Source organism: Trachypithecus francoisi, unplaced genomic scaffold (genome assembly GCF_009764315.1).
Source record: "Trachypithecus francoisi isolate TF-2019V2 unplaced genomic scaffold, Tfra_2.0 Lachesis_group11, whole genome shotgun sequence".
NCBI lineage: Eukaryota > Metazoa > Chordata > Mammalia > Primates > Cercopithecidae > Trachypithecus > Trachypithecus francoisi.
In genome coordinates, this window is record NW_022681456.1 from 58552775 (window position 1) to 58841132 (window position 288358).

At 35.2% G+C, this 288358-nt stretch overlaps 1 protein-coding gene across 7 annotated transcripts; it reads left to right on the plus strand.

Annotated features, from left to right (window-relative positions):
* Positions 1-34910: 34910 nt before the first annotated feature.
* Positions 34911-205387, plus strand: KCNC2 (potassium voltage-gated channel subfamily C member 2). Of its 7 annotated transcripts, none has more exons than XM_033221241.1 (5): positions 34911-35538; positions 36744-37449; positions 193914-194841; positions 196922-197086; positions 202209-205387. In XM_033221241.1, the coding sequence occupies exons 2-5, from the start codon at positions 36763-36765 to the stop codon at positions 202343-202345; spliced, it is 1917 nt and encodes a 638-aa protein (XP_033077132.1). In that variant the 5' UTR covers positions 34911-35538; positions 36744-36762; the 3' UTR covers positions 202346-205387. The 7 variants fall into 7 exon arrangements, with proteins under 7 accessions (XP_033077132.1, XP_033077134.1, XP_033077133.1 ...); XM_033221243.1 differs by having other exon boundaries at positions 201633-205374; XM_033221242.1 differs by having other exon boundaries at positions 204259-205374.
* The last annotated feature ends 82971 nt before the right edge of the window (positions 205388-288358 follow it).

A 288358-nucleotide genomic window follows, 5' to 3' on the forward strand; every position in this document is an offset into this window, starting at 1 on the left:
GATGGCAAACAGATCAATGGTTTCCAAAGGTTTTTGGGGAAGGGAAAGGTTAAATAAAAATGAGAGATTCTTTTAGAACAAGGAAATTATTATGTGTCATGCTGCAATGGTAAATACATAACACTATGTATCTGTCAAACCCAAAATCTAAGATAAAGGTTAAAGATTATTGCATACAAAAACATTTAGGAGTATAAAGGATCCCAGAATGGAATGCAGAATGTGACCCCCCTCCAAAATCTATCTGTATTACCAATGTATGAGGCAATCTCACTGAAGAGCATGTGAGAAAAACCTGTTGACCTCAGTAACTTTGGAAGAGTGGAGTCTATAGGACGAAAGACAGCATGGACTTTACATAAACATTATGCTGTGATGTAGGGATAATATTGCTTCCCAAGTGTATTAATGAACAATTCTGAAAAAATCGTACATGTATACTGGAATTGAACAAGGAACTTAAGTAATTTGAATGGTGAATAGTGGGAACCAGGTTTCTTTCAGATGGATTTTGAGGTAATCAAGGAAAAGGGGCTAGAATGATCCATATGAATTAGAGTTGGAGACCTCAGTATGAACTCATATTTGGCTTAATATAGATACAGATGGTTACATACAGGAATGATTATACTGTGTGTATATATATGGGTTAGTGTATATACATCTATGTCCTCATTCTGTCAGTCGAGGGAGCCTAAAAACAATGACACTAAAGTCACAATGAGCATACCCAGATCTTGGTTTTGAATACCATTCTTGAATAAAAGAAGCCAGGCCTCCATGAGAGGGAATGACTGATTCCAGCACAAGGCAGGAAATATTCAAGATGAGCCTGGAGCATCACGTAGTAGCAGAAAGTAAAGAAGTACTTAAAAAAATCCAAAAAACGAACAAACAAAAAACCCATAATGATGCATGCAGCTCATAATTACCAAAGCTGGAGCAATGTGAGCAACAAAATAAAAAGACGGTATTGGATTATAACCCAAACTAAGAAATAAATACCATGAGTAAATAGGGACATAAATAAATATTTGAATAAATAAATAAATGGAGATCATAGACAAATCTTCCAAGCAGAATAATTTCAAGTAATTTATGTAGGTACTCTGCCTTTAAGAAATTGGAGAATAATTCCCCACTTTTTGAGTGTGAGCTGTGCATAGTGATTTCCAAAGAACATAGTATAAGGCAGTGGGGAATAAGTTTACACTGATAAAACTCTGACAAACTCCACCTCAGCTGTGTGACCAAAGTTAACAGAGACAAGACATGCTGATTGTATGTACCATTGTTATCATGGAATGGAAATAGCAAATTATCTCTGTGTTCTTCTTTCTCAAATTATATAACTCAAACCCAATCATGAAGAAAAAATTAGAAAAATTTCAGTTGAGAGACATTTTACAAAATACCTAACCAATACTCCTCAAAACCATCAGTCATTAAAAATAAGGAAAGCCTGAAGAAAGTAGTAGTCAAGAGGAACCTAAGTGGACATGACAACTAAATAATATTAATATATGGTTTCCTGGGTGAGATCCCAGAACAGAAGAAGGATATTAGGAAAAAACCAAGGAATACAAATAAAATATGGACTTCAATGAAAAATAATAATCAATATCAGTTCATTAATTGTGACAAATGCACCATAATAATGCATGATGTTACTAATAGTGGAAACTGGGTATGGGTATATGAAAACTATTTATGCTACTTTCCCCATCTTTCTGTATATTTAAAACTATTCTAAACTAAAAAATAGCTTATTTAGAACACATTTGTGGAAGTAAATTTTTCCCCCACAGTAAAATGTTTTATTTGATCTGTAAATCTATCTTACATGTCATTTATAGCCTAAAATAGGAAGTCTACCAAGACGGACTCTTATTAATTTAGTTGGTAACTGAATATGCCTAAGGGAAAAAGATCAATGGGAGAGAGAATGTCCTTATGACATTACAGTGAGAAATCCTGCAGAAAACCACAAAATTCTTGGAAAGTTTCCCTATGGAGAGAGTACAGAGAACCACCTGAACCCAAACAACTGAGAATGAGGCCTTGACTTTTACCTTTTTTGCCGAGTATAAAAGTCATACTTGCCTGGAGCATCTTGTAGTACCAGAAAGTCAGGAAGTGCTTAAAACTACTCATATGAATACTTTCTTATTTATCTTGTTGTTCAAATTGTACCAGCTTTGGCCAAAGAAAATAAATCACTGCTTTATCATGTGAAGTAACAGTTAGCATGCACTGTCTCCAGACTATTTGATCTCTATCTCTTGGATATAGTCATTTAATCCAAGGTTGCTATTCAACTTAACTGAACCCATAACCAATTTATATTTCTCTAGCTTTTCTTAAATTTTTATATTTCTCTAGCTTATCTATAAAAGAGATGGCCTACACTCAAAAACTGCCCTAAAAGAGTTTATGACCAAAATTTCCCTGACCTGGAGTCAGAGAAATTTTGGTTTAAGAGAGTGTCAATCAAGAGAGTGAGAACATTACAGGAAGACGGAAGAGTATGTACAGAGGCCCTGTGTGGAAAAGTCCGCTGGAGGATGTCACATCAGAGAAAATTGAGTAATCTGTTCAACAAAATTTACTGCGTTTCTATTACAGATTGAGAACTCCTAATCAGAAAATTCTAAATTTTAAATGCTCCAAAATCTGAAACTTTTTGAATGTCAACATGATGCCACAAATAGAAAACACCACACCTGACCTCATGTGATGGATCACAATCAAAATGCAGTCAAAAATTTGTTTCATGCACAAAATTATTATTAAAAATATTTCATTAAGTTACCTTAAATCTAGTGGACAAGGTGCATATGAAACATAAATGAATTCTTGTGTTTAGACTTGGGTCCGATCACATGATATCTCATTATATATATGCAAATATTCCAAAATCTGAAAATTTTCTGTCTCCAAATATCTTGGATAAGGGACACCCAGCCTATATACCAGGTTTTTCGATGCAAGAGAGATCTCTGTGGTTGGATCATCGAAAGCAATGGAGAGAAGGAGAAATGCATTAGAATATGTAACTTGCCATTAGTAAACTTACTATTTCCTAATAAAAACAGCTTCATTTTGTGAAGTTCATAAACTATACCATTATAATCAGTTCTGAAAGTGTTATTCAGATAAGAATGGTCTTCGGTATTTTTCACTTTGTTCTCTGCTCTTTTGAATATTAGAAAGACATTAGATTCTCTCTAGGCTTTCACCAGCTCATCTCTACTCAATAGGATTTCTGAAAGATGAATGCCCATCACATATTCTTTAGCAAATTCATTTGCAAGTTATTTTAACACTCCAGGGGTAATTCACCTGATCTAAGAAAATTGGCCTCATTTTGAGATGTTACTGTGTCTCTTTAAATATCTTATGATCTGGCTTTCAACTCCTATCTGGTCAGTCTATTCTACGCTGTAATCATTCATCTTGTAGGATAATGCAAAATAGTTCAGTTTCATTTTTTTCTCATAATCCGTTAATATTCCCTCAAGCTGCTCCTTCTTTGGTAGTTTTTTCTTTTTGCTCCAAAAATGAGCAAAATTTATTTCAGATGTCTTTAATACTTTTGTAAGTTTGAATGCATTATGAACCAGACTTCTCGAAAACATTCTTAGGTGTCATTAATTTATAATTGTCACTGGCTTGTCTTTTTAAGTCAAGGGTATTACTTGATTTAAAAGCATCCTTTGTGGCTATATTAGCCTTTTTTCCCCCCCTATGTCCTGTATCATCAAAATTCCTTCCATAATGATGTAAGCAGAATTATATTTTGTGGAACATTCTGAAACACTTACAATCTTCCTTCTTAGTTTCTAACGTCCTGAGTCCATTTTCACTTTGTTTTTAAATTAATAAAAATCATTTTCTTCAAAGACTTAATGACTGTATAAATGTATTCAGGATTTTCTTTTGTTGTGATTTCAAATTCTAAAGAAGTATTATTTCCTGTCCCCATGGTTCTTATCACTTTTACTTTTCCAATCAATTTTTCCCTTTTGTTTGTTATTAAGTTCAGAGTAGCAATTTCCCCAGTTGCTTCCACTACTCTCTAAGAGGTAAAATTGTCAGTAGAAACAATCTAGTTATGAAGTGTTTTGATAGTATAGGGCACTCCTACCAGTTTAGTGGGCTGACAGTATTTTTTTTTTTTTTTTTGTAAGAATATAGGAAGAAATATTATGGCAGCTAACTCAGCTATAATACAGCACCATAACTCATATGATCTTCTATTTCAAAAAGTTATGGAACAAAGCTGAGTTGTTCTTACTATAGATTACAAGGTTCTACATGATCCAGACTCTGTGCTCCTCTCCAACTTCAAGTTATACTACTCCCTTGCTCACACATCATAGTTTAGCCATGATCTGCTAATATAGCAAGCTTTTTTTCTTCCTCAGGGTATTTGTTTATCTAGTTACCTATGCCTGGACACCATTTTCCCACCACTCTGCACAAGGTATTCTTTTTAATGTTTAAGTTTTATATTGCAATTTACTTTTCTATAACAATTCACGGTTTATTCTCTTCATACCATTTATGATAATCTGAAGTTATATAGTTTCTTATCGATTTGTTTTCTATATTACACCAGTGACTAAGTGCTAAGAGGTAAGAAACTTGTGTGTCTTTTCATTACTGTATGCTCATGATTTGAAGCAGTACTTCATGCATAGTAAGCCCTCAATAAATAATTGTTAAGTAGATAATAGAAAATATCCTAAAATAAGTTCTTTGCAAAAATGAGTTAAATAAAATTGTTCAGCCACTGCTTCTGTTTGTCTTATGTAATTACTAAATTAAAACAAACCATACTTATTTTGAGTAACCTTTAGCAAATGGTAATAGAGAAAAGCTTCTAGAAATAGCAGCCAAAAAAATGCAGATCATCTAGAATGTCTAGAAAAACAGACAAAATATAAACACAAAATTGCTTGAAAGCACATAGAGTCAAAGGTAGTGAGGAATTATGAAGTCAGATTCAGGGATAGATAAAAACTCAGAGAAGTGAGCCTGACACTCGGGGTAGTATTTCAACAAGAGATACCTGTCAATTCTAGAAAAAAAGGGTTAGAGGGAAATAACTGAGCAGAACCTAGATAGACTTGTAGGACTATGGGAAAATATTGGTATGTAGAATTTATCAAGAAGGGATAGCACTAGTAAATTTCCCACCTTTGGATTGGAATTTGAAAGCCTACACCATTAGAAATAAGATTGAACAATAAGTAGAAAAACCCTTCAAAAAACCTTAGCCCAGATCAAGTCATCCTTATTTCTGTAAAAGGATCTAAGTGATCTATGATTACTAGCTCTCCTAGCTGCATAGATTTTAAAATATTTTACAATATATAGTTATTAAATAGATCAATAAAGAATACCCTTAAATGTCAAATTTTAATTTGCAAGATTAACTAAGTTAGTCAAGCACTTATTTGTCCTGGATAATTGCTAAATTAGAACAGCCAATTGCTAATCTTTTTGAGTAACCCTTAATAAAGGATTATACAGCAGTAAAAGAAATGCTTGCAGAAGGTACATCCTTTCTAGAAGGAGTTAATGTCATTACATTTTCATAACATTTAATTTATAATGTCAATAAAAAATGAAGTAATTCATGGAGGCAGTCCACATGATTAAAAACCAAGAGAAGAGAATATAGAAGTAACTGGTAAGAAATAGAGATAATGAAATAAATAGACACAGGCTTTAAAATAACCATGGTGTGCCTGTTTAATGAATTAAAAGAAAAAAAAATTAAAAAATGTTACAGAAAAACTGAAACTATAAATAATAACAAATGAAAGAGTGATATCAGGAAAACAGTGAAATAGGAGGTGCCTCACTCATATCCCACCACAGCAACAATATTTATCCATGGACAAAATTGCCTTTGTGGGAGCTTTGACATCCAGGTAGGAGGTTGTGAAATCCTGATGGAGCCCAAGACTGAGTAGTGCCATTTTGAAAAGACAGATATGTACCCATCTGTCAGGCTTACTGACCATGGTTCTGGCTTTAAACCTAAAAACAGCTATGTACCCCTGTGAATTCAGCTACAACTTCATTTGGCCTTTATTCTAACACCAGAATCATCTGCTAAGAAACACAGGAAAAGCCAAAAGCACCTGGGACTTGGGTAGCAGGTTTGCCAAGCTCAGTTCAGGCTATGGACCCTGAAGTGGTGCATGATCCAACTCCAGCCCCTTCAAGCATGGTCCAGGAGCAGTCTTGCCTGTGGCATCATTTGGGAGACATGACTGTCTGTGACTTCAGAGGTAGAACTGCTGACACTGGTCTGACCATGGGTTATGAAGCAACTTTGTGTCTTGCCTCTGATCCCTCCCAGCTGCTATCTGGGAGCAGTCCTGTTCACCCAGGGACCCAGCAGAGACATCTGGTAACAGTTCCACTATCTAGAGATCCAATGGCAGACCATGAAATAGACTCTTGTCCCAACATCAGCCCTATTGACTAAGGTCCTGGAGGAAATTTTATCCACCCAGGTATTAGACAGGATTCATGTATGTCTACCTGAACTACTAGTAACAGGCCTGGTGATCATGGATTACACTGTGGATCCAGCAGCAGCCATATGACCTGGCTCCAACACCACTCAACTGTGATTCTGGAGGCAATCTCCTAAGTCCGAGGGACCTAACAATAGAAGATCTTTACCTGCTAAAACCAGTCTGTAAAAACTGAAGAGCTGTTTGTTTTTTCCTTCAAATACACAGACATCCATGCAAAGCTATGCAGATCATGAAGAATCAGGCAATATAACACCACAAAAGGAAATCAATACAGCCCCAGTAACTATCCCCCAAAGAAATGGAGATCTATGAATTACCTGCCAAAGAATTCAAAACAATCATCTTAAAGATGCTCAATGAGATGCAAGAGAACACAGAAAATTAAACACAATTAGGAAAAAAAAAAAAGAAAGAACAAAATAAGAAGTTTAATAAAGAAATAGAAACCATAAAAAGCTAGACTACTAGAGACAAAAAATACAACAATAGAATTGAAAACATTCAATTAAGAACTTCAACAGCACACTCAATCATGCAGAAGGAAGATTCAGTTAACTAAAAGGTCACTTGAAGTTAACCAGTTATAGAAAAAAAAAGAAAAATAAATGAAAAGGAGTGAAGAAAGCATACAGGACATATGAAAAGTCTATAACAAGCAAACATATATATTAAGTCCCTGAAGGAGGAGAGAGAGAAAATGCCAGAAAGCTTATTTAAAGAATAATGACCTTTGGGAGGCCGAGACGGGTGGATCACAAGGTCAGGAGATCGAGACCATCCTGGCTAATATGGTGAAACCCCGTCTCTACTAAAAATACAAAAAACTAGCCGGGCGACGAGGTGGGCGCCTGTAGTCCCAGCTACTCGGGAGGCTGAGACAGGATAATGGCGTGAACCCGGGAGGCGGAGCTTGCAGTGAGCTGAGAGCCGGCCACTGCACTCCAGTCCGGGCGGCAGAGCAAGAGTCCGTCTCAAAAAAAAAAAAAAAAAAAAAAAAAAAAAAAAAAAAAAAAAAAAAAAGAAATAATGACTGAGAACCTTCTACGTTTTAAAAGGAATATGGACATCTGGATTTATGAATCTGAAACATACCTAAGGAAGATAAATCCAAAAAAGAGTACTTTGTGGTAAATTATAATAAAATTGTCAAGCGTCAAATACCAAAATACTTTTGAAAGCAGCAAGAGAAAAGTGACTTATCACATACAATGGTACCTGAAAAAGTTATGAGTAGATATTTTTCAGCATAAATCTTGCAGACCAAGAGGAAGTAGGATAATATACTCAAAGTGTTGAAAGAAAAAAAACCCCTGAGAGCCAGTAATATTATACCTGGCAAAACAATCCTGCAGAAATGGAGATATAAAGACATTCCCAGACAAACAAAAGCCAAAGGAGTTCATCACCACTAAACATGCCTTATAAAAAATGCTAGAGGGTGCTGTACAAGTTAAAACAAAAGAATATTAAGTAACAACACGAAAACCTGTTGTTTAACAACATGTAAAAGCGTAAAGCTTATAAATAAAGCTAAATATATATTCAAGTTCAGAATACTGTAATAGAGTAATGGTGATGCAGAAATCACATTTAACTCTAGTATAAGAGTAAAAATACAAAAGGATTAAAAATAACTATAGCTACATTAATTTATTAATAGATATGCAATATAAAAAGGTATAAAGTGTGACACAAATAGCATGAAATGTGTGTGAGGAGAGAAACGAAAGTATGAAGTTTTGTATGTGATTGAACGTATGTTGTTATCAGCTAAAATAGACTGCTATTACAGCTAATATTTTATATCGTACTCCTGGTAATCACAAAGAAAAACCCTCTGGTACTCAGAGCAGAGAAATGAATCAAAGCATACCACTGAAAACATAAGGAAGTCATAAAGTAAGAGCACACAAGAGAAATATTGGAACAAAGAAACCACAAAGTGGTCAGAAAACAAAATGTCAGCAGTAAGTTCTTTAATTAATGACTTCAAATGTAAATAGGTAAATTATCCAATCAAAAGGCACAGGATAGCTGAATATATTTTTAAAAAGTTGAACAATGTGCTTCCTACAAGATATTCAATTTAGCTTTCAGGACATTTATAGGCTGAAAGTTAAAAGACAGAAAAAACACTTTCTGAAAGAGGTAACTAAAAAAGAGCAAGGTGGCTATATTTATATTAGAAAAAATAGGAATTCAATCAAAATCTGCCACAAAAAACAAAAATGTTATTATATAATGCTAAAGTGGTGATTCAGGAAGAGCATATATATATATATATATATACACCCAACATTGTAGCACCTAAATATGTAAAGTAAATATTAACAGGCTTAAAGGGAAAAATAGGCAGCAATGTAAAAATAGTGGAGTACTTCAACACCCCACTTTCAACATCCAAACAGAAAATCAATAAAGAAACAGTGGACTTGCATAGCAATATTGATCAAAATGTGCTGGCAGATATATACAGAACATTCCATCCAAAAGTAGCAGAATACAGGTTCTTCTCAGGCCCACACAGAATATTGTCAAGGATAGATCCTATGTTATGCTATAAAAAAGTCTTAAATTTAAGAAGACTGAAATCATGTTAAATATCTCTTCTGATCACACGGGTGTGAAACTAAAATTAATAATGGGAGAAAAACTGGACAATCCACAAACGTGGAAATTAAACAACACACTCTTGAACAACAAATAGATAAAAGAAAAAACCAAATGGGAAATTTAAAAAAATTTTGATATAAAGGAATGCAAAAGCATAACATACCAGAACTTATGAGATGCAGCAAAAGCAATTCTAAGAGGGAAGTTTATAGCAATAAATGCCTACACTAAGAAAAAAGAAAGACTTCAAACAACCCAAATTTACACCTCAAGGAACTTTAAAAGGAAGAACAAATCGAGCCCAAAGTTAGTAGAATTAAGGAAATAATAATGATTAGAACCAAAAGAGATGAAATAGAGACTAGAAAGACAATTGAAAAGATGAACAAAACTAAGGATCAGATTTTTGAAAAGAAATAAAATGGATAAAACTTTATCTAGACACACCATATTAAGAGCATGAAAAATAAAAAAACAGTTTATTAAAATGAATGCAGAAAAAGAATTTGACAAAATTCAACCTTCTTTCACGATAAAAAATTCCAACTAATTAGGCATAGGAGGTATGTACCTCACTCAACTTCATGAATGTCATATATGATAAGCCCACAGCTAACATCACACTCAATGGCGAAAAGTTTTTTCCAAGATCAGGAACAAGACAAGGGTGACCAATTTGTAGATGAATTAATCTTATGTAGAAAACACTAAAGTTGAGCCAAAAAGCTATTAGAACTTATGAATGAATTTATTAAGGTTATAGGATACACAAATACACAATCAGCATGCAAAAATCAGTTGCAATCTGAAAAACAAATCCGCCACCTGATTTTTGACAAAGGCACCAAGTACACACAATGGGGAAACAACAGTGTTTTAGAAAAGGCTTTTCAACCCAGAGAAGAATGAATAATAAATAAAAAAGACTCACCTAGGCCCAACAAGGTAAAACTGCTAAAATACATCAATAGAACAATTTTAAGCAGCAGGAAAATAGAACTAGAATGACACCAAGTTTCTCAGTAGAAATTAGAAGTGTGATGATATTTTCAAAGTAATGAAAGGGTATGTGTCAACTAGAATTCTACGTTCAGTAAAATAATCTTCTAAAATGATAATTAAACAAAAACATTTGGCCGGTCGCGGTGGCTTACGCCTGTAATCCCAGCACTTTGGGAGCCCGAGGTGGGCGGATCACGAGGTCAGCAGATCGAGACCATCCTGGCTAACATGGTAAAATCCTGTCTCTACGAAAAATACAAAAAAATAAAAAATAGAAAATAACCAAGCATGGTGGTGGGCACCTGTAGTCCCAGCTACTCAGGAGGCTGAGGCAGGAGAACGGCGTGAACTCAGGGAGGCGGAGCTTGCTGTGAGCCCAGATTGCGCCACTGCACTCCACTGCACTGGGTGACAGAGGGAGGCTCTGTCTCAAAAAAAAAAAAAAAAAAAAAAGGAAAGAAAGAAAAAAGTACAGAAAAATCAAAATTATGAAATTTGTCTTCAGCAGCTTGTTCTGAAGAAAATAGTAAAGACCATTCCTTAAGAAGAAGGAAAAGGTCCTAAAAGGGCAGCTTTAAGTTTCAGGAATGAATTAAAAGTAATGGACAGGAGAAATATGTAGACAAATATAAATGAGTGGTGAATGGATGGAATAATAATAATCTTTTGTAGAGTTTATATATTTATTATACATATATGCTATATATCTACATATGTAATACTTGACAACATTATTTACATTTGGATGAAGAGATTTAAAATACTCCAAAATGCTTGCATGTTCTAAGAAGAGGTTAAATGTGTTAAATTTTTGCAAGCATAGTAAATAAAAAAGTAAATGAAATGTATTAAAATTCGCTGTTACAAACTTAAAAAATTTTTTTTCTTAAGAAAAAGATGAAAGGTATTTTTAATTCCTAACAATTAAAATACTCTTAACAAATAAAATTGGTGTATGTAGTTTTTGAACCATGAATTACTTTTGACACTTCAAAGTTATACATGTTACTGGAAAAGCAAATATATGTATAGCAATTAATTTTCTTTATTACCTTCTTTTTTCCCTCCCTCCCTTCCCCCTCCTCTTCCCTTCTCCCTTCCTTCCTTCCCTCCCTCCCTCCCTCCCTCCCTCCCTTCCTTCCTTTCTTCCTTCCTTCCTTCCTTTCCTTCTTTCCTTCCTTCCTTTCCTTCTTTCTTTTGAGAAGAGATTTATATAAAATTATTTTGTAACACTCTTATAGTTCTGATAAAGCTAGTTTGTTTATTGATGTTTTCTAAATGATACCTTGCCAAATGTGTGTGAATCAAGGAACAGCTATTCAAGAATAGATTGAATAACTTGTGTATTTGTTGAAGTTATTCTTTTCAATTAAATTTATTAAACATGAAGGGCTTTATTTTAGCATGTCAATTTATCTAAAGGCTTCAATTTTTCCTCTCTGAAGAACAATACTTGTGGGATGACAAAGTACTTTTTTTTTTTCTGATAGTTTCCTCCTTTAGGGAACCAATAATGACAAGTGATTTCAACACCTATGAAGGAGATCAAACACATTTTATATTTGAATATGGCATACTTCTCAGCATTCTCTTGTGTATGTGATTTCATTTCATTTATTTTAAAAGAAATTCTGAAAAGTAGGCAAAGTTAGTCTTCTTAAAATTATTTTTAAAAGTTGAACATACTAAGGACCACCAAAGCTAAATGACATGTCCAGTGAATAAAGACTTTTTTTTTTTGCCACGATTAAACGCTAGTAAGACCAGGACTAGAATTCAATTGTTCAAACCTCTCGTTCAATAAAGCCATCTAATTTTTTAGGCAACTGTTGTACACAGCTGGAAGAAACAGACTTACTAGGGTATTGTATCATCTTTCTACTCACCAAGAAGTGAGAAAGATGGGATTAAAACAAGTATAAATTGGTCAATAACACGTTTTAATCACTAGGCTAATTTTTCTCTAATACTTTAAAAATTGTTTTTCTTTTCCACCTGCTGTTTGTTTCTTTTTACCACTAGCTTCTTTTGGATTAATCGAGTATTTCTGTTTTATTTTTCCCATTTTCTTTCTATTAAATTTTAGTTAAAAATCGCATTACTGTACTATTATTTATTGTTTACCTTGGACATTACAATATTATATGCATGTTTAACTTGTTTAAGCAGTATAATATAATTAGCACTTTTTGCCACATGTCAGACAACCAAAAGACATTAGAATATATAAAATTCTATCTATCCCCAGGCTGTGTGGTATTTTTATTATGTTTTAAATTCTGAATACATTTTAGGCAGTACCTATTATTATCATTATAAAATCAACATCCATTTGGCTTTAGAACTTACTGATCATTCCCATTGCTCTTCATTAATTTTCCTTTGTTCCTTGCTTTCATCTGTGATTTATTTATGACTGAACAAACTTCCTTTATTATTATTTATTAGGTGAATCTGTTGTTGAAAAATTTTCTCAAGCATGTGTGTGAAAATATTTGGTTTCTTCTTCATTTTTGAAGAATATTTCTGTTGTGTATAGAATTCTAGGTTGATAGTTATTTTCTTTCAATACGTGGAAGGCAGTATTTTATTCTTCTAGCATCCCCTGTTGGTTTATAATTCAGCTGTTTGTCTTACTATGACTCATTCGAAGGGAATGTGTCTTTTTGGCTAAGTTTAGATATTTTCTTTGCCTCTGCTCTTTAGAAGTTTTACTCTGTTATGCCTATTATTTTACTAAACTGGCTTCGAATATAGGAGTATTTCTTGAACCTGTGACTTAGTGACTTTTTAGTTTTGGAATACTGTCAACCATTAGTCAATTATTATTTATGTCCAAGTATTTGTCTCCTTTTCCTCAGGGTTTTTACACTCATATTAGACCTTTTACAGTGTCCTAAGTATCTCCTGCATTGTTTTCTTCATATTTCATTCCTTTTCCTTATATGTGTTTCTGTCCTGATATTTCTACTTATCGACTGATCTTCTGCTTCATTAATCATTTCATCATTTGTGTCTAATGTCCTGTTAAACTCATGTAATAGTTTCTTAATTTCAGCAACTTTTTTTTACTTCTAGAATATCCCATGTTGTAATAACTAATAAAATAATCAAGTAGGACAAAGATTATCAATGAATGCTAAAACAAATGAAATGCTGGAAAAATCATGTTCATGTGATTTTTTAAAGAGCTGTATCATAGATTACTTACTAATTACAATGGTCAAATGTACCTATACATGAAAAGATTTGACAGTCACTTGATTACCAAGTGACCGACTTAAAAGTGTCAGTAATAATATATCTGGATATCATAAGTCCTCAAATGTGATGCAATAAAAAAGTACATTATCATCTATGTAGAATTCTTTCCAAAAATGTTTAATTGAATCTAAAAATGAAGGAACAATCAGGCAAATTCAGAATGTGGGACACCCTGCAAGACAAAGGGCCTCACTTCTTCAAAAGCATCATAAGAAACAAATGGTAAAAAGTTCCAAATGAGAAGATATTAAGGAGACATAATGAACACATGCAAATGTGTGAGCATTGATTAGTTCCTGGATTGGGGAAAATAACAGCTCTAAAAGACATGTTGGGGAAAATTTCAAAATTCAATATAAAATATTTATTAAATATTATTGAGCTATTGTCAATTTTCTTAGGTGTTATGGATATTTGGAAGAATGTCTTAATTCATAGGAAATATGTACTGAAATATTCAGAGGTGAAGTGTCAAGTTATTTATAACTTATTTTCAATTGACTAGGCAAAATATAAACACGTTTGTGTGTATATATATATATAAACATGTACATACAAGTGTAATTATGCATATTTAAATATACATTTATATTAAGCTCATCAATAATAAAATAAATACAATATGATAAAACAATAACATTACCTTCTTCTATCTATATAGAGTATAAATTATGCTTCTCACACATTTCTTACACATCTTACACTAAGTTAGAAATGTGAAATATATTCTAGATAACTTAAAATACTGAAAAATAAATATTTGAAATATAAAGGGATAATGCCACATATCTTAAAATCCAGGACATTTCTCAGCTATTCCATATATTAGAAATGAAATCCCAATTGTATTACATGTTTATATAGGACTGTTACCTTTTTCTTGAAGTAAAATGTCCAATCTTGTGGAGTCTCGTATCTCTTTCAGAGCAGCGTAGCATGTGTGTAGTGGATATGTTATGATATCATTCAGCAAATTGTATTTCCAGTTGCCCTTTACGGCCAGAGTTCCTTCATTCAGTTTTCACTGAAAATATTTTTGTTCCAATAAAGTAATTTAAACTCCATTGGAAGAGATTCAAGTTTTTCATTTTGCTAGTCTGAGAATAGGGTTTCCAGGTACACTTTCTTAATGGGTTTTGCAAGTTACCTGCCTCACCTATGCTTTTTTAGTTAAGTAATGGCACAAAGATATTTCTGTATTGCTTTTTTCACTGTGTAATCGATTCTAGTATGATTCCCACAAGTTAGATTCTATGGAAACATCTACCATACTAAAAAAAAAAAAAAAAAAAAAAGCATGTGAAATTAACTTGCTGCTTCTAACCCTTGGTGAAAGTGGTGAAATTGATGTTTAATGATATTCCCTTGCAATTTACAGTGCACATTTTTAAGACTGAGACAAGCTACAATTAAATTTGTAGTCTCTTCTATTGCCCAGAGGAAGAGTTCATCCAAGCCAATCTAAGAATTGCTATCCAATAATATTCTTAGCATCTGCTATGACAAAACAACACATTTCACCTTCTTGTAACCATTTAGCTCAGAACTTTCTAAGTCTAACATAAATTCCTAAACTGGCATTTCATTTGGTGTTCTAATGCTCAGTGAGAAATAGAGTTTACACGATATTTTTGAATGAATAAAAAGCATACGTATTTGTTTTATGGTGGACATCTTCTTCATCTGCTATATACTACTGCTGTTGCTCTGGGTATTGGAGTAAAACATAATGAGAAGGCTGGGTGCAGTGGCTTGCGCCTGTAATCCCAGCACTTAGGGAGGCCAAGGCAAGTGGATCACCTGAGGTCAGGAGTTTGAGACCAGCCTGGCCAACATGGTGAAACCCCGTTTTTACTAAAAATATAAAAATTAGCCAGGGGTGGTGGTGCATGCCTGTAGTCCCAGTTACTCAAGAGGCTGAGGCAGGAAAATCGCTTGAACCCGGGAGGCAGAAGTTGCAGTTAGCAGAGATCGCACCACTGCAGTCCAGCCTGGGCGGCAGAGTGAAATTCTGTCTCAAAAACAAACAAACAAACAAACAAAAAACAAAATGATAATGAGAAGACAATTTATGTGTGATTGATATGTCTGGTGGGAAGAGGGTTGAGGAGCTTTTGGGTTAGTGACTCTACCTTCTAGTCCCAACTGTTTTTAGCCTGGATCCTAATTTATTTATTTCTTCACTTTGTAACTACACATTCTTCCAACCTCTAGGTAATGGAGAAGAAGAAAAGAGGCAAATGATTAAATTGTGAATACCTTTGCATTATCATAAGACCACAAAGATTCAAGGAGGAAAAGAATATATCAGGAAAACAACAAAGTCATAAATATTTGTAGTTTCTTGCCATCTGCAAAATAGGTTCTCTTTTTCCTATTGACCTCTTACTAAACACATTTTATTACCAGAAGTGACATTTCTCTCAGTCTGCAGGTGGCTGATTCAGAAGGTGGCTCTGTCAGGACAGCCACTACGTGGCATTAAGTCTCAGTTGAGACTTACATGATGTAAAGGGCAATCCAGGAAAAGATCCATGAGAAAAGAAATCCAGGCAGAGGAAACAGCTAATGAAATGGTCCCAAAGCAAGAACCTTAAGGAATATAAAGTAAACTACTAGTACTAAAAGTTAAGCTTATGTTTGAAATATCATAGGAATCCTTACAGTTTCCACTGTGCTTTACCAGATCTATTGCTTTTGAAGTCCTGGGATTCCATGTAAAGCATCCGATTGCCCAGGCTGCCATACTGGAGAAACAATGTGGAGACATTCCACAGGAAAACCTTAAGATCATGTATCAGACAGATTCTCAGTTAGGCCCAGCTGATCCAGCCCACAGCCATTTTGTCATCCTATCTATATTAGTCCCTTCTAGTGCTGCTATAAAGATGGGTAATTTATAAAGGAAAAAGGGGCTGGGCGCGGTGGCTCAAGCCTGTAATCCCAGCACTTTGGGAGGCCGAGACGGGTGGATCACGAGGTCAGGAGATCGAGACCATCCTGGCTAACATGGTGAAACCCCGTCTCTACTAAAAAATACAAAAAACTAGCCGGGCGAGGTGGCGGGTGCCTGTAGTCCCAGCTACTCGGGAGGCTGAGGCAGGAGAATGGCATAAACCCGGGAGGCAGAGCTTGCAGTGAGCTGAGATCCGGCCACTGCACTCCAGCCTGGGCGATAGAGCGAGACTCCGTCTCAAAAAAAAAAAAAAAAAAAAGGAAAAAGGTTTAATTGACTCAAAGTTCTGCATGGCTGGGGAGGCCTCAGGAAATCTACTATCATGGCAGAAGGGGAAGCAGACATGTCCTTCTGCACATGGCAGCAGGAGAGAGGTGCCAAGCAGAGGGGGGGGAAGCCGCTTAGAAAACCATCAGATTTCATGAGAACTCACTCACTATCACAAGAACAGCATGGGGGAACTGCCCTCATGATCTAATCATCTCCCACGAGATCCCTCCCCCAACATGTGGGGATTACAATTCAGATTACAATTAAAGATGAGATTTGGGGTGAGGACACAGCCAAACCATGTCACCATCTGAGGTTACAGATATCATGGGTCATCTTCACCATACTCTGCTTAAGTTCCTGACTATATAACCATTAGAGACTATAACAATATGGTTTTTGTTTCAAACTTCAAAACTTTATAGTAACTTGTTATGCAGTTATAATCAGAAGAGAAGTTTTGGATATATGAAAGTGTGATGTTGCTGTAATAAAAACTGAAAGCATTTGCCATTGACTTTGGGACTTCATGCTAGACCAAAGCTGAAAGGACATCAAGGAGCCTCTTAGTTGAATTTGGAAAGATCTTAGGCTTGAAGAAGAGTGAGAAAAATGTTATTAGGTATCAAAAAAAAAAAAAAGGAACCCTTGTTATGCAGTGGCAAAAAGTTTGACAATACTGCTGCCTACAGTAATGAGGAAAATAGAAAGAGAACCTAATAAACTCATGGATCTGCCAGCGGAGATTTTCAGGCAGAATGTGGAATGTGACAACTGGTTTCTCTTTGCTGCTTGTGATAAAATATAAGAAGAGATGCACCAAAGAAGAAATTGCTAGATTTTTGAGCAGAATTTAGAGAAATTATATGAGCCAGAAACTGCTGAATTTAAAAATAAAACTATTTCTTTTTTCAATCTTTCCTAGTAAGAATATCAAAAAGGGCTGTAAGATTATTTGCTAAAATCCCAGAAAGGTAGAAGTTAGTGTTTTACAGACATTTTCATTAGACAAAAGCCATCTAAAAAAATTAAAGAAGGATCCTTCTCTTGGTGCTGGGCTACCCTGGGGTCCTGCCCCTCAGGCTACTCCCCTATGCCTGGTCCTGGAGAGGAGGTTGCCTGGTAATGGATATCTGCCTGTCATTCCTGATTCAACACTGTCCTCAGGTGTATCATTCCTGCCCTCTCCTCAGTTGCAGTTGAAGGCCTTAGCTACACACCTTGGGATCACAGTTGCATCATTGTATATTAAATAATTGGATTCAATTAAACAAAAGAATTAAAGGATGCACCTGAAGACCTCAAGTTAAAACAATATAACTCCTAAGGTTTATTAAGTTTTTTTCTTTTTTTTAATCACAGCATCCTCATGAATGGACACTAGGTTTAGACAGAGTTTAAAAAAACATTTATGAATATGTCTTTTGTTTAATGGAGTGGATTACAATTTGGTACACAAAGATTTAAGGGAATTATTCAGCTCAGATTAAAAGGAGCAGGCAAAGTACAAAATGAGGAGGTTTTTGGACTCCAATCCACTTCAGGTAAAAAGGAGGCTGAGATTTCTTATATTTAGGAAGTGTTTTTTCTCTTTTTAAAAGATAGTGATGGCTAATATTAGAGCAGACTATTAACTGAAAAATAGTGTCATCAAATTAATAAAAAAATTAGGACATTTTTCTCATAAACTTAAATATTTATTATTTCTTTTGTTGATCCATAAATCTCTAAATATTTGTTAAAAACATTTTAACTTTGTAAGTTTATTATATATCATGGACTTTATAATTATCTAAAAAAAATACTTACTTTGGAATACTGAAGAGAATGAAGCAGAGCTGAAAGCAGAAACATTACCTCATGAATGAATTGAAGGAAGAATCAATATCGTGAAAACAGCCATACTGCCCAAGGTAAATTTATAGATTAAATGCCATCCCCATCAAGCTACCAATGACTCTCTTCACAGAATTAGAAAAACCTACTTTAAAGTTCATATGGAACCAAAAAAGAGCCCACATTGCCAAGACAATCCTAAGCCAAAAGAACAAAGCTGGAGGCATCACGCTACCTGACTTCAAACTATACTACAGAGGCGGAGCAAGATGGCCGAATAGAAACAGCTCCAGTCTCCAACTCCCAGTGCGAGCGACACAGAAGACCAGTGATTTCTGCATTTTCAACTGAGGTACTGGGGTCACCTCACTAGGGAGTGCCGGACAATCGGTGCTGGTCAGCTGCTGCAGCCTGACCAGCGAGAGCTGAAGCAGGGCGAGGCATCGCCTCACCTGGGAAGCGCAAGGGGGAAGGGAATCCCTTTTCCTAGCCAGGGGAACTGAGACACACAACACCTGGAAAATCGGGTAACTCCCACCCCAATACTGCACTTTAAGCAAACGGGCACACCAGGAGATTATATCCCACACCTGGCCAGGAGTGTCCCACGCCCACGGAGCCTCCCTCATTGCTAACACAGCAGTCTGCGATCTAAGTGCAAGGCAGCAGCCAGGCTGGGGGAGGGGCGCCCGCCATTGCTGAGGCTTAAGTAGGTAAACAAAGCCGCTGGGAAGCTCCAACTGGGTGGAGCTCACAGCAGCTCAAGGAAACCTGCCTGTCTCAGTAGACTCCACCTCTGGGGACAGGGCACAGCTAAAAAAAAAAACAACAACAAAAAGGCAGCAGAACCTCTGCAGACGCAAACGACTCTGTCTGACAGCTTTGAAGAGAGCAGTGGATCTCCCAACATGGAGGTTGAGATCTGCGAATGGACAGACTGCCTGCTCAAGTGGGTCCCTGACCCCTGAGTAGCCTAACTGGGAGACATCCCCCACTAGGGGCAGTCTGACACCCCACACCTCACAGGGTGGAGTATACCCCTGAGAGGAAGCTTCCAAAGTAAGAACCAGACAGGTACACTTGCTGTTCAGCAATATTCTACCTTCTGCAACCTCTGCTGCTGATACCCAAGCAAACAGGGTCTGGAGTGGACCTCAAGCAATCTCCAACAGACCTACAGCTGAGGGTCCTAACTGTTAGAAGGAAAACTATCAAACAGGAAGAACATCTATACCAAAACCCCATCAGTACGTCACCATCACCAAAGACCAGAGGCAGATAAAATCACAAAGATGGGGAAAAAGCAGAGCAGAAAAGCTGAAAATTCAAAAAATAAGAGTGCATCTCCCCCTGCAAAGGAGCGCAGCCCATCGCCAGCAATGGATCAAAGCTGGTCAGAGAATGACTTTGGCGAGATGAGAGAAGAAGGCTTCAGTCCATCAAACTTCTCAGAGCTAAAGGAGGAATTACGTACCCAGCGCAAAGAAACTAAAAATCTTGAAAAAAGAGTGGAAGAATTGACAGCTAGAATAATTAATGCAGAGAAGGTCATAAATGAAATGACAGAGATGAAAACCATGACATGAGAAATACGTGACAAATGCACAAGCTTCCGTAACCGACTCGATCAACTGGAAGAAAGAGTATCAGCGATTGAGGATCAAATGAATGAAATGAAGCGAGAAGAGAAACCAAAAGAAAAAGAAGAAAAAGAAATGAACAAAGCCTGCAAGAAGTATGGGATTATGTAAAAAGACAAATCTACATCTGATTAGGTGCCTGAAAGTGAGGGGAAAATGGAACCAACTTGGAAAACACTCTTCAGGATATCATCCAGGAGAACTTCCCCAACCTAGTAGGGCAGGCCAACATTCAAATTCAGGAAATACAGAGAACGCCACAAAGATACTCCTCCAGAAGAGCAACTCCAAGACACATAATTGCCAGATTCACCAAAGTTGAAATGAAGGAAAAAATCTTAAGGGCAGCCAGAGAGAAAGGTCGGGTTACCCACAAAGGGAAGCCCATCAGACTAACAGCAGATCTCTCGGCAGAAACTCTACAAGCCAAAGAGAGTGAGGGCCAATATTCAACGTTCTTAAAGAAAAGAATTTTCAACCCAGAATTTCATATCCAGCCAAACTAAGTTTCATCAGTGAAGGAGAAATAAAATCCTTTACAGATAAGCAAATGCTTAGAGATTTTGTCACTACCAGGCCTGCCTTACAAGAGACCCTGAAGGAAGCCCTAAACATGGAAAGGAACAACCGGTACCAGCCATTGCAAAAACATGCCAAAATGTAAAGACCATCGAGGCTAGGAAGAAACTGCATCAACTAACGAGCAAAGTAACCAACTAATATAATGACAGGATCAAGTTCACACATAACAATATTAACCTTAAATGTAAATGGACTAAATGCTCCAATTAAAAGACACAGACTGGCAAGCTGGATAAGAGTTAAGACCCATCAGTCTGCTGTATTCAGGAGACCCATCTCACATGCAGAGACATACATAGCTCAAAATAAGGGATGGAGGAAGATCTACCAAGCAAATGGAGAACAAAAAAAGCAGGGGTTGCAATCCTAGTCTCTGATAAAACAGACTTTAAACCATCAAAGATCAAAAGAGACAAAGAAGGCCATTACATAATGGTAAAGGATCAATTCAACAGGAAGAGCTAACTATCCTAAATATATATGCACCCAATACAGGAACACCCAGATTCACCAAGCAAGTACTTAGAGACTTACAAAGAGACTTAGACTCCCATACAATAATAATGGGAGATTTCAACACTCCACTGTCAACATTAGACAGATCAACGAGACAGAAAGTTAACAAGGATATCCAGGAATTGAACTCATCTCTGCACCAAGCGGACCTAATAGACATCTAGAGAACTCTCCACCCCAAATCAACAGAATATACATTCTTCTCAGCACCACATCGCACTTATTCCAAAATTGACCACATAATTGGAAGTAAAGCACTCCTCAGCAAATGTAAAAGAACAGAAATTATAACAAACTTCTCTCAGACCACAGTGCAATCAAACTAGAACTCAGGACTAAGAAACTCAATCAAAACCACTCAACTACATGGAAATTGAACAACCTGCTCCTGAATGACTACTGGGTACATTACGAAATGAAGGCAGAAATAAAGAAGTTCTTTGAAACCAATGAGAACAAAGATACAACATACCAGAATCTCTGGGACACATTTAAAGCAGTGTGTAGAGGGAAATTTATAGCACTAAATGCCCACAAGAGAAGGCAGGAGAGATCTAAAATTGACACTCTAACATCACATTAAAGAACAAGAGAGGCAAGAGCAAACACATTCATAAGCTAGCAGAAGGCAAGAAATAACTAAGATCAGAGCAGAACTGAAGGAGATAGAGACACAAAAAACCCTCCAAAAAATCAATGAATCCAGGAGTTGGTTTTTTGAAAAGATCAACAAAATTGACAGACCGCTAGCAAGACTAATAAGAGAAAAAGAGAGAAGAATCAAATAGATGCAATAAAAATGATAAAGGGGATATCACCACCAACCCCACAGAAATACAAACTACCATTAGAGAATACTATAAACACCTCTACGCAAATCAACTAGAAAATCTAGAAGAAATGGATAATTTCCTAGACACTTACACTCTTCCAAGACTAAACCAGGAAGAAGTTGAATCCCTGAATAGACTAGTAGCAGGCTCTGAAATTGAGGAAATAATTAATAGCCTTCCAACCAAAAAAAGTCCAGGTCCAGATGGATTCACAGCTGAATTCTACCAGAGGTACAAGGAGGAGCTGGTACCATTCCTTCTGAAACTATTCCAATCAATAGAAAAAGAGGGAATCCTCCCTAACTCATTTTATGAGGCCAACATCATCCTGATACCAAAGCCTGGCAGAGACACAACAAAAAAAGAGAATTTTAGACCAATATCCCTGATGAACATCGATGCAAAAATCCTCAATAAAATACTGGCAAACCGGATTCAGCAGCACATCAAAAAGCTTATCCACCATGATCAAGTGGGCTTCATCCCTGGGATGCAAGGCTGGTTCAACATTCGCAAATCAACAAATGTAATCCAGCATATAAACAGAACCAAAGACAAGAACCACATGATTATCTCAATAGATGCAGAAAAGGCTTTTGACAAAATTCAACAGCCCTTCATGCTAAAAACACTCAATAAATTCGGTATTGATGTAACGTACCTCAAAATAATAAGAGCTATTTATGACAAACCCACAGCCAATATCATAGTGAATGGGCAAAAACTGGAAAAATTCCCTTTGAAACTGGCACAAGACAGGGATGCCCTCTCTCACCACTCTATTCAACATAGTGTTGGAAGTTCTGGCTAGGGCAATCAGGCAAGAGAAAGAAATCAAGGGTATTCAGTTAGGAAAAGAAGAAATCAAATTGTCCCTGTTTGCAGATGACATGATTGTGTATTTAGAAAACCCCATTGTCTCAGCCCAAAATCTCCTTAGCTGATAAGCAACTTCAGCAAAGTCTCAGGATACAAATTAATGTACAAAAATCACAAGCATTCTTATACTCCAGTAACACAACAAACAAGAGCCAATCATGAATGAACTTCCATTCACAATTGCCTCAAAGAGAATAAAATACCTAGGAATCCAACTTACAAGGGATGTGAAGGATCTCTTCAAGGAGAACTACAAACCACTGCTCAGTGAAATCAAAGAGGACACAAACAAATGGAAGAACATACCATGCTCATGGATAGGAAGAATCAATATCGTGAAAATGGCCATACTGCCCAAGGTTATTTATAGATTCAATGCCATCCCATCAAGCTGCCAATGAGTTTCTTCACAGAATTGGAAAAAATTGCTTTAAAGTTCATATGGAACCAAAAAAGAGCCCGTATTGCCAAGACAATCCTAAGTCAAAAGGACAAAGCTGGAGGCATCACGCTACCTGACTTCAAACTATACTACAAGGCTATAGTAACCAAACAGCATGGTACTGGTACCAAAACAGAGATAGACCAATGGAACAGAACAGAGTCCTCAGAAATAATACCACACATCTACAGCCATCTGATCTTTGACAAACCTGAGAGAAACAAGAAATGGGGAAAGGATTCCCTATTTAATAAATGGTGCTGGGAAAATTGGCTAGCCATAAGTAGAAAGCTGAAACTGGATCCTTTCCTTACTCCTTATACGAAGATTAATTCAAGATGGATTAGAGACTTAAATGTTAGACCTAACACCATAAAAACCGTAGAAGAAAACCTAGGTAGTACCATTCAGGACATAGGCGTGGGCAAGGACTTCATGTCTAAAACACCAAAAGCAATGGCAGCAAAAGCCAAAATTGACAAATGGGATCTAATTAACCTAAAGAGCTTCTGCACAGCAAAAGAAACTACCATCAGAGTGAACAAGCAACCTACATAATGGGAGAAAATTTTTCCAATCTACTCATCTGACAAAGGGCTAATATCCAGAATCTACAAAGAACTCAAACAAATATACAAGAAAAAAAACAATCAACCCCATCAAAAAGTGGGGAAAGGATATGAACAGACATTTCTCAAAAGAAGACATTCATACAGCCAACAGACACATGAAAAAATGCTCATCATCACTTGCCATCAGAGAAATGCAAATCAAAACCACAATGAGATACCATCTCACACCAGTTAGAATGGTAATCATTAAAAAGTCAGGAAGCAACAGGTGTTGGAGAGGATGTGGAGAAATAGGAACACTTTTACACTGTTGATGGGATTGTAAACTAGTTCAACCATTATGGAAAACAGTATGGCGATTCCTCAAGGATCTAGAACTAGATGTACCATATGACCCAGCCATCCCATTACTGGGTATATACCCAAAGGATTATAAATCATGCTGCTATAAAGACACATGCACACATATATTTATTGCGGCACTATTCACAATAGCAAAGACTTGGAATCAACCCAAATGTCCATCTGTGACAGACTGGATTAAGAAAATGTGGCACATATACACCATGGAATACTATGCAGCCATCAAAAAGGATGAGTTTGCGTCCTTTGTAGGGACATGGATGCACCTGGAAACCATCATTCTTAGCAAACTATCATAAGAAGAGAAAACCAAACACTGCATGTTCTCACTCATAGGTGGGAGCTGAACAATGAGATCACTTGGACTCGGGAAGGGGAACATCACACACCGGGGCCTATCATGGGGAGGGGGGAGAGGGGAGATATTGCATTGGGAGTTATACCTGATATTAGTGACGAATTGATGGATGCTGACAAGTTGATGGGTGCAGCACACCAACATGGCACAAGTATACATATGTAACAAACCTGCACGTTATGCACATGTACCCTAGAATTTAAAGTATAATAATAAAAAAAAAAAGAAAAGGAACTGAAAAAAAAAAAACTATACTACAAGGCTAAAGTAACCAAAACAGCATGGTACTGGTACCAAAACAGATACATAGACCTATGGAACAGAACAGAGGCCTCAGAAATAACACCACACATCTACAACCATCTGATCATTGACAATCCTGATAAAAACAAGAAATGGGGAAAGGATTCCCTGTTTAATAAATGGTGCTGGCAAAACTGGCTAGCCATATGTAGAAAAGTGAAACTGGATCCCTTCCTTACATCTTTTACAAAAATTAATTCAAGATGGATTAAAGACTTAAATGTTAGACCTAAAACCATAAAAACCCTAGAAGAAAACCTGGGCAATACCATCCAGGACACAGGCATGGGGAAAGACTTCATAACTAAAACACCAAAAGCAATGGCAACAGAAGCCAAAATAGACAAATGGGATCTACTTTTTGCAATCTACCCATCTGACAAAGGGCTAATATTTAGAATCTGTGAAGAACTTAAACAACTTTACAAAAAGAAAAGCAAAACCAAACAAACAAAAAACAACCCCATCAGCAAAGGATATGAACAGACACTTTTCAAAAGAAGACGTTGATGCAGCCAATAGACACATGAAAAAATGCTCATCATCACTGGCCATCAGAGAAATGCAAATCAAAACCACAATGAGATACCATCTCACACCAGTTAGAATGGTAATCATTAAAAAGCCAGGAAACAACAGATGCTGGAGAGGATGTGGAGAAATAGGAACGCTTTTACACTGTTGATGGGAGTGTAAACTAGTTTAACCATTGTGGAAGACAGTGTGGTGATTCCTCAAGGATTTAGGACTAGAAATACCATTTGACCCAGCCATCCCATTACTGGGTATATACCCAAAGGATTATAAATCATGCTACTATAAAGACACATGCACATGTATGGTTACTGCAGCACTATTCACAATAGCAAAGACTTGGAAGCAACCCAAATGTCCCCCAGTGATAGAGTGGATTAGGAAAATGTGGCACGTATACACCATGGAATACCATGCAGCCATAAAAAAGGATTAGTTCAAGTCCTTTGCAGGGACATGGATGCAGTTGGAAACCATCATTCTCAGCGAAATATCACAAGGACAGAAAATGAAACACCACATGTTGTCACTTGTAGGTGGGAATTGAATAATGAGATCACTTGGACATAGGGCCGGGAACATCACACCCTGAGGCCTGTCATGGGGTGGGGGGCAGGAGGAGGGATAGCATTAGGAGAAATACCTAATGTAAATGATGAGTGAATGGGTGCAGCAAAGCAACATGGCACATGTATACCTGTGTAACAAACCTGCACATTGTGCACATGTACCCTAAAACTTAAAGTATAATAAAAAAAAGAAACATCAGAAGTGTAGTAGAATAAGAACCCAATATCTAAAATTCTTAGTTATAGGGACTCAAACTCATGCAGAGCAATTTCCTCTACATTGCCTACAACAGTCAACAAAACAACACAAATATTCAAGAAGACAAACTTTGTAGGCCAAACATCTGGATTCCAGCCTTATTTTCTCCAATTACTAGACAATTCAAGTAATCTTTCTATATCTACATTTCAGGAACCTTTTTATACCTACATGTTCTTATCTATATAATGGGAATAATCATTGTTCATATACTATAGCATTATGAGAGTTAAATGGAAGAATAGATGTAAATCATTTAGCACAGAACCTGGAAGATGGCAGGTATACAGTAATGATAACTATGATCTTTACTTGCAAAATAATCAGCATTGCAGTTATTTCATCATCATCATTATCATATTCCTTATCAAAATCACTGATTATTGCAAACCAGGCACTAAACTGGACATTGGATATATAATTGTGACTAAGACACACTTGATTCTGGCACTTACAATCTAGCATGTGAGACAAACAGTTACATAAGTAATTGCAATTCTGGCTTCTAGTTGTCTTGATAGGGGAAGTAAAGGGTGCTAGAGCATATGCACAATATCCAGTGATAGAGTACAACATATTTTAGAACATCAAGGAAGCCTTGCAGGTAAAACTATTTAAACTGAGATTTGAAGGATGAGTAGAAGGCAAAATCACTTCCTCAAGCCTTTTTATAAGGGTCCTAATTCCATCCATGAATGCTCCACACTTACGACTTAATCACTTCGTTAATGTACCACCTCTTAACTCTATCATACTGGTGATTACCTTATATGAAATTTGAGGACACATTCAGACCATAGCATCAACTAAAAACGCTCTTTAATTTATTTAACTCAATGTCCAAATGTAATTATGGCAATAAAAAGATTTAGATCATTTAGAGAATACTGGACTTTTTAAAGTTATATATCTAAATATAGTATTGAAATTGATTTTTTTTCCAGCAGAAATTTGAAGTGTGTTTTATATCTCTTGGAAACAATTCACTGTGTATTTTGGTGCATGGCTTAACATTTTCTTTGAGGGGTTGTTTTGTCATGCAAATCTGTATTGGGGTTTTATACTCTTTCATGTCTGTTCCTCAAGTTGCATGATATTTTATGCTATCTCATTGTTTGATTTATTTACAAAGTAAATACAAATAAAATTGAAAAGCAAGTTTCCATGGCATGGCTAAAGGAAAAGAATTTCAATGTTTGCCTCAGTCTGGTTCCTCTTTAGAACTGCTTCTTTGCCCTGATGTTATTTTTACCTCCCTCAATTCTGTTTGAAAACTGCATGTAGTAGCTTTTCAGAAGCCTGCTTTTCCACTTGTCTAGATATCTTTCTAAATAATGAAACTAAACTGGTGTGCTTAGACCTGCTTCCATGTTATTGCAAGTCTCTTTCAGCATCCTCATTCCTTGAGCTTTTACTTTTATTTCCCGAGGAAATCAACCTGATTATTCTCAAGATTTTTTCAGAAAAGTATTTGTGACCTATGTTTTCCATTCTTCTCCTTTTGTATTAAACAAATTCAAACTCTTTTTTTCTTAAAAAATTCATTTTACTTGCCTATTTTGATTACTGGTTTTATCATATGTTATTTATTAAACAGAGGAAAGAGAGCTCTGAGATATTTTGGTGGTGGGTTTTCAATTCCCTAAACAATTGGGATACATTAAATTTGGTATTTATTTTTTGTCATGTCTCTTATCTTCTATTTTCTATGCAAATCATGGTTCTGCATATAATCAAATCACAGCTCTGCTATTTACTCTTTGACCAGGATACAGGCATTAGAATTAAACACCTGTGGGTTTGAATACTACCAGCTGTCTCTTATTAGCTATGTGAAGTTGGGCAAGTTATTCTACAATTTCAGTGTCAGCCTCCTCTTTGGAAAACACCAGTAAAAATGATAGGTTGATGATTAAATGAGTTAAATCCGAAGCTCTTGGCATTTTATTTTGCACTTAAGTACTTAAGTTTTAACTGCTGCAATTATAATAATACTGTTCTCTTCATTTAATCTGACAATCCTTTGCCAAATATAAAAAAAATCGTATTTCAGTATTTTCTTGGTAGACCTATCATAATAAATAATGAAATAATACATGTAAGTATAGTGCCTGGAATTACAGTTTTTCCTTAATAAGTATTAGTTATCTTTTTGCCCCACTCCTCCCTAACATTTTCTGCAGATGGTATGTTCAGGTAATGTCTTATCATAGTTTATAAATATTTGCTTTAATGCAACTTCCTATAGACAATGTTTCTTAAAATGTATGATGCTTTTTAAAAACACAGACTCATAATTTTTTGCACCAAACCAACTGAATCAGAATCTCAGTGTGAAGATTTTTGCATTTTAAAAACCTTCTCAGGAGGTGTGATGTATTTTCAAGCATAGAGCTTTCCCATGGCTGAGAGGTCAGAAGAAAATATCTATTGAGCAGATCTACAGAGTTTACAATGTGATAGAGTAAGCCATACACTTACTCTCTAAATAATGAAATTATTATTGGTAGAAGGAGGTAAAGTACTAAAAGTATAAGTTATAAAATTATTCAAATATTCAAGTGTTTAGTTATCATCCACGATCTGTAGAGGAACAAGAACAATAAGAAAGCAGAGTACATTTTACTGATATCTGCCAATAATTTAAAGCTTAGTATTATGACAATCCCCCTGGGAAAATCTGCTCATATTGCCCCCTTTGTAAATTACAATGACCTCAGATAGTGTGATGTGAATAATGAGCTGCTCTATTTTCTAAAGTCTGTCTGTCTGTCTCTCTCTCTCTGCACCCATCCACCTACTATGTATGTATGTATGTATGTATGTATGTATGTATGTATCTATCTATCATATCTATCATCTTTTATCTATTTAAACGAATGACTGATGAAGAAGGCTATGACCAATAATTGTTTTTCAAAACAAGGCTATTTTTTACTCTTATTTTTAATGCTTACCAATCAACGTCATCTTATATTTATGGAAATTTGTTTTTCGCTTTCTTTAAAATGTCTTTTTTCAGCACTCTTACATATCAATTCTACGAGTATACAGCAAGCTTAAATTGACTAAACACCTATGTTATTATACTAGATATTTATGCAGGGCCTCTGCAAATATGTATTTCTTACAAACCCAATGGTCAAGTTGTAAAATTAGTAATCCATGAATTCATCATATGTAGGTCTATTTTATTATAATCATCACAAAAATAGTTGATCCTTGAACAACATGGGTTTGAACTGTGCAGGCCCATTCATACGTGGATTTTCTGTCACCTTTGCCATCCCTGAGACAGTGAGACCAACTTTTTCTCTTGCCCCTTCTCCCCAGCCCACTTAATATTAAGATGGTTAAGATGAATACGTTTATGATGATTCACTTAAATTTAATAAACAGTAAATATATTTTTTATTCCCTATGATTTTATTGATAACATTTTTTCTCTAACTTACTTTATTGCAAGAATATAATACATAATGCAGATAACATTCAAAATATGTGTTAATTGACTGCCTTATTGGTAAACCTTCTGGTCAACAGTAGGCTAGGAAAATTTTTAGAGGGTCAAAAGTCATACATAGATTTTCCACCATTTGGGGATCAGTGCCCCTAATCTCTGTATTATTCAAGCGTCTACTGTAATTAGTTTGGGTAGGAAAAGAGTGTATTGTGTAAATGTCATGGTGTTAATGTGTCCCCTCAAATTCATGTGTTGGAAACTTGATCCCCAGTGTGGCAGTGTTGGGAGGTGAGACTTGGGATGTTCTTAGGTTATGAGTGCACCACCTTCATAAATAGAATAGTGCTGTTCTAAAAAATTTCAGGAGTGGGTTCTCTCTCTCTTCTGCAATGTGAAGACAAAGAATTTGTCCCTCTCTTGCCCTTCTGCCTTCCACCACCTGAGGATGCAATAAGAAGACCCATACCAGGTGTTGGCACTTTGATCTTGGTCTTCCTAGCTTCCAGAGCTGTGAGGGAATGCATTTCTGTTTTTAAAAATTACACAGTCTCAATTATTTTGCTATAGTAGCACAAATTGACTAAGACAAGGTACTAGCTCATTTACAGATGGTTAGTACATAATTATATACACATAAATATATACAAAAATATATATTATATATTATAATACATTATATATCAAATATAAAATATATGTGTGTGTATACATACATAGACATATATATATATATTTTTGAGACAGAGTCTCTACCTGTCACCCAGCCTGGAGTGCAATGGCATGATCTCGGCTCACTGCAACCTCCACCTATTGGGTTAAAACAATTCTCTTGCCTCAGCCTCCCAAGTAACTGGGATTACAGGTGCCTGCCACCACGCCCAGCTATTTTTTTTTTATTTTTAGTAGAGACAGGGTTTCACCATGTTGGCCAGCCTGGTCTCAGACTCCTGACCTCATGATCAGCCTGCCTAGGCCTCCCAAAGTGCTGAGATTACAGGCGTGAGCCACCATGCCCGGCCCATATATTTTTAAGTAAAAATAATTTGAGAAGAATGGAGATTTATTACAAGGATTAGAACATTGCACTTTCACTACATTTATAGGGAATATCAAGTATTTGAGCTAGTTTTGACCTCTACGCAAGGCAACATGGTATGACAGAAGTTAGGATGGTCATCAGAGGGTATGGAACATGGTCCTGTTTCTGCCAATTATTAACTACTTGAGTTGAGGCTGAGACTTTTTTCTCATTTGACAATAAAAACTACCAATTAGTAGATGCCTAAAATGTGCCAGAAATATTTCTAAGGCCTTACAGGCCTTTTTTCATTGAATATTCATTGCTAGTATAGTGTCATCAAAAACTAAGGCTGAAGGAGTTGTGCAACTTTCTCCAGATGAGACATCTAGTGAATGACACCCAGACGATAAATTCTATTTTATTTGCCTCCAAGGCCTATGTAATTAACCACTGTAAAGAATGCTTAACAATAATGTATGAAATGAGAAAAATATATATCAGATATTGTTTTTCTTTTTGAATTCACGATACATAATATAAATGTTAGTTATTGTAAAGGGGGCAGGTATGTAGGTTCATATTATTATTTTTTGAACAAAGGAAATTTAGAGGATTAATCAGTAATAACAAGCCATTCCAAAACTTAATAGCTTACCTATAGTCTTTTATTTAGCTCATGATTCTGTAAGTCAGTGCATTTGGGCTGGACAGTTCTAGACAGATGAATAAGAGGGAGTAAGACAGTTTTCTACTTTTGGAAACCAGTTGGCTATTGTATGGGGGCAGAAATGAAAAGTTTAGCTGTTTTGAGAGACAGTGTATTTATTTTACGGATAATCTGGGTAATTCCCTATTATGTCCTCTGAGTTGGCTCCTAATACTATTACTTATTGTACTGAAGGTGTGTGTGTGTGTGTGTGTGTGTGTGTGTGCATGACTGGCATATATATCTCTCACCACAATGTCAACTAGTTAAGACTTATTTTCATAGTATTAGGGTAGAGTTCCAAGAGAGAGAGAGGAAGGGGGAGAGAGAGAGAGAGAGAGAGAGAGAGAGAGAGAGAGACAGAGAGAGAGAGAGAGCAAGAGCAAAGAAGCATACCAGACCATTTGAAGCCCGGATTTGGAACTGGCACATCATCACTTCCATTCCATTCTATTGGCCAAAGTAAGTTACAAAGACAGCACAGATTCAAGAGCTGGAGAAACAGACTTGAAGGGAGAAGTTGCAAAGTCACATTATAAAGGTCCGAATCTGTAGGGAGCAATGAAAAATTGTGATCATTCTTTAATGTACTGCAGAAGAATTTTGTGTATGAATATATTACTTTTTGAGAGTGAAGAATATTTTTCAAATCCTCACATTAGACTTTAGAAGAATTAAGTTGTTCAAATGCTAAACTTTTCAAGTATGTCATTCTGACAGTCACAGTGTGGCTTCATGAGATCAATTCACATTTCTGATGGTGACGTAGTGCTTAGTTTCTGTAGCCTTCTGTGATGCTGACTCAAGAATTATAAAGGAAGCAGCATTTCAGTTGCTTCCCTGCAAGGGGTAATGTCCGTACAGTTTTCTAAATCGTTGCTCCACACAGACCACAAAGGAAACCACAAATGTTTTCCTCCCTCAGTTTTCCATTGCCATTTTTCAAAGCTTTGCTTTCCTTTCACTTTTATCTGAGTTTTACAGCAGGATCAGTAAAGTTCGTTGGCTGGAGGGGTTTTCTGTTCTCTCCTGTCTTATATAATGGGGCCTGGATATTTGTTTTAGGTTCTTCTCTTGTTCTATTGACCAGCAAAAAATAAAAGAGACTGTATTTTATTCCTTGCTTTGTGTATCAATTCTCCATTGACATGCACATCTCATCCTTTTATCTTCCCACATTCTTATTTTCAAACTTATCTGACATGTTCTCTAATTTCACATATAATCCTTTTTGAATCACAAGGAAAGTCTGAGTTCTTCGGAAAGATGATCCTCCTATCAAAGTGATTATTTCTAGATAGCTTATATAACCTTGCATCCAAATGAACTCATTAGATCTTTGTTGCTCCATTTTCCTCCCCATGAGTACTTTGCATTATCTTTTCCTTTCTTTTTGTTTTCTCTGTAGTTGTCTCATAATGCAACTAATATTATGAGACTAAAGGTTTTCATTACTGATTCCTGTCATCTGTATCAGTTATCTTTTTACAGTCTTGCAATTTAATATGAATATTTTCTCCATTTAAATTCAAAGGGGGTAATTTATGTGAAGCATTTTCAACATAGTATGATCTCAGTAAATATCTATTATTATAAATGCTTCTGTTGCTATTACAGTTGTTCATTTATTCTAAAGCAAACCACATTCCCCCTTTTCCCTACTGAATTTACATTAGCCAATATAAGACATCATCTAGACAATGGAAGAATGACTGTTAGAAGGTGAGTATACTTTCTCTTTGTAATTTTTGTGGCAATTGAAATTTATTATCATTATCATTTTTAGATACACCTCAGTGATTGATAATTGTAAAAAATTAAAATAATTTTCTTCACATTAAAGCCTTATACATTTTTGTGTGTGTTAGTAACTCACATGCTGGGTTCACATTGTCTTTACACATTTACTGTCAAATTGTCAGTAATTTAAAAAATAAATGTATATATTACATTTTTTTGCATTTATTTTCTAGATATCAATGACCTTCCAAAGACCTTTTAGTTCTCTACTTTTAATGTGTCATAACAGATAGATGTTATTTGGTGAATTCACATTTTACTACCCGTCTTCCCACCCTCTATATTGTTAAAATTTTCTTATTAATAACTCATAAATCTTGCTCTTTCTAAGCCATAGTATCACATCAATACTTGTTTATCAAAGAGATCTTCTTCCACAGAGGACCTGGTGTTTTCCCTACTGGGTGGGTGGACTTCAATTCTAACAAATTATGCCTATAGAATATTGTCTGCCTTCCTTCTCTCTCCCTCTCTTTCTTTCTTTCTTTCTTTCTTTCTTTCTTTCTTTCTTTCTTCCTTCCTTCCTTCCTTCCTTCCTTCCTTCCTTCCTTCCTTCCTTCCTTCTTCCTTTCTTCCTTTCTTTCTTTCTTTCTTTCTTTCTTTCTTTCTTTCTTTCTCTTTCTTGGAATATGCACACACATACACACGTACACACACACACGCGCGCACGCACATGATCTGTTTGGTGATGAGGCCTGTTATAGGTTAAACAGTGTCCCTTCCCCTCATAAAAGTTGTATTGGAGTCCTAATCTTCAGTACCTCAGAATGTAACCTTACATGGATATAGAATCTTTATAGAGATAGTGAAGTTGAAATGGGATCATTTAGGGTGGGCCCCAATCTAATATAACTGATATCCTTATAAAAAGAGGATGTTTGGACACAGAGACAGGTATGCATGGAGAGAAAATAGTCAGAAGAGGCACAAGCAGAAGATGCCTATTTACAAGCCAAGGAGAGAGGGCTGGAACATATTCTTCCTCCAAAACCCTTAGAAGAAGCCAACCCTAACAACACTTTAATTTTGTGTTTGAAACTGGCAGAATCATGAGACAATACATTTCTGTTGTTTAAGCCACCCAGTTTGTCATACTTTCTTATGGCAGCCCTAGCAAACGAATACAAGGGGAAATGAAAACTTGAGAAAGGGTGAAATTGGCTTATTAGAGAATTACTTGGATACTTGGGTATCTGTGGCTTTTCTCTTCAGCTTCAGACAAAAAAACAAAATGAAACAAAACAAAACAAACAAACAAACTGGAGCTTGTACTTTGTAAAGCACTATCTTCCTGGGATAAACTTCTAAAACTTGTTTTGCTTTAGGTAACAGTGGTGTGGTGGCTAGATACTGACATTTGATTTGAAAAAGCAAGCCAGAGGCATGCATAAGACATAAGAAACAATATTTACTGTCATCTGTAAGTAGACCTCTCTCTCCGGTCAGCTGTCATTGAGAAAAAAAAATGCAATTGGTTTTAGATTCTCTCACTTGTTGGGAGGGGTGGGGCATGGCGAGGGGTGGGAGAGAGAGAGAGGGTGTGGAGAGTAGGGTGTAAATAAGGCAGGCAGAAGCTCCAGAGAGGGTGGAGACAGAGCTTCACAGAAGAAAAATATGTGAACCTGGTTGGTACAACATAGCTTCTCCAGACCCACCCACCCTTTCCCCAGCTCTGTGCTTTGGCTGGCGGCGGGAGGTTGACGGCGAGTGGTGCTGAAGGGACAGCTCCAGCAGCGGCTGATTTGGGGGAGAAACAAAATCTGCAAATGGAATCGGAGCAGGGCGACTTCATCTTCAAGTGGTGAGCTCTCCTGACCTCCGGCCAGTCTCCGCTCCATTCACGGCCAGCCGATCTGCCCGCTCCTGGTGGGGTCGGGCAGTGCCGGCTGGACCCGCCCAGAGCTCCATGGTTTGCCCAACCCTGCGCGATGGTGACTCTGGGCGCGGAGGTTGGCGACTGGCAAATCCGCAGATCACAGAATGAAGGTGGGGAGCGCGACCGGCGGCCGGCGGGGGCTTTGTCCCCCACCCCAGCGCCCAGAGAAGCGGCTCAACCACCTGAATCCGGAAAACGCCAACAAGTAGTTTCTCGTCGGAGAACGGCGGCTCAGCTGGGCGCCAAGACTCAGTCCCGCTGCCCACAGAACCTCGTCCACTCGGAAACCAAAGCAGAATCACTTTTCTCGGTCTCCTTAAGGTATCTGGAAATGGGGGTGGGGGTGGTGAAAGGGGCGATTTCCTGGAAAGGGCTTGTTGACCCTGCAGGCAGGCATCCCCCCTGCTCCGCATTTCCGCAATAGATATGTAGAGATGAAGCCCTGGGGAGAGGTGGCTGGGAGGCTGGAAACAGGAACACTGTCAGCGAGACTTCCACCTCAGGGACCCAGGGGGTGTGCCTCCAAGCAGCTTTTCCCCGAGCCTCGCCCCTCCTAGAAAGCAAATCCCCCACCCTCCACCCTCTAAGGGATTTGTTTTTCTTGGGAAGGGGGATGGGTGGGATGCACTGATCACTTCTATCCTTAAAGATGGATCCTAGTTAGTTGTTTCCTTTCCCAAGTAATAATAATATCAACAACAACAATAATAATAGTGTGAAAAGGAAATTGAATGATGAAATAAGTCAGAGGTCTCCTAGGTGAAAAGCAACAGCAGAGATTTTTTTTTTCTCTGACTTTTGCGTGGTCTTTTTGCATGGTCTGTGAGCAAATGTAGAGGTGAACCTAGAACAGGTTGCGCAGAAGGCACTGCCTGAGCGCTAGGGAGTAGCGAGGGCTCCGGGGTTGACCTAGGGTGGGTGTGGAATCGGGGCTCTTCACAGGGTGGGGAGAGGGTGTGCTCTCACCCAACACTGTCAAGTTGCCTGAGGAAAACCCCCTGCCTAAGGAAATTGCATCCAGGCTAGGGGAAGGGGAGAAAGAGGAGGGTTTTGGAGAGTGGGAGTGAGAGGCCAACCAGGGGAGGAGGAGAGAATGGGGAAAAGGAGGGGGAGAAAGTAGGCTTAGAGGGAGGGAGAGGGTGTTTGGGGAGGCAGAGAGGGGGTTAGGGGCTGGGAGCAGGTTGGACTTGAGAGGGAACAGAAAAGAGGAAGAGTGGAAGGTGAAAAGATGAAGGAGAAGAGATCAGAGCCAAAAAAAGGAAAGCGGGAGGCAAGGGAAACAGTGTCATGAAAGGTCAAGAAAGACTTGGACTGCTGTCTCCGTAGTTCTCTGGAAACCTGGGAAAGGTGTGATGCAAGAGGCGGGGACAACGCTGGACGCTGATCCCCTCCGGGGGAGGGTCCTTTACCCCATGGCTGTCTGCCAACCCTGCATCCCGGGACTCGCTCTGGGTTGGTGATGGGGGTCTTGGTGTGTCTTTGACGGCCAAGATCTTTAACTCGGCGCTGTGTTTGCCTTCCCCCAGTCATGTCTGAGTCACAGAGATGGGCAAGATCGAGAACAACGAGAGGGTGATCCTCAATGTCGGGGGTACCCGGCACGAAACCTACCGCAGCACCCTCAAGACCCTGCCTGGAACACGCCTGGCCCTTCTTGCCTCCTCCGAGCCCCCGGGCGACTGCTTGACCACGGCGGGCGATAAGCTGCAGCCGTCGCCACCTCCACTGTCGCCGCCGCCGAGAGCGCCCCCGCTGTCCCCCGGGCCAGGCGGCTGCTTCGAGGGCGGCGCGGGCAACTGCAGTTCCCGCGGCGGCAGGGCCAGCGACCACCCCGGGGGCGGCCGCGAGTTCTTCTTCGACCGGCACCCGGGCGTCTTCGCCTATGTGCTCAACTACTACCGCACCGGGAAGCTGCACTGCCCCGCAGACGTGTGCGGGCCGCTCTTCGAGGAGGAGCTGGCCTTCTGGGGCATCGACGAGACCGACGTGGAGCCCTGCTGCTGGATGACCTACCGGCAGCACCGCGACGCCGAGGAGGCGTTGGACATCTTCGAGACCCCCGACCTCATTGGCGGCGACCCCGGCGACGACGAGGACCTGGCGGCCAAGAGGCTAGGCATCGAGGACGCAGCGGGGCTCGGGGGCCCAGACGGCAAATCTGGCCGCTGGAGGAGGCTGCAGCCCCGCATGTGGGCCCTCTTCGAAGACCCTTACTCGTCCAGAGCCGCCAGGGTAAGGCCAGAATCGACCCCTTCCCTGCTGCTTCAACTTCTCCCAACTCCCTCCCCAACTTTCTGTTCTTTTCCACCCCAGGGCCTCAGGGATGGAGGTAGAAGAGACCCGGGGCTTCCTAGCGATGCGGTTAGAGGCTCATCCTTTGCAGGGTAAACTCAGGGACCCTGGCCACCATCCCCACCCAGTCCCATGTTTCTCCTCCTCTTCTCCCAACTCAAACGGATTTACTTTAGCAGATGGGACCTACAGGGCAAATGTCGACTTCTCTGTGCACGTCTTCTGGACCTTGTCCTGAAACGGGTATGAGGATTCATCTCGAATTTCTCCCTCACTCCTTTGTTCTAACTTTTCCTGTAGCTCAGATCTCTCTTCTGGCCTCCTGGTCATCCCTATTTGACATTTTCAGTTTGGCCCCTTCACATCTGACTCACCCAGAGCAGTGCTCCAATTAGGGATTGATTCTGAGGACAGAGGAAGGGGAAATGGAATGTATCTATGTGACTGGGGAGATGGAGGGAGGAAAGATTTGCCAGGAGGTTTATTTTGTAAAGAGAATCTCCAGAACATTGTTTGGGCCTGTCACTTTCCAGGGGAGATGAATACTAGGATTGTTCCCGTGAGTTGACCAGAGAGCCCACTTACACACGGAATTTTGAGCCTAGTCCCTTTCTCTTTGGGCTGTATCTCTGATCCTTACAGGTTGAACATACATTAACCCATTAATCACTTTGGTGATCCTAGTTCTCTAAATCTGAATAATTAACATAGGAACAAACTTTATTTTAATTTTAATATTGTGATTCCAGCCTCAGTGTTCTTTTTTGGGTTCTAGTATAAATGACAGCTCAACTTTAATCCTTGACATTCCCAATTAATTCCTCAAAATCTCATGAAGAGATTATAAAGGTAACCAATAATGGTTTCTCTGGTTGAAAGGAAATAAAGACATATAAATAACCACAAATTACACAGTATGTGAACGGTTTTTAATTATACGTGAGAACAAAGTACTGTATTTAGTTAAATCTTTGCAACTGCATGTGTCTGGTTTGCTTCCGACACCCAGAAATGACACCCCATGGGCAGAATGGGAATTCTCGCAACTTTACTTTGGCTCTATCTTCATTATTTTCTTCCTCTGTATGTCAGAAGTGTCTGCATCTGAGATGTTATGCAGCTATCTACTAATTTGTCAGAAGATGTGCTTCTGATAACACTTTGGAAGTCTGTGGATGTGTTTTGTTTTCAGTGTGAAATAGAATATGAAAGAGACAACTTAAAGCATTGCTACTCTTTTAGATTTGGTATTTAAATGCATACATAAATTCTAGCATGCCTGTATAAACATATTTGAACATAGAATTAATAGCTTCAACTTGGAAATCTTTTTTTTTTTTTCAGGCCATGCCATAAATTCAACAACAGAGTTGGCATTCAGGAAAATAAATAAATAAATAAAAAAACTAAACCAGCCAAACAAAACCACAAGTGCATATTTATTTAAATTAAACCACAGGCTCATGACCATTACATCTGTGCATCTGTGTTTCTTGGATTCCAGCTGAGTGTTATAGAGCTCTTTCCATTTGGTGGCTGAAAAGATAATCTGAATTTGTTTTCAGGCCCATCGTGTGATTCCTTTTTCCAGATAATGTGCTACAAAAGGACAGAATGTTTTATTATTTTTCCTTATGGTAACATAATACATTTTATTGTAGGCCAGATTGCATAGCAAAAACTTTAAGAAGGTGTTCAACTTTTATCATTGCCATGAAATTTGATTCTATAGATTATTGGTCAAAAGGATAAAGCATTGACTTGAAAATTGTGTGTTTAAAAAACATTTATTATGATATTTCGTTATAATAATATTGAGGCTTTGATCTGCATCTGTTTTAGGTGAGAAAAGAATACACCAAAATTGAGACTGAAACAAGGTCAAAGGGCAAGTAGAAACAGAATCAGCTAAGAATCATAGACCTGAAAAATTTATTTGAGGTCACTTTTAGTTAAGACCCTTCATATTGTAGATGAAGAAAATGAAGACTGCCAATGCTAAGTGATGGCCAAGGTTATACATCAAGTTAATAGCAAAGCCAAAATTATCCCAGAGGTCTCATGACTCTCTTCTCAGGCCCGTTCTAACAAAACTACTGATTATAACTGGACTGGATTGTGAAATCTCTGCAGATCACATTGCTCTTGAGATTTAATGCGGCATGAGACATCCACTAGAATCCTAACTTTCAAAGGTCATCTATGAGTTTTAAAATATGCGTATTCCAGGACTTTCGCTCCTAGAATCTTTACCCTTTACCACCCAACAGTAGAATAAAAATATGGGACTTGAATTAACTTCTTAAAAAGAATCCTGTTTGAACTTTCCATTTTTATTGACCAGTCAGTGTTTAATGTTTGGCTTTCTTTTGTGGGTCTTGTCTTCAGGGAAATCTCTTTTCAAATTACTAGGGGTTGGCTAAAAAAAAAGTAATCGTAAGTCACTATTCTACTTAAAAGTGACTTAATATTTTTTCCTGAGCACTTTTAGTTAAGATGATAACCTGACAATGTTATCTGACTGGTCTGAAAAATAGAGTTACATGTGGAGGCCACAAGCTGAAATTATATTTTGCATGGACACAATTTGAGGACACATAAAACAATTATCAAGTGGTTTGCTTCAGTTGTCTTATTATCATAAGTCTCATTCTTAATAGAAGTATTTGAAGTTTTATAAACACTCTTACTTTTTAACATTAGCTCATCTTTTATTGAAATATTTGACATGAAAATTTTAACTCTCTGAATTCCCTTTTCAACTCATTATACTTGTTTCACAATTTTCTTTTTTCTCCAATATTGAAAAGATTAGATCAGTTACATAATAGATGTGCTTTGTTTGTAACTTTTATGATTTAAATGACAGACAAAAACAACGGTGATAGGAACTGAATAATTAATTGGATTTTGCTACCCTGCATTTTTGCCTTCTCTTTTGGTTGGCATGTCCCTCTCCTCTATGATTTTTCATTTATTAGGTAAATACATATTTGAGGGGTCTAAATTGTTCTATTTCAATTGGTAAATAAGTTTATATCTTATGCATTTAAGTTTTTATTCTTAAGAATAGTATTCAAAAATAGAAGTTTATAAAAATTCAAATGTAAGTTGTCATGGAAACCTGTTGTGGAGAAAATGAGATCAGGAAAATAATGAGAGGTTATTTTGTTGATACTAGTGAGTGATATTTACAAATAGTAAAAAGCAAGGATGCATACATATACTTGTAAAAATGTGATGCACTGTATATTTTCAATTTAATATGTAAGTGTTAGAGAAAGGTAAAGCTTCTATGTGCTTTCCTTTGAAGAATGTATCATATATAAGAGGATGGGCACCAGGCAGAAATTCCTTGATAGAGTTTCTAGATTTTTAGAAGTTTTTAAAAATGACATAAGGACAAAATACTAAAATAAAAGACAATTTTGAAGAATCTGTTTGGAATATTAAACAGCTGAGAGCAGGTTTAAGTTTCTCTTTCTCTTCTTTCACTTACTTTTTAATAGGGTAGGGGAGATGATTGAATTCAGCTCTGTTTTAGAGTGTTGGCTCTTCCTTGGTGATTTATGCATACCTTTGATTACCTGATTATCTTCTGTTTTTTACTTTTAAAGCACATTTTAGGAAAGAAAAAACAAAATAATAACTGCCATGGAACCCCACTTAAGATGTTGGCTTTTTGGTGTGTTTCTAGCTCTTTCACGTACATTCCCCTGACCTTTATTTCATTTACCATTGTTGAAATACAATATGGGTTGTATATCATACACAATCCTTCTGAATCATACATGGGTTATGATAGTGAATCTATACTTTTTTAAATCTTGAAAATAATTCACATTATTAGCATTATAGATTATTTCTACAGCATTGCTAAAACATACTCCTTAGAAGCCATTAACATGGAAATTTTAATTTCTAGCATTAGACTCAAATTTGCAAATATTTCATTTACTTTGTATGGGCCACTTTTTCCTCTTCCCCAAGCCACAAAACAAAACAAGAAAGAAATGATCTAAATAAATATTTGCTAGTATTAAATGTAGCACTTGATTTTTAAAAATTATAATAAGGTGTAGGAACAATTTGAATGATATATTAAGATTAAAGGAAGAAAATGTATTAAGTCTTGTTTGGTAAGAGTGGCTCTAATTAAATGATGGCTAAATATAGCTTATTCATAAAATATTGTCAATTATTAAAATTTTAGAAAATTCATTTATTCAATGAATATTGATTATGTACTCACTGTAGACTGGAAACTATGAAAAATACTAGGAATGCATGAAGAAGATATAGTCCTTTGCCTTCAGTGAGCTCACCTCTCTATTTATAATAAAAAATTATAGGGCATTATCTATTAAATAAAAATAACAAGATTATGGCAAATAAAATTCTAGAGGTGTTAAAAATGAATTTTCCTCAAAAAAAAAAAAATCTCACATAGGAATATTGCTTGACACATGCAGTAACATATTCCTTTTAGAAATGATGATGTTAAGGTATTATTGGTCTTTATTTTATTACAAAATATTAGGATCTTTAATTCTTCATTTTTCTGTTTTCACAATGACTTACAGGCTCTCACCTTACAATATAATGAAGACTGTACTTATATCAAACAACAATTGAACTATTTGGGTGTGTGGCCAAGTTTATTTTATTATTTCCATTTAATTACAAGTCATGACCAACCACATGACAATGCATACCCAAACTTCATATTCTTCAAAAGAGTCTGCTATAATAGTACAGTATGTTTGCACTTTCCACCTAAGCATTTAAGTGTCTTTTCACCTTTTCAGGGCCACTAGTTAAAAGGTTTATAAATAAATTTAATTTTATGCTTGTATTCTGAGCATTGGATAGAATCAGAGTACCTGATTTAATTGAACACTAAAATAATCAAGTAAATTTAATTGCCAATTAAATATATATACTAGTAATATACACACGAGGTGACCTGATTTATGGCTGGACAGTAGGTGTGCAAAAAGTGAATGTACTTGGATAAATTAGGTATGACCTTTTCTGTAATATTTTGCTAAGAGCTCATTTGTAGAACTGAGTTGACAAAATTAAATAAAAGACAAGGAAAGTTTTTATCTTTGTCAGTAAGCTTATTTTCAAAATAACTGAAAAGGAAGGTATAGATCAACCTTTTTGTAGATTGCCCATTTGAAAATGTTTATCATTACCATCAATTTTTACTACAACAAACAAAGTAAATGTGATTTTCAAGTCTTGTATTCTTTGAACTTCTGAGTCATATATTCTTTTTATTGTGGGAACCTTTAGAAATGTGTCTAAATAAAATAGTAAAGAGCATTAAAGATAAACACAGATCTGTAGAAGATAATATATAGTGGCAAAATAGTCCAAAAAATTATCATCAATATATTCCATAAACTTAATTCAATTCTGGTTGAAATATGAAGGGCTTTTCTTTATAGTCATAAGAGCAGTCAAGATATTCTTTTAAGACAGAAAAGCACTGCTTTTTTGCCTTCTGTGTAGGTTGAGGGATGGTAATAATCTTAACACTGTGTAGTCAATATTTTCATGGAAAGTGAATAGAATGTGAGTGTTGGGAGGAGAACAGAGCAGGACTGGATATTACCTGGAAAAAGAATTGAAAAACAAATGAGACCTATCAGACCGATGCTCCAGCACTAATGTGTGACCTTGGAGAATTTACTTCATCTTCCTGAATCTTGATTTTCTTTGCTTTATTCTGAAAAATAAAACACAAACATTGAGATGACACATTGGACTAGAGAGTGTCTAAAGTTCTTTTCAGCTCTAAAATGTTGAGGTTTGTAGGATAGTTATTGCTAAAGATTCTGGGGGAAAGAGGAAGGGACAACATGTTCATGCCCATTCTGATTGCACTCCAAGGACCATCACACTAATAAGGTAAACCAGAATCTTTTTTTGTTTTGTTTTGTTTCAATTTTCATTTGTAACTTTCTGCCCCCTTTTTTCCCCCTACAGCTGTTGGGTAGCTACTGCTGTGGTTACCATAGAAACAGGTTAGCTCCCAGCTTCCTGTTTCCATTGAAAACAGCTTTCTCTCAACCACATATTGATCTCAGGAAATCATTTTGCTGTAGCTCTGTCATGAGACCCATAAAGATGATAAGCTCTGTCATTTCTTAGGTCTAAGATTCAGTGCAGGTGTATATCCATCCACCTGCAAGGGTAACTGATTAGATAATCTCAGTCTTATTTTCACTTGAAAAGTATCTTGTCAACAACACCATGTTTTCCCCCTTTTCGTATTTTATATAAAAGGGACAGTCTTATTCTCTTGAGGACTTACACTATGCCTAACACATTTAAGTGTTTACAAAATAGTGTCAAATTATTCAATTCTAATCTCTTTCATAACCCATTCTATCAGAATAGACATAGAAAATAGTGTGCTGTCTAGCACACTTCATAAGTCAAAATTATATTTTGTTCATAATGTTCATATGTTCATTAAGATATATTTTAATGTGCTGACTAGTGAAGAGTATTTAAAATGAATGTGCATGTATAGTGTATAGTGCTCCATATTTCTCTTTTGAGAAAATATTTTTTCTATTTTAGGGTATATGTATCTACATAAAAAGAATATATATTCACTGTTATAATACAGATACATACTCAGGGAATATATTTGTAAAATTTGCATGTGAGTAAGATATGGGATCGACTTGTGGGAACATAATTTAAAGTTTTGATTGAGAAGTGCGTGTGTGCATGTTATTATGTGTGTCCAAAATATATTTTATATTAGTGAAATTGGTGAAGAAATATGTGATAGACTTCCGGTGTTTATGCTGATTAGAACTGGAAGAAAATTGGCAATCATCTGGCACAATTGCCTCGATTCACAGAGGAGACAACTGACATGTTTCAGCCATGACAAGTTAGTGACAATGGCAGGGCTAGTATTTAGATCTTGTGATTTCTGATTAAGTGTTCATTCTATTCAATTTTGATTGCTTAGTTTATACTGTGTTTAACACTAAATACACAAATTTTAGCTGTTGGGAAGCAGCAAGACTGTTAGGAAGGATAGGCTCTGACCCCTTCCATGTCTTACTGTTCAACAATATCAGAAATTTGTCATTATTTTAAGGATTTGCCTTATTTTCAAGATTCCCTTCCAGTTGCAGTCTTCCATTGCTGCCTTCTCCACTAGTTTTACATGTTATTGTCTTACTTCCTTTAAAGCCTTAAAACTAACCTGCTTATGCACTTAACCCCCTTTTTCCCCTTCAGCTCGTAACACCTGTGAGAAGACCTGCGGGAGCCTACCTCCCAAGCTGAGCCAGAAGATATAGATAATTAAGAAATAAGATACCTATTTTTCCTTTGACCCTTTTGTGTATATGTCTTTTATAATATATTTTTCTACTCTTGTTTGATTTATTTATTTTTAATGCAACACTGGTTCAACCTATTGGCAATAGAACATCATCTTCTCAAATGTAAATAACCAGGTCATGGTGGGTTTTCCCGGGGATAACTGGTAAATTGAAGAGAAAAGCATTTAGAGCTATTGGAGATCTGTAAACAAAGTTAAATGTTGTAAGGTCAGTAAATACAATACAGAAAAAACAATTTCCCTGAACATTCTTTAATGAACAGTAAGCCAAATATGGTGTGATGGGAATGTAAAGCAATGTTATAATTTGGGAGTGTCCCAGAAAATACATTTTATAGAAATTAAAACAGAAGAACTTGGGGCAAAATGTTATGGATAATGTTGGGCAAAAATACTCCATAATTACTGCAATTACTTGACTGAAAGTCAAGTAATTTCCTGAAAGGTGATAATAATACCAACATCTTGCTAAACTGACACTTCCTCAATGCTGTATGTGTCCAGAAAATCTCATGCAGACACTTAAGTAGTGTCTTCTTCATTCTTTGTTTGAAGCCCCCGGTTGGTGTGCTATCAAATCTTAGAGCTTTGCCATTCTTCAACAATATCTGACTGTGCTATAGACATCTTTAAAAATTGGAGCAAAGGCAAAGATAGTCTTTCTCGACAGTTTTTTCTATAACTTAGTCTTAGCAGTGAAAGGTGTTTTCCTTTGAGCTGTCTACGATGAAAGACCAAGATAGAAAAAATAATCAACTTTTGGGTGCATAAATTCTCTTATTTTATACCAATATTTTATCCAGGATTTTAAAATTGTTTAGTAAATAATAAAATGCAAAGACATCTTTTATAAAATGTAGTGATTTAAATAACATTGTCCATATATTCAAATAATATTAATTAACTCTGTAAGATTACATGTTTATAAATTATGTTTAAGCAAAAACTATTTGGATCAATGTAAATTCATTTTTTTGAGTTTTTTATCATTTTGGGCTCCTTGAAAGGGCCAGACATTATTCAGAATTTATGTAAAATTTGTGTCTATGCTTGCACATTATAGAATAGAAATTCAGATATGGGGTTCTTGATTTCGGTGCTTTTAAGTTTATTGACTTAGGATTAAATGCTATCTGCTAAAAGTGAATATTGTATAATAATTGTACCGGAAATTATGGCATAATAATCATTGCAGTAACAAGCTTCCTTACTGATGTTGATGTATTAATTTTTAGATAAAAGTAGCAAAACTGGTATTTAGGAAAGCATAACAATACAGTTATTACAGTTTGACTTATCATTTAAGTTGTTCTACTTCTCTCTTTTAGGCTTCTTTTGGGAGCAATGAGAGGAATATTATGAGTTACTAGAATGCTCTAATGCAACCAAGTAGACTGAGTAGGAAATGGGCAGAATAGAACATTAACTGGCCTTTGTCTGTACAAACAGAATCTAACCCAGCAGTTATCTTTAATTTTTTAAATATATTATAACTTTATAATTAGGCCTGAATGAACCTATCACTATCATCTAAAATAATTAGTGGATGCATCAAAGTTGAGCAACTTTCATATTTGTATCATTTGCATGCTGTATACTTATGCTTAATTCCCAGGCACATACTGTTGACTGTAGTTTAATACTTAGAGTGCGACGTTAGAAATATAGAATTTAAGCAAACTAACAGGATCAAACACATTTTAATGTATTATTAGGCTTTAATGACATTCAAAAATGATTAGACTTGATGCAAAAACAGGGTTGTCTTTAATTAATTGCCTCATTTTTTTTCTATAAATTTACTATTCAATTCTTAATTGTAGTATGTACATGCTATCAGTTGCTAGATTTTTTAAAATTTAGTGAATGTTTTAAAAAATTTGATTCTTTTTCAATTTTTTCATCATTGATTCAATTTATCTCTGATTTATCTATCATAGGTGATTTCTTAGTAACACTTGTTTTTTAGATGTAAGTGCAGTTGCCAGAGTACTCGACGTTGTACTTCGGTGCTGGGTTTCTTTATCAATATAGTCTTTTGTGTTTCCTCTACATTGGCCCGCACTGATTGGATGATAAAGCAGCATGTTGTTGTCAGAGTTTGTACATTCTCCTTTAACTAAACAAACTGGGAGAGAAAAAAAGCGTCAAAGTTTCTAATGCTTTTGAATCTCTTAGTTGACAACTATTGAATTTCAACTGTTGGCCAGAACTAGGTTATGTTCTAAGAATGCAAAATGCAAAATTCAAAATGGATTAAAATTTAGCACTTGCCTTCACGACACTTGTATTCAGTAGGAAAAGAAGAACTATAAATTCACAGTTGTAGTGCACTAAGTGATATAGTAGAGACATTCATATAGTGTAGACACGCAGGTTAAGGAGGAAACAAGTCTCCTATATGAAGGAGATGACAGTTTGGTTAACTCCCATAAGATAAGTAGGCATTTTCCAAAAATCAAGGGGAAGGTCAATGGAATAGTGAGCAAACATGAAGGCTTAACGGGGAATATCATGTCATGTAACACTGAATAATAAAAAAATCTGAAGGCATGAAACGTGGCAAAGACAGAAGAACAGGCTTGAGAGAACAGGGAGAGTGGAAATTGGGAAGGAGGGGACCGCTGGGCTTATATATAAGATATCCTGCTTAGATGTAAGCCTCTCAGTCCAGGACAGCAATAGACACTGTTTTATCAGTTTACTTAAAATTTGCAGTTCACAAATTTGGATGTGCCTATGAATCACCTAAGATGATGACTAAAATTGTACAAATCAGGTCTTGCCCCAGAGATCCTAATTCAGTGGGATTTGGGTATGACTCAGATCAGGTGAATGTGTTTTGAGCACAGCTGGCTACTTGCTCACTATGTGCCAGTACTCTGCTACGACTGCAGAGAAAACAAATACAATTGAACAATGAATTAAGAGAAAAATCAAGCTTAGACCAGTATTAGAACTGGTTACCTGTAGTCCAGTAGGATGTTAACAGGTGTTGTCTCTCAAAAGAGTTTCCTGGATGGAAGAATTTGGAAAAAAGTTAAAAATAAAGTTATATAGTTGTTTTTTTAATTGCATGTCTTCTTAGAGTGAAGGGGTTAAGAAACTAACTGGCTGACTTCTGATAGTTGATTTTGAGATGGAAGCGAATTAGTGTATTAGTGTTAAGGACTTGACTGAATATGCTAAATGTGAATTCTGACTCAACAACTTGCTTGCTGTCTTTTCTTCAGGGAATTCTCTAAGCCTCCTTTTTTCTCATCTGGACCAGGAAGAAAATAATAGTGTCTGACTCAGTAGAGTGCTACGAGGAAAGACAGAGCACATTTATGTTAAGAATCCAGACCTGGTTCTAGAAATGTCGTTCGTATTATTGTTACTCTTAACATTATCATTGCTATTATCCTTTTTCTTTTTTTTTTTTTTTTTGAGACGGAGTCTCGCTCTGTCGCCCAGGCTGGAGTGCAGTGGTCGGATGTAGGCTCACCGCAAGCTCCGCCTCCCGGGTTCCCGCCATTCTCCTGCCTCAGCCTCGTGAGTAGCTGGGACTACAGGCGCCCGCCACCTCGCCCGGCTAGTTTTTTTTTTTTGGTATTTTTTTTTTTTTAGTAGAGACGGGGTTTCACCGTGTTAGCCACGATGGTCTCAATTTCCTGACCTCGTGATCCGCCCGTCTCGGCCTCCCAAAGTGCTGGGATTACAAACTTGAGCCACTGGGCCCGGGACGTTATTATTCTTTGAGGCAAGCATTGCTCATTTCTGGAGGTGAGGAGTTTATAGTAGCCTACTTTAAGAAGGCTTTCTGGTGTTTAGAATGTTCATGAAGAAATAAGTTGTCTTTCCCTGAGATTTTTCATGTGGATTCTAAATGACTATCTGTCCGGGCAGTTGTAGAAGTAATTATTTCATGTATGATTAAATGGTAATTAATTAAAATAATATTTAATATACATATTATAAATCAGGCATATTCCAAGCGGCAAGGTGAAGGTATATTCCAAGCCCTTAACACACTTGTAGTCTATTGTAAGAAAACAACCAAAGGATGATGATAGTGCAATGTCATAATATCTGCAGTAGAAGTGAGCACAGGGTGATTTGGAGGTTAACACAGCTTTGCTAGCATTGGAAAAATTTTCCAATCCATTGGTACCACAGGATGAAGAGGAGATAGATTTTTCAGACAGTGGGAAGAGCTTAAATAGTTTCAACAGGAAAGGAAGGCATGGACTGTTTGTCCTGTTTGAGGTACTGTGAGTAATTAAATACCACTGGAGCTTTGAGCAAGGGGTGGGGAGGTACACAGGAGACAGACCCTGAGGTTGGCTGGGAATGCTTGATAAGTTCTCTTGAGAAGTTCTGGTCTTTCTCTGCTGGTAGTGGAGAGATTGTGAAGGATTTTAAGAGCACCAGCAAACAGATTTGTAATTGGGAATATCTTTCTGAAACCTTTGTAGCTGAAGAGGGGATTGCGTTGGAGCGGGTGAGTGTTAAGTTTTTCAGGAGGGCCACAGTTTAGTGTGTTACTGAAGTAACACAGGTGGTAGGAGACAACATTGAACCTTGAAATAAGACAGTAGCAAGAGGAATGAAGTAAAATGGTAAAATGGACACAGTTGAAGAGGAGTTTTGACTAATTAGGTAGGAGTGAATGAGGCAACAAGAAAAGTCAAGAATGTTCCCTTGGTTTCTGTTTGTGTTATGGGACAAGAGAAACTTTATGACTTCTTCCTCATTCAAGATTCAATGGTTACGTTTTGGGTATCTGGCTCATGAATAGTTAGTTATTCTTTTACAAGATTTAACACGATAATATTTGGTATTATATTTTGTGATTTTTTCGTTTATATTTCTGTATAAATTACTTAATTATAGAAGGCTACTTCACAGGTTTTATGGTTGTGAAATTAGATGCTGAGTATGCCAGTTAAGATTTTTGGTTATTGTAATTCACCATCATAACAAGTTAGTGAGATAAGCAATCCTCTGTACAAGAAATACAGGCTTTACATTGCTACTACTTTATTTAAAACCCCAAAAAATAATATTAGCTTTTGCATGGTTTCTATGAAACAGAACTGCCTGTCCCATGTAGAAGTTCATGTGGATTCCAAAACTAGAAATTTGAATTGAACTAGGATTAAAGGAAAATGATGATGTGGTTTTGAAGTTCAAAATACTCCTTGGAAAATTGCTTTACATAAAACTCACTGTCAAAAAGTAGAGGAAAGAGCAAAGGTAGTGAGGAAGAAAAATAAAAATGAAAACAGGTATTAAACTGGGAAGGTGCTGACTTCAGAGACAAGGCAGTCATTCCTTCCAAGGCACAAACATACCACACCATTTTCTTGTTTTAAAAGAACTTTATCCATTTTCCTTGAGTACATATTAAGATTCCATAGAATGGCTCTTCAGAACCTTGTTACCACCTATGCTTCTAGTCATTTTCCTTACAACTCCACTGCCAAAAGTGTAGTTATGTTCAAATCACAATTTGTTTTTTTGTTTGTTTGTTTGTTTTTTTGCCATTCCTGGATATAAGACATGTATTCTCTGGTTATCAAATATTTTTTAACACCTCCTCCCAAGCAGTTAATTTCTTTCTCTGAGTTTCCACATAATTTTATAGACATTGGATTATAGCACTTAACTAGTTAACTGTATTAATTTCCTAGGGCTTCCATAACGAATCACCACAACCAAATGACTTCAAAGGGGTGACTTAAAACAACAGACACCTATCTTCTTACAGTTTTGGAGGCTAGTTTGGCAGACTTGGTTTCTTCTACTGGTTCTAAAAGATAATCTGGTTCATGACTCACTGTCTGCTTCTGGTGGTTGCAATTCTTGGAGTTTCTTTGTGTTTCTTGGCTGTAGATGCATCTCCATCTTCACATGATGATCCCATTCCCCTGGCCTCACCTTGCCCTCAGTGTATGAGTCTCTGTTTTCTCTTCTTATCAGGACAATAGTCAATTGGATTGTGTCCTGATTATGTCCTGATCTAGCCCAGTATAGCTCCATTTTGATTTAACTAATTGTTAAGTTAGCTAAAATTTAATTCTGAGGTTTGGGATAGACATGAATTTTGAGGGACACTATTGAACCCAGTACCCTAATTTTTCCATTTTGACAATACATTTGCAATATTCAGGGAATCTTTCTTATTTTCTGGTTACTCTTTTTTTTCATATCTGTGTATTGTAACTTAATGACTGTAATGTCTTTGTGAATCTTTCTGAAGATACTAGTTAGAAAATTCTTTAAATTCTATTTTATTTCTGGCATTAACTCTAGTCCCTCTATGAAATTTCTTTTTCATTTGTTTGTCTTGGTTGTTGCATTTTATACTATTGATTCTCTTCAGATAACTTTTCCTCTGAAAGAGAGTTGGGTGAATATAGTGTGTTGTGGGTAGGTTGGCAGGATGGTGCAGAACAGAGGATTCCCTTCCGGGTGGGTGGATAGGAGCAGGTGAGCAAATTGGGGTACTGTGGAGGTCTAAAAAAGGAAGTTTTATTTGGAGATAGAACTTTGGAGCATTTCAATCAATATGGGGTTATCTTTCCTTTTTCTTTTTCTCCATGCACTTTGAGGAAATATGAAGGTACCTTAGAGTTTGCTCCACTTTTCTTTATCACACCAACATACCTAATTTAGAACTGTCTTCTCTTCTGTTGATTCCCTACTCTATTTATAGAGCTGTTCTTGCTAGCTATATTCTAAGGGCAAATTCTATAGCCAGACACTGAAAGAAATTCCAGACCTTCTAAGCAGTTGTCCCATAGCCAGTTCCCTCTCCTAGTACATGTTGCCTCTGAATTTGAGGCTCCTCCAGATTTCCTTGGGAAGAAAAGGACCAATCCCAAAAAATACTCTCTCCTGTACCTATATTGAATTACATTACTCCACTTCCAATCTGTATATTTATTTTCATCCTGCTTGCTTTATATCTCAGTATTCTAGTCCAATAATAACTTTTCATCCCTGTGATTATTTTTCACCATTTTAAATAACATTTGGGTAAGAAGATAAATTTGCTATCTTCAGCTAGAGTTTGACTATATGTGTATAGGCCTCTTGTTCATAATAGTTTTAAACTTGTATATAGGAACACTATTTTGTTGTTGTTGTTGTTTTTACCCAGAGTTATTAACAGTGTCTGGTTATTTTCTTGCTAGGTTTTAAAAAAATTGTAGATATTTATAGGGTACAATGTGATACTTTGATATATATTTACAATGTAAAATAATTAAATGTGGCTAATGAATAAATTTCTCACCTCAATTTTTGTGGTGAAAATGCTTAAAATATACTCTTTTAGCAATTTTGAAATATATAATGCATTATTATTTATTATGGCCACCATTTTGTGCAATAGATTACTAAAGCTTAGGTTTTTATCACCATCTGAATAATTCTGTGATTTTCCTTGCCTACAATGATGTATTTCTCTATGATTCTTCCCCACAAAGGCAATGCTTCTTCTTTTATTTGAGCTCACCTTCCTTTCCCACTTTTTAATGTATTCTGGTCCCCAAATACATACACAATCCTACTGAGAAAATTAGAAGCCTAGCATAATGTGGGATTTTCTCATTGCCATAAGAAGCTTTTTAGACTTACAGTAAAAGAAAAATTCTTGAAAAGGATCACTCGGACAATGGTGACACTTAATTTGTTATATACCCACTGAGAATACATTTGTAAGAACCATGCACTTTGATGGCTTAACAAATGTCTCTGAGTCTCCATAGAAAGTACACCATTAAGTTGGAATAATATTTACATATTAGTGTACTTTAAATTTTTACACAGAAACATCGCTGGTGGGACCAAATGCTAAGTCCCCATTATGTAGAGAAGCTTCTGACTAACAATAATAGATGGCACTGATTGTCCTGCTAATTACAGGGAAATGAGGCCTTCACAGAAGGATGCCCTGTCCTAGGAAAAGATGCTGAAGAATGGATGTTGCGGCAGCAAGGAAATTAGACAAGGAGCGCAGGAAAAAAAGAATTCCTATTTATCACACGGTTGTTATTTTGTTTCATTTAATAAATTAGAAATATCCAAAGGTGAATTTTTCCACATTCTATCTAGAATATACTTCATCAAACAAATGCTGTGAAGACTATTACATGTAAAATCAAATTATGCCCAGATAGTCCATCTGAGCTGTGGCAAATACCAGGACTGAGAAAGGTGTTTAAAGAAGCATAGGTACATTATAGCGGTCATGCAAATAGACAGAATGAAAAAAAGTCTTCATTTATAATATTATAGAGATTAGGTAAATCTATATTGTTTTAGGAAAAACCATTGTGAGATAGTAGACTAAATAAATTTATAAAATAGATTATAATATTCAAAACAGACTATTAGAATGAATTTGTGGTTTCAAGATGAGGTGTCTTTATAGTTAAATAATTTTTAAAACAAAAAGTTTTCTTAAATCATAAATTTAAATATTCTTACAATGGAAAATTGAGAAAATATTGAATAACCTGAGGAAGAAAATGGTCTTTTTTCCCCATAGACTATTAAAAATTTAGTTTAGTTATTTCATTTTCTTTTCTTTTTTTTTTTTTTTTGAGACGGAGTCTTGCTCTAGCCCGGGCTGGAGTGCAGTGGCCGGATCTCAGCTCACGGCAAGCTCCGCCTCCCGGGTTCACGCCATTCTCCTGCCTCAGCCTCCGGAGTAGCTGGGACTACAGGCGCTCGCCACCTCGCCCGGCTAGTTTTTTGTATTTTTTAGTAGAGACGGGGTTTCACCGTGTTAGCCAGGAGGGTCTCGATCTCCTGACCTGGTGATCCGCCCGTCTCGGCCTCCCAAAGTGCTGGGATTACAGGCTTGAGCCACCGCGCCCGGCCTAGTTATTTCATTTTCTCTAAGATAATTATATCCATGAGGGCATATAGGCTTTTTTTTTTTTTAAATTTAACCTTCACAGGCAATAACATAGTACCTTTTCATTTGTTTAAATCTGGTTTTAGATTTCAAAAAGTAATTTCATAGTTTACTTTATATAGGTCCTACATGTTCATTTTAAATGTTATTCCTCAATATTTTATGCCTGGTGGTTATTGTGAATAGTATCTTGCAGTCCATTACACTTTAGCCATTGATGGCATATAAGTAAGCTACTACTTTTAGGACATTAATCATAGGTATAGTTATCTTGCTGAATTCTTATTGATTGAAATAGTATTTAAACTTATTGTTTTAGTTTACTTGTGGATATGCCATATATAAATGATAATTCAGTTTATAATTTATAATAGTTATTACTAGTCTATATCTTGTATCTTTTAATTTATACTATATACATATAATTTGTAATTACTTTTGTGGTCATTATTTTCAGTCATATTTGTACCTGTTTAATTACTCCTACTACTTTTCTGAAATTATTTTCTCTGGAGTCAATTTGGAAACATCTCTTTGTGATATGCTATATATTTTCCAGTTTCTTTATGGAACTAAGAAATAGTTTGAATATGATATATTTTTGTGTGTCTTCATATATCCAAGGATATCTTTCTGTTGCATTCACATATGAAAGTTAGCTTAGTACACAAGTTTTGGATGTACAATTTTGTTTATTAAAACCTGCTATCTAATATTTAGAAATAATAAAGTATAGGCAAACAAAGAGGATAGAAACATTTCTATGCTGTGAGCACAGACAAGATCCCAAAACAAAATCTTGGATCTGGAAAGGCCCCAAGGAGAGCATAACCTTTAATTGAGAGCATCACCTCCTGAACTCTCAAAACACTAAAATGTAAAGGAATAGAATTTAGCCAAAGGAGATAAGGGGTGTTTAAGAAATAATAATTAGTGGGATAGAGGTCTTAGAGATGACAGCAAAGAAAATTAAATGAACTGAAAGAAGATAGGCATGAGCAGAGGTAAAGGGCTACGGGGAGCTATTGAAAGAGGGCCTAGAGAGGTAGTTATGGGACAATCAAAGGATATGACCCTACAACATATAGTTGTATGACCATGGATGATTTAAGTTTCTTTTTCAGTTTTGTAATAAAACCTCCTCATAAATGGGTATTATGAGGATTAAATGAGATAACATATTTAATGTGCATAGCAGACTGCCTGACATAAAGTGAGCATTCTATAAATCGTAGCTATTACTATATCAAGCTTAATGGTAGGCTAATGTTCAAAATCTTTAGTCTAATACCTGGTGGTATTTATCAAGTGATTTTTGCATTGGCGAGAGGTGGGGACAGAAGAGCCTCTTTTTCATTGGCTCATAGGTAGAAAATCCACAAGGTTATAGGAGACAGTTTTGAAGATAATTGTATTTTTTGCCAATAGGTTGCAGAGCGCAGCTGACAACCCTCTATTGCTGCTTTGACTGTAATTGCATTAGATATGAACCCTGTGTAGAATGAAGATAGACAACATTCCTGATACCGTTGCCTACTTTTCTCTGAATGGGGTGTAGGGAATGAAAGATCAAGTGGTACAGAGGAGACAAGTAGTGAATGACGGAAGCCCGGCACAGGTTTAATGAATTCTGATGCTTAGCACAGGTTTAATTACTGATGCCTAGCACAGGTTTAGTGAATTACTGATGCCTAGCACAGGTGTAATGAATTACTGATGCCTAGCACAGGTTGGTACACAGTAGGTACTCACAGAAGTGTCTTCCTAACAGACTGGCGGATCGACTGCCTTTTAGGTGGAAAAGTACACTTTTCAGCAAGCCAGACACCAAAGCCTTCTACTGCTTCAACTTACAGATGCATCTCCAAGGCAAGCAACCGTAAGCTCCTTTCTTCCCTCAGTTCTGTGACTCCTTGGAATGGTTGTCAGATGATAAGGAATAATGCACAGGAATACCCCAGGTCCTCTGTTACACTGCTGGTTTTAGAGAATGTAACCTGGTCGTAACTTTCTTCACCTTCTGAACTATCAAAACACTAATGACTGAGAAATAATATTGTTGCAGAAGTAGGGTTCATCCCTCTTAGAAAGTAGCTCCCAGTCTTCAGAACATTATGGGTGGACTGATTCTTGGCTAATGTAATTTCCCTAGTTAGAGACAATGCCTGCACCAACTAACTTTCAAGCTGAAGGGAGTTTTAAAATTTCCCTAATCCTGTCAATATTCACTATTTTCATTTCTAGAGCTTGAGCACAAGTTACTATGATCATCGACTCTTAACTATTCTCCTCAACAGTTATTTTGACTGATACAAACCCTTCTGGATTTTGCCATGTTGTTTATTGTTGTCCTAAATTTCCTGGGCTATTATAGTGTGTCACATTGTTATCTATCTATCTATCTATCTATCTATCGATCGAGATGGAGCCTCACTCTGTCGCCAGGCTGGAGGGAGTGCAGTAGTGTAATCTCGGGTCACTGCATCCTCCGACTCCAGATTCAAGTGATTCTACTTCAGCCTCCCGAGTAGCTGGGATTACAGGCATGTGCCGCCACACCCAGCTAATTTTTTGTGTTTTTAGTAGAGACAGGGTTTCACATGTTGACCAGGCTAGTCTTGATCTCCTGACCTCATGATCCACCTGCCTCGGCCTCCCAAAGTGCTGGGATTACAGGCGTGAGCAACCGCGCCTGGCCACTTTGTTATTTTTTTACAGATACATTGCCAGATAAAGTATGATACCAGATTAACTATCAATTTCAGATATATAGTAAATAAATATTTTTAATATAAGAATCTATACTAAATTTTGGTTCACATTTATGCTAAAAATTGTTTCTTACCTGAAATTCCCAATGTTCAATAAGGAAATTCTATTTTTATTTGCTAAATCCAAGAACTCTATATTGTGTTTTAAAGTGAATTCAGAAAGACACTTTTGGTGGTTTTACATTGCAGTCTTTCTCACTGTTTTAGCATGAGTCCTGTACACAAAATTTTCCAACTAGACATATTTATGGTGCTGTAGAGAGTCTACTGTAACTCTAATTCTAATTTTTGAAATAGTCAGTGCTCAAATAAAGATAGATAACTCCTCTGGCCATCCAGTAGCACACTGACAGAACAAAGCAGACATGGCTGGGTCCTTGCCAGAGGTGATTTCTGTGGTCCTAGGGCTAAGAAACGGTGAAATTTCATAGCATTTTCATTAAAACATTATTGGACCAACATACTTCAAATGACCTTCTATTTCTATGTTTACTGTTGCTTATACAACTTCTACTGTTTGCATATTGATAGTCTGTTCCTAGTATATGTTCATGAAACAAGGTTTGACTATGACAAAAAGAGGGCTTTTAATTATTACTAAGTAATTATGTACAAAGGCAAAACTCTGATGAAAACTCAGTAACTACTTATGTGCTGTATAGAAATCCATCTTTTTGTTACAGGTGTATTTTTAAATACATTGTATATGCATTCTTAACTTCTGGCAATTTGAGTTCTCATAATTTTCATTTGTAGTCATCAGGTTATTACATTTATGGTGTGACTTGTGATATTTTCAGACAGGCAATAGTAAATGGGCAATTAAACTTAAATTACAGTCTGCTCCGTAATATACTCCAAGTAAGGTTGCTTCTGGCCACTACATTTAACTGGGTCCTACAATCACTCTCTTTGGACTTCACTATATCTGTTCTGCAAATAATTTTCCTCCCTAGCAGTGCCAGCCTGCACTATTGTAAGCTCCCCATAATTCAGTAAGTGAGGAACAAACAGTTGAAGGAAGATATCTGAGAATGTTGGGACAAAGAAAAAGGTTGGAACAAAAGAGCATATCCTATAACTGTAATTCAATGAGACTGATTTTCCAGTGTTTGGTAAATTGTCTTTTGAAGTCAGTTCCAATAGAGGACTTCCAAACATGTTTTAAATAATGGCAATGCCATCTTAAGGGTGTAGTCTCTTAAAGCAGAAATGTGTTCTTCAGTACACAAGTCCTTTGAGATATTGCTCATAAAATACAAATTCCATTTGGGCACTGAGTCACACACACTACCTCCACTTGTAAATTTACAATGCACATTGTGTTTTCAAGCCTCTTACAAATTTCATTTAAAACAAAAAGGGAAAGTGCTTATCTTACAAATTTGCCAATTTCTGAAAACATCCAGTTTCATGGAATGTCTTTTGTAAAGTACTGTTCTTAGGGCGTTTTCTTTTAAGGAAGAGGTCATTTCATTGTTTATCTGAATTTTGATATGTGTATTTTTAATGTCATTACTTTAGAGTAATACATCGCAGTAACTGTGTTAAGATGGCTAATAAAGGGAAAATTATACTTGGATTTACTTTTTCATGTAAAACTGAAGGACTGAGATGTAAGATATCAATTTGGTGAATAAGGATTTAGCTCAACACTGTATGTTTTTGAGTTTGGACATTATTCAAGACATTTGAAGGTTTTGATTAAATGACATCCTAATGTACTAAGAGGTATCAACAACTAAAAAGTAAAGTGTCATGAAAATAAGAATGTCTTCATGAAAGTTAATGGCAGTTTTTCTTTCAGTCAAGGGGAAGTCTGCTGAAATGCTGTTGTCTTTGTAATTGGCAAAATTGTTTCTCAATATAATCTTACTTTCAGGAAATAATTAAAAGAAAGTTTATTAAATATGAGGAAACTAATTGTTGCATGAAAGTATCCCTTGAATAATTGTTTCATAGTAGTGAACACTTTATAATAATAACATTAGTTTACAACAGAAGGAGATGGGATGTATGTAAACTATAACAATCCACATGATAGAATATTCTATTTTGAAAAATATTTATGAAAAGAATATTAGTAACATGGAAAAATGCATATTTTAAAATATTATCATAGAAATAAACAGAAATTTGTTCCTGTTAGAGGGCAATACTGGGAATGGCTTGAGTGTGTGAATGCTCCATGAGTCGATTATTTTGATTGGAGTGGTGTGCAGAGGCACAAGATGCGTGGAAGGGAGAGCCCTCTGTATTTCTTCAAAACGCACCAGATGGTTCAAGAGCTCTAAGAAGGCTTCTCAGAGAAGCCAGAAGAAAATTTCCCAAGGTGTATGATTTGTAGACTCTTTTGTATTATGTAACTTCGCTGGAATTATACCTCTATTCTCTTTATTTAATTACAATAAAATATTTATTTATTTATTTATTTTTGAGACAGAATTTCACTCTTGTCATCCAGGCTGGAGTGCAATGGCGCAATCTCGGCTCACTGCAACCTCCACCTCCTGGTTCAAGCGATTCTCCTGTCTCAGCCTCCCAAGTGGCTGGTATTACAGGTGACTGCCACCACGACCGGCTAATTTTTGTATTTTTAGTAGAGATGGGGTTTCATCATGTTGACCAGGCTAGTCTCGAACTCCTGACCTCAGGTGATCCACCTGCCTTGGCCTCCCAAAATGCTAGGATTACAGGCATGAACCACCACACCCAGCCTACAATAATATTTATAACTAAATGAACACATACAAGAAATTATGATAACATATTGTTTTCCAAAATACATAGAAATTGAATAACTGAAACTAATCAATCACATAACCTTAGGAGCATGTGTTATCACTGTTATAGCCCAAAGATGTTCATAATTCCATACTCTATTACCTGATTAAATATAGTATCTGTTACCATTTCTATTAAGGATTGCAAGTTAAGTTCTTTTTAAACTCTTGCTTGTACTTTCTTCTATGAGAAAATACAACATATCTTAAATCTTTTCAGATATAAAATCTATTAGCATTCTAAATTTCATTCTGCGTTTTCTTCCAGCTTTACGCTTCTGCTGCCTTCAGATAGAGCCTGCATTCATGTGTCCACAAATGAATACATACATACTTAAAATCTCTTGTGAAGATATCAACTGTCACAATCATGCTTATCCCTGGTTCTGAATAGTGAGGAGTAGGCATGTAACCACCATAATTATTTAATCTTTGTTCTATCTCTGTGGATTCACAGATCATTTCACCAGCAGGCACTTAAGTACATAAGTGGCTCTTCAGTCAATGCATCATACAGAACTGGATGAATATTTTGCATATAATCTTTCCCAGGTGCTATGAGATAATTAAAAGAGATCACTGTGCTTGGTGATCCCTACCTTTCCTTAATTCATAAAAGAAACAAATGTGTGGCAGCATTTCTTATCAAGCAACGTAAGGTAGTAAAAAGAAAAAGTACCTGGGGGAAATTAGATCTGAGTTCACATACCAGCTCTATCAATTAAGTTAATGATTTCCAGGAAGTTCTCCCTTTCCTTGCTGAAAAGGGAGATGTAGTAAGGTTTAAGTGAAAAAAATATATAAATCAACTTCACATAGAAGGCATAGAAGAACATAATCCAGTGGTTGATGTTATTATTAGTGATGAAATTCAGTGCATTAGCTTAAGTTTACTTATCTAGCCAACCCACATCTATGGAGACTCTGAACTAGATGATTAACCTGGCAAAAATATGCATATGCTCTTGAATAGTACAAAAATATTCAGAGCCTATAAAAGCACATATCATTGTCAAAATTAATTTATTCTTTGAATTTCTACAAAATGGAAGACTCTGTGTTAGTTAATGATGCCACACAGAGACTATAAGACTTTATAAACTTGAATCTAGAAAAGCTGAGCTAAGCATTACTCTCAAATATAAGTGTTATAATAGGCAGTATACAGGAGACATGGAAAGTGAATCTAATCAAGCGAAGGAGATCAGGAAGTGAGGTTTATAGAGATTCTTGAAGATAGAGTAGGGAATAGGATGGGGAAGTGGGTGGGGGTGGGAATGTGTGTGAGCTGCGAGATGAAGGGTATTAAGTGGGCCAGTGGTATGGTACTCCTTGGCAAGTATATAAAGTTGATTAATGCTGGAACTCCAAGAATCTGAGAGGTGGAAAGGAAAGAGGAGTGGCAAGTTTGCAAAGGCAGATGGAGATTGTGGAGGACCTGGTGAGCCACATTGAGGAATTTGGGCTTATCCTAAGAGCAATATTCTAAGACATGAATATTATTCAATTTTATTTTCATATTCTAGGGTAAAACAGATTTTTGTTGTTAAAGATGTGGGACCATTTCAGAGGAAACTGGCTTCATATTTTTATGTCCTTTTTATTGCAAGAAGACAGAGGTATGATTCAGTTGGACTTGAAAAGAGTCATAATGATTATGTTAAAATTTTTAACATATGTGGATCATATTCCAATGATGCATAAAATCTTACAAAAATGTTGAATGTAAAGTTTGCTTTTGTTTCCAGGATATTGTCATTCTTAGGTCTTTCTGGGTACTGTTTATTTGACTCCTGAATATGACTGATAATTTTGGTTCATTAGGCACAGTGTTTTTTGTTTTGTTGTTGTTGTTGTGCTTGTACATTGAAAAGCAAGTTTAATGTTTTTATTATGGTGGTGATCTTCTATAATAGACTACAATTTGTTTTAGAAATGATCCTGGTTGTAGACACACCTATTCGCTTGCACAAAGGATTGGTCAAATTTCAGGTTTGAGCTTTCTGCATGGGTGGTCTCTTTGTGGAGAATATTTGAGCTTGAGGGACAACAAAATTTTCACACTGTGTTACTTTGCTACAATGCCAGGAAATTCTAGTAGTGGAGTGGCTACTTTCAATTAATGCACTATGATTTCCAAATCCCTCTGTTAGCATACAAGTAAGTTTCCTGAAAAGGATAACCTTTTGAGCTCTTCTCAGCCATAAACGCTACTATGAATAAGTGATCAGATTGCTAACCACTCCATCAGTTTGGGGACAGAATGGCCAGATGATCATGTGTTCATCTGTCTTCCCTGTTCTGCTGTTAGGCTCACTGTGCTTCATTAATTTCTTGTCTCCAGCACCATCGCAGTACACTGCATGGCATAAAACTGCCCGCAATCTCTTGTCCTCAATTCCAAAATTGAAAAAGCTCTAGGAACAGCAGAATTTTGGTAACTAATTTGCAGCAAAACTTGTCCTGAAGTGAGGTGAGACTATTTATAGTTTCCTTTATTTATCCCACTTAGTGTGAATGTTTTGATTGCTACAGAAATATTAATGTGCTTGATTATGGGGTGCGGCCCCAAACCCTGCTGTACTTGTTACATAACATGTGCACATGTTCAGGATACCATATTGCCTTTCTAAAAATCTAAAAAATTCAGAATTCTGAAATATATCTGGCCCTGAAGGTTCTGAATAAGAGACTGAAAACCTTAGAGAGTACCATGTAGTCAGTGCTTTCTAAGTGACAGGCGGTGTATGCACTTTATACACATTACCTTGTTGAAGCAGTCACGAAGAGGCAGCTGTCGTGGAGTGGACAGGGTAGGGCTTTGAAAGCCAGACTACCTGGGTTGAGATTCCAGCTCTATCACTTAACCACCTATGTGCCTCTGGTCATGAACCTTTCCCTCTCTTTCCCTTAGTTCTCTCATCTAAAAATGGAAGATATTAATAGTAGTAATGTTTCCCTAGTAGACTGGTAGTAATGATTAAATGATTCAAGAGATGTGAAGCACTTATACCTATGCTTTCACAGGCTTATTATGGTTAATTATTGTGGTAAAACTGTGACATTGGCACAGTGATCCTCATTTTATAAATGAAGAAATTAAGATCTGTTGAGGTTAATTTAAGTACACATGTTCACACAGCTGGAAAATCATTGAGGAGAATTTGAGTTCACATTCGTGAGGTTGCCAAATCAGCAACTTTGGACATTATACTCTTAGTTTTCTATAGAAGGTAGAGCTTTAATGAACTAGTTTGAATAAAAAGGTTGAGAAAGTGGGAGGCTGTTGGAGGAAGGTCAGGCAATAGACACTGTCCATTAGGGAACCCTCAGCAGCCATGAAGGGGAAGGTGTGGTATACTTAGTAGTAGGAGGAAGAAATCAAAGGCAAAGCTAAAAGTGACAAGTATAACTTTTGCTACTCTGCAATATTGCTTAGAATTGATTCTGTCTTCATGGCTGTAGATATGCAGATATGTATTATACAGATAGAAAGAAGTTTTAAAAAATGATTTAAGCATTGAAAAAAGCCAAAAGATAATATTAGAAGTTGGAAAGCAGTTTATTTTGTGACAAGAGTTAATTATTAAAATAAGAATGGAAAATTACTGTTTCTTTTCCCTTTAATTTCAACAAAGTTCTCAACCTTGTTCCTGGAATCCAACTCAGTTGCATTTTAAATAAATTGACCTTTTAGTTTTTTTCTTCCATTTCCATGAGAATCCTAGAAATTAGTTTGTCAAGCTTCTTCCTTTTCTCTGCTTAGAGATTGAAGATTGTCCATTAAGACTCTCTTTTAGGTATTTATTTTGAACACTTTGATCAACATGTTAGAAGGACAAAAAGTTTGAGAACAATTGTACTTTCTACCATGTGTGAGTTTTCAAGAAAGTTGCGAAGAAATTGATTTTTTTTTGAAAGGTATAAGTTATCTAAAATGCTAATTGCACTGTATGGAAGTGCATTGAAAGTTACCAAAATTACACCAAGAATTATTTTAACTTACTTAGTTTTATAGTGGGTTCTTTTAAATATCAAAGAAGGATAACTTTAAATATGTATCATTATTTCACACTGTAGGAAAAGATTCTTTCTAAAAGCTATTAAGTAAATTTTTTGAAAATCTACTTGTCTTGAATCTGACAGTAAAAATTATAGAGCAAACCCACTTATAAATATAGTATGCTATATTGCTAAATGGAATACTTGCAAATTTAATTCAAGAATTTATTAAAATATTGATCTACCAAAATCAAGTGGGATTTAACCTAGCTATTAGACATAATTTAATATTAGAAAATCTATTATTGAAACAAATAAAATCAATATACATCATAAGAAATACACAGTGTACACACCATGAAATTAAAAGAAAAAATAATTAAAACTTGATTGCAACTAAAAGTGTTTCACAATAAATTGTGCATATCAAATTCATTTGTTTTCCTTATATCAGAAATAATTGGTGATAAAAAGACACACTTTTTACACAAATCTAATAGGAAGCTTCATATCTTTAGAAACTAATGGCACCCATTCAGCAAACATTTTTGAGGTCTTAGTATGTGATAAGAATTTGATTTCTACAGAATTAACAAAACCAGATGTAGTCTTCTTATAAAATTTATAGTATTAAAAACAGAAAAGGTGCGATACTAACTATATGACATAATTATTGTTTAAAAATAGGATAGATATGTGCCAAATTATTAACATACAAAACTTTGAGCATTTAACACTTTGAAACGTCTATATTTAAAATTACTATGTTGACAATATATTCTTTTGATAATAAAGAACAACATAGGAAAAAAATAATAAATTTTGGTACTGTTAACTTATGGCTTTATGTAATTTTCCATTTTTCGTGGTTAGCACAGAGTCTACAAATAGATGATACTCAGTAAATGCTTTTTTAAATGTTTAAGATACAGTGCAATTTGTAGCTTTAGAATTGTATAGAATGCTAAGTTGAAGAGACTGTGTGTCAGTGAAATAGTAGCAGAAATATCATTAGAAAAATCAATAGTTAATATATTTTTCCATGAAAGTAGTAATAAAAACTATCTTTTATAAAGCACAGATAGGTGCCTTCATTCTATAACTTTGTTTTCATGAAAATATGGAGTCTAACATGCATAAATTAGCCAAAATACATCAGTAGATTTAGGAAATAAAAAAAATGTTGACTTTATTTTTCTCATATAATTGAAATTGATATCCAATCACATGGGATTTTTCAAAAGACTTTGTTCATTTCTTTTTTGTTGCCTGATTTAAGGCATACTTCTTTAAGTATCTATCAGACTCACTCCTTATAAATTTTTGCCAAAATGAAAAAAAAAAAAAAGAAAATTGAGATTGATGAAGATGATAGTCTCTTTCCAAGGTGCAATTGATTTTTAGTTAAAAAAAATTTGCCCTCTGAGTGTTTATAGACAAATAAAATACTGTATCATTTCCTACAGAAAGCCTAATTTTTACTGGTGTTCTGATTCAAACTGTTTAATTACATAGTTGTATATGTATCAAATATTGTTGGAACATGTGGGTGAAACTTTTTAGAATCATGAGATTTAACTTTTATTTCATTATCTTTTTTCGTTTAGTATATTTCTATTTTTCCTATGAACCTTGAAATGAGATTTCCTTCTACTTTTTTTTTTGTTTATTTTCTATAAGGAAAAAACATTCAGGCTCAAAGATAGAATAGCCATCTACTGAGTAGTTATTACCTGATTTATTAGCTCATGGGCCCAAAACTTCCCCCACCTCTCTGAACAAGGAGGGCTTAAATACTAGCATCATTACAAAATGGCAATCTTAACCCTGAACTACTTGCTTCACACTGGCAAGTATGGATATTTCTGTATCAAAGGCAGAAGTATTTTTGTGCTAATCTATGTTTTGAATGTTTTCATGTGCATTATCTCAGTTCTCTTCACTGCATTCCTGGGAATTTTTAAAAATTGGGGATGTACTTTTGTTACTGTTTTGATTGAATCCCCATTTGAGGGTTACAAGGATCTGAATAGTTGTAGTTTACACAGTTGATAAGCTACAAATCCAGTTTCCACCTTTAGGGTTTTGACTCCAAATCTAGGGTACATTTCACTCTACAATGAAATCTTCGCAAAAAATGTTAATAGTAAATAAAACACAATATTAAGAAACAAACTTTCCACACTGCCTTCAGCATCAACAGTGAGAGACTCTGATAAATGAATTCGAGGTCAATTGTAATAAGAGCTTCAAAAATCACATTGCCATCTGTGTGAATCAATTTTCCAGCTTTCCAGTCTAATTCTTACCCACCACCTTATTTATATTATAAAAGGTCTATTTTCTAATGAGAACTAGTAAAGCTATGCATCAGTGCTAATTTCATCACTGGTTGTGATGAAAGTAGAAGATTCTCTTGACTATTTCATTAGTATTTCATGCCTGGACATGCCTTCAGTATTTTCCTGGGGGTAAATTATGACGTGGAGGTTGAGAGGATTAACCAATATTCTCATTGGACATTCCAAATTCAAAAAGAGATAGGCATCAATGGTAGGCCTGGCCACTCAAATTCTTGGACAAGGTATTTAATGTCTCTAAATATCATCTTTTGGGTGTTAATAAGTAAAGTAAGGAAGATTGTTATTATTTTCCAATTTTCTTCTTTTTAAGAGAATCTCCAGCTTTGTTGAAGTATCTGCCATCCTTTTTACACAGATGTATGTCTTAAATAATGCTCATCCCAACCCACATACAATGGTAGGCCTGATTGGTCCAAGAAAAATCCCATTCGTCTTGTAGGTAAATTATTCAATTTAAACAATAAAATTTTAGGGCAAGATGCCATGAAAATGTTTGAAGAAGGCATTCTTCTGAAGTTCTCAGGAAGAGAACTTAATTTTCTTTCTGTGTATGACATTATATCTGGATGTAATAACTGAGTCTATTGTCTGACTAAGGATGAAATAAACACAGTGTTAGAGCAGGACAATTGAATGAACTGGCCACTTGCTGACCAAGCTGAGCCAATAAGTTAATCAGTCTAACAACTCCTTTATCCTCTGATTTTCATAAAATTTGAAAAAAAAATCATATTTTAACCTACTTTGAATCAGTAGTTCTTGTTTATTATAGCTGAAAGCATCTTACCTGACACAATTCCAAATATTCCTTCCAATTCAGAAATTCCTAGAAAAATGTACCTTTTACTTAAGTAATTTAAAACTATTGGATTTCTACAGTAAGTTATATAGAATTATAGTCATATTTCCTGAACCCTGTGTTTGTTCATAAAATAGCATTACCTCTTCCTGGTGTTTCTTCATTGTGCTTTTTGCTGAGAAGTAGAGGGAATGGATCAAATTTTATTAAATTCATTAATGTAAATCTTCCCATTAAGTTTAACTTTATTTCACTAATTCTCTAGTATTTTGTTATCGCAGCCTTAGCAAGCTAATACTCCCTAAAACAATTACTTTTATTTCTTCCCGTTTTCCAATATACAGAGTTGAAATACAGTGTATATATAAAACTTGCAGCATCACTTCACTTACCAGTTTCGTGTTGATACAGTCCTCTTCTTTACACATTTTAACAAGACACAATAGTCCATTCATATATTTCTGTTTTTTTACTACTATAAATTAAATTATTGAGAACAATATTGAAATGTTGATGATAAGAATATATTTAAAAATACACATGTGCTCTCTTTTTGAGTTTTTTTTTTGTTGGGCAAATTCCCAGAACCTGGATTACTGTTTCGAAGGTCACAGATATTTTAATCGCCTTTAATAATAATGCTATATTCAACACCAAAGAGATTACATAAATTACAATATCATTTGAAATTAATTATTCTATATGTTCTTAAGCGTAGGTGGCAGACATGTATTATTAACTGAAGTAGGGAAAAATGCGGTTCAATCATGGAAGACTGGGGTAGAGAATTTTCAGGTGGAGAGAAGAACCACCGCAAAATTTCCATGCTGGGAGAGTGTCTAGTTCATTTGAGTAACTGTGAGGCCATTTGACTGGTACAGGGTGAGCAGAGGGGAAGAGTAGTGAATTAAATCAGAAAATGTGTAGGGCACTAGATCTTACAGGGCTTGTAGTCCACTGCGAGAACTTCAACTTTTACTCTTATTTAGGCAGAAGCCACGGAAAAGTTTTGAGCAGAGGAATGGCATGATCTGGCTTCTGTTTTAAGATAGTAGCCCACACCAGGGAGGAGGTTGTGGAGGTGAGTTAAGCCCAAACTGCCTCTCTCGTTCCCATTTCAGCTCAGGAGAGAAGAAGGACTGGAGTGGATGACAGTGCTTAGGGCAACATGTAGAGTAATGAGAATAGTATACCAAGGATGGAACCATAGGAAATGGCTAAATGTACAAGTACCTGCCATTCCAGGTACACAGTGTTTCAGTTAAGTTACACTTGGTGATCTTTGAACATTCTTCTGTACTTTTTGGTCTTTGGTCCATTGTCTTAGCATTTGCTTGCCTTTTATATCTGTCAAATCCTGCTAATGATTTAAAATCTATCTCAGATACCACTGCAAACAAAAATATAGTACATCCAGTTAAATTTAAATATCAGATAGATAATGAATAATTTTTTAGGATAAATATAATCTATCTCAAATACCACTGCAAGCAAAAATATAATACATCCAGTTAAATTTGAATTTCAGATAATAATTCTTTAGGATAAGTATGTTCCAAATATTGAATGTTATGCTATCATTTTCACTGTTTACCTGAAATTCAGGTTTAACTAGACATCCCATAATTATCTGGCAACCCTGTTCTTAAACTGTTATTGAATACTTGACTTTGATGTTATTTCAGTTAGGATAGGTTGTGTTATGCTGCAGTGAAATTAAACTCCAAAGTGTTAGTGACCTAAGATAAGGAAGTTTTATTTCCTGCTTATACTACATGTGTTTTGTGGGACAGCAAAGAAGGCCTATTAATTATAGCTCTTCAGAGACTACTGTTTCAAACTTAACTCCTTACTGTGCCAGAGGGGAAAAAAGAGAGCTCTGCAAAGTCTCACTTTAGCAATTAAATGCTATAGCCTGAAAGTGACAGACATGACTGCTGCTTGCAATTAATTGACCAGAAATAGTCCCTTGGACCCATCAACTAAAACCAAATGTACAATTCTGTCATGTCTTGGGCAAGATGGGGATTGGAGCTATGTAGAGAATAGTACCAATGATGCAATCTTTAATGTAATTCCCGACAGATATAATCTCCACTTTCTTGAGCTCCCATAGGAATTTATTTGCAATTCCCTAATGATATTTATCTCATTTTAACTTACACATTTAACTATTTTCTACTTATTTAATCCATTTGGGATAATAAGCTTGAAAGGCATGTCCTAGAATTTGTTTTGGATAAAGCAGACCCGCAATCACAGTTTGGGTTGGAGGCTAATGCCTCTTTCACCTCATTCAAATCCTGGACCAGTGTGACTGAGTGATTTTGTCTTAGGGGTGCTTTTGGAAGTTTACTGTTGTGGTCTGCATTGATCCTTTAGGCATACCGGCTGTCTTCTGCTTCTCTCTTGCCTAGCTGTCCCCTCCTGCTTTTTCTCTGGAAGTTCTATAGAGCAAGCAGGAAGCAGGTTCCTTGGCATCTGGACACTACAGTTTCTCTGTTCTCTGCACCTCTTTATTACTGCTATCGCCAGCTTGGAAGAATTCTTGTGGTATTAATTTCTTTTTCTTAGCCTTTTTGTTTTCTGCTATCCTTTCAATCATGTCAGATAAATAGATGTTTGCTCAGATAAGCACATGCATTAAAACCATGGTTAATTACATAGAACATATAATGAAATATGTTGGCAACTCTGATGGGAAACTTCTTTTGAGTCTATTTTGTATGAATAACATAATTTTGGGGGATTTCTACCAGGAATAGACTTCATTTCTTCTTACAACTCAGAAGACACATTTTAATAAGTACCTGTAGTTGGGGAATGGAAGGACTTTTGAACTCCAAGTAAAGGCTGGATTAAATGACTACTTTGATATCTGAAAAGGAGTGGATCAGAGACAATATGTGCTCTATGTCAAATAAAATTCATGTGTAAATATGGAATATTTTTGACGATATAATACGACTGCAACATTTCCATCTCTCTCATAGTTGAAGAGAGGCAAGGTAAAACAGGCATTTGCTACTATTTTATATTCATAGGGGAATCTATGGGTCATAGAGAACACCAAGAGTGATTAAGATGCCCATTCAATTACCATATCTAAGAACATTTGAAAATCAGATTTGCATATCAGCATTCATCTTATGACATTTTAGCCACAAATTTAGTACATTCAATAATTCTGATTAAGTTTAATTAATGATCCAGAATGTTCAAGTTTGTTATTAAAAAAAACAAACTTGAATATTTTACAATCATGGTAAAAAATACACCGTGATTGTAAATTAAGGAGCCAGTTTGAAGAAAAAAGTTAGGATTGTGAAGAAGAAGAGCATTTAACTTCAATTAAATCAAAATTCATATGAAAGAAGTTACTCTCTTTAAAATGACTTTTTGTTGCTAAGGGGAAAGTATTATACTAAATATAAAAAAAAATCAGAAGATGAAGAAATGACATGCCCTGAAATAGATTGTGTTGGATAAAAATCTTTTTAAACTGATTTTTACCTTGATGGTCAGTGAAAAGAAAGTACAAATGAAGTTTCATTGGTTAAGAAAACTATACAGTGTTTTAAGATCAAATCAAGGAGCAGATTTTTATGCATACTTGAATTCCAAAGGTTTGGAAGTAATTTGCTGTTCAAATAACATGAAGAGTACTGCAATAATGACTTTGTGATTTTTTTTTTGCATTCTGATTCAAATCTATTTTTGCATTTTATGAAGCTCCTTTATTATTATAAACTTTCTGCTGAAAATTAATTTTAAATTTTACTCTCTAAATCCTAATTTAGAATGTTTATATTTCCAAAAGGATATGTAATTATATAGAGTTTTAATAAAGACGGCAATCATTGGCATGGGGTTCTCTGTTGAGGAAAGCTGAGTTTGTGACAATATGAAAAATAGGGAATGCTTTAGTGAAGAATATAATATTCTTTATACCCACTTTTGTTTTTTCCTTTTGTTTGTGAGAAATGGGGAACTATAGAAAAGTGGAAAGTCTAGTTTATAGGCCCAAATCTGGAAGAAGAAATGATTCATATGTAGTTCTCTCTGTTTTCCATGTAAATTATTGTAAGATAATTTCAATTGTATAATTAGATTAGCTCTCAGAACCATTCGACTCTGATGATTCTTCTATATCTCTATATCTGACATAGAAATGCAGAACCAAAGAATTGTAGAACTAGAATTGACTTGGATTTAACTAATCTAATACAATCTTGAAGAAAAATGCTTATTTCTAGTTTGACTTCTGAAATTTTTGCTATTGATATAGTGAAAGGGAGAAGATAAATGGTGATTATGGAGTAGAACTAGTAAATAATTTCATAGGCAAATATAAAAATTGTATCTATGCCAATATTCAAAGGGATGGTAGTTATTACCATGAGGGTATATAATAGTAATTATGGAGTATTTGAATTTGATCATAAAATGGATTTCTGTTTGATCTGGGATCTCTGAAAAGATTTTACAATTGCCAGATTTGCTTTTCTCAGAATTCTATCTGGCTCTCTGGTTGTAATAATTTTGCCTTGTTAAAGTTGGTTCCCATCAGGAAGTTAGACAGCCCTGAATTGGTGCTTTGGGGGTTTAGAAGGAAACAACCAGCACATGGGGAATGAGGCCAAGTTGTGATCTTGTAGAACTGTAGCCTTGCGATTGTAGCCTATCAGAGGAAGCTTGAACTTGGTTGAGGCATATTAACTTAAGTGATAAGAAAGGATGTAAAAGACTAGCTCTTTCTAAGCTCCCAGTTACCAATAACTAGCATAGAATATTTTGATTAATTTTAAATTGAAAAGGTTTCCCCGTTGATGATCCTTGATGAACTGACTTATCAGTAGTTGTGAGAGATGCATGGGCTGATTTAGAAATAGACTAAAGCTCTTTCTTAGCAGCTATAAGTACAGGGCAAAGGTGGATGTACTCTTTTTTTTCCCTTCAACTTTTAAGTTGAGGGTTACATGTGCAGGATGTGCAAATTTCTTAACAAAGGTAAATGTGTGCCATGGTGGTGGTTTGCTGCACAGATCATCCATTACCTAGGTTTTAAGCCCAGCATCCATTAGTTAGTCTTCCTGATGCTCTCCCTTCTCCAACACCCGCCTCCAGCATGCCCCAGTGTGTGTTGTTCCCCGCCATATTCCCATGTGTTCTCATCATTCAGCTCCCACTTATAAGTGAGAACATGCTGTCTTTGGTTTTCTGTTCCTGTATTGGTTTGCTGAGCATAATGGCTTCCAACTCCATTCATGTCAGGATGCCAAAGAATACAAATTTGAGTACCACAAGTTATGTATGAGCTCTGTAGATGGAAGCCTGAAACAGGCTTATTCTCCTTATTTGAGAAATTTGACATCCTTTCTTTGGGGGGTGAGGGTGGGTATGATGATGACTATTTATTTATTTTAATTTTTCTTCAGCTTTTAAGTTCAGGGGTACATGTGCAGTATATTCAGGTTTGCAGATAACATTCTTAATAGAAGAGAACAAATGATAAAGATAATTTAAAAAACTCTTTTTTAGTGTTTTATTATTTTTGTTGATACACAGCAGCTGTGACTATTTATGGGCTACATGTGATATTTTGATACTTGCACACAAAGTGTAATGACCAAATCAGGGTAATTGAGATATCCAACACTGAAGTATTTGTTATTTCTTTGTATTGGGAACATTCTAAATCTCTTGTAGCTATTTTTAAATATGCAATAAATTCTTGTTAACTATAGTCATCCTACTGCGCTATCAAACACTAGAACTTATTCCACCTAACTCAATTTTTGTACCAAACTTTCTTCATCCCTCCCTCCCCACTAGCCTCTGATAACCACCTTTCTACTCACTACCTTCAAGATAGTAATTTTTTTAGCTTTCACATATGATATTTGTCATGCTTTGCCTGACTTATTTCACTTAACAGAATGTCCTTCAGTTTCATGCATGTAGTTGCAAATGACATACATTTATTCTTATCCTGTAAATATGACTGAGAAAAGCATGATTTGCAATCACAAAGACTTGTGGTAGACAGATTTCTAAGACAGCCTCAAGATTTCCCAATCCTAGTGTACACAGGCTATATAATTTCTTCCCAGTCCTGGTGTACAAAGCTGATATAATCTCTTCCCCTTCAGCATGGTTGAGGGCCTGTCAATGGGGAGGGATATCATTTCTGTATTTAGGTTACATTACCTGGCAAAGGTGAAGGGATTTTGCTGATGCAACTAAGACCCCTAATCAGTTGAGTTTAACTTAATAAAATAGGAAATTATCCAGGGTATACCTGTCCTAATTGGGTGGTCCCTTTAAAAAGGGTCTAGAGGTCAGATACAGAAAATGTCAGAGACATTCAAATTTAGTAAGATCCTCCTGCTGGCTTTGAAGGAGTAAGCTGCCATATTGTGAGAGGCCCAGGTGGTTAAGACCCAAGAGTGGCCTCTAGGAACTGAGAGTGACATCCAGCTGATGGCTAGCAAGAATACAGGAACTTCAAGGAACAAAATTCTGACAACAATCTGAATAAGTTGGGAGGAGTACACCCACCCCCAAATGAGTATGCAACCCAGCCAGCCTCTTGATACAGCCTTGGGAGATTCTGAGCTACGCCATGCCGGAACTTTTAACCTACAGAAACTTTGAGATAACTACGGGGTGTTGCCCTGAAACATGAACAAGTTCAAATATGGAAGCTGTTGACACAAGTTAACATCTCTTGGCTGAGAACTCTTCCTGGAAAGAAAAAACGTTCAACATCAACGGCACATTAAAGAAAGAAATTACATCACTGTGACATGCTAGCCTTATTGGTTCACATAAGGTTAAGTAATGCGAACATTGGAGAAGAAAAACTAATATATGGACTCTAAATAAAGAAGTTTTATTTTGTTTGTTCTAAGAAGTCAAACATATTCAGTTGAGTGAATACATTCCGGTTTTTCATCTGTAAATTGAGTGATCTGAATTAGATAACCTATCTGTATTCCTCTGTATCTAGAATTCCATGATTTTTGATTCTGAGGAGTCCTGAATCCCAAAGTTTTGAATGATAGGTTGAAACCAGGGACAGCTGTCTTCCTCTTGGTACATTTCAAAAAGCACCTGAAGAGCTAGATTTTTGTCTGGGTCACTCCGCTATCTCTGTGGCCTTGAGCAAATCACTTACTCCCTCTAAGCCTCCATTTTGCTACCTTACAGGATTACTGAAATCACATGTGAGAATGTATGAGGACGAGCTGTGTAAAATCATAAAATGCTAATTATTTTTAAGCCATTATCATCTACCATTTTGTTATATTCTGAGGTTGGAATTCTAGTGACTTCACCTTGAGAAGAGAAAAAGGTAGTTATAATTTTAAAACATTGAAATTGTCTGGAACTTGTTTTTCTTTTACTTAGTCATAGATTAAAACAATATGTGAAAAGATTGAAATGAGCAATTTCCCCTATTTTCACATTTTATTTCTAATGTTATGTTGCCTTTCTTTTGCAAGCCTAGGGAGCAAGTGATCCCAAGCAATCAGGTCCTTGGTTTAAAAATCTTCTGATTTCAACAACAGTCAATGACATTCTCATAACTTTGATACCCTTGAAAGGATAGACGATTTCAAGACACTGTAGCAGAGAAAAAGATGTAGATGCTCGTTTGCAAAGCATTCGCTTTATCTTTTATTAATAACTCTTATTCTCTGAGTCTGTTTTCCCCCTATATTTGTCTAATTTCTCTAAGAAAAAAGAGAAGGAAAGAAAAGAAATATAACAACAATCATAGTAATTATAAGAATTACATTTTTGAAATAGATTTTTAAAATTTACTTTGTTTTAAAATAGGATACATAGAACATTATACATTACCAAAAGTGAAAAAGTAAATTATGTTCCTTTTTACTTTCATAGGAGCTAAAGAGAATTTTCCTGAGAGACTTAGTAGTCTTTTTATACAATCATCTCCCTATATCTCTTTTGATTTCATAAATTTTAAAAGAATAAATTATCATTTTGCACCCTTAAATGACATTATCACTAGTAATGAAACATCACTGAAGAGCTTATAAACTTTGAGTAACTTATGCCATTTCATTGAATATTGTTAATTCAACTAGTTTCAGAATTGCTGTAATTTTATATCTATTTTGTGTATTTTGTGACAGTCAATGATTCAAAAATGTTTCTGTTCAATGCTCACTATGTGCCAGGTACTGCTCTATGTGCTAAGATAGAAGTTTTACCTGGGAAAGGCAAAGGCAATCTCAACTAGCTTTATGTTTGAAAGTGATTATTTAATTACTATGATCTAATGTTTGTATTCGTTTCTGGGCTTCAGAAAGGAAGGCTCCCTGTAATAGATTATTTACTGGAGAGATGCCTGACAAAAAATGTTTGTCCTTTCCTTTTGGCACCTGTCTAAACTGAAGACTGATGATGGAAAACATCATCTGCCTGGTTTTCCAAAAGGAATATCTTTCTCTTAGTATTATCATTTGAATTGTACTTGTGAGCAAAATTGTGTAAATAATCACAGCTACGGCCTAAACTAAGGAAGAGAGTCTTTAAAGATTGAGTAAACTTTGCTTCCAAAAATATTGAGGCAGTTTTCTTTATTTTTGTTTTTTTCTTTCTTCTTTTTTTTAAAATTATATTTTAAGTTCTAGGGTACATGTGCACAACGTGCAGGTTTTTACATATGTATACATGTGCCACGTTGGTGTGCTGCACCCATCAACTCGTCAGCACTCATCAACTCGTCATTTACATCAGGTATAACTCCCAATGCAATCCAACCCCCCTCCCCATAATAGGCCCCGGTGTGTGATGTTCTCCTTCCCGAGTCCAAGTGATCTCATTGTTCAGTTCCCACCTATGAGTGAGAACATGCGGTGTTTGGTATTCTGTTCTTGCGATAGTTTGCTGAGAATGATGGTTTCCAGCTGCATCCATGTCCCTACAAAGGATGCAAACTCATCCTTTTTTTATGCCTGCATAGTATTCCATGGTGTATATGTGCCACATTTTCTTAATCCAGTCTGTCACTGATGGACATTTGGGTTGATTCCAAGTCTTTGTTATTGTGAATAGTGTGAGGCAGATTTCTAATATTCATTTTGTTCAAATTAAATATACTTGACCAGATTCTAGTTTCTAACTCACTTTCATAGACTCATATATTATTTACAATCTCCATGGACAGCAAAATAATTTGGTGTTAAATTTGACAAAGAAATAACTTAAAAAACATATTTCAGCAATTCTCCCTCTGCCAGTTTTGGTTTAGTAAGAAATAGAATGCAGTTGTCAAAATATTTTTTTTAAGTTGTTTTCACCATTTGTGGTTCTCAAAACTAGCGGACTTTGTTTAATTCTTACTTAATTATATTTTCCCTGGTAAATTTATGTGAAATTTATTGGCATATAGAAACTATGCAATTGATAATTATAGCTTTTTAGTTAGGAGCTCAGTCTAGACACTAACTTTGAATCTGAAGCCTGGCAGCACTACTTTCCAGGTTCTTTATGGCTTGGGCAATTAATTTCTCTGACTCTGTTCCCTATTTTGCAAAATGGGGCTGGGATAGATGTTTAGTAAAGAACTAAATACAATAACTAGCTTATAGACAAGTGTTTAATTAAATATTCCTTATTGTTATATTTTTATAGATTATTATGTGTACCTACTAGATTGAAACATGGTAAATACTCATAAAAAAGGTATTTAAAAGTCATTATAGAGTTTTTTCCAGGGCTTGATTGCTTTGCTCAACATAGTATTTCAGTTTTCATAATGTATTTCATAATGTATTTCAGTTTTTCTCAAATCATTCATTTTTTAAAAAGTTGCATTTATTTTGTCAGTTATAGGAGGGCAAATGATAAATAGCAAGATGAGATCATATATTTAGAGATAGCAATTCCAAATTACTTGGATATTGAGCTCATTTTAGTCTCTGTCAATCTCGTATTATACATTTTAAGCAAAGAGTTGTCATTCAAATACAGAAGATAAAATGCGGAGATAGAGACAAAATTGGAAATGATGATTGAGGATTTAAGATAACTTTTTAATGCATTATAGATCAAAGGCTATCAAGGAGTCAGAAAATCTTGAGACATTGTCATATATGCAGCCATGATTCAATTTTATTATAAAATAGGGGCTATACAAAAACAAAAAAATGCAAATAAAAAAAAATTATTGGGTCGAATTAATATTTAATAAGTCAATCTTTCTTAGCTGTACTTTTGAGAAAACACAAGAGCCATAAACACGGAGCTCTTCAAACACAATGGATCAGTTACAACTCAGATTGGTGAAAGAAAGCCTTCCTTGCTAAGTCAACTCTTGTTATTAGCCTTTATTTATTTATTCTTAATTTTTGGATCTTTATAAATATTAAACTCCAAGTTATTTTCTTTGTGCAGTTTTCTTTCTCTGTTATGATGTGTTTACCTATGATTTTCTTTTCATGCATTACATCTATAAGTGATTTCTACCTTGTAATTATTACTATTTCTAAAGAGAAAACTGTGATTCATAAGAAGCTTTTATTTTATATTTTTGAGAAAAATCCTAGATTATTTTTAATCCATCTATTTTCTCTTTGAAGTAATTACAAAAGGAATTTTATTTTACAAATGAAAAAATAAAGAAGTAATCCACACTTGTCATTATATAGAAACCAAAATGACAAAGTAAAATTACAGATAATAGAAAAGAAAGTAAAAGGTCATCCATATGTTTGCTTAAATCAGTTATGGTAATTTGTCTATTTCTGTGAAGTCATTTCATTTGTCAGTGTATAGTTGTTCATGGTATTCTCTTATAATTCTTTTTGTTTGTTTGAGGTTGCTAGTGATACCCTCTCATTCCTAAGTTTAGTAATTTCAGTTTCCTTCCTTTATTTTCTTTTGGTAAGTTCAGATAGGTTTGTGTGTTTTGTTAATCTTTTAAAAAAACTAAATTTTGGTTTTGTTGATTTTCTCTTGTTTTAGAATTCTTTATTTCTACTCTAATATGTATTAATTTCTTTCTTCTGCCTGCTTTGGGCTTATTTGCGCTTTTTCTAATTCTTAGGGTGAATTCTTAAAGAATTTCTAATTCTTCTTTTCAATATATGTATTTAGAGCTATAAATTTTTCTTTGTGGAGTGCTGTAGCTTCATCTAAAAAGTTTTAGTGTATTTTTTTTGTTTTCATTTGTTGCAAAGTATTTTCTCATTTATTTTATAACATCTTTTTTGATCCATTGGTTACTTAGGAATGTGTTGTTTAATTTCTGACTGTGAACTCTTCAAATTTGCCTCTATCATACACTTGTATGTTAATTGCTTGTGATCACAGAACGTAGTTTGTATAATTTTAATACTTACAGATTTATTGAGACTTATATTTCCTCTACCATGTAATATAACCTGGAGAATGTTTCATGTGCATTTGACATAAATGTGTATTCTGCTGATGTTGGTGGAATGTTTTATAGACATCTGTTAGGTCTAACTTACTTTTTTTTTAGATCATTAGAGTTTTCTCTTTCCGTTTTGATTTTCTGCCTAGATGTTCTATCCATTATTTAAGTAGGATATTGAAGTCACTAACTGCCATTGTTGAATTATCTATTTCTTCCTTTAATTTTGTCATTTTTTGCTTCTGTATTCTGGGGTTCAGGTTCAGATGCATATATGTTTCTACTTATATTTTCCTGGTGGATTGACTTTTAAAAATCCCTGCACTAGATATATAAAATTATATAAATTTATAAATCATTTTATTTGATACAGTTATAAAATACGTTTATTTCCCTCATAACAATTTTTGCCTTAAAGTCCATTTTGTCTGATATTCATAGAGCTCTCCAGCTGTCTTTTGGTTACTATTTGCATGGTATGTGGTATATATTTTTTCCATTCTTTACTTTCAACTTTTTTGCATCTGTGAATATGAATATCTTTTGTAGTTGAATTATGTCATTCTTTAAACTCATTCTGTCAATCTCTGTCTTTTGGTTGGAGTGTTCAATCAACTTATATTTAATATAGTTTTTATTTACAGACAAACCAAATCTTTATGTCAGTTTCCCCTCAAATAAGCAATGGTTAGCCTGTTGGGTTTATGTAGGGCTTCCAGATATCTGTTACTTGAAATATTAGTATGTTATTATAGATGAAACACTTAGGCAAATGTACATAGATATCAACATCTATACATAATTTACTGTTAAGAAAAATAGGCTTAACTGAATAATCCACAATTAGAAATTTCAAGTACTCTATCTTTCCACCTTCTGTAGTATGTAATTTTGATGGGCCTAACACTTAACATTATCTTGAATCATTGTTCTCTATATTTAGAAGAGTTAGAATATATTTGAAAAATAAATATGTACATTTGAATTTACTAAAATAGTATAAAAATAACTTATTAAACGAGAAACTAAATTTATTAATAAGAATCTATACACAATTACAATTCACTAATTTATCTTATTGTATATATTAGTTATTCATAACTCATGACTAACTGCAATTAATTGCCTAATACATACAGCAGTGACTCTGGGCTAACATATGAAAATAGAATGTTTTGGATTAGTAAGAGTGGAGTCGAGGGACAGCATATTTCTTTAAGCGTATGATTAAAAAGTCCACTCTAGTCTATACAGTCTATGATACCTAATTATTTAATGCTCTTCTGTGTATTTTATGTGTTTACACAAATACACAAATACATGTGTATTTGTATGCTTACATAAAATACACAGAAGAGCATTAAATAATTAGATATTGTAAACACTTCTAATCATACTCAAAAATAAAAATTGCCTCTATCAGTTCTCCTTAGAATTTTTCATGGATACGTATGACGGATTTGTGAGACATTACTAAGGAACTGTAGGTGATCACTCTCTTGACATCAGCAAGTTGGAAGCACTAAGAAATAAAATAGGAATTGAAGTATGTACAGTAGCCATGTATTGACTTCCTAAACAATGGTTATAACTGGCATAGGTTGGTGGGCACTTTGGTGCTAATGTTAGGGAAGCACACACTTGGAAGATTGACAGATTTTGTTAAACAGGCTTTTGAAGTAATAATGAATATTCAATAAATATGAATTCTATTTTGAATAATTTATGCAGATGCAGAAAGTTTTAGTTCAACAAGTTTTGATTTATGAATAATACGTAGAAAACTCCAGGTATCTTTCCATTAGCTATTCTCATAGATTAAATAGATTTGGAAAGAGAAATGAAATAGCAGTTGTTGCAGGTTAGTGTTTCGGGGACTGGAATTTACTTACCCAGGGAACATTCATGTCCTCCTTGAAGGTGCCCAATGTGTTTGTTACCAGAATTCTACCTGGCAGAAGTTTAGTCCAGAGGAATGCACTCCAGCTGAGGATCGATACTTGTGCCCAAATGCATTAAGTGAAAGCCTGCAGGAACAGTGGCTACTGGCAAAGTATCAGAAATATGAATGCTTTCTAGAAATTGGAAATTTCCAGTTTATGTACATAGTAGAGTGTGTTAGACTGTGTATGGAGCTGAGGACACAAATTGACTTATGACATCCTGGGATATTCATATGATAATGAAACCAGAGTCTTCAAAGTGGATGATGATTTATTGTGAACAAAATGCAGTTAATCAAATTCAATTTTAGGTTAGGGTGTGTTAGGCTGGCAGAGTGAACAAGGGCAAAGCTGACACATACACTTGAGAATTGCATCAAATCCAAAACATTACTCCTACTGAAAATGTATAGGAAAAGATATAACAAAAAAAAGATATAAGAAGCTAATGGGCTGGGCGCGGTGGCTCAAGCCTGTAATCCCAGCACTTTGGGAGGCCGAGACGGGCGGATCACGAGGTCAGGAGATCGAGACCATCCTGGCTAACACGGTAAAACCCCGTCTCTACTAAACAAAAAAAAAACAAACAAACAACAACAAAAAAAACTACAAAAAACTAGCCGGGCCAGGTGGCGGCGCCTGTAGTCCCAGCTACCCGGGAGGCTGAGGCAGGAGCATGGCGTGAACCTGGGAGGCGGAGCTTGCAGTGAGCTGAGATCCGGCCACAGCACTCCAGCCTGGGTGACAGAGCTAGCTAATGATGTCTTAGAGACAAAGAAGCTAATGATGCTCGGATCCTGGGTCTATATTCTTCTCAAATGACCAAAGTGAAGCTAGTCATGGAACAGGGAGCTTAAGTCATGTATTTATTAAAGGTTACTCTTTGAAAAGAGCTTTGAGAGCTCCTGAATCCAGGAACCGTTCTGGTTCTTTTCTTTCATATTGTTCCCTGCAAGTTCCAAAAAAGGAGTGTGTAGGATTTTCCCCAAGGTAGTTTGAGAACACCTGGGGTTTGTTTCACAGTAACAGCAGCAAACTTTGCAGCAAGTCCCATGGCAGTTTTGAAATGGGTCACAGCCCCCATTTCAAGCCTACTTAACAGAAAGTTTAGCAAGACTGTAAGTGTTTTAAGATAAACACTTAGCACTTCAAGTTCTTAGGTTTTAGGAAAGTCACTAATCTTCTCTTTTACATAATCTATATGTTTCAAAACATTGAAATCAGTCTCCAAGTATAGTGTTGAGATTTTCTACATTGTGTTGGAGATTACATCACCAGCTTCTTTAAAAAGAAACCCAAAAATGATTGGCATGAGTAAGTAGCAATAGGTATTTTTTACGTTTTTCATATATCTGTCTCATAGTCTTGAAAGTTAGCATTCTACAGGAATATGTGTGTGCTTAATGTTGTGTTTAATGCTTAGCAGTCTTTAACTGTAAGTGGCTGGTGTGAAAACAAATTATTAGCGTGCAGAAACTTAAATGAATTTGTTCCAAATGAAAAGAGTTATTCACCATCTGGTTGACTTTAAGTTTAGGAATCCCATTTAAATAATAAGTTTCTCTCAACAATTTTATTTATTCTCCATAGTGATTCCACAATAATATCTCTTTTACCTGGAGAAAACCTAATCAATAATTTTCCCTCTGGAGTTTTTGGCCAAGGGAACTAGATATACAAAAAATGACAGAGATTAAGGAAATGAAATACCAGCATTATTAATTAATGTAAAAACACGTGATAGCAGCAACACATCCTTTTATTCTTGCAACCATCTCCCCTCCCTATCTCCCTCTCTCTCCCCTTACAAGGCTTTGCTGGGAAGCTGTATCACTGACCTTAGGCCTTGGAGCAAATAGAGCATGCCATCTTCCCCTGAACCAAATACTGACTCACATGGTCAGGCTTGTCTGCACGAGGAGAGACAGATCTGGATTTGCAGGTCCACTTCTACAATCAGCCAAATAGGTCTGCTTAGTGAGGGCAACTTATAAGAGGAAAGGGCATCCTACTTTAAAGTACAGGAAATAAAGAGGAAGCAGGTCATGGTCTAAGACTTTTAGATCTCTAGTCAATAGACTGACCATGTGAATGTCCCAGATAGATGCTGCTCAAAGGAGCTGAAAATATTCCCTTCCACTAACATGCAAGTAGGGAGAGGGGTTAAGTTACCTCTCTCAAAGAATGCAGCCACAAGTAAGGGAAAAATAGAGTTTTTTTTTTGAGGATGAGTAGGCAGCAAAGAGTCTGTTTTCTTTCTTCAAAATCTAATTCTTCACAGGGCAAGCCTCTTTTTATGTAGCTTTAGCAGATTTGGTTGTCTGATTTTAAATTTGCATGTGATTTAAGATGTAACATCAGTCAGGGCAAAAGGATGTCATGATGGTCCAAATACCAAGACACAGCCTCTGACAGTCTGACAGCAATAGAAGAAAGAAAACAACTACAGATGTAATCTATTAATCCCAAAGCCATATCTATCAGGTGCCATACTGTATTGGCAAAGAGTCCCACAAACCTGAGGAGACCCTGAACTGATGACTCAGTATGTAATAGAATGAAGTTATGATTAGGTTGAAAGCAACAACCCTGCCCATTTAGAAACACTTAAAAAGCAGACTTGAAATCCATATAGCCTAACTCATTTACAAGTAAAGAAACTAAGACTTAATATCCCATCAAAGAAACTGAGTTTTCAATAAATTTTAGGAAGATGTTTATACCACATTTCAATTTAAAAAAATATATTTTGAGACAGTAAACTCCTGGCCCAAATGGAAGACTTGGCCATACAGAAATGCTCACTAAAGTTGAGAGGGATGAGAGGAAAGAGAGGAGGGAGAAAATGAGAATATGACTACAATGTCCTTGTTTATTTTTTATAATCCCAAATAGAACTTCACTTAACACTTGGCTCTTGGTGGGTCCAGGTATTATTGGTTGATTGAAGGGTGGTATATATGTTGGGAATATAAGCACAAAATTCACAATCTTGAAGGAATTTAAGTTACTTTCGGTTATATTACTGATAGGATCTTTCTTCTTCAATGTGTTTTCCTATTTCTGCCTACATATTATTTAATTGCTGTTGCTTTTTGTTACACTTTAAGATCTCATAGGAATTCTTCATGGATAAGAGAATAAGGCTATCTTTTTTTCTTAGTGAGAAAATTTAGAGTAAATATATATTTCCTAGTTAAAAGCAGTGTTACATGACTCTGAAAGTGAGCAATTCACATTCCGGTATATGTGGATGACATTTTCTGTAAATGGGCAGTGGCAAAGCTGTGCTCTAGATTGTAAAACTTACTGGACCACAAATTTTACCAAGGCAATTAGAGTAATTCTTTTCTTGAGATTTATGTTGCTAGAGGAGAAGATGGCAATAAAGTTCTCTATTAAGGTGAAGCTGGGATGGTTTAATTTCATGTTGTTAAAACTTATCTTGTAAAAACCCCTGGTGCTGGGTAAAGAGAATTCCTCATTTAAAAGATATCAATCAGAGTGCAATATTTGACAGAGTATTTTTACATTTCTTTGAACTCTGCTTTTGGACTACAACTAGAAAGTAGCTCCCCATGCTGCTTTGAGTAAAATCAGTTTCTACTTGACTAGATATCATTTATATTTTAAAAGTGTGTTTGTAGGAATATATCTACAGATGCTTACAAAAATATTTTAGATTTAATACTTTAGTTTACTTCTGAAAATCCTAAGTTCCATATAATAATTATTATTGCTTTCATGACACCTTTTTGAAAGAAAGAACACTCCTGAGTTTACATATTAGGATATCTAAACATTCATTAATTTTTGCAACATGAGCCTAATTTATGAAGGTGCCTACAATCTTGAGTTATATGGGTTTATTAAAACCCACATATGTAGGTTTACACCTCACATAACCTAGTAATAAATGTGAATACAACGTTCTATTCTGGTTTATTTTTATTGTAGTTTTTCTTTAAGTATACAGGCAAAACACATAATATTTTCAATTTGCTTTTGTCTAATTTGCTTTTCATAAGATTTTGAAAATTTAAGATCAATAATACGCTTGAAAATTATGTCTTAAAACTGTTTTTTTGGTCATTATGAACTACCATACATATTATTTGTGAAGCTGTGATAATGAACTTAACTGAGATGTTAAATACTTGTATTTCTCTTAGATCTTAATTGAGCCTTGAGTATATTTATCTCATGACGTAGCAAATGAGAATCTGAATACAGAGGATATCAATGCACATTCATAACATTGTTACCAGAAAAGCACATTGTTTTTAAACAAACCACCTCCATCTTTTTACAGGTGGGATCCTGTTTTAGAAGGCAAGTGTAATTCTGGATTTATTACTAGAAGGAACACATTTCAGTATCGTGGTCTAGAGAGTAATTTGTGGGCAAATCATTTGAGTTATATAACTAGTAAACCTGTGTTTCAACCCTGGGCTTGGAACTTACTGGCTGTGTGATGTTGGGCAAAATATTGATATCATTGGCTGTTTCTAGCAAATTCTAATACTTTTTTCTAACTGTATTAGTTTGCTAGTGGTACCATAACAAAATAGACTTGGTAGATCAAATGACATAAATTAATTTTTGTTAATTAGTTCTGGAGACTAGAAGTCCAGAATTAAGGTGTTGACAGGTCTGGTTTCTTCTGAGGCCTCTATGTTTGACTTGCAGATGGCCACCTTCTTGCAGTGTTCTCACAGGGTCTTTCCTCTGTACATGTCCATTTCTGGTGTCTGTGTCAAAATTTCTTCTTATAAGGATGACAATCATATGAGGTTAGGGTCTAGCCTTACAATTCTGTTTGAACTTAATTACCTCCTTAAAGGTTCTATCTCCAAATACAGTCATATTCTATGGTACTGGGGGTTAGGGCTTCAACAAATGGATTTTGTGAGGACACAACTCAGCCTATAGTGGTAACTAAAAGTGTTTATCATTTATTCATTCATTCATATATTTTTCAGTTAGCATTCACTTTTATAGAACCTACCCTGGGACAGACACTTGTGCCAGGTACAGGGGATTCAAAGATGGTCAATTACTGTCCTTATCCTCAATTAATTCATAGTATAGTTGCAGTGATATGCAAACTTGGCTGAATTACAGAATGACCTAAAGCACTTTACAATATACAGACTCTTGAGTGTGTCAGAATCTCTCAGAATGAACTTGCAATATGTAGTTACAAAAAACTCCCTGAAGGAAATGGCGGTTTGACCACCTCTGATTAAGTGGAAAATACTAATCATATATGTAAGTTGCTTTTTAGATAGTCGAGCTCTTTTGTGTTTGTTAAACCTCCTAGTCGAGCAATGTTAGAATTGAGTTTAAGAGAGTTTCAAGTGCTTTGTCCAAAATGAACACAGCTGATCTGAGTAAAAAGTGGGACTGAGCCTTCTTCCTGCTTTCCTCCACACTGATAAATATTTAATTATTTACTGATATAATCTTAAGTCACTTGACTTGAGTCCCTAGGGTTCTGAATGCAACAGCCAGTCATACACTGTTTCCAAAGCTGTCAGTAGAATATTTCCTAAGTTTTATCTTGACTTAAGGAACTTTTATTGGGGGAAAAGCAAAAACTGAAACAAGATCCACACTGTTTTGCGGCTTACAGCTCAGATATTTATTTTTAAACATTTTTTAAAATTTAATTATATTTTATTTTTATTATACTTTAAATTCTTGGATACATGTGCAGAACATGCAGGTTTGTTACGTAGGTATAAAAGTGCCATGGTGGTTTGCTGTACCCGTCAACCCGTCATCTACATTATGCATTTCTCCCAACAGTATCCCTCCCCTTTCCCCCGCCGCCCCCTCGACAGGGCCCTGGTGTATGATGTTTCCGTCCCTGTGTCTATGTATTCTCATTGTTCAGCTCCCACTTACGAGTGAGAACATGCGGTGTTCTCAGATATTTCTTAATGGTGTTACACACCAATTTAGCTACTCCTTCTGCCCCTACCAAGGGCTTATATTTACCCCACACTTCCAGGCCTTTTGTAAAGACGTTTTTGTCATCCCTGTTGTATAACTTGAGCCTGATTAGGACAAGACCAAATTATATTTTGTTCAGTATTGACTCTTTAACTTGATTATATTCAAAGTCTCAAGGGACTAAAATAAAATCTGTAGAAGATAACCCTGCTGTTAATAAAAAGCCTCTTAGATGGTCTTTCCCTTTGAAGTGTAACTACCTAGATCCATTTTCAGATAAAGCTTCTCAGAAGGTTTTTTGGGGAAAAAAAATCAAAGTAACTTTGTTGGATGAAGCCTTGTTACGGTTTCCTCCTTTCACAAGACCCTGTTTCCAGTGCTTTAAAAGCCAGATTGATTTTTTTTTTTGAATAAATGTCATGGGAAATGTCATAACCATGAAAAAACCTTGCTTTTGATTTCAAAGAACCAGGCCCTCTTGGTAGGAAAAACCAAAATTACACCCAATGTAAACGCAAGAGAATGTAGGCTATTACTTTGTTTTGGTTATTAACTAAAAATGTGCAGCTGTTTCCTTTTTTCTCTGAAGTGTATCTAAAAATATGATCTCCAGTAATTTAATTAATGATTTCCAAATATATATATACTTTAATTCTTATTAAAGTTGCCCATAAAGCTGTGCAGATAACTCTTTTCCTCCCACTCATAGTCAGAAGTTAGATTCTATTGGTTCTGAAAATTAGAACAACATTTTTTGGCTTATGAAGTAATGATGCTGATTTTATTACTGTTATATTTCACAACTTGAGTTTGTTGGATGACAGCCTTATTCAGAAAACAAATTAATAAACTAAAAGATTGATAAAATTTATCAATACTAAATGCTATGAGACAACACAAATAAGCCTCCTACTGACCTCTATTGACTTCAAATGTAAATTGTGTAAATAAGGACTGTAAGATTAGATTAATGACAAAGTTTTGCCAAATACAAAAGCAACTAAATCAGTGACCTGCCTCAAATGACTTAAATGGCCTTGACATCAATAAAGACTCCCAGCCATTTAATTTAATCTTTCTAAGGGAAAATGTTTTCAGAGCAATGTATGAACTAAAGGTTTATAAAGTTTGAAGTTTCCATTTAAAATGTATTTAAGTGATAATGTCATTGTATTTTTCATTCGCAGCATGGAGTTCAAGCTCCCAGATCAGAGATGCTGCTAATTAAGATAATCACTGTCAGTAGTCATTCAGAGTCTCATTCAGAGTTTAGCATCTTAAATTTCTTTTCTCTAAGGAATGACATGTCTTATTTTTAAAGCTTTTTCCATCACATGGGGACTTTTGATGGCCTTGCTCACATGAAAACCAGTTGATTATATGATGTTACTCAGGCACAAATGACTCAAACAAACTCATTAAAATTGCTGAACTGTGGTCTTGATGTTTAAAGATGCACGGGTCCAAGGAAGTATATGGATCAAATAACTTCTTGAGGATAAATATATTAGTTAGAGATTGAACTTTGTTACAAGAAACCAAAAGACAAAGCAAGGGCTTTCTTTTGTCTGATTCATCAAGAAATTCTGAGGTAGATAATTCTGGTTAAGCAGCTCAGTGATGTCAAAGCTTAGGTTTCTGTGATTCTTCTAGCTTTTTCCTCATAACCACAACATGACTGCTAGAGCTCCAGCCATGATATACAGAGTTAAGCAAGAAGGAAGGGCAAGGACTAAGGACAAAAGGCAGAAGGGACAATCCAACAAAAAATGGAAAACTTGCCCACTGAATTTCATTTACTTTCTTATTACCCAAATCATCCCCAACTTTAAAGCAATTACAAAATGTAGAGTTTTGCTTTGTTTGAACTGTCCTTGACATTGTTGTTCCTAACAAAACTGACGTTCTGTCAGAGAGGAAGAAGGCAGAATGACTATTTGTAAGCAACACCAGGCTCTTCACAGAGGGAAACCAGAGCAGTACTTGGGCTTGTTCCCAGATTATGGTGGGGTCTCTGTCAATATTTCCTGAAGTAAGTTGATTTATAGCACATAGTCAATACTTTACAGAGTGTTAGTTTTGTCAGTGCTACCCTCTGGCTCATAAATACACTAGCTTCTTTACAGGAAAATGACACTACAATGAATTATTTGGGTGTAATATTATTTGGGTATGATAATGATATAAAGAAATTCTAAATGAATTTTTGGACCCCAAAACATATTATAGAAATGGTAGGTTGCAAACTTAAATTAGGAGTTAGTTAGAGTTATCTGGGTAGAATATCTGTAGCTATACTAGAGTATTTATTGTGTTACAGACACTAGATTAAGTGCTTTAGATAGTTTATAGTTTTGTCTTGCAATAAACCTTCAAAGGTAGGCATCATTTAAAAATAAGGACACTAAGGTTGAAAGAAATTGTCTTTCTTAAGAACACATAGCTAGAAAAAAATCAAGATTTGAATTTAATATCTATTGACTTCAAAACAGGGTCAATAAACTTTTACTGTAACGGGTCAGATACTAAACATTTTAGGTTGTGAGAGGCATATGCAATTCTGCTAGCTTGAAAGTAGCCATAGGCATTATGTAAAAGAATGAGTGTGACTGCGAACCAATAAAACTTTATTTATGTGCACTGAAAATTCAATTTCAATGACATTTCCTATCCTTTTTCTGTGTCATAAAATATTTTTCTGACATTTTTTCAACCATGTAAAATGCATACATAATTCTAATCTATAAATTGTACCAAAAAAATGGTCAGAGAGTCAGATTTGGCCTGTGAGTCATAGTTTGCTGACTCCTGCTCTAAGTCGTATGTGTTTGACCTTGGTGCTATAACTAGCAACTATAGACACATCAAGCTGACATTTCCAGGATGTCTGCACTCTGGGCTGTGATATCTCTATTCTCAAAAGGTCTGAGGTAGAAATAGACAACTTTCTCTCCTGGTGACCTGAAATCAGACTGTTGGAAAATTATTTCTAAACAATGAAGCCCAACTCCACTTCCTTTAAAGAAACTGTGCCTCATTGTAGGTACTTGTCTTCTGTTTATGCTTCTATGTGACAATGTTTTCTCTCTTTCATGTATAGTCCCATTTCTTTGGGAATTCAAATTGTCATCATCTGTAAATGATACCCACTTTGAAGCCTTATTATGAGACAAACTGATAAACTGTATCTAAAGCATTTAGTTCAGTATTTTGCACTTCCTTAACCTTGTCATTAGTGAACTGTGCTCTGCTGCTCTTCAGCTGCTTGACCAATGTCTAATTCATTAATTCATCTTCTGTTCTTTCTCTTGCTAAGCACCCTCTCTAGTTAGGGCTACCTGTAGACTTAACAAGCCTTCTCATTTTCTGTTATCAGTGGGCAAATGCAGTATATGAACTCTAATAAAGATTAGATATTAATTTTTGCCAACATAAAGTCAAATTATCTTCATTTTGTCCTACTCTTGACTCACAAACTGATTTTGAAGGAAATATGCATGAATTGGCTGAAACTCAGTACAATCATGCTTGTATTATTGACTTCATTCTCTTGAATGACGGCAAGTTTATTTTTCTTCTTACTTTTTCCTGACATTTGTTTACAGCTTGTTTTAAGACTAACTTTTGGGGGAAGAAATTCCTATTCTCTGTTTTGCCTTGTTTCTGTTTTGTTTCACTGCCTCCAAGTTAGCTGTTAAATAGTCTAGTGCTTGAGAAAATTTTAATTCATTACAGACATCATAGAATACAATTTACTCAGTTTATAAAATCAGGCCCTAATCCAATTTGCACATCCAACTTATGCATTGATAGTTATATTGCAATATTTGAGCCACAAATTTGTGCAGGCATGATGAAGAGGGGCATTTTTTTTTCCCTTGGTAGAAAGGGTTGACAAACAAGATTGAATCTAGAATTTTTTATTTTCCCTGTATTTCTGTGAGCACCAAACTGTTTGGTGATAGTCATGAAATTCTCTTTATGCTAAGAAGGTAGCACAGTATATCAGTAAAAATGTGTTTTGAAACTTCAAAAATACTTTTTTATAGGCTCAATAAAGACAGAATATTGACAGAAAAAATTAGTTTTTCAAAATGTCCAAAAATGTAAAAGAAATCTTTCATGGCAGTTACCGTGTTGTAACTATTGTAGAAAGCCACACGACTTTTCTATTATCTATTTATATACTGTGTATTTAGTTTTATAGCACCAGTACCATATGATTTATAAAATGACATCAAATGAAAATAGCTCCGAATTATAAAAGCTTCATGTGATTTTCCTTTCCTACTTATTTGGGTGACCAGCTCACACATTTCATGACTCAAAACACTTCATTGCCAGTCAGATTTCTTTTTAAAAATATGATGGCATCTATGTATGCTGTAGCAGCACAGATGGTATTGGGGAATTTAGTCAGTCTGATTTATTGTAGCTTATCTTTTGCTTGCTACAAATGCCAGTGGGGATGAGTCCTAGATGCCAAGGTGTAAAGACTGAATAGAACGAAATCTGCTGAACCTCCATGAGGGCATCAGGCTGGGAGTCTAGAAATAGACAACTTTGAGGACAGGTGTGATGATCCCTGGAAAGGAGAACTCAGCTAAGGTGTCCTAAATCTCAGCTGCTCACTCTATAAAGCCAGTTTTGTATCAAAAATATTGCTTGTTTGAGATGCCAGTATTTCAAAGGCTCTCATCCAAATCTTCCATAACCACTTCTCCTGATACAGCAAATGTGGTAGTTCCATGTTTTGCTAAATAAATAAATATCAGAGACAAGAGGGACCCCCAAGGAGCCATCTACTTCAGCATGCTCTCTCTAGTCAGTCCTATCATGAAAGCACTCAATGGAATAGAAACATATTTCTTTTTTAGAGCCCTGATAGTAAAATTTTATTGGGAGATATATTATACTAATAGAGTGTGTAAAATTACAGTTGACTCTTGAACAACGTGAGTTTGAACTGCGCAGGTCCACTTACACATAGTTTTTTTTTTTTCAATAAGTACGCTGAATGTGCCTGCCTCTCTTGCCTCCCCTTCCACCTCCTCCACCTCTTCTGCCTCTGCCATCCCTGAGACAAGACCAACCCCTCCTGTCTTCTGCCTCCTTCTCAGCCTACTCAATGTGAAGATAATGAGGCTGATGACCTTTGTGATGATCCCTTTCCACTTAGTGAATAATAAATATATTTTCTCTTCTTTACATTTTTCTTAACAGCATTTCTTTTCTCTGGCTTGCTTTACTGTAAGGATACAGTATATAATACATGTATAAAATATGTGTTAATTGTTATCTGTAAGGCTTCCAGTCAACAGTAGGCTATTCATTTGTTTTGCAAAAACATCTTTAAAAATTATTATTATTATAGATTTAGGGGATACAAAGTGCAGTTTTGTTAATGGATATATTGCCTAGTGGTGAAGACTGAGTTTTTAGTGTAGCTATCGCTAAGCATTATACATTGTACCTATTAAGCGAATTTTTATCTTTCAGCCCCTTCTCACCCTCCCACCCTCCCAAGTTTCCTATGTCTGCTATTCCACTCTCTCTATCCATGTGTACACATTATTTAACTCCCACTTATAAGTCAGAGCATGCAGTATTTGGGGGAGTCACATGTTACATGTAAATTTTCAACTGCATGGGGAATTGGCACCTATAACTCCTGGATTGTTCAAGGGTCTGCTGTATACACATACTTTAAGAAAAATGATAAAATAAACATCATTGCCACCTCCCTCAGTCTATGAAAAAGAACATGACATGTACCTTAGGAACACACTGTGTCTTCTTCCCAATCACATGTAGCCATCTCTTATTCTAAATGTCTATTATTCCAGACGGCAATCCTAAACAATATATGGTTTAGTGTTGACTTTTTGTGGACTTTAAGTTAATTAAGTAATACAGTGTCTTTTCTCTGAATTTACTTCACGATACCTAAAAATTCATCCATGTTTATTGTTGCCACTTTCCCCACTGTCTCCCCTTGTGCTTTTCACATTGCCCTCAGCCCCAGTCAATTGGGTGAATTGAGTTTTAAAATTTATGTTGTCATTGTAGATTTCGCCTCTAATTTTTGAATGTTGTATGTACTACAACTGTTTTTCTAGTGATTACCTTCGCACGTATCATATGCATACCTTACTTGAGGCTTCCAAATTATTGATTCATAATTTATTGCCTTGAGTCTTCTCCCTGCAGCAAATCAAATACCTTAGAATTCTCCAACTCATTGACCTTTACAACAACTTACGTATTATTATTTTTGAGAACTGTAATTCTAACTGTTTACTTCCCACCCCAAATGAACATACAATTAGTCATTTTTACTGGTAATTTATATGATTAATGTTTGTTTAGATTTACCTACATATTTACCAATGTTCTTATTTTTTTTACACCTTCAATCTTACATCTGAAATAGTTTTTCTTTGCCTTGAATGATATAAATAAAAATTTCCTTTAGTGAGAGTGTTTTTCATTAACTCTTAATAATTACTTGTGGAAAAATGACAAACATACAAATACTTCAAATATACACATGGAATTTATGTTGACAATTATTTTCTCTCAGTAAACCAAAGGAACCATTGTTTTTTGGTTTCTATTATTATTTGGAAACCAGCTGGTTTAATCACCTGTTTTTGTTTTGTGTGTGTGTGTGTGTATGTTTTCTTTTTTGTTTATTTAAGAACTTTTAATTCATTTTGATACTCTTTTTTTTTTTTTTACTATGATGTGTTTAAGTATGTATTTCTTTTTATCAGTTCTGCTGGAGATTCATGGAACTTTCTCAATCTGAAGATTGAGTTGTTCAGCTCTTCTCTGGGAAATGTCATTGGCTTTACTGTATTTCTTTGAATAGCATTTGCTCCCCTTTCTTTTTACTGGGCACTTTCTAAAACTTAGGTGTTTTTTATTTATAACAATTAGTTATAGGTTCTAATATATATATTAGACTTTCTTCCACTAACTGTATCTTGCATTCTTTTTTACATATTTTCTTTCTCTTTGACCTTTTCTACTGCATTCTAGTTAATATCTCAGATGTTTATTTCAGTTCACTAATTTTCTCTTAAACTGATGTTTTTAGAGTTGCCCTTTAAAATAAATTTAAATTTCATTGTATTTTTTACTTTCAGTTCTGTTTGGTTCTTTTTCAAATCTGCTTGATTCTTGATAATACCAAGTGTTGTCTACTAATCTAATTGCTTTAAATATATCAAATAAGTAGATGATAATTCCAATAATTTCTATCTTTTAAAATTTGTGTATTATCTATCTTCTCTCTCTCACACACATACATGTCAATCACTATACTACATTCTTTATTCTTCTGGTTCTCATTTATGATGACTCGGTTTTTATTCAGGTTGTGAAATTTGACTGTGAGCTATTCATTTCTCTTAAAATTTTTATCTTTGGGAATTCTTTGAAGTCTGTTTTAAAGTTGAGCTACTCCAAAGAGGATTTGCATTTTTTTCTTTGCCAGACAACTGGCAGTGGGCCAACCCAATTTAGCTTTAGATTAAATTCTCCGAACGAAGACCTTGATACTGTTCAGGTAGTGTGAATTCCAACTGCAAACTTGTGTGAAGACTATTCTGTGGTTACAGATTCTTAGGGGAGGATTTTATTTTTCTCCTCATCCACAATCGGAATCTATACAGTATGTTTGTTTGATATGGAAGGGTTTCATTTACAAATAAAGGGTTTGTTTCTCCTATATTTAATTTTCTGTGCAAGGTTTTTCTATTAGTTTTCTTGCATCATAAAGGCCTTGGGCTTTGGTGAGCTTGTATCTCCGAGCCCGTCCAGTTATCAGAATGGAAATTCAAAATCTTTTGACTTCAGGCAAAAACTGTCAAGATAAAGATCAGTTTTGTTATTTATTCCTCTTCCAGATTTTATGTAGGGCATTTAATCCACCATACTAATGGAAGCAGCTATCTTAAGTGTTAATTCAAGAACCATGAGTGCATAGAAAATGGAATCTATCTCTAAATTTTACTTTAGGGTTTTGAGGTTACATTTTACATAGCTGAGTTCTTATAATAACATTCATTTTATTCTTGCAACCATATAAAGAAAAATCTAGTTACAAAAGTATTGTTGACATTCAGAAGAGTGTTATTTATTAAAAGTAAATATGTAAAATATTGACATATTTGTATTAAACATAACTATAAAATCTTGATTAGAATCATGTAATATTTAATTTCTGTAGACTGTATTTCATGGTATAGGCAGATATATGTTTGAGAGGTTCTTGCTTTGATGGTGCTCACAGTCTAGCAATGAATAGCTATGCAATAAAAAAGCAATATAATGCCAAGGAAGTATTGATGGTGCTTATAGAAAGATCAACTTAGTCTGCCTATGGGAGTCAACGAACTCTTGAAAGTGGACTTTTTAAGCAAAAGTGCTCATGATTAAAGAAAGAGAAAAAGTGGTCTTGAAATCTGTGTATTGATAGGCATTTACCAAGTAAATAAATCAGGGCTAGTGGTGATGGTTCTAGTCTGCAGGCTAGACTTTCTACAGGAATGGCAGTGTGATATATTTTACAGAACTATGAGGTCAGTATTACTGAAAAAGATAAAGTGCATTAGTGTGACGGATGAGGGTGTGGTGAAAAGTAAACTATTAAGCAGAGGTCACTGGGGTTATTTTATTTTTCTGAGTCATCCAAATTATTGAGAATAGGTTTCTGAATTTTTGTTGTAATAAAGGAATTTTTTGTGTCCTATGAATAAAGCTTGCATAGGAATATGTATTTAGTAGAAATGAGTGATAGCAGGCTCTCGATAGAGGTGCAGAATGCCAGTTTATATTCAAGGTTGTATAATCGAATGACTTCAGGAGTCACAGGCAATAGCTCATTGTAAAATACCAAAGAGTTCTGGACACTTTGGCAAATTAAAATGTCCATGCCTAACCTAAGCATGTTCAAATTTAGTATTTTAAAAGCACTGACTCGGTTGAAAAAAATGGAAATTTTTACTGAATTTGTCTCAATAATCCTCCATTGCAGCCCTTAGCTAAGTGCCCAAGATTTGAGTAAGAAGATGTTGAGTTTTTTTCAGTCTAAATTTAATAACTGTATTTATGTATTTTTATTTATTATCCTCCTTTCATATTATCAGGTAATAATACTAGATTTTTTTTTTTTCAAAGCAGGTAATTAAGGTCCTTTCAGTGTTACTTTAAATTCTGGGACACAATTCAAAAGATAAATTAAAACAAACATTGGCTATTTATTGTATAAATGTTGAGCACTAATGAAGATTAAACCAATCAATGGTTACATTATATACACATAAAATAATTACTGCATTTAATGGCACTAATAGTTGCTAAGATGTGAGGAAATGGAGATTCTTACATACTGCTGGTGGAAGTTAAAGTTGTTACAATTGCTACGCAGATCAATTTATCAGCAATCATTGAAGTTGAGGAGGCACATATCTTATGCCTTAGCAATTCTATTTCTATTTCTAGGTATGTATCCTTGAGAAATTCATGCACCTGCACAAACATGGTGACTGTTGCACTATTTTTAATAGCAAAAATATGAAACCAATCTATTTCAGAGATGGATTAAATAAAGTATGGTTTACACATATACTAAACTATTCCACAGCAGTTAAAATTAATAAACCAGATCTACTTGTATAGATGTATAACATGTATACATCTCAGAATCAAAATGTTCCATAAAAAGCAATATTCAAATGAGCAGCAAGAGATGTCACTTATACAAATTATTTAAGTCACATAAAACTGTAATACATATTGTATCTCTTTTTTTTGGTGAGTATATCTATATGTTAAAAATCTCTGCATGAGAATGAAATAAACCAACTACAGGATAGTGATTATCTTTGATGAAAAATAAAAGTCAGTAAGATTGTTGCCTGTAATCTCAGCACTTTGGGAGGCCAAGGCAGGCGGATCATGAGTTCAGGAGATCGAGACCATCCTGGCTAACACGGTGAAACCTTGTCTCTACTAGAAATGCAAAAAATTAGCTGGGCGTGGTGGTGGGTGCCTGTAGTACCAGCTACTAGGGAGGCCGAGGCAAGAGAATGGCATGAACCTGGGAGGGGGAACTTGCAGTGAGCAGAGATCGTGCCACTGCACTCCAGCCCAGGCGACAGAGCAAGACCCAATCTCAAAAAAAAAAAAAAAAAAAAATCGGTAAGGTTGTAAGACTTTAGTTGTAGCTGTAACATTTTATTTCATAAACAAAATAAACAATAAAAGAAAAAGATCTGAAACAAATATAATATAAAAGTAATATATATTAATTCTACATGGACATAAAAGTGTTTATTTTACCATATTCTATATTTTTCTATATTTTCAAAATATTTCGGTTAATTCTCTTCCCCACCCAAAAAATCTTACTACATTTATATAGCACTATTTACCAGAATATACAAGAAGACACTAGAAATTATTTCTACTATCTTTGACACTGATTTAATGTTTTAAATTATTACCCCCAGTTTTAGCCTCAATATGAAAATAAATATGAAAAAACATAACAGATGACGATCAAGGAATGGTTGAAACTGTATATTAACTGGGTCATATAAAATAAGATTAAAAATGTAGAAAGACTTTGAAAGTAATCATGCAATTCTTACAAGGATAATGTCATTTTATTTTTTACAAAAGAAAAGAAAATAGGATATGAGCTTAATGTAGCTGGCATAGACCCAGTATGTAAATAAACAGAAGCCAACGTAAAATTTATAGAGCTTTATTTATTTATTCATAGAGTGTTAGAAATCATTTAGCCCAGGCATTTTAAACTTGGGGTTGTTTAAAATTCTATGCTAAAGAGAACATGGGGAAGTGTTAAGAAGCACTTGCATCTCCTGAAATTTCAGACATAAATTGTTTGAAAAAAAATTTTTTTTTTTTTTTGGAGAGAATCCAAAGTTTTTACTAAGTTAAGACATAGACCAACCCTTTGAGCTTGGAAACGGGAAAATTGAGGTGGGCAGATAAATGACTTGGTTCTGAATTTATAACTGGCACACAGATGTTGCAAGGCTTTAGCCTTCTGGCTCAGTAATTTTTCCTGTAAAAAGACACAGTGGATCAGAGCAGGTCTAAAATATCCTCAATGGATTTGTGAGAATCGCGTTGCTGGCTCTATAAGCATAATCCCTTTTTTCTTTTCTTTTACTCTCTCATCCACTTGACTGTAAGTTTAATGAGATTTGGAGTTGGTGAGGAACTCTTGACTATTTCGATTATGGAAAGACTCTACTTCCTGAGTCTTGGTGATATAATGTCCATGTCAAAAGGAAGAAACTATTCACTGTAGACAATTCACAGTTTGAACACCAACTGGAATTTTGATGGCCCAGTGATGTTAATAAAGTATTTACAAAGTGTAAGTATTTATAAGGTTAGGCTATAAATAAGGACAAATTAAAATGGTGAAGAAACTCTGGAATGTGTTTTCGGTGTGTTGTGCATATATATATGCATACACACACATATACACACATACACCCACATACACAAAAATGTGTGTATATATATTTTACAGACAGAGTCTTCCTATGGTTCCCAGGCTGGTCTGAAACTCTTGAGCTCAATTGATCTTCCTGCCTTAGCCCCCGAAGTAGCTGGAACTACAGGCATATGCCACTGCACTTGCCTATGCAAGCATAGTTTGGAGTTCTAGTGGCCGTAATTTAGTGCAGTAGTCAACTACTTAATAATTTAATGAATAAAACATTAATGTACTAGTGGGACAACACTCTACTAATTCACTGATTATATCTGCTCTGTCACATGATGTGAATGCATGATGAGCCTACCGTGTTGCATTTTAAAGATATGTAAGGAGTATACCCATGTCTTCCAATAACTTGTATTTCAGAATAGTTAGTGCCCTGCGGATGCTTATGACATACTAATTTTTTAAAAAGATAATTGATTTAAAAAGTAATAATGGTTAATATTCATCAGACAATACATATGATGAATCTATCTTTGTACAATAAAACTAGTATTCTGCTTTTTTTCCCCTTTTGGTGACAAGTGAAGCTATTTTATTAATACAGTGTCAGTCATATAACAATGGGTGTTCACCATGAATGATGATGTTTTCCTAGGTAATCTTCACTCCCATGAAATGATCTTTACCTTTTGTGCGTCATTTTTATTATCGGATAAAGGATATGTCTGCATGCATATTAGAAAAAATATTGCTGACACTTAGTTTTATATGTCTAATTAAAACTCCCATCAAAACAAGTTATACATAATAGGAGTTTTCAATCTGAGTTACAGAAGATTTTGTGTAAGGTTTTCTATTATTTTTGCAGATAGAAGCAAAAGTCATGGTGAAAAATACAACTCACTAGATGTTTTTTTAAAAATACAGTTCTACAATGAGATCACTTGGACTCGGGAAGGGGAACATCACACACCAGGGCCTATTATGGGCGGGGGGAGGGGGGAGGGATTGCCTTGGGAGTTATACCTGATGTAAATGACTGGTTGATGGGTGCTGACGAGTTGATGGGTGCAGCACACCAACATGGCACAAGTATACATATGTAACAAACCTGCACGTTATGCACATGTACCCTAGAACTTAAAGTATAATAATAATAATTTTAAAAAGATATCTCCAAAAAAAAAAATACAGTTCTAGAAAGGGAGAGACATGAAGAATAAACATGAGAATTCAGGATCAAATGACAGTGGGAAATTTAGTGTCATAAAATCAGAGATTTCTATTAGAACCTTTTTGATTAGATGAATGTCAAGGAGAGCTCAAGATCAAGGACAGTGCCTGTTATTCTAATAGCAGGCATGTAAGGCTTGAATCTGAAGATAAGTCAGAAAGGGCAGGGGGCTAGAACCATATCCAGATCAGTTACCAAATGTAGTGTCTACCTTGCTAATCAAGTGTGGTAGCTGAATGAAAAGCAAAATAAATGGCTTGTTGTAAGTCACTAAGTCTTGCAGGTGGTTTGCTATATTGGATGTAGAGTGCCTGTTTAATCACTGATAGCTATCAGTGAGACCACTTATTCAAAAGGGCTTCAAAAACTGTTTTGCACACAGATTCTTTTGTTTTTTTTTTTATTATTTTCTTTTCCAAGCTTCATTTTTGACTTGCAAATGACAAGTCTGTATAAATAGTATAATGAGAAATTCACATTTACAGATTTGTGCTTTCTGGGACCACAGTTGTCTTGTCTTTTTGTTTTGTTTTGTTTTTAATCGTGAAGTCAGACTGTTCTGTGTTCAAGTCTTAGGTTAGCCATTTAAGATAGGATTTTGGACAAATTATTTAATCTTTCCCTGCTTTAATTTTCTCACCTATGAAATGGAGCTGATAAGTCCCTTGCCGGATTTTTGGTGGCAATTGTATAGGAAGTTTATAAGGATTAAATAATCAGCTTCTAGAGTCTGACCTGAATTTGAATTCAGGTATTCACACTTACTAGTTGTGTAGCTCTAAGCAAGTAACTTAACCTCTCTAAGACCTAATTTCCTCATTTATAAAATGAATACAGTATGAGTGAATACTAAGGCAGTATATTTTTGTGAGGATGAAAGAAATAACACATAATTTGCTTAGCACAGGATGACATGCAGTAAATGCTCAATACATGTTGGTTATTGTTTATTATCTAAATGATGTTAGATGATGCTTCAAAGCATGTAATAATTTTCTACTCTGGTACATAGTAATGCTCAGTAAAGATTATTGTTCATCTCTCAACCCCGTCTCAGGACCACATGGCTTATCCAATACACTATACTAAATTTATATTAGCCACAACATTACTCAAACATGGAAACATCGCTTTGAAAGTAAGAAGATAGATTCAAATTCTGAATGATTTTGATAAATGTATAAATTTTTAAAAATGGAATGCTTAAATGGAAAATCATTGATTCTTTCTGAATAAAGGTGAAGAGCTAGCAGTCAGTGTGGGTAAGAGAGCTACATGTTAGTCAGAAATGTGGTACTGTTAGGAAAAGTGCCAGCACATCATATTTAAAATCAAAGTGTCCGATAATTACTCTCACTACTACTGTAACTACTACTTTCTATTTTATACTAGTTACTGTTTTAAACTCATTTAAGGAAACTTTATTGATGTATTTAATCCTCAAGATAATGTAATGCTGCAGAGGTTAATTTTGCATTATAGTTTTCTCCGGTTAATCACAACTTAGGATAAAGAAGCCTCACTCCCTAGAGATGGGTATTGACATTTTTGAGAGAATTTAGAAGAGTGCAGTGAAAGTGGCTGAAGGGTTTGAAAACAACACATTTGGGGGACAGGTTAGAAAACTGCAACTTAGCCTAAAGAAGAGAAAAATAAGGGATGTCTGAGAACGGCCTTCAAGTGTTTGGAGGGTTATGCAATTGTGTGAAGAGAGTAACCAGTTTTCATCCAGTTTGCCTAAGGACAAGAGCAAAGAAAATAAGTCCAAGTTTTAGCATGAATAGCAGAAGTTAGAAACAAGAAAGGTCTTTTCCACAGTGAGAACCATTGTTTACTAAATGGTGCTAATGGAAGAGATGGCTATTTTTTTCCTTCACTTTTTTAAAGCATAAGTTTTTTTTTTTTTTTCCTTGATACTAAATGGTGTTCTGGAAGAAATAGAAAATCTCTCAATTTCTTTTCATCTTCCTGAGTCTATGACATTAATCATTACATTAAAAGTTTAATAAATTATGCATCTCCACTTCTAATCTTTAACTCACTGAAGTCTATGATTATTCTCCTCTCTTTTTTTTTCTTTTTTGGTCATTATGTATCAGATATTCTTTTTTGTCTGCCTGCCTTTTGGTTTTTCCATTTATTCATGAGGAGACATGTATCCCAAATGTGTTTCCACAGACATAAACCTTAAAGGATATTTTTTAAAGTGGTAAAATTTAACTCAATCAAATTTATTACACGGTAGCAAATAAGATCAATGTTCAAGGGAGGAAAGACATTGATAAACTTAGTTCAAATTTATTTTTATAATTCTTTACTATTTTAACTCTAACTTTCACTAGTAAATTACTTATATTTGTATGATTCTTTGCCATTTACAAAATAGTTATCATACACATTTGATAGATTGTAATATTAATAGTCCCTGACAAATCACACCTATCTATCCACGTTTGTGTAATCTTCTTCCCTAATGATCCTCGACTTGGCCATCTGACTTACTTTGGCCAGTTGGATATTAGTAAATTTGACACAAGGAGAGGCTTGATAGATTCTTACATGATGTGACTTACGCTCTTGATGTATGCTGGAGAAGCTATGTGAAGAACAGAAGTGCCCAGAAAAAAAAATCTGAACATGTAAGTGAGAACACTGCCCAACCAAGCCCAGCAGATCCCCCTCGTGACTGACAACAGGGGAGACCATTAGGGGAATCTCTCAGCTAAACACTGTCCAAATTGCAGAATCCTTGATTAATATATGATTCTTATTCTGATGCCTATATTTTAGGGTGGTTTGTTATGCAGCAATAAGTAACTGACATACATATTGCTCTTTGATGCCCCTATCAAGGCTATGAAGGAATTAGGGAAGATATTGTTGCCTCAGCTTTATATATGTGGAATTTATGGCTGAAATACATGTTTGTTCTTAGTTTTTCTTCTACTGCAATACTTTATTAATCCCTCTGGCAGGTTTAGAAGAAAAACAAAGTCTCATAATTATGTTGTCCCAAGGTTCTTCAGAAATTAAAAAAAAGACAAAATTATAAATCATGCTTTCAAAATCAAATATTATTTTATTTTAGAGTTGAAAATATGGCCTTAGCATATTTCTGCTTAGACATCTCCTTGGTGCTGGAGAGGAGTTATAATAGCCACCGCCAGAAAATGTATTTAGAGAAAGAGAGAGAAAGCCTGAGTCAGGGTAATATTTATGGATATGGAAAAGCAGTTAGAATTGAACTAAATTCACTCAAAAATTCTTGTTCACATAAGAAAATTTCATCCTCAAACGTGATCTCCATTTCAGGGAAAATTTTGCATTCTTCATGCTGGTTGCCAAATTGTTATTTCACTCGCTGATGTTTTTAAAGCAGAGCATCGCTCACAGTTTTATCGGCTTATCTTTAGCCATAATTCACAGCTTCCATTGAACAAGAGGTAAATTTTTGGTTCATGTTTTATTCTTTTTCACTTCCTTTCCAAGGCATGGCCTTATTATTATATCTGGGCCAAGCTGGATGCTTGAAGTGACTGCTTTTTTTGTGCAGCAAAATGAAATGAAATGAGTTGGTTATTTTAACTCGAAAGAGAGCAGAGGCAGTCAGACTGATCTTAAAGATGTAGACAGTAAATAATGTGATTTATTAGGTTCCTGAGGTCTCTAGGACCTCATGCTAGAAAGCCTTCATTTCTTTGACATTTTCTCAGGTGAGTAGTACTGGCACCTTCTCTACCGGTATTCCGTTTTCTTTTTTTCTTCTTTCTTTGTTATTATTATTATTGTTTTTTTGACGCAGAGTCTCACTCTGTCGCCCAGGCTGGAGTGCAGTGGCGCGATCTCGGCTCACCGCAAGTTCCGCGTCCCGGGTTCACGCCGTTCTCCTGCCTCAGCCTCCCGAGTAGCTGGGACTACAGGCGCCCGCCACCACGCCCGGCTAATTTTGTTTTTGTATATTTAGTAGAGACGGGGTTTCACTGTGTTAGGCAGGATAGTCTCTATCTCCTGACCTCGTGATCCGCCCTCCTGGGCCTCCCAAAGTGCTGAGATTACAGGCGTGAGCCACTGCACCCGGCCCAGAATCCCATTTTCTTATAGGTAAAGCATCTTTGACAACCCCTTCTGCTTTCAATTCCTTCTTCCAATTTCTTGCCCAAACTCAACTCAGTAAATACAATAAAAACATACTTTGTTCTCAAACTTTGCTGTACATAAGGATCACCTTGGAAGGCTACCAAAATACGGACATTTGCTCTACCATAAATATTCTATTAAATGAATTTCCTGGGGTGTCCAGGAATCTATTTTTAAAAATATTTAATTTTAGTTCTTTAAATAAGCACTCAGGTGATTCTGAAACAGGTAGTCTAAAAACACACTTTGTAACCTCAGGTCTACTTGCATTATTAATCTCCTGTTCCAACTGGTATTATTAATGAACACATATGTATAAAAAGATATTTTAAGGCTGATGATTAAGAGAGTGAGAACAATCAATGGTAGAGCTTTTTGTAGTGGGTACAAGATGAGCAAATGGTTCTGTTTACAGTGGATTTTATTCCCATTGGCAAAAGCAAAATGCAACAGCAAAAAATGCAGGTAGTTGCTGTGCTCTGGTGTCAAGAAATACTTTAGATATACAATCCTCCTAAAATAAGCATTACTTTAAAAATGAAATTAGCAGGATTCTGTTTATGTCCAGGTCAGTGAGTCAGTCTATGTGAGGCCATAGCATGGGTAACTGTTGATCAATGACAATCCACTCTAAGCAGCCACTATATTCCCATGGTGGGCTTTCAGAAATGCTCATAATCATTTGATGAGCTAGATTTTTCTCTTTAGGAAATGAACTCAATGCTGTATCTTCATTTTGGTAGCTATTAAAATGATGTGAACTGCTAACAGGCACACTTCTTGTGTATCAAGGTTAAATCAGAGGTACTGATGTGCTGTTCCTTCCCAGGCTGAAGAATTGAGAATATTTGATGGTGATGAATATTTCTTAATGAAAATGTAAACTGAGAAAGAGAATCTAAGCTGACTTTATGTCTTACTTATATAATTTTTTTTTTTTTGTTTTAAAGGTCATATTGACTGTAAAGCTTTTCTCGTTCAGAAATATGAATGATCTGTATAGAAAGGTTTTGGGCTTAAGATACACGTACAGACAGTGCACATGCATAATTTGGGACATAATATTTTGGGGCAAAATATTAAATATAACACTGCTATTTTTAATGGATGTGATTGTCATTATTTCTTTTAACCATTTTGTTTTTTAAAGAAACATTGTCAGTCCATGTTTTCCATGCTCATGAAGAATTTGGTTATATGACAGATGACAACACAAATGTATATATGTATATACAGTATGTGCAGCTGTTTATAGAATCCCGGAACTTTGGGAAGAAGTCAGGAACACAGATGCAGTTGTAAAACATCTTTATTATGTGTATAGGTGGTAGTTAAAACCAGTCGATTATGAGATTTCTTACAGCAGAGTGTAAAGAAAAAAGAGTTGAGGATGAGATCCTTGAGGAACTTGGGTTTATAAGACAAAAAGAGGAAAACATCTACTGATGCATATTTAAATGTCAATGAGGTAGGAGAGAACTAGGTGAAACAGTATTTTGAGAGCCAAAGAGAAGAGAGAAGAGAAGACCTAAAAGTGTCTGTTAGATTTTGCAAGAGAATGTCACTGGTGGATTTGGCAAAGCTGTTTTCAAAAGGTACTGATTGTAGTGAGTTGAAGAAGAGCTGGGAGGGAATAAGAGGAAAATAGAGCAGGTTATAATTGCAAATTTGACAAGGAAAGAGGAGAGAGTGTGGCAATGGATTGGGAATGTTGTGGTGGGAACATGCAGAGTAAAGCAAAGGTATTGCTTGATTTTAAAGAATGGGAGGGACTTTGTTGAGTCCTTGTCTGGCTTTGGTATCAGGGTGATACTGGCTTCATAAAATTAGTTAGGGAGGATTCCCTCCTCCTTGATTTTTTGGAACGGTTACAGTAGGACTGGTACCAGTTCTTCTTTGTACATCTGGTGGAACTCAGCTGTGAATCCATCTGGTCCTGGGTTTCTTTTGTTACTGTTGTTGGGAGATTTTTATTACTGATTCTATCTCATTACTCATTATTGGTCTGTTCAGGATTTATAGTTCTTCCTGGTTCATTCTTGGGAGGCTATATATTTCCAGGAATTTATCCATTTCCTCTAGGCTTTCTAGCTGGTGAGCATAGTTGTTCATAATAGTCTCTGAATGATCTTTTGTGTTTCTGTGGTATCGATTGTAATTTCTCCTTTTTCATTTCTGATTGTGTTTATTTGAATCTTTTTTCTTGGTTAGTCTAGCTAGTGGTCTATCAATTTTGTTTATCTTTTCAAAGAACCCAATTTTATTTTGTTGATCCTTTTCTTGGTCTCAATTTCATTTACTTCTATTCTGATTTTTGTTATTATTATTATTTTTTTCTGTTAGCTTTGGGTTCAGGTTGTTCTTGTTTTTCTAGTTCCTTGAGGTGCAGTATTAGGTTATTAATTTCTGATTTTTCCATTTTTTAGAAAATGTAGGCATTTAATGCTATAATGTTCCCTCTTAGCCCTGCTTTTGCTGCATCCCAGATGTTTTGGTATGTTATGTCTCTATCTGCATGTATTTTGAAAAGTGTGTGTAGGCTGTAGAGAAGGTTATAGTGGACAGGAAGGTTAAATATAGCAAGATAAAAAGGATAATAGAGCTGAGTGTTTGACAGATTAGTCTTAGGTGGAGGGAAATATTTTCTCTGACGTTAGAGAAAGGGAGTTGATAAGTGTGGTGTGCATAATACAAAATTATCAGGTCTTTCTCAACAGATTACAGACTTGTCAAAGGGGAAAACCATGCTAAATTAGAATATGGCCATGCTCTGGGTACACGTAGAGTGACATTATACATAGTACACAATTAAAAATTAGAAATGTTGACTTAGAATGAAACTGTATTGTTATAAAGATCTAAGTTAGGGCATAGGTATGAAGAAATTAGTGAGTAGAGATCAAATCTGTTGTAATAGTCACCAATTCGAAGACATTTGGAACAAAGAGGTAAGGCGATTTTTCACAGAACCAATATAGAATGTTCTTATACTTTCTATCTTTGATAGTCAATAATAAGCTTTCACTAAAAGTTCTGGAATTATCAGATTTTGCTATAACATCAATATTATCTACTAGTTTGTAAATTCCCAGTTGGACTAAAACTATTTATCTTCAAAACCGTGTCTGAAGTTTGAATATAAGCATTTATTTATTTATCTATCTGTCTCTTATATTTTCTCTAGAAATAATTTAAGGGCATCATTAATATCAGGAAAGTTGGATATTTAGTCTGCATGTAGTATATATTTGAATGTACAACTGAAATAACACAGACCTGCCCTGTAGCAAAGAGAGACACATTAATTTAACTACCATCATTATCACATTCACACAGAGCTGTGAATGCATGATGGTCAGGGATTCAGTGGCATTTTTTTATTTTACATTTTTGCCAGAAACAAACACTTGGAATGTTGCCTAATGAGCCCTGCTCTTCTCCATCTGTTTTGTCCTGAACTTATTCACATTTGCTATGTAACTGTGGATAGGGATTCTGAAAGGAACAGGAATTTGTAACCCTGGGCCATAAGAATCAATAAAATGTTGGCTTAGTGACTTGGGCTATGTAGCATTTGAGAGTATAAATTGGAAAATATTTTGTATTTATTTAAAGGAAAAATGATCTGATATTGATTATGAATGGATTTACTAAAAGCCATTCCTTTCTGTGAGTGTAATTATAATTATATAAAGCCTGTTTAATCAGACTAGCTATAGAGATAATCAGACTAGCTATGGAGATAATCAGACTAGCTATGGAGAAGTATAATATGAATCAGAATTTTAGAGCAGTTAAAACAAATATGATTTGATTACTTGCAAATGCACACTGTATTTTATATTAGACTGAAAATATTTTCTAAGAGTAGGCTTTAAGAAACTTACTCTACTATAAGTATAATTTTGTCAATTCATTATCTGTGAATAGGTGTTTCTAGAAAGACTGAAGACTATTTTAAAAGCACTTTTTTATCTTAGAGGCTTGCAGAATCTACTCTAACCCAACATTTCATGGATTTATGAAAGGAGAATAATAACTTCTTTTTTTTTGGTAGGTCTGTGGATATGTTGGGACTGATGACATTATTAAAATATGCATAGTGGTATATCAAAACTTCTTTTAGGACTGAACTTAGACACTTAATCAATTTAATTTATCACAAAGGTACCCCTGCTTATTTTCTTGAAATTTCAACATAATGTTTAAAATAATAATTTCTGTTCAATTGAACTGTATTGTTTTTGTTTCAGAGGAAAATATCATGCCTTTTGTGTTATAAAGAAGCATGCACATATGCAATAATCATGTGCATTTACGGTATGAGTAGAACCATAACATAATTATATCCTTGGAGTATCAAAATGTTCTATTCAACAACTATTCACTTAATGTCTATTAAAGGCAGTTCACTATGCTTCATTTTTATTTTTTTTTTACTTTTTAAAATTATACTTTAAGTACTATGCTTTAATTTTAACTATACATATTTAAGTGGAAAATGACCTGTCAGGTGACTCTGACATTTGCCCAGGCATATTTTAATTATCACTGAATACCGTAATAGATAGATTGCTTTTCGTTTGTGTGACACGTTTTGTTTCATGTTTTTAGACATGTTGTATATCATAATACAATTTTGAGAAATGTAGAATTAATATGAGTCAATGCCTCATGATATGTACTCTCATATCCTCCTACCCCTACCACTTGCCACTTTTTTCTTTCTTTTCCTTCTTCATCTTTTTTTCTTGTATCTTTAACTGTTCATCTCCATTATTCTCTTTAAAGCAACACCATGTCTGTTTGTTTCATCACTCTTGTTACTGCCTAGCCCAGTTTGCACAGAGTATCTGTTCTATAAGATATTAAATGAATGAATTCCTTTCTCATCAAAGAATGAATTACATATATTGCATCTGCATATAAAGTCTAGATTCTATATTTTTCTATAATAAATTTCAAAAACTATATCAGATTCAGTGAAATCTGAAAGTTAAATTTTGCCATTTTATTCACGTAAGGCCACTCTTATGAAATGCCACTGCTAAATAGTAAAAATTTTGTATATGGTTTGGACTTGAGGGTTCAGGATCGTGCTAAGATATTGGACATAATTAGAATCACTTACCAAGTTTTTCCTGAATTCTTAACCCATCTATAATAAACTTAAATTAAAATCCTTGGTTATAGGTAGCTAATTGGTTTTTTTTTTTTCAGTTCTGTAGTATTGTTTCCCTTTTAAAATTTTTATGAATACATAATAGTTGTATATATTTATGGGATATATGTGATACATTGTTACAAGCATACAATTTGTAATGATCAAATTTGGGTAATTGGGATATCCATCACCTCAAATATTTATCACCATTTTTGTTAAGAATATTCCAAATCTTTTAGCTATTTTGAAATATACAATAAACTATTGTTAACTATAGTCTTCCCATTGTGCTATCAAACACTAGATCTTATTGCTTCTAACTGTGTCTTGAATCCATTAACCAAACTCTCTTTATTGCCCAACTCCACAAGTAGCTAATTATTAAAATAATTATTAAATATTTGGCTTCTGGAGAAAAATGGGGTGTATAATAGAGTTGATAGAGTCTACCATCAATTTTTATAGTAAGTGTATCTATCTTTACTAATCCAGAATTTATAGTGATTGAAGATTTGAAGCAACCTTGCACACTAATTCATCAACCAGAGGAGGTAAGTGTAAAGATGAGAGGTAGTCAGTAAGGAATAAATGAAAGCAGTGTCGAGCAGCAACGATAATCCAGTGAAAAGTAGGGAATGTGGAGTAGTAGCGGAGCTGTCATTAAATGCAGTTTACATTTCTTCAGTAGTGTTATAGAATCACTTAAATTTGATTTAATTAATCAATTTTAAGACATACAACTGTATCACTATGAAAAATTATTAATCGCATAATAAAATACACCATAAAACTCTTTATTTTGTATTGAGAATTTGCATCCTTTATGCAATTGGATTCTCTTAACAAATCAGAGAAAAAGCGATAGAGAAAGACAAAGAAGGAGCTATGACTACAACCAAGGTTTTCTTCTCAAAAGTTGTAATTTTGCCAACAATATGTTTCACCTCAACATGTGTTCTTGCCCTAAAGTCCCTGGTATTCACAACTTTTGTTTTGTTCCAATAGTTTTATAGTTAAAAATTGTCAAGCATACAAAAATATTGAAGGAATGTTACAGTGAACATCCATAAACCTATGGCCTCAATTCTGGCATTAACGCTATATTATGCTTGCTCTTGCACATATCTATTCATTTAACTATATTTCTATTAATCAATCCACTTATTTTTGGTACATTACAAAGTAGTAAAATATACATCCAGCTAGATATTTCCACAAATACATTTGATTTTCAATATAGCTAATATTTGTTTATATTTATTATAAATATCATATACTAAGCAGTATCAAAGCACATTACCTGCAGTGTCTCACTGGTAACCCCCAAAAGGCTATGACGGATATATTGCTTTTATTAATTCAGCTTTCCAAGTGAAACTACAAAACCTTAAAGTGGAAGCTTGACTTTTTCAACATTATACTCAGTTGTAAAATTTGACCAACTTGTATAAAATTAGTGAATTTTCTGATTTCAGAGACAGGGCTTCTGCGTTCGTTTTCTGTGGCGACTGTAACAAATTAACACAATCTTTGTGGCTTAAAATAACATGCATTTATTATCTCACAGTTTTGTGGGGCAGAAGTCCATGCAAAGCTGGCTCAACTGTGTTCCTTGCTCAAGGTCTTGTGGGACTGAAATCAGAGTATCACCTGGGCTGGGTTCCTGTCTCTAGGAGAGATTCTGCCATGAAGCTCATTCAGATGTTGGCTGAATTCAGTTCCTTGTGCCTGTGGAACTGAGGTCCCTCTTTCCTTACCAGCTGTCAGAGGGCCATCTTCACTCCTAGAGGGCCTGACTTCCTTGTTATGCTTTCTATGTAGCCCCACTCCAGCAACGATGTGTTGAGTTCTTCTCATCTTTTGAATCTTTTTAACTTTTCTTTCTGCCACATCTCTCTACCACCAGCCAGAGAAAGCACTCTGCATTTAGGGGCTCATGTATTAGATTGAACCCACCCAGATAATTCAGGATAATCTCCCTATTTAAGGTCCATAACCTTAATTATATTTGGAAAATCCCTTTTGTCATGTAACATAGCAAGTTCACAAGTCTGAGGACATTATTTGAAGGGCCATTCTGCCTACTATAATCACAGTTATAAGCCACTGCTTACAGCAGTTCTTCATTTTTAAAAAAATGTTCCTGGTCATCCAACAATTTTTTAAAAGCATGCTTTTGCTAAGTGTAAGGAATAAATAATGTAATTAATATTTGAGGATAAGATCTATCATAAATTATTATAAAGTTCATATGTATTTTTTTGACTTCTGGGTAGATTTTGAAAGGCAAATTTCAAGATGCCAGTAAAAAATGTAGTCATCTTTCCTGTGAAATATTTTCTTCTTTATGCCTTGAGTCACTTTGTAATTAGTTAAGGCATTTTAGCTGATGTGTTACATCATGTATGTGAAAATTTATGATCATCTAGTTTTGTTTATTTTGGTGGATAATTTGAAAAGTACTATGACTACTCCCAAGCCTCAGGCCTTTTCTCAACATATGTTTATTCTAGTTATATCCCAAAGGGTATTCTATACATCATTGCATTGGTGCACCCAAACAGGAGGCGTAACAGATGGGATTGATTTGTCTGTGAATGGCAGATGTTGGTCATTCATTCAGGATTGCCAGTGAGCTGATACAGATTACAGGGTAGACTAAATCTGAGCTTCCCTATCTGTCTTTCCTGCCTCATTTTACCATGCCCATGCGCATTTTTTTTTATTACTAGGAGTCCTTTCACAATATGTGAAAATTTCTGTATGATTTTAAAACGTGAACATACTTAAGTCAAATAAAAAAATCTTTGTCCTCACTAATATGGATAATCTATGATTTTAATATCCACCCTGATGGAAATGAATTTGCTGTTAACGATGCCCTTATAATAATTTCTTATGGATGTGTTCATCTCTTTCTATGTTATAATAATTTCTGTAACCTCGTTCAAAGCATGATTTAGATTTTATTCATCTTTACAAACCTAATATTTCCTAGCACTGGTGCTAGCATACAGCTTAGCTACACCATTCATTCATTCATTTATTTTATATAGAGCTATATTGTGTTGTGTTATGTAGTTTAGGCCCTGGGATGAGAGAGAGAAATAGAAAACAGATTCTCAAAAAAGCTTATGGACTGGTAGAAAATAAAACCATGTATATAAATTATTATTATGCCATTATAAGTGTTATAATTGAGACTATGAAAGAAACATAGAGGAGACAGACCTAATAGAGGATGAAGAATTGAAAGAGATATAAAACATGTGTGTGTATATGTACATGTGTGTGGGCATCTTTATAAAATTATATGAAATAAGAATCAAAATGTGTTATGATTAGTTTCTAATCTCTTTGGGAAATTATACGTAGATAATTTTTAGATTAGTGTACAGGACCTGTTTTGGAATACCACCTTAGAACCAATTAGGACAGTTCCCTACACTTAAAACACGGCAGGTGACCCTGAAGGGTAAGCAGAAAAAGAACTATTTTGTATATTGAATTAAAGCTACTGGCATATTATGGGTACTACACAGAATTTAAGTAGTGTTATATGGACCTAATAATCTTTGGGAAACTATTCATGAGATTTCTTTTTGCATGTTTCTTTAGATATTTATCAGGTCAACCACATACCTAAATTGCCATACTGCTGCCATAAATTTCTCAGCCTTCTAAAATGGATTTAAGTACAATAAAGTCATAGGCATTGCATCATTTTATGAATGTCTTATTGGTATACTGATTATTATGGCCATTCAGATTGTTTTGCTTCTAGCACTCTCCATCCCCCCCCCTTTTTTTTTACGTGACATCCACATCATGAAAGAGATTTCAGAAAATCATTTTATTTCTTCATCCGGTACAGTTTCTGCTTTCTTGTCTCACTTTACTCCACTTCAGCTTTTGTATATGAAATATTTCTTGTATGCCAAGTATTGTGGTATGCACTGACAAAGGAACCAAAATAATAGATACACAGCCCTATGTAGTTTTAAGGAAATTAGAATGAACAAGGTAAGATTTAAACACCAATGAAAGCACAATGTGTACTTAGCACTTAGTACACTGAGTGGTAGGGAAGTTATGAGCTCAATAAAAGCCATTTTATCCATAAAATATAAATCACTAGATGTTTGTTAATTTATTACCAGGCTAACTGGCCATCATGGTAGAGTTGGTTGAGGGGGCAACTCTTCTGTAGTCTGTTAGTGTCACGGCACCCCGGCTCCTTGGCTGTGCAATGTACTTGAGGACTAGTTCATCTCGTGGTTAGTTTGTTTGTGCTGATCTGCCATTGTTCCTTTGCCCTTGATACCATAACCCATCTTTATAAGACAGAAGCTTGAGAGGAGTTAGGGATGAAATGTATAACCAAGTGATAGAGCGACTATTACTAGCTGACAAGGATTTCAAGTTGGCACCTTGGTAACCTCATTATGAACCATGCTTTAAATGGCGATTTGGCCTGCTTCTCCAACTTGAAAGTAGCTTGCCTTGTGAAAGTCAGTAAAGAATATGTTCCTATTTGGTGACAACCTGACCTTAGTTTCAGGGATCAATATCAATTGAAATGCTGAGAAGCATGAAGCCATTGCATCTGATTAGCAGATGGGAGGCTAATTGCATCGTCTTCAGAGAAAACATGGTATTAAATGAAGCATGAATCAACAGACAATGGGGCTCACCACTGGTGATTATCTGATTGCATGCGTTTCTCCATGCCTCCTATATGAAATTAATGAGTTTAAAGCTTAACCTTCTTTATGACTAACATAACCAGGCAGTGAAAACCATTCTGAAACTTAAATATCTATATTTTTCCTGTTGTAGGATTTGAAGAACAAAACCCTAAGTACGATTTTCTTTTCTTCTGAACAGAGGAGATTGGGTATGGCTTCTATAAATGTAAAAATCTAAAAATCCTGATGTGCAAATATGCTCTGCTCTCTTTGGTAACAAATAATTTTTTGACCCCCTTTGTTTCTTAGGCGGAGTCCCGCTCTGTAGCCCAGGCTGGAGTGCAGTGGCGAGGTCTGGGCTCACTGCAAGCTTCGGCTCACTGTAAGCTCCGCCCCACCGGGTTCACGCCATTCTCCTGCCTCAGCCTCCCGAGGAGCTGGGACTACAGGCGCCCGCCGCCACACCCAGCCAATTTTTTTATGTTTTTAGTAGAGACAGGGTTTCACCGTGTTAGCCAGGACGGTCTCGATTACCTGACCTCGTGATCCGCCCACCTCAGCCTCCCAAAGTGCTGGGATTACAAGCGCGAGCCACCGCGCCCGGCCCGTTTTGTTTTCTTTAATCCCTTCTTTGAGTAGAGTTTTACACGTAAAGCTGTGACTTTAATTCTCCAAGTATTCAGTTTCTTTTTAAACAATATTTAATAGAAGTATTTGTTGACTCGGTATGTTAATTAATTTTGTAAATTAAGTATTGGAATCATGAAATAATGAGGAATTTTTGGAGGGCCACATATGCTAATGCAAACTTCTTGCTCTTTCCTGGTAGGTTTTTAAAGCATATGGGGATGTGAGGCTGGCCAGTAAGAATTTACACCTCCAGTTTTTACACTGCTTTGGTCATGGACAATTTTCTGCAGAAATAAGGCTTATTTAGATATTTAAAAGAATATCATTTTATGTTGAATATATTTCTACTTCTGAGTGAGTATAATAAATTTCCATTGTGGGTCATAGAGAATTACACATAATTTGAGTTATTATTTTTCATTGGGTAATTTTGTGATTATTACATGGAAGATTTTTCTTTATCATTGCCATCCTCATTTGAAATCTATTGTGTGAATATTTTCATGTTTAAGATATTATAATAAGAAAAGTAGATGCATTTGGAGAAAAATTAATAGAAAATAGATTGCAGAGGTAGTCTGGTAATAAGATTTTTCCACAATATTGCAACTGAAACTGGGAAATCTTATTACATTACTAGATATTTTCATTGCTACGACACTTTAATATTAAAGAGGATGTTCATCATTATCACTGTTATTAGTGGTTGTGGTTTGATGCTCTTTCTTAGCTTGGAGAAAAGTCTCCTCTATGTATTTTTATATGGCTACAGCCTTTGTACAGGTAAAAACCATGATGCATCTTGTGTCTCTTTCAACTGTCTCTTCATTTTAGAGAAAGAACTGTTTGCTGCCCCACATTTACTTATCTGTCAAGTCTAGTTTTTATTCTTCTCAGTCCTAAGGTCAATGTCTTTATTTGCCTCCTGGCCCTCTTGAAGCTGTTCAGTTTGGCAATGGGCGTCTACATGTTTTGATTACCTGATCAAACTAGTTTCCTTCTCTTCCCTTTTATTTATATTTTCAATTGACATGTTCAATTATTTATTAATTCTAAACAATCACTAGAATGAAATAAAACAGACTATTGAGACTGCCCGTTTTCTCCATAGTCCCATAAAACCATAGGCAATTTTCCTTAAATATCAAGCTTCTTTTTCTCTTCTTGTCAACAGTTAAGAACTGACCTTTTTCTCTGAAAGCAAGTGAGGGATCCTGTAATTTCCAATGTTGCTTGAATTTAATTTGAGCTACATTTTCAACTAGCACCGTCATGTACCTACTAATTCTCGCTTTGTTAAAATGTGACTTTTGCAAGAGCACAGAGATTGTTCCCAACTGTATTCTCTTATTTCCACCGTTAGTTTCCATTCATAACTCTTTGAGACAAGTGCCAAACCGAAAACACTGAGGCAAACCAGAAAGCAAAGATTTTTAGAAATCTACGATACATTAACTACACCAGGGCACATTTAACACAGCACTGTTTTAGTAGGCATGATGGAAAGCTTGAAGCTTTTTGATTATTATACATGAGTTTTTCTTTTAATATGCCCGTGTCATAACTGGGAAATTACAGATAAAAGAGTTGACCCTATACCATGTGATTTAAGAACCCTAGGAAGTCCTTCCTGCCCCAGAGGCTTTTCTAAAGGCATGTTTCTAATTTTCCTTACTGCTAGAATAATATTTTTATAACAAATATCTTACCCTGAATGTTCTTGTTTATAACTTTTGATGGGACCCTATAGTGTTCAAGATAAAATTCAAAATCTTAAACTTAACCCATGATACCCTTCATTTTCAGACTCGTCTTTGTGCCAGCGCTGTTCTGAATGTCTTTGTGGGTCCTTCCATGTCTCATGCTATTTCTACCTTCTTTATAAACTCCTAAGTACCTGGAACATTCTCCCCCTCTTATTAACTGCCCTTTGTTTCCATAACATCCTGTGGAAATCCTCTTTTTATAATTTATCACACTCTACTGTAATCAATAGTGTTCTTAAATTTTCTGTTACATAAAATCCTTAGGGATACAAAAATGCCTTATTCAAATTGTATTTTTAGCACCTTGTGCAGAGTCTGACACATTGTAGGTAGTTGTTTAGTAAAGATTCGTTGAGTAAATATGTGCATGAATAAAGAGATTTCAATGTTGAAAATTCATTTTCTTATTTAAAAGACATAGTTTACCATGTTATTATTTTTAAAAATACAAATATCATCAGGGATATAACACATTAACTATTAGTTTTACCCTCTTCAATGTAGCAAACATGCATTTAAAAGTAATTCATGTAGCACTAGGCTATGCTATAAAGATGAATTTGTTTACTGCTTTGTGTAGTAGCAAGGACATGAGATTGAGAGAAGAGAGACTTGGGTTTTTTAGTCTTGCTCATAACCTTATCAGATACCATCTTCTGGATCTTTGTTCTTAGTTTCCTCATTGTTTAAAAGAAAGAAAATAATATTTATAGGATGGTGTCATTATAAAAAATAAAATAAGATAATATATATTACATTGCTTTATACATTCAAAGGATAATAGTCAAACAGAATTTTATATGTGACCACTTGATTCCCCAATGGATGAGCCTAAGTGAGAGAGCCCAGAATTCTGATGAGGAATGAGGAAGAGAGATGAATTCAGTTTGAAGGTGTTATCCAGTAATCTGAGTGTATATAGTTTGATGGTGGTACACATGAAAAAGAAAAGGGAATTCAAAAGGGGAGTTTGGCACATAAATTGACAATGACCATGAAATGTACTTCACAATTCTTCTCATGACTGACCCTACAAATTCTAATAGTGCTAGCTAATTACCTTGCAAAAAGTGATATGAAAACAGAAGGCATAGCGCAATGTCTCATGTTCAGAATGATCACTTTGTGAAGTAGAAATATCCAAACATAAAAGATTTCACCGTTCCATAAGGATATGCAAATAGAGCAGTTAAGACACCCATCTGCTCCTGTTTCTCACTCGGTTTGGATCTTCTGCTGAAAAAACACAGTTGATTACTTTTAATTGTGGGTATATTGAAAAGTTTCTATTAAAAAGAATGACAGTATGATTATGTGGTCCTAATCATTGGTTGATCGGTCAAAATTGGTTTGTCTAATTTTGGTTTGAGTTCAAGGCAAGGCATAGAGATTATTTTCCAAAATCTGTATTTGTGTTTTTATATACTTTTTTGATCTATTTATTATCCACACTTGTGAACAAATTGGTACAGGAGAATGGTAGCCTCTTGAGTTTTCCAGTTGGTATAATTATTCCCAGTCATGGTAGAACATGTGTCAATCATCTGAACCTATTTGATGTTCTTTGCCTGCTTGGTTACCATTTTTGCCCAGAAACTTTGGTAAATTCTTATTAGGGTATACTCCATGGAAATGAAGATAAAGAAACAAACTAAGAAAGTAGGAAAGATATCAAGAATGATAAATTTTGGTGGGAAGATTATAAACTTCTGTACAGAATGTTATAGCCACTAATGAGAAAGCAATTTTTTTTTTTAAATTTTAAATTGTGTGAGTCTGGTAGCACATTGAGATTTAATCACAATGGCTTGAATTTATGTCTTAATCCTTCTTTAATGTATATAAAACATCTTTATCTTCAAAGACTCACCTGTGTCATGGCTTATTTCTGCAGAATCATACATCTGCGAGGAATATCCAGAGCTCATTAATTTGTTTCTCTGTATGACTGCGTACTTAAATAATCTCAGACTCTTAATTCTTAATAACCCATTAAAGCATATTAAAAGTTCTCTCTACCAACAGTTCATGTTTTTATATCATTAAATCACTGCTATTGCAATTGGCCTTAGTGAAAGTGTTAAACAGCTGGTTAGCTGCTGGGTAGTAAATTTTCATAGAGGTAAAGATTTTCATCAAGTAAACCTGGAACCTTTTAACTTTAAAAAGCATCCAGTGTAAAGGTGTTTAGGGTGAACAAATCCCCTAGGTATGTTTTGTGAAGTGAGAATAACCCATATATCTGTTTTTCTTTGAAGCATAAACATTGATCTGCAGAGGACAGATTGCTTTTTCCTCTGGAGTTGTATACAATGTAAAAATTTATTTAGGGAAAGCAAGTGACTTCAGCACATACAGAACCAAACCCTGAATACAGAAGATCAAGTTCAATGCAGCAATATTTGAAAACTTTGGACTCTTTTAAGAAATTTGGTGAGTTTTTTTTTTTAAAGCTATTTTAGGTAAAATTTTATTTGCTTGATTAGATGAATGGGGAACATACAAGATTTCAGAAATTGTAGTGTTGATTGAAGAATGGCCACACTGTGTTGCAAAAGTGGTATTCAATTTTGGCTTTTGACAGCCTTTGGAGAGCTTCCTCTATAACCATTGTATTTGGGTTTTGGCTGATTTTGAAGTTTCTCCTGTTTTCTGTGATTCTGTATAATGCTCACTGATCCCTGGGGTCCCTAAGAGAATCAGGTCTCCAAAGTTTCCACCATGGTAGGAAAAAATTAAAGACGAGAAGATAGTAGGGTGGTGCATACTTCAGTGGTGGTGGTATACTCAGACTGTACCTGATTCTATTGGTTTAGAATCAGGACCATAAAGATTGTCCTCAGACACATTTGGGATGTTCCCTAGGATAAAGGAGAGAGGATGTTCCTCTATCGGTTTCCTTGACAGAATGAATAATTAGGGAAGATAACACTGGGCAGAATTAAGGGTTAGAAACTGCCTGTTCAGCTCCAAAGGAGGCATTTGGGAAAGTAGTTGCTTAGGATGATGGGTGGATATCAAACTGTTTGTTTTGCTCTTCTCCTTAAGTGTATTTTTAAAACATTAATTAGAAGAGAAATATTTTATGGTATCTATTTTTGTGCTATTAAGAATAGAACTGGTTTCAAACAATACTCAATGTAGATTTACATATCATTGATTCTAAGCCAATTAAACTAGCTGAGTCTTTAGGCTTAATCTATGCAGTAAAAACTTCCTTGAAAATAATTATTTTTTTCATGCACGTATCTTATGTACCTGATTTTGAAGCTGAAACTTAAAGTGGCATCTTAAATTTATATAATGAAATTAGAGAAAAAAATAATCTTTTAAAGGCCTATATGCCAGTCTTTATTTTATTTTATTTATTTTAAATAAAATTTGTACTTACTTTTTAAAGGAATATATTTAATTTAATGTAATTACTTGATCTGGTTAGATACAGGTTTAATTTCACTTAGGATTAGCTAAAAACTCAATTTAAACAATATAAAAGAGGATAAAATATCCTTGTAAATTATCAAGGCAGATTGGCCTAAGACCTGAATTAAATAAAATAGTGTCTTATGAAAATAAAACAAAGTTACAAAGAATATGTTGCTGTGGTAAAATTATAACCTTTACTACTTTCTGATATCTTTCCCGCTTTCTGATTTTTACTAGTATCTGATGTTTCAGTATACAACCTTAGCAAATACTAGATGATAATGAATATTTCGTAGATGAACAAAAGCATGTTTGTACTTGCTGGTTTGCTTTGATGTCTTTTTTTTTTTTTTTGAGACGGAATCTTGCTCTGTCGCCCAGGTTGCAGTGCAGTGGCCGGATCTCGGCTCACTGCAAGCTCCGCCTCCCAGGTTGACGCCATTCTCCTGCCTCAGCCTCCAGAGGAGCTGGGACTACAGGCGCCCACCACCTCGCCCGGCTAGTTTTTTGTATTTTTAGTAGAGACGGGGTTTCACAGTGTTAGCCAGGATGGTCTCGATCTCCTGACCTCGTGATCCGCCCCTCTCGGCCTCCCAAAGTGCTGGGATTACAGGCTTGAGCCACCGCGCCGGGCCTTTGGTGTCTTTTAATTGTATTAGTCTTTATTTGCTGTAACAGACCAACTACGAAAATTTTATAATAGATTTTCATATGCTTTGACATGATTTTCTTTGATTCTAAAGCCGTGTGGAGGAGATGAATTCTACTTTCCTTATCTTAAATGTAGGATTACTGATCAATTCATAGGATTAATGAATGTCTAAGATCGCATATTCATAGATGCGAAGAGTTAGGACTTTAGCCTTGCTCTTTGATCTCCAATTCTGTGCTCCTTTTATTAAATACTCATTCTTATGTTACTCACCTACATGAGTTCTGAAATGGGCTCTTCTCTTTCTACCTTATAAATAGTGCTGGGACTCAGTTTCTTTGTGAAATGGGAATTATAGTGCCTGCTCATAAGAGTATTGTGACGTTTGGATGGCCAATTTTGGAGGGCACCTCCTGTCATGCCTGGTACAAAACAGCTCCTATTTCCCTTCTCGCCAGCACAAACAAATGAACTCTGTTGTCCATGAATCTATAAGAGGGCAGAGATGTCTCCACTGTTCTTGTAAAAGGACTGAGAGTTTTGTCTTGGTGGTAGTGGGTGTTGAACTGTGATTTCTCCAGATGGTCCTTCTCTTTCCTTGTTCCATTCTTCTAAGCACTTTGGCTAGGTCACTGTGTGGTCTAATAGGTAAGCGGTGTCAGTGGTGGCCTCCAAGTGAGGATTCCTGTCACTCACACTTGACACTGAGTCAGTGTTCCAGAAGCTGATAACCAGGAGTTCTGCATTCTTGAACTTGCAGAGATCTTTGGGAAAACTCAGTAATAACAAGGGCCTCACATTTCTTTTCTGTAAAGTAGAGGTGGTCAAGGATCATGGTGAATGCCAGAAACAGACTGGAGAACTTTGCTCTGATACTACAATTGAGCTGACAAGTGAATAACACTCACTCTAATCTATCCAATATGCCCATGGGAATGATTACTTCTGTTCCATAGGAAATTTCAAAAGAAACAGGACTTAGCTCTCTCTGCACAGCTGCAGAGTATCTGAATCCCATGCTGAATAGTAACCCAACTAATACAACATTCTGCTTTCAATAGCTAATCAAAATGCACAATTAAACAAAAAAGAGTGATTATGGTCCTGTGACAAAGGCAATCACTTCCTCAGGGAAACTTCCTTTTCTGCCTCCCACCCCTATATTTATTTTCCTAGTGCATATGACAACTTACATTTTCTAGTTATGTGTGTGATTACTTGTTTAGTATCCATTCCTTCTTGAGGGCAGAGATCATGCCTATTTTTCACTGTATTGTCTTTAGTGCTTCACATTATGCTTGGTCCTGTGCTCACTAATTACAGAATGAAAAAGGGGACTTAGCAAATTGTCCTAAATCGGCTGACATTGGAAGACAGAATGCTTGGTTTCTTTATCAGACCCAAAGGGGAAAAATTTGAAAACAAAGCAGCTGTAATTAATAGGAAATTCATTGAAATCAAATATGTATTTAAGAGTCAAGTCAGGAATTCAGTAGTACTGATCATGAATATTCGTAGCATTAGGAAATAGGGGTGAGATAATTTGAGAACTGGAAACATTATAAGGGTTGGGAATGGAAACACAGAGGGTACCAAGGCCAGTCCTAGCGTCATGGATGCTGTGGTCCAGAGAGCGCTGTATACAGACACTGTGCAAATGGTAGCTGTTGGAAAGTTGTCCTATATTAGTTGCAGAGGGAAATGAAATGGGGATACAATATAGCTTCATCTGTTATTACAAAATGTACAGGGTTAAGTCATTTGTTGATTCATACTCAGAGCTCACACTTAAGGAAAAAGTATTGCAATGAAAAAAGAAATGAAAAGATGTAAGCTGCTAAGAATCAAGAGTACAATCTCAAGGCCCTCTGCGAAACATACTATGGAGCCCCTCTCAAATAATTACCATATATCCTATTACAAGAGACACTTCCTGAGGTCCAGCAACTGCCTTTCCTAGCAGGGTAATTAATAATCACATGCCAAGGAGTCTTTTGTAAGAGTCTCTCCTTGTTGCCAGAGTCTTCCATCAACTATAGCACTTCTGTGTCGGGGAAAGGATATTCTTTTGATGGCTTTGACTTCAGTTGTGATCTTAGTCCAAGCAGCTTCAGAAGTTCAAGTGTGCTAGTCCTTAGGATTTAGAGATAGCATATGGATTTTTTCCAACTGTATAAAGAACTGGCTGGGCTCAAGAAATGACATTACAAAGAAGTGCTGCTATGTGCAATACCAGCTGTAAATCTTGCCAGATTTAGAATATAGGGTTGTGGGATGCCAGCAGCAGGGAGTCTGACTCCTGGTACAAGGCCAGGGCAGGAGGCTGTCTGCCAAGCCTCATTGCCAAGATGCCCAGGAATCTGTCTGTGGTCTGTACTGCAACATAAATCAGTTGTGAATATTGACACTGTAGCTATACTGTGGAATCTGCAACTATTAAAATGATAGAGTATTTGGGGATAATGGAAAATGTGTTGTTCTATATTCCCCTTAAATGCAAATGACTAGAAATATCAAACTGAAGCTCATGAGAGACTTAGCCTTCTGTTTTATTTATTCTGTATTTATTGCATTTGAATCCCCAGTCTTCTATTAATTATAAGCGAGATGGAGATGATGGGCTGAAAATCCTCTTTGAAAGCTTTATGCAGAGAATGGTAACTCTCCGATTCACATTTGGCTGGATTTGGTTTTATAGTTGTATTCTAAAGATAATCAGGATTATTATCAGATATAATCAGATATCTTTATTCAGTTGAAAAGGTCATCTGTGTCTTAAACTACCATCTATTTAGTTACTGTTGTTGACTAAAATATTACACTAAACTTTTTGCTTATGTTGTCTTAATTCTCAAAGTCTTGGTGGTGGAGGTTATTATCACCATTTGATATATGAGGAAACTGAAAACTTTCAGATACGGAAAGCTTTCCAAGTGAAGGAACAGAGTTGGTACACAGACCAACCTCAAAGCCTATGCAGTCTACCCTGGATCTATGTAGCTTTCTGGGGCAAGAGTCCTTACTAAATGCAAACAATGCAGAGTGATAGAAGTAACATGTCCTTGAAAGTTGAACTGGTTTCAAATTCTGGCCCACTTCACCCGTTATGGTTAAGTTTTCATGGTTAAGTCACCAATTTCTCTGAATCTGTTTATTCATCTGAATAAGATGAATAATTATTATAGTATTATATTACAGTGTTATTTTGAGGATCACGTGAGACATTTTAAGGGAAAGCACTTAACTAACCCTTTTCACAATCTCTACTAGAGACAGAAAACATCCACCTTCCTAGCAGTGATTAGTGTTGGGCAAAGCCACATTTTAAACAAAACCTACATTTTGAAGTTACCTATGAAATGCTTCATTTGGCAGCCTCTGCATGCGGTTTTTATTATAATCCCGAAAACAACAGTGAGCAGCCTCAGATCCCAGTCTGTCAGTTACTACTTTGTGTATAATATTAATCTATTTGACAGGGCCATTTTGTGAAAAGGAAATGACTTAAAGGATATCATGGAAGGGGGTATTCAGCAAACACACTCCATGTACCATTTCAATGAATTGGTTCATTGTTTTATTCTTTGTAATTTCGGTGTCCCACTATGATTTAGACAGATGCTCACCAGGCCTGTTAACTTACCATGGAGTTGATCAAAAGTAAGGTATAGGCATCATATTTGTTTTGTAAGCAAATTTCCCCTTTTCCTGTGTAGTTTCCTCTGCCTATAAACCATGAAAGTATAACATTCAGGGATGTCAGATTTAATCTCTATTATATTCTGTCCAGTTAGATGTTCTGTCTCTTACAGTAGCAGAAAGGGATATAATACAAAACAAAGTCTCTCTCCTGGATTACTGCACTAAATCCTTAACTGATCTTTCTGTCACTTTCTTACCTCATTTACTCCATATTAGCTGCATTAAGTTTTCTAAAGTTTAAATTAAATCTCACTGCTTCCCTTCTTAACCAGAATAAAATATGTTTTCTTTACCATGACTTCTAATGCCCAACCTTTCCTTCTGACTTCTTCCTGAAATCTTCTGCTTCCTCACAGCATTCTGGCCTCACTGGTCTTCTTTCTGCTCTTTGCCAGCATGCTTCAGATCTTGAGCTTTGATTTTCTTCTGCTTGTAATGCTTGTCCTCCTAATTCTTACATGACAGCCCTCAGCAATGAGGTTGAAATTTTCACTCTTTATAGGGCTTTGCCCCAAATACATTACGTAAACCTGTCACCCACCTTATTGTCTTCATTTTGCTAATTTGTGATATCTGAAGTTATTTAATTTATTGGTTTACCTGCTATTATCTGTTTCTCTCCATTAGAATGTTAGCTATTCTGTAGTAGCATGCATGTATTATTCTCAGCTGTACCCTTGAAGTCTGGCTCATTGTAGGTTATTTTGTAATGGTACTCAATATATGCTCATTTAACTGAAAGACCTTAATTAAGTCACTTTACTCTCTGAGACTTGGCTTCTTGATTTGTCTAAGTGAGATTGTAATTTCTGCTTTATCTGAATTTTAGATATGTTGTGAAGCTCTAAAAATGCCAGTGCTTACCTTTGAAGGCTTTGTGTTAGGTCTGAGGTACAAAGATGAAGGATGAGTCTTATTTTGAGATAGTCCAGCATGATGGGGGTAGGGACATACATAGACAAATAATTTTAACATATATTGATTGCTATGCAGAATCACTGAGTTGCACAACTCCAGGGGACCAATTTGTGGTATGGGTGAGTAGTAACCTCTTCAGTTGTGTAATACCCAAACTTCATTGCCCTAAATTTTGGCATGCATTGTTTTAAACATTTTTAAGTATTAACTCATATGATCTTCATTTAAAAACTGATGAAGGAGGCATTATAATTTCCATATTTACATGTCATTATAAATGTTAAAGAGTATGCATATGCTATTGTATATTACTATATAGTAAATATATGTAATATGTTATTATTTAATTGATTTAAACTTTAACTATTGCCCTCTCCACCTTATCCTTCCAAACCTAAGAGTTCTAATATCTTAGTTCATTCTTATGTATTGCTAATTTCCTTTTCTTAAAAAATTCCCTAAATACTCTTTACCTTTGTTAAGGAGTAAGTAATGATGAAAACTGTAGCGAAGTGGCTGGGAAGTGGAAAAATAGCTTTTGACGATTAAGTCATTTATTGGACTCTTCGAGAGTACCCATGAGACTAACAATTGCTATAGAAGAAAATCAGTGTTGCCGTCTTTTTTGGGGGACAGTTGTTTTATAGATAATTTATGTAAATTGTCTGCTGTCCTATTGGTGGTTGTAGTCAAGATAATAAAAGCAATGCAGGGCCAGCCTGTTGACAGTGCAGCTTGTATTTTTTCCAGATTTTCTCCTTTATATATTTTGAAAGAAGCAGGCAAAATGAATTCAAAACAAAACTTTTCAAAGCGTCAGAAAGCATAAAAAACAGTAAGCCTTTAAACCCAGAAGCTTCTCAGTGTATAGAGACAAATGTATAATTAAATCTGGAAGTTATTTCTTTCTTTTTGTCTTCTCTTTCCTTTTTTTTTTTTTTTTAACCACAATGCAAAAAAGCCCAATTACTGATGATAATGAGAGTCAGGGAGTAACTGTGCCCAAAACAGAAGAAAAAAAATGTGTTGCTATGTGAATGGAATCGTAGGGAGAACAATTGTAAGGGAAGCTTTCTTGGGCTAGACTGGAAATGATAGCTAGAGCAGATGAGATGCCACCCTTTAAAGGGAGATGATGAAGGCAAAGCTGTTTTCTTTGGAGATGGGTGGGCAGCAGGGAATTAGTTGTATCAACCATGAGTTGCAGATATGTGTATGTTGGCCGGGGGGAGGAGGGTCAGCATATGGTGTCCATTAAGAAGGGTGGTTGCAGGCTATAGGCTGAGACTACCAGCACAGAGAATGTTGAGAATGACATCATCTTTACCAGTCTTTCCTATGTGACCCTTTTGTTCTGCTTTTAAATGTCCTTTTGTTATTTAGTGATCTGAATTTCAAGATACAATATCGTGTTTTGTCTTTTATTCCCACTGCTCCTATTTAGCTATTTTTTTTTTTTTTTTTTTTTTTTTTTTTTTTTTTTGAGGCGGAGTCTCGCTCTGTCGCCCAGGCTGGAGTGCAGTGGCCGGATCTCAGCTCACTGCAAGCTCCGCCTCCCGGGTTTACGCCATTCTCCTGCCTCAGCCTCCCGAGTAGCTGGGACTACAGGCGCCCGCCACCTCGCCCGGCTAGTTTTTGTATTTTTAGTAGAGACGGGGTTTCACCGTGTTAGCCAGGAGGGTCTCGATCTCCTGACCTCATGATCCGCCCGTCTCGGCCTCCCAAAGTGCTGGATTACAGGCTTGAGCCACCGCGCCCGGCCCTATTTAGCTATTTTTGAATGTTGGTTTGCTATTATAGTATCTTCCTCTATTGGAATATGTATATTCAGCCAGTTTTCTCAGAATGTTCATTTCATTTGAATCTGAGTAAGAAAATAATGTTATGTGAATTGGAAGGAGAATTCATAACAGTGATTTTTAGTAGCTGCTTTTGTAGTCTTCCTTCTGGAGTCTAATCATATTTCCCTTAACTTTATTATTATTGTTTTAATGATAACAATTTCAACAATATCACTAGGAGGACATTTTCTTCTGATATTCTCTTTGAGGCAGAGATTATGAGAGTTCCCAGCTGAGTTCAACTGTATTTCCAGTTCCCTTCAGACCCTCCTTTGAAACATGTAAATTCAGATCCTGCAAACTGGCTTTGGAATTCATTGCTTGATAACCCTCAAACCGTGATGCTGAACCATTTTGTGCTCCCTTTGTAAAGGTATAATCCCCTGATCTTTGGGCGCTGCAAAATGCATACAACATTTCTATTGAAAATAGATGGGTTTATGCTGAAAACCCATCACTTTAAAAATATAAAGCACAAGGTTCCTTGACAGGCCAGTCACTTAGTATTTATTCAACACTGTTCCAGGCACTGCAGGGAGCTCAAGAAAAAAAAAAAAATTATAGTTGCTGCTCTCAAGGAACCTGTAATTTTCTTGAGTAGTTTAAATAAATGCATTCAAAGCAGGGAGTCCAGAGATGAGTTTCAGGTATGCACAATATTGTAATTATATTCATTATTTTGGGTGGAGGGTGTCCAGAGCTCTCATTAGATTCTTAAATAATTTTGTTTAAAAAAAGAGATGAATAATCAGAGAAGTAGAGAAATAAATAAGTGCCAATCTATGCAATTCTGATTCCAAGTGTACCACAGTCTGGAGTAGATGCATCGAGGTGACCTGAACTAATTTGGAAAAGTATTATAGCATGCTAGCCCCTGAAGACTTTGATATGCAGAAGAGAATATGAACAGCATTCCTGGCAAAAGCACTGATAATCATCTGGCTCCCAAACTTGGTAACGAGACATGGGACAAACTTTGTTTTTGATATGGGAGCATAAATAAATCAGTAAATAAACAAAATGTAGTATATGAAGTTTAGAGTTATACAAGACTGGGTACAGATTTTGGATTTGCCATTTAATAGATGTATGATCAGCATCTCTCAGAAGCTCAGCTTCTTCATCTGTAAAATTGAATAACCATGCCTACCTCATAGAAGTATATGAAGATAAAATCAGATAATGTGTGGAAGGCTTACTGACTGAGATCCTGGTTCAGATTAGAAGTTTCATAAGTATCAGTTTTCTCTTTTAGATTCTAAGTGCAATGACATTTGGTACAGATCACAATAAGTGAATACAGAGCTGATCATCAAAAGTAGAAGTTGAGTGCTAGCTGGAGCTTTTGGAGAAAGGACTAAGGCAACACAAATAACTCATTGTATTCTAAAAGATGGCAGGAATTTGAAGGCATTTTAGGGAGAGAACTATACAAGCAAAAGTATAGACTAAAAAATAATATGATGTAAAGTAGTATTTGTGAATCTCAGTGAGGACCCCAGGTCCTTTGCAGACGTGTGAAGGAAGGCTCAGTTCCTCACATCTCTCAGGCTTTGATCAATTGCTACTTCTTTGGGTTGTAATTCCCATAACTGAAGTAACGTCCTCTAACATTTCCTTTCCCTGATATAGTTTTCTTTATAGCCCTTACTCATAGCAGCAGAACATTATAGAATACAGGCTCAGGAGGCCAAGACTGGAAGGAGGCCAAGACTTAGTCCATTTTGCTTACTACTGTGTCTCTGCTACTAGCATAGTACTTGGTATTTATTAGATGTTATATATATATATTTGTCAAGTAAATGAATAATGCCTGCAAGATGTTTGGAAACAAGAACCCACCATGTTTGCTGATAGATTTGCTATAGGGTACAAAAGGAGGGAAGCATCCAACCTGGCAACTATCTGTAATCTAATATTTAATTTTATATATTTTTTGTTTAGTGATAGCTTTTATTAAAATGCACCTATCCATAACTGTTTCTGGGTCTGTAAGCCAAAAAGTCAAAAGCACTGTAATGTTGGTTGAATATTTTACATATTCCAACAGATTTTGAGAGTCATTCCACTTCAAATTAAAAATTTAGTTGAATAAAATTAAAGTGTAAATTAGATTAATTAAATTTTCTGAATCTTCTTTTGACTCATTTGAAGCTATGGTCTATGACATTAAACTTTCATTAACAATGTGTTTGTGTGTATGTGTGTTTCTTTGGGTAAGGATATAGGCTTACAAATAAATAAGCCATAATTAAGCTGGATTCTGATTGAAAACAAAAATCTTTTCCCTGGAGAGACTGCAATGGCCCAAAACTCTTTGTCGTAGTATCAGCACAGTATTCTTACAATCCAGGACTGAAGGACGGCCTAATGCCCTGTAAGGGATGCGACAAGACTGCACTTCAGAATCAAGATACAAAATAGATAAGAGGTTCTACTCCCCTGTTTCTCTACCTATATTGTGAATTTGAAAGATGAATTTCTGAGATTTAATTGACAGTTTCTCATAGTGGGCAGCCCATGTGTTCTTGGTCTCTCTAAACTTCATTTGAAGAGAGGGTGGGTATGACATTTGGAGGTGTTGGTATGGAGGCCGGATTCCAGAATAGGCATGTTAACAGGCCAGAATTCTGACACAGGATGCTATTATTCCTTTATAAATATAAACCTAAATGTAAGAATATTTCAAAAGATGATACTGAAGAAAATTCTCTATTTTCATTTTCCTTTTACTTTTTCTGAAAATTACAGGAGGAAATAGTGGTTTTAAAGTTCTAATGGTCAGAAGCTACACATTTAAATGACTGATATATGTGAATCAAGGTTGAGAATTCAGCTTTCAAGAGATAGTGTTGAGGTCTTTTATTATGAAACTTAAGTATGTTTACCTTACTGGTCCAAATTGTGATTAATGTTAGTACATTAATTTTAAAGCATTTGCATTTGTCAAATGATAGACACCATTATGTATATATCTTCACTTTGAACATTCCAGATGTTCAAATGTTGGTAGATATATAATTACAAGCATCAGTTTCTATCCTACAAGATGCTTCTCACTTTTGGTGTCTTCTGAATTACGTTAGATTACTTATTGCTTATCCGTTGAGTTACATTGTAAATTAAATTCAGATTTCCTGGTTAAACTACATTTGTTTTGCCTTGCATAGATCTGAGAATTTTTTATGAAGTTCCATTTTCATACTCTTTGAACATCAAGGTAATGCTGATTGTCAAGAAAAAACTGAGTATTTGCCTACGGTAGGCAATTGTAAAGTCGCATCTCCTATATTAAAAAATTTTTAATTTTGGCATGGTGACTTTTTAATCAGTGTTTATCCTTTGTGTGGTTACTATTAATTCAAAAGTAATGTACTTAATATGTCTATTAGACTATTGGTCTCTTTAAGCTCAATTATATGGATTTTATGTGTTTTGATGGCTTGTTACATTTTTTGGTAGCTGATTTGGCCTGAATTTGGGTGATATTTCTTATTAATACAGTTCAGGCTTATATTTATCAATTCAGGAACATTTTGGTCTTACAGAAAAATGAAGACAATAAGTAGAAATGTCCAGCTTATGAATTAAGAAAGGAAATACTGGATCAGATAAATAAGCAACAAGAAGTAAATGGAGAGAATAGGAACACAGTATAATTTTTTAGATAAGATAAAATAAAAATGGAGTGACTAGACCTCAGAAAGTGATAACACACAGGGATAGGGAAATTGTAGGAAGAGTTAACAAAAAAAAGCACAGAACTTTTGAAGATTTAAAAATTATTTTGCTTCTTAGAAGTTCTTTGAAACTAAATGTAATCTTCAGTGGTGCTGTCAAGGAGGAGTTATCTTTGTACCTAATTCAGAGAACTTAACCTCAACTGAAGTATTTTTTCTTTATATTTAATAGTTGGAGAATAATTTGTGAATTATGAATGTTTCATAAGCATAGAGTAGAACTGTAACTCTTCTTAAAATGTTAGCATCTTTTGGGCTAATTCATTTTTTATTTTTGTATTTTTCGTATTATATAAAGTGATAGATAAATTATTGTTAACAAAAAATAAATTGTAGCACACATTTTGTATTTTAATTAGAAAGATATTTTAAAATTATTTACAGATACAAAGTCTAGTATAAACTCCATGGAGTATTCAATATTTTTATTGAATTTTTTTCCTGTTGAATTTTATTGAGTTTTCTTCACTTTTTAATAGAATATCTATTTTTTAATCAATGAGAATGTTTAAAAATTATCAAATTTTTCACACAGCACTGGTGGAATAGCTTGTTGAAGAAACTTTAAAAATAAAAATCACTGTGTTAGCTGTTTATATGTGCTGTAATTCTCTATGTTCTTAAAGGAAGATAATATTTTAGAGTAAATGTATTCTTCACCCTCCCTTCATCCTCTTCTAGTCTACAGATTTTGAGGAGATAGTTTAATATTTTTAATTTCAGACATTACATTTTCTATTTTAATGCATAGCTTTAGATGTTAAGAATACTTAATGAAAATGTCAAAACCTGGCAACTTTCAGCAGAAGCTCATATATTACTGGTACGGATAAAAATTGGAGAAAGAAAAGTCACTTTGAAAATAAATAAACATTTGTTATGACCTTGCAAAAAGGATATTTATTGATATACAATAAGTCAATATATTTAATTCTACTCTTAGGCATATTCTTTAGAGAAATTCTTTCACCAGGAAATGTGTACAAAAATTGTTCATAGCAGTACTGTTTGTAACTGGTAACTATCAATGTTCTCTTAGAGGAAAATGGATAAACAGTGCAATGGTTTCATGTAATAGAGTGTTAATAGAAAAATAGGAAACTTAAAATAGAAAACTTAATGTCTGAAATTAAAAATATTAAGCTATCTCCTCAAAATCTATAGACTAGAAGAAGATGAAGGGAGGGTGAATAATACATGCACTCTAAAATATTATCTTCCTTTATGAACACAGAGAATTACAGCACATAAAAACAGCTAGCACAGTGATTTTATTTTTAAAGTTTCTTCAACAAGCTGTTCTACCAGTATTGTGTGAAAAATTTGATAATTTTTAAACATTCTCATTGATTAAGTGAAGGCAAATCATCTATAAAAATGGATTTCATGGACATATTATTGCATTAAAAGTAAGTTCCACAAAATTGTATATAGTCAAATCACAGTTTTTATAAATATCAAAAACAAAAATAACAGAGAATGTATTTTTAAGATGCATAAATTCAGGGAAAACAAGAGAATTTTAGCGACCACTTCCTGTGCAGTATGGCAGAGGGGTCATAGCCTAATGTCAAGGCGTTAGGACAGTCAGGTAGTTGTTTGGCTCCTGAATATTTATTTTCTTTTTTGCTTTACAACTTTATAGCTTTAATATATATGTATATAAGTTCTATATATGTAGAAAGTATTTTATAATTAAATACATTACACTGAAAAGACTTCCAAAAATAATCCATAATTAGAACACCACATATCAATTGCTATACTCTTCATGGAGATCATTCATATAGATCTACTTATGTGCTTTACAAGGCACATGACTCAGCATTCTTTTGTTCTCTTGTCATCTTTTCCTGTTCCAAGACCTCCGGTCCTGGTCAGTTGATATTTGTTGCCTTCTTACATACTTTTCTTAGATGAAAACATGTGGGTGATATTCTCAGAATCTCTGCATGTCCAGAGATATACTTCTTTTACTTCCCCTGGTGGTATTTCCCCTGGGTTCTTGATTACAGTCCTCTCTCTCAATGTTCTGTCAATATTAGCTTCTATCACTTAGTATTTTGGATAAGTTCTATTGCTACTCTGATTCCTTTTATTTCAAAAGTTACCTACTTTGTATAGAAGCTTACAAGGGTTTACCTCATTTTAGGAATTCAGAATAATTTACCAGGATGCATATAAAATATGTTGTTTCTTTTTTCCCCCATTAATCCTTTCTGGGACATGGTGAACCCTTTCAATCTGCAGCTCAAGTGTTTCTTCAGTTTAGAAAACGTTTTGTCTATTGTTGGCTTGATTATTCTCTTTCCTCCATCTGTTCCTTTTCCTTCATCTGAAATTCTTATTATTTGCATATAAAACCTTCTGTATTTTTCCTTCAGACTGCTAACTTTACTCCCATGATTTTTTTTTATATTCTTGTGTTTTTTCTCTGTGTTTTGTGATATTCCTGTCCATTGATTTTTGCCAATTCTTAAAAGTTGTCATCTTCTCTTTCATTTCCTCTACCAATTAAAAAATTTTTTTAAGATCTAAAGAATATCCTTACATAATCTTATTGCTTTTTATTTGTTTCAAGTTATCACCAGACTCCTCTAAGTGAACTATTTAAAAATAAAAGCCTTTAGTTCTGGGTCTTCTTGGAACTTTACCCACAGTTTTCTGGGTTCCGTGACCTTTTTGTAGACACCAGGTCAGGGTTTTAGGGTCCTATATATGCTAGACAACCAGGGGAGGGTATAAATTCAATAGAATCTTGTTCCTCTGGGACGCAGGTGAATAGGGGACTTAAAATCTTATGATCACGCTCTGCACAAAGGTGCTTCTCTGATGCTCCCTGATCTTCTGGGGTGCAGTGCCAGCCTTAATATTTATTTAGCATCAAAGACAGTTAACAGTGTACCCCAGCTGCAGCTCTCCTACAGGTTCTCAGATCCCACATAACCATGAGCTCCCTAAATTAACTCAAGATCTTTGAGGCAAAAGTTATCTTTTGGATACAACATGGTCTAAATAATCACTTCAGGCCCCTAGTTTCTGGACTCCCATCAAGCACAGAGGAGAGCAAACATCCAGTGTTTCTTCTTTGGTTACTGTCTTGAAACATAGACACAGAGAAAGGATGATGGGGACTTTAAGGTTTAAGTTCAAGACATGCTGTCTCTTGGAATCTTCCAACTTTTTCTGTAAGATTATGATCAGGTATTCATAAGAGATAATATCATTTCTGGGATTTCCTATGTAACAAACAGTGTCTAAAATCATCACATGAATCCCTCTAGATATATAACAAGTGTCCTGTTTTAAGTGGGGAAACTGAGACTTAGATAAAAAAGCAGCCTGCCCACTGTTGCATTAGGAAATGGCTAAGATTTTGATTCCAATTTGGCAACACTCTAAGGTTTGTTTGTATTCCTTCTAGTATATAATTCTCTTACTTTTCAATTTACCCTGAGCCTTATTGCAGAGAAATTATGAAAGTTGCTATAATATTCCCTCTCTTCCTTCCAGCACAAATGTGAAAATATTATTTTGGAATGATATTTCCTATAAAGTTGAATTGCTGTGTTTGATAGTTTGAATTTCAGCTGAACTGCCCAGGGAAAAAACTGCTTAAATATTCCTACACACACAAAAAACTATCTTAGCCTTGAAACTACCACACAGGATTCATGAAAACATGTTTTCCTATTTGGTTTAGAATGGATTTAGGTAATAAATAATCCATTTAAGAGAAGCTATGAGGGCTTGAAGGGAACAAGTGGTAATTGTTGGATTTATGAAATTCAACAGCTGTTTTGGAATGGATAAAGGCAGTTAAAGGCTTACTCATGGTAAACAGCAGTCCCAGTTCTGAACTTGTTTTTAAAATAATTGCTTCTAAGACAAATGGTTAAACAACAGTATTAGAGAATTTTTTCTAGAGGCTGTGGAGGGTTAAAAGGAGAAAAATGTCAGGATCTTCTTATCTGGCAATGAAAGGTAAGTGGCTAATCATAACATCATAACATCATAACATCAGCTATCATCAGCTATCTCATTTATATTGTTGCAGACCCCTTGCCTACATGCTTTAGGCATGTTATCATTAAATTAGAAATATTTTTCTCCTATTTTCTGGGTGTGGACACTAAAGATCAGAGAGGTTAAGTAGCTTGCCCAAGGACATATTAGTATAGTGCATGTCTGTTACTGAAACACTAATCATTTTGGGTCAAAAATTCATGCTGTTAATTAATCCTTCTTGGATCTATTTAGTTAGCTTTGGAGAGTTCATTTCATAAAGTGGAAGGTGGAAAACAACCCAAAGTGTAGCAAATATCTGTTTGGTGTTTGTTTATTGATGTATTCAACAAACATTCTTTCTTACTATCGATTGAAGTAATGTGCCAACTCCCCAAAGTCATAGGCCTAAGGACGATTCTTGTGACTTTTTATTTTTAAACACTGTACTTGTTTTCTTTCCCTTTCCCTTTCCCTCTTTTTTAAAAGTCTTTTATAATGTGAATATAGAATTTGAAAGTAAATTAGATGTATATGCAGGATTCTACTTGCTACTTTCAGAAAGTAAGAGTGTCTGGAGAGCTCCAAATTTTCATATGCATCAGGTGAAAGCAATTCTTTTGCAGCTCTTCCTGAATATTTTAGAAAAAGTAAAATTAATGACTTAGGAATTAATTTTCTCTGTTTGCTCTTACAGTTTACTCAAACATTGATATTCTTTTCAGTTGCCATCACCACATTCCTTTTACTCTTTTGACGTTTAAACTTGAAATTTATAACTGTGTTACTTGCAAGTATTTGCAAGAAATACATTCAAATAAACAGATGCATTTTATGTTTTATTCTGCTCTTCAATTGAAACCATAAATCTAACAAAGATTTGAGAAGACTGATCATACCATTAATGGAAAATTAATCTTAGAGAAATCTTTTCTGACAGGGGTTAGTAAACAGATTAAACATTTCAGATAACACATAGATGATGAAAAGTTTTACTTTTGTTGTATTTAATGTTATAATAAATTATAAACTTGTTATAATTAGCAATTATGCCTACTCTTTCAACTATATCCCCATATTATTATTATTGTTATTATTTATTTATTTTTTTGAGACAGAATCTCCCACTGTTGCCCAGGCTGGATTGCAATGGTGCGATCTTGGCTCACTGCGACCTCTGCCTGCTGGGTTCAAGAGATTCTCCCTCCTCAGCCTCCAGAGTAGCTGGGACCACAGGTGTGTGACATCACGCCTGGCTAATTTTTTGTATTTTTAGTACAGACGGGATTTCACCATGTTAGCCAGGATGGTCTCAATCTCCTGACCTTGTGATCTGTCCCCCATTGGCCTCCCAAAGTGCAGGGATTACAGGCATGAGCCACCATGCCTGGCCCCCATGATATTATTTTTGACTGATCTTATTAATATTAAAGAAAAAAGGAATTAACATTAAATTTGCTGATAGAAAGTAGTGTTGATTCTAAAAATATTATTCATTAGTATATATTGGTGCTTGACTAATATTAGCTTTCCCTAAATATTAACATGTGTTAAATCTAAAAAATATTTTTGAATTGAATATATAAATTGTGCCATTGCTTATATCTGCTTTCTCCATAGTATTGTAGGGATGAGAATAATATTTAAATTAAAAGAGGTATTAAGACACAATTAATAGCCCTGGCTTTATACTTGCTACAGAATTGATGCTCTATTAATAAGAGTGGTGGTGGTGTTTTTTATTTACCTTCTATCTTATTGAGAGAACAGTATCAATCTGGAAGAAACCTGTATATGCTTCTGTGTATCTATATGCATCCATTACCTATACCTTCATCCTTTGCTTTTTCTCCTATTTCTATGAATGGACTTTTCCTCTCCCTGCAAGGTAATAATGCCTCCTTTTGCTCAGTAAGTCCTATTCATCTCATTTCCTTAGTAACACCTCCCCAACAGTTATTCATTTCCTCTGGGGGATCATTTCTTTTTAGCTTACCACCAGAATAACTCTTAACAGCATAGAATTATATGGTGGTTCATTCTAGCCACCACCTTATTTCTCTGCTCTCTTATACAGAAAAAACTTTTCGAAAGAGCCGTCCATATTTCCTCTCCGCATTCCCTGTCCTCCAAGTCTTACTTGAACCCACCACTCTCTCAGGTTTCCAACTCCCAATTTCACTGAGACTGCTCTTTTCAAGTTCACCCATCACCATGATTTTGCTAAAACTAATTTTAAATCTGAAATCCTTGAGAACACTGAGATTCATCAATAGCATTTGACACAGTTGATCATTCTTTCCTGCTCAAAACGTTTGTTTTTCAGACCATCTGGTTTCCCTTTATCTCCTGTCTGTTCCTTCTTAGTCTCTTTTACTGTTTTTTCTTCCTCAATAGCCTAATGATTGAATTCTCTGGGGACTCAGTTCTTAAAACTCTTGTTATTTTCTCTCAATCTCTCTCTCTCTGTAAGTGACCTCCCCCAGTCTAAAAAAAAAAAAAAAAAAAGTCTATGCTGATGCATATGAATCCTCTTCCCCAAACTCTAGATTCTTCTGTTCAACTTTAACTGACATCTCCTCCCAGTTACCTTATAGCTACCATTTCAAACTTAACATGTTGTAAAATGAAATCATGGTTATTTCTAAAGCAACTCCTCCAAAAGTCTTCCCCATCTCATGATATGGCAACTTGATTCTTTGATTTGTGTGGGCCCAAAAATTTCAAGTCAAGTTTAATGCTTCCCCTTTTCTCATTTCTTATGTGCAATTCCTTAGGAAATTCTGTTTCTATGCCTTGAAAATATATCTAGAATTTAATACTTCTTTTCCTAAGTCCAAGCCCATATCATTTCACCAGCACTTGTTCAGGTATAGCCTTCTAATGGGCCTCCTGCCTTCACCTTTGTCCTCTTAATCTATTCTTAAACAAACACATCTTTCACCTGAAAATACAAGACTGACTTCCTATTATTTTCAAAGTAAAAGCTAAAGTCCTTCCACAGATCTACACAACCTAGTGAAGTTTGTCTCTGACTTCACTTGTATCAGTTTGTCCCTTTGTTCATTCTGCTGCTGACACACTGGACTTCTTACTGTAATTCATGAGTTAAGCATTTTTTTTTTTTTTTCATCGCAGTGCCCTTGCACTTGCTGTTCTCTTTGCTAGAATTACTCTTTTCCCAGGTGTCCATATGTTTTACACACTCACTTCCTTCAGCCCTTTCCTTATATGTCACTCTGCACTGAGGAGATTAAAAATAGTAAATCTTCACTCCCTATACATCTAGCCTTTTTTTTTTTTTTTTTTTTTTTGAGACGGAGTCTCGCTGTGTCGCCCAGGCTGGAGTGCAGTGGCGCGATCTCGGCTCACTGCAAGCTCCGCCTCCCGGGTTCCCGCCATTCTCCCGCCTCAGCCTCCGAGTAGCTGGGACTACAGGCGCCCGCCACTGCGCCCGGCTAGTTTTTTGTATTTTTTAGTAGAGACGGGGTTTCACCGTGTTAGCCAGGAGGATCTCGATCTCCTGACCTCGTGATCCGCCCGCCTCGGCCTCCCAAAGTGCTGGGATTACAGGCTTGAGCCACCGCGCCCGGCCGCACATCTAGCCATTTTTATTCAATTTCTTTACTTTATTATTCTCTAAATGACTTACATACCACATATTTTACTTGTTGATTTTTTTTTTTTTTTTTCTGACTTCTCTACCAGAATAAAACCTCTCTGACGGCAGGGACTTTTATATTTTTTAATCTTTGCTTCCTTCTCAAGTGCCTAAATCAGTGCCTTAACATGTGGGAGATACTGAAACAAATTGTTGAATAAATGGACTGATATAATTGCCACTAATATTAAGAAAATGTTTTTATTACTTAAAAGGAAGTGCTGCCCCAGTGGTAATATTTCTGAGTCTGGAACCATACTGCCTGAGTTTGAATCCTGACTCTATCATTTACTTAATTGTGCAACTTTGGGCAAGTTACTTAACTTCTCTGTATGTCAGTTTCCATATGTGTATCTACTGTATATACAAATATATTGGAAAGGTAAACAAATTAATATTTGGAAAGTATTTAGAACAGGACCTGTAATGTATAAATTCTGGGTAAAACTTTATTATTATGATGGTTAAATTCATGTGTGATCTGGTAATATTTTGAAACCATGCTCAGAAGTAAAATATATTGGCTGCTACTGAACTCATTTGAATGTACTCATTAATATTGTTTCTCTCGGGTACTGTTTTGGGAGGAAGCATGCTGTACTGATCTTTATACAATAGCCCTCCCTTATCCATGGATTCACTTTCCGTGGTTACAGTTACACCCAATCAGTGGCTTGTGGTCTGAAAATACTAAATGGAAAATTCCAGAAATAAACAATTCATAAGTTTTAAATTGTGTACCGTCTGGGTGACGTGATGAAATCTTGCTCCATCCTGCTCCATTCTGCTTGGGACATGAACCTTCCCTTGGTCCAGTGTATTCATGATGTAGATGCTACCCACTCTTTTGATCATCGATATCATCTGCTCCTGACATTGTCATGGCTCGATGATCCAGGATCACGCAAAGCAGATGATCCTCCTTCTGACGCGTCATCAGAAGATGAATAGTAGCCTAACACACACACCACAATACCTACGCCACTCACCTTACTTCACCTCATCATGTAGGTGTGAGATTTATCATCTCACATCATTGCGAGAAGGAAGACAAGTACAGTACCATAAGATATTTTGAGAGAGACCATTTCACATAACCTTTATTACAGCATATTGTTATAATTGTTCTTTTTTTATTATTGTTGTTGATCTCTTACTGTGTCTAACTTAGAATTAAACTTTATCATAGGTGTGTATAGAAAAAAGTATATATAGGATTAGGTACTATTTGCAGTTTCAGGCATCCATTTGGAGTCTTGGAACATATCCCCCAAAGATAAGGGGGAACTAATGTATATGAGTATAACCTTGTATAATGGGCATGGGTTTTTGGACTCAGATTTGTAGCCCCAGGTCTCCTACTTGCTGACTTTAAGTTACTAATGTTAAACTTGATTTATCTCATCTTAAAATGGGGTGTTTATGAACCACAAGAGGCTAGCAAACAAGCAAATGAGGTAAAAGATATAGGTATCCAGCAAGTTGGTTAATATTAAGTGAAAAAATAACAGTACCCCTGGCAGTGAAGAATAAGAATCCATTTTCAGCGCATCTAAGTATTGCCCTTGTTTCTGTATCTTATGCAAAGTTACTGATGAACTATTATGAATGGCTGATTTTTCACGTTTCAAGAAATGGATGACACATCATAGGCTCTCCTTAACAATTCTACTTAACAAATATGGGGGTAAACCCCCTACAGAATTGGGAACCGTAATAGTGGATATGTGGAACCCATGCATATAGTCTGAATCACGGTTGGAAATTTCCAATTTCATTCCTCAGTTTGTTTGTTTTGGATGTTAGATTTAACTCTTTTAATTATCTTTAGTTGGAGACCTATGATTTGTCCTTGAAAACTATTTTGCAAGCAATTCAGCACCTTCTTAGAAAAAACTGGAAATTGTCTCCATCATTCCAAATATCTACCTTAACATCTTCTATTTGTCATGCTTACACCCATTTGAGACACCCCAGGTCCTTTCTCCTATTATTAGTTACAATTTTATGTATTATATAAGAAATTCAAAGAAAACATTCCATTCCATGCAATGCTATATAAACAAATTATCTTATTGTAAGATTGAAGGCATGGTTCCCTGTTAAAAGCTCTATTATTAATAAAGATGTTGGGGAGGAGATGTATCCTTTGAGCAGTGGCACTCTCTAAAGCCCTCTCAAAGCTCACTATGTTTGTAGGAACAAATTTTTTTCTGTACTCCCCTTGATTAGCTCCATTAAGGCACAACTCTTTGATAATAAAAAACATAAATGATTAGGAATTACATATACATATATTAATTAGAAATATGTGTGTGTTTACATAGATAAATATATAATTAACAATGTTGCTTGCCTTTGGCCATTGGCAATAAATATTATGAAGGGAGTTCTTAAAAAATACATACCCTAAATAAATATCCAGATAACATTTGCACTGCTGTAGCTTTTTATTGAGGGTCATCTTGGCCACTGGCATAGTTTCTTCCTGGATAATAATGCTACTGAGCCTCTCCAAAAATAGAGGTATGTAACCAGTGTAGATGTCACCTTAGTCATCTCATTTGCATCTAATGATTATATTTGAAACGCTATATTAAGTGATGGAATTTTCCTTTGGAAAAGAAAAGAGTCAGATTTACTCTACATAATTCTCTCTTTTTGGCCTTATGTATTTTGCAAAATGCTCATTTTCCTTCTCTCCTGATTCTTATGCATATATAAAAATATGTCTGTTTAAACAAGCTTCTACTACTGGCTTGTTTCAGGGAAACTACCTGAGTCCTTCTTCCCTACTGGCTGAAGAGGAAAATCCAATTTGTTGCCTAAGAGTTTCGTACACTCTCCACTGATGAAATAATCCTGTGTCAAAGCATAGCATCAGAGCAATGCATGCAAAGAAATTATTCTTGACATATCCCTTGGGCCGTTGACTTTCTTGTGTTAGGCAGTCCGCCGAGACGTACTATTATTTCCCATTTGATTATGTATGTGCATATGCTGTCAGTTTGCATTGCTAGGATAAGCAGTTTGAACTTGATGATTTGGTGATCTAAATGTAGTCCTTTCCTCTTAAATGAAATCTCATTTTCTAGCAATTTCAAGGCTTGCTAAATTTAGCCACAGAAGAATGTATATATGCGATTTTTGTTTTCCTTTTCTGTTTTTACTCTCATCATTTTTCGCTGGTGCTGAGAATAAGGAAGAACCCCATAGTATTACTAGTCTTACACCCAAAGCTTTGAAAAATATGTATTAAAGTGGACAATATAGAACTCTCATTCTTGGTCTTTTTTTAATTTCCTAAGGCAGAAGTATATTTACACTTGTTAGCTCTTAGAAAGAAAAAGTGATCTGAGGGACCAGCCAAGTTTTCTCTTTTTAAGAGATGTTCTTTTTGTGGAAATCAAGGTTTCTTTATGCTCTTGCACTGAATCAACTAAATCTTTTTTTGTTGCCATGTTAAATTCAGAGCTGTACCCTCAAACTGTGTAACAGACCAAACAGCCAACTCTGAAACAAGATGTGGCTTCTTAGTAAGTCACATCAAAACTGCTTTTAGATGTTCCCAGAATAGTTCTAACCCATGAAATTGCCCTAGAATGAATTAGCACATCTCTGAACACTGTGTAACCTGAAATTTAACCATTCTCATCAATATGAAAAGAAGTTTAATGGTCATATTTTTATCAAGCAAACTGCCCTCTTTTAGTGTGCTGGATTGGTTTTTGAATAGGTGCATGGAACATGGGTTATAAATCTCCTTAATTAGAAAGCTTGTCCATCAAGTTTGTATAATATATATAAGGTTTGCAATTCCAAGACAGGAGGCCTAAATGTATGTGAAACAGTCTCATGTCCAAAATGGCACGTGAGTCTGCAACTAAAATATCAAGTCACAGTTGAAACTTACTAATTTAAATTTATCAATAACCTTGTAACAGATATGAGGACATATCTCACCTTTCAAATGTAATTTCTTTCACCGAAAGAATATTAATGTATATAATTCAGTGTTACAATGCACTAATAAATCAGAATGTGAAGATATCTCTCAGTAGGCTTCATTCTGGAGGCTAATTTCCTTGTCCAACACAATAGAAATCAGTTTATTATATACATATGCAAATCTGGCTAAATCTGCAGAAATGTAACTACAGATGTCTAGAAAATTCAAGAAACATCATAAATCATAACACATCGACAATATACAGGATGAATTTACTCTTCCTTAACTTATTAACTAGTAAGTTCTCACTAATAAGTTACATTGATGAATACATGACGTTAAAAACAATTTTTAGAATATATGATAGTAACCTTGTGAACCAAAAATGAAGTAATGTAAATAAAGCATTTGAAAAGTTAAAGGTTTATAAAATTTTAAAATCTTATTAATGACATAATTTAAATTCAATGCCATGCTATAAGTGGCTTGGAAAATTACATTTTCTTCCTTTTCATTTGTCATCCAGTAAAATCAGATATTTTAACAGCTTAAGAGCCTTTAAAAAATTAAGTGCCATTGTGGTGAATTGATTTGGTCAGATTCACAGAGATAATAAGGAGTTAGGTCTCCTGACATCCATTTAGTATTATTTTCATATAATTTTCCCTTGTGGCCAGATCCAAGGTTAGAAAATCTATAAATAAGGGAAGAATGAAGGATGGATGCAAAGTCTGAGGCATTCAGCATTTTAGGACAAAATACACAATACAATTGGTTAACTACGTGAATTGAATGCAATTTAATCCGAACTTCAAGAATTACCTTTTTTTTTTTTTTTTCAGTCATGCACTGGTATGAGAAACCTAGAATTTCAGAGTTATCTTCCTTCATATCTACTGGAATAAATTTTATCCTTTTGCCCAAATCACTTAGTAAGAATGGGTTTTCATGACCAGTATAAAATTGTTCATGTGACTTCATCCCAAAATTTATGGTGTTGGTGTTACTGTGTGTGTGTGTGCACCAAAATCACTGAAAAACTCTGCACATTTTTCCTCTTGTATTTTCAATGTGGATGACTTTTGTAGCCACTCTAGACATTTTGCCACATCCAGCCACTAGTAGTTTTATAGTAGTATCTCTTTCCTTTCTCTAATGACTAATGATATTGAATATCTTTTCATGTGCCTCTTTGTCATCTTCATCTTATCTTTGGTGAGTATCTGTTCAAATCTTTGGTTCATATATTTTTATGGGTTGTTCATTTTCTTATTATTGGGTTTGAGTTCTTTACATATTATGGATACAATTCCTTTATCAGATATGTGTTTTGCAATATGTTCTTACAGTTTGTTGCCTGGCTTGCTATGTTGTTAACATGAAAACATAAAACAAGATTTTATTTTAAATAATGTCCAATATGTGGTTTTTGCCTTTATGACTACTGAGTTTTGTGTTCTATGTAAGAAAGAGTTGTGTAACCCAGTTTCACAAAGATTCCATTTTTCATATTTTCTTCTCAAAGTTGTATAATTTTAGCTCTTACATTTAGGTCTAAGATCCAAATTCAGTTGATGTTTGTATATAATGCTTTGGAAGTCTCCCTTATTTAAACACCTTCATTGCTTCTTAATTCTCATGTTTTTGTGTTTTATGTCTCTTGTATTTCACCGTTATTAGTAACTGTGTGCACAGAGCTTATAATGTATAATCTAAGAAAAGTAAGGAATATTTGATTTGTATTTTTGTGAAGTTTGTTCCTCAGACAAAAATGTATTGAAAAATATGTGCAGTCAAGGTTTTGTGCTATAATTTTGGATTTATTATAATCATTGTCCATATACTACACTAAGCCTTTGTAAATGTGTGGTTTCACTATTTGATCAAGAAGGTAAAATACAGACATGGTAGTAGCATATGATTCACTATAAAAAGCAAAATAGAGTGCATAAAGACATCCAAAAATATTTATGTGCAGAAGTGCTTTCATAAATATTATTTCCACATAAAATTATTTTATTTTAAATATGAAAAATTATATATAATGTATAATATCTTTGAATATATAAACAAATACAATGTATTATTTAAATAAAATTATTTATTTATTTACATTTTTTCTTATTGTCTTTGTCAGTTGGCTTGGACTGGCAGAGTATATTTTGTTCTGCGGACATGCTGAAATTTGTGTAGTAAGTCTGTAATACCATAATAAAAAGAGATAGACCAACATAGGAGCACACCTCTGATGTAAATGAGTTTATGGAACAGATTGACCTTGCGTTATCTAAAATTCATCAAGTTTTTCCATTTTTGCTCTGACATACGAAGAAGACTATAGAACTCACCGGCTATATAATGTATTTTTAGAAAGGGAAACTTTTTATTAAACTAAGTCTTATGACGAACCCCAGTAGTAAGAAAGATATGTACAGAGCTGTTCTGGTAGAAGGAGGAGTAAAAGCCCCACCCAGGAGAGCCATATTTCTTCTTCCTTAGCCTTCTCTAAACATTTTCATATAGCCCAGAGATTCTGAAACACAATTTAAAAAGCTTTCATTTAGTCTCATCAAGTGTTTGATTTTTACATGCAAAACAAAGGCCTACCTAGTTTTCCAAGTCATACCATCATTTTGTATCTAAGAAAGCTTGCATCTTACCCTAATCCATTGCTTCACTATTCCATAGCTCCCAGTTATTTGGTTCACTCTGGCAAATATTATAGGTCATAGAAATGTGGCTTTCTGTTTTGGAATATGTTTTGTTTATTAATGTGCAGATATTCAATAGAGACTTGAGGTTAAAATGAGGATAATAGAAATCTTGTATTTGAGCAAAAGCTTAGTTTATTTTCTTCAAATGATTGATCATTCAATACCTATATAATAAAACCATAAGACTGAATCGGTATTGAATTCTTGTAAACACCATATGTTTGTATAAAATTCTCTAAATAATGTCTCCTCTGTAATCTTCACGCTCATAGTCAGGAGTTTTCTGTATGACCTTCAAGCACAGACATGTCTACCATTTTTAGCACTAAAGGAAATAGCAAAAGTACAGAATTCCACTTTCATAGGGCTGTGGTCAAGAATGACTGATACACAGCTGGGCAAGCAGCTGGGCCTTTCATAGACAGAACAAAAAGTGTGTGGAACCGAGCTTTATTTGAATGTGAACTAAATTCAACTCCAAAACCCTTGAATGCGTTGTACAGTTGAGGGTTTGTGCATGAAATATTCAAGGTTTTACTCTCATTTGAATCTTAGAAAGTAAATTTATCTGAGAACAAATGGCACCTTGCATTTGTGCCAGCTCTTTAGACACTACTCATAATTTTTCAAATTATTGCATTTCAATCTTCTATTCACAATTGCATAAATAATAGTGACACTTTGCGTTTTGTAGCAACACTCCTTTTAAGATGTGTGTTTTTAGATAAGATTATTAATTTATAAACCATCATGAAATAAAATAGAAGATATTTTTGCTCATTTGCCACATGCAGTGAAAAAGAGTCCTTGGGCAAGGTCAAACAATGAATCAGCAGGGCGTGGAGAACAGAACTTTCCAAGTTCTCTGAGGGCAAAGCCTCACTCTGTGTATCAGCAGGTCTCTCGTGGTAGGGGTGTGATGTTCCTGAGCCCTTTTCAGATAACACTTCACTTGTGATTTTGTATAGCTTCTGAGTTCTTCCAGTGTGATTGCTGAGATATAATTCCTTTATGTATGTATGTATTTATTTATTTATTTATTGAGACAGAGTCTCACTCTGTCACCCAGGCTGGAGTGCAGTGGCATGATCTCAGCACACTGCAGCCTCTCTCTCCTGAGTTCAAGCGATTCTCCTGCCTCAGCCTCCCAAGCAGCTGGGATTACAGGTGTCCACCACCATGCCTGGCTAATTTCTATAGTTTTAGTAGAAATGGGGTTTCACCATGTTGGTCAGGCTGGTCTCAAACTCCTGACCTAAGGTGATTCACCAGTCCTGGCCTCCCAAATTGCTGGGATTACAGGAGTGAGACACAGTGCCTGGCCAGAAATAATTCCTTTTACTAGACCAATGCAATTTAAGAATTCCACAGAGAAAAGGGATTTAAGGTAGGTTTAGAATGTTTGAAAAGCTTTTGTGCAGTCCTCTGTGGAAATAAAACCTAAATCATCCAACCAGAGTAATATGAAATAAATATTTTACAAACAGCAACAGGTAGCACAGTAATATAAGTGCCTAATAAGACATGTGAATACTTAAGGGCTGTTCATGCTTCTTGTTAGGAAAAGCAAAAGCAAACTTCTCTTCTATTAAATGTTGATAATGTGTTTTAACATTAAATATTGACAGGATAATCATATTCTTAAGTTATTCTTATCGAGCCGAGAACAGCATCTACTTAGGAAGAGATTCAGATTAGAGACTTTTTGCTATAAATTCACCATTTTTTTAATGCCTGAAAATGAGCAAGGCATATTAATTATACATGTTTATAATAATGTAAATAATAAGCTTTATTACAGAGTTCTCATAGAGAGAAGGGAGTGAATTTGTACCAGTGTTTCAGCCTGATCAAACTTGTAACTTGCTACTGTTCTTATTTTCCTAACAATAAAAGGACATTGGGTTTTTGAATATTTCATATTGAGAAAAACAAACATAGGGATGTATTTATGAACACTGTCTCTGTTTCATAAATGATGAAACTTTGGTTTTGAGATGTTAATTTTTTTCCCCAAAGTCAAAAAGCTCATAAACAGAAAAGCTTAAATTAAAATGCTAGTCTATCTGTCTTCAAAGTCCTTGCTCTTAAAAATCACGCTATGTGTCTTCTAATACATTTTTATAAGGTACGATCACTTCACTAGCATACTTTTGTTTTCTTATTCCTTTTTTGTAATGGACCTTTTAGAAAATAGAAAAATAGAAAATTTCTTTTTGTAATGGGGCTTTTATTTATTTATTTACCAGTTTAGATTTACAGTGAAACTGAGCAGAAAATACAGAATTATTATATATACCTTTATGTCCCCCCTCCCATTTTCCTCTATTATCAACATATTGCATTAGTGTGGTACATTTGTTACAATTAATGGCCCATATACATACATTATTATTAACCGAAGTCCATAGTTTATATTGGGGTTCATTCTTGGTGCTGTACATTCTATGGGTTTTGATAAATGTATAATGACTGGTATTCACAATTACAGCATCATGCAGAATAATTTTCCTGCTGTAAAAATCCCCTGTGCTCCACCTATTTGTCACTCTCTCCCTTCTGCAAACCTCTGGCAACCACAGATCTTTTTACTGTGCCCAGTTTTGCTTGTTCCATGACTTCACATGGTTAGGGTCATACAGTAAGTAGCTTTTTTGGATTGCCTTCTTTAACTTAGCAATATACATTTAAGGTTCTTTCATTTTTTTTTTTTTTTTGGTGGTTTGTTAGCCCATTTCTTTGTTATCACTATATAACATTCCACTGTGTCAGGGTACCACACTTTGTTTCCTATTCACTGATTGAAAGACATCTTGCTCAAGCCTGTAATCCCAGCACTTTGGGAGGCTGAGACGGGCGGATCACGAGGTCAGGAGATAGAGACCATCCTGGCTAACACAGTGAAACCCCGTCTCTACTAAAAAATACAAAAAACTAGCCGGGCGAGGTGGCGGGCGCCTGTAGTCCCAGCTACTCGGGAGGCTGAGGCAGGAGAATGGCGTAAACCCGGGAGGCAGAGCTTGCAGTGAGCTGAGATCCGGCCACTGCACTCCAGCCTGGGCGGCAGAGCGAGACTCCGTCTCAACTAAAAAAAAAAAAAAAAAAAGAAAGACATCTTGAGGGCATCCAAGTTTTGGCAATTATCAATAAAGTTTCTATAAATATTCATATGAAAGTTTTGTGTGGATGTATCTCATTCCTTTTTAAAAATTATGTTTCTATAAATTAAACTATTCCTCATGATTTTAAAGTGGAAATGTCTTAAGTATTTAAAAGCAATGAGAATATTTATGTGCTAAACCTTATGACCTACTTGATTACAAGCTATTCTGTCTTAATCTCCAAATTTCAGGGGTTTTTAAACTGGTTAAGTGTGAATAAGCTTATTTCCTAAGTGCTTGAAGGTAGTGGAATAGTGTAAGGGTGGGTATGTACTTTTTTGCAATTGCTATTATTCCTCTGCTGTTTATTACCGTGTCTTTCTCTTATAATTGTGTAATTACCTGCCGCTTACTGTCACTCAGTCTTTCTTCTGAGGAAATACTGTTTCTCTCTGATATAGGTCCTTTGAATAACAAATTGACATGTGATTTTTCTTATACTCAATGAAAATTATTTATTTAGAAATTTAGAGCTGTAAGGAAGCTTCAACCATTTTTAGCAGAAGAGTATTTTTTAAAAATGTTATACAAATCCTATGAATAAGGAAGGTAAATGCTGTGGTGGAAGATGGAGAATCTAGTGAGATCCCTTTCTACTTTTCCCACTTCCACTAAAGCTGTTCCAAAATATTTTTTAAAAATCAAGAGTTTCTGGTACACAATGGAAGACATTCATCTAGTTCATTCTCTTTAGTTTTCGTGTGAAAATTGAATCTCCTGTAGTTGTAGGGAGATTGAATTGGGTCTTTGTTTCTACAGAGAAATAAGATTGAGGTGAGCTGTTTGCAGTTGACTTGAAAGTGGCATAAGTGCCAATTGTGGTATTTGTCTGTTGTAATGTATGAAGAAAATTAAGAATTTTGATCAAGCTGTAAATGACCTGTAACAGGGAAAGAGTGGAAGCTGAATTTCATAGGATCACTAGTAGTTTTACAATTTTACCAAAGCTATTCTAAATTACAATTGTAAGTAAATTGAATCTTTGGCCATAGCTATCTTACTTGAAATACATTCCTATGGTTGATAAAATTTGATATAAAGTAGCTGTCCACATTATTCTTTAATGAAAGAAGAATAAATTATTATCATTATGGTATAAAAGTCAATGTTAAGAAAATTTGAAAATTTATTTAGTAGATTTAGTAAACAAATATTTTAAAACATGATTAATCTCATATATTCATTTACTCCACAAGTATTTTTAAAGTGATTGCTTTCATGCATATTAGGTGGCTTTAGATAAAAGGAAGAGCTGTTCACCCAATTTAAAAAGAAGAGACCAGAGTTAATGTGGGTATAGTTGTAGATAAAGTTGTTGGGTACAGTTGTAGGAGGAAGTGAATATTTTCTTTTCTGTTTTTATTTTCTGTACTACAATAACGTGTATACCCAAATCACTAAACTGAGAACAAGAAGGAGAGGGAATACTGGAGGAATGAAGGAAAACAAGATGTGAAATAATCATTTGAAAGAGTAGAGGAGCATAAGAATGACTTGACTAGAAACAGGGTAGGCAACCTAATTTGCAGGGCCCAGGGAAAAGTGCAAAATGTGGGGCTTCTGTTAAAAATTAAGAATTTCAAGACAGCAACAGTGGGAGATTAAAACAAGTATGGGACCATTCTATGTGTGGGCCCTGTGCAACTAAACCCATGAATTTGATCTAACTAAGAGAATATAATATAGTTGCTTGCCAGTACTGAGGGACCACTCAAAGATTAAGATCATAGATTGCAGATGAAAGCAGTAGCATGGTTGTGTAATTTTATGTACTAATAATCAGCTATAAACCATTCTCCATTCTTCTTCATTCTTAGAGTTTCTCTATTATCAGTAAAACAGAAAGGAGTAAGCACAGTCTTCATCCTTCAGTATTTGAATGAGCTGACAATGTATGGTCCTTTCTATGTGAAGAACGATGCCTTCAAGCCTTATTCATATCAAAGGGACATTAGAAGTTGTTTATTTATTATTTTACCTGTTGTTACTTTAAAAAGATCTAGGTGTTCTTAGACTTCCATGGTCTATTTCTAAGCAGCTAGTAATGTATTTTCTACCTTATTGTGACATCATTTTCTGTACTATCTTTGCAGTGGGGATTTGAGTTTGAAAGAGAGAGGCAGTAAGTAAGTTTTTGTCACTGCCAATTTCTGTTGACAGAGCTTTCATTCGATTATTGTTCCCAAATCAGGACTGTCATGAGGATGAATGTAGCTAATTAATCCTTATCAGCTCTGATTCAATTAAAAAATTCCTGAAAACTTCTCAATGTCTGCTTGAATTCTTCTTATGGAAACGTTGCTGTTAGAAAGGTCAAAATTCTTGTTAAATAGGATCAAGGACCTTACAAGTCAAGCATTTCACTGGGTGGGTGGTGGGGGGCTATATTTAAAAATTAATTTAAAGGAAAATGCAAAATATTACTGAATATAAATTTGACCAGGTGGAGGAGAATTTTGCTTTTCAGGCTCACCTTTTAAGCTAAGAGAGCATGAGAATAGATGTACTTGCATATAAACGTACAAGAACAGAATGATTTTGCTATATCACTCTATCACCTTTCGCATATCAGTCTGTTACTCTGTTCAGTTTGAGAATAATAACTCATTCAACTATGTGTTATCTTGGTAACAGAATGTTTTATGGAGGTCCATTTGTAAAATATTAGCTAATGAAACACCTGATGTTTGTGTATGGGCACAGGTAACTTTTTATTTTAAATGTATCATTTGTATATGTTTAAATTTTCTGTTATTGGACAATCAAAAGGCAACTTTAAAAGAGAATCATATTTAACTTTACTCTTAACAAGCAGAAAGTTGTACATGCCAAAATGGTGAATCAGTATCTAAATGTACAGGTCTAATATTCTGAATCTCAGCCCAAAGGGGAAGCAAAAATTGCCTTTTAGTTAAGTGGAAAGTTAGCAATAATTTTGAAAAAAAAGGATTAGTAAAGTACTGCACTGAGCCTATGCATTATTATTAGGTTGGTGCAAAAGTAATTGCTGTTTTTGCCATTACTTTTGCATCAACCTAAATATAAATCAAAATGTACTACATTGAGCTCTGTAAGTTGGACCTTCTGGTGAAACAGTTCACATTACCTCAGTTTTCTTGCTGGTCAGTGGACCTATGTTTCTTAATTGAAAATAATAAAGATTTTAGTCTTAATATTTTTGAAAACCTTAAATTGCCTGTGCGTGAACATGTTTTAGCTACCATTGGCCATTTAAATTGAAGCAAAATTAGTGAAATAAGCACGATGTCATGTTATACTAAGATCAGCATATCTAAATGAAGGCCCAACTGTAAATTAAGCATCTTTGACAACTTCATAAATCCTTTAAATTTAAGGGTACTTCAATTTTAATATGTTGTGATTTATACCTGTAGATGAAATTAATACTTCATTTATGAATAAGCTAGAATGGAGCTTTGGGTCTTTTAATATCCCATTGATACATGAGTGATCAATTAGTGGTGAATATTTCTGATTTCCAACCAGGAGGGATGTTGCATCTTAGGGAATCAGGTTTGCAGGACCTGTAGTTTCTTTCAGAGATTGACTTTCTTTCCATAGCCACATGAGGGTAGGAACATGTTTTGACAAATCTTTTCTTTTTATGGAATTAAACTGATCTTGTCACATATGCAAAATCGACATTACTAAGACCATTGACCTTGTGATAAAGGACAACAGATTCTAAAAGACGTTCCTAAATGTAATCTACTTTATGAATTGCTGCCATTCTATTTGAATATGCACATTTATTTTTATGTTTATGGTTGCCAGAATATGTAGAATCTGTGAATCATGAAATGATTTTAAAAATTTCAATAGCTGTGCAGGTTTCTTTCCACTCTTCACCCTCATTTCCTTGGAAGGTTTTAGATATAGGAGAAGAAACAGACAGCTACTCAAACAATTAAAAAAAAAAAAAAAGCCTAAAGGTCAAATCACAATCACACACTAGATTTATTGCCTTTTAATGTCATAGTCATCCCTGTGATAAAGATTAGTGATGAACGGATTGAAAAATATATGCAAGAATGACTTCTACTGCAATATAATGAGCTTATCCACATATTAGGCTTAATTTTCAGCAAAGATATTAACTTGTTCTTTTTATTAAAAGAATATATTTTGGACTGAAATGTAATACTTCATATGTGTTTTCTTCTTGTATTAGGGATTTTGGCAGAAATATGAAGAGGTTGGGAAAAGAGAAGATTGACAATTACTCATTTATTTTTTAACCATAAAATTTCAATGTTTTTGTGTTGCTTAGAGTTTTGTACAATTGAGTATCATAATTATCATTTACCCAAGAGAGAATCTCATTCTTCAGGAATAGATGTCTTTGCCTAATTTGCCTTGAAGATATTTATATAAGTTGTCATCAATGAATTTTAATGAAAACTTGAGTAAAATATGTTTGAATATATTTGCAAGGCAATGAAAAATAAGCTTTTTATTCCCCTAGAGAGTGTTACACTGATTAAGCTATTTTTACAAATAATTTTATGTTAGCCATATAAGCATTAGTCTATTTTGCTATTTCATTATCAAATCTTTGTCAAGAAAATTTGAAAATCGGATCAATTACCTAAAGGGAAATTATACAGACTGATATACTCCACTTCTAAAGTAAGGATTTTAATTTTTCTGTATGATTTTGGGGAGAGAAATAGAGAAATTCTATGTGGCCTTTGATGTGGCTTTGACTTTGCCATTCAATTGCTTTTACTTTAAATAATACAGTGCAGTGTTCTTAAATTTTTAGTCAGTAGGAGTTATATAGGGGATGAAATTAAAATGCAGATGAGATTCCATAACCAAAAGTCAGATTCTTTCAGAAATCTGCATTTCAAGCAAGCATCTCAGGTGGATCTGATGCTGTTGGCCCAGAAAGTACATTTTGAGAAACATGGTTACAATGGAATGATCCTGATATTTAAGGGAAATCAGAATATAGAAATGAAACATGTATATTTTTAATCTTCAATCAACTAATTACCATAATTGAGTACTTCATTATTTACCATAAATTAGAAAATAATTTAGATCTTAGAAGTTCCAATTTACAACCAAAATGTATAGTATTTGCATATATCTTAAAGAACACACTTTTATCTTTGCTTGCAATCCTTATGGTATTCTATTGTCTATGTACATTTCTTTTTAACATAGCACTGTATAAGTACCCACTCATTTGTAGGTTATTTTTGAGAACTATAAATAGTTTTACCATCAATGAGATAAAATTCCCCACATATTCTAACAACTTCTAAACTGATTGTTTTAAAAAAACAAATAAACTAAACAAAAACCTATTTTGCATCACAGAGAGTAAAGACTTTCTAATTAGAGCAACACAATACCTGACTTTCCCACCACTTTTCATGAGGATAAAAGTACTATTGTTTTTTCCAAGCTCTCCAGTGGACAAACCGCTTTTCAAGCATTATTCTATTGTTTCTCAAAACAGAACTATGTATGAAGAAAGCCGAAATTCAAGATTAACTTGCCAGGACAGGCTCAGGCAGATGTTATGATCATTCAGCAAATTCTTTGCTTTTGCTAATAACAAGCTGCCTTCATTAGAGCAAAAGGCAGCTACTTCAATGACAGATTGGTCCTACCACTGTTGCCACACAAAGAGCTGAAAAGAAAAAGTTGAATAATCAAAAATATTCAAATGAAGGGTAATAAAAATTGAGATGAGCTTTATAGTAATAATAATTCAATAATTTATATTTAGTGGAAACTAAATAGAAACTAATACTAAAACTAAATAGAAACTAAATAAAACTAAATAGAAACATCAATAACTGAGTAGCTTTGGTATTGTAATGCATCTGGAAAACAAGGCCTGCACACTACAAATGTGATCTTTGCATCAGGAGAAGCACAATGAAAATCTATGCAGTAAAACCAGAAATCGTATTAAAACAACTTAAGATTATGTACAGCATTGAGATGCAACAGTCACTCAGTAGCTTTTAGAGGTAATGAGAAGGTAATTGAAATCCTAAGGCTACTTCCTAATTGATGTGATTGGTCATGGCAAGTGAATGGTGCATTGCCTGACCCATTTTTCTTCACCAGTGAAATAAAACATAAGGGTCTTTATTAGTTTGACTATTCAGGCATCTTTGAGAATGCAATTAGAGACTTGGAGGCTAGAGTCGATGATGATGATGGTAATGATAATTATGATATTAACAACAATTTGCTACATGCTTTAATTCTAATTTCTAAACTATTCCTGACATTATTCTTTTCTTCACTTTATATATAGAGGAAGTGAGGGTCACAAAGACATGAATTTATATTCAGGTATTTGGAAAAGGCTTCTAACAGTTGGTTCATTGAGATTTCTTAAAAATCACAACAGTAGTTACTTAGGCTTGTAAGGGGGCACTGGTGGCAGGGGCAAAAGATCCTGAAATTCCTTAATACTATGCTAAGCAGTTTGAACTTCATTTTGTAGTTAGCTCTGTCATCTATGTTCTAAGAAGGCTGCTATAGCTTTTGTTTGGAAGATGGATTAAAGTGAGAAAAATAGGTCAATAAGAGAGTGGCAGTGAGGGTGGAGAGGAAAAAAGAATATTTGGTGTAAAACAGGGCATAATGGCCTATTAAAAATATGAAGAGAGGAAAGAGGGAAAATTAAAATATATGATTTTGAATATTTATGTTGAGATAGGTGACTAAGAAGATAATAGATCTATAAACATCAATAAAGGAAGCAAGAAAACAGAGCTTTGGAGAATATGTGGAAGACGTTTAGTGTTTCTGAAAGTAATGTATTTAGGGATATGTAGAAACTTACCGTAGAGATGCCGTCTAGAGTGTTGGAATGAGAATTTGAACTTCTTATAAGGGAGCACCCCCAAATCAACTGGTTTGTTAATAATAATGATATATTATTTTCAAAATTTCCTAATTCAGCTTATTAAAATGTCTTAAGCTGGACCATTATACTGTACATAGAGCAAATCAAAGCTGGAAATAGCTTCCACTAAAGCATAGTTCAAGGCTGTCCAGTAGAACTTTCTGGGATGATGGAAATATTTTATATCTGCATTGCTTAATATGGTACTATTATCCATATGTGTTTATTGAGCACTTAAAATGTGACTCATGTAACCCAGAAACTGAATTCTAACTTTTATTTAATTTTAATTACTTTAAAGTCAATTAGTTTCTATAGCTAAGAGCTACAGAGATGGATAGGACAGGTCTAGACATTTTAATCTGAAACAACACATTATTAGCAGTTTGGAGACCATAATTCCACCTGCAATAATTCCAACAAAGTCCTCACTTGTAAAGAAAATGGAAAAAAATTGTGACCAATTAAGTATAAAGCTGTTAAAAGTTGCATGTTCTTTTAACTGCACATTTTTCATTGATGTTAATGAAACATATAGATAAAACAATAGTCAATATTTTAAAATTTATAAATCATATTTTAAATATAAGTAGATTGTATTTTTATTTAACCGGTTTCACTGTAGACAAGATAATCTTTCAAAGAAGAGTCCAATTCAATTACTTGTTGAATGAGATGATATTTTATAGTTATATTATACAGCCTTCTAAGAGAAGATATTAATTTAGGACTATTACATAGTGAATATTGAGGATACAATGACATTTTCTTATTTAACATAAAAGATTATGCATTAATTGACTGCAGATTAAATACATTACTTTAGTGCATTACAGTAGAATTATATAGGCACTTAATTTTTCGTAGAATATTAACAGAGAAAGTAAATCACCAGGCTTTACCTAATCTCTTTCCATTACATATATGTATATATAAATTGAATTCTGACATATCAGCATAAAGATTTATCCTTAATTTGTGATGATCTTCTGTTATGAACATTTGTAGTCAACTTTCCAGAATTAATTCATAATATTTTGAGCTTGAGATTTAAAACTGAAATGCAATTTTCTTGTTCACTTGGCCTTTATATTGTCATTTTTTTATGGGGGTGTGGAGATTATCACCTAGCAACTGAAAGCAAGAACCTCTGTTGAAGATGCATTTGGATTTGTGATTCAGCCCTGTTGTTTTATAGATTAGTGGACTTGCACAAATTATTTTCTTGCAAGTTTATTTTGAGGTTGATGCATGTGAGCATGCATCTACTGACAAATTTTGCGTGTTGTTTTTGTGTTCTCTTCAATTTGTTTACTTTGAGTCTCTCTAAATTAGAGCAAGAACTTAAAGGAACTTGGGAAGTAATAAGTGGAGAAACTTCATTTCAAAATTCCTTCAGAAGTTAAGATTCCCATCTCCTGATTAAAAAATCATTAAGTGGTTTACATTTTTTAATTGAATTACATATAATTCTACAGCATTTCTCATCAATTTACGTAAATTTTAATTGAATGATGAAATTACATTAATAACCAAAACTTGCAAAAACACCATTGGAAACTGATAAAGGGTATCACTTTTGTATGGTAAGGACACAAATATTCAGGCAGGGGCAGAGGCCTCCCAGTATACTTAAAAGGTGACCATATAATTTATCATGCAGGTTTAGATACTTGTGAAACTAAAGAGAGCATAAACATGACTGGTTCAGACAAACTGAGACCTATTGTTGCTCTGTCTAGATGGTATCTGACTACCTGTTGTGTTTGGATATTTTGGACAACAGTTCATATGTTTTACACAGGAAATAGAGGTTTTGATTAATCCAGGTAGTCAATTAATTGTAGGTTAAGAGAACTTTCACTGTAACTTTATGTTTGTACAACATACTAATAGTTTGCACTTACTGAGCTTGCATTATAGGCCAGACAAGTTAAATACTAACGTGCATGACCTCATTAAATTATCACATGTTTATGGAATAGATTTTTTTATTTCTATTTCACAGATGAAATGGAAGCTTAGGAAGTAATCTTTGTAAAATGTGGTAAATCCTGCCTATTTTGCTACATGCCAGACCCTGTGCTAAATACTTCTGTGCATTGCCTAATTTAATCCTTCTAATTACCCTAAAATAGTTTTTTAAACCTCTACCTCACAGATGAGAGTAAATATGTTGCTGAATGTTATATCTGATGAGTTTCATAGACCAGCTCTAAAACCAGATCTGTCAGACAAAAAATCTATCCCTCAATTATTAGGCATTTTTTTTCCATAACTGATATCTTTTGCCATGAAATGTATGATTCTGTCACTTGGGGGCAATTAGGAGCTTGAGAAGAAAGGAAGGGTACAGTACTGGGGGCCAGAGGGTTTCATTTGAAACACATTAGCCTATGTCATATCGAGATTCTTCTGCCTGAAGATGCTTTTTGGAAAGGTTCTTTGAATCAGTTTCCAGATGACTGGGGTGAGGAGGCAACTTTCCTCCACCCTGTGCTCATGTTCTCAGACCTGGCCTCTCCAGCTTATGCCTATGCTTTGCATTGTAGGGAGACCCCTTGAAACTATTGCTATGGAATAAAAAGATGAAATGCTACTGATTATTGTAAATACAAAGTTGCATGCAGGATTGTGTAAAGACAATGCCAGGTTGGACTGCCAGAATGACCCAACAGCACATGATGTGCTTCCCCTTGCAGAGAGCCTATGAATGGACTTGCAGTCAGGGAGGTTTCACATCACCAAGATTCCTATCCCAGAAAAGCAGATGTTCATAGCTCTGGGAATGGAATGTGACCCTTGTGGAGAGCCAATAAACAGACACATGAGGGGTGCCTGTTCATATGGGTAAGATAGGGCTATAAACACCCTCATCTTGCCAAGGCTCTTCTAGGGTTAAGGCATACTCCCTTCTGAGAATTTCTGGTCTAACTGGTTGTCTAGCTTCACGTCCTGTTTCTATGGATTGTTTGTAACCAGCTTTTGCTGCAAATGTTACTGCTGATTAATATCTTGCTAATCAAAGGTTATAGAAAGACTGTGTTTCTGTTTTAAGGCTCTGTTAGAAATTACTGATGCACACACTATATTGTAAATTCTTATCTCTGTACACTGTACTTCTGCATACAGATGTTATGTTAAAGAATTACTTCATCCCATGTGACCATCTCACCTCAAAATCAAATGACCCTAAATCCCTCACTAACTTCCCCCCACCCTCACTAAACTTAATAATAAATGCTGGTATATCCAGTACATTGGTGGCATCGCAGGACCAGAAGGCAGTTACCCCCCTGGACCCAGCTTTCACTATCTTGTGTGTGTCTATTATTTCTTAACCTGCCGATCTGCCTGGGAACAAAGAAAGAGCCCCATTGCATTGTGGGCTGCTGGCCAGATCCCACAATATTGCATTTTCAGGCTCTACAGTACAGTGTACTCACAGATAAGAATCTGTAAATTAACTAGCAGTGTAGGTCTGGAATTCTCCCAAATTTGGTTGAATGAGATTAATGTGGATGAGGGAATTAAGATCATGGGCACAAAACATGATAATTTTCTTGACTGATAAAGATCACCACTTTCAAAATAGTGAAAACACTGAGGAAGATTAATCAGAAAATGTATCTTTTCTTTACAAGATTATTGGAGGTTTAAACACTGGTGAAATGGCCAAGCATGGGAAGAATTGCTTGTAAGATTGCTAAGAGCATCAACAGATATTTCTCTGCTTGTCTAAAACAATAGCCAAAGCATTTATAAATCAAAACCTCTAGAATATTATCTTGACTAACTGGAAGAGGTAGCATGTACTAATGCTAAGGTGAGTGATTGGAGATAGGTATCCTCATCATAACTGCTTTCAATGAGTTCTGAGGCCCTAAAAAATTCACATCATACCCCATATCCAATGCTACATTTAATACAGGGAGGCAGCTGTGAACCATATTTGGCTCATAGGAATACTGTAAAGATAAAATGGTTTAATATTTTTGAAATTTCTATCATTATGGAATTTCTCATATAGAGTTATCATTAATTGTTATGTATCTTTCTTATCAAGCTCTAAGTTCTATAAAGACAAGGACTAAGAGAGTATAGTTCTATTTTGCATCCTCAGTACCTAAGAGAGAACTTGGTACATAGAAAATATTTGATGACTTATTTGTTGTTGAATAACCACATGAATAAAATGAAGTGAGTCAAAAGTGCTTTTGAATTTACAAACATTGTAAAAACATGTCATAGCTATTCAACTCCAATTTCCTAGTTGAGTCAACTACTAAAGAAACCCCCTTAACTCAGAATGTAATGTGAAAGGTTTATACAATACTGTCCTGCTTAATGTCAGAAATTTCAAATGCTCACTTTTCCTTCATTTTCTTGAAGTATGTCTCTGTATTTGTATACAACTTAAGATAAATGTGTGTGTGTGTGTGTATATGTCTGTGTGTGTGTGTGTGTGTGTGTGTGTGTGTGTATATATATATCCAAATGAATCTGCTTTTTATGGGACTATATTCTACTGGTTTGAAGGTGAACTAAAAATATCTCTTATCCCTGAAGCCTGGTGCTGACTCACGGAGCGTGTCTACTACATGACCAAATGTAGGTTGAGAACAAATTAGAAACATCTGACATTCACATGCATTTTAGTATTTCAAGAGGAGACACACAAAGAAGGTAAAATATAGCAAGCAAATTAAGGTACAAAACTGCATTTTATTTTTTATCTTAGTTAAATTTGTCTGATAATTCTTTCGTTATGCATGTTCTTGCACCTTAGCCAAAACTACACATTGGCAAATAACAGGGACTACAGATGACTCAACAGCCATGAACCATTTGTGGTTGAACAAATCTGGCACACTGTCTTGTCTTCTAATAACCAGACTTCTCACCTATTGACCCCTCCCTGAGTTTTCCCTCTACAAACCAAGGAAAAGTCCTTCCAAGTGGTTTTTAAAGCTAAGTAGTAGCTTCTTGAATTTTGGTATAGAGAAATTTTAGAGTCATCATTAGTATTTCCTACATTTTAAATCTTTTCTAGAGTATGAAGACAGCATACTATAGTATGAGTGAAAATGTATTTATCTAGAAAAGCTGAATTACATTAAAATTGTCAGTTTTAGAACTGGCAAAGGCATAGGTCCGACTCCTACCTTCAGCAGAAAAAACATGTACTGAGAAATATTTAAAGGGTGGGAAATCAGGTCTTTTGTGTATTAACATAATGTATTTTCATCGCTACCATTGCATTAATGACACAGCTCTAAAGTCATCTTTAATTATCAAATTTTCTTGTTCCTTATATTTTGAGAAATGAGTCATTATCTGGAAGGTTACTAGGTAAGTAAGCATAATCAGTTAAATGGTATGTGTCTCTGGAAGTACTATTGTGAAAGACTGAAGTAAAAGCCCATAGGTAGAGGCCAACAGACACCCTAGAGCCTTTATTTGCCATTTGAGAAATAGCTATTTAAATGTATTCATTCACTGAAGATATGTGTGACGTAAGAGAGTTAACGGAGCTTTCAAATATGTCAGCCCACCTATAGCAGTTAAGAGCAAAGGCTTTTATATTAGATTCATGATTCTGCTGCTTCCTAATTGTTGGAGACTTAAGTGATGCTCTTATTCATAAAATGGGGCCTACAACATAGTTTTGTAAATATTAAATGTTTTGTAAATATAAAATTCATAACATAGTGCCTGTTCCACAGTACATGCTCAGCAAGTGATAGCTACTCTTGCCATTATTATAGTTCTCCCTGTCTTCTTCTTCCTCCATTCTCTTCTTCTTTTTCAAAGTAATGGTAGTAGTGATGATAGTAGTAGTGGAATGTGAATAATAGAAAGGATGCTCTGATACAAGATATGTAACATAAGATAATCAAGACCAAGAGGTTACTGATAATAGTATGAAATTCACTCATTTAGACATGAAATACAATTGCAAGAACTAATCTGACAGCTAAACTTCTTGGTAATAAGAAGCTCCAGGGCTACTGCATAAAGCCTAACAAGTTCTCAGGAATCTGCTTTTGTATATATAGCAGAATGATGCTTAATCAATTAAAAAAATACTAGAAATAGGATGATGTCCTGTTTTTGTGTGAATTCCTATGGCCTATGGGGGAATTTGAAGTCCTTTACCGATTTGCATTTTTAACTGATCTCTTTAGATAGATAAGTGGATTATAATCTATATTTACATATAGATTATAAATATATATAATCTATAATACTATAGATACTGCTACAGGGGAGCTGACATATTTGAAAAGCTGCATTAACTCTCTTAGGTCACACATATCTTTAATGAATATATTTAAATAGTTATTTCTCAAATGGTATATAAATGTTCTAGGTGTCTGTAGGCCTTTATCTAAAGGCCATTACTTCAGTCTTTCACAACAGTACTCCCAGAGATATTGTATTAGTCTGTTTTCACGATGCTGATAAAGACATACCTGAGACTGGGCTATTCACAAAAGAAAGAGGTTCCATTGGACTTAGAGTTCCACATGGCTGGGGAGGCCTCAGAATAATGGCAGGATGTGAAAGGCACTTCTTACATGGTGGTGGCAAGAGAAAAATGAAAAAGAAACAAAAGCAGAAACCCTTGATAAATCCATCAGATCTTGTGAGACTTATTCACTATCAGGAGAATAGCACCGGAAAGACTGACCCCCATGATTCAATTACCTCCCCCTGGGTCCCTCCTGCAACATGTGGGAATTCTGGGAGATACAATTCAAGGTGAGATTTGAGTGGGGACAGAGCCAAACTATATTGAACACATCATACTATATCTATCTATCTATCTATCTATCTATCTATCTATCTATCTATCTATCTATCTATCTATCTATCTATCTATCTATCTGTATCAACCAGATTATGAGCCTCCAGAGTACAAGATTTTTATTTTATATTGATAGAGGAGATAGTCCTTAGATAGTTTTGGGATAAATTAACTTTTTTGACCTCCACATTTTTCAACTTTCTTTTTGAACACACTTGAAGTGGTTTAATTCTAGAATACTTCAAGAGGAGTATAAGACTCTCAAATCAAAAATTAAGCAAATGATTCTAATTAAGATTATGTATCCAATTTAGAAACATCAGTGCTTTCACAATCCACTTTATAGAAGAATATAGAACGGAGGGTATAAAAATAATGTATGTATTCACTGAGTTTATTGAAAGTTATTTTCTTTTACTTATCTTGATATTTATGAGTTTTTTCTAATTATTTTAGAGTACATTTCTACATAAAGGAGTAAGAAAACTTCAAATAATCATGTATTTTTTTATAAAATATCTTTCCAAAGGATTGGAAGGTTGAGTTAAACACTTTATTCTGACTTACAAATAGGGCAATTCATTTGAGTTGCCAATTTCCTGATTTATTATAAAGAATAATAATTCTACTATCTTGCTTATATAAACTATAGATTTTATACATATCATCAGATTCTTTATTTAAATATCTCTGTTAATGTAGATGGACAATTATTTGTAGCCCAATTTTATGTGAAGAAACTAAGATGGAAATTTTTAGGAAATATTTTAAGGATTGATGCCTGGTAATTGGCAGAACTGGGATTGGGACTCTTATTTTCATGTTTTCTAAAGTGTTATTTTCTTTTGGCTTTAATATGCACCCCATTGATTTCATCAAATTCACTGCTAAATAACTACATTCTTCATCAGTTAAATGCACATGGAATAGTTGTTTCCAAGACGTTTTATATAAATCTGGAAAGTTTCAAATATGATATCAATTCCTTACCAATGCAATTAACAAACTAATTAGATTATTATTGGAGAAGACTAATGGGGTTTTAATATTTTCTTCTTGTTATGAATTAAAATAACAAACAGAAAACAGAAGTGGTAATGTTATTGGTACAAATTATGGTGATCTTTCTTTTTTGTATTTTAAAGTACTTTTTAAATAAAATATTAAATATATATTTCAGAAAATTTAGAAATAACAGATAAAAGAAAACAATTTTAATTTTTACTAACTATAATTTCTTATTTTTTGTATATATGTTCATATTTATATCTCTTTCCATATAAATATGTATTCTATCTCCACTGATATATTTCTATTACTCTACATAGATGCCTCTATCTCTATTTTTTATCTCCAAGTTTACCAAGATAGGGATATCTGTCTTTGTTTCTCTCAATCTGTCTCTAGTTCTATCTCTATCTGTACAGACTTATTTCTGTCTCTATAGGTATCTCTATCTCTAGATACAAAAATGAAATGTATGCTATCTTTATGTAAACATAAAAATCATCCTTAATATTTTTTGTAACTTTATTGTTTTCTTTCAGCTTGTGAACATATTTTCATATCATTAAATATTTTTCCAGAAAATAATCTTAATTGGTTACAAAGTAGTTTAGCATATTTATACATCATTATTTACCTAAATTATTCTTTATTCCATGGGTATTGAGGTTACTTCCATGTTTTTACTGTGAAAAGCAGCACTGCAGTGAACATTTTTATAGCTAACTTTTTCAACATTATCCATTATTAAATGTTGTAAGCAAAAAAAAAAAAAAAAAAAAAATTCATGGGGGACTTTGTAGAAAAATTTCTGAATCAAATAGAATTTACATTTTCAAGATTTTAGGGTCATATTACTAAATTAATCTTCTGAAATGGCATATAAAATATACTAGTTTATACTACAACCAGAATAACAAACATCCTTGAATTTTATCAACACTGATTCATATATGCATTTGATTAACAGCAAATGTCAGGTGTAGAAATCTTACTTGACACTGCCATTCTATAATTTTAAGCAAAATTATTATGAATTTTATAGATAACTCCAATTCCCTCTTATACATCTATAATTTCCAGGATTTAAAACTCCTAAGATAATTTGTTATTCCACAAAATTGGAGTACCTTATGTTTCTATAGCACTTCTCAAAGTTGTCAGCAAGCAGCGCTTTAATTGATATTCACAACATCCCTGTGAGATAACAGTAAGAAATAAGTACTATTGTACCTCTTTTGCACATCTTGAATAAAGTTAGCAGAAAGGAAACTTGTTCAAGCTTAAACAGAAATTGTTTTTCAAGAGATTGTATGCATACAGGTAGGAAACTGGAATCATCTTTTAGTTCTATAAGATAATCATTTTGAAGACTCTTGGTATGAGTTGAAACCAGTAGAAAGGCTCATGTAGAATTGGTACAGTTTAGGTGTCTAGGTAACAATCAGTTGTACCACAAAATGTCAACTAATATGGGTGATATTTGTTTTCTAAACTTAGCAGATGTTCATCATGATTTTTAATTTCTGTGTGTTTCCTTTGAAGCATTTATGACTTTTTTCTGAGGTACAAAAAGTTATTATATTTTTCTTCTATTTTCAAATTATTACATAGGTATGACTCTGTTATCTGGAATGGACATTTTTATTGCTAACATTTTCCAGGGTAGCTGAGAAAATTTATTACAAGATGTGAATCAGGCTGTTTGCCAATTAAATACTTAGCAAACTATACCCAGCAACCAAATTATTATGTTAAGAGCTGTAAATCTGTAGGACAAAAGTATTTTGAAGTTGGTCAAGTGAGTCTCAGATCTTTTATAACACTTTATTGTGTCTATAAAGCTAGTCTTCAGCCAAAAGGACTTCTATAGCAGAAAAAAAAAAAAAGAATGGCAGTGTTAGATTGTGCCTCCACTTTATACTACTAGAAGCACATTGCTATATACAAAATCTAAATTGCTAGGAATTCAATGTGACAAAATTAACTGAGTATTACAATTTGTTGATGTGCCAGAGCCCTAATATGGAAACTTTTATTTAGGTTGGGATTTGTTTCAGTTTGAATAATGTTCCAAGAAGTTGAAAGGTTATTGGGAAAAAAATTGCTAAAGAAACATCTCTAATATATTGGATGAATACTGATGATACAGTTAGTATATAGGGTTACAGGAAGGCTATACAATATAAATTATGGGAAATATGAATGCATTCTGAAAATTGTAAATTTTATCCTCAGCTAGCATTTATTACTATTTCCAGAAGGAATTTGTGATGAGAAGATTAAGAAGCCATAATTAGTTTCCATCAATCTCTGTCAATAAATATATGGTACATATTGAGCACTGCATTATGTACTGAGGGTTATGCTGTCATTGAGTGGTCATATAAAAACTCAAACAACCATCTAACAATTAAATCCTAGATGGGCATATCCCAGCATGGTACATGCACATGTGGATGTGTGGTGGTGGGTGGAGGGGAGAGAGAGAATGAGGTGGAAAGAAAATGTGTGTTCAGTGACTGGCACACTGCTTAAAAGTAGAAAAAGATTCTGCATGCTAAAGGGGCCAGATTCAGTGCAGAACTGTCCTTTGAGTTAATCCCTAAACGATAATAACATCTTGAAAATAGGTCTGCTACTTGACATTTGGTAAAATTCTAGCGCACTACAGCCTTTTCGCTACAGAGACGTTATGTTTTGCACATTCAACAATGCTATGTTGTTTCTTTTGTAAAGTTAAATCTCTGGTGTTGCATTGAACTCTATGTTTCCCTTATACATGGCTAGTTGGTTTATACCAAGAGATGACTTGAATAGTTTCCTAGAGATGGCTTGCTTTTTTCTCCTTCTTTTAATACTTTTTCTAAGTTACCACTCCTGGTGGGGCTTATGCATGAATGTGGAAACACACATTCTCTTTCTCTCACATATTTAAAACAAAACAGTTTCTAATCCTCAAACTTGGTGTAAAAATGCCACAAAGAGAGGATTATTTGAGCAGTTCATCTATTTCTCTTAGCAAGTTATTTTAATTACTTTTTTACATTTATGATTAAATAATATTTCCAATGAAGAACTGATTATGAGATTGAGCGAGAAAAGAGGAAGAAAAAAACACAATATATTTTGGAGTTAAAAAAATAAACTTTTTCTGTAATATTAAACTGGGTGGAAGAAAGTCTTCACTGAAAGATCAGAACAATCATACAACAAGGCTTCTTCCCCCTCAGTCACTGCCAGATTCAGCATTGAAGGTGTTCCTTTTTTATTCTCACTTCTGATGAAATGTGGAAAGGACTCAGAGACGATAACAGGGAATCACATTGTTCTCCTGAAAGAATAATATCCGTGAAGGTAATGTTTTGGTAGCAAAGAGACAGGCTATCTTTTTTTCTATACCCGAAATGCCAAAGTATATGTCTCAGAAAATTATCATAGCTTTTAATTATTTGGTTATTTTATATTGTGGAACCCTAATTAAGAGCTAAAAACTCCAGCTTGCAATTTGGATGCTTAGCTATATCCAAGGTTTTGGTATCCAGTAACTGAGTTTTTGTTTTATTTCAACTTAGAATTCCGGCCTTATGTAGAGATTGTTTATATTCATGATGCCTGATAAGATTTAACTTGTGGGCAGTTATGATGATCAAACAGTACATAAGCATGTCTGCACACAATGAAATATATTTGCATTTAAAATACACAAATATACTAACAAATGAATTCAGACTGCATTTATCCATTTGCTCATTCATGTAGTCAACAAGATGTGCCAATTGCAATTAAAAATTATGTTCTTAATGTCTTAAGATCTTAGATTGTTTTTCACAGCTGAACTTTTTCCTTTTGAAATTGAAATTTTACATTTAGTCTCTATATCCAGGGGTGGAGGAAATTTATCTCCTATGGAAGTTTACTGGGGAATTTCTGGGAACTCTAGGGCATCTGGGGATGTGTTCTTATGAAAGATCAAGGTTCCTCTTTCTTCATGCTTAACAATTCTCCTCGATGGAGGAAGAACATACCATAAATAGGGTTTACCATATTTTCATGTTCTCTTATTAATAACACCACAAAATTTTCCTCTCAGTTGCATACCCCATTTGATAGTATCTTCTAAAATCTAAGTTAAAACAAGCAATTCTACTTCTTCTGACCCCCTAAATTATTTTAGACTTTCCATAATAAAATATGAAGCTTTTGTGTTTTAATGTTTATTTATTTGACTGAAGTACGGAAATGTACTTTAAATAATTCTCACTGCTCTTACCTTAAATTCAGGTACAGATGGAATCTGAAGGAATTTATCCTATCATAATCAAAGTATTCTTGAGTCATCCCCAAGTTAGTTAATTTGGTGTCTTCAAAGAACATCTTAAGTGACAAAACACTGAAAATTTAATAGAGCAAGAATGTAGATTACATTAAAAGTATATTCACAGCACCTTCAAGTCATTTATTTTCCTTCCCAAATTCACTCTCCTTGTTAATCTGGAAGCCGACCAACTTGATTGGAATCTCAGTTCTACCACCTATTATCTATGTGCCCTTAAGCAAGTTAATATCTCTGTGCTTCCTCTTCATTGACAAGATGAAGAAAAGAGTAGTAGACACTAAATAGGGTTTCTGTAACAATGAAATGAGTTCATACATGTACACAGCTTAGAACAGTACTATTTGTATAGTAAGGCCTCCCTATAAATGTTGACTATTATGATGGAGACGACATAATACTGAAGGAAAGAGCTATTCTATTCAACAACTCTTTCTTTATTCGCTACTCCTGTACTACATTTTCTTGACAGTCATTGTAATTACGGAAGATGGACTCATGAAAATATCAAACTGAATGTTGAAATACATGAGTTTGAGGAAAGGTGGAAGTTAAACTACTTTATAAAGATGTATCCTGAAACCCTGAGTCATAACACAGTGCCCTCCCACCGGGGCTGGTCTCCCAGTACCACTCTGATCTTCTGTCACCTTGAAGAAACACACACAGCATTTTTTTCGTTTTCATTTGGACCTTCTCTTTGCACTTATTTATAGTTGTGGTGTCTTTTGACTAATATTTCTAATTAATATTATAAACAAGGTACCCAGGAAAAGCTGAATGTATTTCATTTTATTAAAAATATTCACACAATAATGGAGTTATAAGAGTAATAACACAAAGCACAAAAACAAATGACAAAAGAATATATCCTGAGAATTTGAGTCCTCAGGTAGAAAGGGGAATGTGACAATAATAACTATGGATTTCCTGGTAGAACTCAGAATGACTAAATATGTAATATTTAGGGTTTAGTTTTTTCAGTACCACTCTCCTTTTGGGATGCCTGTATACTATGTGTTTCTACTTCTAAACGTTCTTCTCTTCCTCTTCCTTTCTTGTCAGAGTTACTAGACAAAGTGAGAGTGAACTCATTTGCCCCTTATCTGTATCTTTGTATAATATACATTGGAGGTTTTGCCCTATCGTAACTTAGGTGATCTAACAAAGGACATTACTCACTGAATAGGTCCTACATTTCTCAGGTCTCTCTTCTAAGATTCTAATGGTTATCATTCTTATTTTAGGATAATGGACAGATCTATAGTTACAAATAAAGGTGTATCTTAGAGTCCTTTAGAAGAGAGAAAAATTTTGCCCTTTCAAGTTATCCTGGACCAAATAAATAATTAAAAATGAGTCATGCCAAGAAGTGATTTGCATCAGATACCTTACCTTGTTTTTCTCAATTATGGTTTTGTGAAACTGTGAAATATCCCATTAGGTAACAAACCAAAATTTATACAGACAGCCTGTGAAGTTATATTACTGAAGTTACCATGTGTGGAACGTAATTATTGTACGAGTCATTCAGAACCATAAAAATGGTAGTTTATTAAATTTTATAAAATTGACTGATTTTAAAGAGGTTTTCCAGATAGAAATGGTTGTATTCTTATTTAAGTAACAATGCCAAAAGTGATTTTTCCCCCAGAAAATGCTCATACAACTCTAGCACTGGCAATGCTAGTCCTCATGGTGTATGTGAGGACTAAAGTTAATAAAATTATCTTGTATTAGGGAATTTTGTTAAATAAGTAGATTTTAGTTGCTCTTGTTCCCTCAAAAAGCAACTGTATGAGATGCTGAATATGTTAATCTGCTTTACTGTAGTAACCATTGACTATCTGTATGAATCCCATAACGTTCTGTTTTAAACTGGAAATATACACAATAGGATTTCTTTTAGAAAACAAACAACAGATAATCTACTACTCAAAGTTGGTGAAACTAAAATTTTTGTAAGGTGACTATGTTTTCTCCATCGACTAGATTACATTTAGAAATATTTTCAACCAGAAAAGATGTTCCCAAACTTTATTAACACCCAATTAATAATTCTTATAAAATATTTGTATAGATAGACAGAGATAGATATATTTAACTAAAAACCAAAATACTGAAAGTAACATTTAGCAAGGCAACAACTTGCCTGCAGAGAATACAGTAGTGTGTATTGGGGCTATTGAAATAAATACGTATCAAGGATCTAATATTCTAGAAGAGAATCATAAGTAAAGCATCTTATTTACAATACCTAATAATAATGTTACTATTTATTATACAGACATGTAAGTTGATTGAAAACTGACTATATAAAGAGGTTCTGAGGCCAGGCGTGGTGGCTCACGCCTGCAATCTAAGCACTTTGGGAGGCTGAGGTGGGAGGATCACAAGGTCAGGAGATCGAGACCATCTTAGCTAACACGGTGAAACCCCGTCTCTACTAAAAATACAAAAAATTAGCCAGGTGTGGTGGCAGGTGCCTGTAGTCCCAGCTACTCGGGAGGCTGAGGCAGGAAAATGGCGTGAACCGGAGAGGTGGAGCTTGCAGTAAGCAGAGATGGGGACACTGCACTCCAGCCTGTGTGACAGAGCCAGACTCTGTCAGAAAGAAAGAAAGAGAGAGAGAGAGGAGAGAGAGAGAGAGAAAGAAATAATAACAAAAAAGAGGTTCTGGCACTATTCAAGAACAAATTCTGGCATCAGTTATACATTTTGATATTCTTAAGTCTGCTCTAAGTCAGTAGAATTCAAAATGTTTAAATGAATACCAGGCCTTCTATTTGTGTGGCTTTCATAAAATTACTCTGGTATTCTTTTTGGTGTGTGTGTATGTGTGTGTGTGTGTAACGTTAATAAGGCATTAAGCCAAGATACTTATACAACATTTCCATTTGAAAAATCTTTGGAACAATAGTTTGATCATTAGGAGACTTTACCATTGTATTTATAGTTCAGAATAGGTCATTTGCAAAAGTTAAACAGAAATATTATCTTTCTTAAGGCAGGTAGAGATAGGAAGTTATCAATTTATTCAGGTCCATTCTAAAGGAGGCATTGTAAAGCAATATCTTGAAAAGATCCTACACCCTACTTCTTTCCAGATACCCTTATTGAGTAGTTACCATGAGTAATGGTGTGTAGTTTTTGTTTTTTATCTGGAGGAGGAATACAGTTATGATTGCATTTATTTTATAAACTATTAAGTCAGAAGGCTCAATACTTAAGTCCAAGATTCTAAGATTCTAGAAATAAATAATATGCCCATGTCATCTGCCTTCTACTCAACCCTCACAGATCAAGAATAACTACGTAATTGTCTTCTCAAGGGGCTTCCACTAATTCCTTTTCGATCATCAGATTAGAAGGTAACATGCTGTAGCAATGTTATATATATATATATTTCTTCTCTCCTGAGAATTGGATTTAATATTTGGAGACACATTCAACTTTTCCCCAAAGTAGTTAAGGAGATTATTCAGCTCCTTAAGGGGTATTTTTTTTCTGAAGGGATAATGCAAAGAGGAATCATGACATCTCTTGATTGGAGTAAAATGTAAGAACCAACATTGTCCTGGTGGGATTTGAGTTATGATAAATGGATAAAACAAGATTTTTTTTTTAAATGATGATGTATAGCTATTTCACATTTTGATAGAGTTCTGAAGTATAGATGTGTCCCTATTACTTTCTTGCACAGACTTCCAATATTGTTTTTAAGGATAAAGTTCACAGCCTACAGGTTAACATTCAGGTTCTTAAATTATTTTTGTCTAATCTTTCTAGATTCACATTCCTCTAATTCTCCACATGAAACTTTCATCTGATAATGCAACACATCTTGCTGTCTCATATTTCTGTCCCTTTCCTCTTTTGTTATTCTGGGAAAACTTTCCTACCTCTATAATCTGAAGTTTGATTCAAGTAAGCTCTTCCTCCCATTTAGTTAGAGAAGCCTCTCTCTGTGTTTTCATAGGCACATTGTGTTTCTATAACACAACACTTATTACACCATTATAGCATTAACTTACTTGCCTCTCTTGTCCAGCACTTCAGGTGTTTTTGAGGCAAAGGAATAAGTTAGATTCATCTTTGTCATCTTGGTGTCATATAATGTTTGGAACACAGTAGGTGTATAAAAAATATGTGTGAAATAAATGAGAGCTGAACAATGCTCAGTTTTTTAGACCAGATTTATATTTTTAGTCTTAAAAGTGGTCTCTAAGATCATGTCCAACCACTGAATTACATGCAGGGGCCAAGGAGCCAAGACTTCAGTGACAGATCAAGACTAAAATTCTAAGTGAGGCTAAAACTGTCAAAGTTAATGCAATTTTTGCTTTGAGGAATCTTGATATGATGCTAAATTTCTAAAAGGGCAAGTAAAGTAATATTGATCGGGAGCAGAAATTTTACACACTTTTAGACATCAGAATGAGCATCCTAAGAAGAGAACACAAACTCTGACCATTTTCTTCTACCGTCTTCACTGCATGGCCCTCAAATCTATCTATGGATGCCTCTAGACTTTCTGCTCGGGAAATAGGCCACTGGTGAGTTTTGCAGAATTTCAACAGCAACTGTACCCAAATAGGAAAAAAAAAAATAAAACCACACACACACACACAAAAATCTATGAGTAGTTTTAGACCTTCTTTCCTAGCTTGCAGATCTCCTACTTATTTTTCCTATGACTAGTATTATAATAGAATGTTTTCCTTTTTTTTTTTACTTAAACATGCTCTTAAAACAATCCTAATAACCAACCATCATTTTAAACTGTAAATCTACTTCTTATTTATTATTCTTTTTATGACACAACTTTTCCTCTCAAAATGTTTACAATTTCAATAGGCAGACAATAGGCAAAGGCATAAAAGAGAATGATCAAGTGCTACTGTATAGGAATTGACAGAAGGAAAAGTCACTTTTCCAGCATATTTAGGGAGAACTTCAGTACAAAGCAGCAACTTTAATTAGGTTAAATATATATCTAGTTTTATTTGGATTCATTGAGTTAAAAATTATAAATTGAGAGATATGGCAATGTAGGAATGATAATTGCTACCTAGAATCTAGATAGCCCATAAATTCATGTGATCTGTAAAATTTTAAATCGCTTCCATGGTTTGTTCAACAAACACATTCAAAAATCATCGATCTCTGTATTTTTGGAATTTTATATTCTTCCCCCACTAAACAGATATCTTAATTGCACATAGTTTATATGAATAATTCACAGCCTCCTAAATTTAAGTGCAGTCTTTCAAATTGTGCAGAATATTTTAAGCAAGAAAACAAATAAAATATCCAAAATACCATCTTCTAGTATAATATTGCAACTGTATAGAAGAAGTTTTTATTAAACATGTTGATGTCTCTTCATTGAGTTATTTCTTTGGTTTAATTTTGTGAAAATCTTACCTATCTTAAGAAGTGAGAAGATACAAAATTACAAAGAAAACTGGCTCCATAAATTGGTACTGAAAGTTGCTTTTACTTGGAAAGATTTTTTTGCTGTATTTCCCACTTACTATCAAAAATTCCTCTTTTCAGAATTCAGCCAACCAATAACTTATTTGAGAATTAAGTTTATTTTAAAAAGAACCGAATGCTACACATTATTATCAATATTGTTGTTGTTATTCCTGCATGATAACATTTGTTTCAGAACAACTTAGAAAGCCATACAGGCATTATACACTTAGACTGAATAATCAAAGAAATGGCAGTAGCTCTTTTACGGTGAAAGAATATGAGACCTCAACAGATAAACAATCCGTGCAGAATTATGAAGCCTGGGAATGAGCTCTGCAATTCTCAATTCAGTTTGCTTCAATTTAGATCAGATTTGGTTTTTTTTTTTTTGGACATAAATAGACATTTCCACAATAAGGGATGTATTTCTGTTGCTTTGAATGGACACCATTTTGCCCACTTCAGTGAAAACTGTCTTATCAAGAGAGCCTAAATCCCATAATAGTCGGCAAGTTATATTTATTTGGCAATTTTGACAGATTTATGTCTTAAAATCATGTCAGATCAAAGGCATTTCAAGATCTTAGGTTCAAAATCCTTTACTGAAATAACATTAAATGTCTGATTTAAACTGACAAGAGAAAGAAAAATGCAAGTTAAGGTTGTGATTCCCAAGCACTCAGCAAGTTCTGTAGAATTTTTGAGGTCCATAAAAGAGCTCCTGAAAAGTTAATACTAAGTGACCTTTTTTTATTTAGGACTTACATGATTTTTCTTTTCCTTTTTTTCTATGTTTTTCTTTGAAGTATTCTAATATTTAATATCTTTGGCTTTCCGAAATGTTATGTATTTTTAAGACTTCAGTTACATGGAAAGATTAAGCTTCTGTAACACAATATGTAAATGACAGGACTCCCTGAAAGGTCTCAGACATATTTCTAAAGTACTCTTTTTTTTATAATTGAAGATAAAATATTCCCTTTCTTTCAATGTATTTTTAAAAATTTCCTTAACTAACAGTTTAAATAGCCTGTACTGGATTTACTTACCAGAGATTAGCATCTTTTTAAACCTTAATTGATCAAATTAGATATCACATTTGTCCTCACACAGTGCTCAAAACTGTCAAGGCAACTTTAGTTCTTCTCCCCTTTGATTAAATGATGTTAGTAACAGCTATGAACAGCTACAATGGGAGGCAACACAGGCAGCATTAGAAAGACAAAGAGAGATCTGTTAAACTTCACAACTAGCTCCATAACATATTAATTCTATGTCAGCAAAATCACAGATATCAAATTGACTCTATATTGATGAACACTTGCATTTGAGCTTGCATATGGAGTGATTTCTATAAACATATTTTCTGTATCTGGCATTCTATTAGCTCACTCTCACTTTTATGAAGAGCTAACTCTTTTTTTTTCTTTTTTTTTGAGATGGAGTCTCGCTCTGTCGTCCAGGCTAGAGTGCAGTGGTGCGATCTCAGCTCACTGCAACCTCTGCAGCCCTGGGTTCAAGTGATTTTCCTGCCTCAGCCTCCTCAGTGGCTGGGATTACAGGTGCGTTCCACCACTCCCACCTAATTTTTGTATTTTTAGTAGAGACGGGGTTTCACCATGTTGGTCAGGCTGGTCTCGAACTCCTGACCACATGTTTCCCCCGTCCTGGCCTCCGAAAGTGCTGGGATTACAGGTGTGAGCCACCGCACCTGGCAAAGAGTTAACTCTTCCGTGAAGAGTTAATTGGTCCTCATGATAGTGGCCCTGTGGAATTACATTATTGTGAAATGTCTGCTAAATCACAAAAATTTTATTGGGTGGGGTACAATTTTAGTAGAAAGCATATTTTATTTTTCTCGAATTCATTGAAAACTTAAAATATGTATAGGGATATAGGATAATTATCAATAAGTATAAGCTCTACACAACCATTTAAGATTACCAATAATGTGTTAGGTTTCCTCCTGAATTGTTTACATTAAAGATTGTGAAACACAAAATTTCCAATATTTTTAGGATACCCCTTTATTCATGAAGTTGGTATGTCTAAGGAGAGATGAAACATAAGATTCATCTTCAATAAATAAGCAGGGCTGCCATGTAGGTTTTTAAAAAATTGCTACAAACCATCTTTAATGCTAAAAGAGACTCTGGCATTCTGTAATGCGTTTGCATACATCAAGTCATTTTTAAGGATCAAAGAGTAACTATATAAAGAGTTCCATTATATGTGTCCTTAAAGTGGGATACAAATAGACCAAGTAAATTGTCCAGAATTACGCATATAGCAAATGTTGAAGATATGCTTCAACCCCAATCCTGCAAAATATACTTTCTACTATACCAAAAAAATGTAGCAGGTACATAAAAATAATGTGAAAAATAAAAATAAAAAACTGAGCAAAATAAATATAAGATTTAATGTGAAAAATATGTCTGCCAGTAAGAATATGGATTAATTTTAAAAGAATGTATTTTTAATGTGCAATTTTTTCTTGTACATGTATATGTCCTATGTGTATGAGTTAACATCTTATTCTAAAAAATAGTTTATCTAAATATTAGTACTCTTTATTTCCCACAAATGCTATCTTAATATTTACATTTTATAAAGTCAGTGTACTTAAGCTAAAAAGATATAAATTTTATAGAGTGAATATAAGTAATATATATTAATAATGCATTTACATGTTTATAAAATATAATTTTTTAGTAAATGTATTTGAGAATATGTAGAATGTTTTTAACGTTCTGTTTGTATCTTAAGAATGGAGATGAAATGGCAATGCAGGTGTCAGACTATGTGGGAAGTTTTCTTTCAAAATACTGTGATTTAATTTTCCTTGAAATAATTTACCTTTGCATTTTTTAAAATAATATTATGCTTAGAGTTTAAAAAGTGACTTTTTTTTTTTTGATATGGAGTTTTGTTCTTGTTGCCCAAGCTGGAGTGCAATGGTGCGATCTTGGCTCACTGCAACCTCGGCCTCCTGGGTTCAAGCGATTCTCCTGCCTCAGCCTCCCCAGTAGCTGGGATTATAGGCACGTGCCACCATGACCGGCTAATTTTTAGTAGAGATGGGGTTTCACCATGTTGGCCAGACTGGTCTTGAACTCCTGATCTCAGGCAATCTGCCTGCCTTGGCCTCCTAAAAAAGTGATTATCTTATACCTAAATATGTATCACAAAATGTTTCTTGCACTGGTCAACACAAACGAGCCAGAAAAATATTCTTATTTATCAATATTATTTTATTCATTAAGTGCATTTTCTTAAGTTAGCTCAAATAGCTTAGCTGATGATTGTTAACATCCACATTTCTATGCACAAGTAAAGGAGCCAGAGAGATTAATCTCCCACTTTTCATGACATCTGTTGCAGAGGAGCCAATTCGATCCTGATAATTGCTTTCTGATTTGTTTCAACGATGATGTACAGATGGAGCTAGTGAAATAGGCTTTACCACATAGTAAGTTGATACTCTGAGACTCACACTTACTTCCCTGGGTCTCCCTAGCATAGGAAAGGTAAAAACAGTGTACCTGGGGCATGGGGACTATATTAACTCTGTATCAAATTAAAGTTTCACTTATCCCCAAAGTTTGTGTGCTTAGATCTGCAAGAAACTTCTACTCAGTGGTTGAAAGTGAGGAAGGGCATGCTTTCCTTTTCTTGATATACCCAGTAAAGGGCTTTCTTCTTCTTTTAAGGTAATACAAAATAGTTAATTGAGCTCAGTTATGCTCAGATAGAAATAGCTGAAGTAAGAACTCTATAAACCACCAAAATTTGTCTACTGAAATGATTCTGTAAGAGCTATCTTTTTTTTTTTTTTGAGACGGAGTCTCGCTCTGTCGCCCATGCTGGAGTGCAGTGGCCGGATCTTGGCTCACTGCAAGCTCCGTCTCCTGGGTTAACGCCATTCTCCTGCCTCAGCCTCCCCAGTAGCTGGGACTACAGGCGCCCGCCATCTCGCCCGGCTAGTTTTTTTGTATTTTTTAGTAGAGACGGGGTTTCACCGGGTTAGCCAGGATGGTCTCGATCTCCTGACCTCGTGATCCGCCCGTCTCGGCCTCCCAAAGTGCTGGGATTACAGGCTTGAGCCACCGCGCCCGGCCTGTATGGTGAAATCTTAGTCCACTGGAATGAATCAATGGAAGCAGTATTCTATGTTTGAGATGAAAATTGTTTTGACTTTAAGATTATATAAAATTGAGGCCGGATGCGGTGGATCACACCTGTAATCCCAGCACTTTGGGAGGCCGAGGCAGGCTGATCACATGAGGTCGGGGGTTCGAGACCAGCCTGACTAACATGGAGAAACCCTGTCTCTATCAAAAAAATACAAAATTAGCCGGGTGTGGTGGCATATGCCTATAATCCCAGCTACTCATGAGGCTGAAGGAGGAGAATAACTTGAACCTTGGAGGCAGAGGTTGCGGTGAGCCGAGATCGTGCCATTGTACTCCAGCCTGGGCAACCATAGTGAAATTCCGTCTCCAAAAAAAAAAAAAAGATTATGTAAAATTGAAACTGCGTTTTAGTCCTTTGCCATGTTTCTGTCTTAGTTATGTTTAAGATATTTTCACACATGTGTGTTTCTCTTATATATTCAAACCCTTCTTTTCCAATGACTTCTTTCCTTCTACCCATGAACATATTCAAATATCTTCTGCTGAAAGAAGAGCAAAAACACAGCAATGACAACAGATCTTCCTTCGATTGTAACCCCCTTTAAGACTTTGCCTTAAAGTTCTCCTTATGTTATGAAAAGAACAGTTACTCTTCCTTTCCTCTACCCTGGTCATTCCTGAACCTATCACAGTTTGGTTCTGGGCTCAACAGTCTCATGAAAAGAATTTCATCTGGTCGTTGGCTGCTTCCCGTTTTCCAAACCCAAAGACCTATTTTAAGTTCTCTTTGACATCCCACTGATATTTGCAACTGTTAACTGTAATCTACTCCTCAAATCCCTTTTTTAATGTTTCTGGAAATTAAGCTTTTTATCAGTCCAAATATGATCTTTTTGTCAGTAGACAATCCCTATAGGAATAAGACACCCTTAATTTGTTTATGTAGCTTTACTTTCTGTCATTTCTACCTTCTACTTTGTATAAATTATTAACCTACTTAAATAATTATGTACCCAACATAGGCACACGATGTGTCTGTTTTACCTCAGAAATGTGCCTTCGATCTGTTTCCTCTCTCCATCCTGATGGCTGCTGCCACTGCTTCGACCCTTGCCCTTCTCTTCTCTTGCTTGACTGATTGAACTATTCTCCTATTTAGTCTTTTCTCCCCAAAGTCCTTTCTTCTATTAAAATGTATACAAAAACATGGACTGATTTTGTCACTGCCCCACTTAAAATAGCCCTGGGATACCTGTGGTGGTCAGAACACTGTGTTTACCCAGTGGTTATTACGGCATCAGTGGCCATTCTCAATCTGGACTCAACACAACGTTCATTACTAACTACACAAGCAGCATGCTCCTGCTTTCCATACCTGAGTCTATCCCTCCAGATGTGCATATTTGCAAAGCTCTTCCCCAGATTCATTAGAGTCTTTTACAACACTGTACCTTTTACGAATGTTTCCTCCCCTGGAAAGTCGTTTTCACAGCATCTTTGCCTAAAAGATAAACTCCGTGATTATTCCAAAAAATGCAGTTTACTTTAGTTCAAGTAAAGTTTTATAAAGGAACTTCTATGTGCATAAGACAGAGAACATAAAAAAAGTATGATTTTTCTTTTTTTTTGCCCCGAAGAGCTCATAGTCTGTAAGGGGTGGGGGAATAGAGAATGTGAGACACATTGACAAATTAATAATATATTATGAAAACAGAAGGAGGCAGGTAAACACTGACATCATTAGGGAGTTACAGCGAGAGGAGCTACTGCTCTTGAACACATTCTCCATATTAATACTTTTTAAGACTTTTCTACACTTAGAGCAGGTAGTTAAAGGGTAACACTCACTTTCAGTGCTGCCATAGAAGATTTTGGATATTATTTTTCTTCAAACACAGCAAGCCATGCAGAAGAGAGTCAGGGAAGCCTTTTTAAAGAAATAAGTAGAGTTCAATATCTCCTCCACAGAGAAGTCTTTCCATATTCCCCCAGGAATAACTCATATTCTTGTATCTTCATTCTCATAGGACTGTTCATATCTGTCATGTTCACTGGTCTATCATGGGTCTTATGTACTATAGGTGTTCAATAAGTATTGGTTGAATATATGTACAATGACTTTTTTAAACAGGAATTAACACACTATAACGTATTCTAATTGATCTATTTACTTGTTTGTGAAATTTTAGAAAGAACTGCATATGAATTCCATGAAGAATTAGAGACTTTGCCACAAACTATAAAGGCAACTCTAAACATGTGACTTAACTTCTTAGGCTTTTTTTGTTTATTTTTTAGTTATTTTTGCTTTTTTGTTTTGAGACAGGGTTTCCTCTGTCCCCCAGAATGGAGTGTGTGGCTCAATCACTGCTCACTGTAACCTCAAACTCCCAGGCTCAAGAGATCCTTCCACCTCTGCCTCCTGAGTAGCTGGAACTACAGATGCACGCCGCCACGACTGGCTAATTTTCTATTTTTTGTAGAAACAGGGTTTTTCCATGTAGCCCAGGCTGGTCTCGAACTCCTGGACTCAAGAATATTTCGCTTGCCTTGGCCTGCCAAAATGCTGCGACTACAAATGTGAGCCACCATGCCCGCCTAAGCTTTTTTGTTATCCCCAAATCGAAAGCGTTAGATTAAATTTTGACATTATGATTTAAACATTATTTTACAGATCTAAAATTTCCTTTTCTACTAATTTGTTATTAATCAATCACAGTTGGAATACATTTATTCAAAATATATTCAGTATATTTAAGGTAACAATTATCACATTTATTCAAAATATATTCAGTATATTTAAGGTAACAATTATCACTTTAAAACCACATCTTGTTAAATGTTGAAATTCTTTATTTATTTGTAATTAACTAGTAAGAATAAGAATATACAAATTCCAGGCTAAGTGTATTGGATCTCTTGAAATTAGTATTTACATTTTGTTTATTAAAAGCTGAATGGATTACTTAAGATGAAAGAAAACCTGGTTTAAGGTTAACCCATGAAATATGTCTACATCATTCCAGTAGTAGGAAATTGCTATTCATCTCAGTAAAATTAACTGAAGTTAATTGATTTTGTTATTATCAAAATCTTTTATTTTTAAACGCAAATGATTTTTTTTTCAACTGAGCAGCAATTATAGCCAAAAGGTTTACATTATCTAGGAAACTTTAACTTAGTCATAGACTGTAACATCCATTTAAACCAAATATATAAGTGACCTGCTGTATTTGAAATTGTTAATATTACTTCCAGTGGTGCAAGGAGCACTTTGTATAGTTCAAGCTTTGAGTGTTTGTAAAAAATATAAACTTTGAATATATTAGAAATGATATAATAAAATTTGAGCAGAACATAACAAAAAGAAAATTTTGTTGTGACACTGTGAGCTTTGGATAACTATAAAAATAGTGCTAAATAAATGAAGTAATCAGAAAATGATAAAGAAGACTGTGAAAAATGTTGCTATCATAAATTTAGGTTTTCTTGAATTATTCTCCTTCTATAAAAGAACATTTTAATAGACATATATTTGATATTTTGTCTCTCTAGATGAAGTTTGGATAGTATATTTTACTTTTTTTATTGGTACAAATTGGATGGAAGCAATTCAAGTCATGAATGTAATTTTACTTAAGGAAGTCGAGGGAAGCCTGATCATATTGAATGCTGTCTTTAAGCAGTTTAAAAAATTAAAATTTTAGAGAAAACTAATAATAACTGACAATACTATAAATATTTGTAATGCAGTCGTATATTGCTTAACAATAGGGATAGGGTTTGAGAAATGCACCATTAGGTAACTTCATTGTTGTTATGTGTGAACACCCTAGTGTGTACTCATATAAACCTAGGTGGCATTGCCTGCTATACTTCTAGGCTATATGGTCTAGCCTAATCCTTTTAAGTTACAAACCTGTACAATATATCATTGTAGTGAATAGTGTAGGCAATTGTAACACAATGATAAGTATTGTGTGTCTAGGGATATCTAAACATAGAAAAGGCATAGTTAAAAACATAGGTTTATAATCTCATGACACCACCATGGTGCATACGATCTGTTGTTGACTGAAATATCATTGTCCAGCACAGACTGTATTCTAATTACATTTATAAAAGTTATGAACATTTAACTCTAAGTTAAAAATCATGTTTATTAATTTCAAAGTGATGTTAAAATTAGATAAAACTGACATGTTGTCTGAGGCACACCAATACACCAAATTACTACATACTCACCGCTGTTAGGGGTCTTTTGAAGAAACTGAATGAATAATTGTTGACTGTTAATGATTGAGTCCCCACTGTGTGATTCATTGAATCCCAATGATTCTGTCTTGTGCTACCCTTGAAGTCCATTTTTCAAGGATTGATAATCATATATAATTTTTTATTTCTGTTTTTATAATGTTAATGCTAACTTATAAGGAAACCAAATTAGTAAATAAAGATTATAGATGGTCAAATAATAAAGAAATTCACTAATACTTATTTCTCCTTCCACCTAGTTAGTTGCCTATATTATTTGGAGGAAATATAGTCACAGTTTCATAACTTTTATAGAAGTTTTGTATAATCTTTATATAATTTCTTTGGTGCTATGCTACATACACATATATGTAGTTGTATGTACACACTAAAGTTTCAAATAAAGCATACTAAACGATTTTTCCTGAAGTAACAGTTGTAAATGTTATACTTTAATTGAGTTAAATTCACAAAATCCAAGTATTCAAAACAAAAAGAAAATATTTTCTGATCAAATTTAAAGGTAAAAACAACATACTCTCATAAGAAATAAGCTTGGACATGGCTTTTTTTGCGTAATGCCTACTGTCATTTCAATGTCTACCTTTGAAAGCATCCATTCTTGTTAAAAACATTTGCCACTGCTGACAATTTCAGAACAAAAATTTAGGGAAGAAACTTAAATTTGTCTTCTAATAACAATACCAACAACTAATTAGACATGCAATTTTTGTTCCTCTCTATAATCCACGTGATTTAGAGAAATATTTATTCGGTCTTCCTATCACAATTATTGGACCCTGTGTACTTGCTGATCAACAGAATTCGTTATACTCAGCCTTGTAACCCAAGGAAGTAAAAATGTGTAATTATTTAAAGAAAAATTAGAATATCGTATTAAAACAATCACATTGATAATGTGGGCTTACATCATGAAAGACAGAAGGTGTTATAGAGAGGTGATAATATTTATCCGTTATGTGGGGAGTTTTTGGCTTTAGAATTTTGTAGAGTCTAATAAGAGAGATTATAATAATATTTTATAGCAACTTAGAGTAGTGTAGCAAAGGAATAAAAGAATAAAATAGCTAATAAAAAGTGTCTTAAAATATAACTTAATAGAGATTACATGACATATGTATTAACTTTTGCTTTTCATTACTCATCTGTCTGGGAGGAGTCTGATTTTAGAAACAAAATCAATTTTCAAACTCAATGAAAATCAGCATCTTTTCATTGTATTCTCATTTTTGTCATTTATAGCTAAGAAATCATTTTTGTAACACCAACAAAGGGAAAGTTACCTGATTTTTTGTGGTAAAGTTTTAAAATCATCCAAGTTAATGTGAATAATTTGTTGAGAAAAATAATAATTGATTGTGAAAGTTAACACATTAGCAAGATAAGGAAGTGTTGGCATGCTTGAGCAGTCTTGTCTTTGCATCTTATTTTTCTCATCTGCTTCTCACTTGCCTAAACATGTTCATCAGAAATTATAAAAGGATTTGTCCTGTCTCTGGTTCATTCGCATATTTTGCTGCCAAAATGTCTAAGAAGAAACTTCAGAATCTCAAACATTTTATTGAGTTTACTACCAACATTGTCATTAACTGTTTATTGAATGAAGTATTTGAGGTAATGTAGTTCACAAAATGACAACCTATTGTCTGTCTTCTAGTAATTTCTGCTATTCAGCTCTCCCCCACCATCACTCTCAGCACATTACTAACATCACCAATCACTGCCCTGCTTCTCTCATTTCTGGACATTGAAAACCTATTTTATATGTAGACTAATGGCTTTTCTGGGGTGAGATAAGGCAGCAGTTACTCTGGGAAGGCTAATAATTTGGCATTTGAATACATTTTCAACTGACATGTTGAGTCTTGGATTGAATTAATCCAAGACTCAGCATGTGAGTTTAAAATTTACCATTGAATCATATGTTGAGTATTGATTATTATTGATTCAATCCAAGACTCAACATAGGAGTTGAACATTTTAATTCTGTTTAAAGGAAATTTTTACATTTGTAAAATGAAAATCAACAAATCATGTTGGTTGTACGATAGCTATTAAAGATCCTTATATGGCTGATTTGCTTAGTATCTCTAAAATTCACTCCTTACCCAAACATAGCAAAACAAAAATGACAAAGCACAAAGCAGAATAAAAAAAAAAAAACAAAAAAAAAACGAAGTCTATATATAATTCTGGCTCTTGCCTAATTGTTGAAATTTTAAAGAGATAAAGTAAGGTGATAAAAATAGGATATGAATAACATCTCAAAGAAAAATCCACAGCTATCTTTTTTTTTTTCCAATTAACAAAGAGCTTTCAGCACATATTTCAAAAGAAATGTTTTGCTTTTAGGAATGTAGTCATTGAAGCTGTGGATGTCATTTTAGAAGATGATTTACTAACTGAATTTTTAAGATTCTACATGTGAAAACGAGGCACTTTGGATTTCCTTCTAAGTCAGCACTGTGTAAGCTCAAGAGAATATTAAATGTAGTATTTTCTAACCCTATTAAATATTTAATAGCTTTCCTTCTGTTGTTTCTATATCAAGGACAAGTCCTGTAAACCTTGACCTGAAAGCCCTAAAATGAGCTAAATAATCTATGAAAACAATCACTTAAAAAAAAAAAATCTAGCTGAAAGATTTCAAAAATCTGGGAAAGGAAGCATTCAGTTCATATTTGTCCATGCATGCAAGTTTCACAATTTTTCAGATACTTTAGTCCCAAACTGAATATTCACTTTATTTCAAATAATAAACACATTTTTAAAGCCTGATACTTATTTGATTTCTCTTTGCTTGTGCAGAACCAGCATTTGGATATTAAACTATTTATTTTATAAGGATCTTGAAAAAAACACTGTTTATAAAAATCTAGAAAGTAAATGAGAAATAAAAGCTAACTTCATTCTCCTGGCTTTATTGCTCTAGGAGTATTGATGACCAAAGTTTAGCATGTGCGCATGTTGTGTTTTCATGTATATGTATGCATAAAACACTATTTTATCAGTCTAGTTTTTCTTTTCTGAATCTTTCTGTCCAGTAGAGTTGAAGATTCTCATTAAACAAAGGCCCATTCAGGGAAGACATATATGTTATGAAGAAGAGGGCTTTGACTCCAGTCTCTAAGCTTCAGTTTGCTTCTCTGTAAAATGAGGTAATAGAATCTACTATGTAATATGTTGTTAAGATTAAATAAAAAATAATTTTTAGGACAGATGAATTCACTGAATTTTATCTATTAGTATTATTATTATTATTAATATTGTTATATTTGGAAGAAAAGCAAACATTTTATTTTTTAGAGTTGCCACCTTCTCATGTCAAAGGTAGCATTGTTACTGGTATGTTTTGGGGAGCGTGTGGGGCGGTGGTGCCGTCTCTGGCTCACTGCAAACTCTGCCTCCCAGGTTCAAGCCATTCTCCTGCCTCAGCCTCCTGAGCAGCTGGGACTACAGGCACCCGCCACCACGCCAGGCTCATTTTTTTTGTATTTTTAGTAGAGACGGGGTTTCACGGTGTTAGCCAGTATGGTCTCGATCTCCTGACCTCATGATCCTCCCGCCTCGGCCTCCCAAAGTACTGGGATTACAGGCGTGAGCCCCCGCACCCAGCCCACTACTGGTATCTTAAAGCTGTTTCTGATTTCTCTATTACCACTTATGTATCCTATAAAACTGTTATCAGTGGCATAGCCTTTAATTTCTTCCTCTCCTGATCTTCTCAGAACAACAGGTAAACAGTTACATTTTTGAGAATAGAATTAGCTAAAAACAATTTGTAAAAGTCATGTAGTTATGATGGCTTCCTGATTAGTTATGAGTAGGAAAAGTCTATGAATTAGAAAGTTTTAGGATTGACTTCAGGAATATTTGATATTAGGACTCACTGTTAAGCTCTATAACAATTATAAAGATTTGTGATGACCTCTATGGACAAAATTGATTTTACACCCTTATGATGCTGTAATTTCTGTGTTTGTGTGTGTGTGTGTGTGTGTGTGTGTATGTACTTGTCACTTATACTTCTCAGCACTCAGTAGTTTGTTAATCCCTTGAGATCTGGCTTTTTCCTATTTCTTTACTAAAACTGCTTCATCATAGGAAGCTAATAGTGGCCTGATTATTTCATCCAATAGATGTTTTATCTTCTCTGAATTCAGCATAAATTGACTGCTGATCTCTCCACCTTGAAGCATCCTTTTTCCTTTACAGCTCTTACAGTACCCTACTCTTGTCACACAAGCTGACAATCTATTTTCTAATTTGTCTTAGTTTATATCTTTCTTCCTATTCCGTTTGTTGTTTTCATGAATCTTCTTAAAAATCCACTTGGGGAAAGTGGTGTAAATAAATAAACCAAGACTGAGTTAAACTTTATGTTTGGTGTGGCCATAATCTTTGCCATTATCCCTTCTTAATAGTTACTAAGCAACAAATCAATGCCATTAACATAAAATATGAATAAAACTCTCTGTTACAAGTTTATTTTCTATCAAAGGAGAAGAAAATCAAATATTACAGAAATGAGGTAAGTGCTATATTAGAAAACTGCAAGGAAGTGGTTAATTTTGACTCAGATTTCAAGGATTTGTTAAAAGACCATGTACTGAGTTGAATTTTAACTACTTAGTAGTTCTTTGCCAGTCTTACAAAGGAAAAAGATGAATTTTAGACAGAAGGAACTGCATGTGCAGAGTCATGAAATAGCCTGGTACATCATAGGAGAGGTGATATTCATATTAGAAAAGGTAGGTAAGGACCACATAAGGGAATTCTTAAATAACACTTAAGGAAAATTGTATGTCCAGATGCAGTAGTTCATGCCTGTGATCCCAGCAGTTTGGGAGGCTGAGACAAGCAGACTGCTTGAGCCCAGGAGTTCAAGGCCAGCCTGAGCAACATGGTGAAATCCCATCTCTATTTACAAAAAATACAAAAATTAGCCAGGTGTGGTGGCACATGTATGTAATCCCAGCAACTTGGGAGGCTGAAGTGGGAGAATTGCTTGAGCCCAGGAGATCAAGGCTGCGATGACCGATGATTGCACCACTGCACTCTAACCTGGGCAGCAGAGAGAGACGTTGTCTCAAAAAATAAAAACAACGTTTTTGAAAGACCATTACATATTATCTAGTAGTTGGGAGCCATTAAACTATTTTAAGCACGTGAGTGCCATAATCACATTTGTTCCCTTAAAAGAGTGCTTATTCCTAGTAATCCAAGAAAAAGTAATTAAAAGCATATTAAAAGCTAAGCTGCTAGCCCTGGGAATGAAGAGAAGGGAGAAAAGAGGTATTTAGTGTCTGAAAGTCTACAGGATTCAGCAATTCAACAGATGCAGGTGTTGGGGAAGAAAAAGGAGTCTTGGTACCAGGTTGGTTAATTGCTAAGTGGTGGTCCAAAATAACAGAAATATATAATGGAGTAGAAAGGGCAGATTTGATCAACAAATTGGGCAAGTGCAAGTTGAAGCTCCTTTGAAAATTTCAACAATAATATGTATAATAACTACTATTTTGATTGCCTTCATTGATTGAAATTGAAGAACTCTGTGTATTTGGGAATTACAATTATAAAACACCAAGAAAAAGCAGAGCTGGAGATGACATTTGGGTTATCATTGATGCTTTGATGGCAGGTGGATACATGGAAGTAGATGAGATTACCAGATTTCAAGACATTCCAATATTTAAGCAATAGACCTAGATATTTCTGATTATTGTAGATCTCTATGACTATTGTGAATTCCTTAGGGTAAAATAATTCATATATTTAAAAAATTATTTACATAGTAAAAGCATAGTCATATTATTTTATAATCTAGTAAAGCAGCCAATTGTATTGAAGATTAACTTTGAGACTTTGTAATTTTGTATAGAATTACTAGTTTGTACTGTTAGTCATACATAAAAAAGCTAGGAGACACCTATTTTCCTGGACTGGGATATAACCAAGTGATATGAGCTAACATTTTAATGAAAAATAAATTGTGTAAAAGGAAAATTATTTGAAAGAGACAAAAGTAGAAGAGTGGCACTGTTTTACGTTTTTGCAAATCTCTTTCATATCTTGCTTAATAGACAATGGGTGATTTCTCATACCTACTTCTGCATTCAATGTGTTGAGAGACCACATGTCATGTAGCCTATAGAGAATGCCACTGTAAACAAGTGAGACACTGAGAGTGAAAAAGGCAAGAAATATTTTAGTATTACTGCAAAACTATGCTTGACTATATGGACCCCAGAAAAGGCTTTGTGACTACTAGGAGTCCCTAGACCATGATGTGAAAGCAGTTGATAAAGTTAACTTCTTAAAGCATGCAACACTAAAGCTCATTTTATTGTACTTCCAATTACACAGTCAATCAATCAATCTCTTACAGATTTTAAATATGGTTTCTTTGTTTCTCATAACCAAATTGCAATTCACACAGAATCTTTTAGTGTAAATTTGTCTCTGCTCTCTGGGAATAATTTGCAAGTACTTGTAAAAGTGCTCCTCAGACATAGGAGGAAGGGAGACTCTAGTGTCTGCTACCTATACATCTGAATAGGAACACCTGCTGGAGTGTACCAGAGTGGATTGGAGGGGTTCTGCCTAAGCCAATTAGCAAAGAGGAGCAGATGTCCAATAAACAAAGATCTTAAGGACGAAAAAGTGCTACAGCTTTAACTTAATATGTAATATGGGGCTTCAATAGAACTACAGGTAGGTCTAACTCCCATAGCTGGAGAGAACTTGGCTACCTGGGGATTATGTTATGGTTTTAGAAAAAAATTACTGAGCAAGGAGAATACGGACAACAAGAACAATAATATTTGAGACTGAGGTTTTGGGGACCCTTTGGTTTACAGGTACCTGGACTAACAAAGGTGGTACTGCATGGTAGACAGACATTGATGGCACTCTGTAAGATGTGCTTTAACTGAGGTGCCATAGTGCTAAAAGAAACAGACTTTTCTGAATCAGAACATCTCTTCGGCAGGTGTTTGTAAATTAGCTACCTTCCTTCACCTCCATCACTTTTTGTTAAGTAAAAGCAAATATTTTCTGATAATTTATTTTGGAACATGACTGTTGACCTCAAGAAAGACATATTGGGACTCATAGCAGATAAGACTTAATAATGTGACTCTATAACCCTAGATGGTGGTAGAGAAGTTCATATCATTCCAAGACAAATTAATCATTTAAAAATAAATTTATATTAAATACATTAAAGATAAAATATTAGAGGAATTTTAAATAATTGGAATTTTGAAATTACAATTCTGGTTTATGTCATGAAATTGCTATATATCATCAGTTATCATTCTTAAGAGTGCAAAGTGTAAAATTTTTCTTCAGTGTAATGAAACAATTATAAAAAATATTTTTATAAAATATGGTAACTACATACTTTAAATTTCATCCTGAGACTTAAGAAAGCAAAATGATACTATGTATTCACAGTTGATGGCTTTTAATTCTGGTTACCTAATTTTGTACACTGTAATTTGTTGTAGTAATACCAATAATACATCAAGCCTTTCTTTATTGTATCCCAGAAAATTACATTTTTGTGTGAATGGATAGGCCATGACTCTAAACAAACCCAATTTCAATTAATAAATCAATCTGTGTCCTCAAAATAAAAATAAGGAGGAAGGATTGTATATTTACATTGGATAAGGATATAAAGAACACATGGTAGAATATATTTATCAGGGACCACATATGTCTCAGTGGTCAATAGTAACTTTGGGTATTTTTTTGTTTTTTATTTTAGGAATGAATACTATATTGTTTTAAACCTATTTCTATACCAATCTTTATAATATATACATATTTATGTATAATCTGTATTTAAATTTAATATTTATACATAGAAACATATTATGTGGATATAGGTATAAAAATCTATAACATATGTGATATACACCACATTTATATATAGACACTTGAAGTTTAATCTTTTTTACTGACTTCCAAGCTTGGTAATTGTGTATGGTGGTTTCATTGAAAGGCCAGCTTTCTTCAATCTAATTCAATACCATAAATGTGGTAATGTTTGTGAATCTATTTTTAAATGATAAAACTTAAAGAAAAATTGATTTTATCAGCAGCCTCAGAAGAAACTGAATTAATTATCAGCTCTGCATAGAAGCAGCAGACAGTGGACCCTACTTGTTCCTGCTTGATTGGCCTTTAAGGACAGACTTACCAATGAAAGAGATTTTTTTCTCTCTCTAGAGACCAGAGTTCTATGAACAACAAACTCTTGTTAATTATGGCAAGATTGGTGTATAGGACATGAATATATACAAAATTAAGACCATCATCTATGTTTATGGTGCTGTAGAAAAAAAGAAAAATTAAAAACTTCCAATTTATAGGTTCTACGGGTTAATAATATCAACTTAATGGTCATTCAGAATAATCAGGCTTAACCTTCTCTTGGTTATTACTTATTTTGAATTTTGTTTTAAAACCTGGAATACATGATTGAAGTTTTTTGTAGAGAATTTTAACTTTTCAGACATTTATGGAATGAATTAGGATTTCTCATTAGCAATATCTCTGCTTAATGCCACTCTTACACCCAGCTATAACCACTCCTAAAAATAGTGTTTCTGTTAAGTTGCTTTATTAATTGTATGTAATGAGAAAAAATGAGATTACACTCTGCATATTGTTGTTCTGCAGTCATTTGTTTTTAACTTAACACGATTCCTTGGAGATTATTCCAGATAAGTACATGTTGCAGTATCTAATTCCTTGGAATGCTCTATTACAGACATACCATCAATTCAGAGACAGACATTTTTATTTTTTAATTATAAATAATGCTTCGTTGAATATCATTCTATGTGTCTATCCTTGTACTTTAATGTAAAATTTCTTACAGTAAATTTCTAAAAGTGGACATTTTGGATCACGGGATTACATGAACTTCTGATACTTAAACATTTAAAATTCTTTCAGTTCTTTAGTCTTTATTTTATTATTTAAGAAAGAAAAGCAACATGAACATAATAGGAATGAAGTATTCCCATTTGGAAAGATAATGTCCTTAGATTACAAACTAAAACTAATGCAACTTATGTAAAATTATATAAATGGAAATTCCTTAGTATTATATTTTAGGTAGCTTATTTTCATGATTTTCTCATAATGTTAAGTTTCAAATATTAAATTATCTCTCTGCCCTTAATTTACAAAATAGAGATGAGCTTTATTTTTTTAAGTTTTTCATCCTTTATATTTTATAGTATAGGCTGATTTTTCTTTTGTGAATAATAGGAGGATGAAGTAACTTTCAAAAGACAGATTCTGTGTTGGCTCCAATGGAATTTTTGCATACCAAAGCAACAGAATTTCATAATTTATTCTTTTACTAATTTCACAACAGGGACTGAAGACCTATTTCTTGCTTTAAGTCATGGTCCTGGGGATAGAATGTTTAAGTCTCTCTGAGCAACTTGTGGATATGTGGAATTATTAACAAAAGTCTGTGAAAATTGCTGCAATATTAATGATCCTGGGCTAGAGTAGCACAGAGAAAGGACACAGTCTAGCCCACAGTTTTGAAAAAGTGAATAAGCATATGTGAATATGTTATAGAGCTCAATTTCACTCATTTTAATGATAACAAGAAAGAGAAAATCAGGAAAATAAAAATATACACCACTTTTCGTCACTTTCTCTCTGCCTATTATACATACCTAGAAATTTGCTTAAATATTTACATTGAGGTAGATTGACATGAGACCCTCCATGGAGATCCTGGACTATGAAGACTTCCGACCCATGGTCACTGATGTGAAAAAAATAAGAGTCCTGGGCACTCTCTGTAATTAAATACATGGACATGACTAATGGAGAAAAATGTGCCTACTGATTATACTCACAGGCCAGTATTTTAACAGAGTATTTTTATTCTGAAACTGCCTGGAATTATGCATCAGATCTGTACAATCAGTTGACATGAAACACCTTGTCTGGAGAGCTTTCTAACATTTTAATTATTCAACATGCCTAATTTTATTTTTAATTAATATCTGGAGGAGTTTTTGGTCTTATCACAGGGAAAAGACAGAGAGAGATGGCAGTGTGATTCTCTTCCCCATTTTCTTGCTAAGACACAAGCTCCATTAAGAGAATGAATGGAAGGTGCTGTTGGTGACATTTAGACCAATAAGCCAGTTCAATTTGCTTTTTAAATTTGGCTTTTTTTTCTTCAATATTTCTTTTTCATTGTTTGATTCATATTACTTGCCTTTTATTCACATCATTTTAATTCCCACTGGAATGTGGTCTATCTTATTCAGTTCCTCATTTGTTCTTTCATTAATTCTTCCACCCTTTTATCTATCCTGCCATGCACAGTACTAACAACGGTGCAAGGACCAAGAAATACAAAAAATGAATATGATGTCAGTCCAGTCCTTAAAGATTTCTCAGTTCAGTGAAGGAAAAAGAGACAAATAAATAAAATATCTTCACCTCGATTTCTTTCCTTTTTACTTTCTTTTTCTGAATGTTATTCAGTCTAACCTCATATTTACCTACTTAAGCTCTACTCAGTGAGCCAGAAACAAAAGAAAACATTTTTTATATTTAAAGAGCTTAGAATTAAGTTCAGATAAAGTGCACCAAGCCTTTGCTAATGCAACCCAAGTGTTTGCCTCTGGATAATTTCGAGTTCTCAACGCTGCTGCTGGGTCACCCATTCATTTGATACTTGAACTAAATTGCTAACAAACTGAGTTCCTGTTCCTTCCATGGGAAGCTCTGTAAGCTCTGTGCCTTCCCAGTATCTCCAAGAATTTTAATGGGGGCTACATTTCCCCTTATTATCTGTTATTCTTATTTTTATGACTCTTCTATGTTTCTTATACCTACTACGCATCCCACCTCCCATGGTTGACTTCTCCCTCTTTTTGTCCTCTGCTGGCCCAATACCTTCATTCCTTGAAACAGAATCAACACCAAGCTCTTTTTATAAAATAGCCTTTTGCTGAAAGCAAAACAGAAAAAGCATCATCTTAAAATTTAATATTCCTCACTGCTATTCTCAAGTTCTGCTACTGAACCTGTGAAGGGATTTCTCATTTGGTGGACATCACATTTTCAGCTCTTCTTCCTTCTCCTTAGAGAATTTTTTGTTTTCCCCCCTTCAGAATTCAACCTCAATTTCCAAATTTCTATTATGTTATTGTCAAGCATATTTTTGTTCTTTTGTTCTGTCTTAGAATCCTAAGATTATTATCCTAAGATTAGAATCCAGACTGTGACTAGTGTTTTTACCTTTCATAAATAAAAACATTGCCTCTCTGGCGGTTTCTTTCTTTCTTTCTTTTTTTTTTTTTTTGAGACAGAGTCTCTCTCTATTGCCCAGGCTGGAGTGTAGTGGCACAATCTTGGCTCACTGCGACCTTTGCCTCCTGGGTTCAAGTGATTCTCCTGCCTCAGTACTTGGGAAAGTAGCTGGGATTGCAGGCATGCACCACCACGCCCAGCTAATTTTTTGTTTTTCTTAGTAGTGACGGGGTTTCACCATATTGGCCAGGATGGTCTTGAACTCCTGACCTCAAGCGACCTGTCCACCTCAGCCTCCCAAAGTGCTGAGATTACAGGTGAGAGTCACCGCCCCTGGCCTCTCTGGTTGTTTTTAAAGCAAAATAATAAGCTACCTCTGAGATGAATGTTGTCTTTTTCTCAGAATGCCAAAGTTGTTTTCTTTTTCAAATATTCTTTTATTTTCCTCTTAGAGTAAAAATATTACTATATATATTTTATATATGTTATATATAATATAATTATTTGATTATACAAATTATGAATATATTATAGTAAAATATTACTATAATAGGGAAATAAAAAGAATATTTGAAAATGGAATCAACTTTGGTATGACACTGGCAAATTTGCCAAGTACTTAAAAGCTAAAGATATACAGAGTTATAAAAATAGCAAAGTAGAATAATATAAATACAAAATCCTGATGTGGTTCTTTAAATATTGCCAATAAAAATAAATACAAATACCAAATGACAAGCAATTTTTGGTTTTCAAAGTTTTGTGTCTTAGAACTGTTTATCGGCTGTTCACATGTTTTATTTATGCACAAGAATTTGCATAGAAACCAAAATTTTGTCAAAATACACACAAATACACACACACACACACCCACGAACATCTCATTACTAAGGAGGTAGTGAGCTATTAAGGCTTTAGGAAGATTCTTTTGAGTCTATAAATACCTGAAATGCTTGAGTCTAAGGTAGGGATGGTGAAAAGTATAGTTGAGGGGTGGGAGTCAGTAGGTACATATTGGCAGGACTCTAATGACAAAAGATTTTAGGTGGAATAAGAAACAAACATGATGCCTAAATCTATAAATAAAATTGGGATTAGATTAATAAGTAATTTATGAATCGAGGATAACTGATTCTGCCTCTGAAAGGTTATCTTTGAATGTGTACATAGGATCTTAATGATACTGTTACAACAAATGATTGATTAAAAAAAGAATAGTACATTTGCTTATACAAAACGAAAACTGAACGACAAAAGAATGCTATTATCTCATAAAACGTCTGGGAAAGCTAATGGTCAGATCACATTGCCAAAACTTAGAGCAGTTGGAAAATGTTCATGAGAGAGCGAGTCAAAGCTGTGAAAATGACCTGCCTTAGAATACTATACGGCTGATGTACTAACTGGCACACTGTAGAAGTTCCATAATTTGAGGTGGCTCTTTAGGGCAGATAGCTGCAGTCCTAAGATATTTTAGACCTTTTGTATACCCTTTACATTTTGGTGGATTAAAACTCAACCAGGTAAAAAGGGTGGCGGTTTCAATCTCTTCTTGAACTGTCTCAGCTCTTCCCAATGGCATGCTTGAGGACTAGATGTTACGGGCAACTTTGGATTTTGGATACACTCTATTATAATTTTCAAGTAAGAACCTCCCTCCACTTGACTGACAGCTTCCTTCTCCTGAATGACTCTTTTGTTTAGACATTTAAGGAAGAGTCTATTGGTGTTCATTTAGCATGCTAAACCTGAGGTGTTATCACAGGGTGCTAGTGATCTCTAGCACTGCTGACTGCAACAGTGTCATTCATTCAAACAACTGGATTTCAAATTTTCAAATCTTTAATATTACAAAGTATGTGATCCCAGCCTAAATAAATGCTTTTCAGCACATTTGTATTCAGCATTTGAGAGTTTGGTAAGTGAGGGGAAGAGAATCTGGAGCTAAACTTGTCAGGTTAGTGACTCAGGCTTATCATTTTGTAGTTTATGACCATGGAAAAGTAGTTTAAACTTTCTGCCCTGATATCCCTGTACTGTAAAATGGAGTAGGAGTAGTGCTGTTATGAGGATTGATATGAGTTAATGATGTAAATTACTTTCAACAGTATATGGTACTACTAAGAACTATATGGGTGCTTTTTCTTATTATTCTGTGTTGGTAGGTGTGTGTGTGTAGTCATGTATTATTGGCTGAAGAAATGAATTGACTTTAAGGAAACCCTTTCAACTTTATAGTATGTTACTCTAACACTTTGAGATCCATTTTCAAGAGAGGAAGACATTTTCATTTAAATTGCTACTTTGCTGGGTTTTTCTCCTTTCAGTCTTATTTATTCTTCCTCCCTAGATTTGCACTTTTGGACAAGTCTTCACCTGAAGTTGATGTAATTTACACGGCAGCAAGTATTGCAAAGATTGTTTTTTTCATGCTGACACCATATGATATCCAGAACATTATATATATGAATATAAATCTACAGCTAAATTTGGGTAGTTTCCAAATTTCTATCAGTGTGTCATGCACCTAATATTTAAAGGTTTAAAACTTGATCTTATGCGTAAAGATTTCTAGGATCATAAACTGTTGTCTAAATTTCTCTTTTGTTTTGGTGTGTTTTCAATTGCAATTCCTTTGCAGTGGTTTTCATGTTCTCTTTACAGGTTATATTTTCTTACACAAAAAAACTCAATACATTATATTCCAACATAAAGCAAAACTTTGTATCTATAAGTTGAAAACAGAACCTGAAATACATTACCCATACACTCTAATTAATGTTACATACATGTATCTTCTTTTTCTTAGGTCATATCCAAGTGAAACCTCTAAATATATTGTTGTTCCTTCTTATTTACAGGGATTATTGCTTTTAGATTTGAATCAACATATATTATGATTCAGATCACTGTGTTTTTTTTTTTTTATTTCTTTTTCTTCTACAGTTTATTGCTTTTGCTTCTTTATTCTTCATCCTGGTTTCAATTACAACTTTTTGCCTGGAAACACATGAAGCTTTCAATATTGTTAAAAACAAGACAGAACCAGTCATCAATGGCACAAGTGTTGTTCTACAGTATGAAATTGAAACGGATCCTGCCTTGACGTATGTAGAAGGAGTGTGTGTGGTGTGGTTTACTTTTGAATTTTTAGTCCGTATTGTTTTTTCACCCAATAAACTTGAATTCATCAAAAATCTCTTGAATATCATTGACTTTGTGGCCATCCTACCTTTCTACTTAGAGGTGGGACTCAGTGGGCTGTCATCCAAAGCTGCTAAAGATGTACTTGGCTTCCTCAGGGTGGTAAGGTTTGTGAGGATCCTGAGAATTTTCAAGCTCACCCGCCATTTTGTAGGTCTGAGGGTGCTTGGACATACTCTTCGAGCTAGTACTAATGAATTTTTGCTGCTGATAATTTTCCTGGCTCTAGGAGTTTTGATATTTGCTACCATGATCTACTATGCCGAGAGAGTGGGAGCTCAACCTAACGACCCTTCAGCTAGTGAACACACACAGTTCAAAAACATTCCTATTGGGTTCTGGTGGGCTGTAGTGACCATGACTACCCTGGGTTATGGAGATATGTACCCCCAAACATGGTCAGGCATGCTGGTGGGAGCCCTGTGTGCTCTGGCTGGAGTGCTGACAATAGCCATGCCAGTGCCTGTCATTGTCAACAATTTTGGAATGTACTACTCCTTGGCAATGGCAAAGCAGAAACTTCCAAGGAAAAGAAAGAAGCACATCCCTCCTGCTCCTCAGGCAAGCTCACCTACTTTTTGCAAGACAGAATTAAATATGGCCTGCAATAGTACACAGAGTGACACGTGTCTGGGCAAAGACAATCGACTTCTGGAACATAACAGATCAGGTAAGGCAGGACTTCAAATGCATGTTATTAAATGCTTTATAGACCAGTATGTTCCTTAGACAGAAGGCAGTCATTCTCATTTTATGCACATGTTCATGAGTTTTCAGCCCTAACCCCTTCACAAAATATGTGTTTGCGTCAGGCTTACAGATAGCTAGACGGTAGCATTTTCTAAATGAACCCCAAGTAGAATACTGCATAGCTGGTCTATAGAGTTTTCCTGCTTTAGTGGGAATGCCCTTTGCTGATGGTGCCAATATTTTCTTTTGCCTGTTTGTTGCTTTTGTGCCAATGTTTCTTTGTTTCCCTGCACGATGTGATGGTATGATATTGACCATTTTTCATCTTTCATCCTCAAAATGTTGATCTCCATATCGTTTGGCTTGGTGTGTTTGTCTCAGTTTTACCTCTGCCACATGGTGCCATGCATCTCAACCTAATTCACAAGAAGCAGTTATTTAAGAAGAATGGATGCTTACATTTCAAAGGCCTAAACTCCAAACAGGTGATATGGAAGATAACCTTTTTGATAACAAAGCTCTTCCCTAGTAATATCCTGGAGGAGTGATAAAATTTTCATTGTTCTTAAATTAAGTAGGGTATCTCATTATAACCCCTTTGATGAGGGTCGATGACATGTAATATAATTAACCCTCCATTTTTCAAGGAATAGATGTTCTGCTTTGGCCACTCAATGGCAAAGTTGAATTTCTCAGTGGAATTCCTTTTTAGACACAATGTATTGGGTTCTGCTCTCTCTCCGAACTGAATTTTGAATGATTTACTGCTTGAGATTAGCTGAATCTCTGCTTCTTCCCATTGCTGTAGACAATGTAGAGTTGATTGACTAGAAATTGACATTCAGCTGCCAAAGTCACAGTAGTGTCACCTCTTGTCTACTGTCTGGTACAGGTAAAATATTTTGCAGATTAAACAATTTAATTAGCTTTTACCCTACTATGAAAATTTAGGGTTTATCGATTCCCCATAACTTAGATATATTTTATTTTTTCTTATAGAAAAATGACATGATGATTTTATGTGAATAGTTTTTCATAATTTAGAAGAAACATCAACTAAGAAAGAAAACAAACTAACAAAAAAGGAGGCGTCATTTTCATAGGTCCCTCCTTAGCTTCTAGAAATTTTAATGAGGTAAATGGAAAAAACAATGTGACTGGAGCTGAAGTTTGTAAGTGTTTATAAGTTTCATTCACAGTCCTTATGCTTATTTAGTAGATGGCTATGCAAATTCTGCTAACATATATCTAAAAACTGTTAAGAATGTATTTATGAAAGGTAGAGTTTAGTTGGTGTTGCTGCTGTCATCAAACTATTCTCAAGTATCTATGCAGAGCCCTTAAGAAGGGCATGGGAAAAGAGCCCTTAAGAAGGGCACTATCATCCCAGGTAAACACTGAAATAACAAGCTAGTATCTAGGCTAATAGGATGTGAAAGTCTTTGGCAAAGATACAGAAGTAAGCAGATACTCATTTCAAGGACATTTGGAGAAGTTGGCCTTGTTCCACTGCATGCTTAAAAATATTTTGCCGCTTCCAAATAGAGTACCTGGACACGGAGTCTGTGTGCTTTTGAAATAATTTTTATTAAGAGTTTGGGACACAATACCTTCAGAAATTAGTAAAAGCATGTCTTTTAAATAACCACAAAGGCAAAATGTACTTAAGAGATTTTCTTAAATAGGTTCCATTTTAAAATATTCCTATTCAGAGTAAATAGATAACATGTCAAAAATTGTAAGACAATAATCTATGTACTTTTTCATTATCACACTTACTTTGAGTTCATATTAGTTGTATTAAAGGCAATTTCTTATGAGATAAAATCCAAACTGGAATTAAAATCTCCCAAAGAACATTTCTACTCTTTTCAATACATTTCCATTTTGCTCCATGTAATTTTTCGTGAAGAGTGATAAAAATTCTTTTTCTTATTGTGATGTGATTCTTGTGTTTTGTATATCGAGTGACTGGACTACCAGCATTCTGTGTAAACTCTTTGTACTGTCTCATTTCCTCATTCATCACTGTCTGTCAATGGGCATGGTGCTGTGACCAGTGTTATCAGGTGACGACAGTACAGGAAGTGAGCCGCCACTATCACCCCCAGAAAGGCTCCCCATCAGACGCTCTAGTACCAGAGACAAAAACAGAAGAGGGGAAACATGTTTCCTACTGACGACAGGTGATTACACGTGTGCTTCTGATGGAGGGATCAGGAAAGGTAGGCATGCATTTAATCAGATCATAACAGGTGACTTAGCAATAAACTGTTGTAAATACATGGAGTAATGTAAAATGCTCATTCATCATTTTCTAGGAAAGACTGCGTGCGGTGCTCTTTTCCTCTCTCCATTACATCTTCTCTCCTTAGAAACTTGTTAAAATACATAATAACCTATGTGATTGTCATATCTGAAAGGCATCTCATCCCTTTTTCTCTATCCTCTGTTTTGCCATTTGTCTATGGGCAGAATTGGAATGGAATATGTAAATATTAAATCACTTATCCAATTACTTTAATATAATGTACTCAGCAGTCATTAAAAGTTATCTTTTTCACTACAACAAATAAAACTCACTAATTGGCTCTGTGCACATATTTGATGAGTAATTCATGGCTATAAAACAATTATAAGTTTTTTTTTTTTTCCTCAAAGTAAAGCATGAAACATGCTCTAATGTCTCTTATCCAGTACATGGGTAATTTTTGCCAGTGGTTTATCTGAGGGTCTCAAGGTTGCAAAGGCCCAAGATCCTCAGTCATATGGAACAGTATGTCTACTCACTTCAAAGCCTACTTGTGTAATCACAAAATGCACTTACAGAATTTTTCTTCATGACCAATAATAAAAATATCTGTTTATTACTATTTTTCAACAGACATGAACTGTGCCTGACACCTAGAAGATAATAAATCTTGGTTGAATGAATAAAAATTATGGAACGAACATCTTTGTTAAAAGAGTATAATAGAATACTGAAGCTCCCACTTATCATGTGGGTCCTTTTTCCTTGATTGTACCACTGTCTAAACTATTCCTGAAAAAGTTTTTATTCCCTTTTGGTAAACTTTACAACCTTAGGACAATTGGAATCTTTTCCTCCCCTTTAAGAATAGTCTTGTGATGATGATAACCCACTTTTGTCAAAAGTGGTATGCTTTATTATTAGCTTCTACTTTGACAATTCCAGTTGCTTTATTGCCACAGTAATTTTTCCTCTGTTTGTTGATAGAATAGGGAAAGAACTCTAATAATGTCTTATGGTAATTGACTGAATTTGAATAAAAATCCACTTTAAAACTTTCATATTAGCACAACTGCATTTAAATAATACTGTGCTTAGTTGCTATTCATCGGAGTTTCTCCCTATTGAATTATTTACCATTTAAGGCTGAAATATTTATTTTGTGATTCTTTTTTTCTTTGAAAGATTTTATATTGCCCATATTGTACTTCTCTTAATTTCTTTTGATCATTTCATATTTTTCTTCTTTGCTTCTATGCCTTTGAGACTTAAAAGAGAAGACAAAGGACTCTTGTTCCTTCCTTGAATAATATTTTAAATACTTCTCCATTCCAATTACTTCCATTGTTTGCATCTATTTCTTGCACCAAAATGTATTTCAATCCTCTCAATAGATTTATTTGGTTGTTTACTGTTCTACATTAAATATGTGCTAGAAAAATCTTTAAACATATTTGGAAGACAGTGAATACACTATCATAGTATTTGAGCAAAATATAGGTACATATGTTAAATAATAATCATCATATCAAACTAGTATTTTATATAGAACATGCTGTTCTAAGTGCATTGAATATCTTAAATCACTGTACGCAATGTATATACATGTTAAATTTACTTACATTTAGAGCAGCATTCAATGAGATTATCACATGCAATATTTATATTAAGATTATGTGTTTAAAGAACTCTCTAGAATGTTTTTCTTCTATGTTAGACAATATTTTCAGTTTTAAACTGACAAAGAAAATCATGAATAAGAAAAGGCTTTGCAAATTATAAAGCACTATCTAAATACAAAATTTTACTAAAATATTGCAAAGTTTTACAAGCAAAGCAATTATAAGATATTTAGTTTGCATGTAAAATGTATACATGCAATCTTATTTCACAAATACAAATTCTTTTTGTTAGTGAGAACATCTTTGAAAATTTATTCATGAGCTTTTAACTGTTTGTCACTTCTTATCATAATCAACTCTTTTTCATTCTTGCTTAAGTAGTTTATAGCTATATGTTTTTTCCTGCTAAGTATGGTAGTACTTCTGGCTAACTTCACTTAATCTTTTCAGTTGGTTATCTTATCATATCTATCACAAATTTATTCATTTCGTTTCCTGTTTCCCCTTATGTAGGTTATATATTTCTGCTGTTACTTCTATTCATTTATTTTCTATATAATCCTTTCATTTATCCCTCAAGTTGGTATCTCTGCTGATTTGATTTTAATATTTAAAAATTCTTCTCTCTATAAGTGAAAATAAATTACTGGATTCCCACTGAATTATTTTTCTAGCTAAAAATATGAATGTAATTGGGCATATATTAAGAAATCTTTAAGGATTCTCTAAAAGAGTAAACTCTCAATACTTAGAATGCATGTTTTTTCTTTTAGGAAAGCATATTACATAAACTAAAACATGCTCATGAATAGCACATGAGTAGGTAGTTTCAGTATTGCCACAAATAAGCACATGCACTTAAGAATTATTTGAAATGAATGCTGTGTATCTAGATGTTAGTTCAAAATCAGTTCAACAGTGTTTATTCTCATGAATTATATTTTCAGCCATTCCACTAAAACCTTGATTAAGCAAAATTTTATCACATTTTTTAACCATAAATGAACGTGTAGAATAAAGAAAAAATATTTGTATGAATAATATATGATTTTACTAATAAATACTTGTTACTAAATTAGAAAGGAAGACTTTTCAAATAGACACTGAAATTATAGTCATTAAAAATATAGGACCTATAAACAGAATAGAATATTTATAATAAAACTATAATTCAGAAAGATAACATTTAGAATGGCAACCAAATTTTACATATTACTGGCATGAACACTATAAAACTGCCAAAGAGAATTTTACCTTTCTGGGGATCCTGTAGGAGCAAGGAGATTGTAGAGAACAGAGTTGTAAATCTGTATGATGATGTTTAATTATTATTATTTTTTTTTGAGACGGAGTCTGGCTCTGTCGCCCAGGCTGGAGTGCAGTGGCCGGATCTCAGCTCACTGCAAGCTCCGCCTCCCGGGTTTACGCCATTCTCTCGCCTCAGCCTCCCGAGTAGCTGGGACTACAGGCGCCCGCCACCTCGCCCGGCTAGTTTTTGTATTTTTAGTAGAGACGGGGTTTCACCGCGTTAGCCAGGATGGTCTCGATCTCCTGACCTCGTGATCCACCCGTCTCGGCCTCCCAAAGTGCTGGGATTACAGGCTTGAGCCACCGCGCCCGGCCGATGATGTTTAATTATTAACAGCCCATTTAGTTCATGCATATTCACCACTTTGCCTTTAATCAAAGCCAATCAATGTTTATCGTCTAATTTACATTTTTAGGTTATACAGTCAACTTCAATGGCACAGGATAACTTTTTTCTACAATTCCCAAAGTTATATTTTCAGTAAGTTTTCAGAAGACCAGTAATAACTAACCCTCCGTGCATGTGAAAATTTATATTTAGGGACTAACAAAACATTGGCCCATAATTATTTGATTAGCAGAGACTGTGTGCTAGAGAACATTTGTCATAGTTAATGGATGGTATAAATTTCTATCCACAATATCTCAAAGAAAGCAACTAGTCTGCTGAAAGTTAATGTGTGTGCATGTTGTGAGGGGAGGGGAATGTTCATCATTTTCTTTCCTTATCCAATCCAGCTTCACCCCATAAGACAGCTTTACCCCATAAGAGGGGTATTGCTGCGATCCACACCCATTGTCTATCCTGGCCTCTCATACATAAAATAATCAGATACACCACTTTTTCTCTTCCAATGAAAAGAGGAAAGTTGTCCATGACTTCTTCTCTGGAATTTCCATGAAAAGATTCAATTAAAGAGGAATAGCTGAAAGGTACATAAAGAAAAACAATGGACCCATTTTTTTTTCTCACACACTCATCAAGTACACCAAGGTCTGATTAGAACCCAAAGAGTAAGTCATATTGTAAGGGAGACAAGTAGTCCACTAGAATTGTATCTACTTGCTCAATTTTGGTTGCCAAAAAAGAATTTCATTTTCCTGTTCTATAACAGTTTTTCAAGAAAGCTGTCAGAACATTCATCTCAAATCTTTGTAGTATGACTACTTTTTTAGTCAGTAGTTACCCTGCTTTAAGACATTTCACTTCAAAACTTATACTAGGTGCTTTCCACCTCGTTTAACTGTCTCTAATATTTTGTAATAAAAAATACTACAATATACAAATATTTCCAAAGGTGACTTTGATAGGGTTGCTTAAGTAGCTAAGGAATAAGGCTAAAGTTTATGAGAGCATCTTCTATCCTGTAACTTCATGGCTATCATGAACAAAAGATCAAGGTATGATATAATAGAAAGAAAAGATGAATTAACACCAAATTATTCTCAATTTCTGGGTGGGAACGCTGGGGGTGGAAATCAGCTGAAAACATCATGTAATCAAATTCAAACTTATTTCACTGAAATTATGACTCAATTTATATTTCATTCATTTTCTTTTTTTTTTTTCCTTTACTTTTCTTACCCAAGGAATTAGAAATGGGCATTCCATCCTACATCACCTGGATAATGGCACCAAATGCCATTATTTAAGAATCATCTTTTAACCCTATAAAGCTGGAAGATTAAATATGCTGGAAAAAGAGTTGTCCATTTAAACTTAAGTATGCTTTATTAGCTTAGGTAGTAAAAAATGAAAAGAGAAAAAGTAGCCTACTTATTTCTCTTTTTTTTTTTCAAGAGCGCATTCTGAAATTTAAAAATATTAGTCAAGCTTATATCTTACTTAAGTTGCTTTGCCTAATTCTTAAATGAGTTCTAGTATTCTACATGACAAAATTACATTAGTGCTAACTATAATCTGGGAAAAAATAGATTTTGAAGTATTGTAACCATAATTTGTGATGGCTGGTTTAATCTTTTCAAAATGGCAACTACAGTGAACCTCATTTTTTTAGAGTTATAAATTGTCTCAATATTAAATTCTTTGTAAGCAAATTCTTCTTTGAGCTTGAAAGTAGCACTTTTGATTACCCTGCATGGTATTATTTGTCTGTCTATATTCTGGTTTAATTCAACTGATGTCTGTGCATTTTTTCATAAAAGGATATGAAAAATCCCGAAGCTTAAACAACATAGCGGGCTTGGCAGGCAATGCTCTGAGGCTCTCTCCAGTAACATCACCCTACAACTCTCCTTGTCCTCTGAGGCGCTCTCGATCTCCCATCCCATCTATCTTGTAAACCAAACAACCAAACTGCATCAGTCGGCTAAATTGTATTAATTCAAGTACTGTTTACCCCATAATGGAAGTAATTAAGTGTAGAGTTACTCCAGGCTCCATTAATACAGTATAAATCTTGCATGATACTACAATTTGAAGTCAGAAATGCCACTTGGGTAGCTAATGAATTTTATCCAGGCTTTAAAGATTGTCTAAAGTAGTGCTAAGATTTCTCCTATTAATTGCCCTGATCTCCTTTTGCAATAAAATGACAGATAGTGTCAGATATTGACCAGTGCACTAATATATAAACATATCTTCAGGGAGATATATTTAAAACAGTGTGCTTCCAAATGCCAACCACTTCATTGGAACTTTATTTCTTGTGACTGTAAACCATTCTGAAGATGTCTGGGATCCTATCTTGATTGCACACAACATGACTTGTGTCAGCTCATTTGCATGGACCATCTTGTCTCTATCACCTGAAAGCAATGTTGCAGAGTTTGGGGACTATGGATAGCTCAGGATATGTGTACTTGCATCGAACCATCCTGCTGATATGAAAGCATTGGTCGACTGTTCTGCATGTTGAATTGTGGGGCAGGGAGGGCACGTTTCTCCTTGACTTTTTTTTTTTATTATTATTTGAAAGAAATATATGTTTTAAATAGTTTAATTTCTTGATTGATTTACTTTTCTTCAAAAATGCTGTATTGGAGTTCTGAATGTCTCTGGTTGTTTGCACACAGATAACTGCAAAGAGGTTGTCATTACTGGTTACACGCAAGCCGAGGCCAGATCTCTTACTTAATGACTTGGGGAAGGCACAAAACATGAGAGAAAGAAAGGTAACTGCCAGCCAGGCTTGCATTGTTTAGCCAAAAATTGCTGCTTGGTTCTAGACTCTTTTTTTTTTGTTTTTAAACCCCAGGGTTTGTCATCATTTTCAGAGGCAGAGTGCCAAATATCACCCAAAGCTCTTGTGTCTTTTTTTACCCCCTTATTTTATTTTTATTTATTAATTTTTTGTGCAAACTTCAAAAGTCACTGGTGTTCACAGAAGACTTTTTTGACTAGCCTTAAATTTCTGAATCAATAGATTAATCAGATTTTCAGGCAGTATTTAATCAGGTGTTTTGTCCTGTATGTTGTTCCTGTCTGTCCATCTTAGCTCCCTGTCTTTACTGTATATGCCATCTGTCTCCATGAAGCACAGAAATGCCTCTGTAAGATGTTCATGATTTTAATGTTGACTCCCTCCAACCCCGACCCCATACCTTTTTTGGCTATTTGGAGCAGCCTCTCTGCTTTGTGTATAAATTAATGATACCCTGTAGACTACCTAAGTTAATCGGCACTGTGAATCTTTTTGATAAGCAGGGTTTAAGCAGCAATTTCACCATTGCACTTGGTTGCCTGCTGCAGTGTCAGTTTCTACTACCTAGCAACCAGCATTCATTACTACACTCCAACAAAATCCTTAGGGAGTCATATTCAGTCTGAGTGGAAGAAAGTCTATTTATGCATTTCTATGAATTCAACAGCAATAGTGTGTCTCGTGTATTGAGCATGTGAGGGAAGAAAAAATGCTGTAAAATAAATAGAGGGATAAATAATATTACTAAGGCATTTGGGATCCTCAAGACTGCTGATTAATTCCTATTTCTCGTGTTTATTTTTTGTTAGGAAGACAATTGTCACTTTTATTATTGGCCACGAAACATGTATTACTCTATATCCCCAAGTCCTAGAGCATGACCTGCATGTTGGAGATCTTGTACAACAATGTATTTATCCAGACGTACATATATGATACTTAGAGACACAGTGATTCTTTTGATAACACCACACATAGAACATTATAATTATACACAAATTTATGGTTAAAAGAATTAATATGCTGTCTGGTGCTGCTGTTATTGACTACAGTGTTGTACAGAATTTATCATGGATTTTTGACTGCTGAGAAAGGGACAGTGGAATTTAGCCATACCAAGGACTATACTGGAAACAGACTTCTGCTGTTGAATGTGCCCTGATGTGACCAGGTTGCACGTGGAGGAGATCCCCGCATCTTCATAAGGCACTTAAAGCTTATAAAAGAACTGTGGCTGGAACTCATCTGGTGCTCCCCATGCGAGTGCTCTGCTTGTAGACTGGCCAGTGTCCATGAAACAACTGTAAATATCAACATGTGTGCATGGGTCAACAGTCTTGGCCATTTCTCATCAATAGAAGCCAAATTCATGATCAACATCTCTGAAGTTTCATGTAAGGCCTACACTTCTTTGAATTACTCTTCATGGGCCCACATTAGGTTGTGCTGTGAATTAACTTAAGGCAGTGATACTGATGTAGTATAGTTCTGTCTTAATTGCCCTTATTTCTACTTCGTTGGTTGAATCTATGAACTTGATTGTATTATTTTCTTATAAATTACTGATGTAATCAGCTTGTCAATTATGTTGTGAAATTGTTAGTATTCATTTATCAAAAATGACCTATGTTTATTCACATATTTGTTTAGTTCTGGGAAATTGTTATAGCTTAAATGAAACTCACCAACATTATTCATAGTTTAAGTCTTTTATCATTATTACCTCAATTATAAATATTATAAAAATATAATTCTGGCAATGAGAGTATTTTTTTATTCAATGATCAAGGAGCAATGTCAGTATATAGTAGAATATCAATTAAATTATATCCTAAAATGTATATTTTGCATAAAAGAGATATTCTTTAATCAATTACTTTTTGTGAGTTTTGTGGCAAATGAAGCTTGTACTTGTCTTTAAAACTGTTGTAGCCAAAACTATGTAAGATTTTTACATCTTGCTTAATCACTATTTCCAGAGTCTATTAGTTCCCCTGGGATTCTGAATATAACATATAGCCTACTATAAACCCCTGTATCGTGGACCTTTTGTGAACATTTCAAGGCGCATGCACAACCTTGGTGATAACCAGTGAAAATGTAACTAACTGAAATGAAGAATAAAAGACAAATGAGCTGGGGATAAACTTGAATCTTATCTGATTAAATTACTTAAATTATTTTCTTGACTCTTTTCTTTGTGGTGCAGTTTTCAAAGGACTTTACTATTTTTATGTTTTATAGTATCACACCAGGCCCTTGTATGCAATGAAGAATTTGGGATAAAAATATTTAAAAACATCCGCAACTCTTACTATCATTCAAGTGTTAGGCAAATAGCCAATGTATTCTTCTTCTTTCGTCTGCCTATATTTCTCTCATAATTCTGAGATTTTAAAATTATTAAGTATTATGGTATCTGACATTTATAAAGTATTTATGATTAGTGCTGAAATTTTCTTTTTTCCTATAGAGATGGGGATCTTGCTATGTTGCCTAGGCTGTTCTCGAACTCCTGGCCTCAAATAATTCTCCTGCCTCCGCCTCCCAAAGTGCTGAATTTTTATTTACATTTTCCAAGTTAATCATCACAGCAATTCTAGAGGCAGATAATTTTGTTTTCATTTTACTGGTGATAAAGTTAAGGATGAGAGAGGCAGAACTGTTCATTTACAGATAATGTTCCCTGTCATACTTTTTTGTGGATTAAATATTTACTGGGCCTCAAGTTGTAAATGCCCTATCAAAGATGGCTTCTGTCTCACCTTTGGGTAACAGGACTCTCTTTCAGAAGCACACCATACATAGTTGGCCTTTCATTTTTGTCATGGTAATACATATAAGTTTACCCTATAAAATTCTATGTCACCATCCAGGGGTATGAGAGGGGTGAGATAAAAGAAAGAAAATACTGGAGAATTCATCACTTTTGACTAAAGCAAAGCAAAATATTTTCTATATCTTTTCTGTCCTAAAAATGTTCTATGTTGATTATTAAGAGACTATTAAGTAACAGCTCAGAAAAGGGAATCTGTCCAAATATAATTACTGTTAAAATATTTTTAATGATGTTGTCAGGATGTTGGATTTACTGTAAAAAGGAAAAATATGTAGGAAGATGAAATAATGCATTGTAGTAGATAATAATTGCCATCAAATTTTGATTAAAAAATCAGGATTAAAAAGTCATGAATGAAAAGTTAAGACATTCATTTTATCTTTGAAATAAATCACAGGACATACTAATAGAATAGCAAAAGTGAACTTATCTTAGACAATGAATATTGTCAGGCTACAATGAATATTAACAGGCTACATTACAAAGCAGAGACTTCAGAGGATTTATGACATGCTTGAAGACATTTAGAGCTAAATGAATCTATTAAATTATTGAAATCCATAGAAGTTTCAGATGATTAAAATATGTAGTTACTTTTTTCTTACTGAAAAAAACTTTTTTCCATCCAATTTCCACTGCCAAAATTTAATTAATTGTTTAAATGCCCAAACATTATTAAACTATAGATATATGCTAATGTTCTGTAATGTGAGCTCAGTGTCATTAATATTGATTTTAAATTTTCAAATTCCCTGTTCTTCTCCAAACTGTGTTTAGAGGATATGATATGTTTCACTATTCTCTGAAAATTAAACAATTTGATAGAATTAATATTACAGATTGATTTTGTTATCAAACTATCATGTCAAAGTGACCAACGACTTGAATACTAAGATTGTCAAAGGATGTGACCACCTCCATTGTGAATCCCAGATAACCTAACATTCATTTGTTTAAAAAATATTTTATTTTTTAAAGAAGTTTTAGCCTCGCAGGAAAATTCAGCAGAAGATTTTCATGTAGCCCTGCCCCCGTACATGCACAACTTCCCCCACTATGGACATTTGACACTACAGGGGTGCATCTGTTACAGTCGAAGAGCCTATAACTACACTGACTCATCATTGCTACCCAAAGTCCATGGTTTACGTTAGAGTTCACTATAGGTACTCTACATTCTGTGGGTATTGAGAAATGTATAATGACACGCATCCACCATTGTAGTATCATATAGAATAGTTTACCCTAAAAATCATCTGTGTTAATCCAATTCATCCTTTCTTCCCCTTAATTTTAGAGGGGGGATCTTTTTACTGTCTCCATAGTTTTACCTTTTCCAGAATGTCATATAGTTGGAATTATACAGTATGTAGTTTTTTTTTTTTTTTTTTAAGATTGGTTTATTTTACTTAGTAATATACATTTAGGGTTTTTCCATGTCTTTTCATGACTTGATAGCTCATTTATTTTTAGTACTGTATAATAATTGCATTCTGAGGACGTACCACAGCTTATCCATTCACCTACTGGACATTGTATTCGTCAGGGTTTTTCAGGGAAAAATAACTCATAGAATTAAAATACACCCCCCACCCTCCCACCCCTCCACATCCCCACATCCCCACATCCCCACACCCAATTATATAAAGAGATTTATTATAAGGGATTGGCTTATGTGATTATGGAGGCTGAGAAGTACCATAATCATAATTTGCAATCCACAAGCCAGGGACCAGGGTCAACCAGTGGTATGTTTTCAGTCTGCATTTGAAGGCCTGAGAATCAGGAGAACTGATGGTGTAAATTCCCATTCAAATCCAAAGACCTGAGAGGAAGTAGTACTTATGTAAGTCTCAGTCCAAAGAGAGAAGAAGACTGACATGACAGGTCAAACAGCCAGGAAGAGAGAGTGGAATCTTTCCTCCTCTACTTTTTTGTTCTATTCAGGCACTCAGAGTGGATCATGCCCACCCACATTGGGAAAGGCAATCTGCTTTATTCAGTCCATTGATTCAAATTCTAATTTCTTCCAGAAACACTTTCAGAGACACACTGAGAAATAATGTTAAACCAGATGTCTGTCCTAGTCAACTTGATGCATAAAATTAACCATCACAAGTCCATTCCTTGTCAACTTGGCACTCCAAAAGCAACTCCCTAAACCATAATCTCCAAATAAAGACAAGAATGAGGTCATAATTCTGCCTAATGTAATACAACTATCGTGTTTTTGTCCAAAAGTGTACTAAACCCTTCCCCAGAAGAGATGATAAATTCCTTGAGTGATGATTACTCTTCTCTTTAATATCCTATAACTTAAATATTCTGATATAAAATTAATAGTACTTAAATACTACAACATAAAGTCAAAACATATGTTGAATGACAAAGAAATGAGAGAAAAGAAAACAAAGATTTTTATATACATACATACAATGTATACATAACAAAATAAGGAGAAAATACTCATGAAAATCACACTTCTGAAACTGACCTAATAGCTACGGCTGGTATTTATGACTACCTTCTTCCACCACCCATTCTGTATTCCTTTTACCTTCAGCAAGCACCTCAGCTGGTTGTGGTTCTTTACTTGTTGGGGTGACCCAAACTTTCTGAACTGGGTTGCTGTAGTTTTCCATTGACCTTAATCACTGGATACGGTAACATTAAAGTCACTTTAAGAGATTTTCTGTATTCCAGCCACATTCTTTCTTGCCTGCATTGCAGAGTAGAAGTCCATTTCTGCGTTGGTAGCCAGAGTCAATCACCCCAGCCAGCACAGTAACTATCTTCTTTGCCTTTTGATTAACAGAGATGAAGAGTCCAGTGACTGGGCATAAGTCTTAACTTGCATTTCAGTGCAATCATTGTTTTGTTCCCTGGTGAAAATATTTCTCCATTTAGAGGAGAATCTCCCTCCTAGGCTAGGAGGGCATTTGGTCATGGGAACAGGAAGCAAAAATGCTGTTACTGGGTCACTAGGAGTAAGAGTGTATGGTGCCACTCTCATTTCCACCCTTTGATTTCTAGAACTATGAATCCTGGCTGTGGAAGAATTGCACCATATATTGGATGCTAATTCAGAAAATACATAGTCTTCTAGAGAACCTCATTCCAGCCTTACAAGTATTGCTACCTAGCTAGTGCTATAACTGAGTATCCAAAGGTCATTCACTATTATCTCAGAAACCAGCACTTCAGGGTGGTGGGGAACATGGTAAGACCAGTGAATTCCATGAGCATAGGCCCACTGTCCTGCTTCTTTTGTTGTTAAGTGAGTTTCTTGATCAGAAGCAATACTGTGTAGAAAACATGTAGTGGATAAGGCATTCTGTAATTCCAGCAATGGTAATTTACGTAGAAACGTTGAGCGCAAGGAAGAAAAATCTATATCCAGAGTAAATCTGTATTCCAGTAAGAACTAAATGTTGCCCCTCCCATGATGGAAGCAGTCCAGCATAATCAACCTATCACCAGAGAGTGGGTTAATCATGGCGGGAAATGGTGCCTTATTGGAGACCAGTGCTGATCTCTGCTGCTGGCAGATTAGACATTCAGCAATGGCCATATCCAGACTGACCTTGGTGAGTAGAAGTTCATGTTGTCGAGACCATGTATGACCTACATCCTCACCACCATAGCCACTTTGTTCATGAGCCCATTGAGTGATGACAGGAGTGGCTGGGGAAATAGTCTGACTGGTATCCACAAAATAGGTCATCCTATCCATTTAATTATGAAAATCTTCCTCTGTTGAGGTCACTCTTTGGTGAGCAATCACATGCAACACATTTATCTTCATTTTTTGCTCATTCAGAAAGGTCCAACCACATATGCTTCCACAAATGTCCTTGTCACCAATTTTCCTATCATGTTTCTTCTAATTCCCTGACCATCCAGCCACACCATTAGCCACAGATCATGTATTAGGTTTATAATCACACATTTGGCCATTTCTCTTTCTAAGCAAGGAAAACAACCAGATTTACTGCTGAAAGTTCTGCTCATTCTGCTCACTTGGAAGATTTCCCTTACCACTGCTCTTCAGGGATGTCCCCGAAAGAGGATGTAATCTGGCAGCTGTCTAATTCTGGGTGATGTCAGCATATCATACAGAACCATCTGTAAACCAGGCCAGAGTTTTCTCTTCCCTTGTCACTATTAAGAAACTTCTAAGTACGACATAGGTGTAGGCAGCTGGGAGAGAGAAGGCAGTGTAGTAGCAGTGGAAACCATGAGTATTTGGCTATTTCTTCACATAACTTATTTGTGCCTCAGGCTCGATTACTTATACAGCACTTCCATTTGATGATGAAGTGCTACTGTGGATACCTATCCAGTTCGTAATAGGCAGCTCAGGTTGATGGTAACTTGGTGGTCCATGGTTATATGTTCAGTCACTACTAATGCCGAGTACCTGGCTAAGAGCTGTTTCTCAAAATGAGAGTACTTATTTGCATAAGATGGCAAACTTTTGTCCTAAAATCTTGAGTCTATGCTGTGATTTACCTATGGTTTCCTGCCAAAGGCTGCAAACAGCATCCCAATCTACCTTTGAATTTGCCATTGAATCTGCTGAATCATATGGCCCAAGTGGCAGAGCAGATTGCCCAGCAACCTAGACCTGTTGTAAAGCCTTTTCTTTCTGGGTCCTACTCAAAAGTTGCAGCTTTTCAGGTCACTAAGTAAATGGGCAGCACTAACACATCCAAATGAATTATATAGTGCCTTCAAAACCCAAAGAGAACCATTAGGTATTTTGCCTTGTTTGGGATTGTAGGAGAGGCCAGAGGCAGCAACTTATTCCTTACCTTAGAAGAGATATCTTGGCACGCCATATACCACTGGACCTCTAGAAATTTCACTTAGGTAGAATGTTCCGAATATTTGTCAGATTTGTTTACTACCTTCTGACATGAAAATGCCTTTCAGTAAGTCTGGAGTAGTCATTACTTCTTGCTCACTAAGTCCAATCAGTCTAATACTATTGATGTAATTGATGCGTGACATTTTAGGGAAGAAAAAGGTGATCAAGATTTCTGCAAAGTAAATTATGACATAGGGCTGGAAAGTATGATATACTCCTGAGGTAGGACGGTGTGTGTGTGTTGCTGGCCTTGTCAGCTAAAAGCAAACAGCTTCTGGTAGGCCTGATTGACAGGGATGAAAGAAAAGGCATTTGCCACATTAATAGTGCCATACCAAGCATCAGGTGATGTGTTAATTTGCTTAAGCAATGAAACTATATCTGATATACCAACTGCAATTGGAACCACTACCTAGTTAAGCTTACAATAATTCACTGCCAGTCTCCAAGATCTATCTTTCTTCTGCATAGGTCAAATAGGAGAGTTAAATGGGGATGTGGGTGGGGATCAACACCCCTGCATCTTTCTAGTCCCTGATAGTGGGACTAATCTTTGAAATTCCTACAGGAATGCGATGTTGCTTTCACTTTACTGGCATTTCTAATGGCTTCCACTTACTTTTCCCACCCAAATAGCCCCCACTCCACATGTCAGGGAATCATATACTGAATATGCCTATTCCAGTTGTGCATTCTGAGTCTGGATAAATAACCAAAGGATGGAGTAAGGGACTTTTCCTGCACTTACTGTAAGATAGACTTGAGTTAAAACTTCATCACCTGATTTCAATAACTCATAATATGACTGTTAGACCACAGTGACATTTTATGCCTCCTGGAACTCGTGTCAGTTGAGAGCTAGTGTCTAGTATTCTCCAAAAGGTCTGATTATTGCCTTTTCCCCTAGTGCACAGCTACCCTGATAAAAGGTCATAGGTCTCTTTGGGGACATCTGGGAGAAAGATCACCAATATAAATTTTTGGTAGTGTACTGGGATCTTCTTCAAGTGTACCTGGCCTCCCCTTTGTTCAAAAGACTTTGGATCTGGGCCAGGCATGGTGGTTCGTGCCTGTAAGCCCAGCACTTTGGGAGGTGGAGGTGGGCGGATCACTTGAGGTCAGGAGTTTGAGACCAGCCTGACCAATATGGTGAAACCCATCTCTACTGAAAATATAAAAATTAACTGGGTATGGTGGCACATGCCTGTAATCCCAGATACTCAGGAGGTTGAGGCAGAAGAATTGCTTGAACCCAGGAGGCAGAAGTTTCAGTGAGCCGAGATCGTGCCACTGCACTCCAGCCTGGGTGATGGAGCGAGAAAGACTTTGGGTCTGTAAACTGGATCAACTCTGGAAACTGGGTGATAAGCAGTGCCTCTGTCTTAATGTTTCAGGTTAGACTTTACTTCTTTCACCTAAAATTTTCTGCTTATATAGATTAAGTAACAATTTAGTAGCAATAAATAGGAATATTTATTTCACTTCTAGGAACACCATGATAAACTAGCCAATGCAATAGATGTGTAGGAGCCAGACTATTCTTATTGCTGCTTTGACTCTGCCATTCACTATGGCAACTACAGCTACCTTTCCATTGATGACTGAGTGCCACCACTTTGTCCCTTCCACCCTGGAATCAATTACTTCCATTGCATTTAGGACTCCTGATTCAGTGGCTGTAGTTCCCACCCCAACATGTTGCCTACAGAAAAGAGGGATCACAGAATACTTCAAGAATACCATGGCTCCCCTCACAAATTTTGTTCTCATACTAGTAGAGAAAGATACATCTCCTGGACCCTTCCAGTGTAAATGAGTAGATCTGCAATGACAAAATCCCATCTAACATTCGAATCTTCCAAAGCCTTTAAATTCCTTCCTCTACATTAAACCAAGGCTGGTCTGGCATTTCTAATTTGCTCACTGCAGAATATGAGGTCCATGTTTTAGCCAACCAACCAACAAAACTATTAAGAGTCCTTTTTAATTTCCCCAAACATCAACATTAAATGCAAAATCTCTGCTTAGTGATCTTGTATCATTAAATTTGGCCTGATCTAACTTTATGTTGCTTCCTACATTATCCCATATTCTTAATATCCATTTCTACATGTATGTTCCCTGGATTTCTTCTTGTAGAAATTAGAAAACTCAAGTAGTTCTTTTGGAGTGTAGGACAATTCCTCATTGGTCGCACTTTGTATCTTACCTTTGGAGATCTGCTGAGATTTCTGAGTAGTTACAGGTCTAGAAGAAAGAGGGCTGGTGGGAAGTTGGCGACAGAGCGAGACACCGCCTCAAAAAAAAAAAAAAAAAAAAAAAAAAAGAAGAAAGTCAGCAATGTCTTGCATGGCAACTGCCTCAGAGAAGGTCATTATGGGTTCCTCAGGCAATGCAGGATTCATTTCCTCAGACAAGGAAAGGATGGAAAGGCTGATACTGTGGGGAGCTGGAAGGACATTTGTGCTAGGAATGGGAGGTCACTCTTTCTGCAGGTAGAGGACACATTTCTCACTGGCAAAGAAGATTCAGAATTTAGGGGTTTGATGTTCTCAGCTTCATCAGTATTTCCCCACACAATACCCTCCCAATTTACAGGATCCCATTTTTTCCCAATCAGTATTGGAGTTCAGTTTCCATTGTAGTTCAGCCAGTTACAGGATGAGATTCTTCGTTTGATTTTCAGAAATTTCAACGTTATAGCTACAGGAGATAAGGGTCTCCTTCCGTGGACACCTGGAAGCTTTCAGGTCATTTATATGGTACTTGAGCTAGAAGTCTGAATCTCTGTGATCATCCTTTTGTTTCACTGCTTTTTCAGTCACATTAGTAGCAATCAGCCAACCTCATTGTATTTGTTAGTTTTCCAAAAATGCTTAAAAGTATTAAACACACAGTCACTCATCTCTTTGCTTCTTATGAGTAGTTGACTAAGAATGCTATATGTAGATAGTTTGTATATCTCTCAGCAGTTAATGCCATGGAACATCTATGCTCTTTTTACTACTGAAAATAGTCTTCACATCTTCAAACCTAATCAGATTAGAAAGTCAGCTCCCGAAATCCCAGGACCAATATAGAAAACTTATTCTTAAAATTCTGTCCCTCTAGAACCACCCTCAGTAATAGAGTCTACATTAGTTCAAGTTTTCCAGAGAAACAGAACCAATCGGAGATTGTATACATATATAGATTTATTACAAGAAAGTTGCTTACATGGTCATAAAGACTGAGAAATGTCATGTTTGTATGCCAGAGACCCAGAAAAGCCAGTAGACTTGTTCTAGTCTGAGTTTCTGAGTCTAAAGTCTTGAGAGCCAAGAGCGCTAGTTATATAAGATCCAGTTAAAGGCCACAGAAGATCAATGTTCCAGCTCAAAAAGTCAAGAACAGAGAGTGAGTTCTCATTTCCTTCATCTTTTTTTGTCATTTTAGGCCCACAAAAATTTGGATGATACTCACTCACATTGGAGAAGGCAACTTACTTCATTTAGTCTATTAATTCAAATGCTACTGTCTTCTGGAAACATCCTCAGAGACATACCTAGCAATATTACTTAACCAGATATCTGGGCATCCAGGCAAGTTGACAAGTTGACACATAAAATTAGCTATCACAGACATCTTAACTGCTGTAAACATCTGTGTTCAGATTTCTGTGTGAAAATAAATTTCAACTTATTTGGGTAAATAACAAGGAGCACAATTTCTGGATCATATGGTAAGAGTTGGTTTAGTTAATGCTCATTTTTTTTATTTGATTCTCTTAAACAGTTAATGAAACTGCAGTTCTCTAATTTATCTTCTCAAGTGTGGGTCGTGTACACCACACATGAGTTATTTATAAATTTGTCACTTCAGTTGAAGATATAAATATGTTGGTTTGTTATCCACAGAAGATTCTTTCTCTTTAAAACAAATAAGATTTTCCCCACAAAATAGTAAAAGCTCTCATAAAAATCAAAAAAGGGAAAAAATTAACTATAATTCAGTAATTTTCCACTTCACAAACCAAATGTTTTCATTTTGTCAATATGCCTTTTTCCCTTTTGTAGTCTCATTTTATTTTGTTAACGTGAGTGTGTGTGTGTGTGTGTGTGTGTGTGTATTTAACATCATGTAATCCATGCTTCAATTTGGTATCCATCTACCTTTGTAGTCTTACTTTATTCTTTGCTCACAGACTATGTTCTAACTATTTTCATGCTGATAGAAGCACACTTGAACAATTGAATGATGAATCTCTGCACTGAAAAACTCGATCTAATGTATTGGTCTCTAATCTGAGCTCTATGTTAAGAAAAAAAAAATGTTGCTGCTCTTTAAAAATACAGATCCTTGTATGCAACCTTTAATTTTTGAAATTAAGAGGTTCTAGGGATGAGCCCTAGGCATGTATAATATTTTAAAGATAAATTTTATCTATGTGTATTATTAACAAATAAGCAAAACAAAAAAGAAGAGACAAAAAAAATTTCCACATGTATTTTTCTTATTTAGCATGGCCTGTAATGGAAGACAGATCCTTGAAATTACAATTAATAGAATAGTATTCTTTCTGAAATAATTTTTTTCAAACTGATGCATTTTCTTAGCAATTAAAATTTTAAAAGGATGCATATTATCCCAGTAGATTGTTGTTCCCTACTTATTCATTTCTCTAAGTCACTCATAATTTCTATTTCTTTTTCCTCCTTTCCATTATATGTAAGAAAGCATTGACCATTTTCCATATGTCCGCTTTATTTTATTTTTTGGCAGGATTTTTCCTGAAAATTATTCCAAGGATGAAATTATTGGGTCAAAAAATATAAAAAAGTCATGACCAAACTTTAAAAACTAGTCATATCAATGTTACATTTCACCAACAGTAGATGAAATTAAAATAATCAGGACAGTTTCTTAACTCTATTATGATTTGAAAACACGTTGTTTTGCTTAATTTTGTGTGTGTGATAAAATATCACATCATTGTCATGTATTTTGGCAGTGATGATTTATTAATGGTGTTTGATTAAGTTCAAAATATAGAAACTGAGTGGAACCATTACACACTTTAAAAATATCATGCTCCTGCATACCATATAGGTTACCTAGTCACTTACTAGAGCCCAAATATTTTTCTTAGAACATTTATTTTACAACGACCAAATTTGATTATAAATTTGAGACAACAGCATTTGTAAAATAATGTCAACGTGTTGCAAATTGATACAACTTATATTTTCAATTTTAAGTATTTTTTACAATAAAAATTAGGTAAGGAAATTTCATGTAACTCAAAATCAACTAACCTACTTTTTGGGGAAAAATATTTTTGGATCTTTTTAAAATTTGGTAAGCACTTAAAATTTTTCCTATAAGCCAGGAAGATCTATCATCACAATAAAATGATAAAAATACTTTGGCATTAGTGAAAATTGTACTTTTAGGAGTAGTGAAAAGTGATATGAAATAACTAAAAATACAAGTATATGAAAACAATTCTTAACATAATCTGAATACTGTGGTTCCTGAAACTTTTCTTTTACTTTGTTTTTTTTAAATTATTATACTTTAAGTTCTAGGGTACATGTGCATAACGTGCAGGTTTGTTACATATGTATACTTGTGCCATGTTGGTGTGCTGCACCCATCAACTCCTCAGCACCCATCAACTCATCTTTTACATCAGGTATAACTCCCAATGCAATTCCTTCCCCCTCCCCCCTCCCCATAATAGGCCCTGGTGTGTGATGTTCCCCTTCCCGAGTCCAAGTGATCTCATTGTTCAGTTTCCACCTATGAGTGAGAACATGTGGTGTTTGGTTTTCTGTTTTTGCGATAGTTTGCTGAGAATGATGGTTTCCGGCTGCATCCATGTCCCTACAAAAGAGACAAACTCATCCTTTTTTATGGCTGCATAGTATTCTATGGTGTATATGTGCCACATTTTCTTAATCCAGTCTGTCACTGATGGACATTTGGGTTGATTCCAAGTCTTTGCTATTGTGAATAGTGCTGCAAGGAACATACGTGTGCATGTGTCTTTATAGCAGCATGATTTATAATCCTTTGGGTATATACCCAGTAATGGGATGGCTGGGTCATATGGTACTTCTAATTCTAGATCCTTGAGAAATCATCACACTGTTTTCCATAATGGTTGAACTAGTTTACAATCCCACCAACAGTGTAAAAGTGTTCCTATTTCTCCACATCCTCTCCAGCACCTGTTGTTTCCTGACTTTTTAATGATTGCCATTCTAACTGGTGTGACATGGTATCTCATTGTGGTTTTGATTTGCATTTCTCTGATGACCAGTGATGACAAGCATTTTTTCATGTGTCTGTTGGCTGTATGCATGTCTTCTTTTGAGAAATATCTGTTCATATCCCTTGCCCACTTTTTGATGGGGTTGTTTTTTTCTTGTAAATTTGTTTAAGTTCTTTGTAGGTTCTGGATATTAACCCTTTGTCAGATGAGTAGATTGGAAAAATTTTCTCCCATTCTGTAGGTTGCCTGTTCACTCTGATGGTAGTTTCTTTTGCTGTGCAGAAGCTCTTTAATTTAATGAGATCCCATTTGTCAATTTTGGCTTTTGTTGCCATTGCTTTTGGTGTTTTAGACATGAAGTCCTTGCCCATGCCTATGTCCTGAATGGTATTCCCTAGGTTTTCTTCTAGGGTTTTTATGGTATTAGGTCTAACATTTAAGTCTCTAATCCATCTTGAATTAATTTTCGTATAAGGAGTAAGGAAAGGATCCAGTTTCAGCTTTCTACTTATGGCTAGCCAATTTTCCCAGCACCATTTATTAAATAGGAAATCCTTTCCCTATTTCTTGTTTCTCTCAGGTTTGTCAAAGATCAGTTGGCTGTAGACGTGTGGTATTATTTCTGAGGACTCTGTTCTGTTCCATTGGTCTAAAGCTCTGTTTTGGTACCAGTACCATGTTGTTTTGGTTACTGTAGCCTTGTAGTATAGTTTGAAGTCAGGTAGCGTGATGCCTCCAGCTTTGTTCTTTTGACTTAGGATTGTGTTGGCAATGAGGGCTCTTTTTTGGTTCCATATGAACTTTAAAGCCGTTTTTTCCAATTTTGTGAAGAAACTCATTGGTAGCTTGATGGGGATGGCATTGAATCTATAAATTACCTTGGGCAATATGGCCATTTTCACGATATTGAGTCTTCCTATCCATGAGCATGGTATGTTCTTCCATTTGTTTGTGTCCTCTTTTATTTCACTGAGCGGTGGTTTGTAGTTCTCCTTGAGGAGGTCCTTTACACCCCTTGTAAGTTGGATTCCTAGGTATTTTATTCTCTTTGAAGCATTTGTGAATGGAAGTTCATTGATGATTTGGTTCTCTGTCTGTTACTGGTGTATAAGAATGCTTGTGATTTTTGCACATTAATTTTGTATCCTGAGACTTTGCTGAAGTTGCTTATCAGCTTAAGGACATCTTGGACTGAGATCATGGGGTTTTCTAAATATACAATCATGTCATTTGCAAACAGGGACAATTTGACTTCTTTTCCTAACTAAATACCCTTGATTTCTTTCTCTTGCCTGATTGCTCTAGCCAGAACTTCCAACACTATGTTGAATAGGAGTGGTGAGAGAGGGCATCCCTGTCTTGTGCCAGTTTTCAAAGGCAATGCTTCCAGTTTTTGCCCATTCAGTATGGTATTGGCTGTGGGTTTGTCATATATAGCTCTTATTATTTTGAGATATGTTCCATCAATACCGAATTTATTGAGAGTTTTCAGCATGAAGGGCTGTTGAATTTTGTCAAAGGCCTTTTCTGTATCTATTGAGATAATCATGTGGTTTTGTCTTTGGTTCTGTTTATATGCTGGATCACATTTACTGATTTGCGTATGTTGAACCAGCCTTGCATCCCAGGGATGAAGCCCACTTGATCATGGTGGATAAGCTTTTTGATGTGCTACTGGATTCAATTTGCCAGTAGTTTATTGAGGATTTTTGTATCGATGTTCATCAGGGATATTGGCCTAAAATTCTCTTTGTTTGTTGTGTCTCTGCCAGGCTTTGATATCAGGATGATGTTGGTCTCATAAAATGAGTTAGGGAGGATTCCTTTTTTTTCTATTGATTGGAATAGTTTCAGAAGGAATGGTACCAACTCCTCCTTGTACCTCTGGTAGAATTCAGCTGTTAATCCGTTTGGTCCTAAACTTTTTTTGGTTGGTAGGCTATTAATTATTGCCTCAATGTCAGATCCTGCTATTGGTCTATTCAGGGATTCAACTTCTTCCTGGTTTAGTCTTGGGAGAGTGTAAGTGTCCAGGAAATTATCCATTTCTTCTAGATTTTCTAGTTTATTTGCATAGAAGTGTTTATAGTACTCTCTGATGGTAGCTTGTATTTCTGTGAGGTCAGTGGTGATATCCCCTGTATCATTTTTTATTGCACCTATTTGATTCTTCTCTCTTTTCTTCTTTATTAGTCTTGCTAGCCGTCTATCAATTTTGTTGATCTTTTCAAAAAACCAACTCTTGGATTCATTGATTTTTTGGAGGGTTTTTTGTGTCTCTATCTCCTTCAGTTCTGCTCTGATCTTAGTTATTTCTTGCCTTCTGCTAGCTTTTAAATTTGTTTGCTCTTGCTTCTCTAGTTCTTTTAATTGTGATGCTAAAGTGTCAATTTTAGATCTTTCCAGCTTTCTCTTGGGGGCATTTAGTGCTATAAATTTCCCTCTTCACACTACTTTAAATGTGTCCCAGAGATTCTGGTATGTTGTATGTTTGTTCTCATTGATTTCAAAGAACATCTTTACTTCTGGCTTCATTTCATTATGTACCCAATAGTCATTCAAGAGCAGGTTGTTCAGTTTCCATGTAGTTGAGTGGTTTTGATTGAGTTTCTTAATCCTGAGTTCTAGTTTGATTGCACTGTGGTCTGAGAGACAGTTTGTTATAATTTCTGTTCTTGTACATTTGCTGAGGAGTGCTTTACTTCCAATTATGTGGTCAATTTTGAAGTAAGTGCAATGTGTTGCTGAGAAGAATGTATATTCTGTTGATTTGGGGTGGAGAGTTCTGTAGATGTCTATTAGGTCCACTTGGTGCAGAGATGAGTTCAATTCCTGGATATCCTTATTAACTTTCTGTCTCATTGATCTGTCTAATGTTGACAGTGGGGTGTTGAAGTCTCCCATTATTATTGTATGGGAGTCTAAGTCTCTTTGTAAGTCTCTAAGGACTTGCTTTATGAATCTGGGTGCTCCTGTATTGGGTGCATATATATTTAGGATAGTTAGCTCTTCCTGTTGAATTGATCCCTTTACCATTATGTAATGGCCTTCTTTGTCTCTTTTGATCTTTGATGGTTTAAAGTCTGTTTTATCAGAGACTAGGATTGCAACCCCTGCTTTTTTTTGTTCTCCATTTGCTTGGCAGATCTTCCTCCATCCCTTTATTTTGAGCCTATATGTGTCTCTGCATGTGAGATGGGTCTCCTGAATACAGCAAACTGATGGGTCTTGACTCTTTATCCAGTTTGCCAGTCTGTGTCTTTTAATTGGAGCATTTAGTCCATTAACATTTAAGGTTAATATTGTTATGTGTGAACTTGATCCTGCCATTATGATATTAACTGGTTATTTTGCTCGTTAGTTGATGCAGTTTCTTCCTAGCATCGATAGTCTTTACATTTTGGCATGTTTTTGCAATGGCTGGTACCGGTTGTTCCTTTCCATGTTTAGGGCTTCCTTCAGGGTCTCTTGTAAGGCAGGCCTGGTGGTGACAAAATCTCTAAGCATTTGCTTATCTGTAAAGGATTTTATTTCTCCTTCACTTATGAAACTTAGTTTGGCTGGATATGAAATTCTGGGTTGAAAATTCTTTTCTTTAAGAATGTTGAATATTGATCCCCACTCTCTTCTGGCTTGGAGAGTTTCTGCTGACAGATCTGCTGTTAGTCTGATGGGCTTCCCTTTGTGGGTAACCTGACCTTTCTCTCTGGCTGCCCTTAAGATTTTTTCCTTCATTTCAACTTTGGTGAATCTGGCAATTATGTGTCTTGGAGTTGCTCTTCTCGAGGAGTATCTTTGTGGCATTCTCTGTATTTCCTGAATTTGAATGTTGGCCTGTCCTACTAGGTTGGGGAAGTTCTCCTGGATGATATCCTGAAGAGTGTTTTCCAACTTGGTTCCATTTTCCCCGTCACTTTCAGGCACCCCAATCAGACATAGATTTGGTCTTTTCACGTAATCCCATACTTCTTGAAGGCTTTGTTCATTTCTTTTTCCTCTTTTTTCTTTAGACTTTTCTTCTCACTGCATTTCATTCATTTGATCCTTAATCGCTGTTACTCTTTCTTCCAGTTGATTGATTCGTTTACTGAAGCTTGTGCATTTGTCATGTATTTCTCGTGTCATGGTTTTTATCTCTGTCAGTTCGTTTATGGCCTTCTCTGCATTGATTATTCTAGTTATCCATTCATCCATTCTTTTTTCAAGATTTTTAGTTTCTTTGCGCTGGGTATGTAATTCCTCCTTTAGCTCTGACAAGTTTGATGGACTGAAGCCTTCTTCTCTCATCTTGTCAAAGTCATTCTCCATGCAGCTTTGATCCATTGCTGGCAATGAGCTGCCTTCCTTTAGAGGGGGAGATGCACTCTTATTTTTTGAATTTCCAGCTTTTCTGCCCTGCTTTTTCCTCATCTTTGTGGTTTTATCTGCCTTTGGTCTTTGATGATGGTGATGTAGTGATGGGGTTTTGGTGTGGGTGTCCTTCGTGTTTGTTAGTTTTCCTTCTAGCAGTCAGGACCCTCAGCTGTAGGTCTGTTGGAGATTGCTTGAGGTCCACTCCAGACCCTGTTTGCGTGGGTATCAGCAGCAGAGGCTGCAGAAGATAGAATATTGCTGAACAGCAAGTGTACCTGTCTGATTTTTGCTTTGGAAGCTTTGTCTCAGGGGTGTACCCTGCCATGTGAGTTGTGGGGTATCGGTCTGCCCCTAGTGGGGGATGTCTCCCAGTTAGGCTACTCAGGGGTCAGGGACCCACTTGAGCAGGCAATCTGTCCATTCTCAGATCTCAACCTCCGTGTTGGGAGATCCACTCCTCTCTTCAAAGCTCTCTGACAGGGTTGTTTCCATCTGCAGAGATTTCTGCTGCTTTCTTTTGGTTTAGCCATGCCCTGTCCCCAGAGGTGGAGTTTACAGAGACAGGCAGACCTCCTTGAACTGCTGTGGGCTCCACCCAGTTCGAGCTTCCCAGAGGCTTTTTTTTACCTACTTAAGCTTCAGCAATGGCAGGCGCCCCTCCCCCAGCCTGGCTGCTGCCTCGCCCTTAGATCACATACTGCTGTGCTAGCAATGAGGGAGGCTCCGCCTGTGTGGGACCCTCCCAGCCAGGTGTGGGATATAATCTCCTGGTGTGCCATTTGCTAAGATCCTTGGTAAAGCACAGTATTGGGGTGGGAGTTACCTGATTTTCCAGGTGTTGTGTGTCTCAGTTCCCCTGGCTAGGAAAAGGGATTTCCCTCCTTCTTGGGCTTCTCAGGTGAGGCGATGCCTCGCCCTGCTTCAGCTCTCGCTGGTCAGGCTGCAGCAGCTGACCAACACCGATTGTCCAGCACTCCCTAGTGAGATGAACCTGGTACCTCAGTTGAAAATGCAGAAATCACCTGTCTTCTGTGTCGCTGGCACTGGGAACTGGAGACTGGAGCTGTTCCTATTCGGCCATCTTGCTCCGTCCCCCTGAAACTTTTCTTTAATCAAGTGCCACAGTGTTTTAATTTATTTCCTTTTGAGATCTTTTAGGGATGATCTAAAATGTTACTTAAATCCAATTATTTTCTAATGGCCAAGAGAAGGTATATTATTCTTAGTTTCTTGATCAAAAACAAAAGAAAAACAAGCCAATAACTTGTAACTTTATCTCAAAGAATTAAGTATGAAGTTAGTGCCTGAGGACTGACTGTGTGTGTGTGTTCGTGTGTGTGTGTCTGTGACTGTGTGTGTGTGAGCTTTTTTCCTTCAGAGCTTTCATTTTACCGTGGTTTCTCTGGCAATAAAGGGCACTAGTTTAAATGCTCTACATGATGTTCTTTCTGTTGTAATACTGTTCCTTATCACAATGGGTGCAGGCAGGATTCTGGAGAGATGGCTGGTAGAGATCTCCAGAGTCTAAGATAATAATGCACGCTTGCTTGTGTGCGTGCGCACACACACGCGCGCACACACACGCTCGCACACACAGCTGTACATACAGAGTCAAAGAGCGGACACAAGATTAAGCAGCAGATATAGAACATTGCCTGAAGTAAGGTCTTTTAGTGTGAAATAAAAAAAAAAATAAGCTGAAAGTAAAGAAATAATTCTATAATTCTGCTTAATGAACTATGTTAGAATATAGTCAGCGTTAAGTATCAGAGACACTCTTTTCACTGGGAACTTTGAAGGTTTGCAATGCCTAACAGGGAGGCAGGAGAAGAGATCATCAGTTTTCACATTTCTTATAAAGAAATGAATTTAGGTACATTTTTCTGTTACTATTTTCTTGTAGTTTTGACAAACAAACATTGTTTCTTTACATTTACATTGCTACTGAGGTTAAATGCTTTCAAAATCAACTAATGACTGTCAACATATAAAATATTTGTGGGTTTATATTTGTTTCTATTTTTGTAAAATGTATTCACACAAGTTTTCTTTTTTTTTCTCTCATTTGTTACAAGAGCACAATATAATGGTATAATTTTACAGAGAACATATTACCTGTTAATGTGAAACTCCTTAATGTCACAAATTAGATTCTGTTACAATAATTAATCTGGAAGCCATTAGGCTGAAACAGTTTCAATGTGTTGAGTTCCTATGTAAACCAAAACCAAACTCAGGGTGAACAGTCAAAGCCATGGAAAACAGAATTGAAGCTTAACTAATCAGAAACAGCTAAGTAACCTCTACCTCAGGACTCTTCTCTCCAACCAATCATTTTCTTTGTCTTGCTTCTATCTGTCTGTCTGGGTGTCTGCCTTTATACCTTGTAAAAGCTCCCCCCTTGGTCTTTTGGTGGAGCCCTGAATGACTTGCAGTTTGGTGCTACCCAATTCATGAATTCCTGTTTGCTTAAATAAAATCTTAAAAATTTTAATGTGCCTGGTTTTTTTTTTTTTTTTTTAAGAAATCCCTAGGACAAATGTCATTATGAGATTTATTTTTTCAAAATAAAATGTTTTAAGCTTAGATCTCTCTACTTATTTTTGGACCCAATAATTCTATTCATAAGAACGATTATATTATGTAAAATGATAAGGTTAGGGAAAAAAATTGTTTCCCTTTGGTAGCAACTTTCTGTGGCACCAAATACATGGCTAAGTATTAATATGTATTTTGTGGAAAAAGGGCGCACAAAATTAATATTAGGCTGATGAAAAAGTAAGTGCGTTTTTTTTGCCATTACTTTATGGCACTGAAAAACTCCATTACTTTATGGCAATGTGATTACGTTTTCACCAACCTAATACTTAGAATGCATTCTCTGACATGTGGTCCACTAGAGAGCCACAGGCAGAAATTTCTACATCCTAACACCAACTATCAAAATAATTCTTCATCTAACATAACCAGGTTAAATATGAGACTGTTTCATGTTATCTAAAAAATTTGAACTACCATTGCTAGTAATGAGCAAGATGGCTTTAATGTTCCCCTCAGCTTGAATAAACTTTGGACCAGTTTCTTTTTTATTGTAGGCTCCTTGCTTTCCTTTTCTTAAATCACTTACTTTAGAAAACTTGCAAGTGTAAATTCTTTCCCTGTCCCTGTGAAATGTGAGTCTTTTCCTAACCTCTTGTCAGTTTTATAACTAAGAAACATCTTTCTCAGGGATCTGGGAGCTAAGCCTTTGGAATATAATTATCAAGAAAGATAGGGCTCCTGTCTTCCAGTTTTGGTGAGAATGCAGGAGCCAACTTCAATAAACACCTATCATCAAACACAGATGGCCTGATCAAATTGATCAACGTCAAACTAACATTCTCCAGTACTTTTCTGCTAGCTCATCCCAGCACTTAAAAACTCTCCCATTTCTCTTTTAGTGGAGTTGAGTTCAATCTCTCTTTTTCACTGCAATAGTCTTGACTACCACTGCAAGACTCTTGAATAACATCTTCCTTGACCATTTAACTGATCTGATGCAGTTTTCTTTGACAGTTCTTTGATAGACATTTTAAGTTTTGGCTAATCAAAACTTTAAGGATCTACAGGGATTGGTGAAGGTGGGGAGAAATCTCAATTAATCTATAAGCTACTTTAATTTGGAAATCAACTTATAAAAGTTTTTAATACTATCATAAATATTGGAAAGTCACTAAAAATCAGTTGCTTTCTGTTTTGAAACAGTTCAGTCCCCTCTTTTTCAGATGACTAAATTGACAGGAAGCTGTAAGTAAACTAAATCGCCGTCATTCATCCTTTTTCACTTTACTGCCAGGAAACTTGCTAAAAAGATGCCATCAGGACTGCTCTTTTTCTGGACATTGTCCCTTAGTGCTCTTCAGCAAGCATTTATGACTGTATCTCCACTGCCTGGCACACTCCCAGGTCCACGCTCTCGGAAGATTCTTAACATGTATTTGTTGAATTGAACCATCACCTAGGCTGATTTTTCTGAAATTCACATCCCACCATGTTCTGCCCTAGATGTTTATGTGTCAGCCTCAGAACAAAACACAAACTTTTTAAAGCCTGTCACTCAAGACGTTTTATGATTTTGCCCCTTCTTACCTGTGTAGGGTCAACTATGAATGCTTTTATACAATTCTTTCTTTCAGTATCCACAGAACCTAATGAAGTGATTGGAATATAATAGACACAGTTTTTATCACTATCTCTGGACTCTTTGCTGCCCTGCCTCACTCAGTGGACTGAACTTTCCCAGGCACTAACCAGTGTAGTTAATTCACTTCCATTTGACACTGACTCTATGGTTAGTATATTTCAAAACTTTTGTATATTTCTTTAATCTTTTTCACCAGCAATGCCTGAGTTAGTTCCCAAGGCCAGAAATTCACATTCATCATCTCCCCTGGTGCCCCCTCCCCCTATAACAAGCACAAGTAATTGGGTCCTGTTATGCTTTGCAGATAAGCAAACTTGACCTGTGGTAAAGAAAATGGATTATAGAGTCTAAGTATATATGAGTTGGAATCTTGTTATCATCCTTTACTACCTACATTACTTCTGGCTATGTGTACTGGCTCATGCCTATAATCCCAGCACTTTGGGATGCTGAAGCAGGATTGCTTGAGTCCAGGATCAAGACTAGCATGGGCAATATAGTGAGACTCCATCTCTACAAAAAATAAAAAACTTAATTGCCCAGGCATGAGGGTGCACACCTGTAGTTCCAGCTACTTGGGAGGTTGACACAGGAGGATCAGTTGTGCCCAGGCAGTTTAGGTTGAGTTAAGCCATGATTGCCATTGTACTCTAGCATGGCAAAGCAAGACACTGTAAAAAAAAAAAAAAAAAAGTGTAATACTTACATTATAATTTTGTTATGAGTTCTGAATGAGATGATGTGTGTAATATATTTAACAGAGTATTGTGTACAGAAATTCTGCTCTGTAACTATGAACTGCTATTATAATTACAATTATCACATTACAGCTGATTGTTTTTGCACATAATTTTTATGGTTTAGCAACTTGTAATTTTTTTTCTCTAGTATTGATTTTCTTTCTGGTAGTTATAATTGGACACAAATTTTTGCCAGAGTTTTTAAACCCTTTTCCAATTTCCTTTAAAGAGAATTAAATTCTTCTTTAAAATTTATCCCAGCATCACCATGAACATACTTTCAAATGATGTTCTTACTGTTTACAGACTAAGTCTTCAGCAATTGGGATATTTACATTTCATAATGATAAATGAAATTAACAAAATCTGTCTGGCAATTTAAAGGTTTGATAAGATTGGAAATTCTTAGCATAATTCCTGAATATTTTAAGTATCTATACAATTTTTATATATTAATATATAAGATATCAATTATATTCTGTAGAGCAGGCTGAATAGATTCTAATATTACCCCAGGATCACACTAAGATCTCCCAAAATTAACAGAATCTTTTGTATGATATTGGTACATCCCTGGTCTCTTGAGGATTCTTTAGAAATCTACCGGCCGGGTGCGGTGGCTCAAGCCTGTAATCCCAGCACTTTGGGAGGCCGAGACGGGCGGATCACGAGGTCAGGAGATCGAGACCATCCTGGCTAACCCGGTGAAACACCGTCTCTACTAAAAAATACAAAAAAATTAGCCGGGCGAGGTGGCGGACGCCTGTAGTCCTGAGGCAGGAGAATGGCGTGAACCCGGGAGGCGGAGCTTGCAGTGAGCTGAGATCCGGCCACTGCACTCCAGCCTGGGCAACAGAGCGAGACTCCGTCTCAAAAAAAAAAAAAAAAAAAAAGAAATCTACCAAATCCCCAGAAGTATCTTGCTTGTCTGGTTCTTTTACATGAAGAGTTTTTGTTCCGAACTGATTAAAGTAGTTGTTGTGACCACATGGCTATTTGTTCACAATCCTATGCAAAATGGACAATGTGCTCTCATTTAGCTTGAGAAGGAGAAAAGCAGTGGGCAGCATTGTTAACAATAGCAGTGACACAAGATGTTGGATTGCTGTTTACTGAGACAAAAATATGCAAAGTTAAGATAACTCCTCCTTTGAGATTGCAACTTGGCATATTTTTCTTTGAATTAAGAAAGAATAAGCTTTATTTAATGCTTCTGAAGCACATATTTGACTATTTTAGAAATTACATTTTAGAGAATATACACATCATCTCAAACATTTGAGTATTAATCTGTGAAAGATTTAATTATTGAAAAATCTGGCTAGGTGCAAAAAGTGGGTTATTATTATATTTATTTGTCCATATATTTACTCCTTAGAAAATAAATTGATTAACTTTATTTTGAATTATTAGGAAAAAGAATTTACATATATCTCCAATTGGAAATTTCAGGTATGAGGTGGATATATGAATCTGCAGATGAGGTAGACCAGGTAAAAGATCTTGGATGGGGCTGGAGATAGACATTTGGGGGATGTTGGCATAAAGATGGTATTTACAATTATCACAATGGGTGAGATCACCAAGGTGCTGTGTGTGTACAGGAAAAAGAAGAGATCTACGGACTGATTCCTAGGGCACTTCCACATTAGTAGGTAAGGAGAGATTGTCAGAAACAGCAAATGAGATTGAGAATGGGCACATAGCGAGATAGGAGGAAAAGCAAGAGATCACAAGGATCCAAAAATTTAGAAGTAACATGAATGAAGGATAAAGGAGTAAGAACTAGCAATTTAATTTAGCAATGAAGAGGTCATTGGCAACCTTGACAAGATCAGTGTCACGCATTGTTGAGGGTAAAGTCTGATTAAAATAGGCTTAAGGGTCTGGAGTATAACTGGAAACAGCACATGTAGACACTCAGAGGAGATTTTCTACAAAGGGGAACAGAGAAACAGAGGAATTGCAAATGGGAAAAGTCAAGGTAAGTGATTGTTTTTGTTTTCTTTGTTTCCCCTAAGATGGGAAAAATGACAGCATATTTCTCTTTATCCAGAAAACAATAAGACTGCACTTTTAATATTGTTTTACAAATACACTCTGCTTATTTCTGGACAAAAAAAAAATGTTTTAAAATTGTACTCTATGAGAACACAATATGGGAACTCTGGATTGTAGGAGATTTCAAGTGGCTAACGTAGAGCTGAAAGGGGACTTGTATTTTCTTTTGTTCCTGGTAATAATATCTGTTTTCAAATTAAATTTTAGTTTTATCTGTTATTATCTTTAATAGTAGACCTTAAATTTTAAAACATGGGAATTTGTTCTTTGCTATCTAGGCTAGCAATGTATTGGGTATGTTGATCATTTAATTGATTGACTGGCAGCTGAGACAGACCCTAGAATTTAAAATTGATCTTTTGAATGACTAAATCAAATTCTTACCCCCAGATAGGATAGGTTATAATAGTGTAACTTGACAGATTAATGTGAAAAATGTATCTAGTATCAGTATTTACTTTCCTTACTCCATTCTTTCCTCTATCCCACCTTTAAGAGGAGATCCCAAATTAGAGGTCTAAAAGACCATCTTTAGTGCATATATCTAATCTTTCCAAAGGGAAAGAGGATAAACCAAGTGTTTGGAGAGTAGAGGCTGCATCTACCACTATGGGGAAGGGTGAAATTTTCCAAGACTGGAAAGGAGACAAGTTTTGGGGGTATTATCAGGGAAAGTAGATACTATGGTCTGAGTGTTTGTGTACTTCCAAAATTCATATGTTGAAACCAAATCACCAATCTGATGGGTATTATGAGGTGGGGCATTTGGAAGTAAATTAAATCATAAGAAAGAGTCCTTATGAATGGTCCTTGTAAAAAAGGCCAGAGAGAACTGTTTTGCTCCCCCTATCACGTGTGGACACAGCTAGAAGGCACCATCTGTAAACCAGAAAGAGTCCTCACCAGACACCAAATCTGCCAATGTCTTGACCTTTTATTTCCCAGACTCCAGAACACTGAGACATGCATTTCTGTTGTTCCTAATCTATGCAGTCTATGATATTTTGTTATAGCAACCCCAAATAACTAAGAAAACAGAGAACTGTACATACATTGTCACAATATCCCAGAAAGACAGCCCTAATTATGGATAATGACTGCCTGGCATAGGTAGAAAAGTGGGACCATTGGCGGCAGTGCTATCATACTAGATAAGGATACCCTTAACCAAGTCTGGGGTTTAAATTACAGATATGTTCAACTACAAGGCAGAATTTTAAAATATTTTAAGCAAATAGCTGTTTATTTTTCTGATGTAGTATTTAGTTCATAGGTTCTTGGCATTGTCTCAGCCATTTAGCAATATCATTAAGGACACAGACTCTTGCTGTCTCTCTATTCTGCCAACCATAACATACTGGCTTTTTATATTTTTGTTTTTCATATGGCGTCTGTATGTTCAGCCTTACATTATTGTTCACAAAAGCAGAATAGGAAAGTACCCAGGTTGAAAAGCAATACCAGTGAGCTTTTACTTTCAAATCATTGTCCAGACTGTATCACATGGATTATCCAATCCATAAGGGCTGGTAAATTCAGTCTTTAGTGTTGGTAGTCTTTTATGCTGGAGAAAAGCAAAAGAGAACAAGGTAGAAAATAGAGGTTGGGTCAGGCAGCCTACAGCTTCTGTTGCACTTGGTATATTATCTTCCTCAAGAAATGTCAGGTTGAAACACAAGCATTTCTGCAGCCACCAGTGAGAAAAAAAGAACAAAAGACCAGGGATCCTTCATTTTCTGAACTTTTTAAGACTCTGGAATCTTCATATCTCAGGGGCAAAAAGGGAGGAATATTTCAACAATGACTGGAGTTGGATTTCATGTAACAGTGGCAGAGAAATGTATAGAGTTAGATTTAATTTGATTATCAAAATATAGTCACATGATATCCCTGGCATTTAATTTATGGAGTAAAGATAAAAACCACACTTTTGTATTATACTTCTAATAAGGATTCTGATTACCTGGAATAACAACCACAAAACATAATCAGTTACTGATATTTGAATTCATAATGTAGAAGGAAGGAAAGAAATATCTAGGAATTTTCACACAGGTATTTAGATATCTGTTTATTTTATTAGCATGCTTATTATATTAGTCAGTGTTCTCTAGAGGGACGCAACTAATGGAACAGATATATATATATATAGATAAAGGTGAGTTTATTAAGTATTAACTCACAGAATCACAAGGTCCCACAATAGGCCATCTACAGGCTGAGGAGTAAGGAGAGCCAATCTGAGTTCCAAAACTGAAGAACTTGGACTCCAATGTTTGAGGGCAGGAAGCATGCAGCACAAGAGAAAGATGTAGGCTGGGAGGTTAGGCCTCTTTTCACATTTTTTTGCCTGCTTATATTCTAGCCGCAGTGGCAGCTGATTAGATTGTGCCCACCCAGATTAAGGGTGGCTCTGCCTCTCCTAGCCCACTGACTCAAATGCTAATCCCCTTTGACAACACCCTCAGAGACACACCCAGAATCAATACTATGTATCCTTCAATCCAATCAAGTTGACATTCAGTATTAACCATCACAAGTCCACCCCTTCTCAGCTTGAACCCATACACGTCTCCTGAGATCATATGTAATCTTCAAATAAAGACAATAACAAGGTCATATTGAGACAGCCTGGTGGGAGGAAGTTCCTGGAGAAACTCCAACCAGCCTGCCAACTGAGGTAGAGCCTCAGGAAGTTCACACCCTTGGCAGTGGGGAAGAGACTGGCCCCACCTTTTCCTGTGTGAGATCTGGTATTTGAATGATGGGTGAGAAGCGCTCTAGCGAGGGACCCATTTTTTTGTTTTCACCCAATAACACCCTGCTTTACTCACACTTTAAACCATCTGCAAGCCTAAATTTGTGAAGCTGTGGGACAGACAAGAACCCCGTCTTTAGCTAAACTAAGGAAAAGTCCTGCAACATTTTTGGCGCCGAACATGGGGCTCAAGAAGCAGTGAGTGAAATGGGGACTCAAAACCTCTCACTGTTGCTTCTAAGCCTTTTTATACTCAGGTTTCTTAGGGTAGGGGAAACCACGCCCCCAGCCCCATCGCTCCTGGGCCTTTTCAAGGCCTTTTCCTTCCTTTGTAGGGACCCACTGGTGAACAGCAGCTCCCTGCCACAGTCCCTGCTCCCTGCCACACTCCCTGCTCCCTGCTGAGACTGGGATACATGGTCCAAGGATTATGGACAACTGGCTGGCTGGTTCCCAGCCACAAGCTGCTTCAGCCTTCCCCTTCCCCCACCAAGGGATTTTATTCCACTGGACAGTAATTAAGCTTAAACTTTTCTCCCTGGTGGAGGAACCACTTGCATAAGAATGAGAGGTTCTTCTTTAGGCATTTTTAAACTGTTTCTTTTCTTTCCCCTTTTCTACCCCATTAGCAAGTTAACTTTTAAAGTTTTTTTCTTTTAGAAGATGTTTTACTAGGCTAGGCTCCCCCAACTATCACTGTGCAACAATCACTCTGCTAAGTTTTGGTTGTAAAATCAAGCCTCCATCTTGCTTTACACCCTGAGGGCATGGCTGGTAACTGCTTGGCAAGACTTTGTTTAGCAATCTTGCCTGAGGGGATGAGCCCGCTCAGGTTTGATATTTGCATATTTTTCTAGCCTTGTCTCTTAAAGGGCCCAACCTAGTGACTGGGTTTTCTTCTGCCTGTCCGTCTGTGTACTGTATGTAATGTCTGTCAAAAGAGTTCTAATTAATTTTGCCTAAAGAAAGACAAGTTCTTGGATCAAATATTTTTTAATGGGAATATAAAGTCTGTGGTACCTTTCAGTTCATGTGACTTTAGTCTTTGAGAAATAAAAACAGTCTTAAAGATTATTGGTAAAATGCAAGTCAGATGCAAGGTTTTCTAAGTGTTTTAAGGTTAAGAACTGCTTTTTGGGTTTTCAGAACTATTTGACTTGCTGGCTTCACAATTGGTAAGGCCTAGGGACATATGGAACTAACCAGGCTCTTAACTAAGAAGGAAAACCTTGGCTGCAGTTAACACACAATTAAAGCAACTTACCAAGTTTTACCTTAAAGTCAACAATTGGTAGAAGTTACTATTATAACATGCAATTGAAACTACTGAAAATAAATTTACATGCAAAAGGTATAAAAACAGTAAAATGTGTTTTTATTTAAAAGGCTATAAGAAGGCATGAAAATGTAAACTTTTGCCTAGAGTTGAAGGATTGTTTTTAGTTAGATAGGGAAAGTTGAAGGTTCAAACAAGTGGTGGAAAAGTTGTGGAAATTAATCTTGCAGAAGATGTTCTCTGTGTAAACATATTAACTAAATTCAAAAGGATTATAAAAGGTTTTTGCTTCTTTAAAATTTCTGAGTCATTATTTTGGCAAAACAAATTAGTTATTATTAGAATCTGGAATTTTATTTCATAATATCAAGGATTTTAAACCTCAAACATTTAATAACCTTCTCCAAATCAAACTTCCATTTTAAAATTGTCTTCCCTGGCAACTGGCTTTTCAAATACTTCAGAGTGCCCCTGAAGTGTCCAGAAAAAAGAGGTAAACAGGATTATTTGACATATTTAGGTACATGGGATTGCCAAAATGATGCTTAATCTTCTGTAGGTTTTTGGTGAATAATGCCAATATATGTACCAAAATTGTATGATATAGCTAAAATTCTAATGTCTAAGTATATGCTACCAATCATAATTAAGGTTTTTATGTTAAGTTACTGTAAACTACGGAGAAAACCAAACTTTTTTGTCAACTGTGTTTCTAAGTGTAACTAACCTTAACATTTTGCTATTCACAGACAATTGTTGTCTTGCTTTAATCCTTTTCAAAAGATGGTTTATAAGAGCTATAGAACTTTAACAGGTGCTCTCAAATGCTAACTTCTGATAACTTTAGAGATTGTAACATTAGAATAAAGGAAAATGTACAGAATTCCTAAAGAGCTGAAATGCTTATGAATATAATGCATAACAAGAGTTAACTAAATGGACTGAACTTAGAAAGCTGAAGCAACCTTTTTGACTTTTGCTTGGAATATTGCTGATCCATGTTTTGTTTTTCAGAATCAAGGAAACTTATTTTAAACTATTTACAGCCTTTAATAATTAAGTTAAATATTCCTGTGATCAAAATTTGGAGCACTTTTGTCTCCCTCTGCCTGGTTCCTCTAGAATTTGGAAACTATTTGTAAGTATCCTTATGGCAATATTGTCGTTTGCATCAGTGCAATAAGAATCCATTTTTCTTTTGCAACAGGACACAATTGGATAAAGTTATTTTATCAAGGCTTTAACTGAAAGGGTATGTTTCCCTTTAAGGAGTCAAGCTTGATTTTCAGGGCCAATAAAAGCCTCATGGGGAACTGGCCTCATACTCTTGTCTACACAGTCCCTGTAGAGGATTCCTGACCTGTGGTCAGTAAAGAGTGTCACTTTCTAACAGGTCCAGGAGCTTCAAATTTATCTTGGAACCTTAGGAGGAGAGGATCACCCAACTGACAGGTATTTGAGAATGCAAACCCATGGCTGGGCTGGGCTTTAAAAGGTCTTTTCTATGATTCCTTGTGGAACACACTTCCATCAAAGCCATTCCAAAAGTCCTATGTAGAAATAATTATTCTTATTGCACTTTATGCAAATAATCAGGCCAAGTATAAGACCAAAGTTTGTTTAAACAACTCAGTACTATGATCATTTGTTTCTTGGAGTTCCCTAGAGCACATTTATGCCATGGATACTAATGTGGCCTTCATCCGTGAAATAGGAAGTTTGGAGTTGGAATAAATAGGGACTAAATAGAGTGCTCATCAGGTGAAGATTTCCTTTTCGGGAAAGTAAGACTAAGGGAACTAACAAAGCCAAGCACCATGCACCCAAATCCTAGCAAGCACAACTATAGCTACCAGTTAGCTGGGTGTGTCACATGACATCCTTTCCTCTCCCTTGTTGGAGGAAAAATCAGTTCTACAGTTTCACCTTAGAATTTGGCTTATGATAAGGAGTCCATGCAACCCTCCCAGAGACACATTTTTGTCCCAGACTCAATTCCAAGCTTTGAGTCAAAGCCCTGGAAAGAAAACTAGATGTAAGGGCTCCAGAGGCAGATGGCAATGGAGGTTAAAAGGCACAGCACAGGTGACAATGGCTGATTCCTGCCGATTAAGCAAAACCCGAGCTTCCTGTTTCATGGATAAAGACCATGTTAGTATCCATGGTATACATGACGTCTAGGGAACTCCAATGCTACTGACAGTAGGAGGGATAGATGCATAGGTGAGAGTGGACAATTCCCATTCTCTAGGCACTCCCTGATTCATGGGTGCAAGCTGCTTTGGAACTCATGGCGGTGCCTGCCAAAGTTGCTGGGTCTCTGGGATGCAAGGATGGAAGAGGGAAAGAGAACACTTTCTTCTCTCCCTCATGTACCCCAGGTATCTGCTAGGAAGAGAAGGGAGCCAAGGATGTCTGTACCCCTCTTTCTAGATGGGTAGCCATTCATCTTCAGTCTGTACCCCTTCCAAATGCATCCTGAACTGCTGGGACTTCTTTGAAAAGCACTTTCTTTTTCCTTTTTCCTCCTCAGTCCTTTCTTCAGTTAGGTAATTGTGTCTTTGTACTATGAGACACTTCCTTCAGATGCATCCTCCAAAATGGAAAGAGTTAATTTCTCAAACCTTAAGCTGGTTGGCTTAGGATTGGGCTCTGGGGAAGGTAACCCAGAAATCCAATATGCTGGCAAAAGGGTAAAGTTTTTATTTGGCCAGTCAGGCTTTTGGCCTCCCTCTCCCTGTGCAAATTGGTAAAGGGCCTTGGAATTTTTGAGTTGTCCTTACTCCTCCCCTTGTTTCATTTTGATACATGTTTTCTAATAACCCTGTTTGTCTGTTATTGACTTCAGGCCATCAAACTCCAAACAATCATGCGACCAGAGCCTCTAACGATGGCCCCTTCTGCCAGGAACTTTTAAATAGGTCTCTGAGGGAGCTCTGACTGCAGTTTCTCAAAAACTGCACCCCCTGTCAGCAGGAAGCAGTTAAGATCATCTTCGTCCTTACCTTGAATCTAACAGTCATTACACGTACTTCTTTAGAGGGGAGAATTAGAGCCAGGTGGGAGGGGAGTCCCTGGAGAAATTCCAATCAGTCTGCCCATTGAAGTGGAGCCTCAGGAAATTTACGCCCTTTGCACTGGGAAGGGGTCTGACCCCACCTCTTCTTATGTGGAACCCAGTGTTCAAATGGAAGCAGGAAGCTCTCTAGCAGGGGACTCTGAAACAGGAAGATGCCTGTCCCCCCTCCTCCTTTTTTTCCCCTTTTCACCCAATAAAACCTTGCTTTACTCGCCCTTTAACCCATCTTTGAGCCTAAATTTTCATGTCTGTAGGATGGACAAGAATCCTGTCTTTAGCTAAACTAATGAAAAGTCCTGCAGCAATATTTACTCATAACATTACAACTGTCCTCCATACAACTGGAAATGCATCAGTCCCCAACCCAAATACTATTACATAAAGTTAACAATACTTAAATGCTGATGTGAAGTTATTAAATCTTATGTCACATGATAAAGGAAAAGGAAATAAGATGAAAATATTTTCTTAGTACAAGTGTATACATGTAAAAACATGTTTTTAACAAAAGAAGGAGGAAATACTCATGACAATTACAATTCTCATTTTTGCAGCTAGTCATGTGGTCATAGCTGGTATTAATGACTATCTTTTTTGACTACCCATTCTGTATTCTGGGTCATTTGTAGTCCTGCCTCTATTGGGCTGTTGGAGTTTCCCATTGACCTTAATTACAAGGCACGGTAATACTAAGAGATGCCCTAATGAATCTCCTGTATTTCATGCGTACTCTTCCTTACCTCCATTGTGCAGTAGCAGACTGATTTCGTCTTGATAGTCTAGGTCATTCACCCCAGTCAACGCTATAACTCTCTTCTTAGCCTGTTGACTTAAAGGTAGGAGGGACCCATAGTGTCCAGGTGGCAATCTTTACTTCCAGTTTAATGGAATTGTTGTTGATAATTTTGTTCACTGAACTTACGAGCAACCAACCAGCTTCATTATGTTTCTTTGTTCTCCACATATGATCAAAGGTATATTGTATAGAGTCACTAAACTCCTTGCCTCTCACAAGCGATGAATCAAGAATGTCAAATGCATTTATTTTGCATACCTCTCTAAACAGTTAATGCCAAGGACTATCTCTGTTCTCCATACTATTAGAAGTAGAGTCCTTAGCATTTTTGGGTCTAATCATATTAAGCAGCCAACTCCAGAAACACTAAACCCGATGAAAGAACTCCGTCCTTAATATTCTGTTCCTCTAGAACCACTCCTGGTACCAAAATCTGTATTAGTCAGGGTTCTCTAGAGAGACAGAACTAATAGGGAGTTTACTAAGTATTAACTCACATGATCATAATATCCCAAAATAGGCCGTCTGTAAGGGCAGGAAGCATCCAGTATGGGAGAAAGATGTAGGCTGGGAGGCTAGGCCAGTCAGTCTTTTCACATTTTTTTCTGCTTGTAGATATTTTAGCTGTACTGGCAGCTGACTAGATTATGCCCACCCAGATTAAGTAGGGGTCTGCCTTTCCTAGCCCACTGACTCAAATATTAATCTCTTTTGGCAACACCCTCAGAGACACAACCAGGATCAATACTTTGCATCCTTCAATCAAATTGACACTCAGTATCAGCCATCACACTTACATATCCAAATATTTTCAAAGGTAAATTATTCAGATGATTAAAAAGTCAGTCCTACACAATCTTGGACTATTAAAAATCATAATAAGAAACTATACAAAGTGTCAGCAACTAAAAAAATTAATAATGCTTTTATTTATATAAAACATTATGTACTTTAAGGCGTTCTCATAAACATCTTTCTATTTTCATTGACATGGAATTATTTCAAAATTATATGATTCCTATGTACCTATATATATGGCACATAAATTTTCTACTGTTTTATTCATTAACAAGTAGTTATTAAGTCCCCAATCTTTTTTTTTTTTTAGGTTAACAAAGTAGTTTTTAGACAAGGAAAATGATTGAGGACTCAATTTTACTTATTGAGGACTCAATAAACTAGTTATACTAGTTTAACAATCCAGACAAAATCCTTGCTGTCATGGAATTTACATTGTTATGGATAAAGAAACAAAATACATAAGTGCTATGTCAGATGGTAATAAAGGATATAAAATAAACAGGGATGTGGGGATAGGAAGTGGATACTATAATTGTCATGATATGTGGGATGGTCAAGGAACATGTGGCTCAAGAAGAAATCTGGCTCAAGAGTATTTCAGTGTGAAGGGATAAAAATGCCAAAGCACAGTTGGTGTAATCAAAGAGCAGCAAGGAGCAAGTGCAGCTGGAGCTGAGTGAGCAAGAAGGTTGGGAATATGCTGGAGTCTAGATTATATGTGGCATTTTAAGACATAGTTAAGAACTTCATGGAAAAAATAAAACCCTCAAAATCATGATGTTAGTTGATCTAATTACCTGACCTAATTCTTTTCATGTAATACGACTATACAGCATAGGAGCAAATCAGGTTATTAACATGCCTTTAAAATACTCCTTGGATAAAATTAAATTTCATAATAATGTGCTTTATAAATATCATATATACATAAATAATATGTGTATACATTTGCCTGGTTTTCAATGGTCCTAATAGTGTTGATATTTGTTTATCTTTTGAAATTGAATCTTGAGTCTCTAAATACCTGTGACTCTAGGTTGATTAATAAGAGAGAGTGTAATCTGTTGTGTGGGCTGTGTGGACAGAGCTGCTAACACAGTGCAATTCAGTTCAGTCAAGCCCAGTTCTTGCCACTCCCGCACACCGTGATTAAAAACATTTCTCTACTAACCCTGCCACAGGGCTGGAAGTTACCACATTATTCATTGAGTTAAGGTACTAGAGGTTACTGATAATCATCTAAATACCATTTGAGAGGAGAGGCAAATTGATCTGTAACTGTGTAAAAATATTTTCAAATCCAATTAGTGGGCAGTCTGGTAGAGAGTCAGGGACTTTGTGGAGACTAGGAAATTACAAAATGCACTAAGGCATCTCTTTGTTCTGGATGAAGATATGAATATTGTCAAGCTGAAGAAATTTACAGGAACAGATTATATATATACATGCCTACATTGTTGTAGAAAGTTAAGAGTAACCACAAGATAAATAAAATTTATCATATGTAAACTTCAGATCAGAAAGGAATTATGTATCTAATAGAAAGCATAAAGGAATATAAAATAACTAAGAAGGGAGACAGAGAAAATTAAAATAAGATGGCTAATAACTGATAGAACAACAATCAACCTAAAAAAACTCTTTATAAAACAAATAAAAGCCTGAAACCCACTTGAAAGGAGTGAATAACAAAAGTTTGAACATAAAGGCATTTAAAAAAGTATTTCAGGCAAATATCAAACAAAAGGAAAATGTATTAGCAATTTTAATTCCATGTAATGAATTTATGATTACTTTAAAAATTTCATAAAATGCAAATAGAAATGTCATATTCTGGTAAAAGAAACAATGAATAAAAAACATAAACATCAAAAACTATCTACTTTGATTATAACACAATGAAATAGAATTGATAATAAGAGAATTACTTTAAATCTAATACATCTGGAAAATAAAAAGTATGCTACCAAATATTTTTGTGTGAAAGGGGTTTTCGTAAGACAAATTAGAAAATACAATGCGTGACAATGAAAACTCTATATGTAAAAGCTTATGTGATACAGAAAAATCTGGCTTAGAGAAAGATTTATAGTTTTGAGTATATTAAATATAGAGCAAGAAAGAATGGAAAGGAAAAAAATTGAGACACGCATTTATTTCAAGAAGTTAGTAAAACACTGAGAGAATTATGGAGTAAATCCAGTTAAACAAGGAGGCAAGTAAGAGTCAATGAAATAGAAAATAATAAACAAAATAAAAGAAGTTTAACCATTCACTATCTGGTTCTTTAAAAATATTAATAATTAGACAATTATCAGGTGACCACTGAACAAAAATAGAAGCAATTTAGAAAGAAAGAAAATCCAAAATGAAAAAGAAATGACTAACTACAGGCACATCAGTGTTTGTAAGATAGTAAAATAATATTATAAACAATCATATAATAAAATTTGAAAATCCAAGAGAAATGGTTAAACTGGTGGGAAATTTATATGTAAAATGCCAAAAGTGTTGCAGAAAAAAATGGAAAACTTGAATAGATCATAACCTAGTAAATAAACTCAAATAATGATTAGAGTACAACCCTCCTCCTCAACAAAATGTCACAGAATAAATGAGTTTTATTGACGAATTCTTGCACATTTAAGGTTATTCATCTATATACAGTTGCAGAATACAGAAATAGAAGTGTTCAACTTAGTTTTATGAAGTTAATGTAATTTTTACTCCAATTGGAAAGCATAAGTACAAAAAAGGAAGAATTGGATCATTTAAGTGATGACACATGCAAAAAAAAAAAAAAAACTATTTAGAATAGTTCATTATGAACAATTAGAATTTATTCCAGGAATGCAAGTGTTGTTCCACAACAGAAAATTAAAATAAGATGGTACCAATTTACCATATTAATTGAAAGAAAACAATGAACTATTTCAATAGAATTAGAAAAATAAGTGATAAGATTAATATAGAGTTAAGATTACCAAAGAAAAAAATACTTTAGTAAGCTACAGATAGACGGGATCTTCCACAGCATACCAAAAGCCATAGCACCGAACACCTACCAACAGAAAGTGTAGAAAGAAATATTTATGTTCTGTTTAAGATTAATATGACCAGACATGCACCTCAACACCATTACTCTTCAACATTTTATTAAGTGTTTTAACAAACTTTATAGGAAAGGAAGAAAAAATAAGTATATGGACAAGAAAGGAGAAAAATACTGTCTTTTTTTTTTTTTTTTTTTTGCAGATTGTTTGATCAACCCCACAGATCACCTGAAACTCTATTGGCACTAATAAAATAGTTTACAAAGCTTTTGGATAAAAAATTAATTTGTCATAATTAACTTGCAAAAGAGAATAATGCCCCTTATACAGCAAATAATCAACTAGACAATTTCATATGAAAATACATCATTCACAATTAACAAAAATCAAAAATCACTTATGCATTAGCCCAAGTAAAGATGTAGGAAAAATTTATGGAAATAAAATTAAAACTCTATTGAAAGACATAAAGTAATACATAGACAAATGTAAATCTCTTCATGCCCACACAACAAATCTCTCCATGGATGAAATAGCTTACTATAAACATATTGATTCTTAATAAGTTAGTTTTTATAATCTAAATATGATCTCAACAGAATTTTTGAAGTATTTTGTAATTGTAGGCTAAAATTTATATAAAAGCATAAAATATTCTTGAATAATACATTTGTTCATTTGAACTGCTATTATTTATTTCTTACAATTTGGGAGGCTTGGAAGTCCAAAATAAATGTGATGGCAGATTCTGTGTTTTATGAGGACCCACTTCCTTGTTCATAGATGGCCATTATCTCTTTGGTTCTCACATAGTGGAAGGGGCAAAGGAGCTCTTTAGAGCCTCTTTTATAAAGGCACAAATTTCATTTATAAAGTCTCTACTCTTATTATTCAATCACCTACCAAATCTACCTTCAAATACCATTTTATTGGGGATTAGGATGTAACACACGAATTTGGGGAGGACACAAGCATTTAGTCTAGAGCGAATAGCTGTGTCAATTTTGAAAAAGAAGACCAAATAAGGGAACTCACTCTAGAAAAACTATAGGTCAAAGATACAGTGTGGTATTTATGACAAAATAGACATATATACTAGTGGAATAGAATAAACTTAAAAATGTGTACAGAAAATGGACTCTTTAATAGGAAATAAAATAGGAAAATTGACTAATTTTATGAAATAGTTTGACTACCGTCGAATTCCGACTGAATCAAAAACTTACTTTGAAAGGCATAATTCTGAACAAATAAAAATTGTAGGCACAGCGTGGTGGCTCACGCCTGTAATCCTAGCACTTTGGGAGGCCAAGGTGGGCAGGTCACGAGGTCAGCAGTTTGAGACGAGCCTGGCCAATATGGTGAAACCTTGTCTCTACTAAGAATACAAAAATTAGCCTGGTGTAGTGACGTGCGCCTGTAGTCCCAGCTACTCGGGAGGCTGAGGCAGGAGAATCTCTTGAACCTGGATGCAGAGGTTGCAGTGCACTGAGATTGCATCATTGCACTCTAGCCTGGGTGACAGAGCAAGACTCTGTCTCAAAAAAAAAAAAACAAAAAACAAAACAAAAAAAAACAAAATTGTAGCCGACAACCGTAACAGAAATATGTGATAAATTGATAAATTTGCATTAAAATTAAAGACTTCAGATTAAAAAATGACATCTTTTGTAAAGTGTAACAAATAGTTCCTTCTTTGAAACAATCACTTTAAAATTCTAAAAATTGTCAAGAAAATATGCAAATGCCTACACGTGCACACAGACAACACTCAGAAATTTCTATTGAAAAAATGGGCAAAAGTGGTAATTCATAGAAAGAGAAACATGAATGAGTAATAAGCAAATGAAATGGTTCCTATAACCTCATCAGAAATGTACAAATTAAAATGACAATGTAATGTCTGTTTATTCTGATTGGTTGGTAAACTTAACAGGTCATAGTGTTTCCAAGCATGTTGAAATTTGGAGAACCTGTGTTTCCAGTAGGAGTGTAAATGAATACAACTATTATACAGGACAATCTTGCCCTACCTAGCGAAAGTAAGTGTACATGTACTCTACAGTCACACCCAGCTATGGAACCCAAAGAAAATCACACATTTTAACACTAATTTTAGAAAGAAATTTCCAAAGAAATGGAATTTAATTTTCAAAGAAATGGAAGCAACCTAAGTTTGCATTTCTAGTTCAGTTGAAAAGCGAAATATGGGTTACTGTAAAGCAATAGGAATATAATAGTAAACAGGATATTATATAACAAGATAAAGAAGTCTTAAAACCATTATGACAAGAGAATAATGGAAGAAAGAATGAGATCTGTAACACAATTTAAACACATGCAAGATGGTCCTATGTTTTCTACATATACAATATTTTCCCGGTCAAATATTAAATATTAGAAAATGACTGTCTATGTAAGAAATGGATATGGGGGGTATTGATGCTGACAAATGTGCAAAATAAGAGCTGTGAACTACTGGGAATGGCTAAGACAATTCTTTTCATCTAGAGACCAAAGGGAAAAATAAATTCAGATAACATTTATTTTCAAAATAATCACCAAAATTTGCTTTTTTTTTTTTTTTTTCCAGGAAAAGTAAAGTACAGAATTGGAGCTGGTAGAATTAGGAGGAGAGCATTTATTTGAAAGTTCATAGGTAGATACATTAAAGTTACTTGCAGTTGTCCAGCGATGTTATCCGACAACTTCTTGTTTGGGCTTATTACTTGGCAGTTTGTAAGTGACTTACCATTTGAAGTAGCCCCAGAGATTGACATTAAATATTTTTCCGGTTTTTAGACAATGGAAAATATGTGGCACTAGTAAGCATGGAAATTGTTCCATTTTAAAACGGAGCATGTAACCCAAAAACAAATTTGTTTTATAATCCTCTGGACAATATAACAAATACGGCAAAGTTGTTCTTCAAGAGTATAAGCTTTCAGAATTGAAGTTCATATTCAAGCAACTGAAGTTAATTAAGCTTCAAATAATTGGAGGGCCATTCAGTTCTGTAAAAAAAATGTAAGAAGTTATACTTTTTAAAGAATGCAGATATTTTTATTTTATTTTATAACTTTTTTGGATGACAATTCAAATTACAGTAGGAAACTTTGGATAATAATGAAACATCACTCACATTGTGTGGCATATATTTTTTCATGAAAACTAATTAAGGGATCTTGACCACTGAAATAATGTGGTATAAAGACAGGCAAGGTACTTATTTTCTTTTTTTTTTTTTTTTTTTTTTTTCTGAGGCGGAGTCTTGCTCTGTTGCCCAGGCTGGAGTGCAGTGGCCGGATCTCAGCTCACTGCAAGCTCCGTCTCCCGGGTTCCCGCCATTCTCCTGCCTCAGCCTCCCAAGTAGCTGGGACTACAGGCGCCCGCCACCTCGCCCGGCTAGTTTTTTTTTTTTTTGTATATTTAGTAGAGACGGGGTTTCACTGTGTTCGCCAGGATGGTCTCGATCTCCTGACCTTGTGATCCGCCTGTCTCGGCCTCCCAAAGTGCTGGGATTACAGGCTTGAGCCACCGCGCCCAGCCAAGGTACTTATTTTCTAAAAACTCTATCTCAAGTGAGATAGATTGTTTAATGACTCAGAATGCTAAAAATGTGAGCCTGACAACTCCATTTTCAAATGCAGAATATGAAGAATATTGCTTTATGCAGCAGTCTAGATGAAGTAATTGGACATCAAATATTTCTGTTGAAACATTTAATTAGGCATAATGGATTTATTCAAATACAGGTAAAAACGCCTGACTTTTGGACTCTGGCAGAAATCAGAAGTGACTTTTGGTCACTTCTATTTGGTCATAATATTCACCCGCATTTCTCCCTTTCCCTGTCTTTTTCCTATATTCTCTCTTTCCTCAGCTTAGCTGTAGCGTTAAGGTTACTATTAATATAGTACAGTATTTACTTAAAGTAATTAAAGATAAGTCATCTTATTTTTCAATGTATATCTACTCTTAGTGAATAGCTATTTTCCAGAAATGGAATAAAACCATGGTTAGTTACTTGAACTTTCCATAAGAAAGGGTGAGAAGAGGCCAGATGCGGTGGCTCACACCTGTAATCCCAGCACTTTGGGAGGCCGAGGTGGGCGGATCACGAGGTCAGGAGATGGAGACCATCCTGGCTAACACGGCGAAACCCCATCTCTAGTAAAAATTAGCCAGGTGAGGTGGTGGGCGCCTGCAGTCCCAGCTACTCAGGAGGCTGAGGCAGGAGAATGGCGCGAACCTGGGAGGCTGAGCTTGCAGTGAGCTGAGATCCGGCCACTGCACTCCAGCCTGGGGGACAGAGCGAGATTCTGTCTCGAAAAAAAAAAAAAAAAAAAAAAAAGAAAGAAAGAAAGAAAGAAAGGGTGAGAAGAGGAGATTCAGAATTTTTTTTAACTAGGCTTTGTTTTTTAAAATTTGATCTGAGTTTATTTCATTCCGATTCTCTGACATGTTACATTCTTATACAGACAACCAGACTAGAAAAAATATTCCTTAACATACTGTGTTTCTCTGGAAGATCTGTTTTTCCCCAAAATACCTTTCTGAATCAACATCAGCTAAGGAATATATTCCATCCATGGTGGCAGTAGTTAATAAACAATAATAATAATTACATTTTTAAAAAATGTTAATTTGTTTCCCATTCTTTGTGTTTTCTATAAACTATATAGCATGACATTTCTTTATCACTGAAAGGGCAGTCCAAATATTTCTATTTTCTAGCTGTGTTATCAATATATGAATTATTTCAAATATATTTTAGAATTATTTTCTTAGGTACCTAATTAGGGTAATGTTTTTGTGATAGTCCTTCAAGATAATGTATTTATAATAACCCTGTTTTCTATAAATAATATTTTGCTGGAGCATTTAAGACTTGGGATTTCAAAGATGAAAAAAATGATAACTGATTATTATCATTATTAACTTGAAAATGATTTATTCATTAAATCCTTATCCATGTTTCATAACTCAGAAATCCTATGTGTTGATGATACAACAAAGTATAAAAATTATAGATGTGAGCAAATACATGAAGTATGCACCATATACAACAGTGTCATAAATTAAAATTTAAATACTTAGTCTCTTATTTACTTAAAAATCATACCTTTGGACATAAAAAACTTGGTTTTATACTTTCTCAAAAAGAAAAGATAAGAAAATTGAATAATGAACATTTTAGAGTGATATTTAATTTTTTAGGAAGATATTTAATTTTTTTAGGAGGGCACTTTCTCACACTCTGGAATCATCTCTCAGTATAAAAAATTGATAGTCTATTCATAACTTTGATGCTGTCTTTAGAAAAATAATTTAATACTTGATAGCTGCAAGTTATATTGAGTTGAATGATTTAAATTTAAAGCTTTGTGTCTTATATATAGGATTCTTATTTTCTCTTCTTCAGACTTGTCTTCTCCATCTTTTTACCACAGGTAGTATGAGTTAGGATGGTTTTACGACAAATGTTTCAGATGTTTATCATAAGCAGTGAGTTGAGTTTTACATTTGGGAGATTGCTGTTTATTTAGACAGATGAGAAGATAAACATTTGTCTTCTAATTGGTTGAGGAATATTTGGGAAGAAGAGACACTTTAGAAACTATCTTGATAAGCAACAACAAAAATAAGGTATAGGTACAAGGCAGTCCTAGGAGATATCCTATAAACAGGCTTGGGATGATAACAAAGGCATAATCAAATGAATTTGACTCCAAATGGATATGATTAGCAATGAGAGAAGAAAATCTGAAAATGGCTCAAAGCCTTTCTCTATCTTCAAATCTAGCAGTATAGCATGTTTAAATATATATGGCCCTGAGCCCTCTTCTGTCTCCTTTCACTTTTATGGACTCTTGCCACTACATTGGATCTACCTGGATAATTCAGAGTAAATTCTTTATTTTAAGGAAAAATGAATAGCAAATTTATTCCAATTGCAAACTTAATTCCCCTTTGTCATATAACGTAACAGATTCACAGGATCCTGGATTATCACATAGACATCTACAGGGGCAAGGGCGTTATTCTGCCTACCATAGCTTGTAAATCAATGGTGGGATGGGATCAACCACTGCACTTTACTTTATTCTGCGGAAGAAAAGCATTTGCAAAGTTGAGGAGACATTTTGGAGAATCTTATAAAATAGACTGCATAGGGACGATGATAGAGCCAGGAGACCAATAGAGACGAAACTGAGAATGCAATTAGAGACTGAATAAGGACTGTTTTTTAAAAGCCAGGGACAAAGATAAAAGTGTATAGACACTATTAGATAAAAATATAATTTAATAATCAAGTTTATTGAAATAACATTAACCATAAATTGTATGTTAATTAATAGAACCCTTTAAATTCGAGTTTTAGGCATATAAATTTGCTTCCCACTTAATTTGTGTTACATTATTTGGATGCAGTTCATTTTATGATGGCACAGTCCTTATTAGAGATTCTTACCTAGGGCATATTGTATATCTAGCTCTCATTTCAACTTGGGACCTGGAAAGCACTTAAATTTCCACAGGAATTGTCTAGGTAATGAGTGTTTTAGAATAAAAATCTTTTACATTATTCTTAAGCACTTCCCTTGCTTTGCCCTCTATAATTCTTGAAAGCAGTTGACACAGCAGCTTTAGTTCTTTCAAGTTAGTTTCAGATGGAGGGAAAAGCCCTAGTTTCCATTTTAGAGCTGGATCTTTGAGAATGATTAAGGTTTCAAGTGAATATCACAACTCAAGAAAAAAATCACTGGCTAGAAAATAGCATCTGGAAATAGCAACAGCAGTAGAAGTAGATATGCTCTGGAGAATATACGTCATTAAATTAGTCAACATCTTAATTACATTTCCTTTCTCTGTCCAAGAGCTCACTGGGAAATAGCTTGTGACTGTCTTCATTGATTCCTAATGATAGAACTGTCAAAATCATATTTTTATGCGCTATGTTTTCTGGTGTGTGTGGAAGTGGGTTGGGTAAATGGGTAATGGGAGAAAGGAGTGTAGTGTCAGCTGAAACGTAAAATATTCAGAAACACTAGGTTCTGATGTACAAATATTTGGTGTTTAAATTCAAAACTGAGAGAACCCAGAGCATTTATAACGATGATCTCTTTAAAGCTCCTGCAACAGCATATATTATTGATTCCTCAATATTCTTAAGCATGTGAACTATTTTGTCTCTATTTCGCATCTTTTTATCTTTCCTTTTTATTATTCATTTTGGGCATGAACTATCAACATGCAACCTCTTCAGCTCCTTGACCTCACTGCCAATGAGCTGCTTTTCCATTCTACCATTTCATTTATTTTGATTGAATACATCGCTGCACCTGTAAGTACCCTATCTTCAACCAGTAATTAAATCACATCACATTCTGATCTCAAACTTTTCCCATTTCAGCTACTTTTACATGTAATCTCATTGATATCTTATGTCTGCTGACCATCTTTCATGTTTTTCTTCTTCCCTGTCCTCAAATATCTCTATATTTAGTTAGAGTCTACTGTTCATATGTCAATACATTCTTGATAATGCTCTCAATTACCTGGTCCAAAAGGTAAAAGCTACTTTGTCACATTGATTCAGCCAAACCCCATCTGTGAATCAGCTTGCTCTCTCAGTGAATGAATGCATTTGATCAGCTAATTTCTATTGAAAAAATTCTCACAACATGGCAAAATGATTATCAAATTAAAATAGGTCTGAAAGTTCAATAATTATATTACATTATATATGCATATATGCAAAAACTCCAAAACTTTTATTTACAGTTTTGAAATTTCTGGACTCAAAAACTTTCGTCCAGCTAGGATTTCAATATTCCCTATTTGGATGTCTCAAAGGTAACTACAAGTCAACACCCCTAAACTCATATTGACCCCCTTCACTTCAATTAATATTTTTTTAGTGTTTCTAGCATCAACATCCAAGCCAGAAAATTAGAAATTATTTGTGACATTGCTTTCTCCTTTTCTTCAACATGGAGTTCAGTACTATAAATTGACTTTATTTCCTAAGTATTTCCTAAGTCAGTCTTCTCTCTATCTCCACTTCTATTTCCCTGGCTCTGCTGTGTGGTCTGCTGTCTGCTGCAATAATCCCCAACCATTCTCCCCATATCCAATATAGTACCATTAAACCTTTTCTTCACACTACAACCACAGTATTTTATGGACTGTACATTTAGATATGTCACCTCTTGCTACAAAACCTGCATATGTGCCATTACTCATAAAACAAAAATATTTGACAGGGCCTACAGACAAGGCCTCCAAGGCTGATTCTACTTACCTCTGCAGCTGAATGTTTCTCCTTTCTTCCTGCAGCTTTCAGTGCTCTGGTCTCACTGACCATTTGACGAGGCTGTAAGAGCTATAGGCTGTAAGGCTGTTCTTATGCCTGAATGCTTCCTCCTTATTTTATCTTCCCCACCACTTTTAACTTTCTTCCTTATATATTCAATTCAGCTATTACTTTCTTAGAGCAATTTCCCTGCCATACACACACAAAAAATGCCAAATGTATAACCTTAATAGTGTCAGCAGCTTTCTGACATAGTACTTATAACAGTTAATTTTATAACTTTGCATGCTTCTCAGATTAATTTATCATTTAATATATGGTAAGTTCACTAATGACAAGAAATATAATGGGTTTAAATAAAACTCCTGTAATACTAGTAGATTAGTCTGTTAATGTCATTCTTTAATCTCTTCCTGCAATTTGGAAGTACCAACTTGAATTTTGAGATTGTAATAAAGGGTAAAAAGATGCCTTTGGTCACTGCCACATGACCAAGTATTATATCCGTCTTGTGGTTTCTCCACCAAAAGATTTTGGTTATATTATTTACCTTTTAGTCATAACCATTTTTGACCACTCCACTATATTAAAGAAAACAACAACAAAATTAAGAACATGCCCAATATCAGCATGATTAGACTGAGTTTTTACTTAAATTCCCGTGAATGCCAGCTTCCCATCTATATAACTAGACTGCTACATTGCATAGCTCTTCATTCTTTAGTGATTATTTGTTCCACTTCTGTTGAAACCAACTTCCTGAATTTTGGAAACTGTTAGAATTATAATAGTCACCATTATATTATTTATTTATCACATCTCTTCTGTTGCTTTTTCTGCATGGAATTTTCTTATATGTATACACAACACATATAATACATATATGTAATTTTAATTTGGGGGGTACATATTGCAGAATTTTCTAATTTTTAACTTATTTTCAAACTTACTTTGTGCTTACTTGTTCACCATTCAGATTTCTAACTCACCTTTTCTGTATATGATGAACTGCATTTTGACTTTGCATAATCCTATATAGGTCAGTCAGTATACTCAGCTCTTATTCTGTGTGGCTTGTCCTGTGGATTTCTAAGAACAGATGGTGCCAAATATAAGGCTTTAGTCATTGTTCTTCATTCCCAGGAGTTATACTATGTACATTTTTTGTAATGCTAAAAATTTGCAAACCTCTCTGCTTAAAAATTTTGTTTAATTTTACCAACTTCCCATAGAAGGAGCTTGCATTATTATTATTATTATCATCCCATTTTATGGATAAGAAAATTAAGTTCAAAATAGTTAGCAAAGTCAACCAAAGTCATATAGTTATTAATTGACAGAACTGAATGGCTTCTTATGATCCTTTTGATCTTTGAATTTGAAGTCTAGTCCTCTTTCAATAACAATTTTGCTTTCTGGTAACTCTTTGAAGTTCACACAGAAAAGATCACTTCATTGGGGGGTAGTTATAAAAAATATATCATAAATCCATATTTTTCTACTTAGAAGTCATTTTGAGAATGGCCAGCATGCAATGGGCCATTAAAGAAAATAAAAGGAAAATAAATGTGCACAAGAAGAGGTCAGTCCCGCACGGTATAAAACCACAAAGGAAAACTGACCTGCCTAAGCATGGTCAAATGTAGTCCCAAAATCATGCACATCAAAGTAATGGACTGTAGTCTCCTAGGAATTACATGGAAACTCTGAGAGCAGTAGACTACATAGCTAGGCATTATTTGAAACTATGAAGGTAATATTCTCTGGGTTTTCATCCTACAATTTCTCACAACAGGCTTTATTTGCAGAAATGTATCATGAAAATTACTTTATATATAAAATCGAGAGTTTATTAAGTATGTCAGAACATAAGGATAGTGCTTTATGGAAGCAAATGCGCAATATAGCACCACAGATAATATTATTCTAATTACAAATGTAAGTCACTGAGTTGATTGCTAGAAAATTAGTTTGGGTCTTGGGATATATATATATATAGATATATATTCTATATATGTTTTTGTTTAAAGATGAAGAAGTGGAAAAATTAGTCTTAGCTTGATTCTGAGAATTAAGAATATGTTTTACTATATCTATGATAATTTGTATTTTATATTATTATACCATAAATATAACTAGATCTATGTTTTGGAGGCCACATATTTAGCTGTGTCATCTTTTACTCCTTATTTGCCAATTTATTTCACCAAGATTTCAGTGGGAGAAGATCTAGAAACAAGAGAATTTAAGACTCAATTTCTGTTTTCAAAAAATAACATGTTTTAGAAAGATATGCTGACATGAAATAGCTAAAGAAATGTTTCCAAATGTGGTTACATTCCCAAATGGGTGGTATAGGCATTCAGAATATCACAGAAATTCAGAAAAGGGAGCAATTAGCTAAGACTGGAATAGTCTGTTAGTATAGGTTGCTTAGTTGGCATAAACCATAATTACTTTTGCACCAACCTAATAGGATCTAATTTACATTGTTGAGTTTGTGGGAAATAGAAGCTTCAGAATGAGGTGAGAAAAGTGTATCCTGTTTGGCAGGAATATGTTTTGGCAAAACTATAATGTAGCAAAGTAAATCTAAGAAACATTTACAGATATACATAATCTAGAAGTAAAATGGGGGAAAAGGAGCATTTTGGACAAATATACAAATAAGAATGGCTGAATTCTTATGGATGTTATTCCAACAGCTTGCATGGAGAAACATTTTCTTGAATGTAGCTTTAGTGTCAAACTGCAACATAAATAAGGCATATCCACTGGAAAAATAATTTGACTAAAGAGAGTACCTATAGTATGTGACTTTGACTAAAGCAGGTTAATGTAAGAAAAGGAGAGGTTGAGCATGTGACTAACTGGAGAGGATATTAAAAGACCTGACAATTACAACTTTAAATAAATATGCTAGCAGACAAAATACATCTGTGAGCCACAGTGAGTTGAGTCTACAACCCTTTCTGGACTGTATAAGTCTTGAAATTAGGGGATCGTTTTTTATGGATGTCAGTATCCTTCACCCAACGTAACAGTGTGATTGAATGAATAAATGAATGGCTATCACCTAACAACTGGTTCCTTTGTGAATATGGCAGTAAAGCAATTCACTGCTTACAAAACACTCTTGGCTTATATGTGTATATGTAAGTCAGTCACAGATAATATGACAATTAATAATTGGAGATGTTATGTGATTTGCTGAAAGTCAAAAAGTCTATAAGCTAAAAGGCTTGCTTTCAAACCAAAATCATCTGATTTTACATCCAGTGAATATCCCATTGCCTGTCCCCTTAAAGTCACTCTGATATAAGATGACGGGCAAGTCTCAAAATTTGGAAATCTGCCAAGATTGGAGGTAAGATTGCTTTAGGGTAAAACAACCTCTTTTGTGCCCCATTTATTTCAAGAAGCATTTTAGGGACTTTAAGCAGTATCCATGTGCAGAAATGCATTGCCTTTCTCCTTCAAAGTTATAATCTATGTCCTCCCAGAATTCAGATCAATATGATGACCAAGTGATTCATCTCCCTATGTCTTAGTCACTTATAACTGTCACTTTGAGGAACGCTTACTTTATTGCTCCTTCCTCAGGTATCCTGGACATTCTGTGGTGCAAATTCTGTTAAAAATTATTTAAAATATTTTAAAATAGAACAGTAGAAATAGAAATGTAGAGTCAGCCTACTATTTTGTTTTGTTTTGTTTTGTTTTGTTTTTGAGATTGAATCTTGCTCTGTCGCCCAGGCTGGAGTGTAGTGCCACAATCTTGGCTCACTGCAACCTCCGCCTCTCAGGTTCAAGCAATTCTCTTGCCTCAGCCTCCTGAGTAGCTAGGATTACAGGTACCTACTACCACGCCTGGCTGGTTTTTGTACTTTTAGTAGAGACAGCGTTTCACTATGTTGGCCAAGCTGGTCTCGAACTCCTGACTTCTGGTGATCTGCTCACCTCGGTATCCCAAAATGCTGAGATTACAGGAGTAAGTCAACACACCTGGCAAGACTTTCTAAGAGGATGTTTTAATCTACCTAAAAACTAACACTTTACATCAAGGACATAAAGTGGAAAAAGCTCTAAAAACGTGAGGGGGTTTGTTGAGACTAATTATGAGTTTTCTTTAGGATTTTTGTGTGAAAGAGCCTTTAAAAGTTACTCCATTTTCAGAATTATCAACTACAATTAAAACTTTTAGACACTTTTGTTTGTCTTGAAAGCTAGGGAAGCGGGAATAATCAAAGCACAGTCAAATTCAATGGAGATTTAGAGAAACTTTTCTTTGTCATATGGACTTAATCAGTGAGTACTAAGTAAATGTTCAACAAAAATTACAATATTAAAAGCAATTATATGAAAACAAAGTTAGGAAAATATTTCCAATGAATATAGACTGCATATTTTAATATAAATAAAACACTTATAAGCAATATTTTAGAAGTTGACAAAGACCTCATATAAATGATATATATTATATTAAATTTATTTGGAGCAATTTTTATTAATTTCTCATAACCAAATCTATATGACAATTATCCTGAAAACATTCATCTGTAAGCAATGATTCTTCTTAGAGATTATGAAAGTTATTTATATGAACTTCCAAGACATTTTTTCTAGTTCAGAACAGTAAAAAAGAAAAACCAAAAACCTGGAATAGGAAATCAACAACAGTCACCGTAAGCAACTTTCTCACCTACCAGGGCTCATCTAACTCCTTAGGCCAACACATTTAAATTAAGTTTTTCTTTATTACATTAAGTGTAATACTCATAGTTAGTGTAATAGGATGTCTGATATCTATATTGCACCATCTGTGGTTTTAATCTTCTTTTCTTTAGGACCACTTCTCAGTTTGCAGCATCAGGAAGTTTATTTTTAAAGATCAATATGAGACAACCAAGACACTGAGAACTGCAGGTGAATTAAGCAGCGTCACTTGAAATGTGCCATCATCAGAAACCTTAAACTGTCTTCCTATTTGTAGACAAGAAAATGTTCTTAAACCAATCAAGGAGCTGTGGCATTATATACATTGACTGCAGTTGGGGAAGATGCCAGTTTGAACATATGCCCTGAAATAAAATGAAAACAGCAGTTTGTAAATGAAATGATACTAATAAATCTTAATGATAAGATGATAATAGGAATGCCTCTGAGGAACTCTAGGAAAGCTCAAAATGGACTCATCATAATTAGAGATTTAAGGTGTTAAATAGTGACACTATCTATCTAGGATTGTTACTGAAAAACTGTGCATTCAATAAGTATAGAAATAATACCTGTGCTAGAATGTTTAGTAGTAGGGAGAAAAAGTTTGATTACTTGCATTTAAAAAAAGGAAAGCAGCTGAGACCCAATGTAAAGAACAGATTTGTTGCCAGTAGCATCAGACTACAGTCTGGATTCAGTCAGTAACCACGAGCCTTGTGACCTTGGTGAACCATGCTGGCTCTTGGTTCTCTTCTCTGCTTTTCTTTCCCTCACCAGACTTTATCCCTGATGTTTCAAGCTTGGGAGCCATGTTTCAGTCAAGAGACAGAAAGCACTCATGGCAATAACAAGCAGGTATTTAATGTCTCAAAATATAAAGAACTTCATGTTCCTAGCTAAATGCTTATTAAAATTAAGAAGCTTATTGAACATCTACTAGGTAACAGCAATGTAATATTATGGAAGTGATGGCAGTGGCAGCCTGTCTAGAGTGGCAGCTGCCATGATGTCAGCTGCAGCGGGGAGGTACAGCCAGCACTGCATGCTCCAGGGAACTGGTGGGAGCCAGGAACAGGCAGAAAGAGCCCCACCTTCCCAGACACAGTTGCAACTGCCCACGTCACAGCTGTGAACCCAGGCATCTCTGCACTCTCAGGGGCCTGGGAAGGTCCCCTGTTACCCCTATAGGCTTGGAAGTGCCTGCTCCCACTGTTTGGCTTCTCTCCACTTCTAGCACCTGCTTTGATCTCAGAGCATGGTTGGGGCTGAGTCTGATTGCTATCCCAGGCTGACCAGGTGTGCTCACACTCAGGGAAGTATTGACACACCAACCCTCTGCCACCTTCGTCCCCTCCAGACTTTGGGCACCAACTAACACAAGAGGGAGGCTAAGGGCAGAGCTGAGGGCAGGTCATTGCTGGCCTGCAGGAGCCCCTTGGCATGAACAGCCTGAGTGCCATGAATGGCAGCAGGAAGCAGACAGGCTCCTGGGAAGAAGGGGGCAGGTCCCCATTGAAGCTCCATCTTCAAGCCAGGGAGGGCCTGAAGCCTGGGGGCCATGCTGCTAGTCCTGCAGACTGTAATAGGAACTTGTTGTGCTTTTTCCATGCCTGCCCATAGCTACCCATGAACCAATCAGTGCGCACTTTCTCCCCTCTGAGGCCCATAAAAGTGCTGGACTCAGAGAGACTTAGGAAGACAACAGGATGGCCTGCTGCAGAGAGGACCTACCCAACCCAGGGTCTCCTCTCTGCTGAGAGCTGAGGAGATGATAAGATGACCAGCTGGGGAGAGGAGCTACCCACACCAGGTTCTCCTCTCTGCTGAGAGCTGAGCAAACATGGAGATTACCAGCTGTGAGAAGAGCTACCCACTCCAGGGTCTCCTCTCTGCTGAGAGCTGAACACTCATCAGGACACCCTGGCTGTGTACAAACGCCACACACTTCAAGTCTCCTCTGAGCTGTTCTATTGCTCAGTAAAGCTCCTCTTCATCTTGCTAACCCTCTACTTGTCAGCATACCTCATTCTTCCTGGGCACTGGACAAGAACTCAGGACCCACCAAATGGCATGGCTGAACACGCCCTTTGTAACACAAACAGGGCTAAAACACACCCCTTGTTTGCCATGTTGTGGGTGATAAGAAGGAGAGAAGAGCTGCAGTCCTTCAGGAATCCCAGACCTAGGAGTTCCCCAAGCCAGGACTATGACACCCTCTTTGGAGCTCTGTGATTCCTGTGCCTTCAAGCTCCGGGGTGCCGCTGCATTCTCTAGTGCCATCTGTGGAAGATACTTGTGGGATGCCTGGCTCATCTGCAGCCTCACAAGTAGTTGGCTCTTGTGCTGGAGCCTGGAGCCGCCCACCCCACTGCAGCCAGCGGCTACGTGCAGTGGCCAGACCCAATGTTTGCTTGCTCACACATCCCTTACAGCTCCACTTGCCCTTGGCAGACATAGGATTCAGGCTGGTAGAATCCTGTGACAGAAGGATACAACCAAAATAAATTAATAAAAGGGAAATCTATACTCTCAAGTAGCACAACATCCAGCAGAGAGAAGAGACAATCAAACAGGCAATTGCCAAATGTTGTACACTATTAGAGGAACATGCTTTATGCTAGGAAGCATAGATAAGAGGCATAGAAATATGCCTTTACAGCAGTTAAAAAAGTAACTCAGGAGAAGATAATACACCTGAGTTGAAATCTTAGAAGACAAGCAGGCATTGACCAGATGAACAAGATGAAAAGATTATTCCAGAAAAGGGGTACAATAATTATAAGAAAACCAAGAGGAAAAAAAAATTGTTCCATCTTAGAAATGACAAATAGTTCAGTATTGTTCGAATGGACCATTTGCTATTATGTTTAAAAGATAAGCAGAGGTTGATCATGATAGACTCAATATATTTTTATTGTGAATTATGATTTTGTTTTATAAGACACTTAACAAATAATGACTAAAGTGTTTTTTTTTTTTTTTTTTAATGAAGTTGTCCCTTTCATGTGGGTATGTGCTCTACATTTTACCTCAATCCAATGTTGTGCTGCTTAATGTTTAACAGCTAGTACCTGAGCTTGGATGGAAAATCAGATTGACAATATTTGCAGATTTCTGTGGTGTAAGTATGCTCACTGTAGCTGAATTCAAGCTATCAGCATGGTGGCCATTGACCTTGAAATTGGGAAGAAATGCACACACTATTTCTCTTGAGCCAATCAGTATAGGCTGGCTATGGGACACCACTGCTTCAACCCACCTCCCTCTTTCATGTTCCTGAAAAGAGTTATTATGTCATAGGTGTTTTATCATTTAAAAATGATTGGGATTGTGATATATTGGGTATATGTCTCTTTTGTCTAAGGGAAGTGGCTAATACTAAGCTCCAAGTGAAATCACCCAGTGCTACCTGAGCATCCAATTTTTTAAGAAGAATAGAATTACACATTTTGCTTATGACATATCCCAAATTGTAATTGTTGATAAATAAGTCAATATTTAAAATACCAGCAGGATAATATTTATTATCCCTGAATGAAAAAGTCTGTCAGAAATATCCTGTCTGAAGGCCATGAGTTGGTAAAGGCAATGTAAATTTCTCAGTTTTTGAACTGAGAAGTGAGTAACAATTAGTTACATTGGATACACTAAGGTCTCAGCATCATCAAGTTCCAAGACCATCAAGAGTGAGCATATTTTCTCCATGTGGCCTTTCCTCGTAACTTGACTTGGTTTTAGACAAGTAGGTCCCTTCTCTCTGTATTTTGTATATGCTTTTCTGTTCATCTGTTCCTTTAGAAAGTTGACGGCTTTATCTCTTTAGCATTGGGTTTGGCACAGATAAGAAGGCAAAGTTTTGCTTGAACTAAAGCAAATGGAGAATATTGCTTGTTCTATGATGTTAAAAGCCCAGCCATGTAATCCACAATGAGTTGTGAATCATGTTAAGAAATTGAATTAAATAATCAAAAAATAACTGTACCTGAGCTAAAAACTAAATTCTGTTTTAGAATCATTTTTTTCAGGTTTGTTTTTAAGACCTTTCTTTTTTTGGGCCAGGTGCAGTGGCTCATGTCTGTAATCCCAGCACTTTGGGAGGCCGAGTTTGGATCACTTGAGGCCAGGAGTTTGACACCAGCCTGGCCAACATGGCAAACCTCGTCTCTACTAAAAATTCAAAAATTAACTGTGTGTGGTGGTACATGCGTGTAATTCCAGCTACTCGGGAGACTGAGGCATGAGAATCGCTTGAACCTGAGAGCTGTGATTATACCATTGTGCTCCAGCCTGAGCAATGGAGTGAGAAACTGTTTCAAAAACACACAGACACAGACACACACACACACACACACACCCACAAGCAAACAAAAATCATGAAAATTTTCTTTATTGGTAAAAAGTTGCTAGGCAATCATTCCAAATCTATGCCTCTGCTGCTTCTTACATACAAGCTAGAAAAATGAATTAACACAACTCAACTGTCACCCCCTTTGATTTTTCTTCTTAACCAAGGTATACGTGAATGTTAGCTAAAACCAATGTAACTATTGTTTGATTTACTTTTCTTGTCTTGAGAATAATATTCATTCATTCATTCATTCATTCAGGTATGAATATATTGATATAATAACCATGCATTTATTATGTGACTATTCCATGTCATAGTTTACATTATCAAATGTTTAAAAATGCATCCCTACTTTAAAGAAGTTCACAATATAGTGGGGGAGATTCTGAGAAAGTTTACACACACACACACACGCACACACTTGCTGTATACCGTATAACAAGTAATGAAGGAGATAAGAGAAGTGCATCTATCTTATATCTATCTCAATTCTGTTGGTCATTTTAGGATCATTTCTGACTGCTCCAAAGATAAGGAACAAGCTCATTCTATAATTTAGATGGATAGCTCTACCAGTCTCATGCCAGAGATTCCACAGATGTGTCCAAGCTTAATCTATCATCTTAAATTTCCCTTACCTAACACCAAACAAACAAAGAAGCCCCTGTATTTTCTGCTGGCTTCTTTACTATCATGATTTTAAAAAATGTGTTAAAGCATGAATCATTTCTTTTAAGAAGCTGAAATTGAGATGGGACTTAGAAATTCTAGGGAAGCCTTCTTTTCTTTTGTCCGCTCTTACCTGAATTGAGGTTGGAATGTTTTAATACCAAATGATGTCAGGTGGAAGTGAACATTATTTTCTGAATCTAACTCTAGGGTGAACACCTCAACAAATGGGCCAAAGACTTAATTTGGCACTGATTCAGAAAATCCAGAATTTGTTGCTGTTCTAACCATGTCTCAGTGGGTGGAGGTGGTATGTATCAAACAGTTAAAAGGATAATCAAGAAAACAGACTATGTTACTGAAGGCAAGTTTATATTTTCTTTACACAAGGACTTATGTCACTTGGAGGGCCTGCATCATCATCTTTAGGATCTTTGATAATAGGCTGCGTTTCCTGCAACTGGGGAGAGTGACACTGTGGTTGTTTACTGTTCGCTGCTTAGATCTGAGGAACTGGAGCTGCTACCTGACAGAGTTGCTTTGTTTGTCCTGCTTTTTCATTAACTCCAAGAAAGCTGTGTTCTTTATGCTATTCCCTTATTCATGGAGAGAAGCAGACATGATTAAATACATTGCTCAGCTTCAACATTTACTCAACTATGAAATGTCTTTGCCCACTTAACTAAATTTGAGTCTGTTATTGTTTGCTAAGACCAGATACTACTTTCTTAGAATTTTTTAATACTCTCTTTTAAAAAGATTTTTAATCCCATAATCACTGACAACATTCCTTTTCTACCTATTTTTTCATATTTAAAAAAGTTGGCAATATTGACAACTCATCTCTCATGAAATCTTGAACGTACATATTAGGGCTGGGACTAGGGACTGATAACACTTGTTTTAATATTATAAGAACACTGAGTGCTTTAATGGCATGGGATTTAAGACACCATAAAGAGTGTGTTACTTCCTGAGATGATAAGAATGAATTGCAAGAGGTTCCTGAACTTCCGTTGCCCTCTGCAACATGAACTTCTTTGAGGAGTTCAACAGTTTGCTGTTTGAAATGCTCTGTTGATTCAGGAATTTAAATTTTGTAATAAGAGCTCCCAAGATGGCTATGCCATAAGTGAGAACAAAAATTAGAGGCTATAGAGATAGACTGGAATCTGAATTACTGTTTTCATTTGTTTTCCTGGAACTTATAAAACTTTACTGTGCAATGCCACAGTGAAACACCAAAATGAACACTTTAACCCAAATGATAAGCTTTCCAGTTCCCCTGGGCCGCGTGTTGTTTAACAAAATAAAGCAACAAAACAAAACAAAACAAACAAAAATATCCGCTACGCATTTTATTGGCAACTTAGCATTTTTTCCCTCATAACCCATAGACTTAGCAGGAGGAGCATAGACATTAAGAGTAAGTGCACATGAAATATTGAAAAGGAGTAAAGGTGAATCCTTTCTTTGCAAAAGACAGTCTCAGAAAATTTTTATCTGCTAATTCACTTAATTCAACAAATTACATCTACCATGTTTCCAGTGCTTTGTTTATCAATACAGTGGCTAACAAAATACACTGGCTTCATGGACCACTAGGTAATATTTGTGAGAGGATGCAAATTGTATCGATAAGTATTTATATAGATATCCCTTGCCTATGTATGTTACCTGCTACCTGTATGAGGTATATTTTCACAAATATTTATCAATTAGATCTTCTGTGTTGCTTATGAATAATTCTCTCAATTATCTTGAAAGGTGTTCTGCTTATTTTTTTAGCTAATATACTTGTTTGTTTTTGAATTGATGTGCAACTGACATTAATTAACCAGGTTGCTGTCAAATAAGCATTTTAGCTGGGAAATTGTTCATTTGATTACCACCATTATTCAGTCTCCATAATTTTGCTTTTGCTATTAGTTGCTTGAAATTATCTTCCACAGATGATTACCATAATAATTGCTTCCTATTACTGAATATTACCATTATTCTAAATTTTAATTATTGTTGCTATGAACCACTTTGGAATATATGTTGAGGAGAAAGGCTTAGCAATATGTTTGCTTAATCCTATTTTTTTTTTTTTTGAGATGGAGTTTCACTCTTGTTGCCCAGACTGGAGTGCAATGGCTCAATCTTGGCTCACTGCAACCTCCGCCTCCTGGGTTCAAGTGATTCTCCTGTCTCAGCCTCCCAGGTAGCTGGCATGCACCACCACGCCTGGCTAATTTTGTACTTTTAGTAGAGATGGGGTTTCACCATGTTGGCCAGGCTGCTCTCAAACTCCCAACTTCAGATAATCTGCCCGCCTCTGCCTCCCAAAGTGCTGGGATTATAGGAATTAGTCACTGCACCTGTCCTAAAATATTTTTAATATCCTAAAATTGTTTGTTGGTAAAACTCTCTTAATATTTTTCAGAGACAGATTTAAATATGTATTTTTGTAAGATGTATACTTTTAGATATTAATTGTACATGCTTCAACACATCACACAATTTTTACAAAGTGCTGGTGATGAGCAAGTTGCACATCCATAACTTAAGAGTTACCAAAATGGAAGTTAGCAACAACTGCCCATTTTACTTTTTGAAATATATTAATAAATTCTGTAACTATTTCATTAGGTCATGAAATATATTTATTAGAATAACACATGTATATATATATATATATGTGAAAGCACCATTTTTTTAGTGTTCTGCCACAAGATTCAGAGATATTTGTAATTAGATTTATCTTGTGTGTATGTAGGTGAGACACTTGTCACAAACCACAGGATCCCTATCCAGGTAGAGTCCATGGCCGTATTCATCTCAAAAATCACTGTCATTGAGCAAAACCCCAATATTCCTTGAAACTTCATAGCAGTGTTCCTGACACATTTGGGTATAACGAAGGAACTTTATTAAATAATGATATACAAAAAACTATTTCATCAGCATCATTTTAGTTCCTAGACTATATCTTTAATCATATACATAAGCAACACATATTGAGGAAACTTGATTTACTTTAAATAAATGTATTTCCTTATTCAGGCATTATAGGACATATAAGATTACTGTCAAGAGTTGCCAACAGCAATTCAAGACATGGTTTATTGAAGTTACTTCCTCTAACTTTAATAATTCCAAGTCAATAGCAATTTTATCCCTTCAGGTTAATAATTTTTACTAGTAATTTTGCTATTATTCTAAAGATAGCTCTCTTTATATTGTGCTGAAAGTAACTCTGATTTATTCTTCTGTACTTCTTTGGGTGTTCTGTACGAAATGTTCTAAACCAAAATGCTTAGAATTTCTGCTTCAAATACATGCTAGCTCCTTCCTTCCCTTCCCTTCCTCCCTTCCTCTCTCCCCTTCCCTTTCCTTTTCCTCCCCTCCTTCCTTTCCTTCCTTTCCTTCCCTTCCCTTCCCTTCCCTTCCTTCCCTCTGTTCTGTCTTTCATCATCTTACTCCCTTCTCTCTCTCTCTTTTGAGATATGTAATACTTTAACAACTTATTGGTTTGACTCTTAGGTTTCTATTTACATTTAACAATTACCTATATATTTAGTGAAACAAATACATACTTTGGATCATATTAATAGAACCCTGGGTTATTCTTGTAGCTTTGCTGTTACTATTCATGTGATCTTGGACAAGTTTATACAGTTTTTATTTAACCTTTTCCCAGTTTGCCCTGAGAATACTTGCCAGCAGTGCTCGTGGCTACAGCACGAAATATCTTGCTTTTGTTATTATTTTCACATCACTCTAGTATACTGACTTTGGAAACAAAAGACATTCTACTCATAGCATTCTGTTTTTAGTAGTGGTATTTCCATTTAGAAAATATAGCAATTCTTGATCACTGAAAATATCAAATCCTAAAAAATGTAGCATTCCTACATGTGATGTTAGCATCGTTCTAGAACAGTTGTTGGCCAAAGATTCATTTGATGAATCTTATCTTTCTAAAATAGATTATTCTTATGATTCAGACAATTCTAAGGTTAGTTCTGTTTAGAAATAACTACAAGAACAGTTTTTATATTTTATTTTCACATTGATAATCAGTCAGATTTGCTTCAGCCTCAGAGTGTGTTTATGTAAAATTATACATGAGTTGAACATTTTTTTCTAAATGAGAAAGTTAATAATGTATAAAAAAAAGCATGGTAATAATTGTTTCTTTGAGTTATGATTAAAATTAGCATTTTTTAAATTATTAGTTTCATAAAGATACATAGTAGGTTCTCAGTAAATGTTACTTCTATTTATCTTGTATGATATAGATGACATTATAGTAAGCAAGGCAAAACCTTTGCTTATAGTTAGTCATGTATAGGACCTAATTATGTAAGTAATATATATTAAACTCAAATCATGTGTAGTGCATGTTTCTTGCAATGTATCATGGAGGTTCAAAGCAAAAAATTATTTTTTTGTCAAGAAGAATTAAGAAAGGCTCCATGGAGGAAGTTACTTTTGAGAAAGACTTCAAATAATGAGTAGACTGGGGCTAAAGAGAAATAGTTAAAGTTGAATTAGGGAAAATTTTATTTGAGGTAGTGACAGCATCAAGAAATTCTGAGAAATTATAATCATTAAAAAAATATAGAAGGCAGTTCAGCTGCCATAGATCATCTATAACATGTTGGGAAATAGTGGGGAATAACTTTAGAAAGTTAGTTTTAGGTCATGTTATAGAGCGCCTTGAACTTCAGTTGTTAAAATTTTCAAATTCCAATGTCTTAATTTTTTCTTTTACTTTTTCTCCAATTTGAATATTCCTGAATGAATCAGTGAAGTCAGAGTTTACTTGGTCCTGCTGATAATGAAGGGTTAACTTTTCCAAACTAAACAATCTGTTTCCAATTTCCAGTTAATAAACTTTTGAAGTGAATGTACAAAATAACAAATGTTTATATTTTAAATCAATTTTAGACAAGAAAGAAAGATATTTCTTTTTTAACACACCAACATAATTATGGTTTTTGATACTCTCGGTTCCTTTATGTATCTGTTTTTTTTTGTTTGTTTTTGTTTTTGTTTTCAGGCAGAACTATATTTCTTTGGCCAGAAGACTTCCTTTAAAGTGTGTTACAGTTCAAATGTATTCGCTAGGAATACTCTTGACATTTTTTTCTTTTTTTCTTCTTTTTGTGGAAAGTTTCTTTATTTCATTGTAATTTCTTTTTCTTTCTCTCTCTCTTTTCTTGTTCTCCTCTGTCCCTCCCTCATTTCTTCTTTCTTTCTTTCCTTTTCTTTCTTCCTTTCTTTCTTTCTCTTTCTTTCTTTCTTTCTTTCTTTCTTTCTTTCTTTCTTCTTTCTTTCTTTCTTTCATCTTTTTCTCTTTCCATCTTTTCTCCTTTCCCTCCCTCCTTCCCTCCCTTCCTCCTTTCCCTCCCTCCTTCCCTCCCTCCCTCTCTTTCCATCTTTCCTCCTTTCCCTCCCTCCTTCCCTCCCTTCCTCCTTTCCCTCCCTTCTTCCCTCCCTCCCTCCCTCCTTCCTTCCTTCCTTCCTTCCTTCCTTCTTCCTTCCTTCCTTCCTCCTTCCTTCCTTCCTCCTTCCTCTCTTTCTTCTTTCTTTCTTTCTTTTTTTTCTTTATTTCTTCTCTCTTTTGACAGGGTCTCCCTCTTTCACCTCCACTGGAGTATAGTGGCAAAACTACAGCTCACTGCAGCTTTGACCTCTTGGTCTCAAGCCTTCCTCTTACCTCAGCCTCAAGAGTAGGTAAGACTACAGGTAAGCACCACCACACCTGGTTAATTTTTAAATTTTTGTAGAGACGGTGTCCCACTATGTTGCCAGGCTGGTCTCCAACTCCTGGGCTCAAGCGATCCTCCATCTCAGCTTCCCAAAGTGCTAGGATTACAGGTGTCAATGATCGCCTGGTCTGAGTTTCATTTAAGCATATATCTTTTTTAGGTATGGAATTCTAATTTGACAGATTACTTTTTGGCAGCATTTAAAAAATTCTTTTTTTTTTCTGGTTTATACTGTTTCTGAAGTTGATAGAATAATAATTCTTGTTCATCTAAATAAATATAAAATTTTCTGGTGGTCATTTTTTTCAATTTTTTAATCTTTCTCCTCTCCAACCATATGTGTTTTAAACCGCTTGATATTGTCCTACATGCCACCTAGGCTCCATTGATTTGTTAAAGTCTTTTTTCTATAAGTTTTGGTTTGGATAGTGTTTTATTTTTTCTGTATTATCTAATCTGATATTAAATCTACCTTGTAAATTTTTTTAGATATTACATTTTTCATCTTTAGAAGTTCCATTTGGGTCTTTTTAAATATCTTTTGCTTCTCTTCTCATTATAAGCATTTTTGTGGATCGACTTACTTTTTTGAGAATTTTAACCTTTGTTAGGACACATAGAATAGCTATAACTTCTAATGCTACTTTACTGCTAAGGTGTAATTTCTGGAGTTTCTAATGAACACTTAGATGTTTATCAGAGTTTCTTCTCTTTAGCTGCTTAAAATTTGGGCATCTCTCCATCCTCTGAGAGCTTTGGGAGTATTCAGTTTACAGTTCCATGGTACATTTTCGGTGTGCTTCAGTGAGGTTAACCTTAAGCATACACAGGTTATTATTCTTCCAAAGACTCAAGACAACCCCTATTCAAATTCCTGGAACTTTCTTCTCTGTGTATTTCTCTCCTCTGCATTTCTCTACTTTACACAATAGCTGCTTCAGCCTCGTCACAAAATTGATTCAGTATATCCTAAATTTAGTGATACAACTGTGCTCTGCTTGGATTCCTTTTGCATGCCGTGTGTTCAAGAATGTGGCTTTAGACAGAAAGACAGCATGAATATTATGGTTTCCTCATGTGTTTCCTCTTTTCTACAGAATGTTTGAAGTATTGTTTCATATTTTATCCAGGTTAGTTGTTAATAGCAAAGATGCAGTTTCCCTATCATAGCCAAAGTGCAAAATAGTTATTTTCTTTTTAAAAATTAAATTGTTTTCTATACTGTTGTTTCTATTTATGTGGTTGCATTTTTAAAAGGTGAAGCTTTTTGGAATTATTTTTCTTTGGAAGTGTTTTTTCATTTTGAAGCAGATCAAACCCAAGTCTATAGTATTATTTTGGCATAAAATATTTCAGAATGAAGACAAAATTATTCTCTTCAATGCTATTGATAAGAATACTGTTGTACCCATTGAAACTGTTCCCCTGACTAAGGATACTATTTATGTGAAAGTCATTATCTCAAAACTAAGAATGGAAGAATGGAGGATGTTGGTTAACAATACTGGAAAATTAGAAATACTTACATTATTTCATATTTGTCCACACAATACCCACTAAATAGTTGTGTTTTCAGTACCGGATTTCACAGATTGTTTATTTTAACTGAAAATGCATTTATTCTTAAGGAGTTTTGGAATTAATTTAAAAATCTTTGTTTGTCCGTAGACGATATCCTGCAACAATAGGTGAAGAAAAGAAAAATTCATCTTTCTTGGTAGACTGAAGTTAGTCATTTATTGGCAAACTTTTTCTAGAAAAGATATAAAATTTTTGAAACAATTAAAATATGTAATAAGACTATGATAATTTGAAAAGGCGAAGAAAATGGTAATTTTTAAAAATAGCTAATAAAAATTAGCTTAGAGTTTTTTTTTTTTTCAATTTGCACAAACTATAAAGATCTTTTAAATGAAGCTATACAAACTAACATAAATTCTTATCTAAGGGTGAAAACTTAATGTACTAGTTAAACACAGATTCTTATGTCACACTGTTTAGGGTAAACCCTAAAGGCTTTTATCAAAAAAGACTTTTCTTCCTGGTTGAGATTTGATTTATACTAGACTCTTCAGTGTCACTGCAATCAAACATCTGAAAAGAATCTCTTGCTTGGCCTAAACAGTGAACATAGAAAGATTTTTCTAAATTGGTGGGTATAGAGAAATAAATTATTCTTCCAAATAATGAAGGTCCTTTCCTACTTGCCTTCTTACAAAGTGGATCTAAATAATGCAGAACATTTTCATTTAGAATCTCAAGATTATAAAATAATTACTCATTATGAAACAAACAATGACTTAGTGTCAAATCTTTTGGGGATAAAATTTTGTGAAATAAAAACTGTGCTAGGAATATAAAATCAAGGCTGTTAAACTTTAAAGAAAAGCATTACATAACATAACATCATTTTCTATGGATAGTGACAGTTTTAGGTTTGTTGGGAAAGAAAATTAAACAGATTATTAAAAAATCTGAGACTGCTATTGGATGCTTGGTACTTAGACATTGAAGAAATTGCATTTTGCATTTCTTTGTTATGTCACTGTATCATTTTTGTTTTTGCAAGAATATTTGGTAGGTGAGCCTGAGTTAAAAGCCATTGCTGTAGGCTTCAGCACAGCTATAATTTATAAGATATTTGCCAAGCTTCATGTCCGTGGCCTGGATCTGTCATAAAATGAGTGCATGACAAAACCTGACTACTTCTGACATGTCCAGCATACATTTTAAGCAAACAAATTTTCTCAGTTTGCTCTGAATAGGGACCAACCAAGCCATCCTAAAATAACATAAGGGAACTTTTGCATTGTAAAGAGAGGGAATGGACTGAAGAACCTGGGCCCTTATTCAGGTGTATTTAGGATTTGTCTTAGAAGAATTCTTATTACACAAGGTCCCTTTCAAAAACACACACTTCATTAGCTTCTTGATGCTATTATCTAGGCCAGAATTCAGTGTAGAATTCTGCAAAATCATAGTATTATGGAGTTAACAAAAATCATAGTATTATGACTTAGCAAAAATCATAGTATTATGGAGTTTTTGAAATACTGAAAATGAGAACATTGATCTTAGAACAAATAAGGGTGATTAATACTTTAAGAAATTACACATAATTAGTTGTACTTAATCTAAAAACAAATTTAAAAATATATATTCTGCTTCTTTCTATCCAACAGTAAGCTTCTTGAGGAGAGGGATTATTTCATCTTTATTTTATAGTTCTAGCATCCACCATTGTCTGCTACTGCTTCAGTGATTTTTAGTAAATAATTAATGAATGAAGAAAAGCCTAAATCCTTTCAGTACTAAGGACTGTGGATGTTTTTGCCATGAAACGAGAGTACTGGGATCACCATCAGTTGATTACTGTTTTATATGGATTATTTGAAGGTGACATAACTTTTGTTTGGAACCCTGATAAAAGATGATCATATCCCATACCCATAAACTAATTCTTATACCACATGAACCTCTTCCTTTACTCTCATCAATTCCAACCCCTCAGAAAAGTGTCTCAGTCACGTCTGTTCTCAGGGAAATTTGTTCCCTTCATTCTTCAGTCTCATCACAGAACATATCACTCATTCTTGTTATTCAGAAAATTTGCATCCAGCCAAAGTAAATTTTATAAGTGAAGGAGAAATAAAATCCTTTACAGATAAGCAAATGCTTAGAGATTTTGTCACCACCAGGCCTGCCTTACAAGAGACCCTGAAAGAAGCACTAAACATGGAAAGGAACAACTGGTACCAGCCATTGCAAAAACGTGCCAAAATGTAAAGACCATCGATGCTACGAAGAAACTGCATCAACTAACGAGCAAAATAACCAGTTAATATCATAATGGCAGGATCAAGTTCACACATAACAATATTAACCTTAAATGTTAATGGACTAAATGCTCCAATTAAAAGATACAGACTGGCAAACTGGATAAAGAGTCAGGACCCATCAGTTTGCTGTATTCAGGAGACCTATCTCACATGCAGAGACACACATAGGCTCAAAATAAAGGGATGGAGGAAGATCTACCAAGCAAATGGAGAACAAAAAAAAAAGCAGGAGTTGCAATCCTAGTCTCTGATAAAACAGACTTTAGACCATCAAAGATCAAAAGAGACAAAGAAGGCCATTACATAATGGCAAAGGGATCAATTCCACAGGAAGAGCTAACTATCCCAAATGTATATGCACCCAATACAGGAGCACCCAGATTCATAAAGCAAGTCCTTAGAGACTTACAAAGAGACTTAGACTCTCATGCAATAATAATGGGAGACTTGAACACCCCACTGTCAACATTAGACAGATCAATGAGACAGAAAGTTAACAAGGATATCCAGGAATTGAATTCATCTCTGCACCAAGCGGACCTAATAGACATCTACAGAACTCTCCACCCCAAATCAACAGAACATACATTCTTCTCAGCAACACATCACACTTATTCCAAAATTGACCACATAATTGGAAGTAAAGCACTCCTCAGCAAATGTACAAGAACAGAAATCATAACAAACTGTCTCTCAGACCACAGTGCAATCAAACTAGAATTCAGGAGTAAGAAACTCAATCAAAATCACTCAACTATATGGAAACTGAACAACCTGCTCCTGAGTGACTACTGGGTACATAATGAAATGAAGGCAGAAATAAAGATATTCTTTGAAACCAATGAGAACAAAGATACAACATACCAGAATCTCTGGGACACATTTAAAGCAGTGTGTAGAGGGAAATTTATAGCACTAAATGCCCACAAGAGAAAGCTGGAAAGATCTAAAATGGACACTCTAATATCACAATTAAAAGAACTGGAGAAGCAAGAGCAAACACATTCAAGAGTTAGCAGAAGGCAAGAAATAACTAAGATCAGAGCAGAACTGAAGGAGATAGAGACACAAAAAAACCCTCCAAAAAAATCAATGAATCCAGGAGTTGGTTTTTTGAAAAGATCAACAAAATTGATAGACCACTAGCAAGACTAACAAAGAACAAAAGTGAGAAGAATCAAATAGATGCAATAAAAAATGATACAGGGGATATCACCACCGACCCCACAGAAATACAAACTACCACCAGAGAATACTACAAATACCTCTATGCAAATAAACTAGAAAATCTAGAAGAAATGGATAATTTCCTGGATACTTACACTCTCCCAAGACTAAACCAGGAAGAAGTTGAATCCCTGAATAGACCAATAGTAGCCTCTGAAATTGAGGCAATAATTAATAGCCTACCAACCAAAAAAAGTCCAGGACCAGATGGATTCACAGCTGAATTCTACCGGAGGTACAAGGAGGAGCTGGTACCATTCCTTCTGAAACTATTTCAATCAATAGAAAAAGAGGGAATCCTCCCTCACTCATTTTATGAGGCCAACATCATCCTGATACCAAAGCCTGGCAGAGACACAACGAAAAAAGAGAATTTTAGACCAATATCCCTGATGAAGATTGATGCAAAAAACCTCAATAAAATACTGGATTTCCAACACTATGATGAAGGGGAATGGTGAGAGTGAGCATCCTCATGTTATTCCAGTTCTCAAGGAGAATGCATCCAGCTTTTGCTCACTCAGTATGATGTTGGCTATGGGTTTGTCATAGATGGTTCTTGTCATTTTGATATATGATATTCAATGTCTAATTGTTGAAGGATTTTTGCGTGAAGGAATGTTGAATTTTATTGAAAGCTTTTTCAGCATCTATTGAGATGATCATGTGTTTTTTGTTCTTAGTTCTGTTTATGTGGTGAATCACATTTTTTGATTTATGTATGTTAAACTAGCCTTAGATCAAGGGATAAAGCCTATCTGATCTTAGTGATTTTGCTTTTTGGTGTTCTGATGGATCTGGTTAGCCTATATTTTGTTGAAGAATTTTGCATCTATCTTCATCCGGGATATTGGCCTGAAGTTTTCCATTTTTTTGTTGTGTATCTGTCAAGTTTTGGTATCAGAATAATGCTGGCCTCATAAAACGAGTTAGGGAGGAGTCACATCTCCTCAATTTTTTTGGAGTAGTATCAGTAAGATTGAAATCAACTCTTTTATATATTTGGTAGAATTTGGCTTTTTATCCATCTGGTCCAGGGCTTTTTTTGGTTGGTAGACTTTTCATTACTGGTTCAATTTCAGAACTCATTTTTGGTCTGTTCAGGGTTTCAATTTCTTCCTGGTTCAATCTTGGGAGATTGTATGTTTGCAAGACTTTATTCATTTCTTCTATGTTTTCTAGTTCATGTGCATAGAGATGTTCATAATAGACTATTATGTTCATAATAGTCTCTGAGAGATTTTTATGTTTCTGTGGGGTTGATGGTTATGTCCCATTTCTCTTTTCTGATTATGTTTATTTGAATCTCTTTTTCCTTCATTATTCTAGCTAATAGTTTATCAATCTAATTTATTTTTTCAAAGAACTACGTTTTGGGTTTGTTGATCTTTTGTATGTTTTTTCACATCTCAGATTCATTTATTTCAGCTCTGGTTTTGGTTATTTCTTTTTTTCTTCTAGTTTTGGAGTTGGTTTGCTCTTACTTTTTCTAGTTCCTCTAGGTGTGATGTTAGGTTGTAAATGTGAGATATTTCTGACTTTTTGATGTGGGTGTTTATTACTATAAGCTCTCCTCTTATCACTGCTTTAGCTTTATTCCAGACATTCTGATGTGTTGTGTCTTTGTTCTCATCGGTTTCAAGAAAGTTACTAATAATTGACTTAATTTCATTGTTTACCCAAAAGTCATTCAGGATCAGGTTGTTTAATTTCCTTGTAATTTTGGGTTTTTAGAAATATTCTCAGTACTTAATTTAATTTTTACTATGCTGTGGTCTGATAGTGTGGTTAGTATTTTTTTTTTTAATTTGTTGTAAATTGTTGTGTGGTTGAGCATGTGTTCTCTTTTAGAGTATGTGCCATGTGCAGATGAGAAGAATGTCTATTCTGTTGTTGTTGGGTGGACTGTTCTATAGACATCTGTTAGGTGCATTTGATCAAGGGTTGAGTTTAGGTTCCAAGTGTCTTTGTTAGTTTTCTGTCTCAGTGATCTGTATAATACTGCCAGTAGGGTATTAAATTCTCCTACTATTGTTGTGAGGTTATCCAAGTCTCTTTGTGGGTCTCTAGGAACTTGTTTAATTAATCTGGATGCTTAAGCATTAAATTTGTATATATTTAAAATACTTAAGTCTGTTTAATTTAATCCTTTAGCATTGTGTATTGTCCTTCTTTGTCTTTTCTGATCATTGTTGGTTTGCTGGTCTAAAGTTTATTTTTTTCTAAAATTACAATAGCATCCCCTGCTCTTTTTTTTTTCCTTGATAGATTTTTCTCCATCCCTTTACTTTGAGCTTATGGGTATCATTGCATGTGAGATGGGTCTCTTGAAGACAGCATACAGTCAGGTCTTACTTCTTTATTCATCGATCACTCTGTGCCTTTTAAGTGGCACTTAGCTCATTTATATTTAAGGTTAATATTGATATGTGTGGGTTTGATCCTGTCACCATGTTGTTAGCTGACTGTTATGCAGATTTATTGTGTAGTTGCTTTATAGTGTCATTGTCTATGTACTTAACTGTGTTTTGTGGTGGCCACTACCATTCTTTAGTTTCCATGTTTAGCACTCCCTTAAGGACCTCTTCCAAGGCAGGTCTGGTAGTAGCGAATTCAGTTAGCATTTTCTAGTCTGAAAAGCATTTTATTTATCCTTTATTTATGAATCTTAGCTTGGCCAGATATGAAATTCTTGGTTAGCACATTTTTTTCTGTAAGAATACTCAGTATAGGCCCCCAGTCTTTTCTGGCTTGTAGCATTTCTGTTGAAAAGTCTGCCATTAGCTTTATGGAGTTCCCTTTATAGGTGGCCTGCCCCTTCTCTCTAGCTGCCGTTAATATTTTTTGTTCAGTTTGACCTTGGAGAATCTCTTGACTATGTATCTTGGGGATGGTCACCTGGTGTAGTGCCTCTCAGGGGTCTCTGGATTTCCTGAATTTTGATATCAATTTCTCTAGTGAGTTTGTGGATATTTTTGTGGACAATATCCTTAAGTATGATAGCAACTTCAAAGATTAAACTAACATCAGCCCATGTTGATGAGAAAGAACCAGTGCAAGAACACTGGCAGCTCAAAAAGCCAATGTCTTCTTACCTACAAATGACCACACTAAGGATCCAGCAATGGTTCTTAACCAGGCTGAAATGGTTGAAAAGATAGACATAGAGTTCAGAATCTGGATAGAATTTTGATGATCTTCATCAAGATCCAGGAGAAAGTTGAAACCCAAACTAAGGCATCTAAGGAATCCAGTAAAATAATAAAAAAGTTGGAAAACAAAAAACCATTTTAAGAAAGAACCAAACTGATATGATAGAGCTGAAAACTTACTTCGAGAATTTTCTAATACAATTGGAACTATTAACAGCAGAATAGGTCAAACTGAAGAAAGAATATCAGAGTTTGAAGACTGGTTCTTTGAAACAACTCAGTCAGACAAAAATGAAAAAATACAATATGTATGTTTTTCAAGTTGTTTGCTCTCTCTCCCTCTCTTTCATGAATGCCATTGTTCCATAGGTTTGGTCTCTTTACACAATCCCATAGTTCATTTTTTTTAATTTATTTCTTGTTAAAGCATTCAGACTAATCTTGTTTGTTTAGCTTTACTTATTATTTTGTCCTCTGGATCTACTACTTCATCAAGGCTTCTACTCATTTTACTCTATTTTCTAACAATTTATCAGAAAGTTACTGATCATTTCCTTACTCAACATTAAGTAGCTCTCTATTAAGCTTAAAAAAACGTTCAGCTTCTTATTTGGCCATAGGGTCCTGCACGATCCAGTTACTTCTTAGCTTCTGATTTCATTTCCCTCCAATCACAGCTTCGTACTCTAGCCTCATTTGTTGTTTTCCCAATCCTCCAGGACAGTAAATTCATCACTATATCACAACCTTTTATAACTGCTGTTGCATTAGACTTAAAGACCCTCCAGACACCATGACTTTCCTTTTATCACTGAGGTCTTAACTTCAATGCTACTTCATCAGGCCCATGTAAGTAAACAAGCTTCTCCCTCTAAACTTCCTTACAATTCTCTGTCATATTACTCTTGCTTTTTTCAAATAGTTAGTATCTAAAAAATGTATGATACATTAACATATATATATTTAATATCTTTCCCCTTCCTCCTTGGGACAAAGACTTTCTGTTTATTTCATTTCTTTTCTTTTTTCTTTTTTTTAGACGGAGTCTTGCTCTGTCACCAGGTTGGAGTGCAGTGGTGCAATCTCGGCTCACTACAACCTCCACATCCCAGGTTCAAGTGATTCCCCTGCCTCAGCCTCCCAAGTAGCTGGAACTACAGGCACATGACACCATGCCCAGCTAATTTTTTATAATTTAGTAGAGATGAGGTCTTACCATGTTGGCCAGGCTGGTATCAAACTCCTGGCCTCAAGTAATCCACCCACTGTGACCTTCCAAAGTGTTGGGATTACAGGCGTGAGCCACTGTGCCTGGCCTTTTTACTTCACTTCTATATACTCAGTGCCTTGAAGACCTTCAGTAAAGGTCCATTAACTGATTGACAGATACATATGTTCTTAGAGGGCATCAACCTTGTATTCTCAAATACCCTCTAATGTTTCTAGCAGAAGTAGACAATGATAAATATTGGTTGAAATAATAAAATTTTAAATGATTAAATACAAATGACAAATAAACATAAAAATGTTTAAACTTTATAAAATATAGGTTAAACAACTTTGAATTATAATACTATTACATATCAAAATGGCAAAATTAATTAAAACAATAATATCCCAGACCAATCCAAAGTTTTGAGGAAAAAACTCAAAATACTAGTTGGATGTATTCTATTTCCAGGAATTTTCCTAAGTACTTACAGATTTGTTCTTAAATATTCATCATAACATTATTTGCAATAGCAAATAATTGGAAAAAATCTTTGTGTCAAGAGCAGACAATTGGTTAATATATTTCTAAGATGCAATAATATAATTTCAAATGGCAGAAGTATATAACATTAAGATGTTTTCTCTTGTCCAGTAGTGAGACACAGATCTTCTTTATCCTATTCAATATGCTCTATTCAATGAGGTCCAATTTTTAATTCAAATGAAAATCCTACCTCATCACACTGAGAAAGCTTTTGCTAAGACCCTGATAACCTGTGGTTCTGTGTTAGGAGGGACAGAAAGAGATGCTATAAATTCTCATAACAAAAAAAGTAGGATAAAGATTGCCTGACATAATGAAACGTTTAATTATAACAACCAAATCATCCTCAAAATATAATATGTCTACTATGTGATTTTGAGCAATGACATATTTAATATGTCATATTATGGGATAAGGAAGAGTATATAGTGTGAAAAGAGGAGAAGAGAATGAAACTAAATTAAGATCTATTGTCCTCACATGACATAACCAGCAATTCTATTGATTACTAGTCCACAGTATTCTATCCAGCTGTGTTTTTCTTTCTTAATGTTGTCTAATTGTGAGTCATGTTTCCAAAGAGGTTTCTGCAGACTTAGTTAAGTATTTACTTCTTAAAAGGGAGTCTTAACTTATCACAGAGGTAACCCTTGGTATGCAAGTATCTAAAGAGAAAATCGTTCCTCAAAAATCGGATTTTGCAGATAACTTTTAAAACTATGAATCTGAGAAGCCATCTAATTTATATAAGAAATATTTTCAACTGTGCTCCTAGAACAGGAGTTGTCTAACCAAGGCTTGTGGACCAAATTTATCCTGTTTATAACTTGCTTTTGTAAATAAGGCTTTATTGTAACATTGCTAAATCCATTCATCTGTGTGTTTTCTACAACGGTTATGACTGAGTTCAGTAGTTGCAACAGAGCCCATATGGCCCACAGAGCCTAAAATATTTACCATCTGGCCCTTTAAAGAAAAAATATTATAGATATTTTAGCCTAGGACATTCTTTTTATATACATTTCAAATTAATTTAACAAAAGCATTGTTTAAGTTTTTTTCCATGGTGGATTATTATCATTTGGCACTATAATAATATATACTAAGGTTTTATTTAAAAAACTTCTCTCTTGTAAGTAGAAAAATAAAATAGTAAAATTTCTTTCTGAGGAAGTTATGTTAAGCCCCATTCAGAAAATAAGTATTCTTAAAAAAACACAACTCACATATCCACCCCCACTCACACATATACACATACAAATGCACACATAGCCAAAGTTCAGCAAAGTAAATACTCTGCAAGTTTCTGAGGAAGTTTGTAATAACAAGAATTACCATTTTCTTATTATATTCTAGAGATAAAGAATGGTTCACATTCTTCAGAAACCTCAGGGTAATCCATGATAGAGCCATGCTAACTTGAAAACTCAAAGATTAAAGGAAGAGCTAGTAGGAATTCATCACATCAACTTTCACAATATGACATTGCTTCATATTCCCCTTAATAAGTAACGAAATGGTTTTCGTCACTTCCAGGAACAGAAAACTAAGCTACCTGATAGAACACTGATTTGCTTTTTCGGTCTGTGGCAACCAGTTAACACTGTTTGCTCCTATTAATTTAACTTTTAACTGACAAACTCTTGTTAAGCAATCATTTTTATTAAGTTCTTAGGTGTATGTTTAAAAGGTATTTTATTTTAGTTCTTAGGCTAATGTTTCAGGCTTAATATGAATTCTTCATACATATTATCACTTTAAATTTTCAAAACAATTTTATACAATTTTATCCTATTTTACTGATAAGAAAACCAACACATTGTACATAATAAAATTATTTACCTTCTTCTTTTTGTCATATAGTCTTTCCATCTGGAAAGTGTATAAAAGCATTTTTAAAAATCTTTTTTCCTTTCCAAATCCTAATTATCCTGTGGGACTCAGAGTTCAAACCTCTGCAGTCTTGCAAAATCATGTTATGCTACATTAATCCTTCCCTTCTTTGAACTCCTAGAGACCTATTATCTGTACCAGATAGTTCAATACTGAATAACAAACTATTCTACATTTTCTAATTGCTTTACATATACTGGTCTAGTTTTTCTAACAACATAAACCAACATTTTACTTAGTTATACCTCATTCATTTCATTATTGTCTCTAAATTATCTTGTAACTTGATGGAATGATTGTCTGCATTTTAAGAACATAGGGTTCAAATGGTTTCAGCTACCAAGTGGAGAGTGGCCCACAATTCAGTCCATCTTTGTTACAACACCAGTGTTTATGTATTTTAAATTTCTTGTTGTTGTTGTTCATTCAGATGTTTGGTTTCCCTCTTGCTTTTCAGAAATCAATTTCAGGCCACATCATTTTTCTTCTTGATGTCTAGAAGGGAGTATAATGGTTGAATTTTGTTTTGTATAGCCAAGGAAACCAAACTGTGTGTATTATCAATAAAAGACACTTTTCTTGTATTATTAAATGGAGTGGGCACTTGGTAATCATAGTGTTAGGTTTGTTAGGTATCATGGTCACATGAAATATTTCATAAACTTTTCTTTCCCTTCTAACTTGGTATTGTTTTTCAAATGTGTAAATTAATCATTTGATTAAGATTATAGATATTTCTCTGTATATAAATTTTCAGTTATAGTAGTTTTGGAAACATTTGGATAGCTTATCTAAAGGTATGTAAACAGCAGACTAAGGCATTTTTCACTTATGAAAACTAACAATGACAGATTTAAGTAAGTTCCTTTGGACCTAATAGAAAAGCTCCTAGCTACAATTGACCTGGTTTCTGAAAATCTGGATTCAAATAGAAAACACTGCCATAACATCCTTTGATTGTATGCAATTCTATTTGTATTTTAGACTCATGATCATATTTCTGTAACTGGAACACAGCCGTTTGAAGGCTTTTAGCAGTTTCTTGTACATTAATCATCTTCTTCCGGGTAGGTCAACTATGTTTTAGTTAAATAAAAGGATAATTTTTAGGGTAATTTATTTTAGATATTTACAAGGCAGGAACTATGTTTACATTTAATATTTTGTCCAACACTTAGCACATTGTGATTTTTGTATAGAATTACAGCCAGTGCATGCCCGACAATGGAAAGGATTCCTTCTTAATATTCCTAACATATGGTCAGTTGGCCTCTGTTTAGATATGTCTAGGTTTAATCTCTTTTTGCCCTTTAAGAGAGAAATTTATTATATACCTAAATTTTTAAAATATAAATTAACATGGTTACATTATAGTACCTATTGTTAATAGGAACAAGTATTGAACTGAACATATAGTAAAAATGTAAAATCTCTATATTATTAGTCTACTGTCACTATTACCCCTTGAATTGCTTGATCAATTAATTATTGAGTACTTACTATGTGCAAACTATTATAAGTGCTATAGAATGTAAAACAAAAGTGAATTTAATGTGTCTTATTCTTTAAATGGTAATAATGTGGTATAAAAATGTTTGCACTCATTTATGATCAAACATTGCTATAATATAAGGAAGACTGCCATAAATGAGAAGAGAACTGTGTGTAGGACAAAGTAGTGCATTAGGCCTAACTGATTACTACTATTTGAATGTTTTCCTAAGTTGCTTCTCTTCCCACTGTTAAATGATGGTAGACTTGCTAGGTTCTCAATGTTCCAAAATAAACCTATCCATCACTACTCCACACTTCCCAGAAATGGAGCATGAAATAATCTATTTCTGTTATGCTACTGGCATTGCCAGAATAGAATTTTACTTTCATTTTTTCTCCTCCCCTAAAATACATACATGCATATCTAAACTATACACATTCACCATAATTATCTTAATTTAGGAAAGGGAAATTTGACTGCTCACTGTCTAATATATTTTAGGTACTGTGTTAGTCAATTTACCTGTCTTATTTGATTGTCAAAACATCTCTGTGAGGTACATTTATTACAACTGACAAAAATGGATCAGAGAAGAAGTGAATTGCTCAGTTAGTAAATTTTTTTTTTCACAGCAAGTTAGTAAGGAGTAGAACCCCTATTATGCATGTTATTTGTTTTCTTATCATATAAGCACAGTAGGTAGCACAGAGTAAGTCTTTAATTAAAAAAATAATTAAAAGTATTCATTAAATAATGACTTCATGCTAATAGTGACACAGGTAGAATGGAGAGGAAAGATGCAGGAGATAAGGTGTGACAGATGGAAAACACGCATTTTTTATATCCCTCCCAGTAGTTCATTTCATCTCTCTTCATATCTGAGTGTGTTCTGTGACTACTCTGACTAAGAGGATAAAGTAGAAATTAAACCTCGTGCATTTCTGAACTCAGACCTTAAGAATCTGCTAGATTTTACTTCTTGTCTCTTGAAAAGTTCTCTTTAGGAGAAGTGGAACAGTATATCAGCAGTCTGACCACCCTGAGAAGTCCACACTGTGAGGAAATCCAAAATAGTCATGTAAAATGTGAAGATGATATATTTTTTAAAGAAAGCAATACTGATTAACTGCCGGTTGTTTTGACATCCAAGTCTAGACACTAGCTATGAATGTGAAGAAGCCATTCTGGACATTCCAGACCCAGCAGATGCCATAACGAACGGTAGTGAGGTCCAAGAACACATGGTTTTCCACCATATCCTGACAATTGAACTACCCTGCCTGGAGCCCAGACATCATGGCACAAAGAAAAGCCATCTTTACTGAACCCTGACAAAGTTCTTGACCCACAGAATTGTAAGCCTAATAAAGTGGATTTTTAAAAAAATGTAACTGAGTTTTGAATGTTTTGTTACACAGCAATAACTAACAAGAACAGTGGATTTTAAAGATAGACTTGAACAAAATTAATCATCTCTCTCTTGCCTGCCCCCAGCCTGACTTTGTGGATAATGAGAAACAAACATAAGGATATTGTCAATGTAAAATGGAAAAGGTGGAGGAGAATAACTTCCCTATTCTTTTTCCCCTCTACTTAAAAAAGGAAGGAAAATGTTGAATGTTAAGGAAGTAAAATATGCATTTTTTAACTTGTGACCAGCCAATGACTTCTGTTAGATTATGAATATTAACTTCTTAGATGAAAATTTCTATAGAAAAAATAGATAAATCACACCAGAAGAGTCTATTGAGAACAGCTAACCATTACCTAGTATGTTTTTCTAACAGTTTCTTCTTCAGTATCATGGTTGTGCCTATCTGACCCACTGTGGCATCTGAAGTTCTTGGTGTCCTTGTCTCTAGTGTTTCAGGGTAAAAGAGTCAGTTGGGGATCAAACCAAGCATGAGAATAGAAAATATCTTTGTGGGTTTGGATGAGAGCATGGAATAGGTGATTTGGAGTCAGACAAACTTGAATTCAAATCCTAATGGTGTGACCTTTGGGCAAATTTCTTTTTTTTTTTCTTTTTTTCTTTTTTTTTTGAGACAGAGTCTCACTCTGTCGCCGGGGCTGGAGTGCAGTGGCCGGATCTCAGCTCACTGCACGCTCCGCCTCCCGGGTTCACGCCATTCTCTTGCCTCAGCCTCCCGAGTAGCTGGGACTACAGGCGCCCGCCACCTCGCCCGGCTAGTTTTTTTTGTATTTTTTAGTAGAGACGGGGTTTCACAGTGTTAGCCAGGATGGTCTCGATCTCTTGACCTCGTGATCCACCCGTCTCGGCCTCCCAAAGCGCTGGGATTACAGGCTTGAGCCACCGCGCCCGGCCCCTTTGGGCAAATTTCTAATGTCAGTTTTCTTATTTGCCAAGGAAGGGTAACCTAAATTCACCAAGCTATTGTTAAGATTAAATAAGATGGCCTATGGAGAGGGCCCAGCACATAATACACGAGTTGCTTAATCACTGTTTTCTTATCCTTTATAACTGAATAATGAAGCATCACAGAGTGGGCCTGGCTTTGTCCACTAAAGCGAGGAACTCAATGAAGATTCTAAAATGACTAGGGAAAAGATCTGCTCTGAGTCACTTAACCATGAAAATCGTTAAAGTTTTGTAGATTGGCCTGAAGGACTGCAGAGCCATTTTCTGAGGTGATGCACAGCAGTTTTGATTAGTGAGCAGGAACTCAATGTAGACACACGGTTCTTCCATATCCATTTAAATGTCAGTGTGCACAGCAGGATATTAGCAAGAGATGTTTTTCTTCTTCTCCTCTTTTATAAATAAAATTGAATACCAATAATTTCACTTAATATTTAAGTTACATAGTCTTGTCCTACATATTTACTGTTTTAAGCTTTTGCCCCCTTTCCTTGAGAAGTATTTTTACTAAATTATTATGAATAATTTGGGGATCTTAAAACATTTTTCTGTAGATGTAAACAAGATTGATAACTTCTGTTGCAGTTAGACCCATTTGACTGCAAGGGACAGACACTCATATTATTTTAAATAATGGAAAATTACTTCCGTGATCAATAAGGAAGGCAGGGATTCAATAAATATGAGAGATTTAAAGGTAGAGGGTCTTATGGAGATTGAAGCTTGACCCATAGCTGAGATCTTAGAAACAGAACTTTCCTTCCTTTCTTCTGCCTTTGACTTAGGAATTGTTTTTCCAGTTCTGCTTCTCTCCCCTTAACATAGTTGCTTACCTATTACTCTTGACTGCCACATCTTCAACATGGTATCTACAGGGAGAGTCTACTGCTATTACCTGTGTCCTTAGAACCTCACATTATGTGTATCTTCTATTCTATCTCTTTGCCTTTCTCAAGGTATTCTTTGGACTTCAGCTAAAACTGCCAACTCTTTTACTTTTTAAAGAACATTAATGTGATTTACTTATCATATTGCTATTGTAGAGGTCAACCTTTAAGGTTGGGCAGATGACAAGATGAGAGCCCAAGAAATGGTTGCCCTTCAGTCATGAGCTATAACATGGAGAAGTGGTTTGGGATAATTTCTCTTAAAAGGATCTGTAATTATAGCAGGTACCACAATTTGGCATATTTTACACAGTTTGAAATCTTCAGGAATATTCATATCTACTTATGAAGGATTATAATTAACTCCTGGGTTAGTTGTGATTCTTCTAGCCACCACATATACCAAAAAAGTTTTCCTCATCCTCTCATTCGAAGGCTAGGTTTCCCCTAGGCCTATTGCAGCACTTATTCAGTGGCCCCATGATGGCCTGGGTGTCTCATCCTTCGAACTATAATTCAGTTGAGGACGGAGATTATGATATAATTATCACAGAATCCTCAAAGTATATCTTTGTCACATGGAGAGCAGTGTATACATTTTTTCTCTCTTACCTTAAATGAGTAAAGAAGACAAAACGTGTTTAATCTGCTATAGAATTTCTTATGCCTTAAAAATCTCAAGTCATTATCTGCCACAGTCCAAGAAACGGTATTAAGCATTATCGATAGGGCACATCTCCTTTAAGATCTGTACTGAGTGACTCTAATATAAATGGCTAAATGTTTAATGGTTAGTTAAAGGTAATTGATACACTTTTGTATTTTTAGAAGATTTATTCTATTATTTTAAAATGTGGAGCTTTTCATACTGGCTGGTTCTGTCATTTCTCCTAACCAAATATTTGACAGAAAAAAGTTTCTTCAAGCTGGCATGTTTTCCCCAGTTCAAAACTGTTCCAGTGACATTTTAGGCTAATTTTATTTTTACCAGTGAAAAAAATAGTCTTTTTCACTGAACAAGTTTTATTGCCATGAAAGATTAACTGGGGATGTCAAAAATAAGAAAACATGTCAGACATTTTGTACTATTTCTGTCAACGGGTCATTCATTTATTCAGTCATTCACAAAGTTAGCTCATTCTTTCAGAAACAGTAGAATCCTAATTTACATTTTTCATATATTTAAATGAACTAATTACTGAAAGAACAGCCAGAGACTCTAAAACTCATCCTGATGTAACAGCAAATGTGGAGGCAAAATATGACAGCTCTTCTTTGTTTAAAATTGTCTGAGGTTCTTGATATGAGTACCCAAGATGCATTGGAACTACTTGTGAAAAACAGAACTTTCACCTGCTGCCAAAGGCAGATATTTGTTGCTCTACTATACTTGGTACTGCCATTTGTGGGAACTCTGCTATGGATGATATCTTCAATCTGATTGGAATATTCATGAAAGGGAACTCTGCTATTCAAAGTGCAAATAAATAGAGAAATAAGATCTGCCAGAAAACGTAAATAGAACTTTTATTTCTGTCTAAATTTTTAAGAAAAATATATTTTCCTGTTGAAGCTGTTGGAAAAATAATATCTTATTGGCATAACACAAAGTGTTCCTGTCATGCTGATAATCATGTCATAAGTACAGAGATCCTGTTTTCCCAATAGGGGAGGGACTTGAATTCTAATTCACGTGGCAGAGGCATAGCCGGGCTCTGACATCACTGAGCTGGGCTAGCAGGGGCAGGGAGAGGTAGCTAATACCCAGAAGGAGCACCAGACCTTGACTATCTTCTTTCAGTGTATCATTTTCTTGCTTTCACACTCCTTTCTCTAGCATCTTTACATCATCGAAATAACAATAAATTAAGTCAACATATTCTTTAAGAATATTGAAAAGGAATCAGTTCAAAGAATGTTCTCAAAGAGAGAGACTGATTCCTCTGTTCTTCTCTTAGCTATGTCATGCTTTATTACTGAATTGCCAGGCTCTATGGCTAAGAAGCCTTAATGAAAATCAAATATTCTAAAATCTGTTTCTTAGCCATGATAATGACATGTTAAGAATGAGTATATTTTCTTATTAAATCAGTATAATCCTAATCTTTGCTTTGTGGTTCATACTACCTTGAGTCATTTCTCCAGTGGATGCAGATCTCCAGGAAGATATTACTTGGAAGAATTACATTTTCTAAAAATGAAAGCAGAGGTAAGACAAAAAGGTTAATGTTAATGATAACAATGACAATAACATCTTTTATGTACTTATTGTTTGCTGGCAGATATTGTTCTAAGTGTTTTATAAGAAACAACACAGTTTTAGGTGGAGAAACTGAGGCACAGAGCAGTTATGTAACTTGCCTAATTAGGGCCGAGATGAAGGTAAGACAGGTGACAGTGTTAAATTCATTGCAAAAATGTACGTCCAACCCAAAGTGACCTGTAAGTTCAGTGCAATCCTCCAGAAACCCCCAATAACATTTTTGGACAGAATTAGAAAAAGCAATTCTAACATTTCCATGGAGCCAGAAAAGACCCTGCATACTCAAAATTTTTTTCCAAAAAGAAAAAACTGGAGACATCACACCAATTGATCTCAAAGTCAACTACAAAGCTATAATAATCAAAACAGCATGGTAGAGGCACCAAAACAAATGTATAGACAAATAGAAAAGAATAGAGAACCCATAAATAAACCCATATTCTGTAGTCCACTGATATTTCATAATGGTGCCAAGAACACACAATGGGGAAAGAACAATCTCTTTAATAAATGGTGGTGGGTAAAACTGGATTACCACATGCAAAATAATGAAACTCACTCCATATAAAAAATCAATTAAAAATCAATTAAAAACTTAAATGTAAGACCTACAATTGTAAAACTGCTAGGCAAAAACATTGAAGAAAATCTCCATGATATTGGTATTGGCAAAGATTTATTGAATGTTATCACAAAAGCACAGAGAGCAAAAGGAAAAATAAACCAATGGGCTTACATCAAACTAAAGAGCTTCTGCACAGCAAAGGAAACATTCAGCAACCTATTAATGAGACAATCTGTTTAACAGGAGAAAGTATTTGTAAACTATTGTATTAGTTCATTCACACTGATGTAAAGAAATATCTGAGACTGGGTAATTTATAAAGAAAAAGGATTTAATTGGCTCACAGTTCTGCAGGCATTACAGGAAGCCTGGTGCTGATATCTGCTCAGCCTCTGGGGAGGCTTCAGGAAGCTTACAATTGTGGTGGAAGGCAAAGGGGATGCCTTTGCTATGCTTTGGAACACCACACAGCTGTGGCAAGTGAGAGAAAGAGTAGCCAGGAGCTGTTGTATACTTGTAAATGACCAGATCTTATGTGAACTCAGAGCTAGAGCTCACTTATCACCAAAGGGATGGCCCAAGCCATTCAAGAGGGATCCTCCCCAATGATCAAAACACCTGCTACCAGGGTCCAACTCCAACACTGGGGATTACATTTCAACATGAAATTTGGGTGGGGACAAATATTCAAACTATATCAACAATATATCTGATAAATGGTTAATGTCAAAATTTATAAGGAACTCAACTCAATGCAAGAAAACAAATACACTGATTAAAAAATGGGCACAGGACCTGAATAAATATTTTTCAAAAGAAGAGAATCAAAAGGCCAATAGGTATATGAAAAAATGTTCACATCACTAATCATCAGGGGAATGCAAATTAAAACCATAATGAGATATCACTTCACACCTGCGAGAATAGCATTTATTAAAATACAAAAGACAAGTATTGGCAAATATATAGAGAAAGGGGAACCTTGCACACTGTTTGTGGGAATGTAAATTAGTACAGCCATTATGAAAAGTAGTGTGCAGGTTTCTCAAAAATTAAAAATAGAACTACCACATAATCCAGCAATTCCATTTCTGTGTATATATCCAAAGGAAATGAAATCAGTTATGTCACAGAGGTATCTACAGCCTCATGTTCACTGCAGCATTATTCATAATAGCGAATTATTATTCATTCATAGTCAAGATATGGCAATAAACTAAATATCACTTGATGGATGAATGGATAAAGAAATTGAGATGGATACACACAATGGAATAAGATTTAGCCTTAGAATAAAGGGAATCTTACTATTTGAGATACTATGGATGAATCTGGAGGATATTCTGCTAAGTAAAATAAACTAGGCACAGAAAAAAATGCTGTATGATCTCACTTTTATGTAGAATCTGAAAAAGTTGAACTCAAAAGAGTAGGGTGTTGTCATCATAGGCTGGGGACTAGGATGGATGTTGGTCAAAATATACAAAGATTCAGTTAAAAGAAAAGATTAAGTTCTGGACATTTATTTTGTTACAGACCAGAGTGACTACAGTTAATAATAATGTGCTATATACTTGAAAAGTGCTAAGAAAGTAGATTTTAAATGTTCTAACCACAGAAATGATGTTTATGAGATGAAGACATGTTATTTACTTTGATTTGATTATTCTATTATGTATACATGTATGAAAAAGTCATATTGTACCCCGTAAATGTATACAATGAAAATCATTTTAAAATAAATGAGTTAATTTTTTTAAATTGGTGCCAAAACTCAGTAATCAGGTTAAATACGATTTAAGTCAATGAATCTAAAAAATCAAAATTAAAAAAAATTCATGAGAAGCAAGATGTCAAAATTTTACATATAGGCAGGTTGCTGTTATTTATTTGTCATAAGACACAGTATCATTGTGTAAATGGAACAGTTGTTTTTAATCAACTCTGTTCCTGGGTATGCACAGCCATCATGACTCCCTGCTGGCATGTTTGTGAGGGTTCATAATGATGTGAAAACAGATTTGGCAACTCATGGATATATATTCACCATATATATTTGCAGATATATAACAATATGTACATTTATTATACATATATATTATATGTAGGGATATACATTATAAATAGTGTATATAGCCATATTTCTTTTTATTGTGCTATGCTTTATTTTACCATGCATATATTGCATATTGAACAAATTGAAAATTTTTGGCAACCCTGCCTCTAGCAAGTCCATCAGGTCTTTGTGACACATTTTGGTAATTCTTGCAATATTTCAAACTTCCATTATTGTTATATCTGTTACAGTGATTTGTGATCAGTGATCTTTGATGTTACTATTGTAATTGTTTTGTGGCACCACAAAACATGCCCATATAAGACAGTAAACTTAATTGATAAATGTTGTGTGTGTTCTGATTGCTCCACTGACTGAATATTGCTCCATGTCTCCTTAACTTCAGGCCTCCCTATTCCCTGAGACACAACAATATTGAAATTAGGCTAGTTGATTATGCAACAGTACATTGACCATGGAAGTCAGAATTCACTAAGGAGTGTATAACAAATCAACTGAGTACTCAACTGCCCCTGAAAATGGATGGTGCTTAGGAGATGAGCCAATATGCAGCTATTGCTGGTAGAGAAACTAGAGCAGGAATGGTGGAGCAGTGCCCAGATCTCCTAAGCCTAAAGACGCTCTGTCAAGATGAGCAGAAGGGCCATTGCAGTGTCCCTTAATAGAACATGAGCCTGGGTGGAGCCACTGCAGGTGCAGATCTTGGTGGTAGTAGCAAATATTAAAACAACAATAAAAAAATTAAGGCAATTAATAGCTCTACAATGTTCAGCTGAAAGGAAGAGCCACTTTAAATCAAAAGCTAGAAATGACTAAGCTTAGTGAGGAAGGCACATTGAAAGTCAGGATAGGCTGAAAGCTAGGCCTCTTGCAACAAGTAGCCAAGTTGTGGATGCAAAGGAAAAGTTCTTGATGGAAATTAAAAGTGTTACTCCAGGACAGGTGTGGTGGCTTGCACCTGTAATCCCAGAGTTTTGGGAGGCTAAGTTGAGGAAATGGCTTGAGACCAGGATTCAAGACCAGCCTGGGCAACATAGTGAGAACTTATTTTTTTAAAAAAAGTCAAATATGTTGGTATGCATCTATAGTCCCAGCTACCTGGAAAGCTGAGGCAGGAGGATCACTTGAGTCCAGTAGTTCAAGGTTTCAGTGAGCTATGATTGTGTCACTGAACTGAAGCCTGGACAATAGAGCAAGACTTTGTCTCTAAAAGAATAAATAAAAGTGTGACTCCAGTGAATACATAAATTATAAGAAAGCGAAACAGCCTTATGGCTTGATGGAGAAAATTTGAGTGTTCTGAACAAAAAAGATCAAACATTTCCTTAAGCCAAAGCTTAATCCAGAACAAGGCCTTAACCTCTTCAATTCTATGAAGCCTGAGAGTGTTGAGGAAGCTGAAGAAGATAAGTTTGAGCTAGTAGGTGTTGATTCATGGAGTTTAAGAAAATAAATTATCTTTATAAAACCATCTCCGACCTAAAAGCACAAATGAAGCAAATGCAAGAATCTACAGCAAGTTCTCCAGCTGAAGTTCTCCTGCCTAAGATAATTGATGAACATGGCTACGCTAAACAACAGATTTCTAATGTAGACCAAAGTGCCTTCTATTTGAAGAAGATGCCCTCTAGAACTTTCGTAGCTAGAGAGAAGAAGTCAATGCCCAGCTTCAAAGCTTCAAAGCTTCAAAGAACAGACTGACTCTCTTTTTAGGAGCTAATACAGCTGGTGACTTTAAGATGAAGACAATACTCATTAGCCCTTCTGAAAATACTGGGGCCCTTAAGAATTATGCTAAATATACTCTGCAATTATTCTAGAAATGAAATAACAAAGCCTAGATGACAACACATCTGTTTACAGCATGGTTTATTGAATATTTTAAGCCTACTGTTGAGATCTACTGTTCAGCAAAAGAAATTCCTTTCAAAGTATTCCTGATCACTGACAATGCATGTGGTTACCCGAGTTCTGATGAAGATGTACAAGGAGACTAATGTTGTTTTCATGACTGCTAACACAGTATCTATCCTGTAGCCCACAGTTAAGGAGTAATTTTTACTTTCAAGTATTGTTATTTTAAAAATACATTTATTGAGGCTATAACTGCTACAGTGATTCCTCAAATGGATCTGGGCAAAGTAAGTTGATAACCTTCTGGAAAAAAATTGCCATTTTAGACGACATTCAGAAAATCTGTCATTTATGGGAGGAGGTCAAAATATCAATCCTATGAGGAGTTTGGAAGAAGTTGATTTCAACCTTCATGGATGACTTTAAAAGGTTCAATACTTCAGTGGAGGAATTCACTGCAGATGTGGTGTAAATGGGAAGAACTCTTGTCTGATGAACAGAATTGCTTTCGATGGCCACCCATTCTCTCAGCATCTAGGAGGAAAAGCAAGCAGGGCATTAGCATAAGAGGGGATTTCAAATCCACTGTGGGTAGGAGCAAGGGAAGGGCAGGAGACAGCAGGTCCCCAAGCATGCTGCTGTTGACCGAGGACCTATGACAGCTCCAGTGAACACTACATTCAAGAGTAACAGACAGAGGAGCTGAGGATTTAATCAGGAAACTGTAGGCCATATCCATATATAAATACACACACACACACACACACACACACATGGATGGGGAGACAAGAAAAGGAGAGAAAGAGAAAGATGTATGTATACAGTCATGCACTGCATACTGACATTGTACTCAACAACAGACTATGGTGAAAGTTCCATAA

What these genes read in the sequence shown, in the direction of transcription:
- KCNC2 (XM_033221241.1), top strand. Translation starts at nt 36,763, where the DNA reads ATGGGCAAGATCGAGAACAACGAGAGGGTGATCCTCAATGTCGGGGGT. An exon ending in TCTGGAACATAACAGATCAG is followed by an intron (nt 194,842 to 196,921) that starts GTAAGGCAGGAC and finishes TGCTGTGACCAG; the next exon opens with TGTTATCAGGTGACGACAGT. An exon ending in TGATGGAGGGATCAGGAAAG is followed by an intron (nt 197,087 to 202,208) that starts GTAGGCATGCAT and finishes TTTTCATAAAAG; the next exon opens with GATATGAAAAATCCCGAAGC.